Source organism: Ursus americanus, chromosome 23 (genome assembly GCF_024610735.1).
Source record: "Ursus americanus isolate L20-20 chromosome 23, mUrsAme1.1.p, whole genome shotgun sequence".
Taxonomy (NCBI): Eukaryota; Metazoa; Chordata; class Mammalia; order Carnivora; family Ursidae; genus Ursus; species Ursus americanus.
The window spans coordinates 33,006,914-33,295,271 of record NC_142149.1 but is presented as its reverse complement, the minus strand read 5'-3'; the positions used below and the strand labels follow the sequence as shown (position 1 = coordinate 33,295,271).

Below are 288,358 nucleotides of genomic sequence, written 5' to 3'. Positions count from 1 at the left end.
AGCCAGATGTGCGGTTCGATCCCAGGACCCTGAGATCATGACTTGAGCGGAAGGCAGATGCTTAACTGACTGAGCCACCCAGGCACCCGAATAAGTGTACTCTTTAATCCCCATCACCTATTTCACCCATCCCTCCACCCACCTGAGTAACATGTTTGCCACATTATTTCAGCTGTTACAAAAGATTGTGAAAATTTAAGCCAAGCTAAGACAATTAGGATGAAAATGTTTTCGTTTATTAGTGACACAAAAACAATTATACACATAAAATGATTTACGTTCCACAAGCCATCATAAAGCCAAATAATTCAAGAGTGGGAAATATTTTCAGCATCTTAGTTGAAGAACTATGGTACTGAGGACCTCTACTGTTGAGAATATGAACGGCTTCAATGTTAGGATTAAAACATTCGGAAAAGCATCAACCAGGCATGTGCACTCTACTGCCTGCCCAAAGTTCAGAAACTATTTTCAGAAGCACACAGATAGTCACTAAAGTTTACGCAGAAATGCTTATAAAGTTGAATCTAGGTCTCCCCTTACCTGCTGAAGTTACTTCACCTCCAGGTGCTCCCTATGCTAGTGCCGTCTTCTGGCCTATGAATCCGTATTGGGTTTGATTACTGCAGCTTTTCTGAGGCACGATTACAAACAAATTTAATGTGTATACAATTTAAATCCATTGAGGCTAAGAGTTGAAAATGATCTATTATCTAACAGTAATTTATTATCTAATTTAGAAAGGGGAGAGAGTGTTTCTGACATCCATCCCCTGCCTCTAAAGAGAAGAGCTCCCTCCATCTAAAATGATTAGTGCTTAGAAATGCAAAATGGTCAATCGAAATATTGCCCTTTTCAGATAATCTTTCTTTTAATCTACCCAGATGCTGAAATGTTGACTAAAAGCACTAAAGGTTCTCCTACAGTTTACTCCCCTACAAAGTCTGAATCCAAAAGATGTTTGATTCTGCCAAGCCATTGAGCCTACAACACACATTTTTCCTCAGATTTCCTCACAATTATCTCAGAAGATTTAAAACAGTACAATTATTTTTTAAGCTGGGGTTTTTGTGAGAAGCGTTTCTCAAATGCCACAAGCTATAGGGTTGGAAAAGATTTCTTTTCTGTTTATACTTAATATCTGCATGGATATGGCTCTCTACACGGTACGCTTTCCCTTTCAGAGAGACTTAGTTCCACTATTTCCATGATATTCATTGATAACAGTTAAACTAACCTGAGGGCCTCTCCACATATATTTTGGATAATAACTATCAGACACACTAAATTTGGGCTCTGCCATTTATTAGTTTATTACTAAGTAACTTGTTCAAGTCACTTAACCTCTGTGACTCTCAATTTTCTCTTCTATTAAAATGGGAGAAAATAATTATCTTGCAGGTTTTATAAGGTTTGAGTAAGATAGCATTTATGACAACATATATGACAGAGACAGACACAAAATTAAGGCTCAATATGTCTGTTTCTCTTCTCTTTCTTCCCATTCTTTTTTTAGAAGAACACTTTAAATAATTACTTCAAAGTAAGTTATCTGTGTTTTAAAATATGACAAGGTGGGGTCCTTTATCAACAACATATTTTCAAGCCAAATGTGAGTTAAACCAAATTTTTCTCTTCGTCAGATCATGCTTTTACCACAAGAAAGGCAGGCAAATTTGGACTGACTAGAGGAACTGGGTTTTAGAGGGTTTGGTTGTACACATAAAATACCGAAGGCATAATCCATTTTGTACAAGGAGTTCAGTAGAATTACAAAAGAGTTTAGTTGGCTCCTACAGCCACGTGTGAACGTGTGGTTTGATATAGGGGCTGAGGAGGGAAAGAATCCTGCGAAAGTTCAAAACGAGAAAAAATGAAACCCCTAATATAAAGGAGGCTCACACCCCCTCCACCACCACCCAGTCACACCCACAACACGCAACCTGTACATTTGGTCAGTCTGTGCAAAGGAAATTCAACAGCTCTCATGCCTCACCTTTGATGACTCAGAGTTAGGTCATCCTGTCACAAACGTTTTTGTTAAAAGATATGTCAAACCCTATGCAGAGCACCATCTGCTGTAATGCAAATTCAAGCTAGTGCATAAACGTATTTTCACATTGCCACGAGATTTTTGTTATTTTCTATGCCTGGGGTGAAATGGGAAAGCTAACGGCTCCCACGCACTTTGAAAAATGAAGAGGGATTAGTAATCTGGTTGAAGGAATAGTGGGTTAACACTCAGGAAATCAAGGATCTAAACCTTGTTTATGCCACTGCCCCATCAGTGGGCCCCAGGGACAAATCCTCTAAATACAGGGCTTCAGTTTCCCCACCAGAATGCTCTAAATAACAATTCTGGCTGGTAACACAATGGGAGGAGATAATAAGCATCAAATACTTTGTAATCTTCCTTAAGACAGTGTTACATAAATCCCAGTCATTATTACCACTAATACACTAGGATGATAGTACCTGCAGGGAGGTAATCATCACCTTGGAGAGAGAAAGAGTAAGCTATTAATCACCTCAAATCCCTCAAGTGTGTGTCAAGTCAAGGGCAAGTGAGAGATACGCAAACTATAGTACTAGTGTCAGAATGATCTTGTGTAAGCCTCAAGCCTTCCCTGTGAACATTTTGCTTCTAAGAAAATGATTCTGAATTCTAAGTCACCTCGCTGCTCTGAGAAGATACGGTCTTGGCTAGTTTACCTCCCTTGATGCTTTTAAATCTTGGCAACAGTGCTGTGATTCCCACTTAAGCTGAAGTGCGTGTGCTGTCAACATAACCAGGAGGAAAGATCCTGAACGCTCACCAAGAAACTATCTCCAAACCCAGGACGATAAAATGTCTTCCAAAATTCAAACTGTAACTTTCATTTTGGACTTCTCCTCCAGCTAATGTGGTCATGTGCAGATCGAATGTTTAGATTGATAAATGCGGCTTACTTGCGTAAGGGGCGCACTCATTGACACAGCCCAGAATCCAAAGGTGATTAGTCGACTAAAGAGGGAAGATGAGCACCAGACAACCTTGTTTGTCATTTTGCCACTTAATCACATAAATCCCTTAACACGAAGTGCATCTGCATGGCAGGAAATTAAACACTGACAAAAATAAAACCAAAGCTCCCAAATCAGTCAGACACCTGCTTCACGAGAGTAAGTGTGACAAGATTGTGGGAAGCGATTTTTTTCTGTAGACATTGTTGACATTTGAATATTGACATATATACTTTAGGAATTGTTTTCATAAGGGTGGCTGCTTTTTTCTATAATGTAGATACATATTATATCTTAGGTAAAAAGCAGACTGGATTTTAACTGAAAATAAATAGACCATCCTCTGACTGTGGCTACTAATTCATAAGCAATGTATTTCTTATTTCAGAAGGAAACCAATTTAGAGATTTTCCCTGTCCCAATAAACACTAAAAGTGACTGACGTTTCTACACACATACTTAACCTATTTGGTTCTGATCAAGATTTCCCTTATGAGCCTTAGGTTGTTTAAATGAGCTCTTCATAAGGCAGATTCTAATACCCCAGCATATGAGAGTTATTATTTAAAGACTTTTTTTATCCAAATGCAAAATATCAATTTAAAGACGATAGAATTTTTTTCTTGAAAGAAAACTACATAGCTGCGGTGTTGTACCATCATTTGACAATTCTTTTTCTCCTATGTTTCTTTTTTTTTTTAGCAGATATAAACACATGTGCAAATCAGTTACACATTTGAGAAAATATTGTGAAAAAGTAAAATAGAAAATACTCTTTTCTGAGAAAAATATCATTTACAGGCACTAATTACACATTTTTTTAAATTCAAAAATAATTTTAAGTAGGAAATCTTTAAGCAGAATTCAGCTTTCTTTTAACAGCCCAAGTGGACAGAATATCCCAGAGATGTTCAAACGCACCAGGCACCTACAGAACAGCACCTAAGCAGATAAAACTCGGAAAGGATCCATGGAAGGTTTTCATGGCTACTGAAGGGAGTCAGCAGAGTGCCACAGCTCTTTTCAAAACATACCAAAGTACAGAATAAAGCATTCCAAGCACAAAATGAGCACTCAACAAGAGCTGCAAAGGAGTCTTTTACCTAATTAAAAGCTTAAATTTACAGAACTTCAGAGCATTTGCCGTTTCAGCTTAGCTTTGCCAAAATAATCAAGCAGAATGAAGCAAAACAAATAGGGGAACAACAAGCCTACCACTCTGGTTTTGATTTGCTGCCCATTACAGTTGAGCGGTTTGGCCTGCTTGGGCTAGACTGCTTTCAAACGTCTTCCAAATGCCTTCTAATGACACCTAATTTTACGTTTAACTCTTGGAGGAAAAAGTTGTTTTTCGTGTGATGGTATTTGTTCTATTTGAACATTATCAAACTGTTTGTTCTAATCCATTAGGAAAAAAAACCATAATGAGGCTCATCTAGAGGCTTTTTCCTAGTTAGGAGGGTGACTGAAAAGATTGAGGTCTTTAGCCTGTCTTTAAATCTTCTAAATGAAAGATGATTTACAATTAAGCTACAAAAATGTGAACACTCTCAAGTCTGGAAAGTTTCAGTCTGAATTTAGGTATCCTAAATCAATGCAAAAGACTCTGTCTCACAGAACCAAATCTTACAAAAATCAGCCTCTATGCTCAAGTCTTGTTAATACATTATAAAGGTTCCCATACTATGTTTGAGCTCAGCTAGTTTCAGCTGTGACACTATCAGTCTTCCCCTATAATGGGCCATGAAAAGGATAATGGAGCTTATATTTAAAGGTTAAATGGTATAAAGTGCTAGGAAATTGTCACGTGAAGATTCTTTTTTTTTTTTTAAGATTTTATTTTTTTATTTGAGAGAGAGAGAGAGCGAGCGAGCATGAGCAGGGGGAGAGGGAGAAGCAGACTCCCCACTTAGCTGGAAGCCTGACACAGGGCTCGATCCCAGGACCCTGGAATCATGACCTGAGCTGAGGGCAGATGCTTAACCTACTGAGCCACCCAGGTTCTCCACGAAGATCATTTTCTTAAGAAAAAAAGAGGAGTGCCGGGGTGGCTCAGTAGGTTAAGCATCTGCCTTCAGCTCAGGTCACGATCCCGGGTCCTGAGATTGAGCCCCAGGTTAGGCTCCCTGCTCAGCAGGGAGTCTGCTTTTTCCCTTTCTTCTCCCCCTGCTCATGCGTGCGCGCTCGATCTCTCTCTCTCTCTCTTTCTTGCAAATAAATAAATAAATAAAGTCTTAAAAAGAAGAAAAAATGATTACAATTCTGATAATTTGATTATTTGGAATAGGAAGATAAGGTTTGCTAGGCCCTTCAGAAGACTTCTCCAGGTTTCATTGCAAATTAAGGTCAATTTTTACAGAATTGTAACAGAAACTTCAAATTGTTTACATTTTTAACCAGTGATCTAGGATGATCAAATTTGGGGGTCTCATCAGCATAAACTCCTTGCTTTCCCTTCTCTGTACAAAGCCAATGCCCTTGTCCTTGTTCAGAGATCTTAGCCCTTGCCCTTGTTCAGAGATCTTAGCCCTTGTCCTTGTTCAGAGATCTTAGCCCTTGTCCTTGTTCAGAGATCTTATTTCCATTCAACAAGCACTACAAGTGGTAGAAAGGCCATGATTAGAACCCTGGATTAGAATTCAGGCTATATAACTTTAGGGATATTTCTTTTCACCAGAATCACTTTCCTCATCTGGAAAACAATGGAATTAGACCAAGTATCTTTAAGAATTCTTCCAGAACTCTGAGTTCTCAGCAAAGGAGGACCACCAGGCAATGGTGCCCAGAGGTCACATTACCCAAGTCTCTCAGCAGAACTTTGAGTAATTGAGTAAATGCTATAAAACTACCCAACTACCTGAACATTGAAAACAGCAACTAAAAGGCCAAAAAGCTAGGAGATTTTAAAATCTGCAGATAAAATCTACTAGAGAGAGAAAATTGCATGGAAAAGGTTGTTGTATGTGGTGTAGGTATGCATAAATTCCATTTCCAGTAGTAGTGGGAGGAAGAGAGAGTACAATCCAGGAAGAAGACTATGATGAGAGCGAGATTTACAAAACTGTGTCAGAAATGACACGTCTCAACAGTGAACACACAGAATTTCTCAAAAATGAGGGTGATGGACTCAAATTTTTTTCACTACAGGCAACGTAGCTTGTGGCTAGAACACTGAACTAGGACTCAGAAGACAGAGTCTGTTGCATACTCATTAAGAATTTGTGACAGAGAAGTCACTTCACCTGTCCAATAATCATTTTACTCATTTGTAAGAGGAAATGGCAGGATTTGATCATTCAGGTCCCTTAGAGATCTTAATGTTATAATTAGACATGGTTAAAGAAAAGCATTCTTTCATGAAGTTAGCTGCAAATCTAAGAAAAGCCTTAAAAGTTGAGATCATACTCTCCACTTCATACATTTTGGAAAAACGTAATGAAATGGTGACCGTGAAAGTGTTTTGTAAGCTGTAAAATGCTATACAAACAATGGTGGTAGGGGACATTATTATTTATCAGCGTTTGAGAAAAATGAGGAGATAATGTGGATGAAAATTTCAGCAATGCCATAGTGGGTGGTCAACACATACTTTCTGCATAAATAAATAGATCCAAAGTAACATGTTCAGTCTCATAATGAGAACAACTGATAAGCAGATTCGCCGATTTAAGAGGGAAACGCATATCTACATTGTGGAGAATGTGGGCAAATAAGAAGCCTAGTTCAATAACAAAGAACGTTTGGAAGGGTGCTTCCCAGTGTCCCCTCTACTCCCCCGCAAACTTTAAGTAGAATTCCTGCTTTGAATATCCTTTGGTTTCAAAAACATTAAGTGTCAACAATGTACAGGACTTTATGTTAATTTCTTGCTCATGAAGAGTAGGTGTTCTAGGATAAATAAGACAGTTCCTGGCCTCGAGCAGCTTACAAATATATTATATTATAATATATATTATATATAATATTATATATTATTATATATTATAAATATTATAATATTTATATAAAATATTATATTATTATATATTATAATAGCTATTATAAATAAATATTATATAAATAATATTTATTATATATAAATAAATATTATATATTTATTTATTATATATTTATTATATATATTTATTATATTTTATATTATATATTATTATATATTTATTATATATATTATTATATTATATTATTTATTATAATATATTATATAAATATATTATTATATATTATATATAAATATTTATATATAAATATATAAATAAATATTATAATAACTATAATATAATGTTTCAAGTATAGCAACAGAAGGAGTACCAGAACCATAGAGCATGGGGAATAATTCTGTTTGGGAAGAATGAAGGGTAAGAAATGGAGAAGAATTTCTGCAGGAGATAATATTCCTTGAAAGATGAATCGGATTTCATTAAGCTAAAAAGGCGAAAAGGCATTCCAGACAGAGACTGAAAGGAAGGGTTTCAGAGTAGAAATATAAGTGAGAACCAAAATCCGAGAGACAAAAATTGAGTATGAGGGTGACCAAGTAATGGTTAAAGTTTTAACTGTTTGAGCCATATAAGAGAAGCCATCATCTACAAGCACAATCCATTTTTTAAAGGTAGTATTCTTGGACAGATCGTTCATTCCATTTCACGCCACTGGTAATTCCAAAAAGTGTCAACATAAACGCATGTATTTTGCTGGGTATTTTGCAAAGGAAATGAAAAAGATAAGAAACAGATCCTTTCAAAATTTAAATTTAGACTAATACAGTTTTGGGGACATCATATGGCTTTTTATTTTTTTTTAAGATTCCATATCTTAATTTGAATCTTAAAATGGGCTTAAAGGCAACATTGCCTAAAATAAATTGCATCAAAAATTATATAGCTAAATATGTATATTTAGGGGTCAAGCTCTTAGTCTTACCGTGTTTAAGAGCTATCAGTTCTATTTTTAAACAGCATGAGTCATGCAACGGAGCTAACTTTTTTCTCTATATGGCTCAAGCATATATCTTACTTATTTCCATCTTTTCCCAGTGCATTCTTTGAGCTCCCTACCAGAGAGGTGATATATATTTTACTCACTTTTCTGTCACATCTAACTGCTTGCTAATTAGTCTGGTTGAAATATCTTTCCAAACTTATCCTTAGTACTAGTTAATCAACCTAAGTAGTCACTTTTGAGTGTTGCAATGTAAGACATACTATCCTTGCCACATTCCCAGATTCTACTGGCTTAGGTCCAGAGTTTGAGACTGGAAATTCAATCAGAACCATGCTTTTCTATGGAATTTGACCTTATATTATTTTTAACACATACAGTCCAACAGAAACAAACAGCCATGAAAAGGAACTTCACTTCTTAGGCACATAGCAAGCTGTTAGGTAAACATGCCATAGTATGCCAAGTGTATAGCTCCCAGGGACAACACCATCCTGCAGTTCTCTCGTGCAGGAGATTCACTTTGCATTTTTGCTGTTAGAAGATATAAGTCTCTCCATCTGAATACAGCTGAGTAATGCTAAAGCAGGTGGTCTCACCTAGGGATCCTTTGGAGAAGATGGTTCTGGAGGGAGGGGAAAGAAACCCTGAGCTTTTTTTCCCAGTCTTTTTATATTTCCCATGTTCCACAAAGGTCAAACTACTTTTATAAAAGGAAATTAAATGTTAAAAACCAGCACTAAAATGAAATCACTCTATTTTCTCACCTAACCCCACCAAAGTCAGGGTGCTTGGAGCTCATATCTCCCTATCTCCACTAGCAGTGGATTCCAATTGAGGATTTTTAAAAAGTGTCTCTGACTATTTCATAAGCTGTAATTCTTCAGAAGAGGATATAATGTTGGTATTTCTCATTTAAGAAGTAATGAATTAGATAATAATGAATTGGATACTTCGATTTCTAAATCACAATTGAGTTTTTCATTGATTTTCTTTACCAATTACAACCTATGTGTAAGTACATTTAGTATATGTGTGATGCTATCTTTAAACATGTGCCTATATTAAGGAAGCAAGCAGGTTATTTTTAGGGGCCAATCCGGAAAGCCCTCACTTGTGTGGCAGCATACTTTGCTTTAACACCTCCTTTTGGTTCCAAATGAAATAAACTCACTTTGATTAAAGCACATAGTTTCAGATGCATACAATGCAAATGGGAAGATTCACGTGACAAAATTCACGTGTAGGGAGCGTCCAGCGACCGTATTTATAATAATATGTGAGAGGCGGCAGAGCACCGTGGTTAAACATGCTGGCTATAGATGCAGACCGCTGGGCTTGAATTCAGGCTCTACCACCAATTGCCGTACAATCTTTCTTTGCCTTAATTGTCCCATGTTTAGGGGAGATGACAATAATACCTAGGATTCAATCAATTAGTATTATTAATTATAATTAATATGATATCAATACAATTAATTATAATGTTAATAAAATATGCAAATTCCTTTGCACTCTGTGCGACACATTCGAGGCCTCCAAAAATGGTAGTAACTATTATTTGCATTAAACTATGTACTTTACAGAGTGTTCTCACTGGCATCTCACTCGGTCCTCCTAATAACCTCGCTGCTATTATGCAGCATAGTGTAATTGTTAAAAGAATGGATTCTGGAATCAGACTGCTTAGGATGGAAACCTAGCTTCCCCATTCACTAACTCTGCAAAATGGTTAAATGTCTTTTCTAATGCTTCAGTTTTCTTATCCGTAAAATAGAGATGATAATAATATCTACCTCATAGCATTGTTGTGTGCGCATGCAAAATACTTAGAAAAATAACAGCAGGTGCTTAATAAATATTAGCAGTTGTTACCTTCATTTTAAAGATGAAAAAACTGTTTTAAAGAGGCAAGCCTTTTGCTCAAAGGCGTTAACTAAAAAGTAGTAAAGCTATAAACAAGAAAAAAACTCCACCGACTGTTACAAACTATTATATATTTACTTCAGAAAACACGGAAATGTATGCATTAAGTTTAGTGTTAGGCACTAATGACATAAAAAAGAAGTAAGGCAGATCTTCCATATAGACAAAAATGGTTTCAATGTAATATGCTGACTAGAGATTTGCAGAGATTGCTATGGGATCACAAAGAAAAGTACTTTTTATGCTTAGTTAAGTGCACTCCTTAGTCCCCATCATCCCACTACTTTTTAAAAATGAGATTACTACCACAGTTCAGTAAATTATTCATTAAAAAATATTTCTTATTCTAAAAAAAAAAAAAAAAGAAAAGTACTTTTTAGTTCAACCTAGGACCTCAGGAGAAAATGATGCCTGAATTGGGTTCTTAAAAGATGAGTAAGAATTAGCCAAGAAAAGATTCACGGGAAGTGTAATCCAGGTAGAGGGAACATAATGAGAAAAAAGGCACCAAAAATATGAAATAACATATGCACATATGTAACAGTAAAAAAAAAAAATCCAGTATTACTAGAGCATAAAATTCTAAATGGAGAGATGCAGAAGATAAGATTGGGCAATGAGGGGCCAGAGGTCTTACATGCATATTAAAGAAATACTGAACTTTTTTTTTTAAAGATTTGATTTATTTATTCATTCGACAGAGATAGAGACAGCCAGCGAGAGAGGGAACACAAGCAGGGGGAGTGGGAGAGGAAGAAGCAGGCTCCTAGCAGAAAAGCCTGATGTGGGGCTCGGTCCCATAACGCTAGGATCACGCCCTGAGCCGAAGGCAGACGCTTAACCATTGTGCCACCCAGGCGCCCCAAAATACTGAACTTTTAAGCAGAAAGTTGTAGGTAGATTGTTCCGGGGTCAATACAGATGAAGATTTAGGAGAAGATCAGATGAGAGAGAGGCAGGAAGCCTAGCCAAAAGGCAGATTATGATGCAGATTTGAATTAGAGCAGAGATGGAGAAGTTTGTCCTTAGACTGTATCTATAAGTTATTGACAGAACTTGGAAAAAAGTGAAACTGTTAAAAACGTTTTGCAGTGGTGATATCTTCAAAACAATTACTGTATCACCAATTTTATAGTTTTTTTAAATGACTTTTCTAATTGTTGACGGTTTACCTATTATTTTGGTGTCATGTATATCTTTAATCCTACACATACCATATAAATATGTTTATGTCACTCCTTCAACTAGACTGTAAGGAAAAGCGAATTGTGATTATAATAAAACTTAATATCAGTTAATTACATGGTTAATAACAGAATTTAGCAAACTTATCTATATAGAAATTCTAAAAGCAAAACAAGTATTCTCAGAATGGCCAATAATTACTTTTCAAATTACTATTTTATGGAATGTTTTTAAACAAGAAATAATAATGATATCAAGAAATTTCCAGAAAGGGAAACTGTACCTTTAAGAAAAGTTGCTGCAACATATCTGGGAAAGAAAACCTTTTCAGAGACATGATCAAAGGATTACTGAGTTCCATTTAAAAAGCAACATGCACACCTGCTGAAATATTAGTTTCTATTAATGTTTACATGGTACTAGACTCTTTAGTATTTTTCTTACAGCTTTTCTATAGGATGGGAAGTTGACAAAAGGTTATTTCTTTGTACCTTTTGAAAATTCTACTTTTGTCTAGAGGCTGAAACTCCTTTGCCCCTCTCTTTTGTTCTATTGTACACATTGGTGGATTTTAATTTACGTGACTCACCATTGATGCAACTTGTGAAAAGTTCAGCATAACTGGTAATTAAATGAAGGCATTTTGGAAAACATTACAACTTTTGTGTTAATGGGTGTAACCCAAAAGATGGGCCTGGTGAATATTCTCTTTTATGTATTATGACTCTACCACATTAAAACCAGATGGTAAGTAAACACTAAATACGCTTTAAAGTGCAAGGTATTATCAGGCAGAAATCATTGATCTTATACCTAACATGTTAACAATGATTAAACAATATTACCTATGAGTAAGAGAGTAGTGCACTCTATATAAATTGCAAATTGTCTGAGCTCATTCAAAAATACTTTCAATCTGCCTTGAACTTCTTTTCACTGGAAACAATTATTACTAGAGACTATTATCTCTATAAAAACTAACAATGAAAATGAAGCAAAAACAAGCTGAAAAGTTCCTTAACAAACACTTATCTTTCTATGGAGCTAGAGGGTTGGATATTTTAAAGCTGAGAGAAGTTTCAGACACCCTAGATTAACACTGAAATTAGCTTGTCCACCTGGTTTTTAAATGTGTTGATCTCCAAGACAAGAACCTAATAATTAGCACAGGTCTCATTTCAACTGATAGTTCAAAGAAGCACACTTAGGAAGGTATTACAAAATTATAGTGACTAATTCTACCTGAGAACAATTAGGTACCTGTTTTCCTTTAAGTGTTTCACGTGTACATTTTTGTTACTCGAAGGCCAACTTTCATTTTAGATGTCTTGAACTCTTAGTGGAAAGCATTCCCTGTTTATCTCCATTTTTTTTTTAACTTCCAGACTCAATACCTACCATGAGAAGAAGCCAGAAAGAAATACTACAAATGTGCAAGTCATTACTATAAGCACTGAAAATAGAACGTTTCTACAGGTTCAGATTTAGCTCATTTATCTCTTCTGTGTTTACCGAACCAAACTACACCTATGTTGACACAATGATTCACAGAGAAAAAATAAGAGCCCATATTTAAGCATAAAGATCAACAACAAAAAATACCACCCAGAAAAATACTGCTATTGAGTGAGATCGTGAGTTAGCTAGAAAGATGTATAAATGAATTGCCAACCTAATGGCTCAGGTGCCAGACGATACTAATTGGAGCCAAACCTCTGGTCCATCTTTGAATTCTTGTAGTTGACAACGTGAACACAAAAAAAGGGGGCAGAGTGAGAGAGGGGAGGAGAGGATCAGGGACTTACAATCACACTCGATGTCAGAACACATGTCTTTTCTGGGTCAAAGGAAAGGTTACATTTGTCACGTATGTAAGTTATGAGACTGGGGTGAGGTGTAGGGACACTTGAACATATAAAACCGTCAACATCAAAGTTCACCCCCTGACAAAATTAGTTTCTCAAAGCGAATATGTTTTTTTTAATGTTTTTTTATTATATTATGTTAGTCACCATACAGTACATCCCTGGTTTTTGATGTAAAGTTCGATGATTCATTAGTTGCGTATAACACCCAGTGCACCATGCAATATGTGCCCTCCTTACTACCCATCACCAGCCTATCCCATTCCCCCACCCCCCTACCCTCTGAAGCCCTCAGTTTGTTTCTCAGAGTCCATAGTCTCTCATGCTTCATTCCCCCTTCTGATTACCCCCCTTTCTTTATCCCTTTCTTCCCCTACCGATCTTCCTAGTTCTTATGTTCCATAAATGAGAGAAATTATGATAATTGTCTTTCTCTGCTTGGCTTATTTCACTTAGCATTATCTCCTCCAGTGCCGTCCATGTTGCAGCAAATGTTGAGAACTCGTTCTTCCTGATAGCTGAGTAATATTCCATTGTATATATGGACCACAACTTCTTAATCCAGTCATCTGTTGAAGGGCATCTCGGCTCCTTCCACGATTTGGCTATTGTGGACAATGCTGCTATGAACATTGGGGTGCATATGGCCCTTCTCTTCACTACGTCTGTATCTTTGGGGTAAATACCCAGTAGTGCAATGGCTGGATCATAGGGTAGCTCAATTTTTAACTTTTTAAGGGACCTCCACACTGTTATCCAGAGTGGCTGTACCAACTTGCATTCCCACCAACAATGTAGGAGGGATCCCCTTTCTCCACATCCTCTCCAGCAATTGTTGTTTCTTGCCTTGTCAATTTTTGCCATTCTCACTGGCGTAAGGTGGTATCTTAGTGTGGTTTTGCTTTGAATTTCCCTGATGGCTAATGATTTTGAACATTTTTTCATGTGTCTGTTAGCCATTTGTATGTCATCATTGGAAAAGTGTCTGTTCATATCTTCTGCCTATTTTATGATTTGTTTATTTGTTTCTCTCATGTTGAGTTGGAGAAGTTCTTTGTAGATCTTGGATACCAGTCTTTTATCTGTAGTATCATTTGCAAATATATTCTCCCATTCCGTGGGCTGCCTCTTAGTTTTTTTGACTGTTTCCTTGGCTGTGCAGAAGCTTTTATCTTGATGAAGTCCCACAGGTTCATTTTATCTTTTGTTTCTCTTGCCTTTGGAGATGTGTCATGAAAAAGGTTGCTTTGGCCGATGTCATAGAGGTTGCTGCCTATGTTCTCCTCTAGGATTTTGATGGATTCCTGTCTCACATCGAGGTCTTTCATCCATTTGGAGTTTATCTTTGTGTATGGTGTGAGAGAGTGGTCAAGTTTCATTCTTTTGCATGTAGCTGTCCAATTTTCCCAGCACCATTTATTGAAGAGACTGTCTTTTTTCCACCGGATGTTTTTTCCTGCTTTATCAAAGATTAGTTGCCCAAAGAGCCGAAGGTTCATTTCTGGGTTCTCTATTCTGTTCCATTGGTCTACGTGTCTATTTTTGTGCCAGTACCACGCTGTCTTTGTGATCACAGCTTTGTAGTACAGCTCGAAATCCGGCATTGTGATGCCCCCAGCTTTGTTTTTCCTTTTCAACAGTTCCTTGGCGATTCGGGGCCTTTTCTGGTTCCATACAAATCCAAGGACTATTTGTTCCAGTTCTTTGAAAAATGTCATTGGTATTTTGATTGGGATAGCATTGAAAGTGTAGATTGCTCTGGGTAGCATGGACATTTTAACTATGTTAATTCTTCTGATCCATGAGCATGGAATATTTTTCCATCTTTTTGTGTCTTCTTCAATGTCCTTCAAGAGTGATTTATAGTTTCTAGAATATAGATCCTTTATGTCTCTGGTTAAGTAAATTCCAAGGTAACGTATGGTTTTTGGTGCTATTGTAAATGGGATGGATTCCCTAATTTCTCTTTCTTCAGTCTCATTATTCGTGTATAGAAATGCAACTGATTTCTGAGCATTGATTTTGTATCCCGCCACATTACTGAATTGCTCTATAACTTCTAATAGTTTGGGAGTGGATTCTTTTGGGTTTTCCGTATAGAGTATCATGTCATCTACGAAGAGAGACAGTTTGACTTCTTCTTTGCCAATTTGGATACCTTTAATCCCTTTTTGTTGTCTGATTGCTGTTGCAAGGACTTCTAGTACTATGTTGTATAATAGTGGTGAGAGTGGGCATCCTTGTCGTGTTCCTGATCTTAAGGGAAAGGCTTCCAGCTTTTCCCCATTGAGAATGATATTTGCTGTAGGCTTTTCATAGATGGTTTTTATGAGATTGAGGAATGTACCCTCTATCCCTACACTCTGAAGGGTTTTAATCAGGAAAGGATGCTGTATTTTGTCAAATGCTTTTTCTGCATCTATTGAGAGAATCATATAATTTTTGAATTTTTCTTTCTGGATAAAATCTCTGACATTGATTGATTTGTGAATGTTGAACCACCCTTGCATCCCAGAGATGAATCCCACTTGGTAATGATGGATAATCCTTTTAATGTACTGTTGGATTCTATTAGCCAGGATCTTGTTGAGGAATTTGGCGTCCGTATTCATTAGGGAAATCGGTCTGTAATTCTCCTTTTTGATGGGGTCTTTGCCTGGTTTGGGGATCAAGGTAATATTGGCCTCATAGAATGAGTTTGGTAGCTTTCCTTCTGTTTCTATTTTTTTAAATAGCTTTAGGAGAATAGGTATTATTTCTTTGAATGTTTGGTAGAATTCCCCAGGAAAACCGTCCGGCCCTGGAATTTTGTTTTTTGGAAGGTTGTTTATCACTGTTTCAATCTCTTCATAATTAATTGGCCTGTTTAAAAAATCAATTTCTTCCTGTTTCAGTCTTGGTAGTTCATAGGTTTCCAGGAAGGCCTCCATCTCTTCCAGATTGCTTAATTTATTGGCATAAAGCTGTTGATAAAAGTTTCTAAAAATCCTTCTAATTTCATTGGTGTTGGTTGTGACCTCTCCTTTTTCATTCATAATTTTATTAATTTGGGTCCTTTCTCTATTCTTTTGGATAAGTCTTGCCAGTGGTCTGTCAATTTTATTAATTCTCTCAAAGAACCAGCTTCTAGTTGGTTCTTTGAGAGAACCCCCCCAACCCTTTCTCTCATTCCAGGTCTGTGTAGACAGGTCTGAGGTAATTCTGATACCTTTGCCTTGGTACGTGAGAAATTTCTTTGCCCTGGCCACTTTCAATACTGTATCCTTGGATCTAATATTTGCGAATTGCACTATGATGTGACATGGCGTAGGTTTGTCGTGGTTGAACTTGGGAGGGGTCCTCTCTGCCTCTTGGACATGAACGTTTGTTTCCCTTGCTAGATTAGGGAAGTTTTCAGCTACAATTTTTTCAAATATCTCTTCTAGACCTCTGTTTTTCTCCACCCCCTCGGGATGCCGATGATTCTGACATTGGAACGCTTCATTGAGTCAGTAATCTCCCATAACCTACATTCATGAGAATGGATTTTTTTGAGTCCAGATTCTATTTTAGCTTTCTCTTCTACTAACCCATCCTCCAATTCACTGATATGTTCTTCTGCCTCATTCACCCTGGCCATCAGAGCCTCTAGTTTGACTGCATTTGGCTCATAGAATTTTTAATTTCTGCCAGATTTGCTCTCATTTCCGCCCTTAGAGATTCCATATTCTCATTAACATTTTCGTTAATACCTTTTTCAAGTCTACACATCATCGTTACTCTGAATTCCATTTCTGATAATTTGGTTATATCCATATCCATTAGTTCTGTGGCAGAAACCACAGACTCATTGTCTTTTCTTTGCTGGGGGAGATTTCTCCTTCTCATCATTCTGATGAGGAGAGGTTGAGGGGTTGTCCAGAGCCCAAATTATTGACCGGGACCCAGGCTGTGTGCCCTTGTTTTATAGGGATCTTAGGGATGTGGGCTTCTTGATTTTTCAGCCTGCCTTCTGGGGGAGGGGCCTGCCGCGCCGATACTCAGGCAACCCTGTTTGGGTAGAGTCTTCGTGTCCCCCGCGAGGGGGGATGCGGATGGGCACACTGTGAGCCAGTATTTCCAGGCTTTTGTTCTCTGGCGGCTTTCCCTGGCAGTTTGCTGTGCCTCTTCTGAGAGAGCAGCAGTGGCCGAATCTCAGCCTCTGTCTCAGAACAGAGGGATCACGGACCATTCTCCACTGATGTTCTTGCCACTTTAACTCTGTTTCTGTTGGTGCTGCTCAACCCAGCAGCGTCCCGGGATGTGCACCCCACACCCGGTGACCCAGCCCTCACTCCCAGGGCCAGTGCGTCTCTGTCCTTTGTGCTTCTAACACCGCCAGCCACCAGCCAACAGCTGCCCTCACGCGCCTGGAGCTCCCAGTCTCAGTCTGGTTCCACTGAGCACACCGGAGTTCCGTTTCAGTCTGGTACCGCGCGTTCCCAGCTCATGGTCTCAGTCTGCTCTCTCACGGGTGCCGGTCCGCAAGTCTGCCCGCTCCCCCGTGCAGGTGGCTACTGCTTCCCGGCACCTGAAGGTGGCGGCTCCCTCCCCCTTCTGTTTATCTTCTGATATCTGTGTGCAGTTTCACGGCTCCCTGCTTCGTACCTCAATACTCAGCACTGGAGATGTTCATTGTAGAGATCCAGATGTATCTTCCTGCGTCTCATGCTGATTCCGTGGATGTTCAGGATGGTCTGGTACCTATCCAACTCGACTCAGGGGATCGGCTGAAAAAGGGGTCCCCTACTCCTCCGCCTTCTAACTCCCAAAAATCAAAGCGAATATGTTGAAAGCTAAGTATTGGTCTGAGACTATAACTGTTGCAAGTTCTGATCTAAAGATACAAACATACAGTGCCAAGTGTAAATATTAAATGCAGTTATGATCTAGCCCATACTTGACTTTATATGGTTGTGTACATAGTTTTATTTCCAAATTATTTGCATATTTTCAATGCACTTGTGTTTCTCAATAATGTTAATTTTTATCAAATTCTTGGATAAGGCATAAGACCAGTGTTCTCCAGAAATTAAAACATAAGTACCCAATATTCTTAAGTACTTACTGTATCTTCTAATTATGATTTTCTTCTAATGCTTTATGTCTTATAGCTTAAATTCTGAAATCTCAGTAGTGACAGAAAAATACATAGAACATTGTAAGACTATCTTTTTGGACTACAGGATTGTCTTTTATGTCAGTTGTCTTTGATTGATTAGAATTTTTGACTGATGAAATACTTAAACAGGCTGCACTGAAGACAGTAGGACATTAAAGGGAGGGAGAATCTGTGACAGTCCTTTTAATGCCTTAAATTACCATAATAAACTTTAAAATGTAATACAACATTACAACCTGTAATTTTTTATTGCTTGAGGAGCAAAACCGAAGCCAATATAGCAAAATGTTAACATTTGTTGAATCCACTGATCAGTTGATGGAATTTGGGGTTATTTTTACCTGTTGGCTATTGTGTATAATGCTGCTATGAACATTTGTATACAACATTTTGTATGAATATGTGTTTTCAATCCTTGGATATATACCTAGGAGTGGAATTGCTGGTTATATGACAATTCTATAACTTTCTGAGGAACCACCAAACTGCTTTCCATAGGAGCTGCACTATTTTATATTCATGCTAACATTTTCTCCATATCCTCACCAACACTTGTTATTTTCCCTTTAAAAAACATATATATATAGCCATTCTAGTCTGTGTGAAGTGCTATCTCATTGCAGTCTAGCTTTGCATTTCCCTAATGGCAAATGATTTTGAGCATCTTTTTATAAGCTTTTTGGCCATTGTTTACTGCAGACCTTTGCTCATTTTTAAATTGGGTTGTTTGTCCTTTCATTGAATTGTAGGAGTTCTTTATATATTCTGGATACTAGGCCCTTATCAGATACATGATTTGCAAATATTTTCTCCCACTCTCTAGGTTGTCTTTTCATTTTCTTGATAGTGTCCTTTAATGTACAAAGTTTTAAACCTTGAAGAAGTCCAATTTATCTATTCTTTCTTTTGTTGCCTGTGTTTTGGTGTCATATCTAAGAATCCATCACCAAATCCAGGGTCATAAAGATTGACACCTAAGTTTTCTTCTAAAAGTTTTATAGTTTTAATGTTTACATGTAGGTCTTTGATCCATTTTGAGTTAATTTCTGTATATGTAGTCAGAACCCAACGTCATTCTCTTGCATGTGGCTATCCAGTTGTCCCAGCACTATTTGTTGAAGAGATTATTTTCCCCCATTGAATAATCTTAGCACTCTTGTCAAAAATCAGTTGACCGTGGACACATGGATTTATTTCTGAACTCTCAATTCTGTTTCACTGATCTATATGTCTATCCTTATGTCATCATGATTTCTTAAACACACCATACAGAACAAATTGTAAATGATTCATAGTGATACAGGATCACTATTCTTAGTATCAATTAAAATGTACTGTGTAGCAACAGTGCCACCTCGGGATACACGGAAATCAACCGGATGTTCAACCCCACAACAAATAAGCTCAGATTGGTATTTTTTGTTATTTGTGTTTTATGTGGTTTTTTAATCTTCTCCTTGCTCAGAGCTGTCATTTTTTTGCTACATGCAGGATGTCTATCATAACTTATAATCTTATCTTCCTCTAATTTATTATTTTCAATGCCTCTGTGAATTCAGATAACTGAGGTTTATGCATCCGATAAACATCCTGAGTATCCACTATTTTAGTTTTTTGAGGAAGTTATGACTCTCATGTTCTAAGATGAGTATGAGCATGCTCACAATTTAACAAGCATATATGTATATAGCTAATTGTAAAATAAAATGCTAAGAGCACTAACAAAGGTAAGAATAGTGTTGCGGGAGTATAAAGTAGGACGTGTTAGTTTAACCCTGAGAGATAGGGAAAGATTTCACAGGGTTGGTGACATTTAAACTATATCTTGAAAGATGAATTGGATTTTGTCAGATCTTATCAGCTAGAAAAGGATGGGAAGTACATTTTAGGGGAAGAGAACATACTCTGTTCAGGGAACAATAAATATTCCAGTGTGACTAGAGTCATGGTAAAAAGGAGGTAATGAGGGAGAAAGCAAGAGACTGCTGGGGGCGGAGGATGAGAGAGAGGTAGGGGAAGACAGGGAGAGGGAGAGACAAAAAGAGAAGGGAAAGAAAGAGAGAGGGAAAAGGAGAGGGAGAAGGGCAGAAAGAAGGAAAGAAACAGACATATAGCTGGAAAAACAGGGCTAAGTAAATAGCCTTAATAATCTGCTAAGGAGTTTGAACTTTACGAAGGCAATTGGAAGGCAGTAAAGGTTTTTGTTTCCGTAAGTGATATGATTAGTCCTGTTTTAGAAAAACAACTTCAGTGGTATGGAGTGTGGTGCTGCTGGTAAGACCGAGGCAGAGAGTTAGGGAGTTCATTTTGTAAAAAGATTTATTTATTTATTTTAGAGAGAGAGAGAGCATGCATGCAGACGGGCGAGTTGGGGGAGGGGCAGAGGGAGAGGCTCTCAAGTAGGCTCCCCACTGAGCACGGAGCTGGAGTCGGGACTCAATCTCAAGACCCATGAGATCACGACCTGAGGCAAAATCAGGAGTTGAATGCTTATCCCACCAAGCCACCCAGGCACCCCAGGAAGTTAATTTTTAATCTGTGTATGAGACGATGAGGAGTGGGCAATGAGAATGAAGCTGTGATTTAAAAAGTAAACCACATGAGTCAGAGTTTGAGGACCTTCCCTATGAGTAAAGTGTGTAAGAAAGTCATAGTGTATAGACTTTGTGATGCTTAACCTTTTGGCTACTATGAGGAAAGAAAGACAGGGTTCAAGACATGCCACCCTAAAATATGCATATAGCCCCAAAATAACCTTGGTATATTGCATATTTTAAGCTGAAGGAATTTGAGAAACAGCATGTGCAGGAAGAACTTTCTGACCTTCCCCTGAATCAGGTCATAAGACCCTCATGTGAGAGGTGTTCTCTCTATACCTGGAGGAAAGGAGCATCCTTATCTCCGAAGACAGAGGGACACCAAGAGGTCAACAAGCAGGCCTTACTAAGTTTCTCCCAGTTTACACTCTAAGCTTACACTCTTTTTTGTCCTATCACATTTTCCCATGATTTTCTACTTTTCATCACACCTAAAATAAAATCACTCAGGTTTAATCACTTCTTTGGTTCCTCATTTCCTTATGAAGGCTCCTGTGTCACATAAAACTTTTATTAAGTAAATTTACCTGCTCTTCTCTTGGTTTTGTTTTTTTGTGGTTTTTTTGGGGGGCGGTTGTTTTTTTGTTTTGTTTTGTTTTTTGCTTTTCTCTTGTTAATCTGTCTTTTGTTGTAGGGCTCCAGTCAAGATCTTGGAAAGGTAGGAGGAGAAAAATATTTTTCCCTCTCCTTTAAAAGCATGAAAAAGAGCACAGGCTTTAGAGTCTAACACTGGCTTTACCATTCCCTAGCTTGCTATGGGAAACTTCCTTAATATTTTTAAGACTTGTCATAAAACAGACACATTACTATTAATATCACAGAATTAATGTGCAGTATTGAGATGACATGAGTGCTATTCAATAAATGTCAGTTTTCTTTTTTTTTAAAGAAAGATTTTATTTATTTATTGGACAGAGAGAGAGAGCAGGAGAGAGAGCACAAGCAGGGGGAGTAGCAGGTGAGGGAGAGGGAGAGGTAGGCTCCCCGCAGAGCTATATTTTTGATGGTTGAGGTTGTCATCTAAGTGTCCTTAAGATTTGGTATTATTATAATATTTTTAGGTTACAGTTAAGGGTTGATGAGAGAATAGTGATCCTGACTCTTCCCTTTGAACTCAACAAAACTATTTTCTAAATTTTTCACTTCAGGCGTGCCTGGATGGTTCAGTTGGTTAAGCATCCGACTCTTGATTTCAGCTCAGGTCATGATCTCAGGGTTGTTAAGATCAAGCCTAAGATTAAGATTCTCTCCCCTTCTCCATCTAAAAATGCAATTTTTTTTTCACTTCAATATTAGAACTATATTATTTAATGTGCACACCATGCTGTCTTTGGTTTATGCTGCCCCTCTGTTTGGAATGTCCTTCCTCTATCCTTTCCAATTGGCTAGTCTAGCCTGTAAGGCTCAACTGAAATATCAATTACTTCAGGCTCTCTTCCCCTCTAACCCTAGGTAAGCTTTGCTTTCTCTATGTTCCCATATTACCATATATTATGGTGTACTAAATGCAAGAATAGAACCACTGTGTTATAATTATCTATTTGTGTGTTGGTTTCCCCCCATACTCTATAAAAGGGCAAGAACTGTATATTATAGACTATGTCAGTGTTTTCTTGGTTCCTTTCCAGGGCTTGGTACATACCAGACATTAAATGAATATTTGTTGAATGAAGAAAAAAATTTTTTAAATCACCCACCACCCATTCCAAGTGCTTACAAATTGTAGCCATTTTCCTGTCTTCAGTCTCTCATGTCCTACTTACCAGACTATCTTTCTCCTTGGAGAAGCAGCTATCATCACTTTGAATGAACTGGTCTTAGAATTTAAAAAACCCTGCATTATAGCCTGGTTCCACCGCTATTAGCTGTGAAATCTTGGGCAGTCATTGAATCTCTTTGCCCTTGCTTCTTCATGTGCAAAATAAGAATAATGTGGGTTTATAACAAGAGTTAAGTGAAATAAGATATAAAAGAACCTTACATAATATCTGTGACATACTGAATTTTCATCATTTATTGATTATTTATAATTTTCTTTTGTTAAACATTTAAGTTAGAATATAGCTGGAAATGAAAAAAGACTTTTCAATTTCAAATTTGGGTCTTTCATGCAATTAACTAGATTATTCCAATCATCCAGAGAACTCTGTAAAACTGCTTTTATTTTAGGCTCTACTGTTATCACTAGCACCAGAATGAACCTGTTAACAAAAATAAAACAAAGTAAAACACCCCAGCCTCAAAGTCATTGCCAGTCATAAATAACTTGAAAGTTATTTAAATTAAGATATATTGCCTCTATAATGGGGTGCTGTCTATAAATCAGGAAGAAAAACAAACAAATAAAAGACCCATTAATGTGAAATGCTGACAAATCTGTGTTTTCAAAGGCCCTACAATTGGTATTTTCAGAAGCTCTAATAAAATACACATTCATTTTGTTTTCCAAACCCTACAACTAAAGGAATATACTCAAAGACTTTGGGGATAAGTCTGGATGTAGTAAATTTAGAGGTGGATGCGTGCAAAGTCACGGCAAGTTTTCACCCTCAAAAAAAAAAAAAAAAAAAAAAAAGCCTGGTTTTTAGTGAATGAACTGTAGTCCTCTAACTGCCAGAGAGCTTTTAGCGTCTTACAAATTCTCTGAGAGGCTTTAGAACGGATGCGTTAGTGTGATGCTGCCATCTACAGCCAGAATTTTCCAAATGCTTCAATAAAATAATGAAAAATAACAATTCTAGGTCTGTCCAGTCAGCATGTACTTTAAATAACCTTTAGGTTGCTTCATTGAGGAAGGAGGTACTCATTAGTTCCAAAAGAATATTTGGCTGAGATTTCCTCTGATTACCAAACAAACCCATTTTAGTTTCATTTCAGGAGAAATCTCAAACAGATGATACTTTCATTTCATATTAGTTTTCCCGAATTTCAAAGGCACACATTTCTATCACTACAAAAATCTTTAAAAAGAATTATGTTTGTCTCTAATAATGATGGGAATTCACTTTGGAGTGAAGTTACGAAACGGTCAGATAGAGGCGGGTGATTCAGGCCATGGCAGTGCAGCTGCCAGAATCTCCCAGTATTGCTTCCTGACTACTTTGCTTGGGTTTTCCCCCTTTCCTTCCTGTTTGGACAGCAAGCAAAAGGAAGTTAAGATGACAGCAGAGGGCATCAGTCTTTTTTCCCTAAAAAACAACGCTGCCTCAGGAAGTAGCATCCAACTAAATATATAAATCACATTTATAAAACACAGAATGTTTCCAGAAATAGCCAATTTTACAAAAATGAAAATTGTGTCCACTATTTCCAGTACCAAACTTGTTCCCAGGTTTTTATTTTCTCAGCTAATTATTTGATCTCTGCTAACTGTCCCATATTTTTTTCTGAATTTTTAAGTCTCATTATGAGTCAACTTATTTTCTTCAAGCTAGGTTTCTTTTTTTTTTTTTAAGATTTTATTTATTTATTTGACATAGAGACAGCCAGCGAGAGAGGGAACACAAGCAGGAGGAGTGGGAGAGGAAGAAGCAGGCTCCCAGCAGAGGAGCCTGATGCGGGGCTCGATCCCAGAACACTGGGATCACGCCCTGAGACGAAGGCAGACGCTTAAGGACTGCGCTACGCAGGCGCCCCTCAAGCTAGGTTTCTTATATATCTCAATGCTCACTTAAAGACAAAATAACAAAAATCAATGCTCATAATCTCTCTAAAATATCATAATGAGTTATGATGATATGATATGAGTTGCTGTTATTTTAATTTTATTAATTATTTAATTAATTAATTAATTTATGAGAGAGAGGTACAGAATGCGTGCGCACGTGCACGAGTGCAGGGTGAGGGACAGAGGGAGAAGGAGAGAGAGAATCTCAAGCAGACTTCCCACTGAGCACGGAGCCCACTGCAGGGCTCGATCTCATGACCCTGAGATCATGACCTGAGACCAAATCAAGAGTCAGATGAGCCAACTGAGCCACACAGGAGCCCTGTCTGTGTATTTTAGATTAAGAGTTCAGCTGGTTTTCCAAATGTGGATAAGGATATCACAGAAAATTTATAGGTTATATTAAAAACATTAGTTTGTTGATGTCTTTCTGAGGGACAGAACATATACACAACTATTCGATGTTATACTTTTGGTTATCATATGCAACCACACAATTAGACCACTCTTTACTGTCATTTGGCAGATGAGAAAATAAGGCATATAAGGGTTAAATGACTTATTCAAGATCATTTCAGGGTATGAATACTTAGAGAAGAGGTCTTATAAAGGTCTGTATGGAGGTCCTAGCAAGAATGTTAGGCCTCTCCTTTTTTACCTCTCCATTGAGAAGTTTACTTCAAAATTTCCATCTGGTCATTATACTGTACACTTGAAACTAATATAACATTGTATGTTAATTATACTTGGATAAAAAATAAAATAAAGTTTCTCTTTGAAAATGGGCACCAATTTCTCAAATTGAACAGTGAGAAAATAATTTATGACAACCCATGCGATTCCCAAGAGATGGACAGGGAAGAAAAATGAGATGCTATACGGAAAGCCTTAGATTGGAATGTTAAAGAAAAAAGGTTTTATCTAAATTTACAATGGTAGTACTATGTTTTTATAGCTTCAGTAGTCAAGTTACTAAAAACTCACTTGGTAATAGTTATTCAGCTTGTTTATAAAACAGTCAAGAAAAGATTACTAGCAAGCTTATTGCAAAGGATTAAGCAGAAAGATCTAGTTAATTCTTTCAAAATCAATCTTATGAAATGCTAGGGATAAAATATTATTATTATTTATCACTTTAAATCATACCTATGATTGCGCAAAATACGACCATTTTTTTTTTCATGGCTTGAGGAGAAAAGACAACTATTATCCCTCTATCACCGTCAGATTTTTTTTAGATGTTTTTTCTTGAGCCATGATATTTAATCATCCATAAAAATTCTAAGTCAACAGAGGGAGGCAAAATTTTTAGATGACTTTAAATATTTAAAATAAATTCAGAAACACATGAACTCTTCTTAGCCCCTTATTCATTTTAATTGTATTGCAAAACCATCAAACACACACCCTTTTGATTTTTCTATATTCTGTCAACAAAAGATTTCCAAGTAGGACTGGGTAGATGGTAGATTTCAAATTAAACTGAAAACATGCTCATAACACTGCCAATTATTTATTAACTCTGAATAGTTTAAATTCTTACAACTAAACAAGGTCTTGAGCAAAAAAAAAAATATATATATATATAAAATACCAAATCTAATAAACAGAAGCAAGCAATTAGTGTATTGTCTACACACTTACATTTTGTTTTGAAAACACACCTGTGGTGATGGTTGTACAACTCTGTGAATATACTAAACACCACTGAATTATACACTTTAAAAGTGTGAATTATATCATAATAAAGCCATTATTTTAAAAACTGTAAATTTTCCATAACAAAATCCTGCTAGTAAATAAAATGTGTTTTTTTCCTTGTTAGCACTATATTTAAGAGTATACAAAATGAAAGAAACAAAATAAGTGTTCACTGTAGCCCAGATAAGATGATGCTCTCTGTTTAGAGTAATATATCTTTTGTGTTGCAGTTATGAGCACCAAATTGTAATCTCAAAGACTTGTATGAAATTCCCACTGAAAACAGTGACCATTACACTACAAAGCTTAGAGCGTAATTTGGCACTTTCTGCAGTATACTTATATTTTTAAAGGATTCTTTGTTATAACTTTCATCTGTTTTTGTTTAACTCACAAAAGGATCAAGCAAAGGTTATGCTCTCATCATGATATTTCTTTAAAGTAAATCTGAATAGAAACATGAAAGTTACCCCAGTACAGCCGTATACATTTGAACTCCCTGAGAGTTTTTGGAAATAAATATTGCAGGCACACTCCACTTGGATTTTGATAGGAGGAGTAGTTAGAAGGGTCATTCTTTCCTGGAAAAATGACTTTTGATAGCATCAAAGAATCTTAGATCCATAAGCAGTTTAGAGATAATCTGATTAAATCCTCTGCACTCCTTGATGAAGAAATAGAGACCCAAAGAGTTAAGTAATTTATACAAGGTCACACAGCAAGTTAGTAAAAGAGTAAAATAGAGAATGGGTCTCTTGATTCTTTAACCAAAGGTTTTCATCCTTTCCTTCCCTAGACTACTATTGTCTAGGGAGAATTAAAATATGTTAGGTGTTCTCAATCGAAAAAACATATTCGTAAGTAGAATAATCCCATGCAAAGCAGGTACTTAATAAATATTTTAAAATTATGAGTTGTTTTCCATTTATTTCCACTTATTTTTCACACAACGGTTTTGTGAAATATTTTATAATTCATCTCATTAATGAAGAAAATTGAACATGCAGAGATTAACGGTGGTTAAAGAAAGAGTCAAACAGCAATCACACCTCTTTGCACACGAGAGTTTCAATAATCAGCCATCTAAATGAGCCCTGGAATGAATATTATCACATTCTGCTTCAGAGAGTGTAAGTTGAGACAACCATTGTGGAAAACGGTTTCACAATTTCAATCAAAATCATTTAAAAAGTTTTTATAGTTTAACCTAATAATTCTGTATCTGGTAACCAATTATATAAATATAAACTAAGATCCAGAGACACAACTTTGAAGAGAAATGTTCATTGCAACCTCACTTATCATAAGAAATGGTAAATATCCATGAGGGAATGGTTAAGAGCACCATAGTATATTCATTTGAGGATTATCATTGTAGCTGATAAAAGAAAATTTAGACGAATTTTACACACAAAAATTATGTGATAGAATGTTAAGTTTAAAAAGCAGAATACAAAATTTTACGTGTGGTATATTTAAAAAAAAAAATAAAAACCTGTAGGGGGCACCTGGGTGGCTCAGTCGGTTAAGCATCGGCCTTTGGCTCAGGTCATGATCTCGGGGTCCTGGGATCAAGTGCCGTGTCCGGTTCCCTGCTCAGCAGGGAGTCTGCTTCTCCCTCTCCTTCTGCCCCTCTCCCTGACTTGTGCCCTCTTTCTCAAATAAATAAAATCTTTAAAAATTTTAAAATATAAAAGCCTGTACATAGAAAAATGTATTGGTTGTCTTAAAGTAATAAAAATATGAGTGTTTTTTCTTACATTATCCAGTGTTTTAATAAAAAAATATGTACTGTTTTTATAGTAGAAAAATCTTTAATAGCTGTTATTAAAACAAATATAAAATGAGCCAACCAATGAAAAAGCAATTCAGAAAATACAATTAGGATCTACCATTGGAATAAAGTATTTACAGGCTTTGGGTTCGGATGCCTTTCCACTGCACACATTATCCAATGCCATCACTTCTCATGTTGTTGCCAAGTGCTTTTCTTTATAGCATCACATATGATTAATATCTAAAAAACATATAGTTCTTTGAGATTCTAAGGAATACCATTCACTTTAGAGCTTATAAATACTTCCTTGTTTTGATTTGCTTGATCAGACTGCACCAATTCAAAAAAAAAAGTGCACAAGCCTCCCAAACTGAGTTCAGGTGGAGAGGCTCCTCTGGCTGCTTCCGGAGAGGTTTCCTAATTCAAGGCAGTCCCTCTTTTACTGCACATGGTAAAGCGATGTGTTTTCTTTGTACTACGGCAGCAGAGAAACTCACATAAAAGCATGAGGGGCCATGATTCCTCATTTCACAAAATCCCCAGTTAACCAAACTTGTTACACATCGATGTGAAAGGGTAGCCAACATCTTAAGGGTGACAACCCTCTAAAAGGATAATAAAAACGTTGCTTTAAACAAGAAAACAGGGTCTAGTGAACTATCTCAGTGAAAATATTCTTCATTTAAAGAAGAGGATTTGTTAAAGGGGATTTTGAAATTCCTGAGTTTCACCTTGAGAAAAATTCCCCTGCTGCTTACACTTGAGAATCATAAGGCCAGATAGAAGGAACTTTTCTCTGTCAGCGTGATTCATGTCCCAACATTTTAAATGAAGAAACTCCTTTCCTGACTAGATCTCAATAAGACAACCATGAAGGCAAACTGACAACCTGGGTTTCTGCTGTCAAAGATTTGCACATCAATCAGTGAGACTCCATATGGCATCTGTTTTCAGTGATCATGTCACTTACCATCAACATCACATTAAAGCCTTGCAGTGAAAATGGGTTCTTTCCCCCATATTCACAAGCAGATGATCTCTGGTTTCATCCTCAGGCTTCTCATGGTGGGAAGAAAACAGTACAACAGTGTCTCCTGCTGCCTATTAGTATAGTGACATGTGTGCATGGGAGGGACTCTTCCTAATGAATAGGAATGAAGACTTAATCCTGGCAGTACTGACTTCATTCCAGTGTATACTTTCCCTACATTCATTTAATTATGTTTTGACTTTTGCATTGTTCATTTCAAAGTGTAAGAATACCACTACCTCTGGTATTAGAACTCTTCTATTATTAAGCAGTTTCTCACATTCTTCTAATTTTTCACATGTTCACTCCTATACTGGCCTGCTCAGCACTCTTACCCTCACCTTGCAGAAGTACTACAAGATAGCTAGTTAAATTTGGAGAACAGTTTTATCAACAGAAGGATCTGAATTTTAGACGCCAGAGAGAAAATTACGGGTGTCAGGATATAACCTCATTGTTTCACAAGTTTGACACAACATTCAGTGGGAAATCATTCTGGATGAGTGCCACTAAAACCCACACGAATATAAGCTGGCTTTTTGGTATTATTTCAGATCCTTGATGGAGGAAAAATGCATGTCTGGGAGCAATCACTCTCAAGCATATATCTTCCTCTGATGCAATTTTGTGAATCCAAAGTGATAAAAAGAAGTTGTGACTTTTGACATTACTGAATAAATTCTGAGGTACTGTTTGAATCAATCAGGTTACTTCTTCCCCTGAAATAAATCCAGTATGTTTACACTCTTACCATATGTTAAAAGAATGCATTTGGAAATCTCATGATGAGTTAATTTATTTTTTAAAAGGCAGTAGGGGGTGGTGGGGAGAGCTCAAGTAGAAAACAGCCCCAATTTTTTTTTTCCTTCAAATTTCCAGTCATTTTTCTAATTTCGAAGATCTGCTCCTGGGGAATGGCTAGTTTTTATTGTCTCTTGTTTGGGGGCAATTTGACAAGCAGAGTGGCACCCATTTTAGATGCTAAAGTGCCTGCCTTTGAGTGCAATGATAGTATGCTCCATATGTGTTCAGAATTGGCTGAGAAAAGGGCAATTACCTTCTCTGGTCTCAAAGTAGCTACTGAAGCAGTCAGGGTGTAAAGACAAAGTCATGGTATATGAATACTTTCTGTTTCCAGGAAGTAAAATAGTCCTTGCTCTAAGAGTCATCATAGATCTGGTTTTTTACCTCTCTATTCAGATCTATACCACTTACTGTCTATTTTGGCACATAATCATGTCCAAGGCTCAATATTTCCTAGTTGTTCCAGAAGTGCATACCTTGCTTCCAAAACAAGACCAAATATGCTGTCATTCCTCCAGCTCAAAGTACACTCTAAAACCGTCTCTTCTGCCTTTGCCTTAGAAATCGCAGTAACAACACTTGCAAACTTTAAAGAGTGTTATGGAATCAGTTAATATTTGTGCAGCGCTTCAGAAATAGAAAGCATTAAATATTGTAGTGGAAAGCAGCTTAATAAGATAATTAACCAACCATTTCTAACTTGAAACTGTGTTAAGTATGGACATGTTTTACTTCTGGATATTTTATTCTTTCTTTCTTTTATTGGCTTAAGCATACTACTGAATGTTCTGATGACTCAATTTGAAGGAAAGAAAAAAGACAGTTTTAGTTTGAATAAGAATTACCTTACCATTTAGCGGCAACATTTTCTCTCAGTATATAGAATGTTTTTTCATCTTCACATGCCATTTTTTATGCCCTGAATAGAAAGACTGTTAAAAGTAAACACCTGAGCTAATCTCTAGTTAGGAAAGCATTTGATCACTGACTTTGCTATACATTTGAATCAGAACACCCTTTAAGAAGACAACCAGTCCCTCCCAGGGTGGAAAGCAACTACTCAGTTCTGATGTATACACAGTTAAACCTTCTATTATGTGTCCTATTAATAATCATATTTACTTTTGTAGTGTGTACTATCTCCTGATCTCTGAGCTCATACTTATTATAATCCTCTCTAAATAAATAACATTCAAGTTCCAATCCCCATAAACCTGCTGGTGGAGACGATTTCCCTCCATTTTTCTGGGACTCTAAGACCTAAGCATACACTAAGAATCTAAAATTATTTTAGAGCAAAAATTAGAGTGGAATAATAATTAGGAGCCACTAAGCTCTCCTAAAATGTTTATTTTTAAAAAAGATTTTATTTATTTATTTCAGACAAAAAGAGAGAGCATGAGTGGGCATGAGGGGCAGAGGGAGAAGCAGATTCCCCACTGAGTAGGGAGCCTGACTTGGGGCTCTATCCCAGGACCCTGGGATCATGACCTGAGCTGAAGGCAGATGCTTAACCAACTGAGCCACCAAGGAGCCCCTAAACCCTCCTAAAATGTTTAAATGAATTTACTGATCATTTTTTCTGATATGATGTAGTGTTTAAACCATAAATAACTCTTAGCATCAAATCAATAATAGAAAAAATAGAAAAAAGTATTAGAAATAAAGATATTTAACATAAAAAGTTATTGTCTCATTTACCTTGCTGAATATTAGGTTTAATGCTGTCATTACTATATTATTACTCTTAAGAGGGTTCATTTTATTTTGTATCCTCAATGCTTAACACGTGCCTGGAACAAGAAGGCACTTAATAAATATTTAAAAAATGAGTGAGAGAATGAATGAACAAATGGATAAATGGTCAATGTTTTCTAAATATACACTGCAGTTTATGCATAAGCCTGTACCTTACTACTGATGTTCATTTTACAGATGTATCTGAAACAAAGCTGTAGGAGGCAAACATAAAGAATCAGCAGTCACACACCTTTAACCTGGACTCCTTGAAACTAATCTCGGACTCATCTGAGAGGGGGTTTGGTTGAAAACGTCATTATGGAAGGGAGGAAAAGGCAGAATCTCAGGTGTTTGGAAGGCTCTAAGTAGGTTCTTAGGTTAAAGTTGGCAAACTTTATTGCCAACAACTCCTCAATTTTTGTTTTAAAATACCTTCTAATGTTATTTCACAAACCTCATTCAGCCATATACTATATACAAATATTTATAGATAAAGGATCATATTATGTTTCTAAAGTATATTTAATTTTTAAAGCCATAACTACAGGGTAAAAAGCACAGGGAAGCTGATCTTCTTGCTGAGAGGAAACACATTTGGAGTTCTCTTTGGGATCAGGGTCAAGAATGCCTCTAGAAGTATGTTTATTGAGGGCAGTACAGAAAAGCTTGGCATATGTTATCAATTTGGGAACAAGTACATGTATATCTATATTGGCATCAGGCAATTTGTTAGACCCAGAGGCAGGATTCTAAGTGATGTACTAACAAGACAAAAATAAGAAAACCGTTTAAAAAGCACATCATTAGATAATTCAGAATAAAAACTCTACCCCAAATAGTTTATACATGAAACGCACCACCTTGTGGAATGAAAGATAAATGATTTATTATGTCCTGCCACTTGTGAATGATGTCATCACTGTGATTACATGAAAAAGAAACTTCTTAACTCCAGATGGTCACTTCTTTCTCTCTCTGGTAGCTCTAGAATTCATGAATTAGTATAATTTTTGCTCAGTTCAATTGTATAAAAACACATTGCCTTTTCTCAATGATATGGGTGGATTTATCTGATTACTCTCTTCAGTTTTTGCTAATGTGTTTTCCTATATCATTAATTCTTTTAGTATAGTGATTGCAAGCTTTGCCTGGATAACCAGAATAGACTTCAAGCAACCTCTATTCTGTTAGGTTCTAAGTGGGGTCAGAGATTATTTTTAAAGGTTTATTAAACTCTCTTGCATTTAAACAAAGGTATTTACCTCCTACCTACATGATGAGAAATACCCACGAATTAATGTGGAAAAGAATGAGTGGATAATTCCTGTTTGTTAATATTTATATAATAAGTAACTATCTCAAGCCTCCCTATTCCCCAGATATTATGGAATTTAGAAACCATGTGGTTTAATATCTTCATTTTTAAAATTAGGAAAACGAGTCTTAGAAAGGATAAGTGGATCACCCAAAGTTACACTCTCAGTTAATGACTGTGCTAAGACCAAACCCCAGGCCTTTTATACTCTCTAGTGCATTTTCTACTACATGACACAATACTGCTTAGAAGTAGAGTGAATTTTAAATGGGCTTTCCAGACAGCAAAATTCATTATTCTTAGCAACTTTTTTACTTATTCAAACACTATCAATTTCTTGTGATTTTTATATTTCATGTCTTAAAAGCAATGGTAAAGTTTCACTTTGGTACAAATAAAGCTATTTTATTTACTTTCTAATAGCAATTTTAAAAAAATGCATTTTACTGTGACATTTGCTTTGTTGTATGTGTACTTTCAAAACCAGGATAATGGAAACACTTCTGATTTTTCCATTAGGTATAAAAGCAATGTATTTGCTTCAAGATGAGAAAACATTGCAGATATTTAATCTGTTGCACATACGAATTCTGCCAGATGTTTGGCTGATTCACATTACATGAGTTTGATGACAGCTATCTTGCAATTTCTAATTGAAGGAGCTTTAGGTAATTGTGCAAAAGCCATGTTCAGTGTGTCTAGCAATGAAGAAGCCCAGATACTGGAGAAGAATCTTTCACTGGCTCTGCTAATAGAATCCAAATTCCAGTTTGTAAAGGAGCCAGCTGCAACCCACTTGTGATATACTATATGAAGAACAACAGATGAATTTGATACAAATGATTTATGAAAGCAGAAAGCTGCTATTTAAAATTCACACTAGTTGATTAAAAAAAACACATACATATCTTTGCTTTCGGGCTATTACTTTGAAATAAGAACAAGCAACCTAAGTAAAAATTCTTTGACATCCTAAAACTATGCTAAAACAAGATTCAATGTTGGGAACACATAACTTCCTTCTTTTGAAGTCTTTAAAATGTGCATATTTGTCAGTGAGGGGAAAAAAGGATCATGTTAAATATCTCTTACTAAACTTGACTTGGACTAGTCTATGTCATCACTAACTCTTCCTCCTTCTTCTCCTTCTTCATAGCTGTGGACAACTTAAAGCAGTGATTTTCAAACTATGGACTTTGACCCACTTATTAGATCCTAACCAGATTTTTAAAAAATGAAATAGAGGGGCACCTGGGTGGCACAGCGGTTAAGCGTCTGCCTTCGGCTCAGGGCGTGATCCCGGCGTTCTGGGATCGAGCCCCACATCAGGCTCCTCTGCTAGGAGCCTGCTTCTTCCTCTCCCACTCCCCCTGCTTTTGTTCCCCCTCTCACTGGCTGTCTCTATCTCTGTTGAATAAATAAATAAAATCTTTAAAAAAAAAAAGAAATGAAATAGAAATTATATCAAAGGTGCATTACACATAGTGAGGATAACTACTTCTGAGTCTTATGATAAAAATGCATTTATTTTAAAAACATGTGAATCATGGTTTTAAAAGTTTGAAAGGCACTGATTTAGAGTAAAACAATTATGAAAATTATTGCTAGTTTTCTTCATTTTGTGCATGTTTCTCTTCTTTAGTTTCCTCTTTGGTAACCCTCGACTCTTTTATTACTAATTACCATATCTTGGAGTTTATTTTCTACACTGAAAGCTTTGCAGAAGGAAGAATTATGTATGCTAACAGATGACATATATGAACGTATGTATTAGTATTCTAACATGTACCAATAATGAATGCTAACAGATAACAAAGGAACATGTAGCCAAACCTCCCTAGCAATCAACTTATTTTTAGTAAATAATTAAGTAGGAGTCAGGACATCTAAAGAGTTCTATAATTGTCAGGCCTTGCACAAGTCCTACTGTGATTTAGTTTCCTAGTATATTTTGTGAGAATAATTCCTGCTGTTAAATTACTTTCTAGAACCCTTGGAAAATTATAGACTTTCTAGAACCCTTGGAAAATTACAGACTAATAATACTATAGGTTGCTCTGAGCAAGGTATAGGATAAATACATGGATGGAGAGACCTGTTAGAAGAGCAATTTTAAGACCCTTTTAATCCTCTCCATTGCGTATTTTCTGATGTTTATATCCTTAAAAATATTTCTCTTAGGTAAAAGATTTTCCTTCATGTGTTTAATCTTCCCATTACAATCTAAAAGGCTTTTTGTAGAATACAGAGCATGACTTAGAGAGTTTGATATCATTTTAAGGCCCAGAAAAGAGCTCCCTGAACAGATGTGACTTAGATATGCTTATAAATAAATAATTAAATCACAGTGAAGGATGAAGGACAGATGAAGAGTTAAAATATTATGAGGAGCTGGAAACAGACTTTACTGACCTTAAAATAAACACCATGAAATCAATCAGGAATATAGACAAGAGAAGAAACACAATGAGGTGGGGTTAAAGTGTTCTAGATTGTAAATAGGTAGAAAGATATTGATTTATAGTTTGATACGTATATGAAAGTGATGCTGATTTTTATGACACAAAGCTTTACTAATTCCTTTCCAATTTCCTTTAGTTGGATGTTTCCCCGTCATTAGGCACTAAATGCTCTTGCACCATAGTCTTTTTGCCAATATTAAGCTAGAAGATAAAGATAATCTGTCAATCTACCCAAGACAAATCATGCTTTCCTTTAAGGTGCTCATTAAGAGCACCAAGTTATAAGCGGCAACTGATTTTGGTTCCATCAACGTAACGGCACAATCAACATGAGATATGACAAAAATGTTAGGACAGTCAATGCATTCCCTGAGAGACTGACAGAATCTAGTAGCAAGGTCCATATCCAAATTGGATGCTGTGGTTGCACAAGGTATGGATATCAGATTTAGTAACTGGAAATGTTCCATCAACCATCCCCCATGACCTTCCCCATACAAGATTCAATATCAGTTGGCAAGAAAAACTCCCCATAGAGAAGGATTTGTCCATCGCCATTTTATAGGAGGCAAAGGTCATGCAAAGTTAATTTCCACGAAGCAGGTTATCACAGGCAGGACCTGAGCTTCAGTAACAACTTTTTGGGCAATGAAGTTAGGAGTGAGGCATAAGGACAGTTGAGAACACAGCCCAAATACATTCAATATTATAGTAAAAAGTTGAGAAAAAGATCAACAGAAAATTCTTGATAATCATTTTGAAGAAAGTGAAGCTACCAGAAGACTAAGACACTGATAAGATGAGGCCCCCCCAAAATCAGATCAATAGAGGTGGTATTTCAAATGTACGATCTTTGCATATGGTGAAGGCCTGGTTTTAGTTCATTATGTACTTTGAGTAACGTAGAAAGAACTTGGGCTTTGGAATTATGTAGACCATTAGTTCTCAGTCTAGATCTTCTAGTTGCTATATGTTTAATGATGGGCAAGTTAATTAACCTCTCTTCGCTTTGGGTTCTGAAATGAAAAAATAATACTTGCATATTAAGTGCTTAGCATAATTCTTGGCACATAATGGAGGATCTAAATAAGATCTATTATCGCTGCTGTTAATAGGGAAGATATATTTATTTCTGTAGATCAGTTCTTGCCCATGATTTCCCTTGTGACCAATAATATGTATTTTTGAGTAGTCTGACCAGAGTCTGCAGGCACCATCTGTAGCAGTTGGAATCACTCATTAACTTCAATAAAATGAGCCAACCCAATCTCACTGTGGTTGGTACCCTTGAGAGTTATCTTAGTTGGCAAAGGATTATTCTATATTTCATAACTTTTTGCTGGGGGAGGTATTTGAAGTAGGTGGGCTAAAATAACTTTACTTTGTCGTGATATGTGGCCAAATTATGGTGATGATTAATTTGTAAGTGCCTTGCACATTATTAAATGTTCACAATAATGATGATGATAAGTAACATTCACTTCACATTTCTGGGTGCTATCTACTACATCATTTTCTCCCTGAAGCTTTGAGTAAAGCTTACATGTATGTAGAAATTGTGTCTAAAAGAAACAAGAATTATTAAACAAAACAAAACAAAACAAAACAAAACAAAACATTCCTGACTGTATACATCTAAATGAGCAGTGCTCCCTGCAAAGAAGTTCCCTTGGGAAGCTATACAAACATTCTAACAATCCTGCCATTGCTCAAAACATTTTTGAAACTTCTCTTCTAGAATTGCCTTATGACCCATTTTATGAGCCATATGAAAAAGTCAGACTCATTAATTTATAGTGATGCATAATTTTTTCACCTCTGATAGTATTGCCCTGCTTGATTACCCATCTTGGCTCTAAGTGATTTTGCTGCTTCCAAAATAAAATCCAACCTCAAAGGATGAATATCTGCCACTATCTAGGGTCTTAGGGGGGAATATATTGCATGTTCTGAAGGCAATCACAAAAAGAATTCCAGAATTCCAGATGCCTGAATAACATCTCCTATGGCAATGAGCTTGTAGAGAGTAACTCTCCTCTGAATAGAAAGACGTTGTGGTTTTTTTTCTTTTTAAGACCATTTCATTCAATAGTTATTGAGTTCTAACTATTGCCAATGTGTTTATTCATTCATTCACCCAATAAGTATTTCTTGAGAACCTACTATGTGATGGGCATTGGGCTGTGGATCCAGCAGTGAATAGGACAGACATGGCAACTATTCTTCATCTAGTCAGGAAGACAAAGATTAAATAAGCAATTGCATGAAGAATGGTGTAATGGGAACATATTTTAGGGAGATCTAAGTTAATCTAGGGACCAGGATTAACTCTCCTGAGAAAATGACTGTAAAGCTGAGATTTGAAAGATCAGTAGGAGTGTTCCAGGTAGAGACAATAGCATGTAAAAGCCTGGGGCAAGGATGCATGATGTTACAGGAACTGAAATTCAGTATGGTTAAGAGTGTTTGGGACAAGAGCAAGGGAAGACTGGCAGAGGCCAGAACATGCAAGGCCTAATAAACTATATGGTAGAGTTCAGAGTTGTACATATACTGAAGAATGAATATGCAAATCTGGTGGCAGAATGGATTGGTGAGAAGAGACACTGGAGGTAAGGAGACCATTTGGTTGGTTATTACAAAAATTAGGAAAGAACAATAGTAGTAGAGCAGGAGAGAAGTACATGGATTTGAGAAATGCTCAAGAGGTAAAAAGCAACAGGAACTGAAGCTTTATTGGATGTCACAGGTAAGGAAAGAGAAGAGTTAAGAATGATTATCAGGTTGTTGGTTTGGAAATTATGTATGTGATGGTGCCACTCATTAAGCAGGGGACACTGGAGAAGTTTCTCTAATTAATCACTAGAGGAGAGGTGATTAGTTCACTTTTGGATATGCTATGTTTGAGGTGCCAGGGGGGTATCCAAGTAAGAATGTTAAGTAGGCATTTGGACACACAAGTGTGTGTCTCAGAACAAAGGTTGAGCTTGGAATGATAGATTTGTGAGCCACCAGCACAGAAATGAATCAGATCATTTAAGGTGAGTATATAGAGTGAAAAGAGCACAAGGCTGGGAAAGACCCCTGAGATATAGCAATATTTAAGAACAGTGCAGAAGACTCCTCTTCAAAACACACACACACACACACACACACACACACACACACACACACACAAAACAAAAAAACAAAAAACCTGAGGAACACAACAGAGAGGAAAGGAAAAGATCAGGAGAGTGTGCTGGCATGGAGACCAAAAAAAGAGAGCATTTAAAAAACAGATGTCAGTAGTGTCAAATGTTGCCAAGAAGTCAAGGAAGGTTGGAATTGAAGTAAGGCTGGATTTAGAGGATATGAGTTATAGATGATCCACAGTACAGTGAAAACCCACTTATTTATTAAGTTGTGAGAGGGACCTGGGATTTGGCCAGTGGGTAGTTCATTGAAAAAGATTAAATTGGAGAATCAAATCAAAATTTACATTCTTTAACATTTATTTTAACCTGAAACATATATTTATTTGCATGCATTTATTTTCCAATATTTTTATATAGGGCCTAAAACTTTCTTTGAGTATAATCTGCTTATTGGATTTCTTTGAGTATGTCTGTTATTAGAATATGTTTATTGGAATCAGCTTCAGTTTTCTTGCATAGACAATATCCATAACTGCATTGTCTATGGCTCCCTGTTTTGGTTTATTCTCTCATGGAGAGTATTTCTGAGAAGATGGTAGAGTAGGAAGCACAAGGAATCTGTATTTCTATCTAGATAATGATCACACTGGCAGAATCTGATGTAACTCTTTTGGAACTCTGGAGTCTACTGAGGCTTGCAACATCTAGGGGAAGGCTTGGATGGTAAATTTTGTTTAATTTTGATTAATTTCAGCTTTTAGTACAGTAGTAGCTACCTACCCTACTTCTTCATGCATTTCAGGGGCAGCTTGCAATGCAGCTTGCAGGAAACAAGATAGCAAAAAGGACCCTGTCTACAAAATATCAGGAATCTGTGCTCTGGTTGTTAATTACTAGGTTCTAAACTCAGAGGTACAAAGGGGTAGGTGGCCATTGTTGTTACACCTCCCCAATTATTACAAGCTCCACCCCTTCAGTTGAAATCATTTCCAGGGGATTTAAAAGGCTAACACCTTATTATTCTCCCTTCATTTTTATTTTTCCCCTTTTGGAAGACAGACATTAAAGACTAGAACATTCAAAAGCAACTGCATATAGAAGGGTAATTAGAAAGCCACCGAGTATGCCTAGGGAAAGGTGCAGGCTAAGAAAAGACCTGAAAAGATCTTAAGTTTATACCTCATGCTGATCCTTGGCACAGAGACACCTATAACAATAAAATAACAACAACAATAAAAAACAAAACTCAGAAAATCCTAGGGAAGGAGAAGAAACTGATCTCCAGAGTTACCACATTATTAGGGTCAAATGTCCAGTTTTCAATGAACAACAACAAACACAAGGATACAAAGAAATATGAAAGAATGATCCATTCAACTTATGGCTCAAAAAATAAGTTAACAGAAACTGTCTCTGAAAAAAAGACCTGAGAGTAGATCTACCAGACAAAGATTTTAAAACAAATGTTTTAAAAGTGCTCAAAGAAATAAAGGAAGATGTGGAAAAAGAAAGCACTCTGTGAAATGGAAATATCAATAGAAAGACAGAAAACTTGGAAAGAAACTAAAAAGAAATTCTGGAACTGAAAAGTATAATAACTGAAATGAAAAATTCATTAGAGGGATTCAAAGGCAGATTTGAGCCAGCAGAAGAAAGAAGCAGTAAATTCGAAGATAGGACTCTGGAAATTAATTGAATCTGAGGAACAGAAACTAAAAAGATTGAAGAAAAATGAACAGAATCTAAATGACCTGTGAGATACAATCAAGTGGACCAACGTATGCATCATGAGAGTCCCAGAAAGAGAAAAGAGAAAGAAAGTGGTGAAGTATTTGGATAATGGCTAAAAATGTCCCAAATTTGATGAAAGACATAAAAATAAACGTCCAAGAAAATCAAGGAATTCAAAGTAAGAGACCCACAAAAAGACACGTTATAACCAAACTTTTGAAAGACAAAGACTAAGACAGAATCTTGAAAGCAGAAAGAGTTAAGTGACTCATCACATACATGAGATCTTCATGGAATTATCAGCACATTTCTCATCAGAAACTTTGGAGGCCAGAGGGCTGTGGGCTGATAGATTCACAGTGCTAAAAAAACAAAACAAAACAAAAAACAACAACCTCAAATCAACAACCAAACTCTACAACTTAAGGAACTAGAAAAAGGAAGAACAAATAAAACTAGCAGAAGGAAGGAAATAATAAAGATGACAGCACAGGTAAACAAAATAAGAATTTTTAAAAATAGAGAAAATCAATGAAATAAAAGGTTGGTTCTTAGAAAAGATCAACAAATTTGATAAACAATTAGCTACATGGATTAAGAAAAACGGAGAGAAGATTCAAATTCCTAAAATCAGAAATGAAAGTGGGGACATTACTACTGATTCTACAGAGATAAAAAGGATTATAAGGGAGTACTATGCATACCAACTAATTGGATAATCTATATAAAATGGACAAATTTCCAGAAACACAAAACCTACTAAGACTAAATCATGAAAAATAGAAAATCTGAATAGACATATACCTAGCTAAAAGATTGAATCATAATAAAAAATCTCCCAACAGAGAAAAGCAATGGACCTGATGACTTCACTGGTAAATTCTACAAAATATTTACATAACAACTAACACCTGCGGCACCTGGGTGGCTCAGTCAGTTAAGCATCTGCCTTTGGCTCAGGTCATGATCCCAGGATCTTGGGATCGAGCTCTGTGTCAGGCTCCCTGCTCAGCAGGGGAGTCTGCTTCTCTCCCTTTCCTTCTGTCCCTCCCCCCTGCTCATGCTCTCTCTCTCTCACTCTCTCTCTCTCAAAGAAATAAATAAAATCTTAAAAAAAAAAGAACTAACACAAATACTTCTCAAACTTTCCAAAACAATTGAAGAAAAAGAAGAAACATTCCCTAACTTATGCTTTGAGGTCAGCTTTTCCCTAATACCAAAGACAGACAAAGACACTACAAAAAAAGAGAGAACTATAGACCAAAATCCTTTATGAATATTTTTGCAAAAATCCTCAACAAAATACCAGCAAACTGGATTCAACAGCATATTCAAAGGATTATACACTGAATCTTTTATTCAGTGGGATTTGTTCCCAAAGTGCAAGAGTGTTTCAATATATGAAAATTGATCAATGTAATACATCATGCTAACAGAAAAAAAAATATACAAGATCATCTCAACTGATGCAGAAAGAAGCATTTGGCAAAAATCAGTACACTTTCATGATAAAAAAAAAAAACACTCGACAAACTAGGAGTTGAAGGAAACTACCTCAATATACAATAAAAGTTATATATTAAAAATCCACAGTGAACATCATACTTAATGGTGAAAGACTGAAATATTTTTCTCTAAGATCAGAAATAAGGCAAGGATGCCCACTTCACCACTTCTATTCAACACAGTACTGGCAGTTCTAGCCAGAACAATTAAACAAGAAAAAGAAACAAAAGACATCCAAATTAGATAGGAAAAAGTAAAATGATCTCTGTTCACAAATGATATGATCTTATAAGTAGAAAACCCTAAAGATTTCACCAAAAAATTATTAGAATAATTGAATTCAGGAGAAAATAAAGTCAACATACAAAAATCAGTTGCATTTCTGTATGTTAACAATGAAAAACTGAAAAGGAAATTAAGAAAACAATTCCATTTACAATAGTATCAAAAATTAAAACCCTTAGGAATTAACCAAGGAGGTCAAAACCTTGTACAATGAAAACTACCAACCATCACTCAAAAAATTTTTAAAAAACATAAATAAATGGAAACACATCCCATGTTCATGGACCAGAAGACAATACTGGTAACATGTTAATACTATCCAAAACAACCTACAGATTCAATGCAATTCCTACTAAAATCCCAACAATGCTTATTGCAGAAGTAGAAAAAACCATCCTAAAATTCGTATCAAATCTCAAGAGACTCTAAATAGCCAAAACAATCTTCAAAAAGAACCAAACTAAAGGAGTCACACTTACTGATTTCAAAACTTTCTACAAAGCTACAACAATCAAAACAACATGAGACAGACATATAGACCAATGGAATAGAATAGAAAGCCCAGAAATAAACCCTCACACATGTAGTCAAATGATTTTTTAAAGATTATTTATTTATTTGACAGAGAGAAAGAAGAGAGAGAGCACAAGCAGGGGGAGCCGCAGGCAGAGGGAGAGGGAGAAACAGGCTCTCCACTGAGCAGGAAGCGCAGTGTGGAGCTTGATCCCAGGACCCTGAGATCATGACCTGAACTGAAGGCAGACACTTAACCAACTGAGCCACCCAGGTGCCCCAAGTCAAATGATATTTGACAAGAGGGCCACAATAATTCAATGGGGGTAAAGGAGGGTCTTTTCAACAAATGGTGCTGGGAAAACTGGATATCCACTAGCAAAAGAATGAAGTTAGACCCTGATGTGATACTGTCTATAAAAATTAACCCCATGAATCAAAAACCTAAGCATGAAAGTTAACATTATAAAATTCTTTAGAAGAAAACATAGGGTAAAATATTTATTACATTGGATTTTGGCATTGATTTCTTGGCTAGAACAACAAAGGTATAGGCAACAAAAGAAAAAATAGACAAATTGGACAAGATGAAAAATTTTAAATTTTGTACATCAAAAGACACTATCAATATTCAGAATATTCCATCCTAAAACATCAGAATACACATTCTTTTCAAGTGCACATGGAACATTTTCTAGAATAGATCACATATTAGGCCACAAAACAAGCCTCAGTAAATTCAAGAAGATGAAAGTCATACCATGCATCTTTTCTGACCACAACACTATGAAACTAGAAGTCGACCAAAGGAAAAAAATCTGGAAAGACCACAAATACATGGAGGTTAAACAGCAGCTACTAAACAATGAATGGGTAAATCAGGAAATAAAAGAAGAAATAAAAAAGTGCATGGAAACAAATGAAAGTGAAAACACAACAGTCCAAAACTTTTCTGATGCAGCAAAAGCAGTTCTAAGAGGGGAGTTTATAGTAGTACAGGCCTACCTCAAGAAGCAAGAAAAATCTCAAATAAACAACTTAACCTTATACCTTATACTTATAACCTAAAGGAACTTGAAAAAGAACAACAAACAAAACCCAAAACCAGCAGAAGAAAGGAAATAATAAAGATTAGAGCAGAAATAAATGATATAGAAACTAAAAAACAAACAAACAATAGAACAGATCAATGAAACCAAGAGCTTATTCCTTGAAAAAAAAATCAATAAAATTGATAAACCCCTAGCCAGGCTCATCAAGAAAAAAAAAGGAAGGACTCAAATAAAATGACAAATGAGAGAGGAGAAATAATAACCAACACCACAGAAATACAATTATAGGAGAATATTATGAAAAACATTATGGCAACAAATTGGAAAACCCAGAAGAAATAGATAAATTCCTAGAAACATATAAACTACCAAAATGGAAACAGGAAGAAATAGAAAAATTGAACAGACTGATAACCAGTAAAGAAATTGAATCAGTAATCAAAAAAACTCCCAACAAACAAAAGTCCAGGACCAGAGAGCTTCACAGGATAATTCTACCAAACTTTTAAAGAAGAGTTAATATCTGTTCTTCTCAAACTATTCCAAAAAATAAAAAAGGAAGAAAAACTTCCAAATTCATTCTATGAGGCCAACATAATCCTGACACCCAAACCAGATAAAGACACCAAAACAAAACGAAAGAAAGAAAGAAAGAAAGAAAGAAAGAAAGAAAGAAAGAAAGAAAGAAAAAAGAAAAAGAAAAGAAAAGAACTACAGGCCAATATCTCTGATGAACATAGATGCAAAACTCCTCAACAAAATACTAGCAAACCAAATCCAACAAACATTAAAAAATCATTCACCAAGATAAAGTGGGATTTATTCCTAGGTTGCAAGGGTAGTTCAATATTCACAAATCAATCAACATGATACATCACAAAAATAAGGGAAAGGATAAGAACCATATGATCATTTCAATAGACACAGAGAAAACATTTAACAAAGTACAACATCCATTCATGATAAAAACCCTCTGCAAAGTAAGTCTAGAGGCACTATACTTCAACATAATAAAGACCACATATGAAAACCTAGATCTAATATCGTCCTCAGTGGAGAAAACCTGACAGCTTTCCCCCCAAAATTAGGAACAAGACAAGGATGTTCACTCTCACTGCTTTTATTCAACATAATACTGGAAGTCCTAGTCACAGCAATCAGACACAAAAAGAAATAAAAGGCATCCAAATTGATAAGAAAGAAGTAAAACTTTCACTGTTTTCAGATGACATGATACTATATACAGAAAACCCAGAAGACTCCACCAAAAAGCCGCTAGAATTGAAAAATGAATTCAGTGAAGTTGCAGGATACAAAATCAATGTGCAGAAATCTGTTGCATTTCTATATACCAATAATGAAGCAGCAAAAAGAGAAATTAAGAAAGCATTTCCATTTACAATTGCACCAAAAAATGATAAGACACCTAGGATGAACTTAACCAAAGAGGTGAAAGACCTGTAGTCTGAAAACAATAAAACACTGTTGAAGGAAATTGAAGATGACACAAAGAAATGGAAAGACGTCCTATGCTCATGGATTAGAAGAACAAATACTGTTAAAATGTCTATACTACCCAAAGCGATCTACACATCTAATGCACTCCTTATCAAAATACCAACAACATTTTTCACAGAACTAGAACAAACAGTCCTAAAATTTGTACAGAACCACAAAAGACCTGGAATAGCCAAAGCAGTAGGGAAAAAGAAGAACAAAGCTGAAGGCATCACAATTCCAGACATCAAGTTATTACAAAGCTGTGGTAATCAAAACAGTATGGTACTGGCACAAAAACAGACACACAGATCAATGGGACTAAATAGAAAACACAGAAATAAACCCACAATTATATGGTCAATTAGTCTTCAACAAAGCAGGAAAGAATATCCAGTGGGAAAAAGACAGTCTCTTTAACAAATGGTGTTGGGAAAACTGGACAGCCACCTGCCAAAGAATGAAACTGGACCCACTTTCTTACACACAAAAATAAATACAAAATGGATTAAAGACCTTTAAGTGAGACCTAAAACCATAAAAATCCTAGAAGAGCACACAGGCAGAAGCTTCTCTGACATTGGTGATAGCAACCTTTTTTCTAGATACGTGTCCTGAGGCAAGGGAAACAAAAGCAAAAAATAAACTATTGGGACTACACCAAAATAAAAAGCTTTTGCACAGCAAAGGAAACAATCAATACAACTAAAAGGCAACCTACGGAATGGGAGAAGATATTTGCAAATGACATATCAGATAAAGGGCTAGTATTCAAAATCTGTAAAGAACTTATCAAACTCAACACCCAAAGAACAAGCAATCCAATCAAGAAATGGGCAGAAGACATGAACAGACATTTCTCCAAAGAAGACAAAAGATGGCCAAAAGACACATGAAAAGATGCTCAACATCACTCATCAACAGGGAAATACAGATCAAAACTATAATGAGATATCACCTCACAGCTTTTAATCAAAATGGCTAAAATCAACAACACAAGAAACAATAGGTGTTAGTGAGGACATGGAGAAAAAGGAACCCTCTTGCACTGTTGGTGGAAATGCAAACTGGTATAGCCACTGTGGAAGCAGTATGGAGGTTCTTCAAAAAGTTAAAAATAGAACTACCTTAAGATCCAGGATTTGAATTGCTAGGTATTTAACCAAAGAACACAAAAACACTAACTCAAAGGGATATACGCACCCCTATGTTTACAGTAGCGTTATTTACAATAGCCAAATTATGGAAGCAGTCCAAGTGTCCACTGATTGATGAATGGATAAAGAAGATAGGGTACACACACATACACACACACACACACACACACAGGAATATCATTCAGCCATAAAAAAAAAAATGAAATCTTGCCATTTGCAATGACATGTATGGAGATAGAGAGTATAATGCTAAGCAAAATAAGTCTGTCAGAGAAAGATAAATACCATATGATTTCACTCATATGTGAAACTTAAGAAACAAAACAAATGAACAAAGGAGAATAAAAGAGAGCGAGAGAGACAAACCAAGAAACAAACTCTTAATTATAGAGAACAAATTGATGGTTACCAAAAGGGAGGTGGGTGGGGGGATGGGTTAAATAGGTAATGAGGATTAAGGAGTGCACTTGTCATGATAAGCCTTGGGTGATGTATGGCATTGTTGAATCACTACATTGCACACCTGAATCTATATAACACTACGCTAATTAACTGGATTTTAAAAAAACTTAAAAATTTTTAAAATAAAATTGTAAAAAAAGAGATACTATCAACAGAGTAAAAAGGCAACCCACAGAATGGGAGAAGATATTTATAAATTACATATCTCGTAATACCAAGAATATATAAGAACTAACACTCAGTAACAACAACAACAACAAAACCCCAAACAATCCAATTCAAAACTTGGCAAAGGGCTTGAATAGACATTTCTCCAAAGAAGATATAAATGGCCATGTAGCACATGAAAAGATGCTCAACATTTCTAGTCACTAGAGAAATGAAAGTCAAAACTACAATGAGATACCACCAAACATCCATTAAGATTGCTAATTAAAAAAACAGAAAATTATAAGTGTTAATGAGGATGTCAAGAAATTGGAACCCTTGTGCATTGTTGGGAATGTAAAATGGTACAGTTACTATGGAAAACAGTTCTTTAAAAAAGTAAAAATAGAATTCTCATACGATCTAACAATTCTACTCCTGGGTATATATCCCAAAGAATTGAAAGCAGTGTCTCAAAGAGATATATGTATACCCAAATTCATAGCAGCATTATTCCCAATAGCCAAAACACAGAAGCAGCCCAAATGTCTATTGGGAGATGAATAGATAAGTAAAAATTGTATATACATACAATGGAACATTATTCACACTTCAAAGGGACTATACATTACAACATGGATGAATTTTGAGGACATTATACTAAGTGAAATAAGCTACTCACAAGAAAAATTAAAAATTAAAAAAACCCCAAATACTGTATGATTCCAGTTAGATTAATGCTTAGTCGAAATTATAAAGGCAGAAAGTAGAATGGTGGTTGCCAGGGGCTGGGGCTGAAAAAATAGGGAGCTATTGTTTAATGGGTATAGAATTTCAGTTTCATAATATGAAGAGTTCTTGAGGTAAATGGTAGTGATGCTAGCACAACAGTGTATTTAATACTATTGAACTATATGCTTAAAAATGTTTAAGATGGTAAATGTTATGCAGAAGACAGACTGGACCATTTTCTCACACCCTAACAAAAAACAAATTCAAAATGGATGAAAGACGTAAATGTGAGACAGGAAACAAATCATAGAAGAGAGTATAGGCAGCAAGCACCTTCTTACTAGACACATTTCCAGAGGTAAGGGTAACAAAAGCAAAAATGAACTATGGGGACTTCATCAAGATAAAAAGCTTCTGCACAGCAAAGAAAACAACCAACAAAAATAAAAGGCAACCTACAGCATGGCAGAAGATGTTTGCAAATGACATGTCAGATAAAGGGCTAGTATCCAAAATCTGTAAAGAATGTATCAAACTCAACACCCAAAGAACAAACAATCCAATCAAGAAATGGGCAGAAGACATGAACAGACACTTTTCCAAAGAAGACATACAGATGGCCAAGAGACACATGAAAAGATGCTCAACATCACTCATCATCAGGGAAATACAAATCAAAACCATGAGGAGATACCACCTCACTCCTGTCAGAATGGCTTAAATTAACAACACGGGAAACAACAGGTGTTGACAAGGATGCAGAGAAAGGGAAACCCTCTTACACTGTTGGTGGGAATGCACGAGATGTAGCCACTCTGGAAAACAGTATAGAGGTTCCTCAAAAAGTTAAAAATAGAACTACCGTATGACCCAGCAATTGCAACACTAGGTATTTACCCAAAGGATAAAAAATAGTGATTCGAAGGGGCACATGCTCCCCAATGTTCATAGCAGCACCGTCTGCAATAGCCAAACTATGGAAAAAGCCCAGATGTCCATCACTGATGAATGAATAAAAAAGGATGTGGTATATATATATATGATGGAATATTATGCAGCCATTAAAAAGAATAAACTCTTGTCATTTGCTGCGATGAGGATGGAACTAGAATGTACTTACCTTACAAGGTAAGTCAATCAGAGAAAGACAAATACCATATCATTTCACTCATAAATGGAATTTAAGAAACAAAACAGATGAATATAGGGGAAAGGAAGGAAAAATAAAATAAGATAAAAACTGAGAGGGAGGCAAATCATAAGAGACTCTTTTAACTATAGGGAACAAACTGAGGGTTGCTGAAGGGGAGGTGGACAGGGGCATGGGGTGACTGGGTGATGGGCATGAAGGAGGACACTTGATGTAATGAGCACTGGATATTATATGCAAGTGATGAATCACTAAATTCTTCCCCTGAAACTACATTATATGTGTAGAAATCTACACTATATGTTAACTAATGTGAAATTAAATAAAATCTTGAAAGAATTTTAAAAAGATGGTAAATGTTATGTTATATATATTCTACTACAATAAAAAAATGGAAAAAAGTGCTCGTGAACCAATCTGAGTGCAGAATCCTAGATACTTATGATTTCCCCCAATCTTTTCTTTTTTACTCTAGTACAATGGAATTTTTTTTTTAAGAGAGAGAGAGAGCGAGCATGCAAGTGGCAGGGGAGGGGAAGTGGGAGAGGGAGAGAGAGAATCTTTTTTTAAAAAAAGATTTTATTTATTTATTTGAGAGAGAGAGAGAGAAATAGTGAGAGAGAGAGCACAAGCAGAGGGAGCGGCAGGCAGAGGGAGAGGGAGAAGCAGGCTCCCCTCTGAGCTCAATGCGACACTCAGTCCCAGGATCTTGAGATCATGACCTGAGCTGAAGGCAGACGCTTAACTGACTAAGCCACCCAGGTGCCCCAGGGAGAGAGAGAATCCTAAGCAGGCTCCTCGCCCAATACGGAGCCCAACGCAGGGCTTGATCCCATGATCCTGAGATCATGACCTGAGCTGAAATCAAGAGTCAGATGTTTAACTGACTGAACCACCCAGAACCCCCCCCAATGGAAAAATTTAAAGTCATTTTCCTTTTTTAAATTTTTCCAAAGCACTCATTTTCATAGAAACAACCATTTTCTTTATTTATATTTCAAATAACAATTATGTAATGGTTTATAAAATAATCAATTAAATTATGTAATTCTAATAACAAGTATATCTAGCGTAAATATGTTGAATAAACACAACTGATTCTTGGTAAGTCTACCACCCTCTAGTGAGAAGAAAAAAGCCTATGTGTATACTGGGCAGTGGCATATTACCTGAATGCTATCAGTGTGCTGTGGGCATCAGTCAGTATGTTTTACTTATAGAGGTAATGGAAAGTACCCATTAATCTATATTATGCTGGTTAAATAGAGGTTAGTTACAAGAGTTTCTACTTGAGTTTCAGGGGATGATCAGGAAGCAGTCGGGAGTAGGAGTTTAAAAGACTATAGAAAATAGAAAAGATTGAATCTAAATCTCTAAGCATTTTCTAGTAAGCTATAGCCAGCCAGATCTAGTAAATTTTCTATTTCTTAAATTCTAGTTGCTGAAAACTGACTGGCATCTTCATCTTTTGAGAAATAAATTTTAGTCATGGAATTTCTATTTGAACTAAATTACATGGCTCATAGATATATTTTGATTTAAACCTAATGACAGCGAATTAGTTCATACTGGAATATAGTAATTCCGGATAAACATAAATTTTGTGTTTCAAAATGAAACAAAGTTTTCTAATTGCAATGAACAAGAGAATGTAATTACTCCCAATCGCCAAATGAAATGCTCTGCCAAGAATTTCAAAAACGGGAAAAAGATAGAATTGTATTCAACATGAATTCCAGGGAAAGAATGCTTCCAAAAGTCCCTAAGACTCTCCATGGGAAAGCAGTTCCTTTAGTTCCTTAAATCTCCATCTCCATACCTTTCATCAACACTGAGAATTTTCTCGATTTTCAAATTCCTGATTTGGTATTCTGTTTTCCTTTATTAAAACTCCTGTCACTGCTCCGAATCTCCTCGGTTTATAAAGTTCAAATTTATGAAGGTCCTGAGGATTTTATTTTCCAATAGTATCAAGTTTTCCCTTTTAATATAACTAGTGAGGAAGAATATAAACAAGGGCTGGACAGGGGCCCTCTGGCATCCAAAGAAATAGAGAATTTTTTTCTTTTTCTCTTGCTTGTTGTGTGCTGGGTCTCTGTCTAAGAAAATGACAAAGTTTCTGTCCTGGTAACTTGCTTGGTCTATAAAGTGACTGCAGATATGAAGTTTCTCCCTATCACAAGAATGATTACATTGAAATCAGAATCTCACCAGAAGACAATTTTTCTCAATTCATCACCCTTCCAAAGACATTATGAATGCATCATTTTCCCAGAGTGAGCAACAGCAAAGCAACATGGAAAGATGCCATATTGGGCTTCCATCCATTTCAATTTATATTACAGGTTTTCTGAATTGGCTCTTTAGCTATCGTAAGTATGCATTAATATTGTCTCTCCTTACCAGACTGCTTAAATCTGAAGATTTAAAAACAAACATAACAACAACCAAACAAACAAAAGCCATCAAAGATAAATACATTTTCTTCTCATGCACTCAAAAATTGGGGATAAGGGGCACCTGAGTTGCTCAGTCGACTAAGCATCTGCCTTTGGCTCAGGTCATGATCTCCAGGTCCTGAAATCAAGTCCTGTGTTGGGATCAAGCCCTGTGTTGGGCTCCCTGTTCAGTAGGTAGTCTGTTTCTTCCTCTCCCTCTGCCCCTCCCCCTGACTCATGTGTACTCACTCTCTCTCTCTCTCTCAAATAAATAAATAGGATCTTTGGGGAAAAAATTGGGGATAGGTGTCAAAGCATCATGTGATTGTAATATCTTATTAAAATTGGTGTTTTTACCTTCAAAAGTTTTCTCTCTTTCATTATTCTCACTTGGCTTGAGAGTTACTGTTGCTACTCAACCAAAAATATGCAAGATTCAAGTACTAAGCATTTAAGTATTGAGTATATTGCAGTAGGTGGTGCTGGCTTCACCTACTGATTGGCTCCTGTCCACCAAAATTCAAAATGGAAAATGTACCTAATGAAGGTTATACATAACTTTTGGGAAGGCTTTTTGGATTTAAATTTTTTTTTTAATTTAACCGTATTGTTTATTTCATATAAGTGGTCCCAAAGAGATCTCCATAGTGACCAGCTTTAATTTATACACCTCAGGGATCCACAGCACTATAAATGGAAGGCCCTGGTCTTAAAATGACAGCATGCTTGGTTACAGGCAGGATACAGTAGTTTGGAATTAACTAAAATTAAAAGAGCTATATGTTCTACCTCCTGCTTATTTTAGCTACCTGAAAGGTTATTCTAACTGCCTCTGATCAAATATATTAGCTGAATTAGATTTAATCCACCATTCAATACTAATTCCTTACGTAGCAATAGACAAATTGTCTAAATTTTTGTCTTCTGTACATGTACAAAGGAGTTTATGCTCTTGCATTCCGTGATGAAATACTGAACTCCTGCGTTTGTTGCCATGATGCAAGGGTTTAAGTCTATTTTCTGTGTTTGTGGTTTATGAAGGTAACCCAAAAGGTATTAGAGATATTAGTCTCACCTTTTTTTTTTTTTTACAGATAAGAGAGAACTTATGAGTTAGGCTTTTGTGCTTTGACTTACGTTCTTCCGTCTATAGTTATATATTAAAATCCTACTTATATCCTTAAAAAGGAGTTAATACAGTTGACTCTTGGGGCGCCTGGGTGGCTCAGTGGTTAAGCGTCTGCCTTTTGCTCAGGGCGTGATCCCAAAGTCCTGGGATCAAGCCCCACATCAAGACCCACATCAGGCTCCTCCGCTGGGAGACTGCTTCTTCCTCTCCCACTCCCCATGCTTGTGTTTCCTCTCTCACTGGCTGTCTCTCTCTCTCTGTCAAATAAATAAATAAAATCTCAAAAAAAATACAGTTGACTCTTGAACATGAAGGTTAGGGGTGCTGACCCTCTGCACAGTCGAAAATCTGCATATAACTTTTGACTCCCCCAAAACTTAACTACTAATAGCTTGCTGTTGACTGGGAGACTTACCAATAACATAGTGAATTAACACATTTTATATGCTACATGTATTATATACTGTATACTTAAAGTAAGCTAGAGAAAAGAAAAAGTTATTAAGAAAAAAACAAGAAAGAAAATACATTTACAGTACTGTAATATGTTTATAGAAAAAAAATCCATGTATCAGTGGAATCACACAGTTCAAACCCATGTTGTTCAAGGGTCAATTGTATACATAAAGCACTTAGAACAGTACCTAGTTCACGATACTATAAAAATGTTTGCTCTTATTAATGTATTTTTATTCCACCTCCTTTGTGAAATCTTCCCTATCCTCATCTGGCCACTCCTGTACAACCATGTGTTTCTTAGGCTTATTTTCCTATTTCAGCTTATGTTGAACGTAATTGCTTATATTTCCCTCTCCTTCACCAGACAGTAAGCTATTTGAGGGCAAGAACCATGAAATTTCTTTGTATTCTCCTTCTCCCCATTACCTAGCATATTACTGTTTAGTCGTTACATCCTTTAAAAACTGTTGATTGATTTAATTGTAATGAGGACCTTCAAAACCATTTGGAAGTTATCAGTTACCAGTATAGGATTCTCTCTTACACCTGCCCACAAATACTAATAGACACCAACTTAGTTTCTTTATGCAGACACTATAGAGTTGTGGTAAGATTAAGCAAGTGGCATGGTCAAATGGCAGGGACCAGAAAAAGTAATTGCAAAACAACAACAACAAAATGCACAAACAATGGGATTCACAATGGGATTAATTTAGATTGGAACTCATTAAAGTAACAGATTGAGACAAGATTAGGGACAAGGACAGATTTAGGTAAGTGAACATGGCAGCTGAAGCATGGTTCAGACCCCATTTATAGGTAGGAAAGAGAAGCTGCAATCTTAAGAAAGCATCTGAAATGGTTTCCAAGTGTTTCATTAGCAGGTGACTGTGGGATAGGGGATTAAAAAGAACTATAGTCTCTTAAATACAAAGGATACATCTTTTTACATTAGTTCTGCCCACAAGATGTTTGTTAAAGGATTCCTGTTTACTAGAGTGGTTTCCATCTAACCAGGATCATCTTCATGTGTAGTACTATTTCTTCAAAGAGGATCAGAGATATAATCACCACAAAGACCAATTCCAATTTTCTAAAGACTCTCGGAATTTCCATATGGAATTTGTTCTCTAGAACTCCCAATAGCTGGGCTTTTGACTAGAGTACCAGTACTGTTTCCCTCTCATGCTTACTAAGTGGAATATCAGGGGCATAAATCTCTAGATGTTGTTTGGTTGCAGATAGCAGGTCCCAAGTCTAAAAGTTACCCCTGCCAATGGAGTGACCCTAAGAAATACTAAATGATTCATACCACAAATTCCACAGCATCAGTTACTTGAATCCATGAAAGAGGGGTAAGAAGGGAGTGGGGAGGACGTTGTGTAGGAAAGAAAGAAATTTAATGTTGAGTTTCCTGTGATATAGAGGAGATCAGGAAAACACTGTCTAGACTTAAAGGTCACTAGGAAACTGAAGTCAATGGTTTTGTTTTGCTTTTTAAGTAGGCTCTATATGCCCAGTGTGGAGCCCAACATGGGGCTTGAACTCACAACCCTGCGATCAAGAGTCAGACGCTTAACCAACTGAGCCACCCAGTGCCCCTCAATAGTTTTGATAATAGGAGAATAAAGAAAATTTTTTCTGTCTTTAAGTTGGTTAAAGAGGACTCTAAGTATAGATGGTTGAAAGTACTTGGCCTCTAGCCCATTAATATGCCCTGGGGACAGCAGTTCATTTTTAAATTTGCTTTTTTTCCAATTTGTAGGAAGGTACTCCCTGACAATTTTTTTAAAAGCTATGAGTCTGCAAAGTGCTCAGGTCCCTGGGTAAAGAGACCTTTTGTGTTTCTATCCTTGAGACCCTTCAAACTCTTGAGGATGGTTAACCAGAGGTTTTTAAATTCTGAGAGTTCTATTGTCATCCTTGACACCTCCCTCTCTGTAGTGGGCATGTGACGAAAAGACGAAAAAATCGGTTGGACTTCTTTCATTCCTATGATGGTAGTCTGATGAGACTGTCAATTAGTTTCTGCTGAACTTGCTCCATCATTTCTAATCATAATTCTCTTACCTTTTAATCAATTTGATGAGTTGTTCAATATCCTTATTTTTTTTAATTTCCCTTTTCATTTAAGTCAACCAAAGTTGGTTCTTACATCTTCAATATCCCTTCTCTCACACATTTTACAGTCCTGTTAATTCTACTTCTAAAATAGATCTTGAATTGATTCACTTTTATACAGCTACTCTGATATCACCCCTAATCCAGGCTACCATCTTTTCTTACCCAGACCATTACAAGAGCTTTCATGGTTCTGCTTTTGTCATCCTCAAATCTAATCCATTCTCCATATTGCAACCACAGTGATCTTTGAAAACTCAATTCTGAGCATGATATTCCTCAGTCTAATTTTCTTCAATTGCTTCCTGTTGTTCGTAGAAGAAAAGAAGAAAATGAAAAATCCTCAACAGGGCCTAAAAGACCTTTTATAATCTGGTTCCTGATATCTTCTCCAATATTGTCTTTTTTTTTTAAGATTTTATTTATTTATTTGAGGGAGTGAGTGAGTGAGCGAGAAAGAGAGAGCATGAGAAAGGGGGAGAGGCAGAGGGAGAGGGAGAGGCAGACTCCCCGCTGAGCAGAGAGCCTCATGCGGGACTTGATCCCAGGACCCCAGGATCATGACCAGAGCAGAAGGCTGATGTTCTACTGACTGAGTCATTCAGGTGCCCTTCTCCAATCTTGTCTTACAGCATGCTCCCCAGTTGCTCCTTGCATTCCAGACATTCTGGCTTCGTTTTAGCTTCTTGAACACAGTAAGTTCCTTATTAACTCAGGGACTTCAAATATGGTGCTTCCTCCACCTAGAATACTTCTCCCTGTCAACTGTGACTTGCTGGCCTTTCCTTACTTCCTAATCTAAACTAGCTCATGCTCTCCTCTCTCAGGGCATTTTGTTCCTTTCTCTTTATTATTTCAAGTTTTTACTTAAATTCTAGTTGGTTAACATATATAGTAAAATTGGTTTCAGGTGTAGAATTTAGTGATTCATCATTTACATATAACACCCAGTGCTTATCACAACAAGAGCCCTCATTAACACCCGTCATCCATTTTGCCCATCCCCCACCCTTCTACCTCCATCAATCCGGTTTGTTCTCTATAGTTAAGAGTCTGTTATGGTTTGTTTCCCTCACTTTTTTTTTCCCTTCCCCTATGTTCATCTGTTTTCTTTCTTAAATTCCACACACGAGTGAGATCATATGGTATCTGTCTTTCTCTGACTGACTTATTTCACTTAGCATAATATACTCTAGCTCCATCCATGTCATTGCAAATGGCAAGATTTCATTCTTTTTGATGGCTGAGTAATATCCCTGTGTGTGTGTGTGTGTGTGTGTGTGTGTGTGTGTGTGTGTATGTGTATACCACAACTTCTTTATCCATTCATCCATCGATAGACATTTGGGCAATTTCCATTGTTTGGCTGTTGTTGATTATAATGCTGCTGTAAACATTGGGGTGCATGTGCCCCTTCAAATCACTACTTTTGTATCCTTTGGGTAAATACCTAGTATTGCAATTGCTGGGTCATACGGTAGTTCTATTTTTAACTTTTTGAGGAACATCTATACTGTTTTCCAGAGTGGCTACATCTCGTGCATTCCCACCAACAGTGTTAAGAGGGTTTCCCTTCCTTTGCATCCTTGTCAACACCTGTTGTTTCCCTTGTTGTTAATTTAAGCCATTCTGACAGGAGTGAGGTGGTATCTCCTCATGGTTTTGATTTGTATTTCCCTGATGATGAGTGATGTTGAGCATCTTTTCACGTGTCTCTTGGCCATCTGTATGTCTTCTTTGGAGAAATGTCTGTTCATGTCTTCTGACCGTTTCTTAACTGGATTTTTAATTATTTGGGTGTTGAGTTTGGTAAGTTCTTTATAGACTTTGGATACTAACCCTTTATCAGATATGTCATTTGCAAACACCTTCTCCCATTCCATAGGTTGCTTTTTAGTTTTCTTGATTGTTTCCTTTGCTGTGCAGAAGCTTTTTTTATCTTGATGAAGTCCCCACAGTTCATTTTTGCTTTTGTTTCCCTTGACTCTGGAAATGTGTCTAGTAAGTAGCTACTATGGCCAAGGTCAAGGTTGCTGCCTGTGCTCTCTTCTAAGATTTTGATGGTTTCCTGTCTCACATTTAGGTCTTTCATCCATTTAGAATTTATTTTTGTGTATGGTGTGAGAAAGTGGTCCAGTTTCAGTCTTCTGCATGTTGTGTTCCTTTCTTTCTTAGTAGTTATCACAATTTTTATGAATCTATTTATGTATTCATTTACATAATGTCTGCTCCCCCAATGCCTGTAAGCTTTATGAGAGTAGAAACCACATCTGTTTTGCTCACCACTGGATCTCCAGCATCTAGCAGAGTGCCTAATATACAGAATACCTTTAAGAATTATCTTCAATGGTTAAATGAATCGATGGGAGACATTACATCACATTCTCTTCGTCTACCCTCAGCATTATTTCTACACTAAATCACTTACTAAATCATTAAATCCTTCAATTACTCTCTAAAATATGTCTCTATTATCACTGCCACTGATTTAGTTCAGGCCATCAGCATTTCCTACCTGAGCCTTTACAATAACTTCCTAACTAGTCCTCTTGTCCCTAGTCTCACCCCTCTCTAAACTATCTTCCACACTGCAGCTGGAGTGATCTCTCTAAAACACCAATCATGTCAAGTCTCTACTTAACAATCCTTTGATAGCTTCCCATCACCTGCAGGATAAAGATGAAATTCCTCATACAAAGCTCTAAATGACTTGGTCCTTATCTATTTCCAGCTTCATATCCCAACTACTTTCCTCTTTTAATTTTAAGCTCTTAATATTTCCTCTTGCTAGTCCTGTGGCCTGGAAAACTGACCCTTTTGTTCACTTCACCAATTCTAATATCCCACAGTGCCCTGTGTTCTATTACAGTATCATGTTGCATTGAACCTCATCTGTGTATGTGTCTGCCTCTGCCATTACAATGAAAACTTCTTCAGGACATGAACCTTGTGTTCTTCATATTTGTATCATCCTTATATAGTCTTTTTCAATCTGCAAGTTATAATCCATTGTTTTGGTCATTCATCAATTTAGTTTTTTATAACTAGTATTAATTTTTTTAAATGACATAGAAGAGAAAATATCAGATTGCAGCACATGTAGTAAGTTAATTTTTTGTGTGAAATTTTTATATGCACACGTATAACATAAAATACGTATAAACAAATGTGCATATTGGGTCCCTGTGTACAGTGTATTTCTTTCTATAAAATTGTGATAAGAATTTAGTTTTTGAAAAACACTACTTTAGCATCTTGAACATAGTAGATGCTAAATAAATGTATCTGCCTCAAATCCTTTTTGGAATGAGGTAAAAGGCAAAACAAGCATATTTGAATAAACCTATTTGCAATGAGCTCATGATTTCTCCTGCTTATCTGACTTCTTACTCTTTAAGGCCCAATAATTTCAATTCATGAAGAAGGCATAATAATCTTTAATGTTTACACATCTAATAATAGAGCTCCAAAATACATGAAATAAAAACTGATAAAATGGAAAGAATAAATAAAATGACTAAAAAGGAGATTTCAGGCGGCACCTGGGTGGCTCAGTCCATTTGGCATCTGACTCTTGGTTTTGGTTCAGGTTGTGATTTCATGGGTCACGGGACTGAGCCCCACATTGGGCTCTGCACTCAGCGGGGAATCTGCTTGAAGATTCTCTCCCTCTGCCCCTTCCCCCATTCACACACGTGTGCTCTCTCTTTCTCTCTCTCTAAAATAGATGAATAAATCTTTAAAGAAAAAAGAAAGAGAGAGATTTTAGGGACACTTGTGTGGCTCAGTCAGTTAAGTGTCTGACTCTTGATCTCAGGGTCATGAGTTCAGGCCCTGTGTTGGGCCCAGCATGGATCCAACTCAAGACAGATAGATGATAGATAGATGATAGATATCTAGATAGATAGATAAGTGTTTTTAAAGGGAGATTTCAAAACCCCTCTCTCAATCATTGATAGAACAAGCAGAGAGAAAACCAGTATATGTACAACACATTATCAATGACCTTGGACACTCTGACTAACAACAGCAAGATGAACACTCTTATCAAGTGCTCATGGAACGTTTGCCAAGATAAACCCATATTCTGGGCCATAGAACAATCTTAATAAATTTAAAATTATTTAAGTCATGTAAAGTATGTTTTATGACCACAAGGCAATTTAATTAGAAATCAATAATAGAGGGGCACCTGGGTGGCTCAGTCGTTAAGCGTCTGCCTTCAGATCAGGGTGTGATCCTGGCTTCTGGGATTGAACCCCACATTGGGCTCCCCCGCTGGGAGCCTGCTTCTTCCTCTCCCACTCCCCCTGCTTGTGTTCTGTCTCTCACTGCCCATCTCTCTCTGTGTCAAATAAATAAATAAAATCTTAAAAAAAAAAAAAGAAATCGATAACAGAAATATTTAAATCCCCAGATATTTGGAATCTAAACAATATACTTCTAAATAATGCACTAGCAAAAGAAGAAATCAGAAGAAAAATTGAGGGGCACCTGGGTGGCTCAGTCGTTAAGCGTCTGCCTTCAGCTCAGGGTGTGATCCCGGCGTCATGGGATCAAGCCCCGCATCAGGTTCCTCCGTTGGGAGCCTGCTTCTTCCTCTCCCCCTCCCCCTGCTTGTGTTCCCTCTCTCTCTGGCTGTATCTCTCTGTCAAATAAATAATAAAATCTTTAAAAAAAAGAAGAAAAATTGAAAACTATTTTGACTAGAGAGAAATTTTTAGTACCAGTAGACAATATTAGAAAAGAAGAAAGATCTCAAATAACAGACTTCAACTTACACCTTAAGAAACTAGGATAAAAAAGAGCAGATTAAACCCAAAATAAGCAAAAAATAGGAAATAATAAATAATAGACTAGAAATCAATAAAATAAAAGAAAGCAGTAGAGAAAATAGATAATACCAAAAGCTGGTATTTTATGAATATCAATATAACTGATAAACCTCTAACCACACTAGTTAGGAAAAAACAGAGAGAAGACACAAATTGCTAATACCAGGAATGAAAGAGAGTACATTGCTATGGATCCTACATATATTGAAAGGATGATATGGGAATATCACAAACAATTTTATGTCCATAAATTTGAAAGCTTAAATTAGGTGGAAAAAAAAATCCCTTGAATCAACCTACCTACACTCAATGAAGAAGAAATAGTTAATCTGTATAGCCCTATATCTATTGAAGAAATTGAAACTGTTAAAAATAATCCTACAAAGAAAACTCCACTGTAAATCTTACCTAACCCTTAAGGAATAAATAATATCAATTCTATACAAACTTACCAAAAAGTGAAGAGTGCAGACTATTTCTCAATCATTCTGAGTTTGGTATTACTTTGATAGCAGAGCAATCAAAGATATTACAAGAAAGGAAAACTACAGAATAATATTTCTCACAAACATAGATGTAAAAATCATAAATCAAATTTTAGCAAATCAAATCCATCAATATATGAAAAAGATAATACATGACATTAAAGAGGGTTTATCCCAGGAATGCAAGGTAGGTTAACATTAAAAAATGAATCAGTGTGAATCATTATATATATATAGAGAGAGAACTGTATGATTCATCTCATAGACAGAGATAATGTATTTGACAAAATGCCAACAAATGTTCCTGATAAAAATGCTCAGCAAATGGGAATACAAGAAAATTTCTTCAACTTCTTAAAAGGCATTTACAAAAAAATCCACATCTAACATCATACTTAATGGTGAAGGACTGAATGCTTTCTCCCTAGGATCAATAACAAGACAAGTTTGTCTCCTCTCACCATGCCTATTCAATACTGTACTGGAGGGTTTTTTTTGTTTTTTGTTTTTTTAAAGATTCATTTATTTATTTTGGAGAGAGAGAGTGCAGGGGGGAGGAGCAGAAGAAGATGAAGAGAGAGAATCTCAAGCAGACTCCCCACTGAGCATGGAGCCCAACATGGGGCTCAATCTCACTACCCTGAGATCATGACCTGAGCCAAAATCAAGAGTCAGATGCTTCACCAACTGAGCCACCCAGATACCCCTTGTACTGGAGGTTTTATTCAGTGCAATAAACAAGAAGAATTTAAAAGCTTCCAGTTGAAAAGGAAGTCTTTATTCATATGTTCATTTATGTAGAATATCTTACGCAATATACAAAACTCTACTAGAACTAATAAATGAGTTCAGCCAGGCTGTGGAACACAAAATAAGTATACAAAAATCAATTATATTTTTATATACTAACAACAAACATTCAGAAATTGAAATACAAATCAATAGTAGCATAAAAATATAAACTATTTAGGAATAAGTGTGACCTCAGATGGGCAAGACCTATACATGGAGACTACAAAATACTGTTGAGAGAAATTAAACAAAATCCAAGTAATGGAGAGGTATACCTCATTCATATGTGGATGACTTAATATTTTTATGATGTAATTCTTCCAATTGAAATCTTTTTTTAGATTTTATTTTATTTTTTTAATAATATTTTTTTATTATATTATGTTAGTCACCGTACAATACATCCCTGGTTTTTGATGTAAAGTTCGATGATTCATTAGTTGCGTATAACACCCAGTGCACCATGCAATGCGTGCCCTCCTTACTATCCATCACCAGCCTATCCCATTCCCCACCCCCCTCCCCTCTGAGGCCCTCAGTTTGTTTCCCAGAGTCCATAGTCTCTCATGCTTCATTCCCCCTTCTGATTACCCCCCTTTCTTTATCCCTTTCTTCTCCTACCAATCTTCCTACTTCTTATGTTCCATAGATGAGTGAAACCATATGATAATTGTCTTTCTCTGCTTGACTTATTTCACTTAGCATTATCTCCTCCAGTGCCGTCCATGTTGCAGCAAATGTTGAGAAATCGTTCTTTTTGATAGCTGAGTAATATTCCATTGTATATATGGACCACAACTTCTTAATCCAGTCATCTGTTGAAGGGCATCTTGGCTCCTTCAACAATTTAGCTATTGTGGACAATGCTGCTATGAACATTGGGGTGCATATGGCCCTTCTCTTCACTACGTCTGTATCTTTGGGGTAAATACCCAGTAGTGCAATGGCCGGATCATGGGTAGCTCAATCTTTAACTTTTTAAGGGACCTCCACACTGTTATCCAGAGTGGCTGTGCCAACTTGCATTCCCACCAACAATGTAGGAGGGATCCCCTTTCTCCACATCCTCTCCAACAATTGTTGTTTCTTGCCTTGTCAATTTTTGCCATTCTAACTGGCATAAGGTGGTATCTCAGTGTGGTTTTGCTTTGAATTTCCCTGATGGCTAATGATTTTGAACATGTTTTCATGTGTCTGTTAGCCTTTTTAAGATTTTATTATTAAGTAATCGCTCCACCCAACATGGGGCTTGAACTCACAACCCCAGGATCAAGAGTTACATACTCCAACAACTGAGCCAGCCAGGCACCCACCAATTGCAATCTTTTTTTTTTTTTTAAGATTTTATTTATTTTATTCAACAGAGATAGAGACAGCCAGCGAGAGAGGGAACACAAGCAGGGGGAGTGGGAGAGGAAGAAGCAGGCTCATAGCAGAAGAGCCTGATGTGGGGCTCGATCCCATAACGCCGGGATCATGCCCTGAGCCAAAGGCAGACGTTTAACCGCTGTGCCACCCAGGCGTCCCACCAATTGCAATCTTAATCAAAATTCATGTGAACTTTTTTGTCAATTTTAACCAAAACCAGTTTTGAGATTTTTGTATTGCTTGATTTTTACAACAAAAATATATTGTTTTTTAAGTGTGAGAAATCAGTAAAAGTTTTCCATTTTAGAAAAAAAATCTGTCCTAATGTTATTCAATAAGAATTTTATAATAACATTATGAATAAATTTCATTCCTACCTAGGTTTTAAAATGTCTTATTTTGTTCATTGAAAGCTTTCAGAAAGTGTTTCTTCCATTGAAAGATCATGAACAATTCTTCAAATTGTGATTTTTAAACATTTATAAGCAAAGTTTCCTAGCCAGTTTTGGACATGAAAAGTAAAAGATGTTGGACTTGTGTAACTAGCTCTGAGTAAAATACATCTATCATCACTCTGTGAGATGACTTCCCACTAAACAAACACCTGGGCTAAGAAAATTAATGGATAAACCAATATTGCAAGCCTGGGCTACATTCATATATATTGGATTAGTTTTCATTCACATCATTATTTCTTGTTGAAAAGTATTCCATTTAAATAATTTAAAAATTCACTCTTCACAATATATTGTCACATTTAAATATACGCTGAAAACACTCTGGATATGTTATACAAAAGCTACAAAATCCTTTAATCATTTTTGAAAAGATAGTGTATAATCATCTGTGCTATATATTTACACATGAAAACAAAGCACTATGAGGAACACCAGTTATTAGAATAATGTGTCTCAAAATTAACCATCTCAACTTTTTTAAAAAAATCACATTAGGGAATATTGGCAAGATCAAGGCATGATTAAAGATAATATTATATATCAAATACGCATTGCATCACTTCTCTACACCAAATTTTATCATTGCTGCCCGTGACAATTTAAACAAAAAATCCAGACACATTATAAATCATGCACCCCCACACACACTCTCTTAAGTAAAAACACCTACCAGGTATACAATCAAATTAAAACTGTAGGAGAGATTTATTAGCTTGTAGATGTTCCTAATTATTTGAAAAACTTGTCTTATGTTCAATAGCAACATCATTCAAGAGTGCATTTCAATCTTGGGCAAGGGGATCAAATCATCATAAAAGTGATCATAGAGACTATTTATTAAAGCAACATTTCAGGGCAAAGTAAATTTTTGGCAGGTATTGTGGGTTTTATTCTATAATACACAGAATAGTGCTCAACCTTTGTCACTATCTAGAAAGCTTGCTACGTAGAGGAGATATCATAATATAAAAGGTATACTGGGGTAGGGGCAACACAGAGCAAAAGGGGCTAAGATTTATTACCTTCAATTATTTTTGTTAAAATCTCTCCTCAGGGCACAGGCACATAATATATTGTACTTTCCATTACTTAGTGCAAATGTAAAACATATCTAAAAAACACATTTCATCGTTATAACATATTAAAATAACAAGTAGGATGTCATGATGTTAATTTGACAGATGGACTGTCATTTAACAATGTTGTATAACATTAGTTAACAGCAAATTAATATCATCATACCCAATTTTTCTTAACATCCAGATTGGGAAAAGTTCCCCAGTAAAGTATCATTGATTTGTTTATTAATCTAATGAGGCAAAATAGCTAGCCTAAAATATGCACATGTAATCCACATATAATTCTAAACTACTTTCAAAAAATTTTAAAACAAATGGTAGAATAATCTAAAAATTCTGATCTTAGCCACTTCCCCTCAACTTTATCCTTCATTGAGGTATTGATTTTTTTTTTTGACAGGTTCACATGTACATTATGAACTGACTCATAAAAATTTTCAGCATATTGTAGTAGGTTTATTATAACCACCCTTACTATATATTAAGACCAGTATCTTTTCATCAACATGAGCTGTTAAACAAACTCAAGTGACAAAGTAGATTCATGATTAGCCCATAGAAAAGAAAGCAAAAATAGAGTGACATAAATTTAATTTCATTACACTTTGGCATCTAAAGCCACATTTTATACCCCACCGACCACAAATGACTCTTCTTATTGTAAAACAATCTTGATCTACACAATTCTAATAATGACATTCACCAAGTGGATATTAATTTTAGTTTAAAGTCTTCATACCAAATAGTAATGTTTTCTGAAATAATTTTAATAATATTGGAGTAACATGAAAAAGTTGTTTCTCGCAATTTTATCTTCATTGATAATTTGTGTTTCAGTGGTACTTTCTGTTAATATTTTTTCTTTATCTAATGTACAAAGGGGAGGGGCAAAAGAGGAAGGAGAACTTCCAGCCTAATATCAGGGTTTGAATCAAAATATCCGCTTAACTTTATATGGCTGGCTCTTGGAGCAGGAACAGGAAGAGCTGCAAAAACATGGCTTTAAATCTTTAGCGGCTACGTTCTAGAAAAACATGAAATGGTTATGTTATAACACTAAAATAAACCTACTTTTATGTAAAATGAATTGTAGTAAGTGTACTTTTTAGCAAAGAAGCTACAATTTTTTAATGGAAACAAAGAAGACCTGATTTCAAGAATGATTGTATAAAATTTTAGGAAGGAATATACATGCTCTTTGTTTAAAACTTGCAAATTCTACCTCCTTTGAGAAGCCAACTCATTCCACACCAATCCCTATTCATTTACTTCTCTAGTTGTCTTTTGTATGTTAATTTAGTCTCTCTCTCGTTGGATTTTACATTCTTTGAAAGCAGGGACCAGGTCTTAAACTTCCCTTTGGTTCCCTTTATTAGCAGTTTAAGCATATAATATGTACTCAATAAATACTTGATTTTAAAATTCTAGCAATGTTTATCTTTTTAAAAAATCTAGATGTATTTTTCACCCCTAAAGTCCAATACTATTAAGTAAGTCTGGCTGCTTTTTCTACTCATGACTTATTCTGTCTCATTTTTCTTTCATTCTATTCTACTCCTGAATACTTTCATTTTTCTTTTTCCTCCCACTGCCAGAACATATACATATACATCCAAGTGCACACACATATACACACAAACACAATACCAACTATGTAACATTCTTACAAAAATTGTAGACTATAAAATACATTATTATTTTACATAATTGATAATTAGGGTTTTATATATAAATAATGAGTATACTTTGTTCCTATCTTATTACTTCAAAAGAAATCTAGAGAACTAAATAAAGATGATTTTTTTTTAGGTTATCTTAAATTGATTTTTCCTACTAAAATCAATGGTTCTGTCTTCTAATGGTTGGTCTACCTTATCCCATAATACAACAATGATTTCACTCAAATGTCACATTTACTACTCAAAATATTTACTTTTATTAATTTCTTGAAAATTGTGTATTTTGCTGCATTTTCCAGTTCCACTGGAAGAAAGTGATGGTTGTACTGATAAAAGAATATATTTTAAAAATCAATAGTCTATAATCTAGCTACGCCTAGATTGTAAATCCTCATATCTTTTTTGTGACTTATGATTATTTTACCAGAAAGGGGTACATTTAGTATAGTAATCAATACAGAGACCTAGAACTTGGTAGAAAACCTAAATTCAATTCCTGCCCTTCTAAAAATAAAAAGAGCATGCTTGCTCAGTTTCTATAAGCTTTGAACACTGTCATTCATTTTTCATAAGGAAATCTATTGTGTCAATTGGAAGTGATATTAACAAAAGGAAAAATGAGATGTGGTAATGTGATATATACAATGCAATCATTATTATATCATCAAATATCTCACAGAAAATTGTGTTTTAGTAATTGAATTATATTACGGATAAGCACGCTAAGCACAGCCTACAGAAAGTCAGTATTCAGATTTCAGTTTCTGGCACTATGTGTGGCTGAAAATAAGTTGATCTTTGTGTTAGCGAATTGCCATGACATGGATATTATAAAAACAATGTGGCTAATGATAAATAAAACCAGTTTTCATGGGGTGCCTGGGTGGCTCAGTTGTTAAGCATCTGCTTTCAGCTCAGGGCATGATCCCAAAGTCCTGGGGTCGAGCCCCACATCGAGCCTCACATCGAGCCCCACATCGGGCTCCTCTGCTGAGAGCCTGCTTCTTCCTCTCCCACTCCCTCTTCTTGTGTTCCCTCTCTCGCTGGCTGTCTCTCTCTCTGTCATATAAATAAATAAAATCTTTAAAAAAAAAACAGTTTTCAATAGGTAGAAAGTGCATGTTTCAAATACCCTGGTGTTTGGTATTTACTTTGTGAAGTTTAAGGCTTTTTAAAATGTAAAACAGGAATCAGAACATTATTTTCATGACATTGTATCAAATAAGTAACCAGTTATTATGTATCTTTAAACATATTTTTAAAATCATGTTTTGATTTCTTTTCTTTTTTTAATTGAAGTATCATTGACACACAATGTTACATTAGTTTTAGGTGTACAACATAGTGATTGGACAAATCTATATGTTATGCTATGTTCACACGTGGAGCTACCATATGTCACCAAACAATGCTGTTACAATCCCATTGGTACAGCATATCCCCTATGCTATGTCTTTTGTTTCTATGACTTATTCATTCCACAACTGGAAGCCTGTATCTCCCACTCCCCTTCATCTATTTAGTTCACCTACCACTCCCACCCTTCTGGCAACAATTAGTTTATTCTCTGTACTTATGGGTCTGTTTCTGCTTTTTGTTTATTCATTTGCTTTGTGTTTTTTTAGGTTCCACATACAAGTGAAATCATATGGTATTTGTCTTTCTCTGTCTGACTTATTTCACTTAGCATAATACCTTCTAGGTTCATCCACATTGTCACAAGTGGCAAGATCTCATTCTTTTTTATGTATGAGTAATTTTTCATTTTATATATACCACATCTTTATCCATACATCTATGGATGGACACTTGGATTGCTTCCGTAGCTTGGCTATTGTACATAATCCTGAAATAAACATAGAAGTCCATGTATCTTTTTGAATTAATGATTTTGTATTCTTTGGATAAATACCCAGAAGTTGAATTACTGGATCACATGGTATTTCTATTTTGAATTTTTTGAGGAACCTCCATACTGCTTTCCACAGTGGCTGTACCAATTTACATTTTCATCAACAATGCACAAGGGTTCCTTTTTCTCCATATCCTCACCAACACTTGTTGTTTCTTGTCTTTGATTCTAGCCATTCTGACAGGTGTAAGGTGGTATCTCATTGTGGTTTTGATTTGCATTTTCCTGGTGATGAGTGGTGTTGAACATCTTTTTATATATCTGTTGGCCATCTGTATGTCTTCTTTGGAGAAATGTCTGTTCAGATTCTCTGCCCATTTTAGTTGGATTATTTATTTGTTTTTTTCACTGTTGAGTTGTGTAAGTTCTTCATATATTTTGGATATTAACCCCTTATCAGATACATCATTTGTGAATATCTTCTCCCATTCAGTAGGTTGCCTTTTTTGTTGTTGTTGATGTTTTCCTTTGCTGTGCATATGCTTATTTTTATTTCTCTTGCCTGAGGAGACAGATCTAGAAAAATGTTGCTATAGCCAGTGTCAAATAAATTATTGCCTATGGTTTTCTTCTAGGAGTTTTACGGTTTCATATCTCATATTTAGGTCTTTAATCCATTTTGAGTTTATTTTTGCATATGGTATAAGAAAATGGTCTAGTCTTTAAACCTAGCTTAAATGTAGATGTAGAAATTAAAAAACCTGCAACTCCCACAAGAGACATATCCAATGTGCCTGCCATTAATTTACTGATGACCTCTACATCAGAATTATCTTTCTAAATCTTTATGTTTTGTCCCATAACAAGTATTTGTAATTATAACCATTATAATGGGCAACCATGATATAATTAAATCTATATCTGACCTTATTCATGGCACAGAGCTTCAAAAACCTTTCAGATTTCCTGAGTGATAGGAGTGTCTTTATTATGCTAACGAGGTGACTCAAAGCAGGGCCCCTGATAGCTTCAGAATGAGGGCTAGTAACCAGAAAACGAACCACATGATTAGAGGGTTGGAACTTTGGCCCAGCCCAACCTTCAGGGAAAGAAGGTAGGCTAGAGAGATCAATCACAGTGTCCTGTGATTTGACTTATCATGCCTATATAATGAAACCATCTGGACACACAGGTCCAGGGGAGCTTCCTGGTTGGTGAATATATTGATATGCTGGTAGTACACCATGACTCCAGAGACAGAACTCTGTACTCTGGACCCTTCCAGACCTTGGTCTGTATATATCTTCATCTGATGATTCATTTGTATCCTTTACAATAAAGTGGCAAACATAAGTATAGCCCTTTTCTGAATTCTGTGAGTCATTCTAGAATTATCAAACCTGAAGAGGCTGTGTGAAGCCCTGACTGAATTTTTAGTAGGCCAGATGGAAGTGTTCGTGTTTTGGTGACACCCAAAACTTGCAATTGGCATCTGACGTGAGGGCAGTCTTGTGAAGGACTTTCTCTTAAATCTGTGGAGTGTGACTCTAACTTGGGTAATTGGTATCAGAATTGAATTGAATGGTAGAACACCCAATTGGTGTCAGAGAATTGATGTTGGAAAACAGCAACACACACTTTTATCTTAAGAATTGTAAACTTTTGGATTTCCTGCCCTGTCCCCCGCAATATGTAACTAACTTAAAGAGTCTAGAAAGAAAATATATCAGAGTGATGTGTCAGCCATTATTCCCAGTTGCTTGTTCTAAGTGTTATTTTCATCTTAAATAACAAAACAAATAAATAACAATTATATATTTTTAAAGACTTTATTTATTTATTTGGCACAGAGAGAGAGAGAGAGAGAGAGCACAAGCAGGGGGAATGGCAGGCAGAGGGAGAAGCAGGCTCCCTGCTAAGCAAGGAGCCTGATGCGGGACTCGATCCGAGGACCCTGGGATCATGACCTGAGATGAAGGCAGCCACTTAACGGACTGAGCCACCCAGGCATCTCATGCCCCGTGCATTCTGCATATATAATAATAGGTAATATTGTTTTTTAAAAAATTGTTGTTATTGGGTGCCTGTGTGGCTCAGTCAGTTAAATGCCTGCTTTCGGCTCAGGTCATGATCCCAGGATCCTGGGATCGAGTCCCGCATTGGGTTTCTTGCTCTTAGGGAGCCTGCTTCTCCCTCTGCCTCTGCCTGTTGCTCCCCCGCTGTGCTCTTTCTCTCTCTCTGTGTCAAATAAATAAATAAATTCTTAAAAAAAAAAAAAAGAATGCACAGGGCATGAGAATAGAAGCCATCTCATATATATTCAATGGTCTTGTATTAAAATTGATTTCATAGAGGTCAAAATTGAAACCCAATGGATTGACTTAATGGGAAAGCAAAACCTAAAATATCAAAAACCCAAAGCATTAGAAATTTACAAATATAAAATATACTGCAGTTGGAACTTTCTGTTTCATAAATGTCTTTGTAAAAATGTCTGTTAACTATACAATGTTTCTTCTGCTATTTAAAATAAAATTTACATTATACCCTAGATAAAAGCATTCTGCTAATTTTTGGTTTTGAAGTAAAGGATGAACTGCCTTGAAAAAGACTGGATTACAAATTAAGAGAGCCCCTATACACAAGACCATACTAAGAGTTGAAAATCTTTGTTAGTATTAGTGAATGCAACATGTTTTAAATAATTATCAATTTTCAATACTGATGAGAAACAGATGAAGTACACAGTAAAGTTGCCACAAGGGCTAAGTAAAAGTCCTGGCCACTATTTTCACCGACAGTTAATAGTCAATAGCTCTAAAACATTTGTTAAATTTACTTACTAGAAACTGAGGAATGTGGACAGTTACATATAAAATAGAAATGCTAAAGATTCAGGGGAAAAAAAACTGTCAATTTCCTTATGATACCATGCATTTCACAATTAAAATAATTCTTCGGGTGGTAAAATCTGAAAAATACGTTTTCCAGCACACCTTACCCACTTATCATGGTATAGAAAAATAAGTGGATTTCAATTTGGTGATTTAACCTATAGCTTTAAATCTTTAATAAACAAACTTGAAATTCCAAAATTTAATAATGAAAAAGCCATAACTGAAATGATGTCAACCCTGGATATGAATCTCTTACCAATACGATGAAAGCCCCACTTGTAGAGCTGTACTTCTGGTCAGCAGCTGCATTTTTGTTTTAATAAAAGGAGAAAGGGTGCCAGTACACCAATGCGATCCAAGACATGGTTGCTACATAAGCAGTAGGATTAATTGCTTTTCCAGAAAGCTGGAGAAAGCTCTCCTTCCACTGTCCCATCAGGATCAGCTTCCATAAAATGAGTGTAATAAGATAATGTATTACATACGCCAGTAACTCCTACCAGCAGTATTCAGCTGAACAAAGCCATCCATATTTATATCAATCAATAAAAACTTCATTGCTACATATATTTCAGACATCACATTTTAGCTATGTCTTTAAGGTGCAGATAAGGTAGACTATAAAGAAGCAAAAGTGTATTTCCTTACTCTCTAAAGAATGTGTCCACCTTTCCTTTCCTATCTTCCCTGGCTAATGAGAGGAGGAAAAAAAAATTTAGGCTAGATTTTGAAAAATAGTGCCATCAATATGAAGGCTATATGAGTCACAAAAGCAAGAACTACAATATTTTAATTGGTACCAAAATGGTCATACTAATCATAATTTCATGATAAAGAGTATTTGTAGAGATCATTTGATAATCCCACATATAGCTATGTGAAAGTACAATTAGGTTGTGATGTACCTTGATGATTTCACACTATCTTTGGAAGTGAACATAGAGGAGAAAGTTATTTCTAAATTTGAGAATAGCAGAGGGAAGCATGACAAAGGTCATACTCCAACCAGAAAAAGAACTCTTTTCTTTTGGTTCTACAGTCTGGAGCTTATCCACTAAATCATTCAGATTTCCAAACCGCAACCTAAATGTACCCTCTCATGGCTATATATGGAAAAATCAAATGATCTCTCCAAAATCCATCAATCATTTTGGAAACATTAGAGAGCCTAAAAACCATAGATTTAAGTTTACTTCATAGGTACAAAAGTTCCAAGACTATTTTTGAAATTCTTTCCCATTTATGAAAATGACACAATGTACTATATTAGAAGGCTTCTCTTGGAGTTTTGTGTTTCTTTCTTTCTTTTTTTTTTTAACAAAAAATATGGATTTTTCTCTTTAGGAGAGCAAATTAATTATTGTCATCTAATGAAATCTAAACCAAACCTAACAAAATGAATGCTGTTTGTTAAAATGATATGAAGAATAATTTAGGTCTCTGTTTAGGGAAGAAACAAAAATAAAATTATGATATTAAACTAAAAATTGTTAACAGTGCATGCCTTCTTAGCATGTGTGTGTGTGCCTGTGTGTATACTATTGAAAATAGGTAAAAAGCAGAAATCTCTACTTTTACTCAGAAATATTCTATGATGGCTTTAGGAATAATAATGTATAGAATGATAATATTTTTGAAGCCAGCCCATCAGCTGCTCGAGATGTTTTAACAATAACAAAACAGCATTTTCTAAATTCTTAATAAAACTATTTTTTGTTGTAGTCCTTACCTAGTCCAAGAAAAAACATACAATACTATCATCCTCTATTATGATGCCCCTGATGATTTCCAAATGTTCTTTTGCTATGCAGCAGAAGTATATGATTTCTGATCCAGATGCTTTAAAAAGCAATTCTAACAAAGAAACTTAATCTGAGCTGAACTTGGCACGGATTCTAAAAACCTATAGGATGATGTTTTGGAAGCTGCTCAAACAAAAGCTGAAACAGAAATATGCATCCACAATCATATATCCCTGGCTGGTAGTAATAAATGAAGGATACAGACTTTTCCCATAAGTGTGGGTGAGTAGAAGTTAATGCTTATAAAATACAGTGTAAGTATCAAAACAGTATTTGAGACTGATGCTTCTTTTTTAAAGCCAAAACATCCATTTAATTCACAAGAAGGCATAAATCAAAGAAAGATTATGCTTATTCTTTTAAAGGGTATTCAGAAGCTTTAGTGCTCACCTTAAGTAAAAAAAAATTATTTTTGTTGATATGCAGCAAAATTACAGCATGATAGTCTAAAAATATTAACATAGATGAGGGCACTTTAAATGAATTTCTTTCAATTAACGTGTAATAAGTTGGGTACAAAAGTTCTGAGACTTTCCTGGAGCCCAAGAGGAGTGGAGGAGAGTGGGACAGAAGAAATATTTGAGGAGATAATGCCTGAGAATTTTCTAAAACTCACAAAAGATATCAAGCCACATATTCAAGAAGTACTAATACTCCAGGAGCATCATAATAAAAGTGCTGAAAACCAAAACAACAAGAAAACCTTAGAAGTAGAGAAAAAAGGGACATCTGACATTTCAATGGAAATAATGGAAGTCAGAAGACAACAGATTATTTTCAAAGTGGTTAAAGAAAACTCCAACCTAGAATTCTATACCCAGTGAAAATATCCTTCAAAAATCAATGTGAAAGAAGAACATTTATAGACAACTAAATATTAAAAGACTTCATGACCAGCAGACAAACACTAAAAGAAACACTGCTACCTAAAAATATAATTTATTTTCATACTTTGATCTTGAATCATGAGATCTTCTTAAACACACCTCTTAGTTCTAGTAGCTTTTTTTAGATTCTTTATGATTTTCTGCATAGGTTGCATGTTGGCTGTGAATAAAAGCAGTTTTACTTTTTCTTTACAATATATATGCTCTACTTTTTCCTCCCCCACCCCACCCCATTGCACTGACTAGGGCCTTTAGCACAACATTGAGTGGAAGTGTCGAGATCAGATATCCTTTTGTTCCTGATCTTAGGGAAAAGTATTTATTCTTTCACCAAAATTAAGTATATTGCTGGCTGTAGTTGTTAAAGAGTATTTTTTTAGAGCAGTTTTAGATTCATGGCAAAATTTCAAGGAAGGCACAGAGATTTCTATATACCCCCGACCCTACACATGCATAGCCTCACTCATCATCAACATCCCCCAACAGAGTGGTACATTTGTTATATTTGGTGAACCTACAATGTCACATCAAGATCACCCAAAGTCCATAGTTGACATTATGGTTTGCTCTTTGTGTTGCAAAAATGTGTAATGAAATGTATGCATTATTATAGTATCATATAGAGTATATTCATTACCCTAAAAATTCTGTGTTCTGCCCATTCATCCTCTCCCTCCCATTCCCAGTCCTTGGCAACTACTGATCTTTTTACTGTAGCCATAGTTTTAATAGAATGTCACATAGTTGGAATCATACAGTATGTAGCCTTTTCAGGTTGGCTTCTTTCACTTAGTAATATGTATTTAAGACTTCTCAATATCTTTTCATGGCTTGATAGCTCATTTCTTTTTTGTCCTGAATAAAATTCCATCACTGGATGTACCAAAGTTTGTTTATCAATTCACCTACTGAAGGACATCTATGTTGCTACCAAGTTTTGGCAATTATGAATAAAGCTGTTATAAACATCTATGTATAAGTTTTTGTATGAATGAAAGTGTTCAACTCCTTTGAGTAAACACCAAGCACTGAAATTCCTGGATCGTTTGAGTGTTACTAAGTGTGATTATATGAGTATGTTACTAAGAGTATGTTTAGTTTTGTAAAAAACCGCCACACTGTCTTCCAAAGTGGCAGTACCATTTTGCATTCCACCAGCAATGAACCAGTTCCTGTTGCTCCACGTTGTTGCCAACATATGCTATTGTCAGTGTTACAGATTTTGTTCATACTAATAGGTGTGTGGTGGTATCTCATTGTTGTTTTAATATGCATTTTCCTGATGACAAAGGAGGTGGAACATCTTTTCATATGCTTATTTGCCACATGTGTATCTTCTATGGTGATGTGTCTGTTGAGGTCTGTGGCCCATTTTTTAATTAGGTTTTTTCTTTTCTTCTTGTTGAGTTTTAAGAGTTCTTTGTATATTTTGGGTAACAGTTCTTTATCAAATATGTATTTTGCAAATATTTTCACCCAGACTGAGGTTTGTTTTCTCATTCTCTTGACATTGTCTTCTACAGAGCAGTTTTGAAAAAGATTATTTATTATCTGATAGAGAGAGAGAGAGAGAGAGAGTGGGGGGCGGTGGGCAGAGGGAGAAGGAGAGAAAGAATCTCAAGCAGACTCCTCAGTAAGCACGGAGCCCAATGTGGGGCCTGATCTCACAACGCTGAGATCATGACCTGAGCTGAAATCAAGAGTTAGACACTTAACCAACTGAGTCACCCAGGTGCCTCACACAGAACAGTTTTTAATTTTTATGAAGTCTAGCTTACCAATTAATTCCTTCATGGGTCATGCCTTTGGTGTTGTATCTAAAATGTTATCACCTGGGGCACCTGGGTGGCTCAGCCAGTTAAGGGTCTGTCTTTGGCTCAGGTCATGATCCTGGGGTACTGGGATTAAGCCCCGTGTTGGGCTCCCTGCTCAGCAGGAGCCTGCTTCTCCCTCTCCCTCTGCCCCTGTTTGTGCTCTCTCAAATAAAAAAATAAAATCTTTTAAGAAGTTATCACCTTAACCAAGGTCACCTAGGTTTTCTCATATGTTATCTTCCACAAGTTTTATATTTTTGTGTTTTACATTAGGCCTGAAGCTCTTTGAGTTAATTTTTGTGAAAGGTGTAAGGTCTGTGTCTAAATTCATTTTTTTTTGCATGTGGCTGTTGGGATGTTCCAACACACTTTGTTGAAGAGACTATCTTTGCTCCATCATACTGTTTTTGCCTCTTTGTCAAATATCAGTTGACTATATTTATGGGGGTCGCCTTCTGGGTTCTTTATTCTGTTCCATCAATCTATTTAGCTATGATTTTGTCAATACCACACTGTCTTGATTACTGCAGCTTTATAGAAAGTCTTGACATTGGGTAGTATCAGTCCTCCACTATTGTTCTTCTCTTTCAATATTGTGTTGGCTATTCTGGGTCTTTTGCCTCTTCGTATAAACTTTCAAACCAGTCTATTGACATCCACAAAATCACTTGCTGGGATTTTGATTGGGACTGCATTGAATCTGTGGATCAAGTTGGGAAGAACTGACATCTTGATAATATTGAGACTTCCTAACCATAAATATGGTGTAGCTCTCCATTTATTTAGTTCTCTGATTTCATTCATCAGAGTTTTGTAGTTTTCTTCACCTAAGTATTTCATTAGTTCTTTTGACTAATGTAAGTGGTTTTGTGTTTTTATTTTTTTTCTTTCATTTTTTTAAATGATTTTTTATTATATTATGTTAGTCACCATACAGTACATTCCCGGTTTCCGATGTAAGGCTCGATGATTCATTAGTTGTGTATAACACCCAGTGCACCATGCAATACGTGCCCTCCTTACTACCCACCACCGGTCTATCCCATGCCCCCACCCGCCTCCCCTCTGAGGTCCTCAGTTTGTTTGTGTTTTTAATTTCAAATTCCACTTGTTCATTGCTGGTGTATAGGAAAACAACTGACCTTTGTGTATTAATCTCATATCCTGCAATCTTACTATAATTATTTATTAGTTCTGGGGGGGTGTTTTGGTTGATGTGATTTTTTTGTTTGTTTGTTTGGATTTTCTACATACATGATCGTGTCATCACTGAACAAAGACAGATTTATTTATTCCTTCCCATTCTGTCTACATTTTATTTCCTTTTCTTGTCTTATTGCATTAGCTAGAATTTCTTGTACAGTGTTGAAGAGGAGTGATGAGAGGGAACATCCTTGCTTTGTACCTGATCTTAGTGGGAAATGTTGTTTCCTAAAAATTTTATATCTTTACATTTTACATTTATATCTTTACATTTAAGCTCATGATCCATTTTGAGCTAATTTTTATATATTGTGTCAGGTTTAGGTCAAGGTTTGGGTTTTTTTTTTTTGCCTATGGATGTCTAATTGCTCCAGCACCATTTGTTGAAGAGGCTATCTTTTCTCCATTGAATTGCTTTTGCATCTTTGTGAGAAATCAGCTGAGCATATTTATGTGGGTCCATTTCTGGATTCTCACACTGATCTATACACCTATTCTCTCCTGTCTTGATACTGTAATTATACAGGAAGCCTTAAGATAAGGTAGAGTGACTCCTTCTACCTTATTCTCCTTTGTCAAGATTGTTATAGTTATTCCAGTTCCATCGCATTTTCATATAAATTTTAGAATAATCTTGTCTGTATCTACAAACATTTTTTGCTGGGATTTTGATCAAAATCACATTAAGTATCTATATCAGTTTGGGAAGAACTGACGTCTTTACTATGGTGAGTCTTGCATATGTCTTGCAATATGTCTCACCATTTATTTAGATCTTTGATTTCTTTCAATATTATTTTGTACTTTTCAACATAAAAGACTTATAGATGTTTCGTTAGACTAGTATCTAGGTATTTCATTTATAAAGTGATTTTAAATACTGTATTTTCAATGTAAACTTCGGAATCAATTTGTTGATATCTACAAAGTAGCTTGTTGGGATATTGATTGAAATTGCACTGAATCTATTAGGTTTGAGGAAAATTGACACCTTGACAATATTGAGGCTTTCCAACGATGAGCATGAAATACCCTTCCATTAATTTAGATCTTTTTATATTTCTTTCATTGGAGCTTTATAGTTTTCTGCATATAAATTCCGTACATATTTTGTTAGATTTATACCTAAGTAATTCATTTTTTTGATATTACCGAAAATAGTATTTTTTAAATTCCAAATTCCAATTGCACATTGCTGGTATAGGAAAGTAATTGACCATTGTATATTAACTTTGAATCCTTCAACTTTGCTATACTCAATTAGTTCCAGGGGATTTTTTCAATTCTTGGGATTTTCTACATAGACAACATGTAGTTAGATAATAAAGACAATTTTATTTCTTCCTTTCCAATCTGCATACATTTCCTTTTTTTATCTTGTTTTTATAGCCAGGATGTCCAGTATGAATTTGAATGGGGGTGGCAAGAGAGGACATCCTTATCTTTTGCCTGATCTTAGCAGAGAAAGCATCCAGTTTCTCAGTATCACATATGATATTAACTGTAGAGTTTTTATAGATATTCTTTGTGAAGTTGAGGGAGTTTACTGAGAACTTTTCATCACAAATGGGTATTGTATTTTGTCAAATGCTTTGTATGCAACAATTGATATGATCATATGATTTTTTTTTCCTTAGACAGTTAATGTGGTGGATTACACTGATTTTCAGATATTGGCCCAACTTGGCATACCTGGGTATGGTGTATAGCTCTTTTGTAAAGTGTTAGATTTGACTTGTGGATATTTTGTTAAGGATTTTTTCATTTATGTGCATGAGAGATACTGGTGTGTAGTTTTCTCTTCTTTCTTTCCTTTTTTTTTTTTTTTTTTTGTACTGACGTTGTCTGGTTTGGGTATTGGGTTAATATTAACTCCATAAAATGAAATGAAAAGTGTTCCCTCCTCTTCTATTTTCCTGAAGGGACTGTGTTAACTTGATGTTAATTCTTCTTTAAGTTTTTGGTAAAATTCTCCAGCAAAATCACCTGTACCTGTAGATTTCTTTTTCTTGAATTTTAAAGTTATACATTCAATTTCCTTAATAGTTCCAGTGCTTTCTAATTTTTGTTCCTTATTGGATGAATTGCAGTAACTTTTGCTTTTCAAAGAATTGGTCCATTTAATTTATCAAATTTATGTGTAGAGTTGTTTGTAGTATTCTTATTTTCCTTTGCAGGCTCTGTAGTGATATCCCTGTTTCCTTATTGGCATTGATAAATTGTGTCTTCTCTCTTTTTCTCTTTGTCAGTCTTTTTAGATGTTTGTCAATTTTATTGATATTTTCAAAGAACCTTTTGCTTCACTGACTTTTTTCTATTGCTATTCTGTTTTTAATTTCATAGATTTCTGCTCTTACGTTTATAATTTATTTCCTTATGCTTGCTTTGGGTTTATTTTGCTCCCCATTTCTAGCTTTTCTTGAGGTGGGAGCTTTGATTATTGATTTAAAGCTTTTCTTTTTTTTATTGAGATATAATTGACATATAACATTATATTATGTATTCCAGGAGTACAACATAATGATTCAACATTTGTATATATTGTGAAAGGATCACCACAATAAGTCTAGTTAACATCCATCATCACACAGTTAGAATTTTTTCTTGTGATAAGAACTTTTTTTTTTTTTAAAGATTTTACTTATTTATTTGACAGAGATAGAGATAGCCAGCGAGAGAGGGAACACGAGCAGGGGGAGTGGGAGAGGAAGAAGCAGACTCCTAGCAGAGGAGCCTGATGTGGGGCTCGATTCCATAACGCCGGGATCACGCCCTGAGCTGAAGGCAGACGCTTAACCGCTGTGCCACCCAGGCGCCCCCTTGTGATAAGAACTTTTAAAATCTCCTGTCTTAACAACTTAAAAATATACAATACAGTATTGTTAACTATAGTCACCATGCTGTACATTACATCACTTATTTTAAAGGGCACTTTTGTACTTATTTTATAAATCGAGGTTTGTAACTTTGACCACTTTCACCCATTTCACAGACACCCATCCCACTCCCCACCTTTGGCAACTGACAGTCTGTTCCCTGTGTCTGTAAGTTCACATTACTTAATTTTGTTTTTAGTTTTTCAGATTCCACTTATAAATGAGATCATATAGTACTTGTCTTTTTCTGACTTATTTCACTTAGCATAATACTCTCAAGGTCCAGCACAAATAGCAAGATTTCTTTTTTTTTAATGGCTGAAATATATGTGTGTATGTATGTATAAACATTTTCTTTGCGTTTTCTTTATCCATTCATCCATCACTGGACACTTGGGTTGCTTCCATGTCTTGGTTATTGTAAATACTGCTGCAATGAACATGGGGGTTCGTAAATCTTTTCAAGTTAGTGTCTTCATTTTGCTTAAATATCCAGAAGTATTGCTAGACCATATGATAATTCCATTTTTAATTTTTAAAGTAAACTTCATATTGTTTTCTACAGTGGTAGACCAACTAACGTTCCCACCAACAGTTCACAAAGATTCCCCTTTCTCTACATCCTTATCAACACTTATTATTTCTGGCTTTCTGACAGGTGTGAGGAGATAATCTCACTGTGGTTTTGATTTGCATTTCTCTGATTATTAGTGATGTTGAGCACATTTTCATGTACCTGTTCACCTATGTCATCTTTGGAAAATGTTTATTCAGATCCCCTGCCTATTTTTTAATTGATTTTGTTTGTTTTTTCACTATCGAGTTGTATGAGTTCTTTACATATTTTGGATATTAACCCATTATTAGATATATGATTGGAAGTATTTTCTTCCATTTGGTAGGTTGCTTTTTATTTCAGCGATGGTTCCCTTTCCTATGCTTTAAGTTTTTTAATATATAAGTATATGTTAACAAATTAAGTTTTACCTAGTAAATCATTAAAACTATTACTAAAAGCTATTAATTTTTGTGATAAACTATGTAACCAACATCCTTGGGATAAATCTATTTGTAACTTAAAAAATTCTGAAACCTTATTTAATGCCCTTGATATTTTAAAAACTGACTACGGGGGCCCCTGGGTGGCTCAGTCAGTTAAGCATCAGGCTCTTGATTTCAGTTCAGGTCATGATATCAGGGTCCTAAGATGGAGCCCCATGTCAGGCTCCATGCTGGACATGGAGACTGCTTAAGACTCTATCCCTCTCCCTCTGCCCCTTACAAAATGCCCTCTCTCCCCCTCTCTAAAATAAATAAATAAATAAATAAATAAATAAATAAATAAATAAATAAATAAATAACTGACTACAGAAAAATCATATAACTCAATTATATAATTTATAGAAATTGTACAATGTTGAAAACAATTCTTTGATTTTTTTTCCTGTTGGTTGATGTTTTGCATTCATGTTCTTCAAAGCCAAATAATATGCTAATAACAAAGAAGCAATTTATATTTTGGTACTCCTGAGAAGTGCCAGTGGCAGAATAATCAGCATAAAACACAATTCCACTTCAATGAATCTTTATTAGAATATGCAACTATCTAATCTTTAATTCCTAATTTTAGCAGCTACTCTTGCAGGATTTAAATATATCCTGATTCCTTGCCTAGGACTACATAGTCTTGAAGGCAGGCAAAGACACATTAACTTGCAAAAATCACAGTGTGCAAAAAACATTTGTTTATGGGGCGCCTGGATGGCACAGCGGTTAAGCGTCTGCCTTCAGCTCAGGGCGTGATCCTGGCGTTATGGGATTGAGCCCCACATCAAGCTCCTCTGCTATGAGCCTGCTTCTTCCTCTCCCACTCACCCTGCTTGTGTTCCCTCTCTCGCTGGCTGTCTCTATCTCTGTCAAATAAATAAATAAAATCTTTAAAAAACAAAACAAAACATTTGTTTAAATCAGTCTTCTTTTTTTTAAAAAGATATTTATTTATTTATTTATTTATTTATTTATTTATTTATTTTAGAGAGAGAGAGAGAGTGCAAGCAGACTCCTTGCTGAGCATGGAGATCCTACAACCGGGAGATCATGACCTGAGCTGAAATCAAGAGTCTGACACTCAACCAACTGAGCCACCCAGGAGCCCCTGTTTAAAGTACGCTTGCAAGCTGCATGTGACCTTTTAGAAATTTCTAAAACTAAATGAGATTTCTAACTTAATGATTGTATTATACCATAACTTAAAAGGTAATGTTATATGGCAAAATTCATCAACTTCACAGGAAATTTATTTATTAATAAATTTATAATGGCCAAAATTAAATTGTAACCCAAAACACAACCATGTATACATTAGCTAATAAAAAAATATATGCACACTCTTATAAAGCTTTTCAGTCATAGTATAATGAGTAAAGACAAATCACATATACATTGTGTTTACAAAATTTGTTTAATACTCATCTATTTAGATATCACAAACAAATTATATGTAATCATAAATATTTAAAAATTTAAAGGGCTTTGCTAAAATTTTGAATTTTGGGGGCGCCTAGGTGGCTCAGTCGTTAAGCATCTGCCTTCAGCTCAGGGCGTGATCCCAAAGTCCTGGGATCGAGCCCCATGTTGGGCTCCCTGCTCCACTGGGAAGCATGCTTCTTCCTCTCCCACTCCCCTGCTTGTGTTCCCTCTCTCGCTGGCTGTCTCTCTCTCTGATAAGCACATTTTAAAAATCTTTAAAAAATAAATAAAATTTTGAATTTTGGCTGAAATTATACTATTTTTGTTTGGAGTATACAATGTATATTTTTAAACATTAACACTTGCAAATACTTGTTATATCAATGATTTTAATCCTTTAGTTTCAGTTGTCAGTACCTATATAATGAGAGAGATACATCCAAAATTTGGAAAAGTTCTAAGTTTCTTAAAATGCCAAAAATTTAAATGATTTAAAAAAGAAACCAAGTATAGCAAAATCTTACTTAATTGTTGTAGGCCCTCAAAAAATAGGATTCTTGAGTAGATAAATGCTGATATTTAAGACCTTCTAAAATTTGTGCTTTAAACATTTTTTTATATATTCGTAGTGTATCATACTTCCCTGATTTAATAAGTAGACTATACTTAACATTTCTTAAAGTTATAAAAGACTCAGGATCTTTAATATAGATGATTTAGGACACTGAGTTGAATCTGTGTTAACTCTAGAACATTGGCTAGAACTGACATTCTTGACTAAATCTTCTATGATAATTTTTAATTATGATTTGTTTTGTTTCTAATAAAAGAAGCATGCAGAATGTATGTGTAGTGGCATAATCCCATGGTCTGTGAAATCTGACTGCCATTGTACAAAGTCACTCTATTGAATCAAAGACTGAAGTACTTGAGGTCATAAGTTTTTGCCCTGAACAAAATGATCTCAATTCTCTTCATTTGAATTTAAATATTCTTTACTGAAGTATGTGTATCTACTTTCACCTTGTTTGCATCCACTTCTCAATAAATACTAATTAAATTTAGATTGTTCTTCAAATTTTCGAAATGCTTCATTTGATTCTTGAAAATCCTAGTGAGGTAGGCAACACAGGTATTACTTCTGACTTACAAATAAAAAACACTAAAATTCCAATAAATTAAATGTACACAAACTAGTAACTCAGATCTGGAAGTGAGATATAATGAAAACAAACAAATAAAAACAGATCCACAGGTTTTGTAGGCAATTAAACTTGGATTTATATCCTGATTCTCCTACCTTAAAACTGTCTGACGTTGCAAATTACCTGGCATTTCTGTGTATCAGTTTCTTCATATGTAAAATTGGCGGTAATGACTATTCAATATTATTATGAGGAATAAATTAAATAATGCACAAAGTAAGCACATATCCTTTCCAACTAACATCTAGTGTTATTTTTACCATGCTCTCTCCCACATGAAAGTTCTTAAATGTGTGTAAAAGTTTTTATGACACTTTCATATATGTATAGTCCATTTGATGCTTATTACTTTGAGACTCAGGCAAATCAAGTAGAATGCCTCCAACTTACTGATGAAAAAATTAGGTTTTAGAGAGTATAAGCTTTTTAACCAAATTCACCCTGTTGTAGCAGGGTGACAAAAATCATCTTTATTGTAAACAGAAAAATTTCTTTTCTATTGAGGAGTCAATTCTTTTTCATTAGAAAGAAACTTTGTTATGACCCTGGGAAATAAAATATGAGATTCTGAGAACATAAGTAGTTGAAGACAAGAAAACAAGAGATAGCTAAATTGTTCTACATTAGAAATAAGCAGGAACTGGGGGATAAGGATAGCACAGAAGAATAAATAGAAAGGAGAAGGAGAAGGGTTGTTAGCAAATTTAGGGTCCTTGAAGTATCTTTAAAGAGTATGCAATTTTTTTTTTTTTGGTAAAGTAGGCCCAGGTGCCCCAATAAACAGATTTTTAAAACTAAACATCAAGAAATGGCATCCTAGGGGGGTGCCTGGGTGGCTCAGTTGTTAAGCGTCTGCCTTCGGCTCAGGGCGTGATCCTGGCGTTATGCGATCGAGCCCCACATCAGGCTCCTCTGCTGGGAGCCTGCTTCTTCCTCTCCCACTCCCCCTGCTTGTGTTCCCTCTCTCGCTGGCTGTCTCTACCTCTGTTGAATAAATAAATGAATAATCTTAAAAAAAAAAAAAAAGAAAGAAAGAAATGGCATCCTAGAAGCCCCTTCTGGTCACTAGGTCCCTCCCTGCCAGCCCTCTAACCCAATTTTAAGCACCATGCATTAGTTTGGCCTGTTTTTGAACTTACATCTGGCTTTTTCTCTCAGCATACTGTTTGCGAGGTTCTTCAATGTTTTTGAGCAGTTATAGCTCATTCATTATTTTTGTGCAAATATACCATTATATATATATGGTAGATTTTTGATTATTTATTCATTCTACTATTGTCATCATTTTGTAGCTATAGTGAATTATGCTGCTACAAACACTCTTACACATGTCTTTTGGTGAACATATGTATCATTTGTGTTGAGCATATATTCAGGAGTATTGCTGGGGCTTAGAATGTAAATATATACAATTTTATTAGATACTGTGAAGCAGTTATCCAAATGGTTATACCAATTCACATTCCCATTAATAGTGTTCTACACTTTCACCAATCTTAGCATTTTCTGTCTTCATTTTGGCCATTCTGTATGCTATATAGTGGTATTGCTTTATGGTTTAAATTTGCGTTTCCCTGATAACTAATAAGGTTGAACATATATGTTCATATATTTATTGGTCATTTGAATACCCTTTCTGTGAAGTGCCTATTTAAGTCTTTGGTCTACGTTTGTCTTCCAAGCCAAACTGTGATATCTCTTAAAAGTGGTTATATTAAACAGCATATAAATGAAATTTGAGTTATTATTTTATTTTTAAAATATGAAAGGAATTGAAATATGTCAGTATTTTTAGGTTTCTGAGCTTATAATGAAACAAAAAAAGCAAACAACCAAAAAACAGTGCTATTGAATGCTAATGAACTAACTCATCATATTAATTATGGTAAAAAAAAAAGATATCAAGTACTTAGTTTGACTTTCCTATTTAAACCCTACCTCTGAGTAACCATATAGCAAATAAGAAGTTCCTCCTCCTGAAAGTACTCTATACAGTAACTGAATAAAGAATGAGAGAATTGGAACATCACTATTTTGCAACCCTTAAGGAATTAATGGCCCTAGATGTTGAAAATCAATGGCTATTAACATCATCAAGAGTTACACATATACTTCTTGATGGAAAAATATAATATGACCCATGAAGTAGATTTCAAAAAAAATATTATTGGTTATACTAAAAGACCAAAACAAACAGTTTGAAGAGACAGAGGATACTTAAAGTGTTGAAAGAAAAAAACAACCAACCTAAAATTCCATCTCCAGCTAAATTAAACTTCAAAAATGAAGGAGAAATACATTCTCAGACAAGCAAAAATGAGGGAATTTGAGGGAATTTTGCCCATAGGCAACATGCATGTTTTGCAAGAAATGTTACAAGAAATTCCTCAGAAAAAAAAGAAAATTATATAGGTCAGTGTTATGGGCTGAATTGTCTCCCCCCCCTCCAATTTATATATTGGAGCCCAAATCCCCACTCAGAATATAACTGAATTTGAAGATAAGGTCACTAAAAAAAAAAAAGTTAAATTGAGATCATTAGTGTAGGCCCTACTGTAATATAACTGGTGTCCTTCTAAGAAGAGGAGAATGACTTCTTTTGTGCCAAATATCTTCTAGTATACTATTTTAATTCTTTTGTGTCTCTTCCCACATTTTAAAAATTATTTCCTTAATAGGTGCTCTGGGGATTACAATTAGCATCTTAATTTAATACAATCTAGTTCAGATTCATATTATCTTTTTTTTTAAGATTTTATTTATTTATTTGACAGAGAGAGACAGCCAGCGAGAGAGGGAATACAAGCAGGGGGAGTGGGAGAGGAAGAATCAGGCTTCTAGTGGAGGAGCTTGATGTGGGGCTCGATCCCGGAACGCTGGGATCACGCCCTGAGCCGAAGGCAGACGCTTAAAGACTGCGCCACCCAGGTGCCCCCAGATTCATATTATCTTAATTTCAGTGTCATATACCAACTTTTCTCTGGCATCTCCATCCTGTTCCTTGTACAATTATTGCCACATAATTTACATCTTTAATATGAACTCATCAATAGTTTTTATAATTATTGTTTTATGTAGTTGTCATTGAAAAGAAGTAAAAGGAAAATATTATAAACAAACACATTTATACTGTCTTATATTTATTTCTTTTATTTTTTATATATGTATATATATGTATATATTTTTATATATATTATATATATTTATTACTTTTATCAGTGCTCTTTATTTCTTCATGAGAATTCAAGTTACCATCTGGTCTTTTTTTCATTTAGCCTGAAGGACTCCAGTTAACATTTCTTATATAACAAATTTCCTAGTGATATATACTGTTTTTGTTTATCTGAGAGTATCAGAATTTTTCCTTCATTTAAAAAAAAGATTTATTTATTCATTTGAGATAGAGTGAGAGCAAGAGCAGGGGGAGGGGCAGAGGGAGAGAGAGAATCTCCAGCTGACTCCCTGCTGAACGTGGAGTACGACAAGGGGCTTGATCCCATGAGCCTAAGATCATGACCTGAGAGGAAATCAAGAGTTGGATGCTTAACTGACCGAAACACCCAAGTGCCCCCCTACTTCATTTTAAAAATTAAACTCATTTGAGATAGTTGTAGACTGATATGCAATTGTAAGATATAATACAGCAATCTAATGACCTTTTTACTCAGTTTCCTAAAGTATAATATCCTGCAGAACAAGAGCATGATATCGCAAGAATGTTGACATTGAAAGTCAATAGGCAACATTTGCATCATGACAAGGATCTCTCCTGTCCTATAATAGCCACACCCACTTCACTCTCACTTGCACTTCCTCCTTAATCTTTGGTAACCACTAATCTGTTCACCGTTTGAATAATTTTGTCATTTCAAGAATTTTATATAAATGGAATCATACAGCATGTAATCTTTTGAGATTGGCTTTTTAAACTCAGCATAATTCTATGGAGATACCTCCAGGTTGTTCTGTGTACAATACCTCATCTTTTATTATTGTTTAGTATTTCATAGTATGTATAAGTAGTTTCTTTACTAACCTGTTTCAGAACATCTGGGTTGTTTTCATCTTTTTTGCTATTATGAATAGAGCTACTATAAACATTTGTGTATGGATTTCTGAGCGAACACAGCTTTCATTTCTCTGGGATACATACCCAGGAGTTAACTGCTATTGCATGGCAATGAGGAGGATCCTTAGTTTATATATCACTTTTTAAAGTAAGACTTTATTCACTGTATCTAAAAAGTCACCACCTTAACCAATATCATCTAGGTATTCTCTTATGCTATCTTCCATGAGTTTTATACTTTTGTGTTTTACATTAGGTTTGCAGTATTTTTGAGTTAATTTTTATGAAAGGTGTAGGGTCTGTGTCTAAATTCATTTTTTTGCATGTGGATGTTCAGATGTTCCAACACACTTTGTTGAAGAGACTATCTTTGCTCCATCATACTGTTTTTGCCTCTTTGTATCAGTTGACTATATTTATGGGGGTCGCCTTCTGGGTTCTTTATTCTGTTCCATCAATCCATTTAGCTATGATTTTGTCAATACCACACTGTCTTGATTACTGCAGCTTTATAGAAAGTCTTGACATTGGGTAGTATCAGTCCTCCACTATTGTTCTTCTCTTTCAATATTGTGTTGGCTATTCTGGGTCTTCTGCCTCTTCGTATAAACTTTCAAACCAGTCTATTGACATCCACAAAATCACTTGCTGGGATCTTGATTGGGACTGCATTGAATCTGTGGATCAAGTTGGGAAGAACTGACATCTTGATAATATTGAGACTTCCTAACCATAAATATGGTGTAGCTCTCCATTTATTTAGTTCTCTGATTTCATTCATCAGAGTTTTGTAGTTTTCTTCATCTAGATCTGGTACCTATTTTGTTAGCTTTATATCTAAGTATTTCATTAGTTCTTTTGACTAATGTAAGTGGTTTTATGTTTTTAATTTCAAATTCCACTTGTTCATTGCTGGTATATAGGAATGCAACTTACTTTTGTTTATTAATCTCATATCCTGCAGTCTTGCTATATAATCACTTACTAGTTCCAGGGGGTGTTTTGGTTGATGTGGTTTTTTGGATTTTCTACATACATGATAACGTCATCACTGAACAAAGACAGATTTATTTATTCCTTCCCATTCTGTCGACGTTTTATTTCCTTTTCTTGTCTTATTGCTTTAGCTAGAATTTCCTGTACAGTGTTGAAAAGGATTGATGAGAGGGGACAACCTTGCTTCTTAACTGATCTTAGTGGGAAACCTGAGTTTCTCATCATTAAGTATAATGTTAGCTGTAGGTTTTTTGTAGATATTCTTTATCAAGTTGAGGAAGTCCCCCTCTATTTGTAGTTTACTGAGAGTTTTTATCATGGTTGGTGTTGGATTTGTGAAATGCTTTTTCTGCATCTATTGATATAATTATGTGATTTTTCTTTTTTAGCCTATTGATGTAATGGATTACATTTATTGATTTTTGAATATTGAGTCAGCTTTGTCTGGTTGGGATAAATCCCACTTGGTTGTGGTGTATAATTCTTTTATACATTGTTGGATTTGATTTGGTAATATTTACTGAGAATTTTTTATCCATGTTCATGAGAGATATTGTTCTGTAGTTTTCTTTTCTTCTAATGTCTTTGTGTGGTTTTGGTATTAGGGTAATTCTGGCCTCATACAATGAGTTAGGCAGTATTCCCTCTGCTTTTATCCTCTGAAAGAGATTGTAGAAAATTAGTATATTTCTCCTTTAAATGTTTGGTAGAAATCATCAGTGAACCCACTTGGGCTGGGTTCTTTCTGTTTTGATATAGGTATATTTTAAGGTTCAGAAGGTGGTTCTCTTGGTGAATGTGCATTCTTAGTTTTTAGAGAAACTTTCAAATTGTGAGCATGGCTGTACTATTTTACATTCCCACAATAGTGTATGAGTGATGAAGGTTTTCTGCATTCTCACCATCATTTGGTGTAGTCAAGTTTTTTAAATTTTAGTCATCCTGATATGTATGTAGAGATCTCAGTGTGATTAATTTGCATTTCCCTAATGGTTAATAATGTCAAACATTTTTCCATGTACTCTTATCATTTGCATATCTTCCTTGGCGAAAGGTCTTTTTATGTCTTCTGTCCATATCCTATTTGGATTGCTTGTTTTTCACTATTTAGTTTTGAGAGTTCTTTATATTTTTGAGATAGAAGTCCTTTGTCAGAAATGTGGTTTCAGATATTTTCTCCCACTCTGTAGTTTTAATTTTCACCCTATGACGGTCTTTTTTGGAGCAAAAGTTTTTAATTTTGAATAAGTCTTATATTTAACAATGTTTCCTTTTTATGAGTCATGCTTTTGGGGTCAAGTCTAAAAACTCTTTTTCTAGACCTGACTCCAAAGATTTTCTCCCATTACTGTTTTCTAAAAGTTTAATAATTTTACATTTAAATTCTTGATCAACTGAGTTAAATTTTGTGTAAGATGTGAGGTTTATGTTGAGATTTGTTTTATTTTGCCTGTGGATGTCCAGTTGGTCTAGAACTGCTTATTGAAAAGTCAATCTGTCCTCTATTGAATTTCTTTTGCATTTTGTCAAAATTTAGCTGGGGATATTTGTGAGGATCTATTTATGGGTTCACTATTCTGTTCCATTAATCTATGTTTCTATCCCTCCTAAAAAACCACACAGTCTTGACTACAATAAGTACATAAAATGTCTTTTAATCAAGTAGACTGATTCCTTCCACTTTATTCTTCTTTTTCAAAATTGTTTTAGCTATCTTAGTATCTTGGCCTTTCCATATAAATTTTAGAATAATGTTGTCTATATCTACAAAATCTTTGCTGGGATTTTGACAGTTATTGCAATAAACCTGTATATCAATTTGGGGAAGAGAACTGACATCTTAGTTCTTAGAATGAATGAACACATAATGTATCTCTGTTTATTTTATTTTTTAAAAATTTATTTTAGAGAGAATGAGTGGGGAGAGGGGGAGAAAGGGAGAGGGAGAGAATCTTAAGCAGACTCCCCACTGAGTGCAGAGCCTGACATGACTTGATCCCACAACCCTGAGATCACGACCTGAGCCTAAAATCAAGAGTCGGTCGCTCAACTAACTGAGCCACCCAGGCGTCCCTCTCTGTTTATTTTATGTTTTTAAGATTTTATTTATTTTAGAAAGTGATAGAGAGTGTAAGCAGGGGGGGAGGGTCAGTGGGAGAGGGACAGAATCTCCAGCAGACTCTGCACCAAACATGGAGCCTGATGTGGGGCTCAGTCCCAAGACACTGAGATCATGACTTGAGCCAAAACAAAGAGTTGGACGCTTAACTGACTGAGCCACCCAGGCACACCCTGTTTATTTTAGATCTTTGATTTCTTTCATCAGTGCTGAATAGTTTTCAGCATACCAATCTAATACATATATTGTTAGAGTTATACTTAAGTATTTCATTTTTTTGAGCCATTATAAATAGCACTGCAGTTTTAATTTTGATGTTCACATGCTTTTTGGTGTATATAGAAAAAATTTTGAGTTTCATATGTTTATATTATATCTTAGGCCCTTGCTGAAGTCACTTATTATTTTTAGAACTTTTTTTTTGGTAAATCCCTTGGAATTTTTACATTCAAAATAGTTTGATTTTCAAATACTCCATTTCTGACAGAAAGTTTAGTTGCATGTAGAATTTTTTGGTTGATAGGATTTTTCTTTTGACATTTTGAAGACATTAACCCACTGCTTTCTAGCTTCCATGGTTTCTGATGAAAAAGTAACTGCTAATTTATTGAGCATACTTTACATATGATGTCATATTTTTCTTGCTGCCTTCAATATTTTCTTCATTTTCAACTTTTGTCAGTTTGATTATGATGTGTCTAAATGTGATTCTCTTTGAGTTTATCCTACTTGGAGTTGGTTAAGCTTCTGGATCTGTAAATTGTCCTCAAATTTTGGAATTTGCAGCCATTCTTATTTTAAATAATGTTTCTGTCCCTTTCTATTTCTCTACTTCTTTTAGGACTTCCATTATGCATATGTTGTAATATTAGATGGTGTTTCACAGATTTCTGAGGCTTTGTTAATTTTCTTCATTCTTTTAAATTTGTTTTTTATACTGGATAATCTGTATTGACCCATCTTCAAGTTTGTTGATGTTTTCTTCTTCAGGCTCAAATATGTTATTAAGTGCCTCTAGTGAATTTTTCCATTTATTGTTCTTTTTAACTCCAGAATTTGATTTGGCTCTTTTTAAAAATTATTTCTATCTTTTTATTGATATTTTCTAAATAATGTTGTTATACTTTCATTTAATTCTTTAGGTATGGTTTCTTTGAGTTCTCTTAATATGAATATATATATATATATATAATCTGATCTAAAGTCCTTGTCTACTAAATCCAAAACTTGTAGCAGCTTGAGGACATTTTCTTTGGTTGCTTTTCACTTCTATTTCTTTGCATGTCTAGTAATTTGTTGTTGAAAACTGGATATTTTAGATAATACATTATAACAACTCTGGCATTTGGTCTATTCTTCCTCTGGCATTTGGTTTGTTGTCTTATTGTTGTTCATTTGTTTAGCAATTTTCTTAGGGTAACTGTATAGTTTTTGTATTCCCTGTTGCTGAATTGTCTTCTAGCTTTTTTTTCTTTAAAGTTCTTTAAAACATTTTTTGAAGCTGGATTCATAGGAATCACTTCTGGGTCACTATAATTTAGTAGACAGCTAATAGCCAGACAGAAGATTTCTTGAAATACCTGGACTTTATTTTCCATCCTTTGCTGAGAGAATCTGTGTGAGAAGGCATGTCTTCAAACTTAGGCAGTTTATAAGACAGACTTAATCCTTCACTTCCTTCTTGTATGGGACCTGAAAGTCAGCTAGAGGTGATTGAGTGGGTCTTCTTTCCCATGTCTTTCATGAACATGCTTGTTCAAGCATGTAGCCTTTTAATCCCCAGGAATACATCAGAAATATTCAAAGTTCCCAAAGCCTTTCTATTTCTCCAGGATTTACTATTAAATTCCTGGCCAGACTTTTGCTTGTACCAACTGAAATCCAAGCGTTAGGTAATTCTGAGATTGCTAGAAGGTTGCTATTGTTTCAGTAATGTCCTGCAAGTAGGGCTTCCTCCCCCACCTCCAACACTGATTTAAATCAAATAGCTATAACACTCTGGGAATTGAGATTTCTTAGGGAGCTGCAAGTTCAGACAAAATATTCACTCTACTGTGGGGTATGTTGCTTTATTTTTTTTTTAACTGTGGAAAATCCACATAACATTTAATCTTAACTATTTTTAAGTGTACAGTTATTAGTAATAAATATATTTACATTGTTGTGCAACCAATCTCCAGAACTTTTTCATCTCGCAAAACTGAAATTCTATGAGTAATAAACAATTTCCCATTTTCCATTTCCATGGGCTTGACTATTCTAGGTACCTTATATAAGTGGAATTATAAGGCATTTTTCTTTTTGTGACTGGCTTAGTTTACTTAGCATAATGTTCTCAAGGTCAAGATTGTGTGTCAGGATTTCCTTCCTTTTTAAGACTAAATAAGATCCCTTTGAATGTGTCTGCCACATTTTCTTTATCCATTCAGCCACTGATGGACATTTAGGTTGATACTACCTCTTTGCTATTGTAAATAATGCTCCAATGATTAATGAATGTACAACTGTCTCTTTGAGAGCCTGCTTTCAATTCAATACCCAGAATTGGAATTGCTATATCATATAGCAATTATATATTTAATTTTTTTTAGTAGTGGTGTTACCTTTTAACTGAGCACCTCTCCACTGGCTGTGAAACTGATAGCTTTGAATGGCTAGGGTACCACAGAGCTAGGAAGTGGTCACTGACACTGTTGTCTTACTGAGGTAAAATAGTTTTTCTTGGGGAGATGATTTTTTTCAGTTCATTCTGTGGCTTCCGTTAGTTGAAACAGCTGTTAGTTGTTTTGCCAGTTTTCATAGTTTTTGTGGGAAAGTGAGTTCACCAAGATCCTCATACCACCATTCCTACATTATTCTAATTATTTGTAAGTTTGCTGTATGTTTTTAACATCTGCTAAGGTGAGATCCCTTCACTAGTCATTATATCAAAATCAACTAATTCTCTACCTTAACTTGTAAAGAGCTGATATCTGTACAATATTTATTTCACTAATCCTATGACACAGTATCTATTTAAACTTTTACTTTCAAACTTCTTTTCAGCCTCCATGTCATTTACATGCATACACACTTCCATCAAGAGTAACTCTAATTACATAAGAATTCTTTGGAGTAGAAGTTTATACACTTTCCTCCATTTGAAAATCACTGCTTAACATCTTCCAGGTAAGTTTTATAATTTTCTTCCTATAGGTTGTAAATGTTTCCTAGATTTCAATGGACTTTTTCATCTTGTAAGAGAAATTGATATTTCTGGTATCCTCTAACTATTTTAAAACATTATTAAATACATAAAGGTAGAAGTGAAAATAATCTTGAATGTTAGTTATTTTAATTATGACTCTTATCAAAAGTATATATTGTTTTACAAAATATCAAGAGTTACATTCTTTAACATAGAGTTATATACTCATTAAGATTTAAAATGATTGGGGCATCTGGGTGGCTCAGTTGGTTAAGTGTCCAACTCTTGATTTTGGCTCACGTCATGATCTAAGGGTCATGAGATCAAGCCCCACAATGGGCTCTCTGTTGGGTGTGGAACCTGTTTAAGATTCTCCTTCTCCCTCTTCCTCTTCCTCTCCCTCTGCCCACCTCCTCCCCATATGTGCTCTCTTTTTTCTCTCCCTCCTAAAAAAGAAAAAAAAAACTATTTAAAATGAGTATTTTGAAATTATGGGGTTACTATGTAAGTTTAAGTTTAAAATAGAAATTTACTGAAAGATGGGTATAATAACAAATGGGTAGAAAATTAACTCATTGAAGAAAATGCCCAATAAATTTGAATTAGGCAATTATTTCCAAAAAATTGCTGAAAACTTAGATGATCAACTATAATAAAGTATAGTTGCTTAGTCCTTTTACTAATGATCACTATGAATGTGAGAAGTTTCTCAGCTGTATTAAGGTATCTTCTAAAGAATCTAGATGTTTACAAAGATAAGTTCTAAGGATAATAAGAACAAAATTTCTGAAGCTTTAATGAATTAGGGATAGAGAGTGGATTATTAAAAAGAACACTTAACATCATTTATTTAGAACTTTTTTCATTCATTTATATACACATACTAACCAAACTGGGAGATGTGAAAGAAAGCAGTTTGGTTGTTTTTTTTCCCCCGCAATTCCCTATTGAACCATTACTCTTGTTGATGTTTGGATGCAACTTGAAGTTTTTAGTTTATTCACATCCTTCATCCTGTTTTAGAGATATTGGTACGGCAGGGACGTAATAATCTCACAGTATGTCTAGTTCTTAGAAAGAAGTGTTGTCTTAACTAAGGAGAAATTCAGTGTTTTGGATTGACACAATGATCTCTTTTAACAGTTGCCAAATAGGATGCAAGTGCTTGCTATAATATTTTTATTTCCTTTCCTCACTCCTCTTTTTTTTCCGGGGGGATTCTCTTCCTTGTCATTGATTTACTCTTGCTTTTCTAGTACTGTTTCCACTGAAAGAAAGGCTCCAAGCCATATACATGTAGGTCCATCATCAAGCCACATGTGTAAAATGTGAAAATATTCCTACTACTTTTTCTACTGAAGTAAGAATGTTATATCATCTAAAACAAATAAAAAATTTTTATGCAGTTATGTGATTTTTACTGATGCAGTCATTTAGGGAACACTAGTATGAAAACTCTAATTTAGTATAAATAATAGCAAAAAAAATGAGAAAAGAGAGAAAGGTTATAAATAGGCATAAATGAGAGAAATTAAACAATAAGAAAAAATAAATCTGGGCACCTGGGTGGCTCAGTCAAGCACCTGCCTTCAGCTCAGGTCTTGATCTCAGGGTCTTGGGACCAAGTCCTGCATTGGGCTACCTCCTTAATGGGGACCCTGCTTCTCTTTCCCCTTCTGTCCTTCCCCCTCGCTCGTGGTCACTCTCTCTCTCTCTCAAATAAATAAATAAAATCTTAAAAAAAAAATAAATCTACAGAAAATTTTAAAAACTAACATTATTTAATGGATGTTTTGAAGATAAAAGGGAAAAGGGAGATGTTAAGAACAGTAAATCAGAGAAAATGTAGTTTGTTTACTCTGGGTGGTAATAAAAATATAAAAAATTTATCTTCCACAAATTATTAAGTTACATATGATGTATCTGGGTTAAAAATACTAACATCTCTAGAGTAAATCTCATTTTCATCCATAAGACTGTCAACAATAGTTATAACAACCACCTTCATTAAAGCCAGAAACAGTAGATCTAATCCTTCATTTGCACACAGTACATTTGCATGTACAATCATTTCAGATTTTAGATCCCCAAATATCTCCAATATTTATTTAAAAATTCACTATATTAAAACAAGTAAAAATAAATCTAGTGTGCTACTATTAGGTTAAGACTGAACAAGGGAATAAAAAGCAAATTATCTCTCAGTAACACAGATAATGGTGATGTTTAGTTAACATATATGATAATAAGTGACATAATTTCCTAACTCACTAACACAAGAGTGTGATGTGGATGGCTATGATATGGGCATAACCAAAAAAGAGAAAGTCATATTTGAAAGTTAATTCCCAGTAGCCCTAACCAAAATAAGGTTATGCTTACCGTCCTGTCTAAATTTCTTATCAAGCAAGACAATGGAACAAAATATTGTAGCAAAATCTTTATTACATTTCCAATTGGGAAGAGTAAATTTTCAAAAATAAAATATATAACCCTGCCAGAACTTTTCAATGTTCCCATACTGCCAATTTTACCTTCCTTGGAAGAAAGACAAGCTCTATTTTTTTCCCACAGAGAAGTATTAATTGTAAGGCATAATTCATCAGCCCACAAAGGAATAGTACTTAACTATGCTCTTCCTGTGAGCATTCAATTAACTGTATGCTTATAAATGGCATTTCCTCTGAATGTGTATTGAAACTCACCTTATAAAATCCACAGCAGTAGAGCATTTCTTGTTGCTAAGGGACTATGATACTATTTCATAATGCTAAAACAGGAATATTATAGTTTAAGTTGTTCATATGCCTAACCATCATCACACAACTTAAACACTAAAATGGATAAATGTTCTAACATCTAATTATGTTATTTAATGTTGGGATAATGAGTGACTTTGTACTATTTAATGACTAAAGACTTTTAAAGTGATATAAATAATAATAATAATATAGCATCATTATCATTATGTTTGTTGTTGCATGAGTTCTTGCATCATGCTAGGCACTATTCTAAGTGGTTTATAGGAATTAACTCATTTAATCCTTATAAGAACCTTATTGCTTAGGTATTATTATTTCCCTAGTTCTGCACAAAAGTAAAAGAAAAGTTAAGTAACTTGCTCTAGGTCATGGAGCTAATAAAGAGGAAGAGAAATAGAATTTGATATCCAACTGGTCTCATTGCAGAGTTCACATTCTTACCCGCCGCACTGTATTATACTAAGAAAACATTTTTAAAAATCTTACTACATTTAGTTACCTGGGATTTGATGTTTTTTAAAGTAACGTAATTCATAGTTCTTTAAGAACATACCTAGTCTTATTCATAGAACATACTGAAAGTACTTCTATCCTTTGATAAAACTATATTTATAACCAAATTATTTACATTACTATTATAACTTTGATTCTGCTAGGTTTAGGGATGTACACTAGCAGTTTACACCGAGTTGGAAATCCAATCCTTACTTTACAAGGCTAATCTGTGGGTCATGTCTTTGTCTCCAACTATATTTAATCCTGATTAGGCTTAAGTGAGCAGATTGAAAAAACACACGAAGAGATAAGACAGAATTACTTTAACAATGCAAGTTTTTAAAATGTAATTCCACTGCAATGTGGAACTATAATGTGTCTAATTTTTCCATGCCGCCATCCTAAATGGCTTTTTAGTTTTGGCTTTGATACTTATGGTTTAATGCCAAATTTACTGAAGTACTATATCTAGGAAAAGTTAACCTTTAATAGGATATCATATTTTATATTTGTTTTTTTATTAAAAGAGAGAATGGGCCTTATTAATTATATTTATCTGCAACATAATAATACTTATGTTATGATGAAGATATGAAATATCATTATACATAAGCAGCTCCATATTAAATTTCAAGAACAAATGTATAAAAACTTACCCTTGATTCAGCAATGTTTCTAGGGTCACTTTTTTCAGCACCAATTAAAGGACACAGGAATACAGACTGGTTATACAATTCTTACACTGTAAGTAGTTGGTTAAAGAACATTTTTTCATATTCCAGATGGCATTTAAAGATAAACCTTTCTCCATGCCTACAAAAAATAAAAAAAGGCCTTTCAAAAACCATGAACCACCAGATTCAACATCTCAATTTCACTTATAAAGATCTAATAGGAGGTATAGTGGATGTTAAGACTGGATAAAGTTTTTGAAAACCATTAGTTTATGTATTTAAAGGAAAAAGTAAAATCTTAACTTTCACAATCTTTAGTTTAACCTAGAAGAATCACAAAAATAAGTTTAAAAAAAAGTACTAGTTTATGTTTGCTATTGCCTATTATGTAAATTCATTAATTAAGTTTATTCTCATAGCATCTCCATGAGGTAAGCAAGTCCTCATTTTATGGATGAGAAAATTGAGTTTCAAAGACTATAAGTAAAAGTTAGAAAGCAGTAAGTGGGGATTTAAAATGTCCTAACTCTGGGGTGCCTGGCTGGCTTAGTTGGTTGGGCTGACTCTTGATTTCAGCTCAGGTAATGATCTCAGGGTTGCGAGATCAAACCCTGTGTTGGGCTCTATGCTGGGCATGGATCTTGCTTGAGATTCTCTCTCTGCCACCCACCCATTATCCCTCTCTTTCTCTAAAAAAATATTAATAAATTAATTTTTAAAAAAATGTCCTAACCTCAAACTCATGCTCCAGTCCATTAGGCTTAGTGCCTTCCTAAGAATCAAAATGTTGGGGCACCTGGGTGGCACAGCGGTTAAGCGTCTGCCTTTGGCTCAGGGCGTGATCCCGGCATTGTGGGATCGAGCCTCACGTCAGGCTCCTCTGCTATGAGCCTGCTTCTTCCTCTCCCACTCCCCCTGCTTGTGTTCCCTCTCTCGGTGGCTCTCTATCTCTGTCAAATAAATAAATAAAATCTTAAAAAAAAAAAGAATCAAAACTGTTTTCAAGAGAAAAGTATATTTCTTTGTTTTCTAATTATGTATAATTGAGAATATTAATAAATCTTCATATTCTACAATAAGAAAATCAGTCTACATTAATTAAATTTGAAATAGTACCTGTCAAAATTTTCAAACCAGTTAGTTTTAAAACAGAAACTTGATTATCATATAAATATATGAGAATGTATTTTTTCCCATAATAGAGGCTATAACAAATTACATGAAGATTCATAGTCTAAGAGAAGGCTATTTTAAGAGAAAAATTTTAAAATGCAAATATCTCTTCAGCAATTAGAAATAGCAAAGTAATTTTGCTCAAGCTTCCTCCACACTGTAATACATCTGTGAGTAGTGTTCCTTTTACAGTATATTCATAATAATTATAATAGATCACTGCTACACATCTGGTTTCAGGACTAAAGTTTCTCCATATTCTTTAGCTGAACAATCCACCAAGCAATTCGCCAAGCAAACCTCAAATAAGCAAGGACAATCTTCTTTATGTTAGACTGCTTTTTGTATAAAGTGAGTAAAAGGCCAAGTCTTCATGGAGGAAGGAAGAGCTCCTCCTGCTGTTGAATCGGAACTCTCACTACCTTCCGTAGGTACTATTCAACAAAGGTTTTCAGTTACGGCAAAGAGAAGAAAATAGACCAAGAGAGAACCTCCCTTGCTCCACTCCCCCAATTTCTTTTGGGATTGAATTACATATTGCCTGGAAATCACTGTATAGAGGAGTAGAAACTCAGAATGAGAAGACATTGGATGATGTAGCTCAAAAAGAAAAAAATTAACAACATAGCATTTTTCTCCAAGCTCGAGGGTACACACTTGAAATTGGAAGAATTTGTGTAATAAGACTATGAATCTACACAAAGTTGTATTTCCCCAGAAAACTTACTGTCTTTCATATTGCACTAAGCCAAAAAGTTCTTAACAACCACATATTCATTTTTTGATAAATGAGTACATTCCCACAAGAAAGAATTTCCAATTCCAGAAAAAATATTGAAATTGGTCAAAGCTGCAAAGTACTAAAGGGAACATTATTAGAACCATATGATCAGACCATATGTTTCTGCAGACATTTGTAACCAAAGTAAACATTCAGACTTGTCATAAACGGTCCACCTTTGAGGGGGTAGAAGCAGGGAAAATCCCAAGTTATAGTTGTGTCTTTTATACTGAAGTATTGAATGAATGGATATTATCATAGAACTTGTTACTCTCAGATTTTAAATGGGTAGAAAAGAGAGTTTAGGTGAATCCACTGATGTTGAAAATGGGTAAATAACAGATGCTTGGTTATTTAAGTAAGCATTTTCGAATGCAACTAATCTGCTTTTCCCTTGGCCATACTGTTTCTAAAAAAAGTGGAATTTAAGATTATTTCTAGTGAGTGTAGGGCCTGAAGTAAATCATAATGTGTGACCTAGTCCCTTCTATGCAACATTGGAAGTGGGTATTACAGTAAAAATGAACATGATGAGCAGCACTGAAAGTGGCTGGGAAATGGGAAAAGGCTAGCAGGCAAACTGAGACATACTTCTGCAAAGGAAAAAGGCTTATGGGTCACTTGTTTGTATATGAGCACCCATCCTGTTGTGAACAGCTGGTGGAACCCATTCCTTTTATTCTGTAGGTTGCTTCCATGAGTTACTGCCCATCCTTTCCACAGGTCAAGTCTGCCAAAGCATGAGATCTGGATTACGTGTACCTTGGGAATATATTTTTTTAAATTCATTATCGGACACAAATAGAGCAATGCCTATCTGTCCCAGTGTGACATTTCTTACTTCCTTTGTTTTGAACGGAGTTTGAGATTGTGTTATTTTTTCTTCCTTTGCAAATCTTAAGACAGTGGACCATATTTAAAAAGCAGTTTAAAAATCCTTTTTATTTCAGAACTTACATGAAAATGAAAAAGTGTCTTATTTACATATGAAGGCTTTAGAAAGTGGAAAGGAAGCAATTTGTAGCAATTACAAGTAAGTTCACCTACATTCTTCACTGAAGTCTGATAAACCATTGATGTGGTTTGCAAATGATTAAGGGCAACACTGTCACCAGTGAAATAAATTTTCTTCTGATCTGCATTCTCAGTTAAGCTATGGTAAAGGGATTTTATGCAATTTTTTTTAAGATTTATTTTGAGGGGCGCCTGGGTGGCTCAGTCGTTAAGTGTCTGCCTTCGGCTCAGGGCGTGATCCCAGGTCCTGGGATGGAGCCCCGCATCGGGGTCCCTGGTCCACTGGGAGCCTGCTTCTTCCTCTCCCACTCCCCCTGCTTGTGTTCCTTTTCTTGCTGGCTGTCTCTCTCTCTGAGAAATAAATAAATAAAATCTTAAAAAAAAAAAGATGTATTTTGAGAGAGAGAGAGTTGGGGAGGGGAAGGGCAGAGGGAGAGAACTTCCAAGCAGACTCCCCGCCAAGTGCAGAGCCTGACACTGCCTTGATCCCACAACCCTGAGATCATGACCTGAGTTGAAAACAAGAGTTGGATACTCAACAGATTGAGCCACCCAGGAACTCTGTGTACAATTTAATTTAACATTCAGGAAGATGCTTTGGATTTTATCAGCACAGTATTTTTAGAAAAAGCTTTTAAAAAAATTCCTAAGAATAAAATTAGGTGAAAAAGATTTAGGAAAGGCATATCACAGTAACAATTATATTAATTTCCTAAAAATATACTGCTGGTTGTTATAATTTATTAAGGTGTGGAGTATATGTTTAGTAAATCAGAAGACAACTCAATGGAGAATTATTGCACATAGTGGTAACAATAAAACAAGTATATTATCATTAAAATATATTATCACCAACATATACTTCTCATAATAAACTATAGTTATATGCAGTCACAAACAATGTGATTGGGTGGCTTCTTATTTAGTATTTTAATTGTTGGTTTTTGGTTATCTAGCATTGTACCTTTCTCTAAGAATGCTTTGAGAAAGAGGCTAAATCAAGTTAATTTGTACTAAATTACATTAAAAACAGTGTGGTGTGTTGCTATCAACGACCTTGGTCTAGGTACTAAATCTCTCTGGACCTCAGTTATCTCATGTTTAATGTAAGGGAAGTATATGATTTCTAAAGTTCTGGCCTACTCTAAAATATTAAAACAGTGATAAACAATACAATAAATCAAAGCAGCACCTAAATAAAAGTAGCCTGTCTTAAAATAGCATGATTCAGTTCAGCTTGTGGAACTGAATTGTGTCATAAATTGGGTGGTTTTAAAGCATGTACCAGATGCAAGAGTTACAAAGACAAACAAGGTCATACGTTGCATAAGCATATATAGTCTGGTACAGAGACAGAAGTGAAAATAAACAACACAGTGTTGAAAGTACTATGTTGAAGTTAGGCACTGTGGGACCAAGAAAGTTAGATGAAGTATATTTAATGCAGCTGGGGGGACATAGCATTTTCAGAAGAATAATGCCTTAGTTAAATTTCTCAGGATGAGTAGGAGTTTGCCAGGTAAAGAAGAGGGAGAGAACTCTGCACAAGTGAAGGAGCATTAGCAAAGGCAGTGGATCTGAAACAGCATGGTCTGTTTTTTTTTTTTCAAGATTTTTAAAATTTATTTATTTGACAGAGAGACAGCCAGCGAGAGAGGGAACACAAGCAGGGGGAGTGGGAGAGGAAGAAGCAGGCTCCCAGTGGAGGAGCCTGATGTGGGTCTCAATCCCAGAACGCCAGGATCACGCCCTGAGCCGAAGGCAGACGCTTAACGACTGAGCCACCCAGGCGCCCCATGTAGAAGGGTTTTAAAGAAGTGAATGAAATGGTCAGATTGGCATTTTTGATTGGTTAAATGGCAACAAAATGGAAAGTGGACTTTAAGAGTAAGACTAGTGGCAAAATGACTACTCACACTAGGTTAAAAAAGAGATTATGAAGAGCCTTAATGCAATCACAGTAAAGATGGAAAATTGAGCAATGTTGCTCAACTCTAAAACTTGGATGACTTGATAGTTTAAGATTTGGAGAACTACATGAATGATGGTGCCACCAGCTAAAACACAGAAGAGCAGGTTTCAGGAAAGAATTATTTTGTACAAATTGAGTTTGAGATACTATCGGGCACCCAAGATGTTGAGCAGGGTCAGGATGGGTCAGGAATTGTCAGCATACAGTTAGAGGGGATAAGATTATCCAGAGGAAGCGTATCAATTGGGAAGGGAACTGGGCTAAGAAGTAACATGTAAATTTAGTCCAGTTGCTGCTGGGTGAGGGGAGAGATGGAAAACTAGTCAGGGAAAATATATAAGCTGAAAAGCAGTATTGGGAATCCAATTAAGACTGGAAGCCATAATACTGTGGCACCAATCCACACTACTATACAAAATTTTTCAGTAGTACTCAACTTCCCAGATGTATAAATAGCAATGATAGACTGTGACATTAAACTAAGTTTGTGATTTTGCAAGACTAAGATAGTAGAGTGACAAAGGTAGACAGGAGTTCAGGACACTAGCAAGAGAATAGTTCCAGTGACTGACTACATAGTCCAAACTTAGAAGGAAGGAAGCTAAGACTGAAGGAGGTTGATACACTGGCAGAAAATCACGGGAGTTGGTATACAAGGAGGAATGGAGTAAAAGCTGGAGGACAGAAGATCAGAGTAAGGAAGTTTCACAGTATAGTCAATGGAAGTGGGTGGATGAAATGGAAGTGAAATCACAAGAGTAGAAGTCAAGAAACTGAGGCTTTCATATAAGGTAATTTGGTAAGGTGTTAAGAATCTAGAATTAGAACTTAACAATACCTGTGCACAAGTTTTGACTCTAGTGTCACTAGTTAGCTATGTTTAAGGCAATGTTAAGTTTTTTGGGTGGTTTTGAAAAGATTACTTCTTATCAAAAATGTTTACTAAGCACCTCCTATGTATCAAGCAGTATATTATTCTCTAGGACTGTTTCTGCCCTCAAAGAGGTTATACTCCTTAATGGATGTTGATGTATTTTTGTTTAATATTATAGAAATGTTAAGATGATTTTGGAAAATACTCCTTTAGGAAAAAAAAGTTGGATAATGAAGCCTGCTTTCAGAATTCTAAGAGTATACTTTTCATAAAGAGATTTTTGGAAATAAAGGTATACTAAAATCATTATGAAAGTACAAAACTGCAACAAAGCAGTAGAAAGAACATCATGACTTTGATTGTGGTCTCATTGTTTGATTTTCCTCATTTTTAAATGTGTTGCTGACTTTGGCAGGCTATTTTGAGAACCAGATGAGCTAATGGTTGTGAAAGCTCTATGACAGACTATATGCTATACAATAAAAGAACTACAGATTTACTTGCTATGTTCTTGCTTTGTTTCCTTTAGGTAAGTCAACACTCAATAATCCTGAGTAGAGAGGCTAAGAGATCTGAAGATGGGATTATCAAGAAAAATAGCATATCCTTAATTTCCTCAAGAATATATTTCAAAATTGTAAGCACTTTTCCTTTAAAAAATGAAAGAAAATCTGTCAGATGGTGTTTCCTGTGTTAAACAAATTCTGCTGTTAACTTACAGATCCTCAAACTAGAATCATTATGCATACCAGTATGCATATACTTAACACTGCTGTGTGCTTTGCCTCTATTGAAACTCTTACCACACTGTACCATACATGTTTGCTTGTGTGTTAAGTAGGCTATGAATTCCTGGTGGATACGATCCTTGTCTCACTCATCTTTGGTATCCCTGGAGCATAGAATAGCTCTTAATGTAGAGCAGCCTCTCAAAATATTCTAAATGAGTGAGTGGATGAACAAATGCTAGGTAATATTGGAAACTGTCCTTAATATTGGGCAGTCACAGTGTGTCAGAGACAGACACACTTCTACACAATTACTTGCAATATCATGCAATAAATATTACATTGGGAATAATTAATTTTATCATAGGGGGTAATGAAAGGCTTACAAAATAGCTGATATTTTGGCTAATCAATTAGTTAATATGAAATTCAATTAATATTTTAGAATCCAATTGTGTCAAAATAATACTGTTCATGGACATCACAATAGAATGTGCAAAAGCCCAGCATTCCTTGTAGGTAAAGTTGATAAAAGTACGCCTTTCAAAAAAAAAAAAAAAAAGAGTAAAGACAATCTCTGGCTAGAGAAGATGTGAAGGATCTAATGCTATAATGCTATTAAAGAAATAAGAATAAAATATTTTGAAAGAGAAAGGTCACTAGAGTCTAGAAATTGATCAAATGAAATACGCATTTATGGAGTCAAGTGTCATATGATAAAGTCCTGAAAGAAATAAATACATTATTAGTAGAATGCACCATACATGTAATAAGAAATTTGATGTTGGGAGTACAGAAGTGAATAATATATACCAAAAGAAAAAAAAATTCCCTTTCCTATGGATCTTACATAGAATGTTCTCAATGGGATTTAAGGATTTTGGTGTTCCTCTGATCACTTTGTCTTTGTTTGCAATGTACACACATTTTAAGATATAAAAATGAAATGTAAAAATGGAAAATAAACTTTCATGATGTATGTTTTGGTAGTATAATAACTATATTGAGATTTTTTTGAAAGAAGCTCAAAGCGCTTTTGAGTATATGGACCAAATTTTAACAGGTTTATTAGTCCTTTGAAGGTATAATTTCAGCATACTTAGATGACCATTATACTGTATTATTTCAGTTTCCTAACAACTAACATTTGAACAGTGCTTCAGAATTTATAAAGCACTTTTACATATTGCATAAATCTCACAATTTTCTTGGGTAGATATTGCTCACTTTTTCCCCCCAGAAGATAAAGCCGAAGCTCAACAAAGGCCATTCAGTAAGTAACAGGGCCAAAAATCAAACTTATTCCTTTGACCCCAAATTCTGTTATCTTTCGCCTTGCCTGATTTAAAAAAAAAAAAAAAGCTTTTATGCACTCTATTGCATTTGATACTCATAATGTTTGATCTATTTCTTATGAAATTATTACTTATCTCCATTTTAAGATGAAAAATATGGAAGTTCAGAGAACTTAAGTAACTTGCCCAAAGTAAGTCAGCAGGTGGAATTGGAACATGTTTCCGAGTCTAATGGTAATAAACTTCATGTATATTGCAATCAACTTTAAAGACTGAAATATGGAAATATTAATACATCAACCCACCTTATTATGATTTTAGGTAGGCCTATACTAAGAATGGCACAAAGAATTTTTTATATTTCCTACCTCCTGCTTTAGGTAATAATTCAGCTCCACATGCAATACAATAAAGTCCTGACTGGCAAAGCAGGTTACTCGGGTCCTTTTACAAGAGATGAAAGAGATCAATGTTTGAAAGAATGTTAATATTTAAATATAAATGCCATAACACTAGTTTGAATAAAAGGAAAAATATATGAAGACTATACTTGATTCAAAATAACAATCAGTATTTAATATCTTTAAATCTTTCAACTATATATGAGTCATAAATTAGAGATGATGGCATCTAACAATTTAAATGATATGCCACTTGTACAATTTAGTACTTTATAATAGCAAAGAGCCAAATGAAACATTTTAATATTGAGTTTTATAAATATTGATGTAAAATAATTTTATGTAAAATGACAGAATTTGGGGGAAAACCGTAAGCATCAAAATCATATAAATTGCTTGAAAAAGGAAGACAAGGATAAAAAAAATACGAATTTATTATAAAAAAGCACTAAAGTAACTACCTGATTATGGCTTGTTAAAAAATATTCTTTTTAATCAGTATTTACCATTGGATTTTCAAAGGTTGATTTCTGGGAATAGTACGTTTCATGCAGCTTTTATTTTTCTTTCAATACATTGACGCTTGTTTATTACAGAGTGGAATTTGGTATAAGATGGGTTGTTTTGGACCTTGTCCAAGAGTTTAGTTACTGAAAGCACTTCATTATAAGGTGGTTTCACCAATAAGGTGATCCACTGGCTCAGATCCCATGGATATTATAACAAGGCTCCATTGTAGAGTACAGGAAGCTGGGCAGCTAATGTTCTATCAAATGAAACTTTAAGAAACAAAATTCTTTTTTTTGGGGTAGACATGAAAATCGTTTAAGCCTAGAGAATCATAAGCCTAGGTCATCTGTCTAAATTTCCATTTCCTGAAGTGATGCTCTTTATTGTACATTTAATAGCTGCACATATACTTCATGTTACGGTTTTAGCCTAAGACATTCATTGTCTGATGAGGTCTTAATTTTTTATTATGAAAAAGTCCAGTATTAATACTGCCTATTTATAAAAGATTGACTGCATTTGTCTATGGAATAGATAAGAAACTATCAAGAATTCATAAAGGTTAAAGTAAAATCTTGTGCAGCTCATTGATAAATCTGAGGTATGAGCAAAAATAATTGGGTGGTAATCAAACACACAAAAAAAGCCATCACTTAGAGATTAAATATCTACAATAACCAGTCTTTCAAGTGATTTTACAGGAGGCACTTTGATTTCATGAAGTCTAAGCAATCCTAGAATTAAATATTTGAATATATTTCACTTCAGAAAAATATGACAAAGTCACTGCAGAAAAATATGGAAAGGGCTTTTAAAAAATTAACACAAAGATCATAAGAATAAAAACAAAGCCTCATGTGAACTTACAGTGGCAAATTAAAAATCATGTAATAATTAAGTGCATAGTAGCAGCATAGTAAGAACTCTCATTAATTTCTGATACAATTATAAAAAGTTTTAAATGACTTATCTAAATTTCAGAAGTCAAGTCATGAAACATCTACTCTATGTTGTACCTTTCTTCCATCAATAAAGCTCTTTCTCCAACTGGAAGTTTTCCTGGTTCCTGGCCGGTTTGCTTTATATACTTTCAGGCCTTAAATAAATTTGGTATAATTATTTCATATCCATTGAATGGGTAAGGCAAATTACCTGATAAACAATTTCTAACTTATATATCTCCAAAGCCTTAAGAAATAAACTAGCCAAATAATTTTTCCTTCCTATTATATAACAATTCTTTATTGTCAGTTTATCTCCCTCTCTCTCTCTATCTATCATCATCAGGGAAATCGTCACATAAAGCAAGGGTGTGTGTACTTCAGATATATGATTGATTCACTAGCTCATATTTGAGGGTCTGCCATGTGTGAAATACTCTTTTAATTTCATGTTTTAGGGGCACCTGGGTGGCTTAGTCAGTTGGGCGGCGACTCTTGATTTCACTTTGGGTCGTGTGAAGGAGCCCCAAGTTGGGCTCAGTGCAGAGTCTACTTGAGGTTCTCTCCCCCTCTCCCTTTGTCCCTCCCCCCACTCATGTGCTCTCACTCTCTCAAATAAAAATCTTTAAATGCTTTCACATGTTTTAATTTAGTCTCCAAAACATCACCTTTAAAAGTACATTACTACTAATTAAAATGTTCTATCTCCTACTCTATTATAAAGACTGGTGCTTCATTATTTTTTTAAAGATTTATTTATTTATTTGAGAGAGAGAGGAGTGGGCAGGAGCAGAGGGACAGGGAGAGAATCCCAAGCAGACTCCTTGCTGAGCACAGAGCCCGATGTGGGGCTGGATCTCACGACCCTGAGATCAGGACCTGAGCTGAAATCAAGAGTCAGACACTTAACCAACTGAACCACTCAGGTGCCCCAAGGCTGTACTTAATATTTAAAAAAAAAATCTTTTAAAGATTTTAATTATTTATTTGATTTATTTTAGAGAGAGAGTGTGCGTGAGCAGAGGGAGGAGCAGAGAGGGGCAAGCAGACTCCATGCTGAGCCCGATTTGGGGCTCGATCCCATGACCCTGAAATCATGACCTGAGCTGAAATTCAGAGTTGGACGCTTAACTGACTCAGCCACCCAGATGCCCCATAAAGGCTGGTACTTTAATTCTTGCAATATTTTCCTGGTCATAGTCGCTATCTTTGGAGACCCTATACCTATTTCAATAGTGATCATTGCACAAAATTTTTAAATACCTTCTGGAATCCCTAAATGCTAGTGTCAGATCCCTACATACATTCTCAGTTAATGGAAATTTTTAGCCTCAGAGAGAATTAGATTTTGGAGAGAATAAATTTGAGGTTAATTTGGATGATACACCAAGGTATGACTAAAAAATACTGTGCTTAATTTTTCTCATGTAGTTTACCAATTCTTCTAAAGGCAGTTTTAAAGGTCGAAAATGTTTTAATTTCAGCACTGTTAAAAATAAATATCTTGCTTCTCAAGTTACTAAGCAGCATATTCATATAGTTATTCTTTAAAGGTAGATGAGTGTCATTTCACCTCTTCTACAAAATGGTTTACTTTATTTTAAGCATTCTGGAACCAAAGCAAATGAAAATTGACTCAGAATAAAATATCAACATATATTCCTTTAAACTATGGATTTTTAAAGCTAAAAGGGATTTACCTGATTTTATAGTACTAAATTCTGAATTTCACAGATGAAACTAATTTCTCAAAAGGCATGTGATTGCCAGCGTGACTTAGCAAATTAGCAGAGCCAGGAATAGAGCACCAGTCTCTTGTCTTCCACCTAGTATTCTTTCTACTACCCCACTACCCTTATCTGTGGATTAGGAACTATAACAGAAAGGATAAATAGTTTCATCCTTTCAAAACAATTTAGAAATTATCTTCTATTCTAGTGTTTGTAACTTAATCCTCATTGATCAACTAAAGAAAATATATAATACTAGGGATCTAATAGATAAGGATATAGGTCCTAATCTATAGATGAATTCCTTAACTGCTAAGTTATCAATTTAAATTTCTTTGAACTATGCTTACAGTGGTACCATCCAACGCTATAGACACAAGCTGTATTCAGTCTAAACACTTTCAAAATAAAAGCAAATATACAGATATATAATAATTCATTTATCCAAATGAATGTATAAAAAACTTGACTGCTGGGAATTTTGACTTGAAAATAATAAACCACATCCACAACTTGACAACTCAAAATTTCAATTCAAATCACCCACACAAAGCCTAAATGTCCATTGAATAATGATGTTTCTTAGAAAAAGATGAGTGAATATATTTTTGGAATGATGACAGAGAAGTGCATCTTTTATAACCACTATTGATCAGAAGTATAGCTTCATTCACAAATACATAAAAAGAGCCAAAATTTACAGAAAAATTAGTGAGCATTAAGAGAACATTTTTTGGTAGCAGTTACATGTTTGGGTTTACTTATAAAATTTATATATGAAGTTTTCTATCCTAACAGTTTCATAATTATAGCCTTCATGCTAGAACATGTCACTTTTTTCCACAATGATGATGAAGCTAAAAAATTAGAATTGAAAATTTAGTCATTCATTTGGCATTTTGTAACTTTACATAATTTGCTTAAAATGTGCTTGATTTTGGTTCATCAAAAACCGAAAAATGTAAAGCAATATCAAACAAAAACACACAGTTTTCTTCTTAATTCTTAATTACTTACAAGTAAGCAGTTTAATACAGGAATAAACTTTTAAAGAAAACTTTGATTTCTAAAATAATACACTGATTTGAGGTAAATGTATAGTGAACCATGACTGAGGTGTGACTGGATTAGACTGCTATTCATTTTTATATATCAGTATGAAAATAAATGGATTAAGAGGACTACAAAATACAAATATTTATGTGAAATTTAAAGGAAACTACATACCTTTCAGATTAATTTTAAATTGTATATAGGTAAAAAAATCTTGTTAGAGGAAATTATTTTGTACAAATCACTTTATCAAAACTCAAAACCAATAAAACTTACATTCTGAACATAAAATAAGACTTAAAAAACCCTAATATCAAAGAAATTAAAGTGAAAAATACTTTTAAAATAAAAAAACCTATACTATTTATCCAATGTAGAAACTGTCATTTACAATAGCGATTAATATAAGCATGACACCATATTTTTATAGTGTTACAGTTAAATATTACTACCTAACACCAGAGAACACACCTTTATTTTTGGAAGGAGACTGTTTAAAGTTCTTTATGTCTGTTTCACAAGTTTTCCCTGGTTCCAATTCGTTTATGTGAGTTGTTTTTACATTACTACCAATGTTACCAATTTTACTTTCTTTAATATGCATGAGTCTATTCAACTTTGTGTCTGTGCAATCCCCAGCTTTCATTTCTTGGACTGAATCCACTCCTTTCATAGTTCTAATTTCAAAAAGATCTTCAACTAAAATGCAGTTTGAATGATTAGCCAATCTATTGTCTCTATCACTTTCAACTAGTTCATTCTTTTCTTCATTTGTATCCATAGGATCATAAAGCTCAGGTGAAAAATAGATAGATTCATCCTCTGCTTCTGTTTCAGAAGCTCTATGTGAAGTGGAAAGTTCAGCTTCTTCACCAACTAGAGACAATTCAGTGTCTGGATCCAGGGCTTCTTCACAGCACAACAGCTGTTTGGAATCATTTATTTTAAGAAGATTAGAATCAATCTTTATTGATGAAATAGTGATTTCCGATTGAGCGCACGGTCCAAATGATGAGTTCACCGTCAGAGATGAGGACTCACATTTATCAGTGAGTGGCAAAACTGTTTCACATCCCTTTTCTGTTTCAAAAGTGGAAACACTAGAGGCACAGTCCTCTGGTGACCTGAACTTAGGTGTTGCAGTCAGAATTTCACCAGTAAGATAACGTCCCAAAGAATTAAAACTAGACCAGCTAGTTCTCTTTGTCTGTTTGTTGAAGGTTGGGCTTGTGGATCTGGAAATCACAATTTTTTCTGCTTTCACTGCCTGGTCAGACTCTTCCAATAATACAGGATCATCTATGAATACAAAAACTTAAGAGTGTTAATTTTCTGCTCCTGATAATATAATAATTGTTACATTAATGTAATTTTTGTTAAAAATACTGAAATAACTGTATAGGATCGTAATTTAAAGCCCGCAACCAATAGTAGCAAGACTTCCATCTTAGAACATAAGGTACAAAATGTGAACTCTGAAAGGAATCCTAGGTCTCCAGTGATTCTGAGCCCAAGTTATAATGCTGTCTGGTAAACTATCAAATTCCACACCAGAGGACTCAGAAGTGAATGAAAAAAGGAGGGGTAAAAAGGAATAGGAAGAGGGCTAAGTAACAGAGGAAACACACTATAAAAATCTGCCTTGAAAATCCACTAACCAAGGATTGGGAAAAACTGACCTACATTAATTCCCTAAAGGAAACTGGCAACCACAAAGACTAAATTATTTGTTTAAAGTTATAAAACTGGTTAGTATTCAGACCCAAACTAGAACTTATGTTTCCTGATTACCAGTCTAATGGCCTTGAATTCAATATGACATTTATTTTTTTTAAATCACCAGATACTACAAAGTGAATATTTAATATTTGATATATTAAACTATCTTATATTAGTTAAAACAATTAAAATGATATCCAATGATACAGACTACAGTTTGGCAAACTTTCTCTATATCTGGCCATACAATAAAGATTGTTAGGCTTTGTGGGTCATATTGCATCTGTTGCAACTATTGGCATACCTCCTTTTATTGCACTTTGCTTTACTGCACATTGCAAATACTGCATTTTTTACAGATTCAAAGTTTGTGGCAACCTTGAATCAAGCAAGCCTATAGGCAACATTTTTCTAAAAGCATTTGCTCACTTTATGTCTCTGTGTCACATTTTGGTAATTCTCCCAGTATTTCAAACTTCTTCATTATTATTATTATATTTGTTATGGTCATCTGTGATCAGTGATCTTTGATGTTACTATTGTAATTGTTTTGGGGCACTGTAAATCACACCTATGTAAGATAGTGAACTTAACAGACAAATGTGTGTGTTCTGATTGCTCCACTGACCAGCTAGCTGTTCACCCATCTCTTGCCTTTTCCTCAGGCCTCCCTATTTCCTAAGACACAACAATATTAAAATTAGGCCAATCAGTAATCCTACAATGCCCTCTAAGTGTCCAAGTGAAAGGAAGAGTCGCATATCTCTCACTTTATTTTTGTCTCTCACTTTAAATCAAAAGTTAGAACTGATATGGTTAGTGAGGAAGACATGTTGAAACCAAGATAGATCAAAGAGTAATTCTGACTTTCAAGTTTTATTATTTAAGAAATACATTTTTGGGGAAACCTGGGTGGCAGAGTCAGTTAAGTGTCTGACCCGTGGTTCCAGCTCAGGTCATGATCCCAGGGTCATGAGATCAAGTACCACATTGGGATCTGTGCTCAACACAGAGTCTGCTTAGGATTCTCTCTCCCTCTGCTCCTCCTCCTTGTGTTTCTCTCTAAAATAAATAAATAAATCTTAAAAAAAAATTCATTTTTGTAAGGCAACAGCTGCCATAGATAGGATTCCTTTGATAAATCTGGGCAAAAAAATTGAAAGCCTTCTGGAGAGGATTCACCATTCTAGATGCCATTAAGAACATTCATGATTCAGGGGAAGAGGTCAAAATATCAACATTAAGAGGAGTTTGGAAGGACCCTCATGGGTGACTTTGAGGGATTCAAGACTTCAGTAGAGATGTAGTAGAAATAGCAAGAGAATTAGAATTAGAAGGGAAGCCTGAATATGTGATTGAATTTCTGCCATCTCATAACAAAACTTCAATGGAAGAGGAACTGCTTCTTATGCATGAGCAAAGAATGTGGTTTCTTGAGATGAAATCTACTCCTAATGAAGATGCTGTGAAAACTGTTGAAATGACTACAAAGAATTTAGAATATTACATAAACTTAGTTAATAAAGTAGCAGCAGGGTTTGAGAGGACTGACTCTAATTTTGAAAGAAGTTCCCCTTTTGAATAAAATAGTATCGCATGCTAGAGAGAGATTATTCAGTAAAGGAAGAGTCAATTGATGTGGCAAACTTCACTGTGGTCTTTTTTTAAGAAATTGCTACAGCCACTCCAGCCTTCAGCAAACACCACCCTGATCAGTTAGCAGCCATCGACAATGAGGCACAACCCTCCACCAGCTTTTTGTTGAAAGCTCAGATGGTTAGTATTTTTTAGCAATAAAGTATTTTTAAATTAGGGTATATACATTATTTTTTAAGACATAATGTTATTGCACACTTAAGAGACTACAGTGTAATGTAAACATAACTTTTATATGCACTACGAAACCAAAAAATTCATTTGAATTCCTTTATTGTGATATTTGCTTTATTGTGGTGGTCTGGAACCAAACCCACATATCTGAGGTATGTATGTACTCAATTATGCTGTTCTAGTGCAAAACATACTATGACTAAACTCTGCTTTTGTGTACCATATGTAACTGAATGGATGTGACTATGTTCCATTAACCTGATTTACAAAAACAGATGGCCGAATTTGTTTGTAAGCCATAGTTTGCCAATCCCTGATATAGACCATTATATTCTAATAAATATACATATTTTAAGATTTATTTATTTGAGAGAGAACGCACACACAAGTGGGGGGAGGGGAAGAGAGAGGGGGAGAGAATCTCAAGCAGACTCCTTGCTGAGCATGGAGCCCTACATGAGGCTCGATCTTACGATCCTGAGATGAAGCCCTACATGGGGCTCGATCTCACGATCCTGAGATCATGACCTGAGCCAAAAATCAAAAGTTGGATGTTCAACCAACTGAGCCACCCAGGCACTCCTCTAATATATTTTTTAAAAATCATTTTTTTATCATTTAGAATAAATGACTCTCACTTCCCTAAACTAAGAAATTCATGTAAGAGAAGTATCTATAAATTAGACCAATTTTTAATATAGCCTTTAGAAAAACATGTATCATTTGTACAGCATTTTACCATGCTATGATATTTATCATCTTATTAAATCTTTGCAGCCCAACCTGACGGATAGGTATGCAGAGATTACTTTTTCTATTAAGATTCAAAAAAGTTATGTGACTTGCTCATGGTCAGAAAGCTAAGGAAGTGGCAAACCTGGTAAGTGGAAAACCAGGAAATATGCTTAGGTCTCTTGACAAAAGTCTGTTCCCATTCCAATACACCATACTATTTCATTATTTTATGATAACACCTTCTATTTCAGACCAACATGTTTAAGGAAATTAATCTATAGCACAATAGATATCATTTCACTGGATATAATGAAAGACTTCTCTATCAAATGTAAATAGGTAAAACTTTTCAAACCTCTTTCCCTTCCAGAGATGATGCCTCTTGGTAGAGATGGACTTTTAGTTATTGTAGGACACTGTCGTTCTTGGACACACATTTTTGCTTCACCTTTTCTAGGATTTTCTGGTGCTATAAGACTTGCTGCTTCTGATAAGTAAGTTAAACTATTGTCCTTCAAACAGGTCACTTCAAGTGTAGACTCACTGTTCTGTATACACTTTCTGTCTGCTTTGGATACACCAATAACCTTCTGGTGTTTTTTGGAAAATTCAGCCAAGGACTCCAGTGCACTTTCAAAGGTTGAATGATGCTGAATCTGCTGCCGTACCCATTTAGAAAGTCCTAAGGAAAAAAGTAAACCCAAGGAGGATATTATGCATTAAGAATACACTTAGATAATTTTTCTAATGATGTAATCTACACGAATTTAAGGTATACTGAATGATTCTCAATATTTTCCTGCCTAAATATCTTCATATGTACCTATGCTCATGTATCAGTAACTTTTTTTTTTTTATACGCACTGATTATCAGTTGGAGGGAGGGAAGAGGCAGTGGGAGCAGAGTGGAAAGGGAGAAATGTATTATTTGTCAGTTTAGAATATCTTGGAAAATAAGGCAAATTTAATTTCATCATAATTTCCTACAAATATTGCTTACACTTTAATTTTAGGGAAACTAGAAGTTGTAAACAACACAGTCTTCCATTCCAACTTTCTAACTTTGATTTCTTTCATGAAAATAAATTCAAGATTCCAGTCTCATAGGTTTTTTGTTGCCCTTCTCCCTCAATTCTGCATATGTCTTAAACTGTCCTAGGAATGAAAGGAATAACAATGTTATTGGGGACATATCATGTCCTATTTATATATTTATAACAATTATTTTTTAATATATAAATAATCAAGTTGTAAGGGATATGATTTGACCTGTGACATGTGAAAACTATATAACTTTGAATCATATTGAAAGCATAAGGTGTTTTGTTTCATTTCAAAATGAAATTCAAAAATCAGATATTTGGACTTTTAGAAAATAAATATTCTCTGCTGGTGTTACTAAAACTATCATCGTTTTCTGAAGTAGTTTAAAAAGTCACTATGGGGGGCATCTGGGTGGCTCAGCCAGTTAAGTGTCTGCCTTCGGCTCAGGTCATAATCTCAGGGTTCTGGGACTGAGCCCTGTGTTGGGCTCCCTGCTCAGCAGGAGTCTGCTTCTCCCTCTCCCTCTGCTGCTACCCCTGCTTGTGCTCTTTCTCTCTCACACTCGCTGTCTCTCAAATAAATAAATAAAATCTTTAAAAAAGGTCACTATGGTATTTTAAGAAATAGGAAAGTAAGATAGAGCTTCAAGTTGTGATACATTCATTTCAAATACATTCCTTTACTCTTTTTTTTAATGGAGCTTTTCTATATTTAATGCAAATCAAATTGAGTTCTATAGTTAATGCAAACTGAATTTAAACAAAGACAAGCCATCAAAAAGAATTTGTATATTGTGCTATTATTGTCTAGATAAGAAGACTTCACACTTTTATGAATCTCAGAAAAAAATAAACAAAATTCATACAGAAATAATGAAAAATCCTTAATTAAAAAAAATCTCTTTGGGGCACCTGGCTCGTTCAGTAGGTGGAGCATGAGACTCTTGACCTTTAAAATAAAATCTTAAAAAAAAAAAAAATCTCTCAACGAATCTGAACTATCAGGTAAAAATTTAAGATTTTAAAATAAGAAAAACTTGTTTTCAGATTTTGCACTTTTTTAGTTGAAGCATAGTTGACAAGTAGAACATTTTTTAATTTTTTAAAGATTTTATTTTTAAGTAATCTTTACACCCAAAATGGGGCTCGAACTTACAACCCCAAGACAAGAGTACTGTATTCTATCTACTGAGCCAGCCAGGTGTCCCAGAAGAACATTTTAAATAAGCATTTCCCTTAAAGGTCTTTATTTTTGTTTGCTTGGAGAAAATAATTATACTGATTAAACATGAAATTTGCTAAAATTGAAAAACTTTAGTATTATAGTCACTTTTTTCACGTTTGGAACTTTCTATAATCAGAGAACGCTTTTTCAGTGTAAAATGTCAGGTTGCTTTTGAAAACTCAAAGAATCTGAGCTCCACCTGCTGACTAAACACAAGCACTTAACATTTTGCTTTTAGTTATGCCTGGACCTAAGCTCAATGGCTTGCTTTACAGGGAAAGCGCAGAAAAGAGTGCTTTAATCCAGGTGGATACATTTTAATACCAAACCAAATATCAGGCTCTGAAATAGAAAGAGTCCATACGCACAGGTAGCTAATCTGAAAGAAACTTAAAACTTTGTTATCTCTTTATCATAGTATGGTATGAACTTTTCAGCTTTAAAGATAATAAAGATGCAAGTATTTCCAACCGTTCTTTAATAACAGATGGATTGCTGGTATTGACTCTAAACGGACTGTGTGACTGCTGGGTAAAAACCATAGGCACATAGTATTTGTCATTTGAGCTGGGAAAAAATGACCATCTACTTTATCTTGAGGTCTACAGTGGTGTTGTTTTTCTTTTAGAAAACACCAGCTCTGACTAACATGAACTGTAAAACAGCTGAAGCATTTCTAAACAAACAATCAAAAACTTCAGTACAATCAAGAATGAAAGAATAAAGAATCCTAAGCAGCCAAAGGAAATGTTCTTATGCTCTTAAATGTAAAAACTTATTTCTTGGAAAATTCATTCCTGTGAACAGCTTTTTCCCTGCCAATTCTAAATAAATCATTATTCTGTTACTTAATTAAATTCCACATTCTATGAAATTTAAGGATCCTGATTAAAACTATGTTAGTAACTAACCAGATTCTCCTCTGTAAAGATTTTTTTGTAAACACATAAGCATTAAAAAAGGCTACATTTCCCGTCAATGTGAATTTTTCCATGTTTGATCTAATAATGCAAATTCTGTCCAAAATTTTTCTTTAAAACTAGCAGTTATTAAATACCAAAGATTGTTATTAATTCTTACTCTAAGCCCAGCTGAGAATCTTACCAGATATGTATCGACTGGGATTACTCCTGAAGCGATCATCCACTAGAATAAGAGCTCCCCAGTCATTTTTGTGTCGAATACACCTATGAAAAAAAAAATAGGGAGGAAAATCAAACAAAAATGACTTTGAAAATAAGAGCCAACAGGGTGCCTGGGTGGTGCAGTTGATTATGCATCTGGCTGTTGGTTTCAACTCAGTTTGTGATATCAGGGTCGTGAAATCAAGCCCCATACCAGGCTCCACACTCAGTGTGAATCTGCTTGAGAGTCTTTCTCCCTCTTTTATTCCTAAGATAACCATATATTGTTATGGTGCATTATTCTTTGTTCATAGCGGCATTATTCATAATAATGCTAAATTTTAAACATGGTGATATTGTTGGATTTGGTTTTTAAAAAATTTTTTTAATTTTAAAAATTACTCAACGGTTGCCTGGGTAGCTCAGTTGGTTAAGTGTTTGACTCTTGATTTCAGCTCAGGTCATGATCTCAGAGTTGTGAGAAAACCCTGTGACAGGCTCTGCGCCCTGTGTGGAGTCTGCTTGGGATTCTTTCTCTTGAGACCTCCCACTCCTTCTGCCTCTTGTTCCCATGCTCTCTCTCTAAAAAAATAAATCTTTAAAAATTAAAAAAAATTTTAAGTGTACAATTTGGTGATTTTTAGTATGTTTACAAAGTTGTGCGCCCTACACCACTATCTATCATACATTTTTATGTTACCAAAAAGAAACCCAGTGTCCACTAGTCACTCCCAATTATCCAATTATTCCCACTATTCTCTGGCAATCATGAATATATTTTCTGTCTCTTTAATTTGCCTATTTTGGAAATTTCAGATAACTGGAATCATGCAACATATGGCATATTGTGTCTGGCTTCTTTCACTTAGCATGATGTTTTCAAGGCTACTTCTATCGTGTATCAGTACTTCATTTCTTTTTATAGCTGAATAATATTCCATCGTATTTATCCATTCATAAGTTAATGGGCATTTGGGTTGTTTCCACCTTTTGACTATTATGAATAATGCCGCTATGAACATTTGGAATTATGAATTCCATATGAATCTCATATGAATTGAACTAGAAGTGGAATTGCTGGGTTGTACAGAATTCAATGTTCAACTTTTTGAGGAACTGCCACACTTTTTTTCCGAAGCACTTGCGCAATTTTACATTTCTGCTAGCTTTGTGTGAGATTTTCTATTTCTCCATACCCTCACCAACACTTGTTATTATCCATCTTTTTCATTATATGTACTCTAGGAAGTGTGAAGTGTCATTTCTCTGTGGTTTTAATTTGTATTTCCCTAATAAGGAGTGATGCTGAGCATCTTTTCATGTGCATACTGGCTACTTGTATATCTCTTTTGGAGAAATGCTTATTCAAATTATTGGTTCATTTTAAAACTGCATTGTCTTTTTATTGTTGAATTATAAGAGTTCTTTATATATATATTCTGGACCCTATACCCTTATCAGACACATTTTTTGCAAATATTTTTTCCCATGTGTGAATTCTTTTCCATTTTTCAATAGTGTTCTTTGAAGAACAAAAGTTTTACTTTGACAAAGCCCAATTTATCTAACTTTTTTAGTTGTGCTATTGATGTCAGATTTAAGAAACCACTGCCTAATCCAAGGCATTATTATTCTTTGACCCATTTTGAATTAACTTCTGTATATGGTGTAAAGAAGGGGACTACCTTCATTCTTTTGCATGTGGATATCCAATTATCCAACACCATCTGTTAAAAAGACTTTTTTCCCCTACTGAATTGTCTTGGCACATTTTTTGGGGTGGGGGATGGCTTAAACAATAGGAATTTATTTCTCACATTTCTTGAGGCTGGGAAGTACAAGAAAGATGTGTGAACTGATTTAGTTCCCTGGTAATGCTCTTCTCCTGGCTCGCAGAGGTCAGCCAGCTCACTGCATCTTCACATGGGTGGGGGTGAGAAGAGAGAGGGAAAGAGAGAGACAATCAAGATCTCTGGTGTCTCTTCTTATCAGGGCACTAATCCCATCATGAGCGCCTCACCTGCATGACCTCATCTAAACCTAACCTTCCAAGGGCCTCATCTCTAAATAGCATTACATTGGGGATTAGGGCTTCAGCATATGAATTTGAGGGGGGCACAATTCAGTCCATGGCAGGAATAAGAAAATTATATAGTATATGAGAAGGTACTAAGTATTAAAGAAAAAAATAAAAAGGGAAATAGAATGGGAATGTAGGTAGGGGGGTGCTAAATTTTAAACATGGTGATATTGAGTACTGTAAAACATCATTTGAATAAAGATTCTTCACAGGTAAGGGAATGAGCTGTGTATATATGTGGAAGGGAAGTGTTCTAGCAAAGAGAAATGCAAGTGCAAAGACCCTGGAGCAAGAGCTTACTTGACCATAGTCAGGGAACACCAAGGAGCTCAGTATACCTTCTTTAGTGTGGCCTCTTCTCTCCCTTTAGTTGTGGAGTTTGTTCTGTCAGTCTTCAGGTTGACTTCTGGGGTATTTAAGATGATCTGGTAGTTATCTAGTTGTTTTCATCAGACAAGACAAGCCTAGGGTCCTCCTACTCCTCCACCATCTTCTTCTCCCTCTGTCTTGGCATTTTTGTCAAAGATCAGCTCACTGTAAATATGGGGGTTTGTTTCTGGACCTTCAATTCTATTTGTCTATATTATGCCAGTACAACACAGTTCTGATTATTGTAGCATTGCAACAATTTTGAAGCTGAGAACTGCCAGTTCTCCAATTTTGTACTTTTTCAAGATTTTTGTGACTATTCTTGGCTTCTTTCAATTTCCCTGTGAATTTTAGGATTAGCTTCTCAATTTCTGCAGGAAATCCAGCTGGTATTTTGGGATTGCACTAAATCTCTGTAGATCAATTTGGGGAAATGTTGTTATCTTAACAATAAGGCTTCCAATCCGTCATCATAGAATTCTTCCATTTATTCAAAAATTTCTTTCAACAATGTTTTGTAGCTTTCAGAGTACAAGTCTTGTACTTCTTTTGTTAAAGTTACCACTAAGTAACTTATTCTTTTTGATTTTATGGCAAATGAAAATTTTTAAATTTATTTTTATTGAAATACAGTTGATATACAATTTTACATTAGTTTCAGGTTTACAGCATAGTGATTTAACAAGTCTCTATATTATGCTTATGACAAATGTAGCCACTTTTTGTCACAACACTATTACAATATGTAAATGGCACTTCTTAATTTCATTTTTGGATTGTTTATTCCCACTGTATACAAAGTGATTGATTTTTGTATGCTGAATGTTTGTTGTAACTTATTGCATCTGTTTATTAGCTCTAACAGTTATATTTTATAGATATAGGATTTCCATGTAGAGTATCATGTCATTTGCAAATTTTAAAATAATTTTATTTCTTTTCCAATCCAAATACTTTTTTTTTTTTTTTTTTGGCTAATTGCCCCATGTAGAACCTCTAATACAATATTTAATACAAGTGGTGAGAGTGGACACCCTTATCTTGTTATCAAACACACCAGGGCAAATTTTCAGTCTTTCACCATTAAGATGTTAACTACAGGTTTGTCACAGATGCCCTTCTATTTCTACTATCTTGAGTGTTTCATCATGAAAATGTGTTAGATATTGTCAAATGCTTTTTTTCTCCTCTTTGAGATCATGTGGTTTTGTATTTTATTCTACTAATATGGTATATTACATTGATTGATTTTAGTTGGACCAACAAAATTGGTTGGATGTTGAACTAACCTTGTAATCCCAGGATAAATCCCACTTGGTCATTGTGTATAATCCTTTAGTAAGTTGCTGGATTCAGTTTTCTACTTTTCTGTTGAGGATTTTTGCACCTATACCCATAAGAGATATTGCTGTGTAGTTTTCCTTTCTTGTGATGTCTTTGACTGGTTTTGGTAACAGGCAATACTGGCCTCATAGAATACGATGATACATGTTTGCCCTTCTACTTTTTTTTTTTTTTTAAAGATTTTATTTATTTATTTATTTGACAGAGATAGAGACAGCCAGCGAGAGAGGGAACACAAGCAGGGGGAGTGGGAGAGGAAGAAGCAGGCTCATAGCAGAAGAGCCTGATGTGGGGCTCGATCCCATAACGCCGGGATCACGCCCTGAGCCGAAGGCAGACGCTTAACCGCTGTGCCACCCAGGCGCCCCTGCCCTTCTACTTTTCATAAGTTTGTAAAGGACTGGTGTTAATCCTTCTTTAAATATTTGCTAGAACTCACCAGTGAAGGCCTGAGCTTTCCTTTGTGGGAAATTTTCTGATTACTAATTCTTCTATTTTTCACTTTTATAGATCTATTCAGATCTTTTTCTTGTTGCGTCAGTTTCAGTAGCTTGCATTTTTCTATGAATTTGCCCATCCTACCTAAGTTATGTAATTTGTTGTCATGAGCCATTCTCTTATAATGTTTTATATTTCTATAAGGTTGGTAGCAACATCCCCTCTTTCATTCCTAATTTTAGTAATTTAAGTCCTTTTTGTATTTTTCTCTTGGTCAGTTTAGTTAAAGGTTATCCATTTTCTTTATCTTTCCAAAGAACTTTTATTATCCTTATTTTTTTTCTACTGAATATTCTATTCTCTCTCCTTTATTTCCACTCTAGTATCTGTTATCCCTTTGATCTGCTTGCCTTGGGCTTGGCTTGTCCTTCTAATTCCTGAAGGCAGGAGGTTAGATAACTATTTCAGATTTTTCTTTAAAAAAAAATATAGGCATTTACAACTATAAATTTCTCTATGAGCAATGCTTTCATTTTATCTTCAAACTTTGTACACTGTGTTTTCATTTTCACTCATCACAAGGTATTTTCTAGTTTTTCTTATGATTTCTTCTTGGATCCATTGGTTAAGAATGTGTTCTTTAATTTCCACATATTTATGCGTTTCCCATTTTTTTCTTATAGATTTTAGATTATTAGATTTCCAGTTTCATTACACTGAGATCATAAAAGATATTTGCTATGATTTTAGCCATTTAAAATTTATTGGAGACTGATTTTATAGACTAACATATAGTCTATCTTGAAGAATGTGCCACATGCACCTTAGGAGGGTGGAGTGTAATAGATATGTTAGGTTTATAACTGTTGGGTTATAGTGTTCAAGACTCCATTTGATTGATTTTCTAATTGTTCTATTATTGAAAGTAGGGTAACAAAGTATCCAACAATTTAACGGTTGAATTGTCTATTTCTGACAGATTTGCTACATACGAGTTCGGATCCTTGTGTTAGTTACACACATGTGTATATGTTGCATAGTTGAATGTTACATATTCTTGATGAAGTGAAAATTTATTATAGGATATTTATTGTCTCGGGATGCCTGGGTGGCTCAGTTGGTTAAGCATCTGCCTTCGGGGTCGCATGGGTGGCTCAGTCATTAAGCGTCTGCCTTTGGACAAGGTCATGATCCCAGGGTTCTGGGATTGAGTCCTGCATCAGACTCCTTGCTCAGTGGGGAGCCTGCTTCTCCCTCTGCCTGCTGTTCATTCACTCTCTCGGACAAATAAATAAATAAAATCTTTTAAAAAAAGGAATATTTATTGTCTCTATTAACAATTTTTGTCTTAAAGTCTATTTTGTCTGATATCAGTATAATCAACCAGCTTGCTTTTGTTTACTGTTTGCATAGTAAGTCTTTTCCCATCTGTGAACCTTAATCTATTTGTGTGTGTGTATGTGTGTTTGTGTGCTTGAGTGTTTCTCTTATAGGCAGCATATAGTTGGGTCATGTTTTTTTTTTTTTTTAAATCGGGGTTGAGGGATGGAGCCCCATGTCAGGTTTCGCCCTCAGCAGAGTCTGCTTGGGATTCTCTCCCCCTCTCCCAACTCTTCTTGCTTGTGCTTTCTCTCTCTAAAATAAATAAATCTTTTAAAAAATAAAGTTTTATTTATTTATTAGAGAGAGAGAGCGAGAGAAGGAGAATCCTCAAGCAGACTCCCCACTAAGCATGGAGCCCGACGTGGGGCTCGATCCCAGGATCCTGAGATCATGATCTGAGCTGAAATCAAAAGTCAGATGCTTAACCGACTGAGCCACCCTGGCACCCCCTGTGCGCAATAGGTATTTTTATGTATCATATTAACTTCTTGTTATTTCTTATTATTTTGAGTTATTTTCTTCCTGGCTGCTTTAATTAACACTTTAACTTATAACAATCTAACATGGATTAATACCAACAATTTCAATAGTATACAAAAATGTTGCTCCTATATAATTCTGTTCCTTCCCCCCCATCTTTGTGTTATTACTGTAATATAAATTACCTCTTTATACATTGTATGCCTGTACGGAAGAGGTAACAGCACGCCAAACTGCTTATCCCTACAGAGGCTTGCATACAAGGTAGATTTTGGTGTTTCGGAACTTAGATTTCAGGAGGGTTCCAATCATTGACTGATAAAAGATGCTCCCTGTGTTTAAAATGTTTGTGCAAACAATGATTAATGCTGAACATCTGCTTTGTTTCTTTTTTTTTTTTTTTTTGTTAAAGATTTTTATTTATTTGAGAGAGAGAGAGAGAGCGTGAGCGCACAGAGGGAGAGTGAGAAGTAGGATCCCCACTGAGCAGGGAGCCTGACACGGGGCTCGATCCCAGCACCTTGGGATCATGACCTGAGCTGAAGGCAGATGCTTAACCAACTGAGCCACCCAGGCACCCCATCCTGCTTTATTTCTAAGAGGTTGGACTTTGGGGAAATGCTAGGCAGAGGCTGTCTATCTGAACAGACCCAAATAAAAACACTGGGTCCTGAGTCTTTAATGAGCTCTCCTAATTGGCACATACCATTGCTGGGAATTAAGTGTGTTCCATATGACTCCACTGAGAGAAAAGCCTTAGAAGCTTTTGCCTGCTTTCCCCTAGACTTTGCCCATGTGCCTATTCTCTTTGCTGATTTTGCTTCATATTCTTTCAATGTAATAGATCCTATATATGCATACGACTACATGATGAATGTGTTCCTGCTCCTAGTGAATTACTGAACCTGTGGTGGTTTAGGGAATCCCCAAGACAATGCCTATCACCAAATATTTAAAATGATTGCTTTATGCAGTTGTTTTAAAAATCAAATAGGATAAAAGGAGTATAAAATACATTTATATTGTTTTTTATATTTATCTATGAAATTACTTTTATGAATGCTCTTTATCTCTTCATATGGATATGTGACTGCCTAGTGTTTTTTCATTTCAACCCGAAAAGGATCCCCTGTAGTATTTCTGGTGGGACAAGTTTTCTGGACATTAATTCTCTCAGTTTTTGTTTATTTGGGAATGTCTTACTTTCTCTTTCACTTTTGAAGGATAGTTTTTTTACATATAATAGACTTTGTTGACAGTCTTTTTCTTTAAATATGTCCATTGCCTTCTGCTCTCCATAGTTTTCAGTAAGAAATATGCTAAAATTATTATTTTTTTAATGTTTTTTTATTATGTTAGTCACCATACAGTACCTCCCCGGTTTCCGATATGAAGTTCGATGATTCATTAGTTGCATATAACACCCAGTGCACCATGCAATATGTGCCCTCCTTACTACCCATCACCAGTCTATCCCATTCCCCCACCCCCCTCCCCTCTGAGGCCCTCAGTTTGTTTCTTAGTCCATAGTCTCTCATGTTTCATTCCCCCTTCTGATTACCCCCCCCTTCTTTATCCCTTTCTTCCCCTACGATCTTCCTAGTTCTTATGTTCCATAGATGAGAGAAATCATATGATATTTGTCTTTCTCTGCTTGACTTATTTCACTTAGCATTATCTCCTCCAGTGCCGTCCATGTTGCAGCAAATGTTGAGAATTCGTTCTTTCTGATGAAATATGCTAAAATTATTGAGGATGTCTTATGAGTTGTTTTCTCTTGCTGTTTTCTGGATTCTCTTTGTCTTTTAGCAGTTTGATTAGGACATGTCTACATATCTTTGATTTTAAATTACTTCGAATTTGCTGGTTTTCTTAGATGTGCAGATGAATGTTTTTCATCAAATTTGGCAAGTTTACAGCCTTTATTTCTTCAACTAATCTTTCTGTTCTTTTCTCTCTCATCTCTCCTTCTAAGACTCCCATTATGTGTACATTGGTGTGCTTGTCTGGGTCCTACAAGTCCCTGAGGCTATGTTCATTATTCTTCATTCTTTTCCTTTCTATATCTCAGACTGGATAATTTCATTTGACTTACCTTTAAGTGAACGGATTCTTCTTCCTGCTTAAAACTGCTGTTGAGTTAACTCTAATGAATTTTTCATTTCAGTTACTGAAATTTTCAAATCTGGAATTTTCATTAAGTTCTTTTAAAAAAATCTATCTTGGGGCGCCTGGGTGGCGCAGTCGTTAAGCGTCTGCCTTCGGCTCAGGGTGTGATCCCGGCGTTCTGGAATCGAGCCCCACATCAGGCTCCTTTGCTGAGAGCCTGCTTCTTCCTCTCCCACTCCCCCTGCTTGTGTTCCCTCTCTCGCTGGCTGTCTCTGTCAAATAAATAAATAAAATCTTTAAAAAAAATCTATCTTATTATTGATTCTATCTTCTTTTTAAAAACTCTATTTGGTGAGACATCATTTTCATAGTTTCCTATAGCTCTTTAGACATTATTTCCTTAGTTCTCTGGCTATATTTAAAATAAGTTTATATACTAACTACAATGTCTGGACTACCTTAGGGACACTTTCTATTGATTGCTTTTCCCATGTGTATGGGACATCCATTTTTCTTTCTTTGCAGATGTCATAATTTTTGTTGAAAAAAGTGCATTTTAAATAATACAATGTGGCAACTGTAGCATTCAGATTCTTCCCTCTGCTCAAGGATTTTTGTTGTTGCTGTTGTGACTTTCTAAAAATAATTCTTACGCTGTTTAGTTAGCTTATTATTTGGCCCAAATTCAGTCATCATCTCAGGATGCTGTGAAATTAAACAACTAATTACCTGGGTGAGCTCCTAGTCAGGTCATATAAAGATAGCCTTGTGAATGGGGTCTTCTAGGAAATTACCAGACAGGTTCCATAATGATAATTCTCAAGGAATAAGTTCTAGCCCTCCCAGTGGCTGGCAGATTGCTAGCTTTCACCATGATTTAAAACTACTGTGAACTTGAAGAGAGGGAATGGGAATTGGGCAAGTGAAAATCCCACAACATTCACTGTTCTTAAGGAGATTCAGCCATTTTCATGAATAAATGTTTCCTGGAATGTTGTAAACTGGTGAATTTACAGTTTTGAAAAAGTTGATTCTAATTATTTAGCCTGTTTTCTCATTCCTTTGTTAGAGAATTTTGAGAGGTCTTTACTCTGAAAATTTTTGCACATCTCACCCAATTTGCTAATATTTTGTTAAGAATATTTTCACCTATTGTTTTGACAGATATTGGTCTGTAGTTTTCTTTCTTGTTTTTATATTGTCTTCACTTAGTTTTGGTAGGATAGTGCTGGCCTCATAAAATGAATTGGGAAAGGCTCTATCATCTATTTTTAAAAAGATTTTATTTATTTATTTGAGAGAGAGAGAGAGAGTGAGGGAGAGAGAGAATGGGGGGGGCAGAGGAAGAGGGAGAAACAGACTCCCCACTTAGCAGGGAGCCCAATGCAGGGCTTGATTACAGGACCCTGAGATCATGACCGGAGCCAAAGGCAGAGGCTTAACCAACTGAGCCACCCAGGTGCTCCATAGATCTATTTTCTAGTAGAGATCAAATGGAATTGGTGCTATTCTTTAAATGTTTGGTAATATTTATCAGTGAACCCATCTATATGATTTTTTTCAAACTAAAATTAAGTTTCTTTACTAGACAGAGGATTGACTATTCAGGTTATCTTTTTCATCTTCAGTGAGTTTGGTACTTTGTGGGTTTGAGGGAATTGGTCTATTTCATCTAAGTTGCTGAATGTATGCATATAGTATAGTTTTTTCCATATTATCTTTTTAACATCTGCAGAGTGTATAGTAATATGACTTCTTTTATTCCAGAGATTGGTAATTTGGGGCTTTCCTTTTTTTCTTTGTCAGTTACCTAGAGATTTATCAATTCCATTTACCTTTTTAAAATCAATTTTTTAGGGGCACCTGGATGTTGCAGTGAGTTGAGCATCTAGACTCTTGGTTTCGGCTCAGGTCATGATCTCAGGAAAGTGAGATCAAGCCCTGTGTTGGGCTCCACACTCAGCTGGGAGTCTGCTTGAAAGTCTCTCTTCCTCTGCCCCTCCCACTTGTGCTCACTCTCTCTCTCAAATAAATAAATCTTCTAAAAAAATAAAATCAACTTTTTTAAGATTTTATTTATTTACTTGACAGAGAGAGAGACAGCCAGTGAGAGAGGGAACACAAGCAGGGGGAGTGGGAGAGGAAGAAGCAGGCTTCCAGCGGAGCATGGAGCCCGATGCGGGGCTCAATCCCAGGGACCTGGGATCACGCCCTGAGCTGAAGGAAGACGCTCAACAACTGAGCCACCCAGGCGCCCCCAACTTTTTAATTCTTAGTTGCACTGATTTCCTTTGTTTTCAAATTCATTTATTTATACTCTTATCTTTATTATTTTCTTTTTTTGTTTGCTTTGTATTTATTTTGCTTTTCTTCTCCTAGCTTAAAGTAGAAGCTTATTGATTTGAGACCTTTCTTGTTTTTGAAAATAAGCATTTAATGATAGAAATTTCCCACTGAGTGCTGCTATAGATGCAGCCTACATATTTAGATATATTTTCATTTTTGATTTGCTCAAAATATTTTCTAATTTTCCAAGACTTTCTGCTTTACCTATGAATTATATAGAAGTATGGTTTTCTAAAAAAAGATTTATTTATTAATTTTAGAGGGTGAGGGCATAGGGAGACGGAGAATGAGTCTTAAGCAGACTCTGCACTAAGTGTGGAGTCTGACATAGGGCTCGATCCCATGACCCTGAGATTATAACCTGAGCCAAAACCAAGAGTTGGATGCCCAACTGACTGTGTCACCCAGGTGCCACTAGAAGTAGGTTTTTAGTATGATTTCACTCATATGTGGAATTTAAGAAAATGGATGAACATACAGGAGGGGAAAAAAGAGAGAGGAAGAAACAAATCATGAGAAACTCTTAACTATAGAGAACAAATGGGGGGGGCTGATGGAGGGAGGAGGATGGGGGATGGGATAGATGGATGATGGATATTAAGAAGGGCACTTGTTATGATGAGCACTTGGTGTTATGTGTAAATGATGAACCTCTGAGCTCTACTCCTGAAGCCAATATTGAACTGTATGTCAACAAATTATAATTCAAATCAAAAATTAAAAAATTTTAAAAATTTAAATTACTAGACATTTACTGTAAAAAAATACATGTTTTTAATTTCCAAGTATTTGGGCATTTTTTTTCTGTCAAGTGTTACTGATTTCTAATATAATTCTTTAATTACATTTTAGTCAGAGAACACACTAGGATTCCAATTCTTTTAAAAAATGTAAAGTTCATCATCCAGGATATGGTCTATATTGATAAATGTTCCTTGTGCACTTGGAAAAAATGTTTACTCTAACATTGTTGCATGGAGTGCTCTATAATGTCAATTCAATCCAGCTGGTTAATAACATTGTTCAAGTCTTCTGTATCTTTATTGGTTTTCTAACTATTCCTTCTATCTATTAATGAGAGAGGAAATGAAATCTTCAACTACACTTGCGGATTTATCTATTTCTCTATTCGGATTTGTTATTGCATCATATATTCTGTAGCTCTGTTTTTAGGTGCATACACATTAAGGATTATTGTATCTTATTGGTAAATTGACCCTTTCATCATTTTATAATTTTCATTTTTAATACTCCACTAATACTCTTTGCTCTGAACTCTACTGTGTCTGATATTAATATAGCTACTCCAGAAAGTTCAACTGTACTTTGAATTCTAGTCTTCTTCCCAAATCTGCCTGCCACTATTTACTTTTCACAGTACTCAAATAGGTGTTCCATGCAGTCTGTCTAGGTTTTTAAGACAGTATGTAGTATGCTTACTCCATCTTATCTAGAGTTGAAACCTTCTATTTTTTAAAAGTTAATTTTAACTTTGTAAATTTTAATTTTTAATTAAATACACAAGCATAGTTTAAAATTCAAATAATAGTACAGTAGTTATAATTAAAAAAAACCCAGAATTCTCTTTTACCTATGTACACCCTATTTCCAATTCCCAATCCTCAGAAACAATTCCCTTAAATACATTGTAGTCCTACTCATTTACCTCCATGTTTTTAAATAACTTTTAGAACTACTACTTCTTGATCTTTAACCTTTACACATTATGTATTGATTCTTCCTACAGAAGATGTTTATTCTCTTACATCACTCATACTTCATCACCTCTTCATTTTCCTAATGGTCATACCACAATTCTCGTGTAATCAATATTCAGTAGATTACCATTTACAGGTGTTACATTGTACACTATGATTACATTTTCTTTCTTGTACAAGACTTTTTGGTTTGCCCTAGAGCTAATAACTGTCTCTCTCCTTTTTTGCTTTTCCATGTATTCTATCATTAATTCCCAAACTTTACCATAGCTGTAAAAATTCTCAGTATGTTCAAAATCCATATTCAGAAACCACTATGGGACTGCAACAACTTCAGAAACTAGATGGGACTGCTGCACAGCTGTCATCCCAGAGCTTCCCTTCCTAATTTGAGAATTCTCTTTTCCTCTATTCTGGGTTGGAACTCCAGGTTCCTGCAACCTTGATATTTCTCTGTCTGAATTTTCTCTTATTTGAGGAAGCATTTCTTCCAGTAGCATCCTAAGAAAGTGTGCATTTGAAGCCAATGTTTTAGGTCTTTTTTTTTTTTTTTTTAAGATTTATTTATTTATTTGTCAGAAATAGAGAGGAAGGGAGAGAGAGAGAGAGAGAGCAAGAACAGGGGGAGTGGCCGGCAAAGGGAGAAGCAGGCTCCTCGCTGAGCAAGGAGCCTGATGTGGAACTTGACTCCAGAACCCTGGGATCACGACCTGAGCCAAAGGCAGATGCTTAACTGACTGAGCCACCCAGGTGTCCCTAATGTTTTAGGTTCTTTGCATATTGAAGGTTTTATTCTATCTTATAGCTTATTGATGGTTTGAGTTGTATAGAACTTAAATTGCAAGTCAAAATTTCCCTCAAAAATTTGAAGATAATTTAAAACTGTCATCTAGCTTCTAATGTTGCTTTTTAAGGAGTCTCAATTGTGATTTCATGTCTTTTGTATGAGACCTGTTTCCTTCTCTCTGGAACATTCTAGGACTTTTTGTTTATCTCAGGTACTTTGAAACTGCACAGTGAGGTGCTTTGTAGCTTTTCTCCCTTTACTGGTGCTTGGGTGGGCACCCTTAATCAGGAAATTATGCTCTTCAATTCTGAGCATTTTTCTTGAATTATTTCTTTGATAGGTTTAAGTTCTTCCATATTTTCTTTCTTCTATATTTCTTCTATATTTTCTCTGGTTTCTTCCTATAGATCTCCTTTTTATCAGAAGTTGCCTCTTGCATACTGATCTTTAAATTTTCTCTCTTTGTTGCTTTGACCTTGGAAATTTCAATTTTATCTTCTGAGCCCAATTCTGCATTTAAAATTTGCTATCATGTTAATGCTTGGAAACTTTTCTTAAAATAAATCTGTTCTTATTTCATGGAGGAAATATCTTACCCTCTATGGATAAGGGATTGGCTAACTAAGTCCACACAGGAAATCTGGACCATATCTTGTTTTTGTATAGCCCACAAGGCAGGAATGGTATTCACATGTTTAAGAGGGTCAAAGAAAAATTAAAGAAGAATATGGGTGCAGATTGTACATGGCCCAAAAAACCTAAAGTATGTATTGTCCACTGCTTTACAGAAAAAATTTGAGCAACCTCTGTTCTTTTACACAGACACCTGACCAAAAGAACAGTCAACCTCTGTTCTATTGCACTGTTTCTCTTTTCTACAAGTTCTTCCACCCTGTTGGTGGTGGTGGTGATATAGTTTTGCTATTGTTTTGGTTTGTATTTTTCATGTTATGGACTTTTTGTGATTATCTGGTGATCAAGCTTTGCACTTATGTAACAGTAAAGTATTAAAACTTTGATCAGTAGCTCTGCCTACTTGGGTGTGGCTTATATACTGGGAAGCTTTGCCAGAGTGAGGTACTTTGGTAGGAACAGGACCACTTTGCTACTATCTGTAGGTCTTTATTCATGAGGTAATTAGTATCCCTAGATATGACTACTGTACTTTCCTGCCTTGGAGATATAAGATTGATTTTAAGCCTATTCAAAGCTGAGAAGAAAAGGGGATAGAGTTCTCATATTCCATAAACAGATTTTCTTAACCCCCATCTTTAATACATCATTAGCTATACCTGCAGCTGAAGAATATATAAATTCTCTAATACAATCTTTTCAGAGAGTAAGTTTGAGTGGGCGATGGGACTGTCTATTTACAGTAACTTGCAATCAATTCTTTTGTGATTAATCCTACTTTAAATGATACTTTAGAGTGTCCCCACGTCCTAAGCTTTTCCATGCCTGAATCCGAAGAATCTTGTTGGCTTTCACGACAGCTTTTTTTTTGCTTGCTAAGTCACTCAATCATTCATCTGTTCTCCAGTGTTCAAAATTTGCTGACATCTCATCTGTTAGTGCCCCCTCCTCCATTCTTTTTAACTTTGTAATTTTGGCATTTTTATCATTTTTATTCCTTTAGTTTTGTGGACTTTTGAGAGGGGTGAATATTAATATAAATGTTTGATTTTTCCAGAGATTTAAAACAATCTAAATTTTATATGACATTTTTTTGATATTGTTTTAAAGTAACTCCTAGGTTCTGAGGCATCAGACCACAAAATTAGGCAGGATAGGAAGATGGATATTGCCAATATTATAGACCAGTGTTGAAAATTAATGGAAAGTCAGGATGCCACTATTTTTTATTCCATTTTGGTTTACTTTAAAGTGTTCTATGGTAGAAGGGCATTTAAGTTACTAAAACAGTTCAGAGAAAAGAATTTCACCTTTTCTTTTTTCCATTGTTTTCATTCTGCCTTGTTCAAATGAATTATGCCCACTTGAGAAAAGATTATACTTTCAGTAAAGGAGACCCGTTAGGAAACTCATAGTGCAGTTGTAACCTGGTCACAAAACCATCTGGTACATTCCCGAAGGCTGTTATTACATTTCATGGACTTATATTACTTCAAATACTCTAACAGTCCCATGTGGGCATAAAAAAAAAGATTTTTTTTTTAAACTCAATTTGTTTCTGCTTACTTTAGACCTTCTAGACTTATCCCTTATAAGAAGACTGCCTGATTGTAAGTACATTTTATGTCAATTGATACACATTATGAGTTTTATCAAGTGATGTAAAACATTCACTTAATTTTTAAATGAGTATTTCTTTGTAATAAAAAGTTGCTACTTATTGATACGGTTTCCCTGAAAAATCAATACAATGACAGTTGGGCTATCAGTTTTTAAATTAATAATAAAATACAAAAACTTCAGTACTGTATATCAATGTTACAAACACATGTTTTTTTAATGAAATTCTAGAAAAGTATGATTTGAAGCTTAGATGCTCTCTGGCCAACATGGTATAGTGGGGAAAGCACCAAACCCACAATTTTTCACAAATTCAACAAGTATTTATTGAGCATCCATGACCCAAGCTGAGGCATAGTTGGTTGCTGAGAATGTAAAATATATGTTTAGGGAAGGAGACAGATAATATACAGATTATTACAATACAATGAGATATATGTGTAACAGAGATAATGTATAAACTACTATGGGTTTCCTAAGGAGTAAATAACTAGTTGGAAAAGTAAAAAGAAATCTTCATAAAAGACATGACCTTCAACTAGGTTTTGATTGGTAAACTTGCCAAATGAATGATCTGATAGCTTGTATGCCAAAGCAGAGAGTAGTGAAAGGATATGGTATGTTTAACAGTAAAATGTTTTATGTGTAACAGTGAGAGCTTTACAGGATAAATGTAGATTCTAAGGATGAAAAAGCAGGTCTTGAGGTTTTAAACGTAGGTGAGGCCAAGATATGAAGGCCCATTTAGTAGTTATGTGATGTTAGACAAGTAATTTCATCTCTTACAACCTGTTTAATATATGTAGAAAATGTTTATAAATGACAAAGTAGGATATAAATATATTTTTGCTTCAAATGATTTCTTAAAATTCAATGCATTGCCTATATTAAAAGGAAAAAAAATAATAACTGAGGTAAGAATATTTACTGTCCTGAAATTAAGTATAGTGACTAAAAGTCAAGAATTTTAAACAATATTCAGGCTCACCGAGGAACTATTTGCTGAATATTAAAACACAAATACAAAAACACAAAACAGGTCATCAACAGGGAGACACCAAGTAAGCAGATGAAATGCTTCAAGAACAATTTATAATGCAACTTGATGCCAAGTACCAATGCAATTTCTAGGCAGAGAAGGGCAGCAGGTTAACCATATCAGTAGATTAACCATAGAACCGAATCATTTAATTTGAAAGGAAACACCTGCAGAATATCATTTTTAAATGATGGGAAGGGAGTGGGTGATGTGTTCTGGGACTTAAATCCAGCTGTTGTAGTCTTATGTCATTAGCTATCTGTAAATCTGAACTCAAGTGCAATCTAATATGCTGATGTGTAAACAGGTTAATGTGAGTGAATAAGACACTTGAGAAAAACTTAAATTCTGGATTTGGTTAGGTCAGATTACAGTTAGGTGAAGGTCTTTTGGCTGAACAGAAAATATGTCAAATGGTCATGTTTCCATGATTTTATTATTAACCTGTGTTCTTTTATTTTGATTAGATGACTGCCTTACAGCCTCACAGGAAATAATTATTACATGGTTTTTAACTAATTACAATTTCATGAATAGAGAATATAAAATATAAGATTATTAAAAGTCTAAGGATTAAAGTGTTTATAAATTAAATGCTATGTTCTACAACAGGAAAATTATGTTATACAATGGTGATTTAATAACAAGTTCCACAAAGCACAAATCTTAATGGACCAGAATCCTTATGAAAAGAAGTATAATTAAATGTTATTGTTAGTTGGCATTACTTCTTTAGTACCACAAGCTTTTTAAAAATTTTTTTAATTTTATTTTTTAAAAGATGTACTTATTTGAGAGAGAGAGAGCATGCATGTGCGCAGGGGGAGGGACAAGGGTGAGGGAGAATCTCAAACTGACTCCTGGCTGAGCACAGAGCCTGAAGTGGAGCTTGATCCCACAACTGAGATCATGACCTGAGCTGAAACCAAGAGTCAGATGTTCAACCAACTGAGCCACCCAGGTGTCCCCAAAAGCATGGTTTCTTTTAACTCCTCTTGAATGGTTTGCTTAATACCCATAAAATCATCATCTATGTTCTGATGTTCACAAGATAAAACTTTTACCGTTTGGTGGTGAACTTCTATAAACATTTACTGAGTACCTCTTCTGTGTGACATTCATTGTTCGATCAATCATAAATCTTCTTTAAACTTTACCAAATTTTGAGGTTTTAGGGTTTCATTTATTCCACTGATTCTTTTCAGCTTTCACTGTGACATCATTAAAAATATATCAGTTCCTAAGGTTCTAATAAAAGAAAAAGCTATCAAATTTATCCTAAATAGCAGGGCTATCTTTTCTATAGCCCTGGCCATGGATAATATTACAGCAACATTACATTAAATTTCACTTACCTACCTAGGGCCTGGTTTAAGGCCCTATACGCTTGAATTTCATACCACTGACGACCAGGTAAAAGACCTCTCAATTTTGAGTGCTGATCATTGTATTGTCGCTTTAGTTCAACCTAATAATTTAAAAAATATTAAAAATATAGTAGATAAATTAAGGCTCATTTAAAAAATCATATGAACTTCTAATATTCTGAACATCATTTTATTAAGGTAAAGAGAGTTTGTTTTCAGTATATCAGTACTAAATTTTCTTCAGTTTCTTTACAACATGTCTATTCAAGGATGCCTGGGTGGCTCATTTGGTTAAGCATCTGCCTTCAGCTCAGGTCATGATCCCAGGGTCCTGGGATCAAGTCCCACATCGGGCTACCTGCTCAGTGGGGAGCCTGCTTCTGCCTCTTCCACCACTCCCCCTATTGTGCTCTCCTTCTCTAACAAATAAAATCTTTAAAAAATAAATTAAAATTAAAAAAAAGTCTGTTGATCCTTACTTTCCCTGAATTCCTCCATGCAACTAATTAATCAGCTGTTTGATTAAATCAAACATTTTATTGAGAAATAATTTACATAGAATAAAATTCACAAATTTTCAATGTATACATACATAAATCTTGACAAATTTATTGTCAGGTAACCACCACTATAACTATAATACAGAATATTTTCAGCACTCCCTAAATTCCTTTTTAGTCTCTCTTTTTCACTGCTGACTTTGTCAACCAATGATCTGCTTTCTGTTTTGCCTTTTCTAGAATTCCTTGTAAATGTTATTATACTGTATGTAATTGTTTGTCTTTTTCATTAAGCATAATGATTCTGGAATTCATTCATGTTGAAACATACATCAGAGGTCCATTTTTTAATATTTATTCAGACTGATAATCTCTGCTTTTTAATTGGGATGTTTAGACCATTCACATTTAATGTAAGTATTATTATGATTTGGGTTTAAATCTACAGCAGCTGAATACACATTCTTCTCAAGTGCACATGAAATATTCTCCAGGATAGAGTATATGTTGGCCACAAAACATGTCTTAAGAAATTTAGGAAGACTGAAATCATATAATGTATCTTTCCCAGCAACAGTGATATGAAATTAGAAATCAATAACATGAGGAAAACTGGAATATTCACAAATATGTGGAAATAAATAACACCCAACTGAACAATCAATGGATCAAAGAAGAAAACAGAAGAGAACTCAAAAAGTATCTTGATATAAATGAAAATGGAAACACAACAAATCAAAAATATCAGATGCAGCAAAAGCAGTTGTAAGAGAAAAGTTTATAGTGCTAAACATCTACAGTAAGAAAAAAAAAAAAGATCAATTATATACCAAAAGATTAGATAACCTAGGAGAAATGGATAAATTCCTACAAATATACAACATACCAAGATTAAATCATGAAGAGATAAAAAATCTGAACAGATCTGTAACAAGAAAAATGAAGCAGTAAGAAAAAAATCTCTAAACAAAAACAATCCCAGGGCCAGATATCTTCATTGATGAATTCTATTGAGCATTTAAGGTAGAATGAACAATGTTCCTTCTCAAATGCTTCCAAAATATTGAAGAGAAGGGAAAACTTCCAAAATCATTTTAAGAGGCCAGCACTACTCACATACCAAAGCCAGATAAGGACGCTATAAGAAGAGACAATTACAGGCCTATCACCCTATATGATAAACACTGCTGCAAAAATCCTCAACAAAATATCAGCAAACTAAATTCAACAGCACATTAAAAGAAAGAGACACATGATCAAGTGGGATTTATCCCTGGAATGCAAGGCTCGTTTAACTATACACAAATCAACAAATGTGATACACCACATTAACAGAAGGGAGAAACCATATAATCGTCTCAATAGAAGCAGAAAAAGCATCTGAGAAAATTAAACATCCATGATTAAATATAAAAGGAATCAAATATAAAAGGAATGTATCTCAACATAATAAAGGTCACATATAACAAGCCCACAGCTAATATACTCAAGTGGTGAAGAGTTGACAACCTTTCTTCTAGGATCAGGAACAAGAGAAAGGTGCCCACTCTAACCACTTCTATTCAACAAAATACTGAAAGTCTTAGCCAGAACAATTAGGCAAGAAATAAAAGGCATCCAAACCAGAAAGGAAGAAGTAAAACTATGTTTGCATACGACATGATCTTTTGTGTAGAAAATCCTATAGACTCTACCAAAAAACTGTCAGCACTAATAAACAAATTTAGTAAAATTGGAGGATACAAAACCAACATACAAAACTCAGTTGTATTTCCATACACTAACAACAAACTATCCAAAAAAAGAAATTAGGAAAACAGTCCCATTTACAATAGCATCAAAAATAATAAAATACTTCGGGATAAATTAAGCCAAGGACATGAAAGATCTTTACACTGAAAACTATAAGACACTCATGAAAGAAACTGAAGAAACACAAATAAATGGAAAGATCCTGTGCTTATGTTTTGGAATTAGCATTGTTAAGATGTCCTTACTACCTAAAATGATCTACAGATTCAATGCAATCCCCATCAAAATCCAAAAGGCATTTTTTACAGAACTAGATGAATGATAACTGGCTGGTAACCCACGTAAAAAGATGTTTAACTTTACTAGTAAATGAAGAAATGCAAATTTAATAATCCCATTGCTTTTATCTGCAGAATACTGACAAATATTTACCAAAAGCGTTTACATTTTTGAACAAGTACAAATAGAATAATATGTATAAGGATATTCACTGCATCTCTGCATTGAAGACAAATAACAACCTAAATGTCTATCAAGTGGATTAATTAAATGTTATATTACATTTATTCTGAGATAAATATTGGATTATTAAAAGAAATATTTATACATTTTGACATGGAAATTTAACCAAAATATATTTTATAAATAAAAATCAAGTAAAACACACATACACACAGAACCAGGTATCAAGTTTTTTAAAAGGACCACAATTTAGAGCAATGCCAATTCTAAACCAACTCCTAAAAAGACTTAAACCAAAACTCTGACAAGAACCACAGGAAGACAGAGTTAAAGATTATATACTTCGAGCTTTTCCCATATCTCCCCTAAAAAACTGTCAAATCACGCTCACACAAGTTCAAGATGATCAGCTAACTGAACTACTTACAAAAAAACAAAAATCAGTATTTTTCAGAGAATAATGGAGTCCAGAATCTCTATAATGTACCATCTACAATGTCTAGTTTACAATAAAAATTACTAAAAAGTGTGATCCATAACCAAATGAAAAAAAAAAAAAAAAGACTGTCAATAGAAACCAATCTAGCAAGGGCCCAGCTGTTGGAATTAGCAAAGACTTTATTGTAGTTGTTACAGATACATTTAAATAACTTAGAAACAGTTTAACGAATGAACTTTAGGGAAACTCAGTAGGGAGGCAGAAACTATAAAAAAGATCCACATGGAAATTCTACACCTGAAAAATACAGTAACTGAAATAAAAATCCATTGGATGGGTTTAACAGCATTTTGGAGAAGACAGAACTGGTAAGTCTTAAGACAGATCCACAGAAGCAATGAAAAACATCAACTAGAGCAAAATAACTTCATGCACAACAAAAACATAGGTGTGAAAGAATTAAAGCATATGAAAGCACTCAGTGATCATCTAAACAAACTTAAAATTCAGAGCTAAAACAGTACTAATGCATTTGAGACAATATTTAGTGCCTCAAAGGCTCCATTATTATAGGATATCAAGAATCTTTTACTTTCCGAGTGACTGAATCCACATTCATTTTTCTATCTAGGTACTAACACACAGTACTAACACAGAAACTATGTTAAACTTCTTCTTTGTGGAAAAGAAGTCACAATAAATTCTGCTGTCTAGTCAACTGAACTTGATAGTGTAATTATATTACTTTTCAAAGAGACTCAGAATTAATTACAGGACATAAAACTACATTCTTATTAAAAGCAGTGTCACACCAAAGCACACCACATACCCAGCCTTCATCTGGTCTCCATAAAAATTGTTAAAATTACATCATTCTGAGAGTAGACTACTTTTATACAAGGTCAGAGTGTATGGTATACACAATTCAGACTGACCTATTTAAATATATAAGATAATGAGCTTTTTCCTATAAAAGCTCTCCTCTAAAAATATTCAAGTTCTGAGTATAAGGAAATTATGCATCATGATTTTATATTTTTACGCACTAATTGAATGAACAGAGTTGGGTGTTTTGTTTTGTTTTGTTTTTTGAGAGAGAGAGAGAGAGAAAGAAAGAGGCGGGGGATGGACAAAGGGAAAGGGAGAGAGAGAGTCTTAAGCAGGTTCTGCACTGGGCATGGAAATCAAGAGTTGGACACACAACTGAGCCACCCAGGCACCCCCAAAGGGATTATGTTTTAGGTAGTTCTCAAGAATGCTATAGAGTCAATTATGTCTCAATAAAGCTAAAAAAAAAAAAAACCTAAATAAAAAAGAATGCTATAGCAACATCAAAAACAGAACACTTAAATAAGAAAAACTGATATAATGGGAGGAAGCAATCTTTGGTAGCCTAAAGAAACACTGAATTTAGACTAATATTTACAGTTTCGCTTAGTACAAAGCATCTATGATAGGCAGTAGAAATACAGAGATGAGTTAGGGGCGCCAGGGTGGCTCAGTCAGTTAAGTCTGACTCTTGATTTTGGCTCAGGTCATGATCTCAGGGTAGTGAGACTGAAGCTCATGTTGGGCTCCACATTCAGTGGGGAGTCTGCTTGAGATTCTCTCTCTCCCTTTCCCTCTGCCCCTCCCCCTGCTCGTGCTTGCATGCTCTCTCTCTCAAATAAAAAAAATAAATCTTAAAAAGATGAGTTAAAAATATGTTCTGCCTAGCAAGAGCTTATAATGAACAGAAAAGAATATGAGTACAAATGGCCATCAAGTAAATTTAAGTTTTAAAGTATTCACTTTGATTACAGTATATAGAAGTAAAAAGAATTGAGAAATGAAGACATGATATGAATTTGGTGCAAAAGTAATGAGGGCCTTACGTGGAAAGGCAAAGGGAATGGAAAAGAGGTCCAGGTTTGTAACACATTGTGGAGCGACAGAACTTTAGCGACAAAGTAGATGTAGGGCTTACTAAAGAGAGAAAAGTCAAAAATGACTCCACGAAGTTTCCAGCCAACAGAGAGAAACAATCTAGTAACCCACAGAGAGAAGACAAGAAAAGAAGTATGTTTAAGGAAGAAGATAAACTTGGCTTATTAATTCATGATAATTTCTGGGGCACCTTGGCTGGCTTGGTTGGTAGAGCATCTGACTCTTGATCTGGCGGTCATGAGTGAAAACTCTAGAGTCAAAACAGTACATAGCTCCTATGAGTGATTTTAGGTAAGTCAATTCTGTTGTGGCTTACTTTTCCTAATTAGAAATGGAATGATTAAGAAAATCTAATTAAAATAAAATTTAAAATGGTTCTCAAATACAACAACAATTTAATCATCTATAACAATCTGCTAATATTGGAAGCTCACAGAAACTGACTACGATACCTAGAAACTAGTTATCTAATGTGAAAGAGTAGGAATTGCTCTTTTCACTTAGTCAACTTTTAAAGATCTCCTATGTACTATTCCTGGGCAAGTATGTAGTATATTTTTTGTAGTGTATGCCTAATCAAAGATATAAAGAGTTAACTTTCTTGGAAAAATTCTGGACTTTCAAGATAAATTAACAAATTAGTTTTAAGAAGTTTTAAAACTACTCAAGAGAAAACAAAGTCTCTTCAATACAGTCTATAATACTATGAACCTTTTTAAACAAAAGGACGGGTGTTAGATGAAAAATCAGAAGGGTACACTCCTGACAAGAAGCTTTCAAATTGGTAGGAAATAAATTGTATTTTATATCCCCTCAAAATAATCTGTCAAATACCTGTATTAACTTTATAACTAGAATACAAAGGAAATAAACTTTCCTTTAAGTGTTATAGGCTATGTTTTAAAAATATATATAATAACTAATATGGCATCATAGGAAATATTAGATAATAGCATGTAAAAATTTCTAATAATTCAGAGATAGAGTACATTATAATATGTAGACATTAAAAGAGAATATGCTTTAAAAATGCTATCCAACTGGGAAAAAATATACATCTCTTACCTATCTCTCAAAATGTAACTAAGTAGTTTTTCTACATCCTATATTCTATACTCTCCAACCCCCACCAAATCGTAGCATTTATCCTTTGTGAGACATAATAGCTTAAGGGTTTTCAAATTTTCCTACACCCTTTCCAGACAAATACTTTATAATGATCACTCTGCCTATGGTAACAGTTGTTCTAGGATGTATTAGTTATAAGTGAAATAGAGATATGTAGCAACTATTAGATTAAATAAACAAAATTACCTCTCTTGATCTTTTAGTTTTCACTAAAATGAACTAATTTTTATGTATGACAACATGAATTCAATTTCTTATACATTTTCAAATACTTTTTACAATGCAAATGGCCTTTAAAATAGAGCCAGTATTTTACCTAGGAAAATTATTTTAGATGAAAAGAAAAAAACAAAAAACTTTGAAAGTAAACACATATGCCAGTTAACATTAAAATATTTTTATTATATAAAGAAACAAACTTCAAAAAATTAATAAAAAGTAAAAATTGTCTTGGGGGAACACATTCAATTAGGGAAAGCAAAACTAAGGGTTTAAAAAGAGTAGGAAGCTAGAATACCTCATTTTAATGACATCAGAATCTATTTCATCGTGCACTTAGGGATTATCAGGCACGAAAATCAATGCCCAATTTAAAATGACATAAAGCATATGTGAAAAAGCCAGTTTCTCCTGCCAGCAAATAGCCTAAATGTTAAGTAAACCAAAGGCTGGAAGGGATTAGTTGAAATGTCAAAAGACAACCTTTTACTTTTACCTGCTCATCCTTATAAACACATTCTCATCCCTCAGGCATGCTTTCCAAACAAATAGTTTCAATGTGCAGCAGCAAAAGGCCCAAGGCAAGTTCTGCCATCTTGTAACTGTCAAAGAGATTAGTCTTTGATCTATTTGGGAGGTCATGTCCACATTCACATTAGCAAACAGTCTAACAACATTATACCTGTTGACCAATCCTTCTTTAATGCCTAATGAGACAGACATTTTATATTATGGAAGTTAACTGTGAATGTTTTTTCTGAGTTTTGACAGAAAGTAAACACCATAAACTAAGCTCAAGTGTGGTTTGGAAAAATGATCTTGTAGACCAGTTAACATTACTTTTCAAATACATTTTACAAGGCTCTCCCAAAATAGAAAGCTATATTTAATTGTATATTCTAGAAGGAGTTCAAACCACTTGGTCCCCACCCCCAATAAATTAGTGTATGTGTAATTTTGGAGGGATATGTGAGCAGCACAGAGAAATCAAACTATTTTATCAAAGGTTGCAAACTGGGCCCACAACAAGGGCCCAAAGTTGTGTTTTATGTAGCTCCCTCATTGTAGCTTAAAATAATTTGAGCAATTTGCCAACCCTCAACTAGTCGACTCATTTAAATAATCTGTATAACTCTTTTAGTGGCATAAGTTTGTAACCCATTGGTTGAGATGCTACATTGATTCACAAAACATTTTTTTCCATGAGTTCAAGTTCACACAAAATGAAAAAACACTCAATACAGTAGTTTCTAGACAACTAAAAATATCTCTGCATCAAAAGCTAACCTGACATAAACAGAGATGAGATCCTGAATACCAAAGACAGATAAATCAAGACTGAAGTGGTACTTACAGAATTATGGAAAAATACCCTATGGCTTTCAAACAGAAGTTATACGGTTTTGGATTCTGATTTTACTATTACATTATAACGTACTTGAGATCAAACAGTAAGTTCCTTAAGTCCTTCAATGACTCAGTTTTACTGGAGATAGTACAGGTAGTAAAACTACTGATGGGTGCAGTATATATTAAAATAACCAAAAGGATTAGGATTATACTGTATATGTCAATAAGAAATTTAAGTCACAATTTTGAACATTAGATTATTTTTTTCAACTTAGACCCAACAGTGTTGGCCGTAAGTAGCTCTGTACAAGAATAGCTTTTTATAAGTAGCTTCTGAAGAAATAAGTGGTGTGATAAATATGAGCTGGAACTATAAATGCATCTCCTCATTTTACTGCCTCATATGAAAGAGGGGAATTTATCCCAAATCATATAAATATGCATTATGATTTTAGTAATAAATGCCTTTCTAAAAGCGATCAATACAGGCAGAATATAATTTTCCCCTCATAGGTAAGCTTTACATCAGAAGTTCAAGCCTCGAAATAAGACTTAGAACATATAATCGGCTAAACTTATTAAAAATATTTGAAAACTTTGCTTCAGAAAAATAAGCACATTTGTCTAGCAAACACTCAAGAAGAATAGTTTTATCTTTCGCCAAGGTACAGGACCTAAATCATAAACATTTAGAGCAAGCCAAATCTGGAAGACAGAGACTGTGCATTAGAGACATTTACTGCTCTATATCATCACAGTATAAACACTTTTATCAGCGTATCACAATATAAATTCCAATGGCTAAAATTCTAAACTCAGCATAAGATCTTGTATGTAAAATAATTTAGCCAGATAAAAGGAATATAGCTGGTTTTATTTCATCTGGCATATTTTCAAGATTTCTAAACACAGAGTTAACCAAATATAGTATATATATTTTCTTAAATGGGAAAAAATGGGTTTCTGCCAAGACTGAAGAAGCCAGGCTCCCTTTTAGAGTTTATAATAACAAAACAAAACAAAACACATAACACACACACACACACACACACACACACACACACACACGCATTAGAGATGGTTTTCAATTGTTACGTACTTTTCTTGTTACATTAGGAACTGACCACAATAATCTACCAAGAAATAAGAATCAAGACATAGTAACAGACATAGTAACAGTAACATAATTAATCTCACATATGCTTTAAGGCTGCTTTGGGTAACATACTTTCCACAGAGAAAATCTGTATTAACTCTGTTATAAATTGTCATTGCTAAAAAAAAAAAAAAGTAAAAAAAATTGCCCAGAAATTTCAAATGTAAGAAAAAAAAATACACTTTCCTTAAACGACACATCTCTTTTTTTTTTTTTTTTAAAGATTTTATTCATTTATTTGACAGACAGAGACACAGCCAGCGAGAGATGGAACACAGGCAGGGGGAGTGGGAGAGGAAGAAGCAGGCTCACAGCGGAGGAGCCCGATGCGGGGCTCGATCCCACGACTCCGGGATCACGCCCTGAGCCGAAGGCAGACGCCCAACGACTGAGCCACCCAGGCGCCCCGGTAAACGACACATCTCTTATTCTTGATATATTCAACATATTTTACCTTAATTGGTTATAATAATTCAGCTACTATCCAGAATAGTTTATTGGTAACTCAGTAACATTTAAATAATCCTAGGGGTGCCTGGGTGACTCAGTCGATTAAGTGTCTGCCTTCGGCTCAGGTCATGATCCCAGGATCCTGGGCTGGAGCCCCATGTTGGCTCCTTGCTCAGCAGGGGGTCTGCTTCTCCCTCTGCCCCCCCCCCTCCCAAGTACACACACTCTCTCTCTTAAATAAATAAAATCTTAAAAAAATAATCCTAGGGGCGCCTGGGTGGCTCAGTCATTAGGCGTCTGCCTTCAGCTCAGGGCATGATCCCAGGGTTCTGGGATCGAGCCCTGCATTGGGCTCCCTGCTCCACTGGGAGCCTTCTTCTTCCTCTCCCACTCCCCCTGCTTGTGTTCCCTCTCTCCCTGGCTGTCTCTCTCTCTCTGTCAAATAAATAAATAAATAAAATCTTAAAAAAAAAATCCTAAATAAATGCTTTAGGTAATAATGCAAAAACATTCTGTCGTCAGTATGGAGCATTAGGTCTTTGGAATTTTTTAAGAAAATAATTGGTCAAGATAAGAAAATGAGACCAGAAAAAAAGCAGAAATTAATATTTTTTTATTAAAAGAAAAAAAAGACAATTAATATTTTAAGACATGTAAGATACCTTAAATTGAATATGCTTACTCTATAAAGGGCAAAGTTAAACATTTTTTTAAAAGAATAATAAGCTTTGTGGCAATTTAGTTAGGCTAGCCATAATAAAATATTGTCTAGGTAAACCTGAAAATGCTTAAATTATCATCTGCAGAAAATGTTATATATATATATGCTATAGTATGTTTTGAGGGAAGGAGGTAAAATTACACAGCCTGGATCCAAGGCTTTGACACTAACTAGTTGTGTGACCTTGGGCAACTCACCAGTACTCCCTCCATTTAGTTTCCTTTCTCAGTTTTCTCCTTTGTAAGTGGAAGAAAATAATTCCTGCCAACCTTACCTCACAGAGTTGGTTGAAGAAATAAATGACAATTAGCACAAAACAGTAAAGCATCATATATTGGAGGTAAGTGGGCTGGAGTCATTACTTATTCCATATTTCTTTTTCTTTTTTTTAAAGATTTTATTTATTTATTTGACAGAGAGAGAGACACCAGCAAGAGAGGGAACACAGGCAGGGGGAGTGGGAGAGGAAGAATATTGTTGCACGTATATGAAAACCACAAGATTGACAGAGACAATGTGGGCCATCTAGCCAATGTAGACCATCTCTTGACACTGTTCACCTTAAATCAGGGTTTTAGCAGCTGGATCAACTCCCTAAGAAGGTGCTTAACTGATTCTACTCAATATACTGGCACATTGTTTTAGGTAACATAAAGTAAGTTTCTTCAGTTTGTGAAGTGGCTACTTTTTCATCAAATATCAATGAAAATATACATTGGCAGGACAAAGAGAACAGTATTCAGTTTTGAAATATAATTTTTGATAAATAATTTCTGCAATTGATTTTAAATTTTCTGACAAATTAGCACTTTTTAATACCCTTCATAATATTTTTTATCACTATGCAATCTATTAGAGCTGTATTTGAACTATATAAAATATGTTATTGGTGTAATCTGTGGAATGAGTGCATGACTGGCCCTTTATTAGTCTAAATATTATCTCATTTGCATATCTTATGATCTAGAGCTTCCCTTGTTAGAGTCACACATGAGAGCCGAATAACTATGAATAAACACTTCTAGCAATAACAGTCAACAAAATGAAATATTATCATACATACAAAAGCAATGTGGGGCTATAAATGGAACTCCAGGCTCTTAAAGAAATGAGCTAATAACAAGAGACCTTTTTTAAGGGGAATGAGTAGTGCTGCATTCAGCAAACGACAGAGACCTGTACCTACTCCTATGTAACTCCGGAAGAAAGCAAGATCTCTCATGCAAGAGGCTTGTGGATGTTAGAAAATGCAACACTGAGCACTTTGGCCCTGGGGTGGGGGTGGGAGTGTTGCATAAAGTTTGGTGACAACGGCAGGCATAGAAAGTAGAAGGTAATCACAGTAGCAGGAGGCTCAGACTCAAATTTCACATGATTAAACACTGTGACATTTAAAAACAAACATGGTCAAGAGAAAGTGTGCACGTAACAAAAAGATTACATAAGTACTGAAAAATACTGAAATATACTTAAAACCTTAAAACTGTATATTACCTCCACAGCCCAACAAATGAATTCTGATACTTTCTCCATCTAGATTTTTATTATGCCCAAATTTATCTTTCAAACATTAAGTATATGCTTGATTTTAAAAAAATTATTACTTTCTATCTTTACAATATTATTGTTAGGAATATTTGATTTAGAGCTTCTCGAATGTGAATGTGTGAGTGTGGGAATAAGGCATATGGGATCATAGCGTTTTAAAATCTCATACTTTATCTTAGAAAGTAATGAAGACTTCTAGTTTCAGAAAGGAAAAAAAGAAAGACATTTCCTCTTTCCTTGCCTCTCAAAAACTGCCCCAAACTTAAAAGACAAATAAGAAAAACACAGTCTTCATCTCCAATTAAACTAAGAGACATCTGCAACCTCAAAACCCAATACATGAATGTGAAAAGCAGATGGACAAATGGTACATGAGTAAATAGAGAGGTGAAAGTTCAAACCAAAGTACCCAAAGAGCTGCTGATAGGAAATAAGCCAGTTAGGCCAGCAGGAGTCCAAAAAAGCTCAGGAAATGAATGTATAGGTAAACTGCTGAAGGATGTGTACTATGAAGATGAAACAGTAAACAAGAAACAGGAGGAAGATTTGAGACCCAGGAAACCTGGGATCCAACAAAGAAGACAGGGAACTCAAAGTCCTAGGATGACAGCAAAGGGAAATCTCAGGATTTGGGCAGTTAAGTGGGCTAAAGAACAACTTGGTCCTGATTGAAGTACAAGATCAGGAGGCTTAAGAAGTGATCTCTTCAGGGGTAAAAAAAGGACTGACCTATTATCTAGGTGGTGTGATAGGATAATTGTATTGAGAGGTCCTGTACAGATTCATTGAAGGGTGACAGAAGATTAATTTAAAGATCTTTTAAAAAGGAGGGGCCCCTGGGTGGCTCAGTCAGTTAAGCAACTGCCTTCGGCTCAGGTTGTGGTTCCGGGGTCCTGGAATAGAGCCCCACATAGGGCTCCCAGCTCAGCAGGGAGTCTGCTTCTCTCTCTCCTTCTGCCCCTCCCCCTCCTTATGCACATGCTCTCTCTCTATAAATAAATAAAAGCTTTAAAAAAAAAAGATCTTTTAAAAAGGAGAAAAGGGTCTGCCCATTATTAATGGGAAGATAAAAAGTTCAAGAAAGGAAGGAAATCATTTGACCACAGTGAACAATATTTGATAGTCATGATTTGAATATGATTTTTTAAGATTTTATTTATGTATTTGCGAGTAAGAGAGACAGAGATAGCAACAGAGCACAAGCTGGGAGGAGAGTTCTGAGAAGCAGGCTCCCCACTGAGCAGGGGAACTCAATCCCAGGACTCTGGGATCATGACCTGAGCCAAAGGCAAGCACTTAATTGACTGAGCCACCCAGGCACCCCGATCATGATTTGAATATTGATTATGGATTTAATTTTTTAAATGTGATATAACTACATTAGGAGGAAAAAGAAGGGAACGGTATAGTAAGCTAAAATCTTTATCTCATATAGGAAGTAAACAGGTTTAAAATTGTAAAGATAAATATGGCAGTAAGTACCAGATAAAATAGCTTAGAAAAGTGAAAGTCACAGTCTCTCAGAAGCAGGGCCTGGGAGGGGGGCAGAATCGAAGAAACTGTTAATATAAGAAACTATGTACTGTATTTTGTATAAATTAGGCCTTAAGAAAAGCTTTATTGGACTTTTTTCAAATTGATAAAAAAATAACTAAAAAAGAAATGCAGATTGTTCCTTTTAATTCATGACATACACTTACTTATATGTCTTACTATATAAAGCAGTGATGTTCAACTGAGATTGATTTTGCCTACCAAAAGATTTTGGCAACATTTGGAGACATTTCTGGTTGTCACAACTGGTGGGGAGAGAAGGGTTTGCTACTGGTATCTATTAAGTAAAGGCCAGAGATGTTCCCAAACATCCTACAATTCATAGGACATTGCTCACAACAAAGAGTTAAACTGCCCAAAATGTCATTAGGGCCAAGCTTGAGAAAACCTGCTTTAACAAATTTTAATCAACAAATCTGGTAGTTTTGATGCAATAGGAAAATACACTATGAGATGTTGTATAGCTTATTATATTCCCTGGCACATTATTTTGTTCCACAGTTAGAAAAAATAGACTGAACTTATTTCCAAACTATCAAACCTTTAGTCTCGGTGAAAAATAGGAAAGATTGATGTGTAAACACACTAAATAAATAGTGCTGTCCACTACAGTTTATGTTATCTGAGACCGTAAGGCTTTATAGTTGGAGAAAATATCAAGTAACATACTCATCTGAGGCCCACCTACATATCTGTACCCTGTAGGCTTTAAGGGGATTTGACTAAGTAAATATAAATAGGCTAAAATTCACTATAAAAAAATTCTACTCTAACATAAAGTTATTTTCAGAGAAGTTAAAAATCAATTCCACTACTTCCCTTGAGGTAGTGTTGCTGATTATGCTCTGGGCCAACAGAAGTAATCTGTCAATCAACCTCATGAGTCCCCAGGGTGATAATTTCACTTTTAAAGCCTTGAAACTACTATGAGAACAAAAGTAAAATACAAAGGTCAACAAAGTTCTTGTTCTTGCCAAAAGCAAGATGAACACAAGAAAATAATTTAAAAATTTTTCATAAACCAAAAGTTTTTGTTTTATTAAATATCCAAAGGTTTAGTTTATAGCCATATCCAGGCATGGTTTTTTTTCCTAGGAAAGAGAATGACATGACTACTGGGAGAAAAAGAAAGAAAAGGGCTAATGAAACTGCTTAAAATTTCATGATTTTAAATGCTTCCTCCTCGGATCCCAAAATATTCCGTTAGGAAATATGGGAATTTTTTTAAATTTAGAAATTAAAAATACCTCAACCATTTATTTTTGTGTTTTTATGCTTGTTTCTCAGAGGATGGGAAGAAGGGTTTGGTTATCTCAGTTTTCACTGTCCAAGGCAAATTACAAATTGTCAACCTAGACGGCATAATTAGATTTAAACTAGATTTTAATTTTGTTATTTCAAGATATACTTACAACCTACTTTAATAATACTTTTGGCCAAACGATCTTTAGGAAAAAAAAAACTGGAAAAAAATAGTGTGCTGAGGAGGAAAAAAATGTTTAAGTAACTGAGGATAAACTCATTCTAGACTTTCAGAGGTGACATGGTTTTTCTTCCATATCTGTGCATTGGCCTAAGTGTTTCCAAAAATTCCGACAGCAAGTTGCTGGACTCCTAAATGTTGGGAGTTTAGTATTACAGCCCTTTAAGTTTATATACACAGCCGTTTCCCCTGGGTAACCACATGTTATTATCGGGGCTAGATCCAGGTGGGTTTCTGTATCAGATGCTATACTATAACTAGAACTCCACCACACTCTGACCTCAGGCTCTATTCCCGGATCTGGTTTCCCACAGGATAGCTTAGAATTTCCCTTGGCTTAGAATAGTCTCAAATACTTAAAATGGCATACAGGGTCCTAAATGATTTGGCTCCTTGATACCTCTCCCAGCCTCTATTCACATGCCATTCTCCCCAACTCACTCTCTACCTCAGCTTCTTTCAATTCCTGGAAACTGCTTATCTTCTTTCACACCTTTAGGGCCTTAGCATAGTCTAGTGTCTCTGCTGAGAACATTCTTATCCATTCTGCTCACCTATGTAACTCCTAGCCTTCTTTCCCGTGTCAGCTTAAATAGCACTTCCTCAGGAAGTCTTTCTTTACCCCCAAAGACTAGGTCAGGATCCTGTTATACATTCCCATAGTTCTTGTGACTTTTTCTTACAGCCTTTATTACAACTATAATCAACTGTTTATTACTTTAATGTCACTCTTCCTTTGCTAGACTGTAAGTTCCATGAGACAAGGCACTATAATCTGTGTAGTGGATCACTGTGTCACCAGTCTACTAAAGTACTTGGTACTCAAGGCAGGTATTCAAAAAATGGTTGTTTCATTAACCTGAATAGTCTTAATGATCTGAACGGTCTTGTAATCTGGACTTTGATGAGGGCAATCCACTTTATCAAATGTTTGTATGTTTCAATCTTGGTGTAGACAAGATTCAAATCTCATCTCTCTGCCTCCTTCATCTATTTTTAGGCAATCAAAGTAAATGGATATCTGGATGAGAGGTTTAAAGTGTTGTTCAATTTCACTTTCTCTAAGCATCTGAATACCCAGATTCAATCCCACCAAAACATTCTGTTACACAATCAGATCCTTTACTAAATAATAGACTTCAGTAGTGTAGAGATTGTGCCTTCTATATTTAGTACAATTAGGCACTAATTTTTGACACTTGAAAACAGTGGTTAAATGTGGCTAAATGTGCACTCGGTTTTATTAATGCTGTTATCTTCTGGGGTAGGCAAGATAACAGCCCTTACTGAAATTTATAAAACATTAAGAATGCATGAGAAGCCTATAAATTTATATATGTCTGTTATAAAGTCAATAACATAATTTAGCATGCTTGTATTTTTCAACATGAATGTAATTTTCCAAAATTGATTAAATATACTCAGCTAGTTCAGTACCTTCAAAGCTAAGAGAAGTTTCCTAAACAAAAAAAATAATAGTTATTGTATGTCAATACTAAGATAACTAATCAGATCACCCTCTGAATTTTAAAGTTTCCAAATAAATTCTATTTTAGTAACTCAACATACATTAATAAAGAAAAACAATATACAAATATAAAATTCATTATCTTAAGTTACTTTAATCACTGTAAGAGCACTTGTTATTGAATATTACCATCAAATTTTATGAAACCAATTATAAAAATCTAACATATCCTGGGGCGCCTGTGTGGCACGGCGGTTAGGCGTCTGCCTTCAGCTCAGGGCGTGATCCCGGCGTTATGGGATCGAGCCCCACATCAGGCTCCTCCGCAATGAGCCTGCTTCTTCCTCTCCCACTCCCCCTGCTTGTGTTCCCTCTCTCACTGGCTGTCTTATCTCTGTCAAATAAATAAATAAAAATCTTAAAAAAAAAATCTAACATATCCTGAACATCTTAAAAGTACAAAAATTTTTAGCCATTTGCCATTTTTATGAATTTTTAACAGGGGAGTAAAGGCACAATACCCATGAAAAGAAAATATTTCTATATGCTACCAAACTATGCTAGGGAATACAAATAAAATGCGATTTTAAAATCTATATATTGTACCTTATAATGTCTCACAAATTATGACCATGCCACCAATTTGAGAAGTAGATGCCTGAATTATAAGTTGAAGACTTTTGTAGTTTTTAGACCATACTAATTGGCCAAAGGACTTGCTTTAGATATCCATTAAATGGCAGACTTGTTATACTGTGACTTAACTGCATTAAAAGAAAACAACTTTTCTTTTAGTTATACTTTTTCACCAACATCTAATCATATAAAAGCCTTGGTTCACTTTCCTCCCCCTCAAATACTATGGTTTAGTGCACAGAAAGTTTTCTTTTTAACTATTACACGATTAAGTATGTCCTTATAGAATGATCAGAAGCATCTGGGAAAGGTGGAAGTGAAAAAAATCCTCACCGGGAAAGTTAGCTTAATGCTTGCCCTTCAGAGTGGCCCATTATCAACATTTCATAGTGGGTTTCTTTATTTTCAGGTCCCTGAGGTATATGCAATAAATTATGACTTGAACTAAACAAGTCACACTTGGCTCCAAAATGAAATTTTCCTACCTCTACTTTCTAGTCCCCAAGGTGGGAAGAGGAAATCCTGGTCACAGCCAAAGAAGTCATATTTTTGGCTCTAACATACATTTTCCTGCTTCTCTAAAAGCCAAACTCTGCAATTGAGACTACAAGAGTCTTAAGTTAGTATTTTAAACTGTATTTTAATTTTTACTTCCATAATCTGGGTCTCAAATTTAAGAAAAAAACTTCTAGTATCATAAAATTAATGTCACTGCTCTTTTGCCCCACTCAAATCACTTTTCTAACTCTGACAGTGATCTTAACCTTAAAATATGAATTCAAATGAAACAATAGAGAAAACATTAAAGAAATAGATGGTTTCATTTCCAAAAGCTAGAATATTTAACGTTTTCAATATAAATAACTACTACTTATTTCTGTATGATAGACTGAGTATTAACATAAAAAAAACTATCAAGTCCTAATTTACAGTCCAGTAATCTGAAGCACTGTTTTAGTTTTTGAAGAGCCATTTATGGAAATCATTTAGTTCTTCATCTCATTTTACAGAAAACAAGAATATGGCACTATTAAGTAATAAGTTTATATTTAGTTAATTAAATCAACATTTATTTTTATTTTTTAAAAAAATCAACATTCATTGAACACTTACTACATTCCAAGGCACTATTTTAATTATAGAGACACAAAGAGATTATCCTAATCCTTGACATATACCATCTAATGCATTATAAAATATATTTATAAGCACTAAAATATAATGAAGGCAGTATAGTATATGCTTTAGGAAGTAATAAAGGACACTGGTAAAGGGGACTATGTAGGTAAATATACAAGCCAGTATTATTATACTTTGTTTTTAATTCTTTTTTTTTCTACACGATTTAAAAGGCAAATGTATAAAACAATAATTATAAATTATGTTAACGGGCATACAATGTATAAAAATGCAATCCAGACAGTAACAATATAAAAAAGGAAGGACAGAAATTAAGGATGTTACTTGTAATCCCCAGGGTAACATTAAGAAAATAACTAAAAAATGTACGCAAAAGAAAAGAAGGGGATCAAAATTGTACTCAACGAAAAAACAACTAAATACAAAAAAGGGTAATAATGAAGCAACTGAGGAACAAAAAGCACAGAAAACGGATAGCTAAATCATAGAACTAAGTCCCTCCTTATCAGTAACTAGTTTGTAAATTAATATAAACTCTCCAAATAAAAGGCAGAATTTGGCTGAATGAATTAAAAGAACATGATCTAACTACACGGTGTGAACAAGAAACTCATTTCAGGTATAAGGAAGTTGGATCCTTATTTTATATCATATACAAAAATTTACTCAGAATGGAACCAAATATCTAAATTTAAGAGCTCAAACTATGAAACTCTTTGAAGAAAATGGGCAAATCTGCATGGCCTGGATTTGGCAATAGTTTCCTAAATATGACACCAAAAGCACAGGCAAAAACAAATAAATAAAGTGGACTTCATTATCAAACTTTTGTATTTCTTTTATATTTTAATTTATATTTATAAATTAAATTAATATAAAAATTGATATATTTATAAATTTGATTTCTATTTTTTATATCTTTTTTATCCCAAATAAATACTTTCAATAACTTATTGGCTCATTTATGAATTTTAAGGAATCAGCCATAATAGTGCTCTGATTTACTTCAGGTATTCAGATATTTCATGTATTGATGGCTCTATATTCTGGTCTTTTCCAAATGATAAAAGGCCTTGCTGATTATTATAAAAATTACATACCGATACTCTTAAAAGCTCATAAACATCAGTCTTTTGAATGGATGCCTTACAAATATCCTTTAGTTATGAAAAAAAGCCAAAACTCCTTTTTGGAGTCTTGACTCTAAGAGCCCTTTGCCACATGTGGTAGAAAATACCCACACCTCTTTCATTACTCCTGACTTTGGGCTTAGGCCCGTGACATGCTTTGGGCAATAGGTTAGTAGATGTGACATAAGTAGGTATTTGAAAAGTGCTTGCTCAATCAAGCCTGCCCTCATATCTCTGCCAAAGTATAAAACATGGTAACATGTTCTGGCCAGTCTGCTGGTATACAAAGGATGATATCCATGTAGAACAGAGCTGACCCAACTGGGCCAAAACTGCATTGGTGAAACCACAGCAGGGTGACTGAGCCCAGCAGAAATCGGAGCGCTGCTCAGCCAAGCCCAGCTCAGATCATCTACCACCCAGCTACTACTCCCCACCATTTGATGTGTGAGTCATAATAAATGATAGTTGTTTTAATTCACTGTGTTTCACAATTGTTTGTTACACAGGAAGAGCTGATCTAGACATAAGGCAACAAGAAATACACTTCCTGTACATCTGATATTGCCAGTAAAGAATTTTCCTCTCTATCTGTCCCTTGTCCCTGCTGTTTGGACTACTTTTGGGTCTACTCCACTTGCCCCTTTCACAAGCCACTAGGGAAACTTCTTTAGAACCACCCTCCTCCTCTGCACTCAGATCTCATTGAAGCTTCTGTTGTTTTGCTGTTTTATATAACTATAGCCCTTGCGATTCAGATAAGCAGAACTGTGACAAGCAAGACCATTACTGAGGAATGTCAGAGCAGCTCATTAGCTGCCTTTTTTGTATGACAGAATGAGAAGGTGCCCGGGAAGAACGAATTCTGAGGAAAGACAGCATTAAGAACTCAACACTAGTGCAATAACAATGCCCATTATCACACCTGCTGGGAGTGAGGGTAGACAAAGTAAAAGATAAATGTAATTTTTTCTTCACAAGTAACATTTTATTTAAATTCAAATTTTTTTTGAAGAATGACATAATAAATATCATTATTCTTTCCACATTTTCTTAAAATTTGTTTTCTACTAAAACAAACAAATATTACAGAAAAAGTTAAAGTCCCATTTGATAACCACCCCCAATATCATTCCCTTCTCTTCTCAGGCGTAATCACTATTATGAGTTTTATGTGAATGAATCTTTCCAGGCCTTGTTATTTTGTGAGTATAATATTTAGTACAACATAGTATTAGCCAAAAAGTTATCTTCTTCTGTGGTCCTCAAGGACTTATATATGGGTCCAAGAAAAAGAGAAGATATAAGCAAAAATTGAAAGAGCTAGTTTTAGGGAAAAATATACATATTTAATACATTGAGAGAATGTGTCAGGAAAGGGATTCTCTCCACTCTAATAAAGGAGCATTAATGCAATGATATAGGGCCAAAGTAAAATGGTAAGACATCAAAGAGAGACAGTAACACTGCCAATAGCAATACCATCAGCAGTCCTCAGTGTCGGTGGAATGTGGCAACAAAAACTGCTGATAGTGAACATAACAGCTTTCTTGAGTAGATGTCAACTATTTCATCAGTAGCTGTAGTGAGAGGCAGTATTAACCATTTAAGAATAAGAGCTCTGGGCATGGTCATCAGCACTCTCAATGGAAGCCCTAGTGGCTGAAGAAAGGTAGTGGAAGCCATCAAAATTAGAGCAGGCTAAGAAGACTGGATACCTCCTGAGAACTTTCAGAAATTTTGAAGAGATCTACAGCTTAGGGAAGAGTAGGAGCTAACCAGAAAATACTATTTATTACTGTTAATATTATATAATTCACAGTGTCTACTAAAGTATTAACAAAAATAAGGTAACTGCCTAGGGAAAGAATTCTTGTTTTGGTATGAGACCCTAACAGGTTGTAACCTAGGAGGGGGGATATAAATTAATACTCATTCTAGTCAGCTAAACGGCCAAAAAACCTAAAGTCTTGGTCTCAGATTGCTGGCACTTCAAATTCCAATAGAAAGTAAAAGAAAATCCTTCCTGATGGAAAATAGCATCACCTTAGGCTTCAAATTATTGCTACAGATAATTTTTCAAATATAATGTTGAGTAAATAATCAGTGATAATGAAGCAAAATTCCTCTTTCTGGCTAAGATAGAATAACTGGTTTGGGAATATCCCTCCCAGTGTAAGTAACTGTAAAACTGGACTAAATAGATAAAGCAACTACTTCCAGGGAGTAGATATCAGGCAGCATAAGACCATAACCTCGGAGATAAGGGAAATCCATTGGATGAACTCCACGATTCTCAGCTCTTTTCCTATAATTTCCTGACAATTGTATCTAGAACACTGAAGTACAAGCAGAGTATGGTGGTCCTGCTGAGCTGAGGTGCAAGAGATCAGATTTTGGAGCAGCTAAAATCACTGAAATCAGCAGGGCAAGGTATGGTATTGAGAGAAGGGAAATAGAGAAAGAGCCCTAAAATTCTAGAATTCTCTGGGGAACCCTTGCAGGTCTATGGCTAAGAGCTTGATAAAACACAAATTGCTGGACTCCACCTCCACAGTTTCTGATTCAGTTGGTCTGGATGGAGCCTGGAAAATGTGTATTTCTATCATGTTCCCAGGTGATACTGATACTCCTGGTCTTGGATCACTTTAAAAATCACTCTTAATGAGCAAAAAACAATATAAGTTAAAAATATAAAATAAATCCATGTCTACCAAAGCTTTCTCACTCATTCTGAGTCACCAAAGCATTAAAATATCTGAGGATACAAAAAAAAACATATAATTAACTTTACATAATGATCAAGAACTTCGGCACCTGAAACTATTATTACACTGTATGTTAACTAACTGGAATTTAAATAAAAACTTAAAATCAACAACTTCTGTGATAAGCAAAACTTAAGGGTTTGATGGCCTACCTGTAGATCTTTCACATTTGGAAAAGGAATCCCTATTGTTATGACAGCACGGGCATTGTCATCTGAGAAATCCAGACCCTCACTCACTTTACCACGACAAACTGCTACCAAGAGGGCTCCATCTTAAGCAACAAAAAATAAAGATTTTTAAAAAACACACCGAAAATTCCCTGAAACTGCTTATCCTTGTCATTTTGAAAAGATCTTATTAAGTAAGCATAGCAAATTTAAAAGAATCAAAATAAAAAATTATGATGAGATAAAGTTTTAAAATGGACACAACATTACATTTCTGTGGTACCAAGCCAATTTATAAACTGTGTATCTCCCAGATAACTCACACAGAAAAGCCACATCAGAGTATTATTAACTTGCAGATGAACTAAGCAATTGTGAAACTGCAATCACTACTTTTACCACCGGAGTATAAAGTTCTCAGAATGATTTAAACAATTCTAGTTTGTACTATATATCATATTGAATCAATATTATATTGGAAAACACTTAAAACATACAAAACACTTTGTATAATCTTATCATACTGACAATATTGACAGTTAAGTTATAGCATCTTTAAGATGATACACTGCTCATAAGTTATTACTATTAGCTCTTCCTGTCAAACTTTTTATGGACATTCTCTAAATTTGAAATTGAGACTTCAGCTGTGTTTTGAAAACTCAAATTTACCTTTTGTAATAGAATGTAAGCATAAAGTACATTATTTGCATCAAAATGTAGGGTTCATCTGGCTAGTAAGGAAGACATTTATGCATACTCCATCCATCCTTTCACAAAACCTTTTAGGTAGCGTAAGGAAGACTATATTAAATGTCTTCCTTACCTGAATGTATGCTGTTTCTTCAAGTTGAACTGGCATCTCCAAATGAAAATATTCATAGGAGAACAACTTCAAATAAAAGAATTTCTTCAACTTATTTTCTTTTCACCCAGATTATAAAGTATAATTTTTCTCTTAAGTGCAATTCATTTAAAAAGAAAACAAACAAAATTCTGACAGCACCAACTTCTTACTTTATGATAAAAAATATTTTTTCATTGACTATCAAATAATTTCCATTTACCTTTCTCTCCTTTGTACTTGATTGCATCATAGTACACCTGCAGTAATTCATCAAAATCAGTTTTTTCTCCTCCCTGAGGTTCTACAATGACTGTCTTCACCAACTCTAGATTATGCCATAAACCAGTGTCGAGCCAACGTTCTTTTAACTTTTCTAATAACTGAAAAGGAGAAAGAAAAAAATGAACTTATGTGTCCAAATGAACAAACTTACCTTGGTTTGTTGAAAGAGAATGTGACAACAATGTGACTATGGCAAACAAATTAACCTTTCTGCATTTTACTTTTTTCATCTATAAAATGAGAAAAACAAGAATATGTCATAGTCATTATTGGATTAAATTCATTAACCAATTTAGATAGCTCTGAATGATGCCTGGCAGATAGTAAGAGCTCCATAAAAGTTAACTGCTACTGCTGCTGTTACCATTTCTATTACTACTAACATTACTGCTGCTGCTACTACGTCTATGATTGCTCTCTTGGGGTTTCAAAAGCAGAAAAAAATGACTTTTGTCAAAGTTGATAAATTTTAAGTTATCTCTTTAAACCTAAAGTGAAATTTCCTTAATATTCTCACCTGAAGATTCTTTACTTTTTTTTTTTTTTTTTTTTTTTTTTAAGTAGGCTCCATGCCCAGCGTGGAGCCCAGTGCAGGGCTTGAACTCATAAGCCTAAGATCAAGACCTAAACTGAAATCAAGAGTCGACCACTTAACAGACTGAGCCAGCCAGGAACCCCAACTAAAGATTCTTTATTGAAGATTCTTTAAGATCATTTTACCTAGTCCATAGGCAGCAAAGCCATTTAAAAATTTGATCATCACTGATAAACTGAATCAAATAAATATATAAACAGAGACTCAGGTAGCTAACAAGTATTTCTACTTGTTACCCAAGTATACAAGTATAACAAGTATACAGGAACAAGAGAACATTTACAAAAATAACCATGTGCTAGATTATAAAAGGACTTTCAACAAATTTCAAAGAATATCAGATTAACCACATATTCTAACAGCAATGTAACTTTAGATTAAAAAACAACACAAAGTTAGTGGGATTAAAAAAACCAGCAAACAAACTCGACACTGAAGATTATATTCTTAAAGAACATATGGGTTATATGTCAATTATAACTCAATAAAACTAGAAAAAACAACGTACAATTAAAAGAGAAAAAAACACAGAATTCATGAAATTTTTAGATACGAATGGTAAGAAAAGCACCCACAATCCAAAATATGGCTTCAGTAAAGGCAATAGTTAGATATATACTTATAGTTTAAGATGTATTTATTTTAAAAACATGAAACTGAATGAAGCATTCTTTTTAAGAAGCTAGAAAATCAGATAGTAAATGCAAAGAAAGTGGAAGTTAACAATAAACATGAGAGCTGAAATAAAAAGACAAAAGCCAGTACTAGAGATTATTATGATTTAAATTGACCTGTTTTACCCACTTGTTCTATTCAGAGTTCTATGTAATGTGGACCAGTTATTATAATGCAGGCAAGCAACATGACGTTATCCCAAATTCTCTACAGAACAAGAACTAATTTTTACAAGGTGGTTTATTTCCTCAGAATTTCACCCTTATATATTTGATTTTTTAAATAAAATTTATTTATTTATTTGAGAGAGAACACATACACATGTGCAAGGGAGGGGCAGAGAAAGAAGGAGAGGGAGAGAAGCAGACTCCCTGCTGAGCTCAGAGCCCGACAGGAGCTGACCCCAGGACCCTGAGATGGTGACCTGAGCAGAATCAAGGGTCCCACATTTAACCGACTGAGCCACCCAGGCGCTCCATCACCCTTATCTATTTTCAGAAATAAACTTAATAAGATCATAAGATAAAATTTTTTATCACTGCTATGGTGTAAATGTTTGTGTCCCCTCAAAGCTCATATGTTGAACTCCTAATAGCCAAAGATGATGGTATTATGAAATGGGCCCTTTGGGAGGTGATTAGGTCATGAGCACGGAGCTTTCATGAATGAGATGAGTGGTCTTATTAAAGGGATCCCACAAAGCCACCTTGCTCCTTCCACTATATGAGACACAGCCAGAAGACCCTGCCCACCGACCAGGAAGAAGGCTGTCATCCAACCTGATCTTGGGACTTCCAGCCTCCAGCACTGTGAGAAATAAATTTTTGTTGTTTATAAACTACAAAGTCTGTGGTATTTTATTATAGTAGCTGGAACAGATTAAGAAAATCACTAATTGGTAAAATACCTCATTGTATATTATACAATGATCAAGGTACCCTGATTAATAAAAAGAAAAATTCTCTGTAATGTCATGTTATTAGGTTAAAAAAAAAAAGGCAATCATTAATCTAAAAGTCTTTTTCACTTTGAGTGCCTCAAGGGTTGGCTATTAAAATTTGCTCTTTGAATATGCACTTTTTTTTAAAAAATATGCACTATTATCAGTCTCTCATCAGTGCTAGGAAGTATGAAAACCTTGTAACATTATTCAGAGTTACAATGTATATGGGAGAGTCAAACTGAGTCTTCAATTGAAAAGATAAGACTATTATAAAGTTGATAATGTTCAGTATATTAATCTCTTTAAATTTCTCTACTGAATAAGCAGTTTAGAAGAAGATATAAATATCCTAAGGATGTAAAACCAGGTAAAATGTGTCATGAATTTGCATAATTGTTGATACTTAATGCAATTTAATCCAATGATATACTGTTTTATGTCATATGAAAACATAGATAGCATTTCATCTTTGATTCCTTATCTTGAGATAATAACTGCCAGTACAGTATGTTTTTAACATTTAAAATCTGGACGGACATCTCTCTTTGCTTGAGGAAGATCATAAAGTTGGTCACTCCAAAATATATTCCATAGAAGGCAAGTTTGAGAAATAACAAAGAAATTGGTTCAATATACATTTACCCCCAAAGAAATTCCCATTATATAGAAGAGAATTCAGAATATCAAAGAGTTGTATATGATTTTAAAAAACATCTAACAAAAGTTTAAAAAATTTCAGAGCAGGTCTAATATATGCAAAATTTCAAAATTTGTTATAATGAATGAAGAAAAACAGTCTATCTACTGACTTTTTAGATTTTAAGAACTTCAAAAACTTACGGATAATGAAAATAGCCACAGATTTGTAAATACATCATGAATATTACAATTAAAAAGTAGAATATGTATTATATCTATCACTTTAGGCAACTTTTATGGCAAATACAAAACAAACGGTCATATATTAATAAATCTTTAAAAAAAATTATCTGCAAAATAAGGCCGTTAAAGTTTGATATATCTGAAGGAATTTTTAGCTCTAAAGCTCTTTAATTCTATTAAATTTTTAAAACTGAATTGTTGGAATGCTTGGGTGGATCAGTCAGTTAAGCGTCTGCCTTTGGCTGAGGTCATGATCCTGGGGTCTTGGGATCGAGTCCCCCACCGGGCTCCTTGCTCAGTGGGGAGCCTGCTTCTCCCTCTGCCTGCTGTTTCCTCTGCTTGTGCTCTCTCCCTGACAAATAAATCAATAAAATCTTAATAAAAATAAAAATAAAAAACTGAATTGCTAGTATATAATATTTACATATAAGATTATAATTCAGAGAACAGGAGCGAACAAAAAGGAGAAAGGTGGGACACTAAAAGACAGACTATTTTTTTCTAGGTTTGCATTAGAGCTGAAAAACTTTATTGTTAATGCAAATTTTATAATAGGACAAAATATTTTCCCTAAATAGAAACCATTAAAATTTGCTTTAATTGAAAAGAATTATTTTAATTATCTAATCATAGCTAAGAAGTTATTAAACTATTTTTTTCAGAAAAATTTTATGCACTTTGACATGTCAACCTTTCCAAATTGCCATACCATATTCATTCATTCATTCATTCATTCATTCATTCATTCATTCTTAAGTAGGCTCCACGCCTAGTATGTATGTATGTATGTATGTATGTATTTACTCACTCACTCACTCACTCCATGCTAGTGTGGAGCCCAACACGGGGCATGAACTCATGACCTGAGAGCAAGACTTGAGCTGAAATCAAGAGTCGGTTGCTTAACCAACTGAGCCACGCAGGTGCCCCTGCCATACCATTTAAAGCCAAGTTCAGAGAAATATTTTAGGCAACTCAAGCAAAGCTGAGGCAGATAAGAGACAAATAATTAATCATAACTAGGAAAGCTCTTAGAAATTAGAAAAAAGGAAAAAAAATTTGCTCTTCAGTTGTATCTATTTTTAATAAGTGTTGGTAAGAATATGGAGAATTGGAATTCTCATACACTGCAGTGAAAATATAAAATGGTGCAGGTGCTTTGGAAAGAAGTCAGGCAGTTCTTCAAAAGGTTAAACATAGAGCTACCATATGACCCAGGAATTACACTCATAATACCCAAGAGAAATGAAAACATGTCTATACAAAAACTTGTACATAAATGTTCATAGCAGCATTATTCATAATATCCCTAAGTAGAAACAACCCAAGTATCTTTCGATTGATTGATGGATAAATAAAACTTGGTATATTCATGCAGTGGAATATTATTTGGTCATAAAAATCAAGTGCTGATACATGTTATTACATGGATGAACCTTGAAAACAATATACAGCTGACCCTTGAGCAACACAGGTTTTAATCGTGTGGCTCTACTTATAAATAGATTGTTTTCAATACAGTACAGTGCCATGTGTGTATTTTCTCCTCCTTATGATTTTCTCTAGCTTATTGCTAAGAATGCAGCATACAATACATATAACATATAAAATATGTGTTAATCAACTGTTTGTTTATGTTATCAATAAGGCTTCTGGTCAACAATAGGCTATTAGTAGTTAAGTTTTGGGGGAGCCAAAAGTTACACACATATTTTTGACTACATAGGGATTAGTGCATTTTTCAAGAGTCAACTATACCAAGTAAAAGAAGTCAGACACAAAAGACCACATATTGTATAATTCCATTTATATGTAAGTTCCAGATCAGGGTAATACATAGAGACATAAAGTAAATTAGAAGTTGTCTAGGGGTGGGGAGGGGAGAAAGTTAGGGGGAAGATGAGGAGTGATTACTAATGGGTATGGAGTGATGAAAATGTTCAAATATAGTTGCAGAACTTTGTGAATCAAATAAAAGCCAATGAATTTACACTTTAAATGACTGAGCTGTATGCAAATTATATCACAATAAAGATGTTATATTGAGAAAATGATAGATGGGATATAGAACTTCCAAACCACTACAGGAAAAAAGGACAAAAACCCATATCAATTGAATATGACAAACATAAGGGGAAAAGAGGTAAAAGAAAGCACAAAATAAGGTGGTAGAAAATAAGTCCAAATATGCTCAGAACTAAAGCAAACACAAATAAATTTAACTGATTTATTAAAACTGAGACACTCAGATTATTTGGAAAAAAAGGAAGAGTGGTAGGGAGGGACGGAAGAGGTGGGAAGAGAAAAAGAAAATAATCATCTATATGTTGTTGTTCAATAGAGACACTTAAAATTAAATCACACAGAAATCTTGAAAATGAATTTATAGAAAAAGAAATGCAAGGCATATACCAAAAGCAATCAGGTATATCACAGTCATAAAAAATAGACTTCAAAGCAAAAGATTTTATAAGAAACATATATTCCATATACTTAAAAAGTACATCCACTAAAAAGATGTAACAGTCATGAATCTTAATGCACTTAAAACATAGTTTCAAAATATATAAAAGAAAAGCTGACAAGAAATATAAAGATAAACTGATCAATTCCCTAAATACTACAGAGGATTTCAATGTACCTCTGTTAGCTATCTATAAATGAGTTAGACAAAATTAGTAAGGATAAAGAAAATTGAAGTTTATAAGAATCATCCACCTTGCTCTAGGGGCACCTGGGGCGGCTCAGTCAATTAAGTGTATGACTCTTGATTTCAGCTCGGGTCATGATCTCAAGGTTGTGGGATGAAGCTCAAGATTTTCTCTCTCCCTTCCCAGCTGCCCCTCTGCTGCTTGCGCTCTCTCTCTCTCAAATAAATAAATAAATAAATAAATAAAATAAATCATCATCAACCTTGCTCTGATATGTAGGGAACTTGGTGCTGAATGGAAAATAAGGATTCTTTTCAAATATGGAATAATATACATAAAGAACATATCAATAATTTTTTTAAATTTGGAATCATACAGATTCACTGGAAATGAATATTAACAGAAAGGCCTTCTATAACAGAACAAAAAGAGCTTTACACAGAAATAGGAAAAATATTTTCCAATTTTTTGGGAACAACTTCTAGGTTCAAGAGGGAAACAAAATGTAAAAAATTTACTTAAAAACATTTTGGCTATGCTACGTCTTTTCTGCGTAAATTTTAAATCAGTGTCTCAATTTCTACAAAAATGCCAATAGCAGTATTATTTAAACAGCAGAACATAAAAAGACTAGAAACAACCAAAAGTATTTACTAAAGGTAATATGTAAATTGTTTCATATTCATACAATGGATTATGATAAGCAATAAAAATAACCTCTACCATGGATTAGTGAAAAAAAGCAAATGGCAGAAAATGATATACAATATCATGCCATTTAAAAAAAAACAACAAAAAAAAGCAAAATTAAGTAACAGTGTTTAGGAATATATATGTATTAGGGAATATGTATGTATGTGGTAAAGCCATCCTTAAAAAATAAATGTAATTACAAACTTCGGGACAATGATTAACACTATGGGAGTAGGCAAAGGGATGGGATTGAGAAGGGGAAGCCACATAGCTTTAAAAGTAATATTTAGCTCTTAAGTGACAGTTTTGATGGTTTCATCTTATTAATTTATTAATATACCTCATAACTAACATATGTATTACATGTGCTCTTAGGTAAGTATGAAATATTACATAATGATTGTGAAAATGGAGCAAGATGTATTTCTTTTGAATGTTTTTAGCAATACCAGGGCAGTGGGGATGGAGGGTGGAGACAGTAAAACAAACAACAATAAACATATTTAGCTTGTACAATGTGCCAGAAACATCAAAAAAATCTAAGGATAAAGCAGGGAACATCATAGAAAAGATACCTGCCTTCATGGCACTTACATTCTAATGAGAAAACATTACATTCCTAAAGATGCAGAATAAATATGGCCTGCAACTCTAAAATTTGTATCTAAAGCCCAGTTTGCTCCTTTATGTGCTATATTCATAAGACTAGTCAAACATACCAGTTAGATATCTCAAAGGCACCTGAAATGTCTCATATGAGACCAAACTTTTAACATTCTAGTGTTTGTTCTTTCAATAAAGGATATCACCATTCACAGAGTTGCCTTTGCTAGAACACTGAGTCATCCTTAACAATTCCCTCTTCCTTTCATTGTCCATTTACAATTACCAACCCTCTTAATTTTTGTCTTCTAACTATCTCTCCATATCCAAAGCCACCACCCCAGTCCAAGCTATTAAAATCTCTTGAAAAACTACTCCAATAATCTCCTAACTGGATTTCCTGTTTCTTATCTACCACTCTTACATCTTTACATTTCAGCCAGAGAATATTTTCAAAACACTAATTTTACCACAACATCCACGCACATCTCCACTTTAAAAATTCATTAAGTGTGCATCAACAAACCCTCCTTGCCCTCATGGAAACACTGATTCAACAACAATACATGGAGCAATTACTTTTGTGAGAAATCTGGAAAACAGTTAAGAGACTCCTGCCCCTAGATGAGTATGAAACCAGCTGCATAGAAAGTAGGAAAATTCGTGGCACCACTTCCTTAGTCCCTCTCCCCAGCTTAGCATGGTGTGACTCAGGGAAAACTTCCAACTCCTGGCTTTTCCCTGAGGAGGAAAAGAGAAGACTGAAACATACATCCAACGTACAGACTATTTGGGGAGCTACCCAGGAGACTGGTTTCTGTCTTGCTTAAATCTAAGCACTGACAGGAAATGGTGCTGAGATGGGGGCTACTGAGCACAAAGGCTAAGGTTTAGACTAGAATGCATTCACTCACCATAATCTGTCCCCCTGGCTCAGGTCTTAATTAGGGGGAGAAAATCCCCAACTCCCAATTTCTCCAGGGAAAGGAAACTGCTGGACTGTGTATTCAATGTCGCACTTTTTCAGGAAGCTGTCTGAAAGACTGGTGGTTTCCGTGTCACCTGTCTCAGAGCACTGACAAGACCCAGTATACCCTAGATGCCAGGGGGCCACTGAGAACAAAGGACAGTTAGGTAGCTTGGTGCCACTCCAGAAGACTAGCAGTATAGCAGACAAACCTATATAGCTTGGCGGTCTCTAGCCTGAATGGGGAGACAAGAAGAGTGGACTATGTTGTACAACATTCCAGCTTGGCACTGCCTGAGGCACTGGTTTCTGTCTTGCCTGAGTTAGAGAGTCGATGGGACCTGACATACTCTAAAAGCCTGGGAGCTGCTGAAAACAAGAGAGAGCTGGATGGCTTACAGTACTCCAGAGAACCTGTAGTACCACAGACAAAAACCAGAGGGAGCAAGTGATTACAAGCTAAAAAAAAAAAAAAGGAAAAGCCCTCTAATTAGGAATTTACACATAGGAGTCTAGAGAAGACACTTCCACGGGAAAGGTTTTGGAGGTCCCCAGAATCTGCAGCTACAAAGCCAGTCCATAAAAGACTCTTTTATTCCCCCCCAATATGGGTAGATAAAAAGGAACAAAATAAACTCCAGGAATCAACTGTAAAGAAATGGAGGTATATGAATTACCTGACAAAGAATTCAAAATAACCATCATAAAGATATTCAACGAGCTCAGGAAAATGATACATAAGCAAAATGAGAATTTTAAAGAAGATATAAAATATAAAAGAGAACCAAACAGAAATTTTGGAGCTGAAGAAAATAATAAGTAAAACGAAAAATTCACTGAAGAGATTCAACAGCAGACTTAATCAAAATAAAGGATCCATGAACGTGAAGACAGGTCATTAAAAATTATCCAGAGAAATAAAAAGGAAAAAAGAATGAAAAAGAGTGAATAAAGCCTAGGGTATTTATAGGACAGCATCAAGCAGACAAGTATATGCATATGGGGCTCCCAGAGGGAGAAAAAAGTGAGAAGGGGGCACGAAGTTTATTTAAAGAATAGCCAAGGGGCACCTGGGTGGCTCAGTTGATTAAGCATCTGCTTTCAGCTCAGGTCAGGTCCTGGGATTGAGCCCTGCATCAGACTCCTTGCTCAGCTTCTCCCTTTCCCTCTCCCTCTGCCTCTTTCCCTCCACCTGCCCCTTTCTCCCTTTCCCTCTGCCTGCCCCTCCCCCTGCTTATGCTTGCTCTCTCTCTCTCTCTGTCAAATAAATAAATAAATTTTTTTAAATTTTTAAAAAATTAATAAAGGATAGTAAAAAACTTCCCAAATCAGGGGTGGAGGTGGAGAACAGACATCCAGCTTCAAGAAGCCAACAGACACCAAATAGGATGAAATCAAAGAAGGTCACACTGAGACACATTATAAACAATGTGTCAAAAGTCAGACAAACAATTTTGAAAGCAGCAAAAGCAAAGCAAGAACCCCCATAAAACGACGAGTGAATTTCTCAGCAGAAATCTTCCAGGCCAGTAGAATGTATATCTGAAGTGCTGAAAGAAAAAAAAAACCTATCAACCAAGAACACGATATTCACTAAAAAATGAAGGTGAGATAGACTTCCCTAGAATAAACAAAACTGACGGAGTTCACTGCCATTTAGACCTGCCTTATAAGAAATGTTAGAGAGAGTACTTCAAGTTGAAATAAAGGTGCAGACAACAACACAAAACCATAAAAAATGAATTTTCAGTGAATAACTGTTAAAGAGACAAAGATATTATATACTGAAAAAAGTGTCAACTCATGAAGATGTGATTATAAACATATAAATGCCTAAGAACAGAGCTCCAAAACATATGAAACAAATACAGAATAGAATTGAAAAATAAAGTTCTACAATTAACAGTAAGAGACTATAATATTCCAATTCCAATAATGAACAAAACAACCACACAGAAGTTCCATAAAGAAAAAAGAGAATTTGAAAAAGACTATCGGGACGCCTGGGTGGCTAAGTTGGTTAAGCATCTGACCCTTGAATTTGGCTCAGGTCATGATCTTAGCCTCAAGAGATTGAGCCCCACATTGCGCTCTGTGCTCAGAGGGGAGTCTGCTTGGGATTCTCCCTCCCTCTCCCTCTGCCCCTTCCCACTGCATGCTCTCTCTCTCTAAAATAAATAAATCAATCTTAAAAAAAAGAAAGAAAAATACTATAAAAGAGTTGACCTAACAGATATATATAGAACACTCAACCCAACAAAATAGAATACACATTCTTCTCAAGTACACGTGGAACATCCTCTACAACAGACCATAGATTAGGCCACAATACAAGTCATAATAAATTTTAAAAGGATTGAGTGGTTTTTCTGACAACCATGAAATGAAACTAGAAATCAATAACAGAAGGAAAACTGAAAAATACACACATATGTGGAGACTGAATCATACACTCTTAACTATCTTCAGACACATGAAAACAAAAATACAAACATATCAAAACTTATGATACAGAAAAACAGTGCTACAGAAGATATTTATAGGTATAAACACATACATTAAAAAGAGCTCAAATTAATCTTCACTGTACGTCTTAAGAAACTAGAAAATAGCAAATTAAATCAAAAATTAGCAGAAGGAAAGAAAAAATAAAGAACAGAGCAAAAATAAACAACATATAGAACAGAAAAAGTAGAGAAATGAAAGTTTGTTCTTTGAAGATAAACAAAATTGACAAATCTTTTATAGATTGACTAAGGATAAAAAAGACTCAACGAATGATTAAAATCACAAAAGAGAAAGTGGAGACATAACAACCAACTTCACAGAAATAAAAAGGATTATAAGACAATACTATGAACAACTGTACACCACCAAATTGGATAATCTGGATGTAATGAATAAATGTTTAGAAACACACAATCTACAAAAATATATAATTATATATATATACAATATATACATACAAAATATATATATAAAAATATATAATATATAAAAGAATTATAATCAACCCTCCTCACTCCCAAAAAACTGAAGAGGAGAGAACACTTCCTAACTCATTCTAGAAGCTAGCATTACTTTGATACCAAAGGCAGACAAAGATATCACAAGCAAAGAAAGCTACAGATAAATATCCCTCATAAATACTGATACAAAAATCCTCAACAAATTTTAGCAAATAAAATTCAGCAACATACTAAAAGTATTATAGAGGTGCCTGGGTGGCTTAATCGGTTAAATGTCTGCCTTCGCTTCAGGTCATGATCTCTGGGTCCTGGGATCGAGCCCCACATTGGGATCCCTACTCAGTGGAAGTCTGCTTCTCCTTCTCTCCACTCTTGCTTTCTCTCTCATTTTTTCTCTCTCTCAGATAAATAGAAATTTTAAAAATTCTTTAAAAAATGAATAAAATAAAATAAAAGTATTACAAATCATGACCAATTGGGATTTACCCCTGGAACACAAGGGTTGTTTAACACATAAAAACAATCAATTATATATAACTTACTACACTAATAGAATGGAGGAAAAAAAGGTACATGATCTTCTCAACTAAGGTAGAAAAGCATTTGACAAAATTTAACACCTTTTCATGATAAAAACACTCATACTAGGAAAGGAAGAAAATTTCCTAAACATATTAAAGGTCTTTTATGAAAAACTCACACCTAACATCATACTCAATGGTGAAAAACTCAAAGCTTTCCCCCTAAAATCAGAAACAAGATAAGGATGCCCAACTTTGCCACTTCAATTAAATAGAGCAATTAGGCAAGAAAAAAAAAGAAAAGGTATCTGAATTGGAAAAAAAAAAAAGAAGTAAAACTATCCTTATTCACAGATAACATGGTCTTACATCTAGAAAACCCCAAAGAATACACATCAACTACCCCCCCAAAAGCCCTGTTACAGCTAATAAATGAAATGAGCAAAGTTGCATGATATAAAACCAACATGCAAAAGTTGGTTTCATTTCTATACACTAACAATAAACAACCATAAAAGGAAATGAAGAAAATAATTCCATTCACAACAGTATCAAAAAGAGAATCACTCCAGCAGCACAAACATAATAGCATCAAAAAGAATAAAACATAAAAAAAATTAAAAAAATAAATTTAGAGATAAATTTAACCAAAGGGTGAAAGACTTGTATACTGAAAACTGTAAAACACTGCTGAAAGAAATTAAAGAAACAGAAATAAATGAAAAAAACATGCCATGTTCATGGATTGGAAGACTTAATATTGTTAACACGACAATACTACAACCAAGATGATTTATATTCAGTGTAATACCTATCAAAGTCCTATTTTTATTTTCCAGAAATATAAAAACCCATCCTCAAATTCATATGGAATTAGAAGGAGCCTTGGATAGCCAAACAATCTTGGGGGCAAAAAAACATTGGAGGACTCATATTTCCTAATTTCAAAACTTAATACAAAGCGACAGCAATCAAATAGTGTGATACTGACCTAAGGACAGATATATAAACCAATGGAATAGAGAAGAGAGCCCAGAAATAAGCCCTTGCATTGACACCCCCCCCACCCCCCAAATCAAGATACTAAGACCACTTCAATTGATTTTCAATCAGGATACTAAGACCATTCAAAGGGGAATGGACAGTCTTCTCAACAAATGATGCTGGGAAAACTGGATATCCACATACAAAAAAATGAAGTTAGGACTTGCCTACACCATTTATATGTTAACTCAAAATTACCAAAACCCTAAATGTAAGACCTAAAACTATAAAACTATTAGATGAAAACATAAGGCAAAATCTTCTGATATTGGATTTAACAATGATTTCTTAGATATGACATCAAAAGCATAGTAACAAAAGTAAAATATAGAGGAACTGAACTTCTAAATTTAAAAACTTTTGTGCATCAAAGGATACCATCAAGAAAGTGAAAAGGTAATCCACAGAATAGGAGAAAATATTTGCAATTCATTTATCTGATAAGAGATTAATATCTAGCCAATATAAAGAACGCCTACAACTCAAAAACAATCCAATTCAAAAGTGGGCAAAGAACTTGAACAGACATTTCTCCAAAGAAGATACACAAAGGATGAATAAGCACATGAAAAGAAGCAGAACTTCACTAATCATCAGGGAAATGCAAATCAGAACTACAATGAGACACCACCTCACATCCATTAGGATGGCTACTATAAAACAAACCAACAAACACAAAACCTCAGAAAATAGGTGTTGGCAAGGTTGTAGAGAAACTGTTATCTTTGTACACTGCTGGTGGGAATGTAAAGTGGTAGAGCCACTGTGGAAAAATTTGGCAGTTCCTCAAAAAGTTTATAAACATAAAATTACCATATGATTCAGCAATTCCACTCCTGAGTATATCACCAAAAGAAGTGAAGGCAAAAACTCAAACGGAGAGTTGTACATTAATATTCATAGCAGCATTATTCACAATTGCCATAAGGTGGAAACAACCCAAACATCCATCAATGGATGAATGGATGAACAAAGTAGTATATACATGCATGGAATATTAAGCCATAAAAAGGAATGAAATTGTGATACATGTTACAATGTAGATAAACCTTGAAAACATTGGTAAGTGAAATAAGGCAGATGCAAAAGGAAAAATATATAATGAACCCCTTTTTTTTTCTTAAGATTTTATTTATTTGAGAGACACAGAGAGCATGAGCAGGGGGAAGAGGCAGAGGAAGAAGATTTCCCTGCTGAGCAGGGATCCTCATGTGGGGCTCAATCCCAGGACCCCAGGATCATGACCTGAGCCGAAGGCAGACGCTTAACCAACTGAGCCACCCAGGCGCCCCAATGATTCCATTTTTATGAGATACCCAGAATAGACAAATTCATAGAGAAAGTAAGTAAGATTTGCCAGGGCCTGGGGAGAAAAGAAAATGAAGAGTTATAGTTTAACAGATACAGAGTTTCTAGATTTGGGATTAAAACATTTTAGAAATAGTAGTGACAGCTGTACAATACTGTAAATGTACTTAATGACATGGAATTGTATACTTTAAAAATGGTTAAGCAGCAAATTTTATGTTACGTTTTTTACCACCATTTTAAAAACTGAAAAAAATACCCCCCCACACACAAATACTATGCAGTAGTGTAAATGAATAAATTAGTAACACATGTGTCAACAAGGATAAACATAAATCTATAGATGAGTTTAAAAAAGCAAATTACTGGGGCTCTTGGGTGGCTCAGTCGGTTGGTTAAGTGTCTGATTCTTGATTTTGGCTCAGGTCATGATCTCAGGGTCAGGAGATTGAGCCGCACATCCAGCTCCACGCTTAAGAGGCAGTCTGCTTGAGATTCTCTCTCTCCCTCTCCCCTTTGCCCCCTACCCCTGCTCACACACACACTCTCTCTCTCTAAAATAAATAAATAATAAATAAGAAACAAATCAGATAACAAATTTCATTCATATGAATTTCAAAAACTATGTTATTTAAGCATATATATATACACATACATATATATACTATTTAAAAAATGCAAAACTATTATCTCTTAAGATGGATGGATATGATTGTGAAGGAGTTATGTGGGTTCTTCTAATGTAAGAGTAATGTTCTATTTCTTAAGTTGGTGGTGGATATGTCAATGTCAGTTTTATTATTTAAGATGTACCCATTAGTTTTATACACTTTGCATGAAGGCAAAGGCCCGGCCAAGGATTATACAGGAAAATGCACTTTACCGAACTCAACTGTAGTATTCTTTTATTAAATGACCTATAAGATTACAGTTCCTTAAATGCTTTCCGAATCAGCCTAACATCATACTCATTCCCTCATTAATCAAAATAAATTGAATAAACTCTTTGATAGGTTTTCACTTTATATTTACATTGAGTCATGATTCCACCTTTATGAAAATTAAACTGTAGAGAAAGAAAAGTGAGCAAATTATAAAAATATTTAAATGTTCAAATAAGATTTAAAATGAATAAAAATAAAAACATTTAAAATTAAAAATAAAACTTAAAATGAATAAAAATAAAAACATTTATGATTTTAAATGAATATTTAAAATTTAAAACGAAATGTAAGATTAGATTTGACAGGGAAGGGGGAAAGGCTGACAGATGACCCCGATTATATGATTAGTCCAAATATAGATTGTGGTACCATTCACTCATAATGGCAACACTGGAAAAGCACCAAGATTGGGAGGAAAGATCACAAGTTTGTTGCCTTTGAGATAGTCATATTAATATGTTTATCTGGCAGTTCAATATATGGGTATGTATGATGTTGTGATTTATAAGAAATATATATTTGGTCTTTATCCCTGTTCCTGGCACATAGCTCCTAAAATCCATGGAATTTCCTGAGCAATAAGAGTTATAGGGGCATCTTTTATTCCAGTTCCTGAAATAGCTCCAGAGCTATAAAGGTGAAAAATATTTATTCATAACAAGCCTCTTCAAACACACCTGAGTATATATTAATTAGATGACTTTTGGACAGCCCCCAGGTAACCTAAGGATGGTGGCTGGTTGCCAAGGGAACAACCATGTGATTAGAGGGTTGGTACTTTCAGCCTGCACCCCCAACCTCCAGGAAGGGGCTAGAAGTTCAATCAATTGCCAGTAGTGAATCATTTAATCAACCATGCCTATATTAATGAAGCCTGCATAAAAACCCAAAAGGATGGAGTTCAGAGAGCTTCTAGGCTGGTGATTGCATCCACATGCTGCAAGGTGGGTTCCCAGTTCCATGGGAACAGATGCTCCTGTACTTTGGACCTTCCTAGATCTCAACCTCATATACCTTTTCATCTGTCTATTCATCTGTATCCTTTATAGGAAACTTGTAAACCTAAGTAAATGTTTCTCTGAGCTCTGTGAACCATTCCAGCAAATTAATCAAACCTGAGGAGGGGGTGGTGGGTACCTTCAATTTACAGCCAGTCAGTCAGAAACACAGGTAAACAACCTGGACCTGAGATTGGTGTCACAGTGGGGGCAATCTCGTGGGATTGAACCCTTAACCTGTGAGATCTGATGCTCTATCTCTAGGCAGACAGTGTCAGAACTGAGTTAAACTATAGGACAACCACACATCTGGTGTCAGAAGTAAAGGTGTATTGTGGCAAATTACTGAGAAGAGGCACACAAGAAGTTTTTTCTTTAGAGTGTGGTATTTAGAGGAGAACCGAATTGAATGCGAAATTGGGAAACCAAGACAATAGATGTAACTAGAAGAGTGAACACAGATGTGATTGACTAGCAGTACAGTACAGATAAAGAAAAAAGCCCAGCAAGAAAACCTTACTCCCTCCCTCTCTATCATACTGCACATCCAATTCATCAGCAAATCCTGCCAGCACTACTTCCAATCATATCTAGACCCCAAACACTGCTACCAGTGGTCCAAGCCACTATCCATCATATGTTATTACAGTAGACTCCTACACAGTCACCTTGCTTCTTCCTACACTCTCTACAGTCCATTTTCTACAGAGCAGTCAGTATAATCCTTTAAAAATTAAGTCTAAAGCCTATTCCAATGGCTTCCTATCGCATTTAGAATAAAACCTAAATCCTCACGGTGGCATGATTTCACTGCAGCTACTTCCATGACCTCATCTTACTACTCTCACCTCACCCCAACTCCACTTCAGCCACAGTAGCCTTCTTGTTGATCAGACCACTCTCTACTTCAAGGTTCCCTCTGTCTAAACATTCTTCCTCCAGATCAAAATGGTTTGCTTCCTCTCCTTTTAGGCCTTCACTCGATGTCCCTTTGACAGGCCATCCAGAACCATCCAATTAAAATTCTAAACCACTTTTCCCCACTCCCCTAGAAGTTTCATCTCCCCCTTCTTTGCATTATTTTTCTACATAGCACTTACTATTATCCGTACTAGAACACTCAGGCTACTATATAGAAAATACCACATAATCATTCTGCAATAGGTATGTGGAATCAAATCACCACATTTACGTTATGTCAACAATATCTCAATAAAGCTGGAAAAAAATACCACAGACGGGGTTGCTTAAACAGAAATTTATTTCTCGGGTGTCTGCGTGACTCAGTTGGTTAGGCGTCTGCCTTCGGCTCAGGTCATGATCCCAGAGTGCTGGGATTGAGCCCCACCTCAGCTCCCTGCTCAGTGGGGAGCCTGCTTTCTCTCTGTCCCTCTGCTGCTCCCCCTGCTTGTACTCTCTCTCTCTCTCTCTGTTAAATAAATAAATATATAAAGAAATAAATCTTTAAAAAGAAATTTATTTCTCATAGTTCTCGATGCTGAGAGGTTCAAGATCAAGGCGCTGGCTGACACAGTTCCCGGTGAAGCTCTCTTCTAGGGTTGCAGACACCTTCTTTTCTTTTTTTTTTTTTTTGAAGATTTCTTTCATTCATTTATTTGAGAGAGAGAGACAGCCATCGAGAGAGGGAACACAAGCAGGGGGAGTGGGAGAGGAAGAAGCAGGCTCCCAGCGGAAGAGCCCGATGTGGGGCTCGATCCTAGAACCCCAGGACCACGCCCCGAGCTGAAGGCAGATGCCCAACAACTGAGCCACCCAGGCACCCCCACAGACACCTTCTAAACTGAGTCACCACACCACTTTTCCTCTGTGCTCACATTGCAGAGAGGACAGCAAGATTTCTGGTATCTCTTCTTATAAGGACCCTAATACTATTGGGTCAGGGCCCTGCCCTTATGACCTCATTTAACCTTAATTACTTCCTTGGAGACCCTATCTCCAAATACAGGGGGTTAGGGCTTCAATATATGAATTAGGGTGGAAGTTGGGGGGGATTGACCCAAACATCCAGTCCATGACACCATCTAATATATTACTATCTTTCTATGTGTCTGGTTTATTTTCTGTCTCACATCTGGAATATAACCTATTTAAGGACAATGATTTTTTTTAAAGATTTTATTTATTTATTTGAGATAGAGCGTGCATGGCTGTGTGTACATGCATGGGGGAGGGGCAGAGGAAGAGAGAGTGAGAAGCAGACTCCCTGCTGAGCAGGGAGCCCAACGTCACAGGACTCTGAGATCATGACCTGAGCCGAAGGCAGACACTTAGCCAACTGAGCTACCCAGGAGTCCCAGGACAATGGTTTTTGTTTTGCTCACTGCTGATTGTCCAGTACCTAGAATAGTACCTGACACATAGAAAGTACTGAATAAATATTTGTTGAATGAATTTAATAAATGAATGAAAAAGGAAGGGCCAAAATAATGAAGGGTCAGAGAGAAGAGTAAGAAAGGGGGAAAATCTTGTACAATCAGTATCAAAAGTCCTTAATAAAAGAAGAGTATTCAAGTGATTTGTAAGATGTCAATAAAGATGAAGGGGAAAGGATAATATAGATCAATTAAAAGACATGAACTCGGAGACTAGAACTTCTGTTGGTGAATTTTTTTTCTCTCTTTATCTCTCTCTCCCCCACACCCCTTCCCCTCCTTCTTGCCTCCCCGCAAAAATGGCGAGGTAAATAAAGGTTTATAAAGAGCCCTGGAGGGTAAATAGGATACCAAACCTCAGTTACTACAGAGAAAACACAGCCACAACATGAAAGAGTTAATGAAGAAATGACATATCCTCTGGTTATATGCAGATTTTAATTCAGGTAAGGAAGTACAAGAAACACTATGAAAAAGGAAGAATTTGGTAATTGTGAGACAACATTTTCACAGAACACAATGTATTTATTTTAATCTCTTCAGTGGAGGTTTTTTAAAAAGTATCTTAAAAGACTTCTGTTAAAGCTTATACAGTGGCTACATGCAAATTTGGACTATAGCTCTATAGCAGAAACATACTGATTATTTTGGTTAAAATGGCCTATAGCAAATTTTCAGTTTTAGATAACAGAATATTCAGACATACAGCATTTCCATTCTCACTGCAGGTGACACTCAAATTACACATTTATACATCTTAATTATGCCCCCCCTTGCCAGAGAAATCATACAGATAACTAAAGACACACATAACTCTGTTTTTAAAATTCTCTTAAGTATCCCAACCAGGCACCTAAAAATCAAAATAACTTAGAGGAAAGTACACTAACACAGAGCCATCTCTCAAGTTTTAAGACTTACATATATAAAAATTGTGAGGTAAACCTGTTACAAAATAGTTTACTTAGCTCATAAAAAGCAAATATCATCCATATACAGAGAAACTAGTTCATATATAATAATACATAGATGATTTAATCTATTAATTGAGTTCACATCACTTAGATTTGGTAACCTCAGTCTTTTTTTTTTTTTAGTCAGATCTCACAAATTAAAAGACACTTTGGAATGTTTATATGCTTTATCTGGATATTGTGATTTTACTTTTTCAAACTTCTTAAAACCATATCTCACTAGGGAGGCAATAAGTTAGAATGCAACCTAGTGGGGAAATTCTGCATTTGCTCAACGTCTATAGCTTTTACACAGTTCCAGATGTTCAGTACATTAATAATGCTCTAACTCAAAGCCTCTTTTTGAAACTTTAGAAAGTGCAAATTGCATTAAGACCTCTTTGCCCTCATTAATGGTATTGTTACAGTCTCGGTCCTCTGGAAAATGTTTTTTGGCATGTGTTTAACTTTATAATATTGCCATTTACTCACTTTAATAGCCAGTACTCAAGTCTTAATGCTTTTAATAGGCTTGCCTAAACAGACTACCATCTTTTGTAATCTTTTTCACATAATTTATTTCATAGGTAAAACCTGTCCTATTTTCCATCTGAAGATGATTCTTCACTATTCATTTAATGAGGTACTGATATTAACGAAATATTTATTTTCTTTTATTCAGTCGATATGTGCCTATCTATAGGTGACACATGTTAGGAATAAAGTAGTTCCTTTTAAGTAGTAATAAAAAAGAAAAATAAAGTTGTGTTTTTTACAACTTTTGAAAATTATGATAAAAATGGGCATATCCTTAATTCTTGCTGTATTCAAATGTAAAATATGAGAAAACCAAAAATATAAATATCTTTTGAAACGTCAGATATTTGGTGATAATCTGACTCGGCATCTTCACCTCAAGAGACTGGGTTATATTTGAGAATCAAACTTTCCATGAATATAGATGCAATGAGTAATGCACTAGAAAGAATATGGAGAAATACTGTCCTAAGTGAAAGTAAGATCCCTGTAGTTGTTGGCTATCTAAACGGAAATGAAAGGTCCTACAGTCCTCTCTGACAAGGAGCATTCCCTTTCATAAATTTGTTGAGTGAGGGCTCTGAAAAATGTTAGAGCTGCACTACTGATACTGATATGTTTATTTACAGGGTCATTTATTGATACATTCTGATAAAAATCTGCAATAATATTTAAAACATAAAAAATTTCAAATAAAATGGAATTTCAGAAATAACTCCTACATTTATTTCCCCACAACAATCTACTTTGTTGAAATTTCTTGAAAAGGAAACAATATTTATTTATTTATGGGACAAATTACTAATTCTCTAAAACATGAATTCTGAATTTCTGTTGACTGATCTACATGGTTGGTTCATTAGTGTCTAAAATAACCATATGTTTAGTTTGTTTCCCAGAGCCCACAGAGGGCTTCAGAGGGGAGGGGGGTGGGGGATTGGGATAGGCCGGTGATGGGTATTAAGGAGGGCACATATTGCATGGAGCACTGGGTGTTATATGCAAATAATGAATCATGGAACAATGCATCAAAAACTGGGGATGTACTGTATGGTGACTAATATAACAAAATAAAAATTATTTAAAAAATTAAAAAATAAAATAAAATAACCATATGTTTAAAATGTATATATTTGACCAGTTTTGCTACTTTAGAGTCAAGAAGTATTGGCTTAGTAAGTGTTGGCTGAAATCGGAATGAATATATCTATTTATCTATATGTTTCTCTCCTTACCTGACAAGATTAACTGCAGGCAAAACAGGCAGGGGGGGAACGACTTGTTTTTTATCCCTCTGTTAAAAGGCTAATAATTAAAGTAAACTATATTGTGGTCAGTGAACTTGTACTATTAGAATTGGTAGAATCTAGGCTGAGAGAAGAAAATGAGTAAGAAACAACCACTACTATGTGCTTTCAGGTACTGCCAAACTGAATATGCTGTAAACCTACTGCTGTAAAACCTGAAGATGAAATGCTCTAGAAAAAAACACTACTTCACAATCTAGTGGAGACCCCCTCCCCATGCTTAAAATATAATGTGGTAAGTGCTATTATAGGTGTATGTGGCTAAGCAGAGGAAAGAGTGACTAACTTTGCCTGAGGGTTAAGGATGGCTTAATAGAGTAAACCTTTGAGGTGAATATAGAGCATAATGTCTCTGGATAATAAAAAAGTCAGAGAGTAGATTTCAAGCAGGCACAAAACTATGAACACAACTGCTGTATAACGAATTACTCACAAACTTAGTGACTTAAAACAATACCCACTTTTTGAAATAATTCTTTAAATTGTGGTAAAACATATATAACATAAAATTTACCATCTTAACCATTTTTAAGTGTATAGTTCAGTAGTGTTAAGTACATTCACATTATTGTACAACCAATCTCCAAAATTCTACTTACCTTGCAAAACTGAAACTATACCCCTTAAACAACTCCTCATTTCCCACTTCCCTCTCCTCCCCCAGCCCTTGGCAACTACTCTTTTACTTTCTGTCTCTATAAATTTGACTGCTCTAGGTACCACATATAAAGGGAATCATACAGTATTTGTCTTTTTGTGACTGCCTTATTTTACTTGGCATAACGTCTTCCAGTTTCATTCATGTTGTAGCATAAAAACACCATCATCTATTATCTCAGTTTCTGCAAGATCAGAAGTCCAGTGGGGCGCCTGGGTTGGTTAAGTTGGTTAAGTGTTTGCCTTCGGCTCAGGTCATGATTCTGGGGTGCTGGGATGGAGCCCCGCATCGGTCTACTCAGTGGGGAGTCTGCTTTACCATCTCCCTCCTCCCTTTTCCCCCGCTTGTGTGCTCTCTCACTCACTCTCTCTCAAATAAATAAATAAAATCTTAAAAAAAAAAAAAAAGAAGAAGAAGAAGTCCAAGCATAGTACAACTAGATTCTTGCTTAGGGTCTCACTAGGTTAAAATTAACCTAAACTGCCAGGGCTGCAGTTCTCACCTGAAACTTGGGTGTTTTTTCTTCAAGGTCACACTGGTTGTTACCAGAATTCATTTCCTACTGGCTCTAAGAGTATTGCTCCCATTTTCCTGCTAGTTATGGGCCAGGATGTCCTTCAGCAGCTAGAGGACACCTGCAATACCTTGCCACATGCCCCAACCCTCCCACCAATCAACATGGATGTCTGCTTTCATCCAGGCTAGATCCTGTCTCTCTGACTCCCTGATCTGCAACCAGCTGCAGAAAACTGTTTTTAGAAGGCTTGTATGATTAGATAAGGGCCATCTAGATAATCTCCCTATCTTAAGGTCTACGGATTTCATATGCAAATCCCATCAACCAGTACCTAGATTAGTATATCACTGAATAAATGGGAGAAGGAGTGTGCACATTAGGAGCCAGGAATCTTAGGAGACTGTTTTAGAATCCTGCCTACCACATATATGTAGGTATGAAAATGCATGGCAGCTGAAGGCACTTCTAATAAAATATAGCCCACCAAAAAGATATATATAGGATGGGGGAGTGGAGGAGTAAGGCTGAAAAATAGCCAAGGCTTCTAGGTAATGTAAAGGATTTTAGGCTTTATCTTTTAAAAAACAGGGAATTACTGAAGGTTTTTAACCCTTGGTATACTATTGTGGTCCAATGGGCCCATTTTTCATTTCTGAACATTTCTAACTATTTGTAAGAAAATAAATTTCAAATAATCAATTTCATCACTATTTTTTACTTAAAAAACCAAAACACTGCAACTTGCAATTACCATATGGGTTAACTGAACTCTTATAATTCTAAGATATATTATGGGATATTACTGATATTATTTTTCCTACATCTTGAAACATTCAGCTATTTCATTATCCTGCAAATTATCCCATCACTACCCATTACTACTCATCAATTATTCCTAGTAATGTTAAAAAAACCCCTAAAATAAGAAAATAGAATAATGATGATATCATGAAGGATGATCCAATAATAAAATAAACTGCCATTCTTTTTTCTTACTGTGTTGCTCAAAGTATGGCATCATCTTTTCAGAAAGTATAAAAGAAAATTGAGGACCATATTTGTAGTCTGTTTTTAGCTTTCATCAAACAGTGTTGAGAACTAAGTATTTTTCATTTTTTGCCCAAATTGTCAAAAAGAGGAAATTAACAAAGGAAGATGTTTTCATAATTACTAGATGAGCAGAAGATGAATGAAGAGACGGAGAGCAGCACTCCAACTCTAATGACAATGGTGAAATTGGATGGTGTAAGTAAAATCTCTATGACTCTTCAGATAACAATATTCTAGATAAAAGTTCTCAAACTCAAGAATTAATGTGTGATCAACATATATCTGAGGACAAGAAGGAATCATGGTATTCTCACCAAGTTAATTACTTGGCAGGAAGGACTTCATCACACAATAATCTGTGACAACAACATTGACCATCCCTTCCCATCTCATTGTTGTTGAAAAGACGTGACATATTTGAACACCAAAATTTACTTGAAACACAGAGATTTTGTTATGTCTGTACTCTTGTTAGAGTCCCTAATAATTTTTAACTATTCTTTTATTCTTCTACAAATTATTCCTACGACTTAAAATATATATATAAAACATCAAAGGAGAGCACATCCAGAAAAGTGGCCTATAAAACCAAGAAGCCTCTTTCCCTGTGTACAAACTGCAAAAGAAGGAAAAAACAGATAAATATATGAAGTTAACCTTGTTCACACTGTATATAAACTATAATGGACAAAACTACATACAGTGAATTGTAGTAAATATAGCTATACTAAAGCTCTCTTTGCTCCCACAATTTTTAAACCAAATAATAATAATAATATTGATAATAAATAAATAAAAAAGCTATAACTACTTTTCCTGGTATACTGAGGGTTAAACAAGAGAGTAACATGATCAGTGTGGAGGAAAAACTGATGAATGAAAGACTGGAGGGAGAAAGACCACTGAACAATAATTGAGTTTAGAGATGAGGATCAAACTAACATACTGACAGTGTAAATATTACAACATCCAATAAATGAATGGGAAAACAGCCACAAACTGGGAGAAAATATTTGCAAAAGACACAACTGATAAAGACACAACTATTATCCAAATCATACAAAGAACTACTAAAATTCAATGATAAGAAAACAACCCAATTAAAAAATGGGCCAAAGGCTGGAACAGTCATTTCACCGAAGAAAATATACAATTGACCAATAAGCATATGAAAAGACACTTCACATTTTATGATATCAGGAAACTGCGAATCAAAACAAGATACCACTACAGTCCTGTAAGAATGGCCAAAATCCAAAATACTGACAACACCAAATGCAGACAAAAGATATGGTGTGAACAGGAAATGGTACAGCCACTTTGAAAGATAATCTGGCAGTTTCTTACAAAAGTAAATATAATCTAGCAATTGTACTCCTTCTTATTTACCGAAATGAATTAAAAACTTATGTCCACACAAAAACCTGCAAACCAATGTTTACAGCAGCTTTCTTCATAATTGCCCCAAACATGGAAGCAACCAAGATGTTCTTCAGTAGGTAAATGGATAAACAAACTGGTACATCCAGACAATGAATAGTATTAAATGCAGAAAAGAAATGAGCTAGCAAGGCATGATAAGACATGGAGGAAATTTAAATACATATTAGTAAGTGAAATAGGCTACACAGTATATGATTCCAACTATAGGACAGTCTGGAAAAGGCAAAACTATGAAGACAAAGAGATCAAGAGTTGCTAAGGACTGGGGGAGGGAGGAATGAAAAGGTGGAACAGAGGATTTTTAGGGCAATGACACTACTATGCATATTATAATGGTAGATACTTATCATTACTTATTTATAAAAACTCATAGAATGTGTAATACCAAGAAGACACTAACATATACTATGAACTTTGCATGATAATGATGTGTCAATATAAATACATCAGTATGATAAATTTACCACTCTGCTGAGGGACGTTAATAACATTGGAGGCTATGCATGTGTGGGAATAGGAGCTCTCTGCACTCTCCACTCAGTTTTGCTATGAACTGCTTTAAAAAAAATAAAGTCTATTAAAAAGAAAAAAAAAAGATTACATGATCTACAGACTCTTCTACACTGAGCTCTTATCTGTTCAATCTTTTCTTTGATATTTTTCACTTCAAACTCTGTCATGATACCATGACTTCCTAGTTATATCACCTTTAAGCTAATGTCATCTAAAGCAGGCAAGTGAGGCAAATTTTATTTCAAAAAATTCAGAAATAGTTCTTTGTTCCAAGGCAAATATCAATGCACTGGTATGAATTCTTACCATTCATTCACCATATCCTGTAGAAAGTGCTATGTCCTCTAAAAGAGTTTTAAAATGTGGTAACCCTTGAGTATCTGGCACCTTAAAATTGAAGTCAGGAGACTGACAGAATTCACATCTGTAGTTTGCATTTGTTGTATTATTTGAGAATATTCAATTCTAATACAAAAGGCAAAAAACCAAATGGATGGGTGAAATTCACAAGATGTTTAAAACATAGATAGAAGCTGGAAACCTGTAAAACACGTTAAACAGATAAGCATAGCATCTTTGTGTGAACACAGATGGAAAGGGATGGATGGATCAAGTAGACACTAAATATTCAAAATATACTTGGGGCGCCTGGGTGGCACAGCAGTTAAGCGTCTGCCTTCAGCTCAGGGCGTGATCCCGGCGTTCTGGGATCGAGCCCCACATCAGGATCCTCCGCTATGAGCCTGCTTCTTCCTCTCCCACTCCCCCTGCTTGTGTTCCCTCTCTCGCTGGCTGTCTCTATCTCTGTCAAATAAATAAATAAAATCTTTAAAAAAAAACAAAAACAAAAACAAAATATACTAAATGTATCTGAGGCATATGAAACACTCAATATTCAAGAGGACTTAACTCAGCCATCCATTGTTGACACCCATCCTGGCCCCACCTTTCTTCCACCCAAGAAAGGTAAATAAAATACACAGTTGCTCAGCAGGCTGACTGGTGGACTACAGCTATAGCCAAGTGCACTCACCCCTACTTTTCCCTAATAAAATAAGCGTGAGCATTAGCTTTGAGCACTTTCCGTTATTGTGGCACCTTGCTCAAACCTCATTTCTAGTCTTTGTAACCATACCATCTGTAAGGAAAGCTGAGATAGCAGAGAGAGAAAGACAAGACATATGAAAACTGTATAACTGTAATGTAGTTCTTCCACTTGTACTCTATCCTTAATGTATTAACTAACCCTCAACTCTTTCCCATTGCTTCTTACTGTGGTTTTAAATTTAATAAACTATGTGATTTAATAAGCATTTTAATGTGGCTGTTGGCTTCTCTGTCCCATTACCACTGGGACAGCAGGCCTAATAGGCAATATTTGGAGGCTACCATTGCATCACGGTAATTTCCTACCTGTCAACACCCAAATCATCTAAATTCAAAAGCTGCCAATCTGAAACTGTCAGCCAAAAAAAAAAAAAAAAAATTCATTGGTTACTACTACGAAGATTAACTATAGATGGATATTAAAGATTGTAACCAGGACAAATGCCTGGGGCCTCCAACTTTTTCTAGCCCATATCAAATTGAAATAAATTGCTTTAATGTGGACATGTATAGTAAATTAATCATGAGTTAAACTTAACCAATTTGTCTATCATTTCGCCAAAAGTGCTCTCTGTATCTATAGTTTCATCCATAGAAAATAGAACCAAGGTAGAGATTGGGGGATGCATAAGAAGTTAGAATGAATGCAGCTTCTAGATTTATTGCTTGACCCTTGCCTCTTCGACCTAGGTTATCTGGCCATCCTTGGCTCTAATTAAACTTAACTTCCCTGATCTTATTCTCTAGGGAGAATAAGTGAATGTTTTCACTTAAAACATTATAATTAGTATATTTTATAAAGGTCTTTTGAAGCCAGATATGAGACACAAATGTACATATATTATTTATAGACAAATGGCATGAATGATTACATGCATACACACACACACACACACACACACACACACAGAAAGCAAAAAGCTGGTTATTTAAATAGCTACAATCCAAATGATCTCCTATTTTTCAGAATATTTGATCAGTCACTCTTTAAAGCTACTTTTCAGCATACTCCTTCAGAGTCGCTCTTATGTCTACCTTCCAAGGATAACAGTTACCTCACAAGAAAAGCTAAATATGAAAAGCAAATATAAATATTGATATACCAATATACAGGTATTCATATAAATCTGCATATTATTCTAAATAAAAATAGATCAAATTAATATTTATCAGATCAATTATATTTCGTACATCAGACTCTAGAATGCTATTATGAAGATAGCACTGGGCCAGAAAATCAAGAGTCTTAAGGCAAATGCTTTCATTAATTAAACATATGACCTTGGCCAAGTAATTTGAGTCTACTTGGAATACAGTATGTGCCCAATAAATGTTTGTTAAATAAAAAAAATCAATAAAGGAATGAACAAATGAATGAACATTGTTTAATTAAAAGAGAGATTATTTTTTTAAAAAGATTTTATTTTTGAGAGAGAGAGAGAGAATGAGCAGAGGAGAGGGAGAAGCAGACTCCCCACTGAGCAGGGAACCTGATGTGGGACTCACTCCCAGGACCCCGGCATCATGACCTGAGCCGAAGGCAGACGCTTAACCGACTGAGCCACCCAGGTACCCCAAAAAGAGAAATTCTTAAGAACTACATCTAATCTTTCACAATCCCAAAGACTTCAACACCATGAAGATTCCTTCTACTTAACACTGTGGAAGAAATGTTCTTTAAAAAGGCAACTTGGTTGATTACTTAAAATAAGGCTAATCCATATCTACAGAAACTTCAAAAAAAAATATTTTAAATGGAACAATCTGGTTTCTCCTTTAAATTAAATGCAATATACCTTAAAAATGAGAAAAATATCAAACCAGTAGCTTTGTAAATTTCTCAACATACAAATTTAATATTAAGTAATACTTATAAAAATTATAACTATAGACTGAACAGAAACACTTGCATTTTACTCCTTATCTGACACTCAGTGGTCAAGGCAGAAATGTTCCCTCAGGGAAAATGGTTTATGCATTTTACTCATAAAGGTATAAAAGAAAATCAGACTGACATGAATAAAAAGATTCAAGTTGCTACTTTGGCCCCAGAGTGTCTCTTTTCCAAATGACTTAATGGAAACTTTTCTATACATAAAAAAAGTTAAAAAGTCTTTGTCCATAAAAATGATCTCTCATGAAGTCCTAAAGCAGTGGTGCTACTAGTTAAATGACAATAGTTAAAAAGAAAATTTATCTTATTGCAGGAATGATACTCTTCACAAAACTATTAAAATTTTTATAACTTTAGAAGACGCTGACAGAAATGCAGGGGAAAAGATGTAGAATGACAACTTTCTCATTTTCATCCTTATACAAATGCTGCCGTTTATAACAAAAGGAAATTCATTTTATTTCTCTCAGTGAAAGAGTAAAGTTTTAAATAAATCACTCATCCTAATTAACCAGATATACAGGGAAAAACTACAATTGAAATGTGTTGTTTGAAAACTTCAGACTTCTAAGCAGAGAAAGACAATTATCATATGGTTTCACTCATTTATGGAACATAACAAATAGCGGGAAGACTGGTAGGAGAAGGAAGGGAAGAATGAAGGGGGGGTGAAGGGAAGAATGAAGGGGGGGTAAACAGAAGGGGGAATGAACCACGAGAGACTATGGACCCTGGGAAACAAACTGAGGGCTTCAGAAGGGAGGGGAGTGGGGGATTGGGAAAGGCCGGTGATGGGTATTATTAAGGAGGGCACATATTGCATGGAGCACTGGGTGTTATATGCAAATAATAAATCATGGAACACTACATCACAAACTAAGTATGTACTGTATGGTGACTAACATAACATAATAAATTATTATTAAAAAAATAAAAGTCTTTTTTAAATTTTCAAAAAAAAAGAAAACTTCAGACTTCTATGTTTATTCTGTGAAAACCTGCAACTTCCTGTGTGTGCAGTCTTTCCATTAAATTCTTTCACACAGGTAAGCTGAACTCGTGATTATAAAAATTTTTCTAAAAAAACTTTAAAAACATAACACTAAAAATTTTTTCTATGACTTTGCTAATGTTATCCCCTCAGTCTAAAATACCATCCCCACTCCCATATCTACCACTGCAAATCTACCCACCTTTTTTTAACACGCACTGAAATAGCATCTCCTCTCAGAAGAGTCACTGATTCATTCAGTCAAATGTGGTCTCTTCCTACTTTTAACTCCATATCACTTTTATCTTCCTAATGATTACAGATTTTGTCAACTACCATGGAGATTTGTACACAACATATTTTATACCACTACTGAAACTGAAATCATCTCGAAGGGATAAGAGAACAAGAGATCTTGTTCATTTTTGAATCTTCAATAGGGCTTAGCACAGTCCTTTGCATGAAGTACACATTCAGTAATTATTTCCTCAATGGATCGAGTAAATAAAATAAATGTGAATAAAGTCACTAGATTTCCCAGAAAGATCTTAAATGTAATATGAGCAAGTTTCTCAATGTAAGTAATTTTTGGTATTTTAAAAAATTTAAGATTATTAAAAGTTCCTTCTCAATATAAAAATAATGTTAATATGCAGGGATTAGAATGTATTGATCTATGATGCAAATCACAGTGATGTTAGCTTGTAGTTCTAAAATATCTCTGATTTTAGACACAAAGGGAAGACTTGGACCAAGGAGAATTAATATCCATCCATTTATGTGTTCACTGAACAAGTATCTGTGGAGAACTTATTATGTGCCAATCATGATGACTTGTTACCTGACTGAATTTCACAAATCTCATTTCACTTTAGTCAATCTTCTTTGCATATGCCAAAGAAGCAAATCATGATCCTAATGGTTCTCCTTAACCCTTTTCTTACCCTGATAATTAACTCCTGTGTAGGAAGAAATCTAAGACAGCTCCCAAGATTTCTGCCCTCTGTACACACCCTGTATAAACTTCTCCCCTTGACTGTGAGTAGGATAAATGTAAATAATAAGATTTCACTCTCATGATTAGGTTATATTATGTAGCAAAGGTGGAAGGACTTTGCAGATGTGATTAAAATCCTCCTCAACTAGTTCTGAGTTAATCAAAAGGGAGATTATCTTGCATGGACCTGGCTTGATCAGGTAAAATCCTTAAAAGACAGATTATGCCGTTCTGGAAAGAGACACCCTCGTTGGTTTTGAAGAAGCTGCCATGTGGTTGAGAGAACCACACGGCTAAGGCCTCAGTGCAGCCTCTAAGAGTTAAGAGCCATCCCCAGCCAAAAGCCAGTAAGAAACGGTGCCTCAGTCTTAGAACCACAGGAGATAAATTCTGCCAATAAACTGAGGGGACTGGGAAGCTAATCTTTCCCTAATCAGGCCTCTAAGAAAACTGTAACCCCAAGTGACCCCTCACAGGCTTGTGAAATCCTGAGGGGAAAAAAAAACTTAAGGCATGCCCAGACTACTGACCAACTGAAATAATAAACGTATGTTGTTTTAAGGTGCTGAGTTTGTGGCATGTACAATGCAACAACAGAAAATAAAACCCTTCTATATATATTTCAATCTTGGTCCCAAATATCCCCCTGAAATAAATTCTAAAGTAAGCTCTCACATTTTCTGCATGTCCAATGTCAAACCCATTCAAAATGAAAAATAGATGACATGATACATTTAATATCTCCAGTCATTGTACTGTGCAACAGGTGATAATAATACTGAGAAAAGATGATAATGTGTTAGTTTGATCTTTTAAGTGAATTACACCTATGTTCTAAAACACAGTTGAAACACATTTTTAAAGATAAAGTTACAACTTCCACGTTCAGCTCCAACATGTAAAGAACTTGGGAGTTATCATACCCACCTTACACCAAGAAAACAGTGGAACAAAGTGAGAATCAATTACTTTTCATGGACACATAGAGAACTGAGATCAAAAGGCAAACTGCCGCCCTAAAATCTGGAGAAACAGGTGAATAGGCAGAATCAAAGGTCTACATCTGCTTACTTACAGCAGAAGCCACAAAAACCATAAATTGGTATGATAATTTTGATGAATCCTGGAGGCACAGAGTATACTAGTGTAAAAGTGAGAAACTCCTGCAGTCTTAGGGATCCCCCACATTTCTGGATATATTACCTTCAGGAACCCTACGAGGTTCTCATAGTAAAGAGCAAAACAATCCTTTCTGGTTTCTGACAGGGGAAGGAGAAAAGTAACCATTTGGAAATACAAACAAAGCATTCCCCAAAACAAAGGCCAGTCTCCAGTACGGGTTCTGAACTGTGGGGAAAGAAGATTACCTGAACTCCAGCTCCTTCTAGACTTCCTGTCTAAAGGATGAATAAAGAGCTGGGAAACACATGTGAAGGTCACAGCCCAAGGACATGGTACCACTAAAAGACTGAGACTTAATCATAGAATTAGAGGATGCTTCCCCCTCCCCATACCTTACCATCATATCTACAGGGCTCCAGGGTAATGACAGTGGATTATAACTAAGAGAGCTATAGTCACAGACCCTAAGAACGAGTTTTTAGGGACATCTGAGAGTAACTCAAAGAATTACACATGAAGAATTAAAGGGTACTAATAAAGGTACTAATAAGTAATATAAGTAAATATAAGAGAGAGTATTAACGTATTTTTTGTTTGTAACACTTTTTATCTATTTGATTTAAAAGACAACTACAGATGGAGTAATTATAAATCTGTGTTGATAGGCATACATGTATATTTATGTCTATGACAATAATAGCACAAAGTGGGACATAAAACAATTCTACAGCATCAAAATTTTTATATACTATTGCAATTAAATTAGTTAAAAATCCAAATTATATTGTTATAAATTAAGATGGCTATTATAATTCCCAGGACAACCATTAAGAAAATGACTAAAACATATATAATAAAAGAAACACCAAGGGAATTAAAATGGCATTCTAGAAAAATTTAAATGGTACACTACAAAATATCTACTTAACACAAAAGAAGGCAGTAATGGAGGAATAGAATGGGAAAAAAGATGACATACAGAAAACAAATACCAAAGTGCAGATGTAAAAACTATCTTATCAATAACTACACTAAATGTAAATGAAGTAAAAACCTTAATAATAGGCAGAGATTAGCAGAATGGATTTTTTTTTTTTTAAAGATTTTATTTATTCATTTGACAGAGAGAGACAGCCAGCAAGAGAGGGAACACAAGCAGGGGGAGTGGGAGAGAAAGAAGCAGGCTCCCAGCAGAGGATCCCAGAACGCCCTGAGCCAAAGGCAGATGCTTAACGACTGAGCCACCCAGGTGCCCCTAGCAGAATGGATTTTTAAAAAATGATCCAACTATATGCTGTCTATAAAAGATCATTTTAAGTTCAGAGATACAAATATTGAAAGTAAAAGGAATATTATTTAATCATACAAAGGAATAAAGTATTGATTCATCCTACGATACAGAAAAACCTTAAAAACATGCTAAGGAAAGGAGCCACACACAAAAGGCCACATATTATACGATTCCATTTATACGAATGTCCAGGAAAGGCAAATCCACAGAAACACAAAAAGTAGTGGTTACTAAGGGGTAAGGGGAGGTAAGAATGGGAATTGACTGCTACTGGATAAGGGGTTTCTTTTTGAAGTGAAGAAAATGTTCTGGAATTAGACCATTAGTGGTGATGGCTGTACAACCTTGTAAGTATACTCAAAACTACTGAATTCTATACTTTAAAAGGGTGAATTATATGGTATGTTAGTTATATCTCAAAAAAAAAAGCTTTTTATAAAAAAGAAAAAGGAAGGAGACCAACTTCATATTAAGAAAAAATATATTAAAGAAAGAAAAAGTAATTAGGCTTCTGAATTTTCAAAAATTCAAGATTTTGAAAAATTATAATAGGAATCAATTGGTAATTAGATAATAAGAACTAGCTGAAAATTATAAATAAAGACAACTTTTCTCCTCTGTGCTAGAATACTGATTCTTCAGAACCTTCTCTGTTTTAAACATACTTTTTTTTAACTGTGAAGAAGTAAATGTTCACAAATTTTCAAAACATCTCATGTCTTTAAATTCATATACTTCAGGGGCGCCTGGGTGGCACAGCAGTTAAGCGTCTGCCTTTGGCTCAGGGCGTGATCCCGGCGTAATGGGATCGAGCCCCACATCAGGCTCCTCCGCTATGAGCCTGCTTATTCCTCTCCCACTCCCCCTGCTTGTGTTCTCTCTCTCGCTGGCTGTCTCTATCTCTGTCGAAAAAATAAATAAAATCTTTAAAAAAAAAATTCATATACTTCATGATGAATGAATTTTTATTATGATATTCACATTCTACAAAAAACCCTGTAATCCATGTATTGTGCATCTTTTTAGACCCGTATAGCATAATTAATTACATGATATAAAGACTCTATTCCAAGGGAACATTTAAGTATGTAATCTTTATTATAATAAAACCAATGCTCTTCTAATTTTACTTAAATTTTCATTTATTTGGAAAATACACTGTCACTATGAAGCCATGTTATAACTGTCATTTTTAATATCTTTTATTGTTAAAAGACAAAGTGAATAAATATACACTAACAAGAGTATTTATGGTAAAAATCAATAGCAATGCCAGCAAAAATAACTTCTGAAAATGAGTATCAGAACTGATACTCACTGGATGTCACAGAGTATCAGAAAGTAAAAATTAGTTAGAAACAGAAGATGCTTTTAAGTAAGATTAAGATAAAAACCGTTAGTGTTCGCATGGCCAATCTATCTACATTAAGATGTATAAAGGCCTGGTGCCTGGTGTCTTATCAAAGACTAACTAAGTAGCCAATGAAGAGAAAAGTGATAATGCCTATAAACTTAGTTGTTTCATCATAATAGTTACTGATCTTTCTATAGAAGCTGTTTACAATGTTAATATAATTAAATATATGTTTTCAAATTGTGAATTATAGGTCTGTAACAATAATATTTTATAAACTGTGCTTATTATGTCATAATCAAGAAATGGCATTTAATATTAGATGGTAATAGCATCCGGATCTTAAAACTGTCATCAATATACATATTATTCATTAATTAAAAACAAAATTTCCTTATTTGGTTTGCCATTTTTAAATCTTCAAACATCTTCCCCCCCCCCTTTTTTTTTCTGGCTGATAATTTGCTTTAGCTGAATTTTTGCCTGCCTCTTATACTTACATTATTAAATATTCTAGACTTCATAAAAGTGAAGTAGAAGCTTGTAGGGAATGTAAACTATCACATAAGATTAATTACCTAAAAACTCATGGCATGTCAATTTGTATAACAATTCTAAACATTCATTTCAAAACTAAGTTTGAGGGGCGCCTGGATGGCTCAGTTGGTTAAGTGTCTGCCTTCGGCTCAGGCCATAGTCTCTGGGTCCTGGGATCAAGCCCCGCACTGGGCTCCCTGCTCAGTGGGGAGTCTGCTTCTCCCTCTCTCTCTACCCCTTCCCCTGCTCATGCTCTCTCTCAAATAAATAAAATCTTCAAAAAACAAAATGAATTTGAACTATATTGGAACATATAGATTTTCCTATCAAAAGCTACTCATTGGGTGTCATAGAGCTATTTATATTGCCATACCAGCTGACCTAACGAAAGGCAGAATACACTTTGGTTAAAGGGCAAGTATTAAGGGCACTGTTTTATTCTGGTTTAACCACCTAATTTTCCTGAAGGATACAAAAACATTATATATATAATAAAGACACCCCATATTTCTATGTGGGAAGGTTTTATATTATCCTTTCCAGAAACACCTATTTTAATAAAATTTTTACCAAATTTGCAATGAAAATTTTTTTTCTGGTGTTTTGCTGTTTAAAAAGCAATTCTATTGATTATAATTTACATATAACAAAACGCATTCATTTCAAGTAAACAGTTCAATGAATTTTAAGAAATGCATGTACCCAAGAAACTCCCACCATAATCAAAATATGAAACATTTACATTTTCCCCAAAAAATTCCTTTGTGCCATTATGAATTGAGTTTTTCTCACTCAAAATTTATATGTTGAGGCCCTAATCCCCAGTATCTCAAAATGTGACTATATTTAAAGATAAGGCCCTTAAAGAGGTGATTTTAGTTTTTATGTTTTAGCTTTTATGTTTAGGTATGTGATCAATTTTGAGTTAATTTTTGGATAAAGTTATGAGGTGTCAGTGTTCATTTTATCCCATATGGATATACAAGTGTTCCATTTACTGAAAAGACTTCCACTTGTCCAATAAATTATGTTGGCATCTTTGTCAAAAGCCAACTGACCATACATACACATGTGAATCTATTTCTGGACTCAAGTCTGTCCTACTGATAATATATGTCTATCCCTATGCCCAATATTTCTATAGCTTTACCGGAAATCTTGATGCCAGTTATTTAAGACTTCCAACTTTGTTTTAATTTATTTTTCTAAATTTTTAAATAATCTAAGTTATTTGCACTTTTGTATGAATTACAGAATCATGTCAATGTTTTAAAAAAAAAGGCTTATTGAAATTTTTACTGATTGGCTTGAATGTACAAATGAATTTCAGGATAATAGATACCTTAACAATACTGAGACTTCCAACTCATGAACATAGTATCTATTGATATAGATTTTATATATACAGGCCTGAATTTCTCTCATCAATGTTTTGTACTTTTTAGTGCACATAATTTCATGATTTTTAGTGTAATTTGAACTGATACTGTTTTAAATTTTATTTTCCAATAGTTTGTTACTATTATAAACATACAATCTCTTTATGTATACAGCTGACCCTTGAACAATGCAGGGGTTAGGGGCACCAACACCCCTGCCCAGTCAAAAAGCCACATATAACCTCTGACTCCCCAAAAACTTAACTACAAATAGCCTGTTGTTGACCAGAAGACTTACCAAAAACATAGTAGATGAACACATATTTTGTATGTTAAATGTATTACATACTGTATTTTTATAATAAAGCAAGCTAGAGAAAAGAATATATTATTAAGAAAATCACAAGAGGGATGCCTGGGTGGCTCAGCCAGTTAAGTGTCTGCCTTCAGCTTAGGTCATGATCCCAGGGTCCTGAGATCAAGTCCTGCATCTGGCTCTTTGCTCGGTAGGGAGCCTGCTTCTCCCTCTGCCTTGCCACTTCCCCTGCTTGTGCTCTCTCTCTCTCTGACAAATAAATAAATAAAATCTTTAAAAAAATAATAAGGAAGAGGGATGCCCGGGTGGTGCAGTTGGTTGAGTGTCCGACTCTTGGTTTCAGCTCAGGATCATGAGATCGAGCCCGCTCGCATTGGGCTTTGTGCTGGGCATGGAGTCTAAGTGGGATTCTCTCTCCCTCTACCCGTGCTGCTTGTGCGCACTCTCTCTCTCTAAAATAAATAATCATTTTTCAAAAATTAAAAAAGAGAAAAAGATAAGGAAGAGAAAATACATTTATAGTACTGCACTATATTTATTAAAAAAAAAATTGACATATAATTGTACCTGTGCAGTTCAAACCAGAGATGAGGGGCACGTGCATTGACTTTCTCTAGACCGAGAATTTGCTGCATTCAGTTATTAATTCTAGTAGTTTTTTTGATTCCTTATTATTTTATAAGTACATAATCACGATGTCTGAGCAAAACCAATTTTATTTTTTTGAACTCTTTGTAACTTTTATTTCCTGTTTTTTTCTTACTGTACTAATACAGTACAATGTTTAATAGAATAGAAAACAGACATCTGTGCCTTTTTCCTGAAAGTGAGCAAAAAAGCATTCAGTCTTAGAACATTAAGCAGGATGTTAGCTGTAATTTTTTCACAGATACCCCTTTATCTGATTGTTCCTTATTTACTAGAAGGTTATATTATGAATTGGCATTAAATTTTGTAAAAAGTTTTCTCTATAACTTTTTAGATGAACATGTGGTTTTTCTAATTTATTCCATTCATGAACTGAATTATACTGGTGGATTTTTGAAGACTGAACTATTATTAGCTTCCCAGGCTAAATCTCACTTGGTCATGATGTGATACTTTTTATACTAAGGGATTATATTTATCAATTTTTTAGGCCTGTGTTGGTCCATAGTTTTATTTTCTTGTAATGTCCTTTTATTTGGCTTTGGTATCAGAGTTATGCTTGCCTGATGACATGGGAAGTGCTCCCTCTTCCTCTATTTTCTGAGTTTGGGTAATATTGGTATTTTTTTCTTGATAGAATTAACCAATAAAGACATCTGAGCTTACAATTCTCTTTGCAGAAAGGTTTTAATTACTACTTCAATTTGTTCAACACATATGTTATTTGAATTATCTGATTCTTGTTGAGTCAATTTTGGTAATCTGTGTCTTTCAAGGAATCTATCCATTTCATATAAGTTGTTTAACTGCTTGGCATAAAGTTGAAAATATCCCTTTATAATCTTTTTAATTCAACAGAATCTATAATGATATTCCCACTTAATTCCTAATATTGGTGATTTCCCTCCTCTTTATTTCTTGACCAGTTTTGCTAGATTTTATTAACTTTATTAATACATTTTAATAATGAGTACAGCTCTTGGTTTCATTGATTTGTTTCTGTTATTTCCTGGTTTTCTATTTTATAGATTTTTGTCCTTTGTTATTTCCTTTCCTCTATTTAGTTTGCATTTATTTTCCTCAGAAATTCAGATTATGATTTTAAGATCTTTCTCTTTTTTCTAATAAGCATTAAAAGCTATAAATTTCCCTCTAAGTATAACTTCAGCTCTACTATATAAATTGTGATGTTTTGTATTTCCCTTATCTCTCAATTTAAATATTTCTAGAAATAATGGCTGAAATTTTCCCAAATGTAATGGAAGCAATGAATCTACAAATCCATGAAAGCTAATGAGTTCAATCTGAATAAATCCAAAGTGACCTATACAAAGATACTTTGTAATTAAACTGTCAAAAGATGAAGAGCAAAATAAATACATAAATAAATGAATAAACAGATGCAAGAGAGAAGCAACTCATCTCATCAAAGGATTCTCAAGAAGATCATAAGCTCATTTCTCATCAGAAAACTTAAGAGGCCAGAAATCAGTGGCCTCTGCTAAAGAAAAAATACCAGCCAGGAATTCTAAATCTGGCAAAACTGTCCTTCAAAAATGAGGGAGAAGTTATGACATATCCAAATAAATAAAAGCAGAGAGAGTTTATTACACTAAACCTTTTGAAATGAATGGATGTAAAACAGTAACTTAAAATGGTATAATGATATAAAGATCTCTAGTAAAGATAAAAACATGAAAAAAGATAAAGCCATTGTTCTTGCAATTTTGGTTTGTAACTCTATTTTTAATTTTCTACTGGATTTAAAAGGCAAATGCATAAAAAATTATTATAAATCTTTCTTGTCGGACACACATGTATAAAGAAGTAATCTGTGATATCAATAACAACGGAGAGATGGAGCTGTTTAAATGTTAAGTTTTTGTGCAAAAATTAAGTTGATATCAATTCAAATCAGTATGTTACAACTTTAGGATGCTAATAGGGAATCTCCATTGTAAGCACAAAGAAAGTATCTATAAAATATACACAAAACAAAATAAGAAAGCAAAATATATAACTACAAGAAATCAACTAAACAAAAAAGAGGGTGGTGATGGAGAAAATAAGGAACATAGAAGTTGTAAAACATACAGAAAACAAATAACAAATGGTAAAATGGATTTAAAAAGATGCTTCAACTATATATATGTATATATATAAACCATGACCAAGTGGGATTTATTCCCAAAATTAAAGAGTGGTTCAACATATGAAAATCAATGCAACACACAGCATTAATAGAATGAAGGACCAAAAAACACATGATTATTCTCAACTGATACAGAAAAAGCATCAACGACAAAAAACAGTCAATAAACTAGGAATAGAAGGAAACTTCTTTAACATTATAAAGCAATATATGAAAAACCCACAGCTAACATCACACTCAATGGAACAAGTCAGGGATGCCAGTTTGTACCACTTCTACTCAACATAGTAGTTTAAGTTCTAGCCAGAATTATCCGACAAGGAAAGGAAATAAACGACATCTAAATTGGAAAGGAAGAACTAAAATGATCTCTGTTTGCAGATGATATGATCTTATAAATAGAAAACGAAAGATTTCCCATCCCCCCCCCACCAAATATAAAGCAAATAAATACAGAAAAGTTGCAGGATACAAAACCAACACAGAAATATCAGTTCCCTTTCCATACAGGAGCAATGAACAACTGGAAAAGGAAGTTAAGAAAACAATCCATTTGCAACAGCATAAAAAAATACTTGGAAATAAATTTAACCAAGAAGTTTAAAGCGTTGAATCCTGAAACTACTAAACATTGCTGAAAACAGTTAAAGAAGACATAAATAAATGGAAAGACATCCCATGTTCATGGATTGGAAGAATTAATATTATTAGTAATACTACCAAAACAAAATACAGATTCAATGCAATCCCTATCAAAATCCCCACAGCATTCTTTTGCAGAAAAAGAAAAAAAAAATCCATCCTAAAATGCATTAGGAATCCTCAGGAACTCCAAACAGCCAAAACAATCTTGAAAAAGAACAAAATCAGAGGATCTATACTTCCTGATTTTAAAACTTACTGCAAAGTTAGAGTAATTGAAAGAGTAATGGCATAAGGATAGATTTATAGACCAAGGAACAGAATAGGAAGTCCACACATAAGTCTTTGCATACATGGTTAATGGGTTTTCAACAAGGGTACCAAGCCCATTCAATGAAGATAGGAGAATCTTTTCAACAAATGATGCTGTGAAAATTGGGTAGCTACATGCAAAAACAAACAAACAAACAAACAAAAACACCCAAAAAACAAAGTGGACCCATACCTCACACTATATATAAAAATTATCTTGGGGTGCCTGGGTGGCTCAGTTGATTGGTCCAGATCTTGGTTTCAGGTCAGTTCGTGATCTCAGGATCGTGGGATCAAACCCTGTGTCTGGCTCCGCACTCAGTGCAGAGTCTGCTTGTCCCTCTCCGTCTGCTCCTCCCCCCATTCTCTTACTCTCTAAAATAAATAAATAAATAAAATCTTCTTTAAAAAAAATCTCAAAATGGCTAAAAAATCTAAATGTAACAGCTAAACTATTAAGCCCTTAGAGAAAATATAGGGAGAAATCTTCATGATACTGGATTTAGCAATAATTTATTGGTTATGACACTAAAAGCTAAGATAACAAAAGAAAAAATAGACAAACTTGATCAAAATTTCACAATTTATTACATCGGAAACCGGGGATGTACTGTATGGTGACTAACATAATATAATAAAAAATCACTATAAAAAAAAATTTCACAATTTAAAACTTTTATGCATCAAAGAATACTATCAACAGAGTGAAAAGACTCTCTGACCCTCTCCTCTATGGTCTCCCTGATCTGCGCCCCAGCCCCATGGCCCCGTCCCTCTCTTCTCTGTGGCAGTTTCATATTTGCTAAGACGAATTTGCTCATTAAACATTTTGTTGTATTTTACTTTAAAAAAAGGGGGGGGAGCACCTGGGTGGCTCAGCCGTTATGCATCTGCCTTCGGCTCAGGTCATGATCCCAGGGTCCTGGGATTGAGCCCCACATCGGGCTCCCTGCTTGGCAGGAAGCCTGCTTCTCCCTCTCCCACACCCCTTGCTTGTGTTCCCTCTCTCACTGTCTATGTCAAATAAATAAATAAAATCTTAAAAAAAAAGAATGAAGATAATATTTCTAAAGCACAGATCTGATAAGGGATTAATATAGAGAACATATAGAGAACACCTACAACTCTACAATAAAAACAACAAAAACCTGATTCAAATATGAGGAAAGGACGTGGTTGGACATTTCTCCAAAGAAGACACACAAATGGAAAATAAGAACAAAAAAATATTACTAATCATTAAGGAGATGCAAATCAAAACTACAAGGAGGTATCACTTCATACCCATTAGGATGGCTATTATCCAAAACACAGAAAATAACGAATGTTGGCAAGGATGTGGAAAAATGGAAATCTTTATTCAATGCTGTTTTCTAAATCTAAAATTGTACAGTTGCTGTGGAAAACAGCATGTTGGTTCCTCAAAGTTATACAGAATTATCATATGATACAGCAATACCATTTCTAGGTATATACCCTAAAGAATTGAAAGCCAAGGGCTCAAACAGGTATCTGTATATCACTGTTCATAGCAGCATTATTCACAATAGCTAAAATGTGGAAACAACCTAAGTGACCACTGACAGATGAATGGATAAACAAAATGTGGTACATACATAAAATGGAGTATTATTCAGCCATAAAAAATAAAATTCTAATACATGCTACAATATGGATGAAACCTGAAAACATTATATTAAGAGAAATAAACTAGATACAAAAGGACAAATATTGTATGATTCCATTTCCATGAGGTACCTAGGACAGACAAAATCTTACAGACATACAGTAGAATAGAGATTACCAGGGACTGCAGGTAGAGAATCTGGGGAGCTACTATTTTATAGTCAGAGAATTCCCATTTGGGATGATTAGCAAAAGTTGTAGAAACGGACAGTGTTTATGGTTGCATAAATTGCAAACATATTTAATGGCATTAAATTGTACACTTAAAATGGTTAAGATGATACATTTAATGTTATGCATGTTTCACCACAATTTTTAAAAAAGAAATAACAACAAATATCAGAGGAATAGGTCAAAGATTTGAGAAGCCTCTGAGGTATAGAACTGAAAAGTGGGAACTGAGGCAGGGGATGCTGTTTTTTCATTATAATCTTTTATTATTTAATTATGTAAAAGAATTACTTTCATAAATTAAATTTTTAAAGCTTAAATTATAATTCAAAAATGAAAAACTGGGAAATTTTTTGATGTGTTTTATAGAGAATTAATATCCACGTGATCTATTAAAAGTTCATACAAATCAATAAAAGATACAGTATAAAGACAATAAATTAGAAAATAAGAAATAAGCAAAACCCCCAGAGAACTATCAATCCCTACTAATAAAAGAAATAAACTAAAACCGAAACAAAATACTTTTGAAAGCTTATTTTCTGTATCTTCCCATTCTCTTTTTAGTTGAAAAGGTAGAAGCAGAAAAATAATCCATTTGTCATGCCAATTTATAAATCTGCTAAAAAGTATACTTAAATGTTAGTCTCTGTAGTCACCCAATAATCAATCATCAATTTCAGTAAGTATAAATTACTGTGCTAAATCTATTCCAAAAATTAAATTTAGGAGGTAACATTACTTTTATATTTGGAGTAGTTACTTTTCTTCTACCAAGTGATATATTTCACCCAAATATATTAAGAATTAGAATATATTTTTAAACTGCTAAGACTGGCTAATGAAAATTTTATTATTTGAGAAAACTGGTACCAAAAGATATGGTTCATTATTCAACAGTCTGTTTCTTCACTGTAACTTTTTCAATGGCAATTATATTATTGACAATTTTAATAACTTTATATTAGATTTGGTTTTCCTCTATATACACAAAAAATAGAAACAAACAAAAAAACCCACCAAACTCCTTCCTAGCATATAAAGAATCATTCTTACCATGTCTTTGAAGCCTAGCAGAATATGAAATTTTTCATTTACTCACTGGGCATTTCTGGCTCACTTTCTGGGATTCTGACTGAGATTTTACTTTTCTTTAGTTCCAAGCTTAATTATTAGTTTTCCTTAACATAGCTGTTTGGTTTTTCCCACACTCTGGGATAAATATTGCTTTCTATTAAGAATTTTTAAGATGTTTACGCCCATTTTACTTTCAGATGTTCTTGTTAAAAAAAAAACAACCTATCTGATTAAATTTCTTCTGAAAGCAATTCCTTCAGTTTATCTACAGGAAGACTAATTTACTGTCTTTTGCTAACAAAGTATGTGTCTTAGTCCCCTTTGGGCTGCTATAACAAAATATCTCGAGTTGGACAGCTTTTAAACATAAGAAATTTATAACGTATAGTCCTGGAGGCTGGAAAATCCAAGATCAAGGCACCAGCGCAGTCACATTTGATGAGGGCCCTCTTCCTGGTTCATAGTTGGCACCTTTTCTCTATGTCCTCACATGGTGGAAGGGGCAAGGTTTCTCTCAGGTCCTCTTTTATAAACATTAATCCTAATCATAAGAATTCTGACCTCAGGACTTAAGCACCTCCCAAAGGCCCCACTCCTAGTATCACCATCTTTAGGAGTTAGGATTTCAACATATGAAATTTTGGAGGACACATTCAGACATAGAAGTATGTATATAAACAAAAAGACAGTAGGAGAGCCAAAACTTATCAGTATTGCCATTCAGATATATTACTTATTCATGCTACATATATAATTTCCTATGAGAAAAGAAAAAGGAATACCACTTCTCTACATTGGAATTTAGCTTGGATTTTGATAATGTATTATTTTATTCTCAGGAATTATATGTGGTTTTAATGCTTTGAATATTAGGCCTAGATACACTATATAACTCAGTTTTACACAAGAAAATATTCTTAAAAATCAGAATCACCTTATTTTTTTTTTAAGATTTTATTTATTTATTTGACAGAGAGAGAGAGAGACAGCCAGTGAAAGAGGGAACACAGGCAGGGGGAGTGGGAGAGGAAGAAGCAGGCTCCCAGTGGATGAGCCTGATGTGGGGCTCGATCCCAGGACTCCAGGACCACGCCCTGAGTCGAAGGCAGACGCTTAACGACTGAGTCACCCAGGCGCCCCATGAGCCACCCAGGTGTGCCCAGAATGACTTTAAAAGCAAAAAAATACCTAGCCAAATACATGAAGTAAAAAAGACGAGTAACAAAGGAAGTCTGACTTTAAATTCAGATTAATGAAACATTCAAAAGTATAATTTATTAAAGTGAAGAATGTTTTCCTTCAACTATGAAAAAAATCAAGGTATCCCTAAGAATAAAAATAACGTACACATACAGTCTTTATATAACTAACATTGCTTGAAGACTTTTAATCTCTTAGAGTTTCAAGTAAAACAGTGATTGAACAATCAATATCTTAATCAGTAAATAAGTAAAATTATATATGATGTTTAGAAAACGAATTCCTCTGTTGCTTCTGAACTCTGGAAGCTTATCAGGGTAATCCTGTGTGATTTTTTAAAGGCAAAAGAAACAATGAATATTATCTTACCTTGTAAGATGGCAAGAAACACAAAATTCCTTGGCTCACAGTCTGACACACAGATAACAAAAGTTCTCCCACTTCATCCTGGAACTCAAATGTTTCTGTGTGCTGGAAGGTGGCACAGAGATTCCGACCCTTAGGGCCTGACCCAATGGTGCCCACCCAAACCTAGAATATAAGTATGTCATATTAGAATCATGCCTAACCTACACAGACAAATTAGCATTTAGTTGAGAGCTTTAATTATATGTATGTCAAAAGAAGATCAAGCAACAAGTTTAGAGGAAATTTATTTTTGAATTGTTGGTGTTTTTCTATTACTATTAATTAATTATATATATACATATATATAATTTATAGAAATTTTACTTTAAGCAGACCACTGACCACATACGATAAAAGCAAAAAGTTTTACTTATCTATTTCCTCAATAACTTTGCAAAACTAAACATGTAAAACAATTTTGTGGGATGTGAACAAATGAAATGAGTAAATCAGAAATGATGCCAAACTCTTAGAGATGAAGGCCTGTACAATCTGCTGTAGATAAGCCTCTAAGACTCAACTATGACAAGAGCTAAGTATATTCAATATGAATATATTTAACAAATTTGCAAACTCACTGATGCTCAAAGATCTATAGTCCTAAAATATCAGATCACCAAATTTTAGTTACTTTCAATTGCTCTACATTCAATACAGACCTAGCTTTAGTATACTTAATTTGACTAAGAGAAAGAAAAAACTTTATTAGTAATCTAAAGACAATAAAGACTTCAGATTGTTGAAAAATATAATAGTCCTATATTTTCAAATGATGTATGAGATTGAGGTACATTATGCAAGATGACATCTGATGGACACCAGTTTAACCAACTTTTAACTAAATGATTAACTAGTAATAAGACAAACTGATATTAAGTGTTTCCTGACATGAGGCAATGGGAAGTAACAATATCATCTATACAGTAATGTTACCAAACTGTTTAACCTGAATCTTATCAAGAAGAAACAATCATATAAAATCCAGATTACAAGACATTCCTCAAGATACCTGCTGACTTGAATTCTATAAAAATGTCATGAAAGATAAACAAAGACAAAAAAATAAGTCAAAAAACAGTTTTAAAGACTAGTGATATTAAAGTCAAATATAATATGCAATACTTGATTGGAACTTGGATCAAGAATAAAAATAAACAGGTATAAAGACATTTTGGAAATAACTGCAGAAATATAAATATTGACACTATTGTACCAATATTACATTTCTTGAGTATGATCATGGCATTGTGGTTATGTAGGATTATGTACTTGTATTTTTTCCAACTATTTATTTATTTATTTATTTATTTATTTATTTATTTATTTATGTGAGAGAGAGAGAGAGAGAGAGGCAGAAAGGCAGAGAGAGAAGGAGAGAAAGAATCCCCAAGGTGAACCCCACACAGGGTTCCGCACTGGGTATGGGGCCTGCTTGGGATTCTCTCTCTTCCTCTCCCTCTGTTCCTCCCCCATTCCTCTCTAAAAAAAAATAAAAATAAAAATATTTTTTTTATAATAGAAAAACTCAAAAAAAAGCCAGAGTTTACTCTTTAAAAAGATTAATAAAAGCGATAAACTCAAACTGACACTGATTAAAAAAAAAAACCCATAAAACCAGAAAATACAAATTGACAATATCAGGTAGGGATAAGGAGAACATGACTACAGAGTTCACAGATGTTAAAAAATAACAAAACACTTCACAATAAAAAATACAATTTTAAAGTTGGGAGGAAATATTATAATAGAATTCAACTGAACAATTAGCATTTTTACTATCATAATCCATTGACATTACAGGTTAAGTGGGCTTTCGTGTACTAGATTGAGAACACAGAGCCTATAACAACATTCTTATGAGAAAATATATGTTAAATTTATTAATAACTTCCCATATTTACTTGAACCTCTAAAAAAGTCAACTTAAAACTATAGAACATAGAGTGCACTTGTTGTGGTGAGCACCAGGTATTCTATGTAAGTGCTGAATCACTAAACTGTACACCTGAAACTAATATTACACTGCATGTTAACTAACCGGAATTTAAATAAAAACTTTTTTAAAATGTGGAACATATATTTTTCCTTCACTATTGTTTATAGCAATGTCTCTAAACAGGAGCACTCTGGCACTACAGAAAGCACAATTCTTAGTTATATAGGAGCTTAACATTCAAGGCCCCCACCTACTAAATATCAGTAGTTCCTCCCAAGTAATTGTGTAAACTAAAATGTCCTTACACATACAACTTGGTTGAAAACAGCTTTATGGGGACCTGGGTGGCTCAGTCAGTCGAGCATCTGACTGCAGCTCAGGTCATGATCTCAGGGTCCTGGAATTGAGCCCAGCATCAGGCTCCGTGCTCGGCAGGGAGTCAGCTTGTCCCTCTCCCTCTCCCTCTGCCCCTTCCCCTACTGGTGCTCTCTCTCTTTCAAATAAATAAATGAAATCTTAAAAAAAAAAAAAAAGAAAGAAAAGAACAAGAAAACAACAGCTTTATAAAGAACTAGAATTGTGTTAGGGGCACAGGCGATGCTAAGTATGTAGCTAGCCACTTTAAATTACTTCATTAAATAAAGCAGAAGGTAGATTGACAAACGATAATTTCAATGTTCCTAGGAAATTAAATAACATTTATGTGGTATTATTATATATAACACATTAAAATCTTAAGCTATAGGACTCATGAGAGTACTTTTAATTTGTTTCAGATATTCAAACATATGCTGAACAATTGCTAACTAATGCCCGGTATTAATCTAGGTGCACTGGAAGAATGGGGACATAAAAAGAAGACTAAGGATATACCACTGTCTGTTGGAAAACAGGAACACACGAACAAATAATTATGCAATAGGAACTATGGTAACCACATTAAATTTTTGTTTTGTTTTTAATTCTCATTTTTAAAAACCTAAAACATACTTCAAAGAAGAAATTGCAATATAATCTTTGCATCTAAAGTGTATATTTTTACTCACTGAACTGAAGGAATGCTATTTATCAGTGTTGCCTTTTGTTGGCACTACCAAACAGTTGACAGATTTTTCTTTTATTCTAAAGCTAAAATGTTGAATTTCCTATCAGGATCTGTTAGTATTTTAGGTACCTTCTGATTTTCTTTATATATAATTATATTGAGGTAAAGACTGAGAGCCTTCAAAAAAACATACTAACCTGTGAGTTATTAATGACATGGTTAGCCTCCAGTTGGATAGTAAATGTAACACCAAGTTCTGATGAAAAGGATTTCATTGGTGATAATGTCCCAGATGTCAAAACAATCGTCCAAACTTTGCCATTAATATCTGAAAAAGCCTAAAAGGAAACAATATTAGATATATAAAATCATCTTTACAAGAGTAAAACATATTTATTTAATTGTTGGTATTAAGCAAGATGACAGAATTTTCATTTACAACATGATAGGCTTACCACAGCTGGATTTAAGCACCAAAAGTTTAGCACATGAACTGCAGTTTTCTGTCTTGAACGTTTCTTATTTTTTGCCAGAGCAAAGAATCCATTTTTATCTGAAGTATCAATCTGATTTATCCAAGAATAAGTCTGTTGAATAGCAACTTTATAATCATCTGCAAATCTGGATGAAAATAAAATAGTAATTAAATGGCAAAACCTTATGAAATACATAATGTCCCAGCTACATACAATACAAAACTGATTAAATTAAAACTAAATCGAGAGTCCTGGTATCTTCCCACTCAAAGATAACTTCTTCCCCACCAACAACCCCAACCGCTAATTAAATTCAGTAATTTTGATAGAAAATGAGCCATTAAATCTTACAATTAACTTCCTCTTACAGAGGTTAGATATTGTCTAAACATCCATCCCTCACCATTTCCCATCCCAATGTTCAAACAATACATAAATCATGGCAAAGCCAGAATTAAAATCCAGGTCTCCTAACTCCTAGTCTAGAGTTCTTTGCACTCTGTGTTACACTATCAGTCACAAAATAGATAAGAGTTATATAATACTAAGCGAAATAAGTCAAGCAGAGAAAGACAATTATCATATGGTTTCACTCATTTATGGAACATAAGAAGTAGGATGATCGGTAGGAGAAGAAAGGGAAGAAGAAAGGGGGGGTGGTAAACAGAAGGGGGAATGAACCATGACAGACTATGGACTCTGGGAAACAAACTGAGGGCTTCAGAGGGGAGGGGGGTGGGGGAATGGGGTAGGCTGGTGATGGGTATTAAGGAGGGCAAGTATTGCATGGTGCACTGGGTGTTATACGCAAGTAATGAATCATGGAACTTTACATCAAAAACTAGGGATGTACTGTATGGTGACTAACATAATATAATAAAAAAACATTATTATTAAAAAAAAAAGAGTTATCCTTAAGGAAACTAAACAGTGGAGTATACTTTCTTATTACATGAGAAAATGGAAAGAATTTTTACTGAAAGTTTTAAAAGTTTAGGAAACTAGTTATGAATTTTAAGTTCCTTTAAAATATGGGTTTCAGTCTTCATTAACTTTTAATGAAGGTATTGATCTCTGTGATCCCATCCAACTTGTAATTTTTTTCCGTAAGAGGCTATACACACACACACACACAAAGAGGCTATGCACACTTCAGCTTAAACAGAATAAAATATGGTATTCTCTATCCTGTCCTTAACAATAATATTGACTGTTAATTTCACCTCTAGAGAGATCAGATCTCAAAGTTCAAGTTAGGAACCCCACAATCCTTGGAGAGAATTTTATAAAAGTACTAGGAGCTAAAAACTACAAAACATTTAGAAGAAAACACAGGGAAGAGTTGCCTGCTTGGCTCAGTTGGTTAAGCATCTGCCTTCGGCTCAGGTCATGATCCCAGAGTCCTGGGATCAAGCCCCGGGTCAGGCTCCCTGCTCAGTGGGGAGCCTGCTACTCCACCTCCCTCTGCTGCTCCCCCTGCTTGTGTTCTCTCATTGTCAAATAAATAAATAAAATCTTAAAAAAAAAAAAAAGAAGAAAACATAGGGGAAAATCTTAATGATATCAGATTTGGCCATATTTCTTGTATATACCAAAATGCACAAGCAACAAAAGAAAAAATAAACTGGACTTCATCAAAATTAAAAAAACTTTTGTGCATCCAAGGGCACTATCAGAGAGTGAGAAGATAACCCACAGAATGGAATATATGTATAAAACATATATCTGAAATGGGATTAATATGTAGAATATACAGGTAACTTTTACAACTCAACAACAACAACAACAAAAACAACCAAATTCAAAATGGGCATAGGACATGAATAGACATTACTCCAATGAAGACATGCAAATGGACAATAAGAACATGAAAAGATGCTCAACATCACTAGCCATTAGTGGAGGGTGGAGTAAATCAGAACTATAAGCAGATACCACTTTATATCCATTAGGATGGCTATTATCCCAAAAGCCAGAAACAACAAGTACTGGCAAGGATGTCGAGCAACTAGAAATGTTGTGCATAACTATGGGAATCTAAAATGTGCAACTGTATGGAAAATAGTATGTTGATTCCTCAAAAAGTTAAATACAGAATTACCATATGATCCTGAAATTCCACAGCTAGGTATTTATTTACCTGGAAGAACTAAAAGCAGGGACTCAAACAGATACTCGTACATCAATGTTCACTGTAGCATTATTCACAATAGAAAAAAGGTGAAAATAATCCATATGTCCATCAACATAACAAGGGATAAACAAACTATGATATATACATACAATGGAATCTGATAATATTCAGCCACAGAAAGGAATGGCATTCTGATATATGTTATGTTACAACATGGATGAACCTTGAAAACATTATACTAAGCGAAATAAGCCAGATGCAAAAGAACAAATATTATATGATTCCACTTTATAGGAGACACCTAAAAGGGGCAAGTTCATGGAGATGAAAGAAGAAAGGTTACCAGAGGTTGTGGGAAGAGGGAAATGGGAAATATTGTTTTATGGGCATAGAGTTCCTGAAAAAGTTCTGGGAATGGATAGTAGTGATGGTTGCACAACCGTGTGAATATACTTAATGCTACTAAAATGTACACTTAAAATGGTTAAAATAGACAAGACAAGAAACAACAAATGTTGGAGAGGATGTGAAGAAAGGGGATCCCTCTTACACTGTTGGTGGGAATGCAAGTTGGTACAGCCACTTTGGAAAACAGTGTGGAGGTCCCTTAAGTTAAAAATAGAGCTACACTATGACCCAGAAATTGCACTACTGGGTATTTACCCCAAAGATACAGATGTAGTGAAGAGAAGAGCCATATGCACCCCAATGTTCATAGCAGCATTGTCCACAATAGCTAAATTGTGGAAGGAGCCGAGATGCCCTTTAACAGATGACTGGATTAAGATGTGGTCCATATATACAATGGAATATTACTCAGCCATCAGAAAGAATGATCACCCAACATTTCAAACAACATGGACGGGACTGGAGGAGATTATGCTAAGTGAAATAAGTCAAGCAGAGAAACACAATTATCATATGGTTTCACTCATTTATGGAACATAAGAAATAGCAGGAAGATCGGTAGGAGAAGGAAGGAAAGAATGAAGGGGGGGGTAAACAGAAGAGGGATTGAACCATGAGAGGCTATGGCCTCTGGGAAACAAACTGAGGGCTTCAGAGGGGAGGGAGGTGGGGGATTGGGATAAGGTGGTGATGGGTATTAAGGAGGGCACATATTGCATGGAGCACTGGGTGTTATACGCAAATAATGAATCATGGAACACTACATCAAAAACTAAGGATATACTGTATGGTGACTAACATAACATAATAAAAATTATTATTAAAAAAATAAAATAAAATGGCTAAAAAAGTAAATTTTATGTTATGTATATTTTACCATAAAAAAACTGGAACCAGATAGTACTATAATTTAATAAGGGATTGAGTGAGGGGAATTAACTGTTTTTCATTTTCCATGTTTCACTAAATAGAGGCTTTAAGCAATAAGACTTTCTGACACTGGAACAAACATATCTAAAACTATCCTTAAAACCTAAATGTTTAAGTTCAGTCATATACAATTATAAATTTAATAGTGCATTAATGAATAAAATGTATCTAAAATATACCTACTTTTTTATTTCAATACTCATTTTCATTAATAAAGACTAATTTTAATTGATCTAAGTCTGTACCAACGTTATTATAAAACAATATTTATACCACTTCTTTACAATGAAACTAGGTACTCACGCAACTTAAACACATGCTAGCACCCAATAAAACTAATATTTTTAAGAAGGAAAATACAAATCATATATATTTACTAACCTGCTATTTTGCCTAAAAAGATAGTCAAACACCATAAAAAGTCCTTTGAGCATTATTTGAGTTGAAGCACTAATAATCGGTACTATTCTTGACTCCTCTTTACCATGAATTGGTAAGACTTTTTCTTCTTTTTGAAGGACAGCAGAAAAATGTCCCTGTAAGAAATTACCATTATTAAGTACATTGCAGGAAATGGGAAGAGAAAAACAAACTTCTTAAAACTATAAAACCCAAATGAAATACACATTGAAATTTTAGGCAAACATTATTACTATACAAGTGCTAACAGTATGTTTTAAATTCCCACATTATTCTCTCAATTGGCACTCTACACAAAAGTACATCTTTAAGTCTCTTATACCACCAAACATACACTTTACTTACCTATTCTCACAATACAGTTATATCATAATTTTTTAAGTCAATATTTATTTTAACAAATTGTGATTACATATACATTGTTATAGCTAACCCATATATAATGTACTATAATTATATTTCCTTTCTTTTGTAACATTTACTTTTCATTTACTTTTTCCGAGTGTTTATGCTTAAATCAGCCTTTTTAATAAATTATCACTTGTTAAAAAAAATAAATAAATTACCATATATTCCCAAATTCTCTTCATAGTCAAAGACACTTTAACAGTAAGTTATACATTTAGAAGGCTCATTACTTCTTCAGGCAATCAGGGCCCTTCAAAAGTATTGAACTAGGCACGCCTACCTGGCTCAGTTGGTAGAGTATGCAACCTTTGATCTCAAGGCGTGAGTTCAAGCCCTATGTTGGGCATAGAGCTTACTTTTAAAAACAAACAAACAAAAAACAGTAAAAAAGGACTAAATAAAAATGTACCAAATGGTTTCTCCAAAGAGCTTTAAAGAGCTGATATGCCACCTAAATGCCTGAATTACTTCCAGGTAGTATTCCAATGATGAGAATAATATGACTGTATGACAAGCAAAATTTTTTAAATGATTCAAGGAAACAATACATGCTAAATACAAAATATATAATAACTGGCTCATTTGTTTTTATGTGGCTTGTAAGTTTTAATGTTCTGAAATCAGATAGCAGTGACAGTTGCATAATTCTGTGACTATACTAAAAATTACTGAATTGTATACTTCAAAACGGTAAATTTTATGGCATGTAAATTATATCTCAATCAAGCTGTTAATAAAAAAATTAAAATAAAGAATTTTAAAACAATATAGTAGACATATTACCAAATGATGCAACAGTAGTAATATAGTCTCTTTTAAGTAGCAATAAGACCAGGATGCCTGTTTCACTGACTGTGATAAACAAAGCACTGGAAGTTTAAGCCAACAAAGAATTAAGTAGAATGTGATGGAGTTGGAAAGAAAGAAAATTGTCATTTCTTCTAGACAGTATAATTACATAGAAAATTAAAGAATCCATAGACAAACCTATAAGATAGTTCAGCTAAGTGGATGGCTACAAGATATATAAATAAAAATCCACTACCGTTTTTATAGAGCAATAACAACTAGAAAATACAACTTTTTAAATATACCATTTGAAAAGAAACAGAAACTTTAACTTACTTAGGAATAAATCTACCCAAAATCCCAAAGACTTTTAAAAATAAAATAATAAAATTTTATTGACAGATATAGGACATAATAAATGAAGAACTTTATACATCTTGTTTGTGAATGGGAAAACTCCCATATTATAAATACATCAATTCTTTCTAAATTCAGTGAAATTCCAACCAAAATTCCAACAGAATTTTTCATGGAAATTTACAAGCTAATTCTAAAATTCAGCCAAAATCATCCCAAAGGAAAAGAACAAAGTGAGGAGATATGCCCTACCAGATATCAGCATTTTTCTAATGCTAGAGTATTTGACAAATATGAGTGTAGATCACAGAACAAAGTCCAGAAATTCACAAATAAACAAAAATCAGATATGTGGCAGATGTGTCACTGCAAATCAGAAAGAAATGGCTGAACTATTTAGTAAATGATGTTGAGAAAATTATCCATACAAGATATAAAATGAATTCCCAACCTCACAATTGAAACAAAAATGAATACTTGGCTGATTTTATTAAGAAAAAAATAACACTTTTAGAAAATGTAGCACAAGATAAGGAAAGACTGCTTAAACTCAAACTCAAATACAATTAATGAAGAAAAAACACTGATAAATTTGAATGCACTAAAAAAAAAAAAAACTTTTAGAAAAATACTCCATAAAGAAACCATAGATACAAGTAAGCAACAAAGAATTAGTATTTAGAATATATAAAGGAAATAGCGACATATAAAAAGATATATTTTCAAATATGTTCATAACAAAATTGTTTCTTATTCTGGGAAAGCTGCCAACAACTTACAATTCAAATGCCAGATTAATCAAGTAATTTAGAATACATGCACTCACAAAAATGCTACACTGCAATGAAAAATCATGTGAAAGGGGTACCTGGGTGGCTCAGTCGGTTAAGCCTCCAACTCTTTGTTTCAGCTCAGGTCATGATCTTAGGGCCATGAGGTGGGAGTCCCACGTGGGCTCCATGCTCAGTGCAGAATCTGTTTAAGATTCTTTCTCCCTCTGCTCTTCCTCCCCGCCCTGACCCCCATTCTCTCTCTCTAATTAATAATTTTAAAAAATAAAAATCATGTGAAAGAATCTTTATTAAAATAGTGCTCAGTCAGTTAAGCATCACACCCTTGATTTCAGCTTGGGTCATGATCTCAGGGTCTGGAGATCAAGCCCCCAGCAGGTTCCATGATCAGTGGGGAGTCTGCTTGAAATTCTCTCCCTCTCCCTCTGTCCCTCCCCACCACTCGCACATGTGCTCTGTCTCTCTCTCTCTCTGAAATAAATCTTAAAAAAAAACAACCCAGTACTCAAAATATACCATTAAATGAAAAGAGGCTACAAAGAAACATGCATCATATCAGAAATCTATTTATTTCAAGTAAACATATGCATAAAATAAGATAGATGGATATAAATCCAAAAGTTAATGATCATCTTTAACTTCATGAGTTTTCTTTTTCCTTTGTGACTTTTGTATTTTCCAAGTTTTTTCCTTTGACATATATTTATTTGTATATTTTTATTAAATTATAATATATATATAATGCACTAGGCTTAAGCATACAGCTCACTAAACACACATACACACACATATACACATCCATGTAACTAACATTCACTCAGGACATAAAACATTCCTTGAATTCCAGATGGTTCCCTTTTGCCCTTTCTCAAGCCAAACTGCCGCTTACCCCTGCACAATAGTAACCAGTATTCTGAATTCTACTAGCGTAATGATGTTAATTAATCCCCTCTTAAATCATAAAAATGAAATCATACAGTTTATACTCTTCTGTGTCTGGTTTCTTTTACTCAACATTATGTCTGTAAGATTCATTTATATGAACAGTGGTTTATTTTTTACACTGCTGTCTAGTATTCTACTATATGAATACCTCACAATTTATTTATCCATTTTACTAATGATATGAACCTTTATTTTTCTTTAAAGAGTTTATTTGTTTATTTGACAGAGAGAGAGACAGCCAGAGAGAGAGGGAACACAAGCAGGGGGAGTGGAAGAGGAAGAAGCAGGCTCCCAGTGGAGGAGACTGATGTGGGGCTCGATCCCATAACGCCAGGATCACGCCCTGAACCGAAGGCAGATGCTTAACGACTGAGCCACCTAGGCGCCCCATATGAACTTTTAAAATGCAAAGTTTATGCAAAAAATCAAGGAAAGATGTCATAATATGGACAATACTTATAATACCACATTGCATTTTAAAAATGCAGGGCAAAAATTATAAGTATAGTCTGATTAAAATACATTTTCAATACTCATATGCCCAGAATGCTAATGGTAATCATGGTAGCCATAGTTCCTATCTGTTTTGGTTCAAAAACCTCTTTAAGTTCATATAAGGAAAATTAAAAAACTCTGATAAAAGCAATCTAAGATCCGAACAAATGGAGAAATACTCTCTGTTCATAGATAGGAAGACTCAATATTGTCCAGTTGTTAGTTCTTCCTAGTTTGATCTATAGATTTAATGCAATCTCAATCAAAATTCCAGAAAGTTACTTTGTGGATATTGACAAACTGAGTCTAAAGTTTATTTGGAAAGAAAACAACCAAAATAACTAACACAATACTGAAGAAAGTCAGAGAACTGATACTACCTGACTTCAAGACTTACTAGAAATCTACAGTAATCAAGACAGTGTGGTATTAGTAAAGGAATAGACAAATCAATCAACGGAAAAGAATAAAGAGCCTAAAAATGGACCCACAAGGATATAGTCAACTGATCTTTAACAAAGGAGCAAAGACAATCCAATGGAGAAGGGTGGTCTTTTCAATAAATGGTGATAGAATAATTGGACATCTACATGCAAAGAAATGAATCTAGATGCAGATCTTCTATCCTTCACAAAAATTAACTAAAAATGGATCACAGACCTAAAATGTAAAATGAAAACTCTAAAACTTCTAGAAGAAAAGACAGAAGAAAATCTAAGTGACTTCAGGTTTGATAGTGAGTTTTTAGACACAATACCTAAGCCATGATCCACCAAAGAAAAAACTGGTAAAGCTGAACTTTATTAAAACTAAAAACTTATGTTCCATAAAAGATACTGTTAACAGAATGAAAAGACAAGCCACAGACTGGAAGAATATATGTGTAAACACATATCTGATGAAGGACTTGTATACCAAATATACAAGAGAACACTTAAAACTCAACAACTGGAAGACAAAGAACCCAACTGAAAAGCAGGCAAAAGATTTGAAGAGCCATCTCACCAAATAAGATATATAGATGGCAAAAGAACATGTGAAAACATGTTCCACATTAAATGTCATTAGGGAATTGTATATTAAAACAATAATAAGGTACTACTATATATATATATACATATATATAATACATATATATACACACATATATATATAATACCTATATATATACACACATAAATATATTATAATGGCTAGTACTCAAAACTCTGACAATTCCAAATGTTGGCAAGGACGTATAATAACAGGAACCCATATTCACTGATGATGGGAATATAAAATAGCACAGCCACTTTGGAAGACAGCAGTTTCTTGCACAGCTAAAAAGAGTCTTACCATACAATACAATAATTGTACTAAGTATTCACTCAAATGAGAAGAAAGCACATCCACACAAAAATATGCACACAAATGTTTATAACAGCTTTATTCAGAATTGCCCAAACTTGGAAGCCACCAGTATGTTCTACAGTAGGTGAACGGATAAAAATGGTGTGCATACATACAATGAATATTGTTTAGCAATAAAAAGAAATGAGCCATCAAGCTATAAAAAGACATGAGGGAACTTTAGTATGATTCCAACTAAATGGTATTTTGGAAAAGGCAAAACTATGGAGTCAGAAAAAAAAAAATCACTGGTTGCCAGAGGTTTAGCAGGGGAAATGAGTTATGGTGAAGGGATGAGTCAGTAAGTGTGGCACAGAAGATTTTTAAGGCAGTGAAAATAACTGGTATGACACTGTAATGGTAGATACTGACTTCGTTTTTATCAAAACTCACAGAACTGTACAAAACAGAGAATGAACCTTAATGTGAACTACAGACTTTAGTTAACAATAATGTAACAATATTGTATCAAATGCAACAAATGTACTACATTATTGTAAAATGTTATTAATAGGAGAAACTATAGTGTGTGTCTGTGTGTCTGTGTGTCTGTGTGGCTGGGGTTGAAGGTATATGAGAATTCTGTACTTTCTGCTCAAATTTTTCTGCAAACCTAAAAGAACCACACTTAAAAGCAAAGTCTATTAATGTAAATAAGTAATTAAGAACAAGAAAGAAAAGAGGATCGGACGAGGCAAGATGGTGGAAGAGTAGGGGACCTCATTTCATCTGGTCCCTTGAATTTAGCTGGATGACTATCAAACCATTCTGAACACCCATGAATTCAGCCTGGGATATAAGAAAATATATCTAGAACCCTACAAGTAGAAAAGCAACTGCTTTCTGCAAGGTAGGAAGTGCAGAGACATGAATCTGAGGGGAGCTATCGGAAGATAAACAGAGGGGGGAGGGAGCCTCAATAAGCCCGCTACCGGAACGTAATATAGCCCCAGAGGGCAAAATTGGAACCCGTAGAAATCTGCTCCAGTGAGAGACATCCCTGTCTGAAACGGGCTCAGGGGATGAAAAGGGCAGAATTCCAGGTGGGTCAGTGTGGTCTCAGGATCCCAGGAGCCACAGAACTAGTGGGGGAGCCTGAGCCAATAGAGTGCCCAAGCAATAGAGCGGGGAAACTGGTTACAGTCAGCAAGCCCAGGAAGGAACTCTCAGCTTGAGTCACCAAAAACTGCGAGCCGGGCCGATCGAGTGACCACTCTCTGCCTGAGCACCCTGAAAAGACTGGAACGCAGGGACCATCTGCCACTGGGAGGGGCGAAACGGGTGCCCATGATGGGGCAACAGCTCTCAGGGCAGCCCACAACTGCTCTCAGCCCCAGGGCACACAAAGGGCAGTAACGCAGGTCCCTCAGACTACCCCCGGGAGGATTGCTGTGGGCATGCACCACAGGAGTCTGTGGAGTTTGGCACACACAAAAGTGAAGACTGTTTGTCCCAGAGGGTTTATTGAAGAGGGGGGACCACGATCTTTTGGCTCTCGGGCTGGAGATCAGGGCACAGTCATTTTTATTCTGATTCTCTAAAGAGGCGTGGAAAGCCTCAGGGAACAAAAACCACACAGAGGACCCGCTTACACTAAGCCCAGTCCCTTGGCAAGGGGCAGTGAAATTCTGCCCAGGCAAAGATACCTGAGAAGCAGCACAGCAGATCCCTCCCCCAGAAGATAACAGCAGGAACAGGTGCACAACTAGTTTACGGATCCCACAAAACTGTAGAACTCCAGCACTAGGGGAAAATAATATATAGAACTTGAGGGTTTTTCTCATGATTTGTTTATCTTTCAGTCTAAAATTTTCCATTTCTTTTTTTTCTTTTTTCCCATTTCAACTAGTTTCTTATTTTACCGACTCTTTGTTTTTAAGTCACTTTTTAACTTTTTTTACATCTACATTTTATAGATACATGTTTCATTTTTGGCCTTTTTCACTCTATTCCATTTTATTTTGTATACATATAAGTTTTGCTTTCTTTGCCATTTTGGGATTTAGTGACTTCTAACACACACCAAAATTCACTCAGGAACAAGTGGATCACGCTGCTTTGTCCACCCTGTGAGATTATATATAGTCTCCCTTCCCCCACTCCCGTTTTTTCCTTTTTCTTCTTTGTTTTGTTTTGCTTTTGTTTGCTTTTCTGTTTTGGTTTCCGATCACTTCGGATTTGTCTGGTGTGTATTTTGCTTGGGTCATGGTTGGTATTTTTGATTCTGCTCACTTGCTTACCCATTCTTCTCCAGGCAAAATGACTAGGAGGAGGAATTCACAACAAAAGAAAGAACCAGAGGTAATGTTCTCTGCCACAGATCTAATTCATATGGATATAAGTAAGATGTCAGAGATGGAATTCAGGATAACAATTATAAAGTTAATAGCTGGGCTTGAAAAAAGCATAAAGACAGTAGAGAATCTCTTAATGCAGAAATGAGATCTAATCAGATCAAATGTAAAAATACTATAACCGAGATGCAGTCTAAATTGGATGCACTAACAGCTACAGTGAATGAGGAAGAAGAGAGAGTAAGTGATCTAGAAGCCAGGCTGATGAAAAGGAAGGAAGTTGGGAAAAAAAGAGAAAAACAACTAATAGTCCATAAACAAAGGCTTCAAGAAATTAATGATGCCATGAAACATACCAATGTCAGAATTATTGGGGTGCCTGAGGGAGACGAGAGAGAGAGAGAGTGCCAGAAGGTATATTTGAGCAAATCATAGCTGAGAACTTCCCTAATCTGGGGAAACAAGCATTCATGTCCAAGAGGCAGAGAGCACCCCTCCCAAAATCAATAAAAATAGATCAATACCCTGACATATAATAGTGAAGCTTGCAAATTTTAGAGAAAAAGAGAGAATCCTGAGAGTAGTTCAAGACAAGAGGCTCCTTACCTACAGAGGGAGGAACACAAGACTAATAGCATCAGACTGATCCACAGAAACCTAGCAGGCCAGAAAGGGTTGGCATGATATATTCGGGGTACCAAATAAGAAGCACATGTAGCCAAGAATACTTTATCCAGGAAGGCTGTCATTCAGAATGGAAAGAGAGATAAAGAGCTTCCAGGACAGACAGAAACCAAAAGAATATGTGACCACCAAGCCAGCCCTACAACAAATGTTAAGGGGGATCCTGAAAATGAAGAGAGAGCCCAAGAGTAACATAGAGCAGAAAGAAACAGAGATAATCTACAGAAACAGGGGGGCGCCTGGGTGGCTCAGTTGATTAAGCATCTGTCAGCTCAGGCCATGATCTCAGGGTCCTGGGATCGAGCACCAGGTCAGGCTCCCTCTCCCTCTGTTGCTCCACCCCTGCTTGTGCTCTCTCACTCTTGCTCTCTCTCAAATAAATAAATAAAATCTTTTTTAAAAATCTACAGAAACAGGGACTTTACATACAATACAATGGCATTAAATTCATGTCTTTCGATAGTTACTCTGAATGTATATGGAATAAATACTCCAATCAAAAGACAAAGGGTATCAGACTGAAAAAAAAAGCAAGACCCATCCATACGCTGTCGACGAGAGATCCATTTTAGACCTAAAGACACCTCTAGACTCAAAGAGAGGGGGTGGAGAACCATTTACCATGCTAATGGACCTCAAAAGAAAGCTGGAGTAGCAATCCTCTTATCAGACAAATTAGATTTTAAATGAAAGACTGTAGTAAGAGATGAAGGACACTATATCATACTTAAAGGGTGTGTCCAACAAGAAGATCTAACAGTTGTAAATATTTATGCCCCCAACATGCGAGCAGCCAAGTATATAAACCAATTAATAACCAAAGTAAAGAAACACACTGGTAATAATATATTAATAGTAGGGACTTCAACACCCCACTCACAGCAATGGACAGATCATCTAAGCAGAAGATCAACAAAGAAACAAGGGCTTTAAATGACACACTGGACCAGATGGACTTCATAGATATATACAGAACATTCCATCCTAAAACAACAGACTATCATTCTTCTCAAGTGCACATGGCACTTTCTCCAGAATAGATCACGTACTGGGTCATAAATCAGGTCTCAACTGATATCAAAATATTAGGATTATCCCCTGCATATTTTCAGACCACGATGCTTTGAAACTTGAACTCAATCATAAGAGGAAATTTGGAAGGAACTCAAACACTTGGAGGTTAAAGAGCATCCTACCAAAGAATGAACGGGTCAACCAGGAAATTAAAGAAGAATTTTAAAAATTCATGGAAACTAATGAGAAGGAAAACACATCTGTTCAAAACCTTTGGGATACAGCAAAGGCGATCCTAAGAGGGAAGTACATTGCAATACAAGCCTCTCTTAAAGAATTAGAAAAAACTCAAATACACAAGCTAACCTTACACCTAAAGGAGATGGAGAAAAAACAACAAAAAAAGCCTAAACTCAGCAGGAGAAGAGAAATAATAAAGATTGGAGCAGAAATCAAGGAAATAAAAACCAGAAGAACAGAACAGATCAACGAAACAAGAAGCTGGTTCTCTGAAAGAATTAATAAGATCGATAAACCACTAGTCAGACTTATTCAAAAGAAAAGAGAAAGACCCAAATTAATAAAATCATTAATGAAAGGGGAGAGAACACGACCAACACCAAGGAAATATAGAAAATTTTAAGAACATATTATGAGCAAATATATGCCAACAAATTAGGCAATCTGGAAGAAAATAGATGCTTTCCTGGAAACTTATAAACTACCAAAACTGAAACAGGAAGAAACAGAAAATCTGAACAGACCGATAACCAATAAGCAAACTGAAGCAGTAATCAAAAACCTCCCAAAAAACAAGAGTCCAGGGCCAGATAGCTCCCCAGGGGAATTCTACCAAACATTTAAAAAAGAAATAATAGCTAGTCTACTGAAGCTGTTTCAAAAAATAGAAATGGAAGGAAAACTTCCAAACTCATTCTATGAGGCTAGCATTACCTTGATCCCAAGAGCAGACAAGGACCCCATCAGAAAGAATTACAGACCAATATCCCTGATGAATATGGATGCCAAATACTCACCAAGATACTAGCCAATAGGATCCAACAGTACATTAAAAGGATTATTCACGATGACCAAGTGGATTTATTCCTGGGCTGCAAGGGTGGTTCAACATTTGCAAATCAACGTGAATATCATTCTCAATGGGGAAATGCTGAAAGATTTTCCCTTAAGATCAGGAACATGACAAGGATGCCCACTCTTGCCACTATTTTCATAGTACTAGAAGTCCTAGCATCAGCAGACAACAAAAAGAAATAAAAGGCATTCAAATTGGCAAAGAAGTCAAACTCTCACTCTTCGCAGATAATATATTTTATGTGGACAACACAAAAGATTCCACCCCAAAATTGCTAGAACTCATACAGCAATTCAGCAATGTGGCAGGATACAAAATCAATGCACAGAAATCAATTGCATTTTATATACACTAACAATGTGACTGAAGAAAGAGAAATTAAGGAATCGATCCCATTTACAATTGCACCAAAAACTATAAGATACCTAGGAATAAACCTAACCAAAGAGGTAAAGGATCTGTACTCTAAAAACTACAGAACACTTATGAAAGAAATTGGGTGAGACACAAAGAGATGGAAAAACATTCCATGCTCGTGGACTGGAAGAATAAATATTATTAAAACGTCTATGCTACACAGAGCAATCTACACATTCAATGCAATCCCTATCAAAATACCATCGACATTTTTCACAGAGCTAGAACAAACAATCCTAAAATTTGTATGGAACCAGAAAAGGCCCCAAATAACCAGGGGAATGTTGAAAAAGAAAACCAAAGCTGGGGGCATCACAATGCCTGATTTCAAGCTATATTACAAAGTTGTGATCATCAAGACATGGTACTGGCACAAAACAGACACATGGATCAATGGAACAGAATAGAGAACCCAGAAATGGACCCTCAACTGTATGGTCAACTAATCTTCGACAAAGCAGGAAAGAATATCCAATGGAAAAAAGACAGTCTCTTCAATAAATGGTGCTGGGAAAATTGGACAGCCACATGCAGAAGAATGAAACTGGACCATTCTCTTACACCATACACAAAGATAAACTCAAAATGGATGAAAGACCTAATTGTGAGACAGGAATCCATTAAATCCAAGAGAACATAGGCAGCAACCTCTTTGACCTCGGCCACACCAACTTCTTGCAAGACACATCTCTAAAGGTAAGGGAAACAAAATAAAAAATGAACTAATGCAATCTCATCAAGATAAAAAGCTTCTGCACAGCAAGGGAAACAGTCAACAAAACTAAAAGGCAACCTACAGAATGGGAGAAGATATTTGCAAATGACATATCAGAGAAAGGGCTGGTATCCAAGATCTATAAAGAACTTACCAAACTCAACACCCAAAAAACCCAAATAATCCAGTCAAGAAATGGGCAGAAGATACAAACAGACATTTCTTCAAAGAAGAAGTACAAATGGCCAACAGACACATGAAAAAATGCTCCACATCATGTCATCAGGGAAATACAAATCAAAGCCACAATGAGAAACCACTTACACCAGTCAGAATGGCTAAAATTAACAAGACCAGAAACAACAAATGTTGGCGAGGATGTGGAGAAAGGAGAACCATTCTTACACTGTTGGTGAGAATGCAAGCTGGTACAGCCACTATGGAAAACAGTATGGAGGTTCCACAAGAAGTTAAATATAGAGCTACCCTACAACCCAACAATTACACTACTGGGTATTTACCCCAAAGATACAGATGTAGGGAAACGAAGGGGCACCTGCCCCAATGTTCATAGCAGGAATGTCCACAACAGCCAAACTGTGGAAAGAGCCAAGATGTCCTTCAAAAGATGAATGGATAAAAAAGATGTGGTTTATATATACAATGGAATATTACTCAGCCATCAAAAAGAATGAATACCTACCATTTACATGGACATGGATGGAACTGGAGAGTATTATGCTACGTGAAATAAGTCAATCAGAAAAAGGCAATTATCATATGGTTTCACTCATATGTGGAATATAAGAAATAGCAAAGAGGATCAGAGGGGAAGGGAGGGAAAACTGAATGGGAAGAAATCAGAGAGGGGGACAAACCATGAGAGACTCTTGACTACGGGAAACAAAATGAGGGTTGCAAAAGGGGAGGTGGGTAGGGGGATGGGGAAACTGGGTGATGGGCATTAAGGAGGGCATGTGATGTAATGAGCACTGGGTGTTATATGCAATTGATGAATCACTGAACACTACATCTGAAATTAATGATAATAATAATAACTATATGTTGGCTAACTGAATTTAAATAAATAAGAAGAAAAGAAAAACATTCTCATCTGGAGGAAAAAAAGAAGCTTTCACAATATAAGTCATAAAGCCTCTATCCAGAAAAAGGTACAAAGGTACATACTCATAAAATTTTACATACAATTTCATGAAGTTCACAGTAACCTCCAGCCCACTCATGATTTCTATTCACCCAGGTTTATAACCTCTAAGTTAAGGAGAACAAAAAATGAATTTATCTTTTTATCTTCCAAATTTTTAATTTTATAACTGACAAAATAATTTTACAACCTAAAAATATTGACTTCTTTTAGATTTGAACAAAGCAATTCATTCCTTTAAGCCCTATTTCTTTCAAACTAAATAATGCTACTTTTTTAATCCATAATTTACACCATTAGTTAAAGATTACCAAACTTAGATAATAAAATAAGATTTTAAAACAATTAAATTGCAGCTTTTTATGTCTGGATTAATTTATTCACTGTTAAACAATTTCTCATTCACTAAATAAATGTCACAGGTGGAAAAAAAAATCTTACCTGCAAAATGGGAAAAGTAGCAGTGGTGATGCCCATTTTGTGTAAATTTAAGAGCATTTCACTTCCACTCCATATTTTACAGGATGATTCATAATCCCTTTCCACAAGATGTTCAGAGTTTGCTTCTAACCAACTAAAATAAAACAATTCCATCAACCAGTATCATCTTTACATGCACTATTTCAACAAAACAAAGAGAACTGTGATACATTGATCATATTCCTTGAAGCTCTTAGGATACAGATGTGGATTCAGACATCTTTTAAAATGCATGTGTGTTTCATATTGCATAATAAATACTTACACAGCTAAAAAGTAAACTTTTATGGAGAAAAGAGAAACATGCATGTGATTTTCCCAGTTGTGTTTTTTTTGGATTCACATTGCTTTACTTTATCTCTCCAACTGAGAACCAGGTATAGGAGCTTATCCCAAATGTGCATAAAGGAAATATAAAACAATCTAATAAAGAAATTAAGGTGTTAATATTAAGACAAAAAAGAGTTACTAGAAAATATATTCATTTTTATGTATACACACACATTTTTACATTCAGTAAGTACTTGAATGCCTATATTATGCCAGACACTGTACTGGGTACTGGAAATACAGTATTAAGTAAAATAGGCAAGATCTTTATTCTCATGGAAATTACATTCTACTAAAGGGAGAAATAAACTTAGAAACACATACCTGAAAAAAGAAAATATCAGGTAATGGAAAGTCATATAGTGAAAATAAATTAGCTTAATATAATCTACTTGCTATTTTAATTTGAATGTCAAGGAAATTTTCTCTGAAGTGACATTTATTCTAACAATTGAATGCAAAAAGTACCCAGTCAAGAAAGGATCAGGAAAGAAAAGAGAGAGAGAGAGAACTCCAAGCAGAAAGAACAGCTAGTGCAAAGATCCTGAAGTGGTTAAGAAATTTTGCTTATTTAAAGACCTGACAGAAAGCCACTGTTGTTGCAACATAATGTGCAAAAAAGAATAACATTATGAACAATGTTAGAACAATGTTAGAGTGATAAGCAGGAATCAGATCATGTTGAGCCAAGGTAAGAAATCTGGATTCTATTCAAAATGCAACTGGAAGGTTTTAAATGGAGGATTGATCAGTTGATTGACTGACTGACTGAGAGAACGTGAGCCTGTAAGCAGGCGGTTGGGGAGGATCATAGGGAGAGGGAAAGAAAGAATCTTGAGCAGGCTCCACACCCAGCATAGAGCCTGATGTGGAGTTCAATCCCATGACCCTGATCATGGGGTCATTGAGATCATGACCTGAGCCCAAGTCGAGTCAGATGTTTAACCGACTGAGCCACCCAGGCACCCCTTAAACAGAGTATTTTAAATAAGAGAAAGAAAATCTGGGGCGTCTGGGTGGCTCAGTCCATTGAGCATCAGACTCTTGATTTCAGCTCAGGTCATGATCTCAGGGTCATTAGATCGAGCCCTGCGTCAGGTTCTGCACTTGCAGAGTCTCTTTGAGATTCTTTCTCTTCCTCTCCCTCTATCCCTTCCCCAACTTGTGCACTCTCTCTCTCTCTAAATAAATACAATCTTAGAAAGAGAGAGAGAGATAGAAAATCTATTTTAAGTGTTAAAAGATGATTCCAGTTTCGAAGCCAGAATGGATTACAGGAGAAAGGCAAGAATGAAAGCAGAGACCTGCTGGAGGCTGTTACAGAATTCTAGTTCAGAGATGATTCTGGGATAATAGATGTGAGGTTGAAAGATTTGGTATATACTGTACAGGTGGCATTTATTAAATTTACAGATGAATTGGATGAGGTGAGGCAGTGATCAAGGATAACAGATTTCTGATTTGAGGAACTGGCTGAACTGATTGCTTAGAAAAGGAAGACGGGGCATTTGTGGGGGAGCAGGCAGGGGACGGGAAGGAGTTTGTTCTGTAAAGTTGAAATTAAAATCCAAACAGACATATAAAGTACAGTTGGATATATGAAAATAGCACTCCAGAGACAGACTAGAATCTAGATTTATCATTGCTTGAGCTACACACAGATTCAGGCCTTACTAGTACTACTATGGTACTTGGTTATGTAATTAGGCAAAGTACAGAGATGGAGAAGAAATAAGGTCCCAGGACCAAGTTCTGAGGCACTTCAACATTTAGACATCAAACAGAATAAGAATTATCAAAAGAAACTGAGAAAGAATAAACTGTGAGGAAGAGGAAAACCAGAAGGTCTCACAGAGGCTGTCTAGGAAAAAGTACTCATGTATGTCTCCTCTTGTTTCACTACTTCACTTCTGACACATTTAGTCACTAAATGTATGTGGGGTTCTTTTCTCCTTACACTAAGCAATTCTCCAAGACACTAGCTGGGTGTCCTATGATTCAATTCAATTCTGACACTAACTAGAGTTAGCATAGACCCCACAGGCTAAACATTCAGTATCACCAAAATGCCCTCCCCACCTCTTCACCTCAAATGCCAGCATTAAAGTCCAACTTGTCATCTGTGCTTCTGACCAAGCAATTATAAATCAGAGGTTCCTATGACCCCTCCTCAGGTGTGATCCTTTACTAGAACAACCCACAGAACTCCAGGAAACACCTATGTTTACCAGTTTATTATACAATAAAGGATACAGATTAATAACCAGATGAAGACATAAATGGGGAAAGGTCTGGAAGGGTCTGAGCACAGGAGCTTCTGTCCCTGGAAATCTAGAAGCTCTCTGAATCCTGGCTTCATCATGTAGGCATGATATATTATCAACTCAATCTCCACTCCCTCTTCCCTTTCCAGAGGGAAGGTGGCGCTGAAAGTTCTAAGCTTCTAATCATGGTTAGTCCTTCTAGTGACCACCCCTATCCAGGAGGCCACCAAGCACCACCTTATTAGAACAAAACACAGTCCTAACACCCAGGAAATCCCAAAGGATTTAGGAGTTCTGTCAGGAACTGGAGTCAAACATGCTCTTAGTGCTCTTATCACTTAGGAAATTACAAAGGTTTTAGGAACTCTGTGCCAGGAACTGGGGACAAAGAACAATGTGTATATATTTTCCATTATTTCACAGAAGTTAAGCCAAAAACATTTTTCTTAGAAGTGGTAGTCCACAATACCCAAACAACACTACTGAGATGCTGAGTAAGATAACAGAAAATTAACCATTGGATTTGGCAACATATGGATCATTGATGACCTTGATAAGAACAGTTTTAGTAGAATTCTGCAGACAACAACATAACTGAGATCAGTGAGGAGAGACCAGGAAGTGAGAAAATAGAATTAGCAACTATAGACAACTCTTTCAACAAATTATGTTGTGAAATAAAAATGGCAAACTGCTACATGACAAAAATACCACAAGGAAAGGCACAGGCAGATGGCAAAATAGGGGAAAACGTATTTGCAACTTTTATCACAGACAGGCAAAGGGTTAATCTGCAAAGAGTGTCTACAAATCAATAAGAACCATAACAAAACCAAAAAAAGGACAGAGATGTCAACAGACAGTCGACAGAAAAGGAAGTAAAAATGGCCTTTTAAAATGCTTAATATTGGGGCGCTTGGGTGGCCCAGTCAGTTAAGTGTCCTACTCTTGGTTTCAGCTCAGGTGGTGATCTCAAGGTTGTGAGATCGAGCCCCACGTTGGGCTCCATACTCAGTGCGGAGTCTGCTTGGGACTCTGTCTCCCTCTCCTTCTGTCTCCCGCCACCCCGTGCTCTCTCTCTAAAATAAATAAATCTTTAAAAAAAATGCTTAATGCCAATCATAGTAAGAGAAATGTAAGTATAAACTACACTGGAATACCACTTTTCACCCATCAGACTAAAAAAAAAAACTTTCCTTCTCTCATACATTGCTGACAAGAGTATAAATTAGTCCTCCACCCGCTCACTTACTGTCTAAATTTTAGAAATACCTATCAGAATCACATGTAGATCTATGCTTTGACCCAACAATTCCACTTCAAGGAATTTTCCGATATACTCACATACATATGAAATGATTTATGTTCAAAGTTATTCATTACAGCAATATAACAGCAAAAGATTGTGAACTTCAGTACCTATTAATTAGAAGCTAGCTAAATTATTGTACATCTATGCACCAGAATTCTAGGCAACTATTTTTTAAAACTGAGAAAGCTTTCTAAGTCTTGATACGGAAACATTTCCAAAATATATTAAATGAAAAAAGGCAAGATACAGGAAAATACAGGTAAAAGTACAGTGCCAATAAATAACAATACTGTACAGTATACTTAAAAATTTGCTAAGAGGGTATTAAGTGTTCTTATAAAAAAAATAAAGAGGGCAGATGAAAACTTTCAGACGTGATGTTTATGGCATAGATTGTGAAGATAGTTTCATGGATGTATACTTATCTGCAAACTCATAAAGTTGTATACATCAAATATTTACAGCTTTGTGTATGTCAATCATACCTCAATAAAATGGCTTAAAAAATAACATATTATTATGCTTAAAAATAGGGACGACAATGGGACGCCTGGGTGGCTCAGTCAGTTACGCGTCTGACTCTTGATTTTGGCTCAGGTCATAATCTCACGGCTGTGAGATCAAGCCTTGTATTGTCAGGTTCCGCGCTCAGCAGGGAGTCTGCTAGAGATTCTCTCTCTCCTGCTCCTTCTGCCCTTACCCTCACATGCATACACACTCTCTCTAAAATAAATCTTAAAAAAAAAATGGAGAAGACAAAAAATGAAAGTATAGTATGCCATCATTTGAGTAAAAAAGGAGGAATAGGGGAAAGTTATATTGGCTCACATATGCACTGAACTGTTCATAAATATGCACTGAATGATAAACTTATTCAGGAGAGGAACTAAGCCGATGAGGAATGGGGTGAAAAGGAGTTTTTACAACAAAATTTGTATACCTTTTATGTTCAAACATATGACTACATAACATTCAAAAATTTTTTTAAGTATACTATGAGGGGAAGAGATAAATGCTGCAAATGGAATAGGATGTAGGGTCAATATCTAAGATAAAGAGATTCTAGATCAACAACCTAATGTTCAATAAAAAGGAATTCAATGTAAACTTTAATAAAACTATTACTAAATCTACCAGAGTATTGAAATATTGGTAATTAAAACTCATCAAACCAGAATCCTACTCAAACTGGAAGATAAAGCAATAAATTAAAGCCATAATCCAAAATTTTAAAATATATTACTTAAAATCATCTTCAGTTTATGTTCAGCCCAATGTCCTATACAATCATATATGGGCTGTTAAATTATTCTGTTAAATTTGAAATAAGATACATAATTATCAATTTAAAAATCGATTGTTTATTATATGAATAAAGACAAAAGTTTGGACTGGCCTATTTCTAAAAGTTTAACAGGCAAGGAATAATCCATTTCCTAAGTTGCCTGATCAAAGTTTACTAATTAAAATACTATGGCATAATAAAACATGCTTTTAATACAAAGGCAGCACAAATGACACTGTTCAACAAATGTTCTTACTTAATTAGACTATAGCACACAGCTCGTAGGGGTTCATGGTCTTTCTTCCTTATATTATTGTTGACCATACTATCTAGTTCATCTCGAGCAAACCGAAGCTGAACTTCTGTTACACTGTAACTTGCTGATTCCCGAGCACAGTCTTCAATGTTATGAGCTTCATCTAAAATCACAATTTGTTCTTTCAGATTGATATCCATCTATAAGACAAAAGAATTTTCCTGTAAAACATTCAGCAAAATGGACTTAACAGCAGTAGGCAAAATATTTCATTTAAAACTTCACACTATAGGCCAATATGGCAAGGATAATTATATAACTAACTGATTCTATGCCTTAAAACTTTTTAAATAGCTAAGGCTAACAAATACCAGCTCAACATTACAGTTTCCCATTTTTCACTCTCAAAATACTTTGCAGGGGCGCCTGGGTGGCGCAGTCGTTAAGCGTCTGACTTTGGCTCAAGGCGTGATCCCGGCGTTATGGGATCGAGCCCCACATTGGGCTCCCTGCTCTGCTGGGAGCCTGCTTCTTCCTCTCCCACTCCCCCTGCTTGTGTTCCCTCTCTCTGGCTGTCTCTCTCTGTCAAATAAATAAATAAAATCTTTAAAAAAAAATACTTTGCAAACCTATCAACCAAAATACATGTTAAGTGAGTCTGATTAAGGTACAGCTAGCCACACAAAAGGGTATAAAAATCTCACTATGCAATCTCCAACATAATTTTATAAGAGGAGTAAAAAAAAAAAAAAACTTTAAAACTAAAATAATTATACAAGATTCAAAAGCTCTCAAAATACTAATATAATACAGCATGTATCTGTTTCATTTTAGTTGTTCCTACAACTCTTCATTGTGAGAATTGTTCTTCCCCAGCTGCCATGTGATGTTGATAGAACACTCCATCTGTTAATTAAGGGACATCACCACTTTCACAACACAGACTCAGAGCCCAGGCTTGTCAATTAAATAAAGTATTCCATCCCTCTGTGGTCACAGGTTCAAGAATGGAGACAAGATTCAAGGTAGGCCCATCAGAGAAATCCGGGTGGTGAATACAAGATGGTGTTCTTTTTTTCCAGGTTAGGTGGCTGCTTGTGGTTATCTTTGTTCCCACTGGAAAGAAACTGCCTGAGAATAAAGCCATCTCAAAGAAGTCAGCCAAGGATTTTTTCTTAAGTTCTACTGAAGTGGCTTTCTGTCACTTGTAATTGAAAGAGTGCTGTCTTATACAAAGAAATGTTACAAAGAAATTGCCAGTGAGTTATCCTGAGGGAAAAATATACAGAGAGTTGACAATGACTGAAAAGAACCATGGAAGTATAGGAAATATATCGGGGCTTAAAAGATGAGTAGAGGGGTACCTGGGTGGCTTAGCTGGTTAAGCGTCCAACTCTTCATTTATGCTCACGTCATGATATCAGGGTTCTGAGGTCAAGCCCCATGTCAGGCTCGCCACTGGGCATGGAGTCTGCTTAAGATTCTCTCTCTCTCTCCTTCTGTCCCCCCCCCCCCAAATAAATAAATAAATGGTGAGAATTTGGATTTGGATAGCAAAGGGAATCGGGCATATCAATATAGGCATCATCAAAAGCTGAGATATAATTAAGAACAAGGTTCCTCAGGGAGGAGGTAATTTTTGAAGGGTCCAAGTTGGGAGTTTGTAGCAGAGATGTACGAAAAGGCAGATTCAAGCCAGACTACTGAGCATCTTGAGAATAAGCTTAAGAGACATGGACTTTAATCAACAGATGAATGGATAAAGATGTGGTATATATATACAATGGACTACTACTCAGCCATCAAAAAAATGAAATCTTGCCATCTGCAATGACATGGATGGAACTAGAAGATGTTATACTAAGCAAAATAAGTCAATCAGAGAAAGACAATTATCGTATGATCTCACTCACATGTGGAATTTAAGAGACCAAACAGAGGATTGTGTGGGAAGGGAGGGAAGAATAAAACAAGGCCAAAACAGAGAGGGAGACAAACCATAAGAGACTCTTAGTCATAGGAAACAAACGGAGAGCTGCTGGAGGGCAGGGGAGTCGAGGGGATGGGGTGATGTAATGAGCACTGGGTATTATATAAGACTGATGAATCGCTGAACTCACCTCTGAAACTATGTTAATTAATTGAATTTAAATGTTTAAAAATTTAAAAAATTAAATAAAATAAAAAGGAGATATGGACTTCATCCCATGAGCCAAGAGTGCAATAGATTTTCAAGCAGAAGAAAGATGTAATGTAAGTAATATTAGGAAGACTGACCTGGCATTGATATGTACAGTGGCTCAAATGAAAGGGGCCTAGCTAAGAGGCAACCAAATAAGAGGTAGGACAGTAGGAACAGTAAATATAATAATGCCTATTAAGTTTAAAAAGCAAGCTAATGAGAGTTGTGCAGTCAGATCTAAAGAGGGAATAAGAGGTGAATATACCAAGTTATTTACTTTTTTTTTTTTTAAGATTTTTTTAATTTATGTGACAGACAGCCAGCGAGAGAGGGAACACAGCAGGGGAGTGGGAGAGGAAGAAGCAGGCTCCCAGTGGAGAAGCCCGATGTGGGACTCGATCCTGGAACACCGGGATCACACCCAGAGCCGAAGGCAGACGCTTAACGACTGCGCTACTCAGGCGCCCCTACCTTTTTTTTTTTTTTTTTTTTAAGTAAGTGCCATGCCCAGTGGGGAAACCAAACTCACAACCCTGAGATCAAGACCTGAGCTGAGATCAAGAGTTAGATGCCTAACCAAATGAGCCACCCAGGCTCCCCCAAGTTATTCACTTTTTCTCTTATGCTGTAACAACTGGATGTTTCTAAGAAGATGCAAATAAACACAAATGCTATATCCAAACTTCATTTCTCAAAAGCTCACAAAGCATAATTTGCACAGTATACATATTCTCCTCACAAAGTTCTTCAAACTATAGATTCTTCAGATGAATGTTTAAAAATAATTCTGACCATTCATAAATAGAAGGAGTGATACTCATTACTGGGTCTCAACTGGGGGTCTTTTTGCTCCCCAGGTTATATTTGGCAACGTCTGGAGACACTTCTGATTGTGACAGCTGTAAGGGTGCTACCAGTGTCTAGTGGATAAAACCAGACGCTGCTCAGCAACCTACGGTGCACAAGATAAACCACCACAACAAAGAATTGTCAAGCCCAAAATGTCATTATTAAATTAGGCTTAAAAACTCCATCAAAATCCAACTCAGTACCAAGTCCTTAAAAGTATTAATTACTTTGGACATTAAGATGACAAGATCTAAAATTCAGTTTTTAATACACCTCAGTGTATGTTTTCAGTACTCAAATCTGCTTATACATTAACATAAAGTAAATATAAAACAAAAAATAAAGTAAAAAGCAAATCGTCTAAAAGCTTTCACAATGATCATTTATATTCCAACGAGCAGGAGAAAAGTTCTGGTTTTCACTTAGTTACTCACACTTTCCCTTATCTGTGCATCTAGAAGATAGTTGTAAGGACAAAATATTATGTGAGCATCTTCTGTTAGTTCTCGTGCTGTGTAATACGGACATGCCTTTAGTTTTTTTCCCAAGCTGACAAGTTCTTCTATATCCCAGGCTTTGCACATCCCTTGAAGAGTCTGTAATGTGTGTTGATCGCTAATTTTATGTACACCATGATAAAAATAGCAGGATTTGCCCTAAGAACAAACATGCATTACTGAAATGTGAATCAAAGCTGGAACAAAGGAATAAAACAAGTTTATCTCAGAATTTTCAGACCATCATTAAAACCACAAGGCAAAGATTTTACAGGAGAGAAATTATACCATATCCATAATCACAACCATTTTAAAGAAACTCCATTAGTTGACTGAGATAGAGCTCCAGATCAGTACAGCTCTAGATACTCCAAATTAGCCTGAAAAAAATGTTTTTCATTATGTTTGCTGTGCCATTGTTCTGATTAAAGTGATACGAGGCAAAAATATTTCTTGAAGGCTACACAAGAACAATAGTATCACTGGTTGCTTACAAAGATGACGGCTAAGTGACTCGGGAATGGGAGTGAGAGAGAGTTTTCTCTATAGACACTTTTGTACATTTTCAGTTTGAGCCAATGAGACAGTATTACTTAATCACATATAAATAAATAAAAAGAAAGGAAGAAAGGAGAAAGAGAGAGAGGGATGTCTTAGAGGAAAAAATTAAGCATGTTCACTATGAAGTATCTGGAAGATACAAAGGAGTACCAAAAATTCCACTAAATTATCTATAATTCCATCACAGAAAGAATGTACTAATAACATTTTGATGTATTTCATTTATACTTCTTCTATACATATGTATATATGGATACTTCTCTAAAATGTGACCCAACATTAAAATAATAAGAACGTGATCATTAACTGTTAAATTTCATCTTCACAAAAAACATATTCTTCCATACCTAAAATAATTTTTTAAGAGTTATTTCTGGGGCAAGTTAAGATTATTTTTTCTTAATTGAAACAAAAATTAACTTTTAGCAGATAAGTGCATTGTTTTTCCAGTATAGGAGCACTTCCCTAAAAGAAACATTGAACAAAAACACATGTGCCTTTGGATCAAGCCAAAAAATCGGCAAGTTTACACTTTAAGGGCACTTAGAATGACACTCCTGTGCAGGCTGATAGCAAAACCAGAATGGCTCATCCATTTTAGCAGTGTAACACAACCCTGAGGGGAGTCTGTCAATTGAAGTGTTATCACACTTTAAACTCTTTTTCACTCAAACTGTCAGTTATCTATTTATCATTTCGCTTTGGTAATTCAGCCATAGTAAACACAGACACCTACAGTGACTTTGTAATTGGCCATCATTACAATACCAAATTACCCTAAGGACTTGAGACCAAGAAAAAGAATGACCATGTATGGCTATGAGCTAAGCGTTCTGAGGCAGAATTAGGTGCAGACAAATAACCAAAACCAGGTATCTTCAATTATTTATAACCACTGAGAAAGAAATACATAATACAAAATAATTTATTCACATTACATGCTAGAAGGTGATATATCAATTAAATGAAATTCTAGGGGCTATGGCTCATAGCCTTTTGTGTAGAACCAAATCTGTTTGACAAAATACTAGTGAAAGACCAACTTTCAAAATAAATTCATTGGTCATTTCATAGACTTGTCAATTTATGGCTCACGAATAATTTCTGAGTATATTCCAGACTTGTAACTTCAGTTTCAGACTACATGAGTTATTAAACTGTACAGACTACCAAACTAATACCACCAAAAAAATTATTTTGTTTTTACTAAGAAAGACTTCTCAGCTTCCACCTTGAACAAATTCATATTATTCAAGATTTCCCTGGAAAATTTCAAAAGCACCAATGACATATCTTTAAAGTTAATAATATAACTTTTTTTGAAAGAGAAGTTTGTACTAATCAGAATTATAAGATAAGATAATCATTATATTTCTCATTCAATTAAAAAACATTTAAAAATTTACTCAGAGAACCTAAATAAACTATCTTCTCATGAAGTTTTAAAATATATAAAATATATTAATGAGATCGAATTAGACTAAATTACTTAAATACTTTTATCTCCTCCTATGACATCATCCATATTTCACTCTTTTTGGTAGTGGGATTTCAAAGAGCTAAGAAGACATCTAACTAAAATGGGAATTAATTTCAAGGAATTAAATATCTCCAAGCTTTAGAAACAAACCTATCATTTTAAATTTGGAGAAAGATTTTCTTATGGTAAAATTATTTTTCAAAAAATAGCAATACTAGCAATTAATTTGATTTTTGTAAGTTATTTGATTATCACTGGAAATACACATATAAAACAGAAAATGAACATGTAAAAAATTGAGTAAATTGAATCTTTTCAGCCTTATTTTTTTCTCTAAAACAAAGTAACTTTACTCACGTTTTTTCCATCCAGCAATTCCATGCACTTTTCATTTCTGTTGAAGTTACCTACTACTTCAGGATGGACACAAGTATGATCCCTGCTGGAAAGAATAGTCATTGGGACCCCTGAGTACGCTGTCCTCCGGAGCTCTCTAGTAATCTGAGCTATCTGTTTGTGTGTGCGTGTCCCAAAATATATTTTGGGTATCTTGGATTTCCCCCCATGATCCTTCTTAGTGGTATTTGAGGAATCTTGACTGCTTCCTTGTTTAGTAGAACAACAACACCTGGAACAGGGACCAGGAGGCTGTAACAAAGGAAAGAAAAGACAACTTATGTCTGGTATACCACAAAAAATGTTATTAAACCTCTCACAGAATCAGAACCTATAAGTAATAAATCACGACTGTCAAGTAAAGAGAAATGTCAAGAAATTATATCATCTAAAACTTGCCATTAAAGAAAAAACTACAAATTCAATTTAAATTGGCTTTCTTGCACTCTTAAAAGTGATAAACAATGTTTCCATATTTGCATGGCTTTCTATCATTACATTCATACTCTTGAATTCCAAATGTTTTAAGAGGCTTTAATTCTAATTATAAAAATAAAACAAAATGGAGGACAATTTTCATTTTTGCTTAGGCTTCAAGTGAACTTGTAATACTACAGTTTAACATTAATAATGCTATTTTTGTTCACACTGTAGCCCATTCAAATATTCTACACCAATATTTTAAAGAGCATTTTAAATATAGCTTACAAAAAAAAGAAATATCAAGTTGAATCTAAAATATCATTAAAAACAAGAAAACTTCTCTAGCAAAGGGATGCAAATGAATGCAAATTATTAATATTTACTAATGAAGGCAAGTCGTTTGTGTGCAACAAGTACAACTGAAATTCGATTACCTGTCATGGAATTCAAATCCATCAGTAAAATTTTTCAGGATAGCTTTTTCTAAAGGACAATTTTACTCATAATTCAGTTCCATAATTAAAATTAGATAAATGTCTCCTTAAACACAACATATGGAACAGCAAGAATATAGTCTGTTATTTACCTGATTTTTCTCTTCTGTTCCCAAACTCAAAAATAAAATAAAAAGTTTAGTGCTATATATTAGAACCATGAGTTCTTAATAACTATTCCCTCCTCAACTTCAATTACTATACAAATGAGACAAAATGCAGCCTCATTTAAGAAAAATACTGTGAAATGGTTAGTTTATAGAAGTGATGGGGAAAAAAAGCTAAATAGCACAGTAGCTTAAGAGAATTTGTTCAAAAGAACAAATACACCATTTAACTGAAGTTTTTTTAAAAATTATAATCAGTAAGAGTAGCCTTCATAAACAAATGCTAAGTCATAGCATGTTACACCACAATACTGGGGATCAAGCTGTCTTTTAGCCTCAACTCAGTGGAAAAGCAAGTTCAAATTACTCCCAGTCTCACTCAACCTTGTCCGCCATTAAATATTACAATACATGATAGAATGGATGTAAATGTGACCCTTCTGGAGCTGTCACTCACTGGGATAAAAGGTTCACTGATGTGCCAAATAAACAGTCAGGCAAAGCAGATAAAGTTACAGCCATGCTGGAATTGTTACATTCCCCTCTCAGGTTGCCAGTAGCAGCAGATTTCATTACAGAGTGCTGCCACATTAAATAGCCAGTTCCAAATATCCTGCCTTCTATATTGAATAATTACTTATTCACTGAAAGGATAAAAAGAAGAGTTATGAATGGGGCTCTTGTCAACAGTGAGGCAGGAAACAGCTGACATGTGGTTTATGTTACATATGTTGCAATATCTAACAATTTATGGTCACACAGAAAATGGAATGCAAATTCTATCATGGTATTTCTGACTGAATTCTTTTTTGGCCTTTGCAATGATCACATTAATTAATTAACCTAGTAAATGAATTAAGATAACTCTAGGTAGCAGAATTAGTTTACTTTTCTATATCTTTAATCTTTTCACTCAATTATACTATTTCTCTTCCCTATGATATGATAAATTAAATACTGAATATTAAATTGAATACTGGAATGCTATATACTATATGGATATATTATATCCAAGCATAAAAGTAATCCAATAAAGTGGTCTTCTCTCAAGTCCTGGATAACCTCCTTTTTGATGAAACACTTTCAACATCAATTCCACTTAAAGCTTTATCACCTACACCTTTTATTTTAATTCCATTTTTTTCTAACCAAAAGTCCAAACAATATTGAACTAAACAAGTCAACCACCTACAACAAATAATTTAATATATTACTTAAAGACCTTCATACATCTATATCTCCCATATAATTTTTTCAAATAAAAAGGGATGATATTATACAGTTTTATAACTTGCTGTTTCGTATTAAAACGTTTTACTATTTAAAAGGGATGAACTTGGCATTAATAATTTTAAAAACAGATCTCCCTACCTTAAAATGTCGCAATAGTAGCTGTAACTAACAAAAATAAAAGATCAAGAACTAGTTTCAGAAAACTTGTCCCATTAGAGCACCTTTATTTAGGTACCTTAAATCTGATTTTCATTCAATAACTGATAAAATTATAAACTATGGCTAACTTTATATTAAACATGTTTTTGTTCATTATGTTTTACAGTGGTCTGAAGTAATTATATCATCTATGAATGTGAGACTGACTCTCAAGAATATGGTTTTTCAGTGGGTGGTTGGGCAAGTATTGTAGAAGATGGAAATTAAGAAAGAAACTTGATTCTTTTTCCTTTGCAATATTAAAGAAGAATTATTTCTTCAGAAGTGATCTTCTACTGAAGTTTCCATTTAAAGGATTTAGTACAATCAAATTTAATATAGAAAAAAACTGAATGTGGCAAGAGAACAGAGGCTTCAAAAAGACATTTATTTAGCAACAAAAGAGAATTATTTGTACCAAAATCACCTACTTTTAATTCTATAAGAAAACTAGAGAAAGAATACTGAAAACAGCCATGGCAGGAAGTCATAATATCCTCCAATTCAATTAATAGGCTAACACTTTATGGCCTCTCTCTGAAACACTTTGACCTAGCCGTCTTGACACAATAATTGAACAAAATTAAATAATTTTGTGCCTTTCATTAAGTATTTCTCCTGCTAAGGAGCTATCAGGTTTGCCTTTCAAAGGGATATTTTCCTTTTGCTTTTGACCTCTGAATTTACAGAGATTGCATTAGGAAATGGAGAATAATTAATAAGTATTCACTTTCATCCAACATATCTCAATGTCAAGAAAGATAAAACATATAGGCTCCCCAAAACCTGTAATCTCTAAGACCTGAAAGTGGCTACACTGAGTGGCAGAGCCAAGCCCTTTAGAAAAGGTGCTTCTCCTCTAGCTAGAAACCATCTAGAGTCCTTTTACTTCAACAAAAGACAAGAAAACCCAACCCAAATAACACTAAAATTCTATTACCATTTAAAGAGAAAAAACAAACCAACAACAACAACAAAAAAAAACTATAGGGGCACCTGGCTGGCTCAATCAATGGAGCATATGACTCTTGATCTCAGGGTCATGAGTTCAAGCCCCACATTCGGCATGGAGCCTACATACATAAGGAGAAACACAAGAGATGCATGTGGGTATAACAGCTATATTCTTTCCATATGTAGGAGTCAATTGTTTAAAAATACATTTCAAATCTACAATGGTCGAAACTGTTCTTAGAAGATCAGCAACTAAGGATTTTAGAAAATTCTCTTCATGTCTAACAATTTCTATCTATTCTCTCTCTTGTCCTATGATATAGAAATATATATATAAATTTTTTGAAAGAATGAAGATTATAAGATCTGATCTTGAAAGAAAGACAAAATTCTGATTCCTTGACACTATTCCTTTCACAAAGTTTAAGTTCAAGTAGAATAAGATACAATGTCAAGGTATAAAGTTTCATAATTTTTTCCAACCTTTCTCCACAAAAACAACATAAAAATTTCTATGCCTAAAGGCACCTGGATGGCTCAGTCAGTTAAGTGTCTGCCTTTGGCTCAGGTCATGATCCTGGAGTCCGGGGAGTGAGCCCTGTATGGAGCCCCGCTTTGGGCTCCTTGCTCAGCGGGGAGTCTGATTCTCCCTCTGCCCCTTACCCTGCTCATACGTTCTCTCTCAAATATATACATAAAATCTTTAAAAAATACATTTAAAAAATTACTATGCCTAAATAGTTGAAAAATAAAAATGAACATGGTGACCAAATACATTTTAAAAACGGAAAATAATAAAGGAATAGTGAGAAACTATTGTATTGCCAGTTATTATTATAAGCTTATAATTTATAATAATAACTTATTATTATTTTGCTAATTCAAAAATCAGGTGACCTTCTAAAAGGAGGCTATGAACTGAATTCTAAACACAGATTTAAAAGGGTATATTTATGTGAAAAAATAAGTATATAAAAAAGTAAAGAGGAAAAAAGACCAAAAAGAAGTTTATTTGTAGGAAATAAAGGGAAAACTAGGTCCATGAAATAATTACATACTTTTCTGAAACTTTCCACCTGTGCATGTATTGTCTTTCAACCACACTGCAAACTCCTTGAGGACAGAAACTATGTCTTACATTTCCTTATATAACTCATTCATTAAACACGGTGTTTTGCACATGACTATAACTTCAAATATTTTTTAATCGATGGACTGTGACTTATGTCCCCAAGTCAAGTACCGTACATCTGCAACATTATATTTATTCAATAGATGCATAATTGATGTCCTAATTTGAAGTTCTTCATATATCAAAAAGTTACTTCAAAATAAAAAGGTTAGCTTTTAAAAGAAAAAGTACAGAGCAATCTGTTATTTTCAAGGCCAAAAAGAAAAATAATCTTGTTATGCTAATATTTGGGTCACTTTATAGTTGTGAGCAACAAACGCATATCCTGATATATTCATTATTTATAATAATGATCATTTATTAAGACTGTCCCTGTGCTAAACAACTTAATATGTTCTATCTCATTCATTCATTCAAGAAATATTAGAATTCCTGATATATCAAGTCAAGGAGAAAATAATGACAAGGGTCACCTCATCTCACTGACAATGCTTCACTCTTTAATTGTTCTACAAAGCACAGTTTTTGGAGCTTACTAATACCAGTTTCACTCATGAATCACAGAATCGTTTAAAGTTAGTACTCAAAGTATATTATTTACTGAACGCAATTACAAAATATTCCTAAGGGTAAGGTATAAAATTCAGTTCAAAAAACCTATTTTAACTTATTATTAGTTCACATTTAAATAAAATATTTTCTAACAAGGATTTACACATTATGTTCCTCAAGGAAAAAAAAAAACTCTCAATTAAGAGACTCGTTAAAGCACACATCAACAAGCTTCTTCTGTAAAGGTTTAGAGAGTAAATATTTTATGTTTTGTGGTAAATAAGGTCTCTAGCCCTGTATAGGAAAATATCTTTATGATCCCAATGTGGGGAAGGAGTTCTTAAACAATACACCAAAAACACAATGACTGAAAACACAATCTCATTAAGACGTAAAATTTCTATTTAAAATGGCACTTCCCTTTATTTAAAAAAAAAAGGAAAAGGCAGCACAGACTAAGAGAAGATATTTGCACTGCATATAACCAAGGACCAGTATCTGTAACATATGAAGAATTCCAACCAATCAATTTTAAAAGACAAATCCAATAGATGGCCAAGAACGAGAAAATCACAGAAGAGCAAAGCTGAAAGGCCAATGAACATCAGAAAAGATATATAATTTAATGCTCAGCCTTATTTATGACTAATTAGGAAGATGCAAATTAAAATCATAATTCGATTCCATTTCCCATCCATCAGGTAGGGTGTTAGATAAATATAAAGCAACTCTCATACATTGCTGACTCAAGTATAAGTGGCGCATCCACTTTGTAGAGCAAACTGGTGATCTAGTAAATCAAAGATACATAGACACTCTGACCCAGCATGACACTGTTAGGTACACATACTAGAGAAAATCTTGCACATTAAGCCAGATACAATAGGGATATTGGCAGCATCGCTTTAATAGTGAGGAAAACAAGCTAAGTATATATTAAAAAAAAGGATAAATAAACTGTGGGGTTTTTTTTTCAATCAACAGAATACTATCTATAATGAAAAAAATAAAAACCAGAGTTGCACATATCAATATAGAATATCAAAAAAACAATGTTAAGCAGACTGAGTATAACTTAAATAAAATTTTATTCTCCCCATAAAATTCCAAACAAACTGATGATAGGAATAAAACTATAAAACTTTAGGTACAGAATTAGGAACCACCACTGTAGTAGATAATCTTTGGAGCTAAGGACTGTGGTGGACAATATACTTGAAAAATGTTAAAAAGTACTTCAAAAAGGTTAGGGTTAGGGAAATTAAAAAAGATATAAAAAAATTTAAAAAAAAAAAAAAAAGTACTTCAAAAGAAAGCACAGCAAATACAGTCTATTCTGGTTCTTCCTCAGCTGCTTATGAAAGCAGAATAGCTTTCATCTTAATACCTCTTGACCAAAATGTTTCAATTTATTGGGAATTTACTAGGAAATAAGTTCTAAATTTAGGGTCTATGAACTGTTACAGAAGAGAGATTTGAGATCACGCAGAAAATAAAGACACAATTTTGTGTGCATTTCTATAAAGTAAGTCCAAACTTTCCTCAGGTGCTCAAGAAGACTGTGACTTACTGGGTGAGGGCTTTCTTCCAGAATTTATGTCTGATTTTATAATGAAAATCAAATGGAAACAGCATTTTCTTTACAACCAACTTGGCTAGACACATTTAATCTGTACAGGAATAAACAAGTTGATAATCCAAAGAAGACAATTTTACAAAGGTTCCTCCATTGCTTGTAAATTCATTTATCTTTTATGTTTGTTAATTACCTAATATTAACATAATTCCAAAACATCTAGTTTATTGCCACTGTTTATTTCTAACTCCATTTTACAGATGAAAAAAATAAAATCTAAAAGAGTTTCTCAAGTTGTTAGAAAATACACGATAAATTTATAGAAAAGTTGGAATTCATAAACTTAAATCTCAAAACAAAGCTTTAACAGGCTCATTTTCATCTACCATTTAACTTGGCAAAAAAGCAAACTATTACCCTTTTTAATTTCAGAATGCCAAGCACATAAAAAGCTAGTGGTAAAAAGCCAATGAAGGTAGAATTATACTACGATCTTTGAGACCTAAAAAAAGAGGGCTTATTGTTAATCTTTATCAAACAACTGCTGTTGTCCAAGCCATCTAAACAGGTCCTGAATGCCTGTTGTGCAAAATCTCACATAAGCACACACTCTAGTAAGATAGCAAAAGTGACATAACTATACCTTCTCCACTATTCTTTTTAAAAAATTCAAACAGTAGTACTCTACTGCCAGTTTCATGATTAAACTGCACAAAGCAGCTGTTTATCCACTCACAGCAACCAGCAGGTGAACCTGATTCAATATTTATCACAGGCTTTCACAGATCACTGCTAACCAAGCAAACGTTTTAATTAAGCTGGAACTTGCTTCAAAGAGCTCATTCAAGATGTCAATCAGTAGGTAAGGGATCAGATACAGTGTCAGGTGAGAGTGTGTAATACAAATCCACAACTTTCTTCATCCCATCGCTGTAAATTAGCCTGCTCTAAAGTTCAGACTCTGATTGTAACAGACTGCCAGTCTCCTGGAATGTGTAACTGAAGTCACTCAAATTCTATTGTGAAGGTTGTAAGCAATATGTTAAACTGCAATGGGCTAGCACATTAAGACAGATCCTTTTCACGGTTGTTTTTTGATACCATAAGTGTTTGTTACCCTACTCTCCACTTACTGTTTACTTCTTGCCTGGTGTAAATGGGAATTCCTTAACACAGTTGTCCCAGTTTCTGAAAAGTTTATATTTCAGTAGAATTAATCAAAAAAGATCCAAAGTGGTATAATTTTTTACCTCAATTTATAACAATTATATTCTATAAAAATTCTCATTTTAAGAATAAACACATGATAAAAATGACCAAACTGCTATAAAGCAAAAATTCTCCTGGTTTAACAGCACTTTACACAGAAGTGCCTACAGCAACAAGTCTCAAAGTATAGTAAGTCACACTGGTTAAGTTTATAAGACATACCTGGGGTGTTTGTAACAAAAAAAGAAAAGAAAAAGAAGAATCAAAGAATATGAGGAGAAAAGGGAAAGCTCTTCCTTAAAGAATATCAGTTAAAAATTGTATGTAAACAGAAAGAATTTTTAAAATCACCATTTTGCAACTCCCATGTAATAACTGATTCCTGAAAGCTACCTAAATGGATGCTAAAATCATTGAGTGTAAAGTTGTTGGGGAACAAGACACACAGCCTCCAAATATCACCCCATAGGTTACTTATTAACTGTAAGAGAAAAATGTGCCTTTATCATGGAGACCTGGTAATCCACCAGTTTAACCAAATGGTCAAATGATACAGTGGTCAGACAAACTGGCATCAATGTACCTCTTTATGTGTTATTAGAAAAATACGTGCTCTTCTTGTACAAAACTACATGATTATGAAATCCAAATAATCAGACATGAATCAAACAGAACCCAGGAATAAAGAAAATGTGGTAAAAAGACGCATTATTTGGTTAGTGAAACTTAATCCAACTGCGTATTTATTTATTTTTCAAACTTCCTTCAATGAACTTTTTAAAATGAGAAAACAAAGCTATCCTGCGACATCACCTTCCCTACATAATTGACCAAAATGCTACAAGCAAAACCTACACAAAATAGAGATTTTTAACTCTTTCATGAGCACTAAAAAAGGGATGTTATCAATATATAAGCCTCTAAAGCAGCACTACCCGACAGAACTTTCTGCGATAATAGAATGCTCTGTATCTGCACCATTCAATACACTTGCCACTACTACATGGGGCTAGTGAGTACTTGAAATGTGCTTAGTGCAACTAAGGAACTACATTTTAATTTTAATTAATTTAAATAGTTACATGTGGCTAGCAGCTATCATATCAATGTAGATTTATTTTTTATTTATTTATTTTTTTAAAAGATTTTATTTATTTATTTTGACAGAGAGAGACAGCCAGCGAGAGAGGGAACACAAGCAGGGGGAGTGGGAGAGGAAGAAGCAGGCTCCCAGCGGAGGAGCCCGATGTGGGACTGGATCCCAGAACACCAGGATCACGCCCTGAGCCGAAGGCAGCCGCCCAACGACTGCGCCACCCAGGCGCCCCTCAATGTAGATTTAAAATACTACAACAGGTTCTAAATTTAATCTGGAAAATAAACTAGTAAGAATAACCAAAAAATATCTGGAAAGGAAGATGGGCAAGAGTGGTATTTTTATATATGTAAGAATTTAGTGTACATGATAAAGATGTTGTGGTAGGCACGTCTTTAGACATGTGTCCAACCCTATATATTTTTTTCTTTTTTTAGATTTTATTTATTTATTGGAAAGAGAGTGCAAGCAGGGGGAGGGAGAGGGACAAGCAGACTGCACTAAGTGTGGAGTCGACTGGGGCTCGATCTCACAACCCCAGCCGAAAACAAGAGTCAGACACTTAGCCAACTGAGCCACCCAGGTGCCCCAACCCTATATTCTTTAAAGAGTTTATCATCTGTAACCCCTGCTAAAAAGGTGGACCTAATAACACATGACCATGTCCAAAATATTCCCAGGCATGGCAAGACCAGTAACATTCACTTTCCAGGAACTTGTATTTGGGGCATTTAGAGTAACTATAGGCAATAGACAAGAACATTTTGTAAGATTTCAAAGCTTCCATTCTGAGATGTCGTGGTAAGGTCATATGACAGAGAAAAAAATAATGAGAGATTCTGCAGAGAGAAGCAGAGAAGACAAATCTGAGGCCTCAAAGAGAAGGAAAAAGTTTCCTAAAAACTTCTGAGTTCCAATAAGTGCAATTGTATTTCTTGCTTGACCTTACTTTGAGTGGGTTTCTACTTCTTCAAAAGAAATCATTCCTGATTAACAGTTGAAACGATCAAAGTAATAACACGAGACTTTCCCGAAGTTGAAGAAGTCTCTGAGTCTTCAATACAATAAAACCCACTAAATAACTAGCATAGTGAAAGACAATGACTCTCATCTAAATATCCAGCCATAGACTATAAACATAAATTATAGAACAGCCACTCAATAAAATGCAATGTAGTCACTAAAAATGATGCAGAAGAATATTAAGTGACATGAAAACATGATCCTGATCCATTATTATAAAGAGAGATAATTGGGGATGCCTCAGGGTAGCTCAGGGTAGCTTAGTCGGTTAAGTGACTGACTCTTGGTTTTGGCTCAGGTCATGATCTCAGGGTTCTGGGATCAAGCCCCATTTTAGGTTCTGCACTAAGTGGGGAGTATGCTTGAGGATTCTTTCTCTCCCTCTTCCTTTACCCTTCCCCCTACTCACAAACTCTCTCTTTCCCCCTAAATAAATAAATCTTTTTAAAAAGACAGAAATAATTGGACATTAGTTGTCTCCTGAGGGATGCAACAGTAAGCATATAGCACTTTGTATTATCTTGAAAAACAAAACACAAGGGCAAAATCAAACCTGAATCTAATTCAGCCTCTAACTAACATTACTGGAAATCTTGGGATAAAGCAATATCTTAAATGACACCACGAGGATAAATTCAAACAAATCCTGAATATAAGAAATCCTGCAAGACAAATAATGCAGTTTTCTGAACAAATAAATGGCATCTCTCTTAAAAGAAATGTCATGCAACTTCCTTGTTTAGGTTCTGATTTTTGAAAAGCCAATTCTAAAGCAACATTTTTTAAACAATCAAAAACAATTGTAAACAGACTGGGCATTAGACAAAGAATTACTGTTAATTTTCTAAACCATAGTAATATTATCTTTAAAATGTCATTGCTATATTTTTAAAAGTCAATAGCTGTTAGAAATATACGCTACCTTATGTATGGGTAAATATACATGAAGTCTAATAGGTGCTTTAAAATGTTACAGTCCCTCAGCCCCAAATTGGGTGTAGAGATTACTTAAAAAAAATAATAAATACATAAATAATTAAAAATAAATAAAAGCAGGCCTTTTGGGGCCCCTGGCTGGCTCAGTTGGAGAATGCAACTTCTGATCTTGGGGTTGTGAGTTCACGCCCCACATTAGATGTAGAGATTACTTAAAAATAAAACCTTTAAAAAAAAAAAAGTTCAAGTTCCTTACTCTTTCCTCTTCTCATCCTTCTCAAAGAAAAGAAAAGAAAATGGCAAAGGGTAAATAAAACATATAGGGGAGGTAAAATGGCAAAATAATAATTATAAAAGCTGAGTAATAGGCAAAAGGGGTTCATTATACGGTCCTCTGCTTTCTGTATGAAATTTCCTTAATTAAATATTTTTGAAGTAAGGAAAAATTTACAAATTCCTTTTCCTTTTTTAAGAATTTATTTATTTATTTGAGAGAGAGAAAGAGAGAGAACGGCAGAGAGCACAAGCAGGGCGGAGAGAGAGAAGCAGGCTCCCCGCTGAGCAGGGAGCCCAACCTGGGGCTTGATCCCAGGACCCTGGGATCATGACCTGAGCCGAAGGCAGACACCACTGACTGAGCCATCCAGGTGCCCCTACAAATTCCTTTTTATAAAACAAGTACAACATTGATCCTAAAGCAAATCTGGATAAACTTTTTCTAACCAAAAATACGAAGATATCAAGACCAATGAATTCTAAATGTAATAGGAAATAAGATTCTTGCACGTGTACACACACACACACACACACACACACACACATCCAAAAAGCCAAGAACAAAAGGATAATTCAGTGTTAGGATCTATTAATGTAGTTAACATATTAAAAGATAGAATATGAAAATTCATATTCATATCCATAGTTTAATATTCATTCTTAATGAATGAATATTTAACTCAATTATGACAAAAATATATGTAAAATTAATATGATTAAATCTATAATTTACATATAAACACATAACCTGTATAATTTAACATATTTATATATGCAGATATGACTTATAGATAATTTTCAAAAGCCACTTTCATGCTTAATGAAGAAACCCTAGAAGCATTCCCATTAATGTCTCAAAGAAGACAGTGATGACCATTACTTCCCAATATGCCTGGGACAATATCAGTTCATATCTTTGTTTCAGCTTAATTATTAATAAATGCCCCCCACCACCTTCATTCTCAAAAGTGTCCTATTCTGGACAATAAATATGATTCTTCTATCTGTTACTATTATTACACTTAACACTGGAAATACTGTATAAAATTGCAACGGAGGTAAAATGATCACTATTTACAGAAAATATGATTATATACTTGGAAAACCTGAGAAAATTTATTGGAATTATTAAAATAAAAGAATTCATTGATGTGGCTTGGTAAAAAAACACAGTAAATGTAGTTCAGTAAAAAAAGAGGGAAATTAGTAATCTTCATATAAAACCATAATGAATTAGAAAATGTAATTGAAGAACAAAATCCCAATTATATAGAAATAAGAGATAAATTCCCCAGGAGTCAACATAAAAATATATTGAAGTAGTAACAGGATGTATTAATTAGATGGGGCAAATCCTTTCACAACCTGTATGTATATCAAATCATTATGATGTATACTTTAAATATCTTAGAATTTTAATTATCAATTATACCTCGTTAAACCTAAAAAAAGTTAAGAAAACTTTAAACACTATTGAAGGAAATTAAAAAAAAAAAAAGCCAACAAAGCAAATGGAAAGAGAGCATGGTCTTAAATAGAAAGACAACATCATAAAGAACTCAACTCTCTTCCAAATAATCTATAAAATATATCAAGAATTTATTTTTAGCTAGACAGTCTAATTCTAAAATTCATATGTAAAAATAAACAATAGATAAATAAATAAATAGGTAATAAGGAGAAACCAGATACATAAAATATTAATGAGTACAATAATCAAAACAGTGTGCATTGATGGAAAACAGGAAGTCCAGAAGTAGAGCCAGATACATTAAGGAATCTAGAACATCATAAAGTCATAAAAGTTGCATCTCAAATTAGTAGGGAAAAGAACTGTCAGTAAATGATGTTGGAATAACTGGGTAGCAATCCAAGGGGGAAAAAAAAGTTGAGTTCATATCTTATTCTATTCACCAGAATAAATTTAGGATTTAAATGGTAACAACTGAAAAATGTTTAAATCATCTGACTGAGAAAGGTCCTTCTAAGTGTGACCAAAACCCAGAGACCATAAAAGACTGATAAATTCAACTACATAAAATAAAAATTTCCTGCATGATAAAAATCATTATAAAAAAGGCAAAAGACCAATAACAAACTAGTAAAGAAAAAAAGATTTTTGCAATTCACAACACAAAGGTCTAATTTAATATTGAAGAACCCTGTAAAATAGTAAGAAAAAGACAAAAAACTAACTGATAAAAGGAGTAATCAGATATTTGAAAAGATACTCAACCTCACTCAGAACTTATCTGCAAGAGTATAACATGTATACGTGTGTATGTGTATTAGTGTAATTTACCTTTATAATATATATACTACATAAATATATATATACTTTTAGAATACTAAAACATATATTTTATATACATATATTGGCTTTTAGTATTCTGGTAGGATTCATAAATAAACGGTAACAATTGCCTCTGGGGTAGGAAAGAAAATGGCTGAGAAACTGGGTGTGGGTTTAATATACACCCTTTTGTTCTTCTTCAATTTTATACCATAGGCATATATACTTGTCAAGGATAAACAAATGTAAATTAAAAAATCAAAATACCAAATTGTCTTCCTCTGGCACTACAGACACACCTCCTCTCTATAATGTTGAAACAATGTATAGAGAAGTAGGACATAATGACATCACCATTTCATTCTTAACAGAGAATGAAGACTTAATGAACATTACTAGTAAAATAATCAACAACAAAAATCTCACACTGGCTAAAACAGCACAAGATAAAACTTATTATTGACTAAAACTTAAGAAAAGAACCAATTATTTGACAAAATTATGATCAGCAAAACTCCACCTAGAAATACTGAATATGTTAAATACTAATATTGCCTAAAAAAAGGAACTAAGTGGCAGAAGTCATAATCAACGAAAAGCTGACATAGCTGAAAAAACGTATTTTAATATGTTCCCCATAAACATATTAAATTAGTAAATTACAAAAAAAAAAGACAGTAACAGAAGAAATACTATTAATTAACAACTAGACTATGATAATGGCAGTCTGATTGATTTTTTTTTTCCTTGCTTCTTTATACTCTCTGGTGTTTCTTGAATTGTTTATAATGAACAAATATCATTTTTCCAAAAATTTTTTTAAAAATACACATAAAAGAAAATAAATACTGAGTAGAGATACTACCAAAGAGAATGGTCTCCAGTTATATTATTATTCACTATTTCTCCTTGCAATTCTATTAGTTTTTGCCTCATACAGTTTGATGCTCTGTTGTTAGGCACAAACACACTAACCACATTATTTCTTCTTGGAGAACTGGCCTCTTTATCATTATGTAATGCCCTTCTTTGTCTCTGATAACTTTCCTTCCTTTAAAGTCTCCTTTGTCAGAAATTAATATAGCTACTCCTGCTTACTTTTGATTAGTTGTTACATGGCATATTTTCCTCTATCCATTTACTTTTATTTATTTTTTTTTTCAAGACAAATTTCAAACCTGTGCAATTTAATGTCAACACCAATGAAATCAATGGAATATGAGTCAGAACTGTTTAAATTTTCTTGAATCTATGCCTTAAACAGGTATGTGGAAGAAAACATTCTTGGATGGACTGGGATTAAACTAATGGATATTTGTTTGGTTTTTTTTTTTTTTTTAATGATTTTTTATTATATTATGTTAGTCACCATACAGTACATCCCCGGTTTCCGATGTAAGGCTCGATGATTCATTAGTTGTGTATAACACCCAGTGCACCATGCAATACGTGCCCTCCTTACTACCCATCACCGGTCTATCCCATTCCCCCACCCCCCTCCCCTCTGAAGTCCTCAGTTTGTTTCTCATAGTCCATAGTCTCTCATGTTTCATTCCCCCTTCTGATTACCCCCCCCTTTCTTTATCCCTTTCTTCCCCTACTGATCATCCTAGTTCTTATGTTCCATAGATGAGAGAAATCATATGATAGTTGTCTTTCTCTGCTTGACTTATTTCACTTAGCATTATCTCCTCCAGTGCCGTCCATGTTGTAGCAAATGTTGAGAACTCGTTCTTTCTGATAGCTGAGTAATATTCCATTGTATATATGGACCACAACTTCTTAATCCAGTCATCTGTTGAAGGGCATCTCGGCTCCTTCCACGATTTAGCTATTGTGGACATTGCTGCTATGAACATTGGGGTGCATATGGCCCTTCTCTTCACTACGTCTGTATCTTTGGGGTAAATACCCAGTAGTGCAATGGCTGGATCATAGGGTAGCTCAATTTTTAACTTTTTAAGGGACCTCCACACTGTTTTCCAGAGTGGCTGTACCAACTTGCATTCCCACCAACAATGTAGGAGGGATCCCCTTTCTCCACATCCTCTCCAACAATTGTTGTTTCTTGCCTTGTCTATTTTTGCCATTCTAACTGGCGTAAGGTTATCCATTTACTTTTAGTCTATATGTGTCTTTATATTTAAAGTTGAACTTCTTGTACACAACATACAGTTTTATGATCCCCTCTGTCGATCTCTTGGATATGGCTTTAGATACAACACCAACAGCACAATCCATGAAAGAAATAACTGATAAGCTGACTAGGAGAAATATTTGCAAAAGATATATCTGATAAACAACTATTATCCAAAATATACAAAGAACTCTAAAAACTTAAGAAGAAAAAAGCAAACAACTCAATTAAAAATGAGGTTTTTTTTAACCTTTTGTTTATTTTAAAGATTTTATTTACTTGAGAGAGAAAGAGAGAGAGAGAGAGCATAAGCAGGGGGAAGGGGCAGTGGGAGAGAGAGAAGCAGACTCCCCATTGAGCAGGGAGCCTGATGAGGGGCTAAATCCCAGGACCCTGATATCATAACCTAAGACAGAAGGCAGATGCTTAACTGACTTAGTGACCCAGGTGCCCCTAGCCCTTTAGACCTCATTAGACACTTCACCAAAGAAAATATACAGATGGAAAATAAGCATATGAAGAGATGCCTGAGATCATATATCAGGGAAATGCAAATTAAAATGAAATACCACCACACTCATAATTAGAATGGCCAAATCCAGAACATTGACAACACCAAATGCTGTCAAGAATGTGGCACAACAGGTACTCTCATTTATTGCTGGTGAAATACAAAATGGTATAGCCACGATAGAAGACAATTTGGCAACTCCTTACAAAACTAAACATACTCTTACCATAAGATCTAGCCTCATACTCCCTGGTATTTACCTGAAGGAGCTGAAAACATGTCCACACAAAAACCTGCACAAAGATGTTTATAGCCACCTTATTCATACAAAACTTGGAAGCAACCATGATATCCTTCAGCAGGTGAATGAATAAGCAAACTGTGGTAGATCCAGACAATGGAATATTATTCAGCTCTGAAAAGAAATCAGCTATCAAGCCACGAAAAAACAGAGGAAACTTTAAAGCATATAACTAAGAAGAAGCCAAACCAAAGGCTACATCCTAAATGATTCCAACTATATATAACATTCTGGGAAAGGTAGGGGCGCCTGGGTGGCTCAGTCATTAAACGTCTGCCTTCAGCTCAGGGCGTAATCCCAGAGTCCTGGGATCGAGTCCCACATTGGGCTCCCTGATCCGCTGGGAACCTGCTTCTTCCTCTCCCACTCCCCCTGCTTGTGGGAGTGCTGGCTGTCTCTCTGTCAAATAAATAAATAAAATCTTTTAAAAAAACACAAAAAACAAAAAACAAAACAAAACATTCTGGGAAAGGTAAAATAAGGGAGACAAGAAAAAGATCAGGGGTTGCCAGGAGTTTTCAGGGGAGATAGGAAGTCATGAATAGGTGGAGCACAAAAGATTGTTAAGGTAGTAAAAATACTCACATGACCTCGTAATGATGGATACATGTTATACATTTGTCCAAACTCATTGATTATATAACACCAAGAGTGAACTGTAATATAAACTATGGACTTTGGGGGATTAGGATGTGCTGATGTAGTTTCATTAATTGTAATAAATGTATGATTCTGGTGGAGGATGTTGATAATGGGGTGGCTATGCATGTTGGTAGGGGCAGGGCATATATGGGAAATCTCTGTACTTTCTCTTCAATTTTGCTGTGATGCTTAAACTGCCCTACAAAAATAAAATCTCATTTAAAAAATGTAACTGGGGGTGCCTGGGTGGCACAGTCGGTTAAACATCCATTTCCTGGTTTCAGCTCAGGTTGTGATCTCAGAGTTGTGAGATTGAGCCCCACATCAGGTTCTGTGCTCAGCATGGAGTCTGCTTGAGATTCTCTCTCTCTCCCTCTGCCCCTCCTGCTTGTGCTCCCTCTCACTCTCTAAAATTAATAAATATTTTAAAAATACAACTGATGATTTGAAAAAAGTAATAAAATAATGTGTGGTTCAAGTAAAATATATAACAAAAGTTGCACAGAAGATGAGAGTGGAAATGAAAGTATAGTGGTAGAAGGTTCTTATACATTATATGTGAAGTAAAAATTTTAAAGTACATTGATAAATTTAAGATGTAAATTATAAACCTGAGAGTAACCCCAAAACAGATATAGTTAAGAAAGCAATGGTAGAGAAAAGATGGAATCCTAAAACATGTTCAATTAATCAAAAAGAAAGCAGAAAAGAAAGAAAAGGAGAATAAAAAACAGATGGGGCAAATGGAAAACATACAGCAACCATACTAATAATTACATTAAATGTAAATCGTGTAAACGTCCCAATTAAAAGGCAGAGGTTGTCAAATTGGAAAAAAAAAAAAAAGGAAGATTCAACTATGTATAAGAAATCCATTAAATGTAAAGACAAAGATTAAAGTAGAAGGATGAAAAAATACTATGCAAACACTAAGCATAAAAAGCTAGAGTGGCTATATTAATATTAAACAAAGTAGATTTCAGAACAGACTTTCCCAATGGCAGAGTGGTTAACTCATCTGGAAGACATAATCTTAATGTATATACCACTAATAACAAACCTTAAAATCTAAGACGTAAAAATTGATAGAATTGAAAGCAGCAGCAAATCCACAATAATAAGGCCTTCAGCACTCTTCTCTAATTTATAAACAGACCCCAAAAATCAGTAATACAGAAGACATAAACAATATAATCAGCCAAAATGACCTGGCATTTATAGACGACTTCACTGAATAAGTGAGCAGTAGTCTATAAATGAACACATATTCTCACAAGAACTCAGACCATTTACCAACAAATCACTAAATCTAAAAGAACTTCAATCATATAGAATATGTTCTCTAACGCCACAAAATTAAATTAGAAATCAATAAGAGAAAAATATCTGTGGGAAAAAACACCTACTTCGTATGTTTATTTAGACTTGTACGTAAATCTTGGGTCAGAGAAGAAATCACAGGAAAATTAGAAAAAAAAGTAACCTAACATCAAAATCTGTGTGATGCTTAGAGGGAAATGTACAATGTTAATCATAAAAGAGAAACACAAATTATGAATATCAGAAAGGAAGAGGCATATCACTACAGATACCGCAAACATCTTTTAAAGAGAATATTTTGAACAGTATCCCAATAAATTCAAGAACTTGAATGAAATGGGCAAATTTCTTGAAAAATACTAATTACCAATTGAAGAAGCAAGCGAAAATCTGAAGGGTCCTATATTTATTTTAAGAATTAAATGTGTAGGGGCGCCTGGGTGGCTCAGTCAGTTGTGTCCGACTGTTGATTTCAGCTCAGGTCATGACCTCAGGGTCATGAGATCCAGCCCTGCATCAGATGCCACACACAGTCTGGAGCCTGCTTAGGACTCTCTCTCTCCTTCTCCTTTTGCCCCACCCCCCACTCCTCTTTCCCTGGCTCTCTAAAATAAATAAATTTTTTAAAAATTAAAAAATTAAAAAAGAATTAAATGTGTAAGTTAAACCCTTTCCAGAAATAAGATGCAAGGTCCAAAAGGCTTCACTGGTAAAGTTTATCAAAAATTTAAGGAAGAAGTAATACCAATACTTCGCAACTCATTTTATAAGGCTAGCATTACCCTGATATCAAAACCAGACATTATAAAAAATAAAACTAAAGACCAATATCCTACCCGCATGCACAAAAATCCTCAGCAAATTTAGTGAATCAAATCCAGCAATATATAAAAAGGGTCCTATACCATGACCAAGTGGGTTTTACCCTAGGAATGTGAGTTTGGGTCCACAACCAAAACCCAATCATTATAATTCACCATATCAACAGCATATAGGAGGAAAATCCTATGATCCTACCAATGGATGCAATAAAATTTTAAAGAGAAAATTCAACATCCATGCCTTATAAAAACTTTCAGCAACCCAGGAATAGAAAAAAACTTTCTTAATCTGATAAAAGACATATACAAAACACCAATGATAAACGTCATATTTAATGGTGAAAGAGTGAATGAATGCTTTCCCTGCCAAGATGTGAACAAGGCAAGGATATCCACTCTCAATACTCCAATTCAACCTTGTACTATATATCCTAGCCACTGCAATAAGGCAAGAAAATATATTAAGAGCCAAACATTATAAAAGAAGTAAAATGCTTACTAGAGAATGTAAAATGTACAATTCTGTGTACTCACAAAGTCCTACAAAATTTCCAACATCAACTAGAACCAAAAAGTCATTTAGCAAAGTTGCAGGTTACATGGTCAATACACAAAAACAAACTCTATAATAAAAAACACATAACTGGAAGAGAAAATTCAAAGTGGAATCATTCAATATTTGTTCTTTTGTGTCTGGCTTATTTCTCTTAGCATGATCTCTTCAGGGTTCATCTATGTGGCAGCACATGTCAGAATTTCCTTCCTTTTTAAGGCTAAATATCCCATAGTATGTATATACCACATTTGTTTATTCATTCATCTCTCAAAGGACATTTCGGTTGTTTCTACTATTTGCCTATTATGAATAATCCTGCTATGAATACTGGTGTACAAGTATGTATTTCAGTATCTGCTTTCAATTCTTTTGGATATATACCAAGAAATGAAATTGCTGGAGCATATGATAATTCCATTTTTAACTTTTTGAAGAACTGGGAACAAGGTTTTTCAGTTAAAAATATGAAAAGGGAGAAACTTAGAATGAACCCTCTGGTGTTGAAATGGAATTGAATGTATTGATAGGAATACATAATGTTCAACATACAGATAGAGAAAATATAAATATAAATACATAGGAGTGTATATTTGCACACACACACATAATTCCTAGCTCTGCCTGCTGAAAGGGCCCAGAACAGCAATCCCAACAGCAATGAACAAAACTAACACCCAGAACTTGGCTTCTAAATATTATTTGCCAAAAGGAACCAGGGCTCCCTGGAAAAATGGCTGAATCCAGGACTGGGGCAGAGAAAAGATAATATAAGCCTGAAACATCTTGTGCCAGAAAGTAAGGAAATGCTCCAAGAATGATGGATATGTGTCAGAAATACACAAGCAATTTAAATAAACTCCCACTTGAATATCTAAACAAATCATATAATGGATTATCACACCCTGAATAAAATGGGAAATCATGAGTCCACAAAGATATAAAATGAATAAATTTAATATTTAGTGAGGACATGCTATTTATAAAGTTTCAGAGTTCCTCTCCACAAAGTCCTCTTTAATTATAAAAGGAAAAAAATACTTTACAGTGATGCCCACCAGTCATCACATTAATCAAATTATCAAAGTAATCATCACTGATGAAACAAAATTAAACTGCCACCTCACAGAATGCAATGGGTAGAATGGTACAATGGGAAGCATTGCTTCCTGCCAAATATATATAACCTTAATGTAATTATAATAAAACCCCAAATTGAGAGACCTTCTACAAAGGCTGTAATCTTCTGAGGTATCAAGGTCATGAAAGTCAAGGAAAGACTAAGGAACTGCTCTAGACTGAAGATAGCAAAATGACAACTAAATGCAACACATGATTCTGAACTGGATCCTTCTGCTATAAGAGCTTTATTGTGATAACCGATAAAATTTGACCTAGCTTTGAGTATTAGATAATAGAAATGAATTAGGTTTAATTTCCTGATTTTTATGGCTTTATTATAGTTAAATAGAAGAATATCTTTGCTTATAGGAAATAGAAACATAAGTATTCCAGAGTGATGGAGTATCAGGTCATCAACTTACTCTCAAATGGTTCCGGGAAAAAAAGATATATTTGTATTGTACGTCCAATTTTTGGATAATATTGTGGCTATGTCAAAACTTAAACAGCTAAAACAAACAAACAAACAAATAAATCGACTGGCCAGAAAATATGTCAATTAACAAAGCAGTGTTCTAAGTCATCTTTCTTTTTTCTTTTTTTTTTTTTTAAAGATTTTATTTATTTATTTGACAGAGATAGAGACAGCCAGCGAGAGAGGGAACACAAGCAGGGGGAGTGGGAGAGGAAGAAGCAGGCTTCCAGCGGAGGAGCCTGTTGTGGGACTCGATCCCAGAACGCCGGGATCATGCCCTGAGCTGAAGGCAGACGCTTAACCACTGAGCCACCCAGGCGCCCCTCTAAGTCATCTTTCTATACCCATTATCCATAAGTGTAAAATCTCTGTATGGCAATTGTAGATTCTACTGTCACTAAAAACATACACATACAGGCTGGATTGGTATAGATATTTCATTAAATATTTATACATATCAAGAAAAATGATTGAAAATCTAAAACATTCACCAAGTTCATTCAACATGATAAAAAAGATTTGAAATTTTTGACTTTTCCTTTGTATTTCTACTATAGAGGTCACTAGTACATTTTCTATAAACGTTCAAAAAATCATAATTACTCAGGCTGAAGGAAATTCATTCAAGCAATTACTAACCAATTCTACATCCTGTTTGTAGGTAAATTTGCAGATAAAGCAAGAAATTCACACTAATCCCGCTAACTTCTGGCCTCACTTAACCAAGATTAAAATAGCATAGGACAAGGGTTAATAAACTATCTTCAAAGGGTCAGAGAATAAATATTTTAGGTTTTGTGAGTCATATGATCACTGTCCAACTACTCAACTCTAACGCCATACCAAAATTTACACAGACAATGTGTAAATGAATGTAAACTATGTTCCCCAAAATTTATAAAAATAAGCAGCAGGCCATATTCAGCCCATGAGTTACAGTTTGCCAATTTGTGGCATAGAAAAAAAGTTGCATCAAAGAAAGTATGTATCAAAATAGACCAGTTAAGATTTGGAATTTTAAAAGACTTTTTTATGACCATGATATATATTAGGTGAAAAGTAAAAGCTATATACACTATATTGAGATGCCTGGGTGGCTCAGTCATTAAGTATCTGCCTTCGGCTCAGGTCATGATCCCAGGGTCCTGAGATCGAGCTGTGCGTCAGGCTCCCTGCTCAGCAGGGGAGTCTGCTTCTCTCTCTGCCTCTCCTGCTCCCCCTGCTGTACTCACTCTCTCTCTCTCTGTCAAATAAGTAATTTTAAAGATAAAGCTATATACACTATAATCCAAAATTTAACAAGAATTAAAAATGCAGTATATGCATAATACATATTAATGTTTTATACATATATGTTATATAACAAAAATGGCAAATTCTTCCCATCTCTATCTCTAAGCCCCTTTACAAGGTCACTTTGTAGGTCTTCCCGCCAAGAAGTGAACTCTACCACTTGAATCTGGTTTTGGCCATGTGTCTTGCTTTGGTGACTAAGACATTAGCAAATGTGACACAATCAGAGTCTCAAAAGGTATTTGCACATTGGGGTTTGCTCTCTTGCTGCTACTTGAACCCATATATATATATATATATATTATGTATATATATAAAACATATATATACCAGGATTAGATGATGAGAAATACCCACCAGTCCCAGCCACTTGCCAACCAAATCCCTGAAACACAGCCGCTTTGCCAACCTGCAGCCGACCATAGACACGTGAGTGGCCCAGCTGAGATCAGTGGAAGAAATGCCCAACTGAGCCCAGCCTAAATTGCTGATCCCCAGAAGAGTAAGCTAAATAAATGGTTGGTTTGTTACACAGTAATGGGTAACTAATTGTGTGTGTGTGTGTGTGTGTGTGTGTGTGTGTGTGTGTGTGTTAAGAACAGATAGCAAGCAAAATACCAGGGTTTATACTAAGGAAAATAGTTGAATTAAAGATTAATATTACTAACTCAAGTAGACGTTTTGGTGTTTTCCAAATTTTCACTAAGAAACAGATAATGCCTTTGTATCCAAAAAAATTCAATGTCAGGGGTGCCTAGGTGGCTCAGTCGGTTGAACATCCGACTCTTGACTTCAGCTGAGGTCATGATTTTGGGGTTATGGGATCAAGCCTTAAGTCAGGCTCTGTGCTGAGTATGGAGCCTGCTTGGGATTCTCTCTTCCCCTCTCCCGCCCAATAGTGTGCACTCTCTCTCTCTAAAAAACAAACAAACCTCAATGTCATTAAAAAACACACAATTCAATATCAAAAAAGTATTTTTCATTATTTTAGTGAAATACTGAGAGTCTAAAAAGTATGTACATTCTTGCCCTGATGCATCTGAATGAGCTGAAAGATTTTATATTCTATCAAAGTTTGAGGATAGTTAGTTATATAGAAAACTAAACAGGGGTGCCTGGATGGCTCATTTGGTTGAATGTGGGACTCCTGACTTTGGCTCAGGTCATGATATCAGGGTCCTGAGATTGAGCCCCGAGGCAGGCTGTTCACTCAGCACAGAGTCCACTTAAGATATTCTCTCTCCTTCTGCCCCTTTCCCCACTCACATGCATGAATAAAGAAAATCTAAAAAGAAAAAAGGAAAACTAAACAAATTAATAAAACCTGGTTTGGGGAAAGAACATAATCATAGTAGAATATGTGGCTCTGTTTTTAATGATATTTATGTAATTACAATCATGTAAACACCAAATGTTGTGAGGTTTAAGGCAGAGAAGTAATGGGACAATTAGAAGGATATTAGGAAGGCAAGAGAAGGTATCTAAAACCAAAAATTCAAGAGCACAGCAGTATGTCTATGTTATTCTTGAATAAATAAATACCAAAATAAGTAAGTAAAATGATTAAAAATTATTGACTTCAGATAATAGGAATTGGAGAATGGAACTAGTGCAAAGGTCTGATTTTTGTTCAAAGCCATGTAGAACTCTTTGACTCTGACTACATACATATATACTTTGAAAATAATAAAAATTTAAAGAGAGAAACAGTCTAGGAACCAATCCAAATATACAAAACAATTTAGGGTATGAAAATAGCAAAACTTCAAATCAGGAAAAATTATTCTTTAATTGACACTGGGACGACTGATCATCTACTTGGAAAGGCATACAAGCAGAGCCTGCACTCATACATATACTAAAATAAATCCTATAAATAAAAGGGTTAAATGTTAAAAAAAATTTTTTTTAACTGTACTGAACTATGAAGAATATCTCTTGCAAATTTCTACAAAAGGATCCAGAAAGATTCTCATGAAAGTGTTCATTTTGTTTACTTCTGGGAGGCAGAAAAGGGGATGGGAATGATGTTTTAAAGGAGAATATTTTAATACAATGGAATATTACTCAGCCATCAGAAAGAACAATTACCCAACATTTGCAGCAACATGGACGGGACTGGAGGAGATTATGCTAAGTGAAATAAGTTAAGCAGAGAAAAACAATTATCATATGGTTTCACTCATTTATGGAACATAAGAAATAGCAGGAAAGGGGCGCCTGGGTGGCACAGCGGTTAAGCGTCTGCCTTCGGCTCAGGGCGTGATCCCGGCGTTATGGGATCGAGCCCCACGTCAGGCTCCTCCGCTATGAGCCTGCTTCTTCCTCTCCCACTCCCCCTGCTTGTGTTCCCTCTCTCGCTGGCTGTCTCTCTCTGTCGAATAAATAAATATAATCTTTAAAAAAAAAAAAAAGAAATAGCAGGAAGATCGGTAGATGAAGGAAGGGAAGAATGAAGGGAGGGTAAACAGAAGGGGGAATGAACCACGAGAGACTATGGACTCTGGGAAACAAAGTGAGGGGAGGGGAGTGGGGGATTGGGATAGGCCGGTGGTGGGTATTAAGGAGGGGAAATATTGCATGGAGCACTGGGTGTTATACGCAAATAATGAATCATGGAACACTACATCAAGAACTAAGGATGTACTGTATGGTGACATAACATAATAAAAATTATTATTAAAAAAATAAAAGTAAAAATAAAGGAGAATATTTTAATTTTTACTCTGTACTGGTTTATAACACTACTAAAGGTTTTTCAAAGAATGTATATTACTCATAATTTTTAGATTTTAGTTTAAAACTCTTTAGTAGATAAAATACACAAAATGTTTAAGATAATTTAATCTTTCCCCAACTACAGATTAACTGTTTAAAAGTAGGTATTTAAAAAAAATAAGTAAAATAAAAATAAAAGTAGTTATTTAATGCCAGACATATTGAATAATAAAATCTATTTTCTCTTGCATAGTGATTTGGTTTTTTCCTCATCAGCCAACAGGAAAAAAAAAATTCCCAGCCATTCCTTTCCTCTCCTTTCTCCCCATTTATAATCCATGAATCTATATGCACTCAATTTTAGAGCTAGTCTCAAATCGTGGTTCCCCCATTTACCTGTAGTATGGTCATAGTCAAGTAATCTAATCAATTTTCTTACCTGTAAAATGAGTCTAAAGTCTACTCAATTTTCTTCACAGTGCTGATACAAGGATTAAATAAGAGCACACATAAATTGCCTGGCACAAGTGTATATTCTAAAAAGCTATCATCATATTATTATTAACTCTTTAAGAAATATAGGTTATTGTTTTTAAGTGTCTGGCATGTAACAGTCTTCAAAAATGTCCTGCCTTGAATAAATTATACTTCAATTAGTTGGTAATATTATTTAACAACTTGTTCCTATAGCGGTTACAGAAATCAAAAGGTATTTCTAATCTTTTGTTTATATTAAGCACCAATTTACCTCTTACCCCCTGAAATCATTGTTTGATATTTTATTTCTGTGTGCCACTATATAAAAAACTACTTTCAAACTGTACTGCAAAAGAAAAAAAATTTTTAAACCTGCTTTAAGACTCCTCTATTTAACAGTACTGTTACACCTCCTTTAGTATATGAATCTGAGTAAAAGTTATAAGCTACAATAGTAAATTCTGCATTTTCTCAACTTTGGGCATTTTTTCATTCATTTTAAACAAATATGTCGGTACCTACTAAGTACAGGTCCTGTGCCAGATGCTGGTTATTAAAAAGGCAACAAGAGAGACATAACACTTGTCCTTATGGACAGCCTGACAAGGAGGCAAACAAAACAGTTAAACCTACAAATAAATATATAATTATAAACTTTGGTAAGTATTGTAAAGAAAAAAGCAGGGTGTTGAGAGAAAGACTAAAAGAGGAATGAATCTTAATTATCTATATGGTACTGAATATAATATGGCCTGTAACAGTATAAAAAAGAACTTTCATCTAAGGTCATCTGGAAGAGTTTATTCACAGCCAGAATAGTGAGGTGGTTGACAGAGTCAATTCGAGAACCAGACTGCCTGGTTTTAAAGTAGCCTCTACTCTTCAGCTTTGTGACATAAACAAGCCATTTAAATTCTCATGTCTCAATTTCTACATATGTCATTGGGGGAAAATATTAATACCTTTTTCAAAGGGCTATTTTAAAGATTGAGTTAGATTCTTTCATTTTATTTGGAAAACTGTCAAATCTATAGAAAAGTTAAAAACTCTTGGAATAGGTGTTAACTCATAAGAACCTGTATCTACCAGGTGAATTCGTATTTCTAGAATGTTTAGAAGAGTTTCTGGCACATAGTAAGCATCATATCACTTATAAGCAGTAATATTAAATAAAAGTAAATTAAACTATGAGAAAATGACTTGTAAAATAATTTCAGAGAAAACTAGTCATTTTCTCTTGAGATCCTGAAGAACATCTTGAATATTGATGGGAGGGAGAGGAAGAAAGGGGAAGAGGAAAAGACAAAGACAAGAAAGAAAAGACAGGGGCATGTAAGAGCAAGAAAAAGAAGAAACTCCAAGGTTTGCCCAACATCAACACTTTATCAAAGGTCAACAGCGCACTCTACTGGACCCACATCTCTTCTACACACTAGGCAAAAGTAATGAATGCTACTGCATTACTAAATCAAAAAGAATATAGTCAATGTTAGCACTGATTTAATGAACAAATAAAAAATCAGGTATAAGCATAAGAATGAGTATAACAATACCTCACTGCTGTGAAGATTTACTAAAAGAGTGAAGAGAATGGAAATAAATTCTAGAGAAAATGATTATGCTTGGTGGAACAAAGTAAAATCAGAATGGCAACACTATTAAAAAACAATATTTCTCTTAACTATATTTTGACATGGAGACTAATGCCTTACTACATCTGTGATGTTTGAATTATCAGTAAAAAAGAGAATCTAAAATGTGAGGAAAGAGAAGCAATGGACAATGGAAGGTAATTATGTAAGGAGGAGGTATTGACACAATTTTCTGACTTGAAGAGACAGCAAGGACACTCAAGATGATAAGGTGGTAAAAAGACAAGTAGCCAATTCTCCAATCAACAGGCTGGAAACTAAATTATTTTAATGAAAACTAAGAAAATTATACAGAAAAACTTAAGTTTAATGTTGAATTTAGAAGAAAAGAGAAATCATTACACTAATTTATCATTTCCTTTATGAAGGAAAGTTTTTCAAAAGAAATAATACAACTATGGATTTTAAATGTATAAAGATTGTGACATTTATATTTTTGTAGGGATAAGGGAACTAAACCATTAATTTATGAATGCAAACAACTATTCTTCCAAAAATAAATTCTGTCTTCCCTATATCATCTTATAAGAACCAAAATAGAGGGGTGGCTGGGTGGCTCAGTCGGTTAAGTGGCTGCCTGCAGCTCAGGTCATGATCCCAGGGTCCTGGGATCAAGGCCTGCATCGGGCTTCCTGCTCATCGGGGAGCCTATTTCTCCCTCTCCCTCTGCTTGTGCTCTCTGTCAAATAAATAGATAGGATCTTAAAAAGAAGAAGAAGAAGAAAAAGCATCCTTAGAATTTAGAAGTGTTAGAGCTAAAAGCGATATAAGGTATATTAAATCTAGTCCCACCTTCTTTTTCCTCTGATTTGAAGGAACAGGTCCTAAAAAAAAAATGTTACTTGCCCAAGTCTCTCAATTTACCCTATTCAAGATGTTTAGATTATCTAGATTAAAATGTGATCTATAGATCTATCAAATGTGAGGCATGTGATCTGTCAACTAAGAAAAGATCTAAAATATAGACTGCATTTTAAAAATTACTTTAAGGTTTTGGTGATAAACTAATTTCAGAAGCTGCTATACAATAAATAATAAATCTTATGAAACTATATATTTTCCTTCCACTTCTTTATGAAGTCACATATTCCAAAATTTACAGGAAACACTTTTGTGATTTATAGTAAGCCACTCAGCAAAGATTAAGAAGTGTTATACAACGGGGAAAGAACAGCAATATGCAAAAGAATGAAACTTAACCATCATCTTACTCTGCATTCAAATATTAACTTAAAATAGATTAAAGACTTGAACATAAGATGTGAAATCATAAAACTCCTAGAAGAAAACATAGGTGGTACGTTCTTATGTCAGGTCTTGGCAATGATTTTTTGAGTCTGACACCAAAAGCAAAACAACAAACCAAAAATAAACAAGTGTGACTAAATCAAACTAAAAGACTTCTGCCAGTAAATAAAAAAGCAACCTACTGAAAAGGAGGAAATATTTGCAAATCCTATGTCTGATAAGGGGCTAGTATCCAAAACATATAAAGAACTCATATAATTCAATAGCAGAAAAACCAACCAATCCAATTTAAAAATGGGCAGAAGATGGGGCACCTGGGTGGCACAGTGGTTGGGCGTCTGCCTTCAGTTCAGGGCGTGATCCTGGCGTTGTGGGATCGAGCCCCACATCGGGCTCCTCTGCTATGGGCCTGCTTCTTCCTCTCCCACTCCCCCTGCTTGTGTTCCCTCTCTCGCTGGCTGTCTCTATCTCTGTCAAATAAATAAATAAAATCTTAAAAAAAAAAAAAATGGGCAGAAGAGGGATGCCTGGCTGGCCCAGTCGGTAGTGCATCCAACTCTTGATCCCATGGTCATGAGTTCAAGTCCCACATTGGGCGGGGAGCCTACTTAATAAATAAATAAAATAAAAATGGGCAGAAGATCTAAATAGACATTTTTCTTTTTTTTTATATAAGATTTTTTTTATTTATGTGACAGAGACACAGCCAGCGAGAGAGGGAACACAGCAGGGGAGTGGGAGAGGAAGAAGCAGGCTCCCAGCGGAGGAGCCTGATGTGGGACTCGATCCCGCAACGCCGGGATCACGCCCTGAGCCGAAGGCAGACGCTTAAGGACTGCACTACCCAGGCGCCCCTAAATAGACATTTTTCTAAAGAAGACATACAGATAGCCAACGGGTTTTTAAAAAGGTACTCGACATCATTAACCGTCAGGTAAATGCAAATCAAAACCACAATGAGCTCTCACCTCACAACATGTTAGAATGACTATTATCAAAAACATAAGAAATAACGTGTTGGAGAGGATGTAAAGCAAAGGGAACCCTTGTGCACTGTTGTTGGGAATGTAAATTGGTGCAGCCACTTTGGAAAACGGTATAGATGTTACTAAAAAATTAAAAATATAACCACCATATATGATCCAGCGATTCCATGTCTGGGCATGGATCCAAAGAAAATAAAAACACTAACTCAAAAAGATATATGGGGGTGCCTGGGTGACTCAGTCAGTTAAGCATTTGACTTTTGATTTCACCTCAGGTCATGATCTCAGGGTCATGAAACTGAGTCCCACATTGGGCTCTGCGCTGGGCATGGAGCATGCTTAGGATTCTCTTTCTCCCTCTCCCTCTGCCCCTCCCCCCCCCAGCTCATGTGTGTGCACACACTATCAAAAAAAAAAAAAAAAGATACATGTACCCCCGTGTTCACTGCTGCATTATTTACAATAGCTGAGATATGGAGGGGTGCTTGGGTGGTTCAGTCAGCTAAACGTCTGACTTCAGCTTAGGTCATGAGGCCAGGATCCCTCAGAGGGGAGTCTCTGTGCTCAGAGGGGAGTCTGCTTGTCCCTCTGTCCCTCCCCCTGCTCGTGCTCTTTCTTGCTCAAATAAAATAATAATAATAACAAAATAAAATAACAATAGCTGAGATATGGAAACAATCTAAGTGTCCATCAATGGATAAATGGATAAAGAAAATGTATATATACCCAATGGAATATTATTCAGCCATAAATAAGAACGAAATCTTGCCATTTGCAACAACATGTATAGACGGACTTCAAGGACATTATGCTAAGTGAATAAGTCTGACAAAGATAAATATGGCATGATCTTGCTTGTATGTAAAATCTAAGCACACACACACCCACGCGTGCACACACACACACGCACACACACACACACACACAAAAGCTCATACGGAACAGATTGGTGGTTGCCATACGCAGGAGGGTGGAGTGGGAGAAAAGGGTGAAGGGAGTGAAAGGCACAAACTTCCAATTATAAAATAAATAAGTCATAAAGATGTAATGTACAGCATGGTGACCATAGTGAACACTATATATTTGAAAGTTGCTAAGAGTAAATCTTGCAAGTTCTCATCACAAGAAAAAAAAGTTTTGTAACTATAAAAGGTGATCATTTCAAAAGGTACACAAATACCAAATCATTATGTTATACACTTGAAAATGTCAATTACACCTCCATTCAAAAGAAAAAAAAGAAAGAGAGAGAAGAAGGAAATGTTACACCAGTAGCAAAGTAAGTTTCTAATGGGAAAAAATACTTCTATACTCAAAGATTCCTTTCTTTAAATAAATTACCTCTGTTCATATCCCTATTATGCTTTCTTATATCCATGGAAATGATCAGTCCTGGTTCTCTGAAAAACCAGAAGTATTATCTAGTGCTAAATGTCCATGAGATTTACACTAAAAATGCTACTATCCACTTTTAAAATTAAGATGACAGTCAAAACACACAAATGTACACTGAGGTGCCTGGGTCCTCAGTCAGTTAAGTGTCTGACTCTCAGTTTTGACTCACGTCATGATCTCAGGGTCATGAGATCGAGTCCCGCATCAGGCTCCATGCTCTGCTTAGAGACTCCTTGGGATTCTCTCTCCCCATGTCCCTCTGCCCCTCCCCCTGCTCTTGCAAGCATGCTCTCTAAAATAAATAAAATCTTTAGAACACACACACACACACACACACACACACAGAAATCTATAGGTTTTCTTAACAATTTACTAAAACTTACCCAACAATTTACTAAAATATGAAAATATTAACTACAATTTTATATTTCGTATTGATTATGTTTCCATTTTAACTGCTTAATCTAATTTTGTTTGGAAGAAAAAAAACATTGAAAATATAGATCACTTTACCTAAGTATTTGTAAGTTTTTCCCTAACTATTCAGAAAGTACCTAAAATGACTTCATATATTCATGTTTTGACTACAGACTACAATAAAAACAAATATTAGAGCTCAACCATATGTTTTTCTGTCATGGCAAAAGTACTCTGGTGATGATAAATATACTTTATATATGTTGAATCAGTATGGCATATACCACTTACATCTTTTTATAAAAAAAGTTCTATGTCACACTAGTGAAATGTTATCGTTTGAGTTACTAGATTGAATTGAGAAATTTAGTTTAACAATCTTCAAACTTATGAGAAATTATCAGAAACCCATACCTTTGATATTATAAATAATAAATCACCCACCTATGACAAATATTGCATTTCTACAGCAATAGAGTTATACCACCTATAGCCAAGAAAACAAAACTTATAAATTCAGGTTTAAAAATATAACTGCACACATTTTAGAGAGAACGTATAATATAAAGTTATGGATATACAGGTATAAATACAATTATACCTTACCAATAAGACCATAATAAATGATTAACATACTACATAACCAAAAGGAGAAATCAATCTTAGCACTTGGCTTAAAATTAAGGTACTTAGCCAGGAACTCTGCTTACAAGTGGTCTAGACTCTAAACAGGTTCGGCCATAGACATCTTTAACAGATATTAAAAGAATGTGTTACTTAATTATAAACCTAATTCCTCAAAATTAATATCAATCGATACTATACAATACATTTTAGCAGCATTCAAAGATAACTATATATATATAATATTAATCAATATTATATAGTATCTTTATTAGCAGCACACAAATATGTAATCATTTGCTGCTACTACTACAACTACTGCTGCTACTTCTACTACCACTTACCACTTAATAAGCCCTAAAATATGCCACTTAATAAATTTATTCATCACTTTATAAATATTAACCTGCTTAATCCTCAAAAAGCCCTGTGAGATAGGTACGACTACTATTACTATCCCCATTTAACAAACAGGGAAACTGAAGTAGCAATAGTTTAAAAACTTCAAGGTTATACAGGTAGTAAGGAGCAGAGCTGTGATTAAAACACAGGCAGTCTGACTCAAATTCATTCTCTTAACCAATAAAAACAAAACTAAATTTAAAAATCCACTTCTCTAGGGGCACCTGTGTTGCTCAGTCAGTTAAGCGTCTGGCTCTTGATTTTGTCTCAGGTCATAATATCACGGTCGTGAGATCAAGCCCCAGGTTGGGCCCCACACTGGACGTGGAGCCTGCTTAAGATTCTCTCTCTCCCTCTCCTCCCAGCCCCAGCCTCTTCTCCTACCCACTGGCTTTCATGGACACATTAATTAATTAATTATCTGGGTTCCACTTATTTAAAAAAAAAATCCACTTCTCTTATTTTAGCTATTATCAATCACAGCTTATCCTATGCTTGATTTCTTTATTCTTGAGGCTTCTACATAATATTTCTTTCCTTTATGTTGATATGGCAATTCTGCTTAGATGACTCCAGGATTTCTGAGAAGCATTTTAGAGAGAACGTATAAAGTGATTAGAGGATTTGCCAGAGCATCATACTGGTTAGGTAGGATTTAGCTCTCATATTTGCCAGATTTGTGACTTTAAGCAAATTACTTACTTCTCAGAGTATCCTTATCTGTAAAATGGGAATAACAATATTATCTGCCTATGCCATTGTAAGAATTCAAGAAGATTCTACTAACAAATATTTATTGGACAACTAATATACACTATATGCTATTCTAGGTACTAAGGATACATCTGAAAAAGACGGACATTATATTCTAACAAAGCAGATAATAAACAGGTAAATAAGGAAATTCAAATACTAAGAGCTATGAAAATAAGGCAATGTTAAAGAAAATGAGGGAGAAAACACTGGCAGAGGCAAATAAAGAGCATATACTATTACTGACAATTTAATATTGTAAGTTCCTGAGATGACTTCTCCAACTATATGCCTTTGTGAAGATAGCCAACAACTTTTCCCCCATCTGGCATTTTTAAGAATTTAAAGGAAGACTCTTTGAGGTCAGGGAATATAGTTTTCATTCACTCAGCCTTTACTAGGTTCCTAGCACAAAGCTAGGTGCTTGGAACATAAAGATGAATAAAACAGTCACAGCCGTCAAGGAGGTCTCAATATACTAGAGAACCTGGTGTTTCCTTAATGGAACTTAGAGCCTTACAGAGAAGATAATAAGGGTAAGATAAGTGTTAAAATTGTAGAAGTACAAGGAATATTCCATATGGGAATCTAACTCAAAATTGGGGATGTCAAGGAAGGCTTTCTGAAGAATTAGCAGAAGTTGATTTAAAAAAAAAAAAGAGGGAGGAGGAGCAAAAAGGGCAAAAGAAAACAGTAAGTTCATAATAGTCTTATGACTGCACAGGAAGACTTATAAGCCATCTAAAAACTTCTGGAATTTGTCCCCATAGTCAATGAGTTTGTTCATCCCCCACCTGAAAAACTGAAAGTACAGACAGAACATATGAAGCAATAGTTTTTAAGATATAGGATATCAAGTAAGAAAGAGTGATCCCTGAGAGACAGGAAATAAATGAGATAGGCCCAAAGACTGCCTAGGCTTACGGTCTAGTTTCTAGGCTGTGCCATGGGGAAGGGGAACCCAGATATAGACCAGCAAACCTGAGTTGAACAGACATTGCTCTTCAGTCCAGGAAGTCAGAGAAGACTAAACTTCACAGGGAAGAATACTAAAGTAGAGAGAGCTGCACAAAGAATGAATTCCAGAGATCTGTAGAGGAACCTCTCAAATATTTAGCAGAATATTGATCAACATATGTGAGCGAGTTAACAATCCAAGATAGTGGAAAGAACCATCTGAAATGATGAGGCACTCACACAGGGCATGGAATAGTGCCTGTTCCCCCCAGCCAGACTGGAAACCTAACAATTCACAGAGCATTAGGTAGAGGACCCAGAAGGAGATAGCCTCTATTGAGGTAACCTACAACTAAATTCTGCTCAGGTCCCATCTCACAAATTCTAAAAGCAAACACAAAAGATCAAGTTGATTCCAAGTAACTTAACTGCATCTCAGAATAAAACTCCAGTATTTATAGAAATCTAATAACATCGGGGGTGCCTGGGTGGCTCAGTCGGTTAAGTGTCTGCCTTCTGCTCAGGTCATGATCTCAGGGTCCTGGGATCAAGCCTCATGTTGGGCTGCCAGCTCAGCAGGGAGTCTGCTTCTCCTTCTCCCTCTGCTCCTCCCCCAGCTCATGCTCTCTCTCTCTCACTCACTCTCCCTCTCAAATAAATAAATAAAATCTTATATATATATATATATATATAACTTATTATATAATAAAATCATATATATATAATAAAATCATATATATATATAATAAAATCATATATATATATATATATAAAGTAACATCCAACACCCAGCAGGTAAAATTCACAATATCTGAAATTTAATTTAAAAAAACCAGACATGATTCCATTTATATAAAACTACGGAAATGAAAACTAATCTATAGTGACTGAAAAAAAAGTCTAAGGATGCCTAGGGATGGGGGAATGGGGAAAAAAAAAAGATCCACTGGTCTATCTGGCACTTAGGATGGATCTTTTTTCAGGCATTATCTTATAATATCATGTACAGGCCATTCAGAAAATATTTGGTTCCCCGATTTTACAGATCTTATAAATGTTAACACATTTCATTATATAATATCGAAAAGTCACATTCTGTAATATCACCACCACTATCATCAGGAAAGTCTATAAGTATCACAAAACTGCCAAGCTCATAGTGGCATATACAGTTTTTCAAAATTCTGATTTTCACTCAAATTTTATCAGGCTTACTTTATTTTCAAGAATTACCATAGTTCATCTGTCAGTCATTTTTCAAGTAAAAATGATGCTCCATGAAAAAAAGGGGCTAGTTCAGCTAACAATCCAAACTATCCTTCAAGTGTGTTTCCTCAAGACAATCATCCTATTCCTGTACGCAAAACATTTTGAGTACTACTCACTTCACACAGAAAGTTAAAAAAGCTTAAGGGCTGAGATTTAATAAAATTAGTAATTTTTACTACTTCATCAAGGACATTCTTAAGAAAAACTGGCTTTTTTTTAACTGTGCATTAATGATGGTGAAGAAAACAACTATTAAAACAGGTTTGGTACTACTATCTTGATTGTGCTAAGGCACTGACAATTTTACCCATTGTTGCTTTTGCACCATCAATGCAAATGTCAAGACGGTCTTTAAAAAGGCAAATAATATCTTATTATTACTATGAAAATACTTTTGAGCTCACACACTGCCTGAGAAAAAAATGTCAGTAATTTCTAGAGCTCCCTGGACTACTCCTTGAAAACTATCTGCTCTAAGGACACAGAAAAGAATTGTAGGGAAGTAGAGTTCACAACATTAGAATGTACAAGAGGAAAAAAAACCTTTTAGATTTCTTTCTAGTCCAATTATTTCAGTTTATAAATGAGGAAACCGGGGCTCAAAGAAAATAGCATTTCCCATCTCACATATTAGTAGCAGAGATGTGATAGCACTTAGAGGACTTCTGAATTGTTTTCTATTCTTTGCATTATACTATTTCTTTTTTTTTCTTTTAAATGAGTTTAGCAAATTCCACATTTTCCTTCTTTAAACTGAACTGAAATACATACATTTTGTGGAGAAAAGGAGTTTATCTTTCCTAACGGAGAGTTGAGTTTTGTGGTCTTTCCTGACGCAAATTTTGCATCCAAATGATGTACCTCCTTTTCAAAACAATGACGCTTCCTAATCTGTAAACACAGAACCAAAATGAAGTTTAATGTAAACAAAAGTCTGAGCAGGCCAGTTATTCTTGGAAGTCAAAATACTTTTCGATATGTTTTCAGCATTTAAAACTAGCAATAATCAAATAATTTTTAAAAATACAGATGAGCACCTTCTCTATCTCAAATCGTAACCAAAACAGCTTTAATTAGTCATGTGTCGAAACTATAGTATTGTAAAATGATCTTCCCATAAATAGTCTTACCATATGGACATCAAGTGTAGTATTATAGCAAAGTCCAATTACATATCTAATTGGAAAGTAAAAGTAAATAAAAATAAAACTTCATTCTAAATTGCAAAAACTCAGGGGCGGCTGGGGAGCTCAGTCAGGTGAGTGTCCAACTCTTGGTTTTGGCTCGGCTCGTGATCTTGGGGTCATGGAATAGAGCCCTGAGTGGGGCTCCAAGCTGGCCTGCTTGGGATCCTCTCTCTCCCTTGCTCTCTGCCCTTCCCCCACCCCAAACTCTTTCTCTCAAATAAAAAAATCTTTTAAAAATAAATATATAAATTTTAAAAACTCAGAAAAATTTTAAATGTAAATAGTCATGATTTCCTACATGACAGAATTATTTTATTATTATAACTATTACTTACTAGATATTTGATAATTGAAATTGTATTTGACTAAATTTCTTCTATTAATATCACTAAGTTTTCTCTTCAAACCGTCTATGCTTTTTCCTACTTGCCAAAAACCTATTTACTTAAATTATGAAGGGGAAAAAAGCATTTCTATTGATAATCCCATTCCTACCAAAAAAGAAATGAGAGTCAATTAAGTCAGAGAACAAATGTTATCTGTTGAGCCCTATCACACAACTTCCAACTCTATGTACACATTTTGGAGAAGAAAATCTATACAGATTCATACTTCATTTGTAATCAGTACTTTTCCAAAATTAAACTAGTTCTAAAATCAAGGTTTAACTATGGAAGTTAATAAAGATTTTAAGTAGAATAGATAAACTACAGAAGAATGCAAACCCTTTTTGAGTATATTCAATTAGAAATATATAACTATCTACAAAGGACATGATAATTAATTATAATAATCTCTTTATTTGTAACTAAGTCAAAGTCCCAGCCTACCTCCCTACCTTACTGCCATGAACTCTAGGACAAAACATTGTATTCATGTATGAAAAACACATTTCATATAAAATACTCAGTAATTCAGGTCTTTCAGTAATTTTTAGAAATAAATATTTTATCATGTATTAATATTAAAACTCAATAAATAAGAATAAACCTTGTCATTATACTAAAACTATCAATAACAAAAATATTCATGACATAAATATTCATATTTTGGCCAAAAGAAAATGCCATCATTAGGGAAAAACAACAGAGGAGTTAAAAAGTACAAAGTATCTATATTACCAATATATGCCTTAAGTAAATATTTTACCGTCAAATTCCTCATATATAGAAAAGCACCATACAGTTTCATTTTAAACACGTTATTATGAATAATCTACTATATAACAAACTCCTTTGTAATGAATGACTATATAAAATGAAGTTACAATAATTTATCATTTAATTTATGTCTATGATACGACCCAAGTAAATTGTACAAGTGCCACTGAAAACTTGATTGATACGTGATTGATAACTGCGTGCAATAATGGTATTATTTCACTGCTAATAAACTGTTTACCTGCTGTGTAGTTTCTAAGGGTCGAATTCTTTTCTTCTCTACTTGAAAATCATCATTTTCATCTCTTTTTATGGATGCCTGTTTCTTGGCAGATAGCTTTGCAGCCAGTGTAGTTTTTTCAGGAGAGTCTTATATAAGAAGTCATAAAAAATTAGCATAAAAAACTTAACACTTGGGAAATTTTTCTAGGAAAAATTAGAATCAAGATGTTAAGACTTCTCAAAATTTCATAACGTACTTTAAAACATGAAAAGCTCAACATGTTTAAAAGCATTTCTTTACCACTGAGCTTACTTATTTTTTTTTTTTAAAGATTTTTATTTATTTATTTGACAGAGATAGAGACAGCCAGCGAGAGAGGGAACACAAGCAGGGGGAGTGGGAGAGGAAGCAGCAGGCTCATAGCAGAGGAGCCTGATATGGGGCTCGATCCCATAATGCCAGGATCACGCCCTGAGCCCAAGGCAGACGCTTAACCGCTGTGCCACCCAGGCGCCCCACCACTGAGCTTACTTAAAAAAGATATAACATTTTGAGAAATATGCTTTCAATAGGAAAGTCTAATTCTGATTTAATAGGTTTATGCTTTTATAAATGACTCCCGATAACATGGTTTAAAAAATATAACTGTAAGGGTCTCATAGGAAAAAGTCATTTATATAAAAATCTTACTTTACAATGTCTCAATGTTCCTTCCCCACTAAGCTTCTATATGTTCTTTAGGCTTTAAAATACAGTAGAATCAAGGTCCTATAATCTGTCCTTTCATCCCACTACCCTGAAGGTCATCAATGACCTCTTAATCACCAAATATTAACCCACCTAATAGATGTGAATACTAGATTTTTAAGAAGTCAAGTTAATATGCCCAATATCATATAGCTAGTAAGAGGCAGAGCATGGATATGACTGACTCCTGCTGTTTGACTCCAAAATCCATCAGCATAACTTCTAAGGATTCAGCAAAACATAACACTATCTTTTTGAAATACAACAAACACATTTCCTTTTTCCTTAATTTCTGTAACACTTTTCTTAACTGTTCCTATACATTGGTTTCTCCTTTTCCCTAAATGAGAGTGTTCTTAAAAGTACCTTCCTTCCTCTCAGCTCTTCTCTATACATTCCCTCCACACTTAGGGCTTGAACTCATTTAACAAGCATTTATTTTACGGGGTCCATACAATTCTAGATACAATGGAAAACAATGAAAAAGAAACAGCCTCTGGCCTTAAAAGATTTACAGACTATTAGAGAAGAAAGCTCTAAAAGCAGGTACAATACTATTTTCAAAAACCAAGTTTGAGTCTGTAAAAGCACAAGTAAATCTATGCTGCACGGCATTGATTTCTAAGCTTTTTCTGAAAGGACTCTATTTTTTTAAAGAAATATTGCTTAAAATTTCCAAAATAGAATAAAAGACCTAGAACTTTCCTGACCCCCCCCCCAGGCCATATTTTTTCTTATGACTCTTAGGAACATAGTTTAAATACCACTATATTGTAGGGGCACCTGGGTGACTCAAGTCAGTTGGGTGACTGACTCCTGATCAGGTCATGATCTCAATGTCGTGGAATAAGCCCAACATCAGGCTCTGTGTTGGGCATGGAGCCTGCTTAAGATTCTCTCACTCAGGGGCGCCTGGGTGGCTCGGTTGGTTAAGCTTCTGTCTTTAGCTCAGGTCATGGTCTCAGGTCCTGGGATTAGAGCCCCACATCCAGCTCCCTGCTCATCGGAGAGTCTGCTTCTTCCTCTCTCTCCCCACTCAAGCGCGCGGGCGCACGCGCAGTCTCTTTCTCAAATAAATCTTAAAAAAAAAAAAGATCCTCTCGCTACCTCTGCACCTCACCCCACCACTCACACTCTCAAGTGCTCTAAATGAATAAATAAATACCACTATATTCTAAAATCTTAATTGTCTTTTATACCTAGGTCTTTCTTTTTTTTTTTTTGACCTATACATTTCAACTTTATCAGTATCAGGCAGTGGGCTAAAAGCTTAACGTAGATCAGCTCCTTTGACCATCCCATGAAGTAACAATTATTATTTTACAGTTGGGGAAACTGTAGAAAGATGGAGTAAGTGCCCAAGGTAAACTATGGAATTGATTCCAAATCTGTTTCCAACATAAGCCATTACCTTTAAGTAGTTGTTTTTTGTTTTTTTTTTAAGATTTTATTTTTAAGTAAGCTCTACACCAAACATAGCACCGGAACTCACAACCCAGAGATCAAGAACCGCATGCTCTACTCACTAACCCAGCCAGGTGCCCCTTTTGAATGCTCTTTTTTTTTTTTTAAAGTAAGCTCTATGCCCAACATGGGGCTTGAACTCGCGACCCTGAGATCAAGAGTTCCATACTCTACCCACTGAGACATAGGTGCCCCCAATATCTTGAAGTTTTGAAAAGTTATCAAACTAATACAAGCTCATTGTAAAGATTTAAGTAAATTAAAAGTATATAAATAAGAAACAGTAAAATGCCATCCACTTCCCTCCCTCCCATCCACCCCCACTTGTTCATTTTTTTTTTTAAGATTTTATTTATTTATTTGACAGAGTGAGAGACAGTGAGAGAGGGAACACAAGCAGGGGGAGTGGGAGAGGGAGAAGCAGGCTCCCCGCAGAGCAGGGAGCCCAATGCAGGGCTTGATCCCAGGAACCTGGGATCATGACCCGAGCCAAAGGCAGCCCAACGACTGAGCCACCCAGGCTCCCCCACTTGCTCATTTCTAATTCTTCCTCTCTGAAGTAATCACTATTTATCTTTCAGCATGAATACTTCCGGATGAGTCTCTTTTTTTCCTTTTATCATTTTTTTTCATTATAATAAGTATACTCTTTTATCCCCATCCTATATTTCCCCCATTCCCCACTCATTTCCCCTCTGGTAACCACCAGTTTGTTCCCTATAGTTAAGAGTCTGTTTCTTGGTTTGTCTCCATTTTTTTTCCCCTGGCTCATCTGTTTCATTTCTTAAATTCCACACGAGTGAAATCATATGGTATTTGTCTTTCTTTGACTGGCCTAATATTATACTCTCCAGTTCTATGTTGTTGGAAATGACGACATTTCATTCTTTTTAAGACTGAATAATATTCCATTGTGTATATATATATATATATATATATATATACCACATCTTCCTTATCCATTCATCTATCAATGGATACTTGGGCTGTTGTTGTAGTTTGGCTACTCAGTTAATGCTGCAATAAACATAACAGTGTATGTATCCCTTTGAATTAGTGTTTTTGTATTTTGGGGGGTAAATACCCAGTAGTGCAATTCCTAGATTGTAGGGCAGTTCTATTTTTTTCTTCCTTTGTTTTTAAAGACTTTATTTATTTATTTGACAGAGAGAAAGAGAGCACAAGCCGAGGGGGGGGAAGGGGCAGAGGGGGAGGGGCAGAGGGAAAGGGACAAGCAGACCCCACTGAGCGGGGAGCCCAATGCGGGGCTGGATCTCAGGTCCCCGAGATCATGAACTGAGCTGAAGTCAGACACCCAGCTGACTGAGTTACCCAGGTGCCCCAGGGTAGCTCTAGGTTTAATTTTTTGAGGAACCTCCATACTATTTTCTACAGTGGCTACACCAGTTTGCACTCCCACCAACAGTGCAAGAGGCTTCCTTTATCTCCACATCCTTGCCAACACCTGCTTTCTTGAGTTATGATTAAATGTTATGTTGAGTTATGATAAATTAATGATCCCATTTACAACTGCACCATTCTAACGTACAAGGTGATATCTCTTTGTGGTTTGATTTGCATTTCCTTGATGATGAGGGATGTTGGTCATCTGTATGTCTTCTTTGGAGAAATGTCTGCTCATGTCTTCTGTCCATTTTTTAATTGGATTATTTCTTTTTTGGTTATTGAGTTGTATCAGTTCTTTACACATTCTGAATACTAACCCTTCTCAGATATTTCATTTGCAAATATCTTTTCTCATTCAGTAGGTTGCCTTTTAGTTTTGTTGGTTGCTTTCTTCACTGCACAGAAGCTTTTTATTTTGATGTAGTCCCAGTAATTTGTTTTTGCTTTTATTTCCCTTGCCTTAGGAGACATATCTAGAAAAATGTTGCTACGGCCAATGTCAGAGATTACTGCCTGCACTCTCTTCAAGGATTTTTATGGTTTCAGGTCTTACATTTAGGTCTTTGATCCATTTTGAGCTTATTTTTGTATATGGTGAAAGAAAGTGGTCCAGTTTCATTCTTTTGCATGTGGCTGTCCAGTTTTCCCAACACCATTTGTTGAAGAGACTCTTTTTCCATTGTATACTCATTCCTTCTTAGTCAAAAACTAATTGACCATGTAATTGTGGGTTTGTTTCTGGATTTTCTGTTCTATTCCATTGACCTGTGTGTCTATATTTTGCCAGTAACACACTATTTTAATTACTACTGCTCTGTAGTATAACTTGAACTGTGGAGTTGTGGTACTCTAGTTTTTCTTTTTCCAGATTGTTTTGGCTATTGAAGCAAAACAATCAAGTCATATGTCACACTAATAAGAGAAAGGATAAAAAGCCATATGATCTTTCAACAGGTGCAAAAAAAAAAAAAAGCACTTGACAAAGTACAATATCCATTCATGATAAAAACTGCAATGCAGGTCTAAGGGAACATATCTCAACATAATAAAGGCCTTATATGAAAAACCCACAGCCAACTGACAGCTTTTTCCCTAAGGTCAGGAACAAGACAAGGATATCCACTCTCATCACTTTAATCAACATAGTACTGGAAAGCCTAGCCACAGCAATTAGATAGCCTAAAGAAATAAAAGGCATCCAAATTGGTAAGTAAGAAGTAAAATTTCCCTATTTGCAGATGACATAGTAATATATATAGAAAACCCTAAAAACTCCACCAAAAAGCTACTACAGCTGATAAATGAATTCAGTAAATTTGCAGGATACAAAATCAATATGCAGAAATCTGTCGCATTCTTATACACTTATAATGAAGCAGCGGAAAGAGAAATTAATGATCCCATTTACAACTGCACCAAAAACAATAAAATACCTAGGAATAAACTTAACCAAAGAGGTGAAAGACCTGTACTCTGAAAACTATATAACACTGATGAAAGAAATTCAAGAGGACTCAAAGAAATGGAAAGACATTGCTCATGGGCTGGAAGAACAAATCTTGTTAAAACGCCAAAACTACCAAAAGCAATCTACAGATTTAATGCAATCCCTATCAAAATACCAACAGCATATTTCACAGAACTAGAACAAACAATCCTAAAATTTGTTTGGAACCACAAAAGGCCTTTCATACCTAAATCTTTAATCTGCCTGGAATGAATTTTTGTGTGTGGCATAAAGTAGGACTCCAATTTAAATTTTTTCATATGGAGATCTAAGTACTACTATTAAAAAAGTCCCTCCTTAGTCCTCTGCTCTGTAAACATACCTTTTTTTTTTTTTTTTAAGTAGTCTCCATACCCAGAGTGCAGCCCAATGCTGGGCTTAAACTCACAACCCTGAGATCAAGACCTAAGCTGAGATCAACAGTCAGACACTTAACCAAACTGAGCCACCCCGGCACCCCTAGACGCACTTCTATAAATAATCATGCTTCTAGATACATGTGGAACTGAATTTGGGTTCTCTATTGTTTTCCACTGGTCTAACGTTGTGCTAATACTAAACTGTTTTAATTACTATAGCTTTATATATAAAAAATCAGGATATCTCATAGATCAAGTCCTCTCACCTTGACCTGGTTCTTGAAGAATGTCTTAGTCCTTTCCGTTTCCATATATATTTTAGAAAATACATGTAATTTTGAGCTCTGCAATTTTTGTCAAACTGGTAAAATACCCACAAAATGAATCTAGATTTCTCAACTGGGGCACTTTTAATCCCCAAGTCTCTCCGCGGGGGACATTGGGCATAGACATTTCTGGTTGTCACAAAAGGCAGGAATACTATCAGCATCTAGTGGGTTGAGGCCTAGGAGATGCTGCTAAACATCCCACAATGCATAGGACAGTCCCCATAACAAAGAATTACCCCCATAACAAAGAATTATCCCATTCAAAATATAATAGTGCCATTATTGAGATTTCAGCCCCAAATAAATCAAGGGGCAAATTTGTATGGACCCATTAAAGGGTAGGAAATATCTACCCAAAACAAAAATTTAGTTTTAGAAAAACTGAATTGCCATGTGCCAAATAAGATTAACCCCAATTCATTTTTTAAAAAATTACATTATATGCATATAAAAAAAAAGGCTTATCTTCTTGTTCTTTATAGCAGGGGAGTTTGCAGGAAGTTTATCAAAGTCTTTAAAATACAAAGTTATAAAGAAACAAGATCTAGAATATATTTTTAAAACAAGATCTAGAATATATTTTTAAATATACCTCCTAGAAATCAGTCAGAAACAACCCAATAGAAAAATGGGCAAACAACTTAAATAATAGGCAATTCACTAAAGGGGATATTCAAATGACCAATAAACATATAAAAAGATGCTCAACCTCATCAGTCACCAGAGAAATACCAATTAAAACTCAGGAGAACACCACAGATGCACCAGAACAGCTAAAATTTTAAACAACTGGAAATATTAAGTGTTAACAGGAATGTTGAACAATGTAACTTCCAAATACTACTAGATGTAGGGCAACAGGGCAAATAAATTGGTTCAAGCACTTTGGAAAATCTTAGCAATATATATTATAGCTGAACATATGCACACACTATGACCAGCAATTCCATTTCTAAGTATATAGTTAATAAAAAATATCCATATGCACTAGAATGAATAAGAATGTTCATAATAGCATTAATAAGCAAAAATTAAAACCACTCAAATGTCTAACAGCTGTGGAACAGATTAATAAACTATAGAAATAATATACAAAAACTAGTACTATATGCAAAAACACCAATGAATCTCAGAAATACAATGTTAAGCAAAAGCAGCGAGGCAGTACAGTGTTCAAGAGTACACATAATTCCGCATCTATAAAGAGGTAAAAACCATCAATGGTGATGGAAGGGAGAATAGCAATTAGGGAGGGCCTCTGCGGTGTTGGTTATGTCCCATGTTTTTTATCTCGGTGATAGTCACACGACTGCTTACTTTGTGAAAATTCATCAAGCTTATACACTTACAGTCCACACACTTTTCTGTACTTAGGTTATATCAGATTAAAGAACTTACTTAAAAATACAGAGCATCAGAATACAATCCTGATCCCATCTGATTCTTCAAGAGACTATTCTAAACAACTTTAACTCAGTCACATTAAAACGCAGGTTGCCCTACGCAAAATAAATGAACTTGGATCTATACCTCACACAATCTATAAAATTAACTTGAAATAGATCTCAAACTAAAAGTAAAAGCTAAAACCATATTTGATAAAAAAAAATTTGTACTCAAAATATATAAAGAACTCTCAAAACTTAGCAGTAAGAAAAAAAACAAAAAAGAAGCAGATTTGAACACACATTTCATCAAAGATACCGATGGCTAATAAGCACATGAAAAAATGCTCAACTGTCATAAGTGATTAGGGAAATGCATATTAAAACCACAATGAGATACCACTACATACCTATTAGAAAGGTAAAAAAAGACTGACCATACAAAGTACTGACAAGGATGTAAAGAAATGGGAACTCCCAACCACTGCTGGTGGGAATGTAAAATGGTAAAACCACTTTGGGAAACAGTTTGGAAATTTCTTAAAAAGTTAAACATAAGTGATCTAGTCATTTCTAGTATTTACCCTAAAAAAATGAAAGCACATGTCCAAAACAAAGACTTATACAGAGATATTCACAGTAGCTTTACATGTAATAGCTTAAAACTAGAAACAACTCAAATATACATCAATAGGTGACTGGATAAACAATTTGTAGTATATCCATACAATAGAATATTACTCAAAAATAAAAAGGAACAAACTTGATATATGCAACAACATGGATAAATTTCAAAAGAATTATGTTAAGTGAAAGAAGCTAGACAAATAAGTGTACAAACTATAACTCCATTTAAATAAACTCTAAAAAAAATGCAAACTAACCTACAATGACAGAAAGCAAATCGGTGGTTGAAAAGAGTGAGTCATGGAGGCTTGGGTAGGAGGTATAACAAAAGGGCATGAAAAAACTTTTGAAAGTGATGGACATGTTCACTATTTTGATGCTTTAATGGAAGTACACCTATGTCAAAACTCATCAAAGTGTACCATTTATATATATAGTTATGTCAAGTATATTTCAATAAGGTTGTTCTAAAAAAAATACAGGGTATAGGGGCACCTAGGTGGCTCAGTCGGTTAAGCGCCTGCCTTTGACTCAGATCATGATCCAGGGTCCTGGGATTGCGCCCCGCCCTTGGTGACCCTGGTTGGTGGGGAGCCTGCTTTTCCCCCTTCCTCTGCCGCTCCCCCTGCTGTGCTCTCTCTCTCAAATAAATGAATAAAATCTTAAAAAAAAAAACAAAAACAAAACCAGGTTGTATATAAACATAAACCAGAAGTCCTGTAATTATCTCAAAGTCAATTCCATTCATTCATATAACAAATACTTATCTAGCACCTACCATATGCCAGGCACTCTGCTAGGTACTAAAAATACTATGATAAGCAAAATGATATGATCCCTGACCTCATGGAGTATATAGTCTGCTACAGGAAGCAGAACTTGATATGATGCACACAGACATATGGATAATACAAACTGACAAGTGCTACGAAGGAGACGTACACAGTGAGAGGACAGAATATAACAGGGAAATCAAATCTAGTCTGACAGAAAGGTCAGTATGGCTCCTTCAAGGAAATGACATTTAAGCTGAGACCTAAAGCAAATGCAGGATAGCAAATGGAAGATGGGACTTTCCTCAGAAGAAACACTAACATAAGCAAAGGTGTTGAAGCAGGCAAAAGCATGATCCCCCTAAGGAATGGAAAGAAAGCCAAAAGGGCTAAGGGTCAAAACAGTATAGACAACACTATTGGTCACCTCTCCAGCATGTATTCAACCACCTCTTCCTCATTCCTAACAGAATCATACTTTAGTTCAAGCAGCTACACTCCTCCACAAATGGGTCATGTGTTTTAGAGGAAGAGAACTCTATCCTTCCTTTTAGAGGTGGATACTATTTAGGGGCAGCCGGGTGGCTCAGATGGTTAAGTGTCTGACTCTTGATTTCGGTCGTGATCTCAGGGTCGTGAGATGGAGAGCCACGTGTTGCTCTGTGCTCATCAGGAGTCTGCTTGAGATTCTCTCCCTCTCCCTCTGCTCCTTCCTCTCTCTCTCTCTCAAATAAATAAATAAAATCTTAAAAAAAAAAAAAAAGTGGATCCTTTTTAGACTTAAGTCAATCATGGCAACCTCTTTTCTTCCTGCCAGTGATTAAAGGATGGCATGAGTAAAAGTAGGAAAAGAAGTTATTACACGCTCTTACAAAGAGATGGCACTTCAGACTAAGGAGGTATCAAAGGAGATAGAGGTCTGCATGGAGAAATGAGGAAGAACAAAGTGTATAGTGTGTCTCCTAGGTTTTTGGCTCAGGTAAATAATGATTAATCCTTTCCATATACTCAAAGCCAAAGAAATATTTTTAAAAATTAATAATCTTGTGATATTCTTAGTATACTTCTCTTAAATAAATCTAGTAAGAACTGTTTAAGGATCATATTTAAAACATAACTGATTCTCTACTCAGCCATAAAAAAGGATGAAATCTTGGCACTTGTGACAACATGGATGCACCTAGAGGGTATTATGCTAAGTTAAGTAAGTCAGAGAAAAACAAATACCACATGATTTCACTTATGTGGGGAATCTAAAAAACAAATGAATAAACAAAAAGCAGAAACAGACCCATAAATACAGAGAACAAACTGATGGCTGCCAGAGAGAAATGGAAGATACATGCTTCCAGTTACAGAATGAATAAGTCACAGGAATAAAAAGTACAGCACAGGGAATATAGTTAACGGCACTGTAATAGCATAAGGTGATGACGGATGGTAGACACACTTGTGGTGAGCACAGAATAACACCTAGACTTGTTGAATCACTATGTTGTACCCCTGAAACTAATGTATATATTATAGTGTGTCAACTATACTTCAATTAACAAAAAAACAAACGTATGTTAAAAAAAAAAAAAAAAGCCTCATATAAGATATACTGGCCTCAGAAGTCCAGGCAAACTCATAAGGATCAATGAATGAGGCTAATTAAATTTTGTCTTACAAATCAGTGTGTTTTAAAAAATTATAACGCATAATTTTTTTTAAAGATTTTATTTATTTATTTGAGAGAGAGAGGGAGAACACAAGTGCATGCAAAGGGAGGGAGGAGCAGAGGGAGAGGAAAGAGAATCTCAAGCAGTCTCACCACCTACCACAGAGCCAGACCAGAGGCTCACTCTCACAAACCCGAAATCACCACCTGAAGGGAAACCAAGAGTTGGGTACCCAAACAACGGAGCCACTCAGGCACCCCAAAAATTCTAACATATAATTGACAATACTGCCTACAAATCAGATCAATTTCTAAATATCATTTACTGTGCACTGCCTTTTTCAAAAAATGATTTAAACTAGCAAAATGTCTGAATAAATTAAAAGTCAACCCAAGAATAAAATAGTCCAAGGATATCTGACTATCCTATGTGTTATCTAAAAATAATTCCAGAGAAATTAGGTGAAGATACATTGTCAATTATGCTAAACAAATTTATCTTAGTTAAGTCTCACAACAGCAATAATTAAGGCTACTACAGATACTAACAGAGCCAGGCAAAATATAAACTACCTTGACAAGCTGATGAAGTGTCATTTCTTTCAGAAGGTGGTGTACTTGGGCTGTTGAAATGATGTGAAGTTCCTTGGTTCAAGTCAGTGTTTGCAAAATTCTTTGAATGGCATGCACAACAACATGATGATGGTACTTCAGCTTTTTTACTTAAGCTTTCATCTACTGGCTTCCCTAAAAAAGTGAAAAACCCAAGTTGTAATACTTCTCATTTAAAAAATATTAATCTTCCTCTGCAACTAGGGTGAGCAACCACCCAATCTGCCCAAGATTGGGAGGTTTCCTAAGATACAAGATTTTCAGTGCTAAAACTGGAAAAGTACCTGGCAGATCTGGGCAAGTTGGTCACCCTATCTCCAGCATCAATTACAACAAGAGAAAAACACACCAGAAACACAGAGAAGTTATCATCAATTTACATAATTTGTAAAAATCTAATAATAGTCAAAGATTAATAATGTTAACCACTCAGGTATTCACTTATGAGATTTATTAAAACGTCAAGCAAGGAAGATTAAAATAAAGACCTAAAGTATATTCTTAATTACTACTATTTCCCTAAAGAAACAAATCTCAATACTTTAAATAATGTAAATACATAAGGGTTAAATCATTCCTACTTTATACATCTATTTAAAAGAGAAACATGTTTCATGATGTATCAATTATGATACATGTATCAAAATATATTTTAAGGTCAATATTTAAATAAAACAGGTAATTTTTAATACTTAAATAGAATACATAATTGTAATAGAGGTCTACATTGTGTGCCTACATGAATACTACACCTGATCTTAGCCAAAAGGTCAAGAAGTGATTGCCTACATATATAAATACACAATTCATGGATATTAAAAAAAGGTGAATAATTAATTTTCTATGAACAGTATTGACATTATTTTCCCATCTGTACTACATAAATACTACTAATTCTATTTTTCAGTCTCCCATTAAAATTTTAAGTTATTGGGGCGCCTGGGTGGCACAGCAGTTAAGCGTCTGCCTTCGGCTCAGGGCGTGATCCCGGCGTTATGGGATAGAGCCCCACATCAGGCTCCTCCGCTAGGAGCCTGCTTCTTCCTCTCCCGCTCCCCCTGCTTGTGTTCCCTCTCTCGCTGGCTATCTCTATCTCTGTCGAATAAATAAATAAAATCTTTAAAAAAAAAAAATTTTAAGTTATTAACAGATTATCTTTTTCCCCAAAGAGTAACATCATTAACAATCAAAATGAACAACAAAAGTTATAAAATATTTACTTTTTATTTTTAATAGTCTTATCAGTAGCACATTTCCTTTTAAAAAACATATAAATATATATATATATATATATGCACACACACACACATAAAAATACATACACACATTCCTACATACACTCGTGGTTAACTTTAAATTCTCCTAATACTTTAGGTCAAATCCATCTAATTATGTAACTAAAACATATCCAATACTGTATTTCAGATTTATTATGTATATTACCAAGTCTTTAATAAAAGTAAATGTTACTAGGCCTTTCTTAGCAAATAAAGTAAAAGTAATAGAAAATAACATGCATTTATGAAAATGATATTACAATAAACTTTTGCTTATCTGGCGTCTAAACAAGTAGAAAAATCAATTAGAATGTTTTCTTTATATATTCTATGGTCTAATGTTATAAGGAAGGGACAAATAAGCAAATATATTAAAGGATTTGCTCAAAGCAATTATTTCTGTATGTTATAGCATCATGACAGGCCCATCTCTTGCATCTTTTACATACAAATTATCATAATCATTTTCATAATGATAACTAAGCATTCCAAGATTTTTATGTAGACTCTAAATCATCAAATAAAGAACTATAGTATGTTCAAAACTGTTTTAGAATTAACAACATATTTTGCTCTGTTGAAACTCTTTTGGAATATATATAGCTTGGGGCAACTGGGTGGCTCAGTTGGTTAAGCATTTGCCTTCAGCTCAGGTCATGATCTCAGGGTCCTGAAATCAAGCCCCACATCAGGCTCGCTCAAGCGGGGAGCCTGCTTCTCCCTCTCCCTCTGCCGCTCCCCCTACCTGTACTCTCTCTTGCTCACTCGCTCTCTCTCAAATAAGTAAAATCTTAAAAAAAAAAAAAAAAAAAAGGAATATATACAACTTATAAAAAAAATCTTAAAAGAGAATCTGTACCTATATTAGCTAGCTAGAACATGGTTGAGTCATCCTGGATAAAAAGTACTTTATTAAACACTTTTTTCTGGTCGCACTAAGGAACCTGAAGATATCAACCAACTACTTACCACTAAGAGACTGTTGCCAAGCTAAAGCAGAACAAAGTAAGGCTAAGCTTTTCCCACTTCCTGTAGGGCTCTCCAACAAACAATGTTGCTTACTATTTAATCCTCTGACAATCTATGGACACAAAAACAATAAAAAAATAAACAATTTACTTCATTAGGGTATCTCTCCATCATAAGTACAAATACAATAACAATGAGAAGTAAGGTTGCACTTCCTGGAGCACAGCAATAGCAGAAGGGAGAACCAGTATTTAGCTAAACTAGACTTTATTCCTTTATACCTCTCCCTAAAATTATGGCCTTAAAAGCATATTGAGCAAAAAAGACATGAAAAAAAAGCAATTTGTGCCTTAATCATTTCTGTAAAACTAGAATATAGCACATGAATATCTTTGATGAAAACTTAATGGAGGATACCGCTCTTGGGAGTGTAAATTGTTACAACCACTCTGTAAGGAATTATCAATTCCTTGTAAAGTTGAAGATACCCAACTCCACCAAGTCCAGTCCTATGTAGATACTCCACACACTTTTCCCACATGAACACAAGGAAACCTGTATAAGAAAGTTCATAACAGCATTGTTCATAATTGCTAAAGAATGTAAACAAGTCTTAAAAGTCTATCAAAAGAAAATGGACAAAAAATCCTGGCATATCCATATAATGGAATACTATACAGCAAGTAAAATGGATTAACAATCAACAGGCCCACATCTTAAAACTGTTAAGCAAAAAAAAAAAAAAAAAAGTCAAGTTCTGCAGGTAGGTATAGTATCGTATTATTATGCAACATTTAAAATATGTGCAGTAAATACTCTATTGCTCACAAACAAGGTATAAAGTAAATATGGTAAAATATTCGGATTTAACAAAGTTGGAAAGTTGGCTTACTTAAGTTTGTATATTAATTTTCTATATGACAACTATCTCCAAAAAATTATGGTGAGAAATATACTGTTCTGTGTAATATACAGCAAATATTTTGGAGAAAGCACTAATTCTGCAAAGTAAATAGAAGTTCCAACTGAGATGAGAACATTTTTCAGAATGTTCTTCTTTTGTCTCCATTATAACAATGCACATATATACTTTAGCTGTGATCAGTATTATTTTTCCAAAGTTTAGATATTCTTCAATGAACCCGGCAAAAATTTTCAATCCATTTACTATCTGAAAAAATGAACGTAGTCTCATGATTATAAGCACCTGCATCTTAATAAAAACTTAAAATAAGTATTGAAAAATACTTACAGAATTCATCATAGCAAGCTGTGATGGGTAAGCTTTATAAGGAAAGGTAATCTTCACCCCACCAATTGTATATTCAGACCAAAGTGAAGACATCATGCTTCGCTATTTACTTCACATTCCTAACTGCAACAGAAATGAAAATCAATATTGAAACAATAACATTCAAAGAAAACCAGATTCCAACACTAGGACAGATGTCTGGAAATAAAAATTGTAATAAATGCTTAAACAAAACAAACGGGGAAGTAAAAGAATTTCCTAGTGTTATAAATCACAGTGGTTGACAGCATGTCTTGGAATCTCACAAATGTGGATTTGTACCCCTGCTGTGCCAAAGCTGTGGACTAGGAGTTAGAAAGTACAAGCTCTAGACCAGGTTCTGAAAACAACTCAGATATGTTACCTTGATCATGTCTGTTCACTTCTCTAGACTAAGATCCTTATCTGTAGTAATCCCTAATTTAAAAACAGTTATGAGAGAGACAATGCCTTGGCACTTAGTAGGTGCCCAAAAATTCTTATTTAAAGGTCAGTGGGGTATAATGGAAAGATGAATTTTGGACTAAAGCAAACCTAAATTTGAATTCCTCTGTGTGAATTGCTTAACCTCTCAGAGCTAATTTCTTCATCTGTGAAATGGAGATAATACTACCCACCTGATAGAGTTTTCACAAAAATTAGCCAGGCACTGAGTTAATAATTAAATAAGATAATGTCTGTACATGATGTGTACATAAGGCGCCCTATGGCACCTGGGTGGCTCAGTCCTTAAGCTTCTCACTTTGCTTCAGGTCAAGATCTCAGAGTCCTGGGATCAAGCCCAGCCGGGAGTCTGCTTGTCCCTCTGCCTCTCCCCCCACTAGTGCTCACTCTCTAATAAATAAAATCTTTAAAAAACAATAAAGTAGAGGGGCACCTGGGTGGCTCAGTCGGTTAAGCGTCTGCCTTCAGCTCAGGTCATGATCTCAGGGCCCCCGGATAGAGTCCCCTATCCGGCTCCTTGCTCTGTCGGGAGCCTGCTTCTCCTTCTGCCTGCCGCTCCCGTTCCTTGTGCTTTGTCTCTCTCAAATAAATGAATAAAATCTTTAAAAATAATAATAAAATAGAATAAAAAATAACATAATATACAGAAATGTGCACAAACTCCAGTACCTAAAACAAAAGTGATCTACTTTAATCGCCCCCTTCAAAACCACCTTTTCTTTCTTTTTTTTTTTTTTTAAGGTTTTATTTATTTATGTGACAGACAGCCAGCGAGAGAGGGAACACAAGCAGGGGGAGTAGGAGAGGAAGAAGCAGGCTCCCAGCGGAGGAGCCCGATGTGGGACTCGATTCCGGAACGCCGGGATCACGCCCTGAGCGGAAGGCAGCCGCCCAACGACTGCGCCACCCAGGCATCCCAAAACCACCTTTTCTTAACCTAAGATACATAGGTATAATGCAGAAACTGTTATCTCTTGATATTGCATGCAGAAGTTTCTGTGCATGACTGCATTTTTCTGAAAAGGGAGTCAACAGATTTCTCATTCCCAAAAATACATCCTAAAGAAATAACTGAAAGGGGGGGTGATATACATTGGTATCATTTTGCAACAGTGAAAAAAATAGTAAACTCAACCTGGCGATGGAGGGATGGTTGAAATAGCAATGCAATAGATTAGAAAGCCAGTAATAACCTTAACCATAGCCTATGTGTTCCAAAAGAACCACTATTCTAAGGTATTTTCCCGTTCTAATATTTTGTGATTCTGTGAAGCTCTGAGAATGAGATTTGGTGGAATCCAACCCTTTAATCTGAGCCAACAACTCAACGCTGGCCTAGTTACTCAGAAATAACCTGGATGGACATCAATTCATCCCCACCCCAGTTGTGGCAACAGGCATCTCAAAATGGGGCAGCTTCCCCCATTTGATGGAATAAAGCCAACAAAAACAAAA

General features: G+C 35.0%; 1 protein-coding gene across 2 annotated transcripts; it reads right to left on the bottom strand.

The window, feature by feature from the left end:
* Positions 1-108,720: 108,720 nt before the first annotated feature.
* On the bottom strand, positions 108,721-287,576 carry BRIP1 (BRCA1 interacting DNA helicase 1). Of its 2 annotated transcripts, none has more exons than XM_045773420.2 (20): positions 287,337-287,576; positions 286,421-286,543; positions 285,169-285,280; positions 282,884-283,057; positions 272,071-272,198; positions 270,254-270,373; positions 233,869-234,159; positions 231,408-231,629; positions 227,943-228,142; positions 222,457-222,589; positions 209,418-209,572; positions 205,544-205,709; positions 205,286-205,426; positions 202,069-202,230; positions 157,598-157,757; positions 156,513-156,634; positions 134,519-134,631; positions 116,798-116,880; positions 113,781-114,107; positions 108,721-110,440 (listed from the first exon to the last, which is right to left on the bottom strand). In XM_045773420.2, the coding sequence occupies exons 2-20, from the start codon at positions 286,514-286,516 to the stop codon at positions 109,590-109,592; spliced, it is 3,756 nt and encodes a 1,251-aa protein (XP_045629376.2). In that variant the 5' UTR covers positions 286,517-286,543; positions 287,337-287,576; the 3' UTR covers positions 108,721-109,589. The 2 variants fall into 2 exon arrangements, with proteins under 2 accessions (XP_045629376.2, XP_087710690.1); XM_087854564.1 differs by having other exon boundaries at positions 113,874-114,107.
* Between the last annotated feature and the right edge of the window lie 782 nt (positions 287,577-288,358).

Bases quoted from the DNA above. Each gene is read 5' to 3' on its own strand.
- BRIP1 (XM_045773420.2), bottom strand. From the start codon at position 286,516: ATGATGTCTTCACTTTGGTCTGAATATACAATTGGTGGGGTGAAGATT. The intron at 234,160-270,253 runs GTATGTATTTCA...CCTTTGTTACAG, and splicing joins ACTCCTTTTCTCCACAAAAT to CCTCCTGGTCCCTGTTCCAG. The intron at 116,881-134,518 runs GTAAGTGAAATT...TTTTTTTCATAG, and splicing joins TTAAACCAGGCCCTAGGTAG to GTGTATTCGACACAAAAATG.